Genomic DNA, 283640 nt, shown 5'->3' on the forward strand with positions numbered 1-283640 from the left:
AAAAATTGATATTGGCTCTAATACAAACGTTGATTGTATTTCATAGAACCCCGGGCAACTTAAGTCCGTCACGGGGCCTAAAGAGTGTACCGCATATGTCACTGTTGTTTATTGGTATCCGTAGACCTTTGGTTCTCAACCAGTGGGCCATGGCCCACTGCTGGGCCATAGAGACATTTTCAAGTGGGCCACAAGTTAAAAATTAAAAATTACTAGTTACACCTCTCTTTTTACAACAAATTATTTTCTCGAATCGTGTTGTATTCATTCATGTTAATATACTTCCACCTATATTATCTGACGTCAATCAATGTCACGAATTAACGTCAGAAGAATATAGAAGTAGATTAATTGACGCCATCTGTCTGCTGCTGTATTCAACAAAGGCGGTGTCATTGGCCACTAGATTGTTTGATAGTCTTTCGCGACCCTTCGTCCTCCTCCTCCTGAACGATAACCCGAAAAAAAATGGAAATTTCTGCTCTATTTATGCCACTTTTATTTTATCCGAATCACTAATGTCTATTGCAGTTAACATATTCCATTTTTCATATTTTACAATGTTAAACCGTAAATAAATACTAATACGGTTAAACGTACGATACAGTTAATTATCTTTTAGGTATGTTAGTCGTTGGTTTACACTATAAAACATACGGAGTCACGGTCATTGGTTTTATGCTTTGTCTTGAACAAAGTGGCTATAGTGACAAGGTTTATAGTCACTTTGGTCTTGAATACCTACATCTGACGTCACTGAGGAGCGTATGACCAAAATATACCGTTTCAGAAGTCCGGCTCGGCTCTCCTTTAGCTTCCGTAATTTCAGAATTTGGTACCGGTATCCATCAAGTTCGAAAGACTAGAGCACCGTATCTCTACCGGTACCATATCGTTCTGTTAAGTGATTTGATTTTTGTCGGGATGTGAATTGTGAGTTAACAGTGTGCAGTTGTGGTGTACCGGTACCGGTACGGCGGTACGGTATATTGCTGTATTGGGGATCTGATTGCGGACTTTCAAGCAAAAGACGCAATTTTGGTTATGTGGTGCCCGACGCATGTTGCGATTGATTCAAACCGAATGTTGAGACATCTGGGAATTGAAGAACTGTGCCCTACCGGTACTGTATTTCAGTATTTACTTATGTCTGTATGTACGGTACCGTACCCAGCGCATGTCCCTACACTACACACGGTACCGGTACTGGCATTTTAATTGCTGATATCTAAATATTTTGCGCAACAAAAAAACATCCTAGTAAAAAGTCGATACTTCTAACTAGTCTATCATAATCAAAATCGGTTGCCAAAAAGAGAAAAAAACGTATAAACTATATTTCCTATCAATTCGGACTAATTTATTGGGTGTTGTAACAATTGTGGTTATAAATGATTTTAAATTTTTCGACGTGAAGAAAATCAATGTATAAATTAGAAGCCTTGCAGGGTAATAGCGGCAATGCCAATCGTGCAACAGTATGAGGCGCACGCTCGCACAGAATATCACAAACAATTAAAGTGCCGATTCTATTTCATCATGATTACGATACGTTACAAAGCACCAAAAATCGTTAGAAGATTTCACTTAGACACCTCGCTGACGGCGAAGAGTGGCTACTATTCAGAATTATTCGAAAATCTGCCAGAAAGGTATCTGAATACTTTGATATTCGAATGTTTTCGAATATTCGATTTGTTTTGGACAACCCTGCGCTACATTACCATGACAGAAATCAAAAACAGTTTTCCATGAATCCCACTCCCATTCCTAACCGAAGTTCTCAAGACTCCTTAGATCAGACATGGCCAAAGTACGCCCTGCAGGCCAAATCCATTGGGTAATTCAATCTGGCCCGCCTGATGTTACCACAACCAAACCGAAATCTACTTTTGATGTTTTAGCTAAAAATAGCTCAAGGAATTTGTTGAGATTGCGGTTAAATTTAGTTTTGACACAAGGCATATTGTTTTCCACCTTTGCTTTGTAACACTGTGAATATTGTTCTCAAAATGTTACTTTTTACGGCACACTTACATGGCCCGTCAGTCTAGGTGGGCAAAATTTTTGGCCTCTGGTTCAAAAACCTTGTCCACCCCTGCCTTAGATGCTAAAGCTTTTCATTTTCAACTCTTTCTGTGAAGTTGATAAGGCAAGGATCGTATAACAGTATTACCTTGAATTGAACTAAAAACTACTAGAAAAAATAATTCCATTATAAAATGCTGAACGTTTTTGTTTATATTTACCAGCAAATTTAAGTATTTGATTCATTGTAAAAAACTGATATATCGGAGTATGGGAGACTACAATCAACTTCGTCAATATGTGCATCAGTTGATGAACACCAATGGATATACTCATATTCCAGAAGCTTCTAGTGATGCTGCCAATGTAATAAGACATTATCCAGACCTTAAACCAAAAGATGAAATGTTCACATTTAACAATGGTTCAAGAAGAAAATTAGTTCATCTTGTTGGCACTATTCCTGTTAGGTATCGAGGTGCAAGTTATAATATCCCTGTGGGTATATATTTGATGAACACCCATCCACATGCAGCTCCACTCTGTTTTGTAAAACCAACTCCCACCATGCAAGTTAAACCAGGAAAGCATGTTGACATGAACGGGAGAGTATATTTACCGTATTTGAATGAATGGAGACCAGGACAACATGATCTAACTGGCTTGGTACAGGTCATGACAATTGTGTTCGGAGAAGAACCACCTGTTGTCTCTCGGCCAACTCAAGCACCTCCTCAGAGAGCTCCATATCCTGGTGTTAATCCGCCATACCCACAACCTGGTCCTGGATATCCACCTCGTGGTCCACCCTCTACTACGTACCAGCCTGCTAATCCACCTTATCCAATGGGAACATCACACCCTCCCTATCCAACCAACGCAAATTCAGCATATCCACCTCACAATGCAACCCCATACCCTTCTTACCCAAATGCTATGTACCCACCTGGCCCTGCTCAACCTCCACCCGGACAAAATACCCCTTATCCTGCTAATCCAGTTACTAATAAACAAAGTCAATTATCAGATGATATGGTGAAAGCTTCACTAAAATCTGCAGTCAATGATAAGTTGAAAAGAAGAATGCGTGAAGCACATTCACAGGCAGAATCTGAAATGTCTTCCTTAAAACAAACCGAAAAGGAATTGAAAGATGGGCAAGTAAAAATTCAAAGTATTATAGAGAAGCTTGAGTCTGAAACAGCACAAGTAGATCGTAATATAATGATACTGGAGTCAAAAAATAAAGAGATTGAAGAAAAAATTGAAGCGATGCAGAACAAGCAAGATGAACTAGATGTAGATGAAGTCGTTTTGCCAACAACTCCACTCTATAAGCAAATCTTGGAATCTTTCGCAGAAGAACAAGCTCTAGAAGACACAATATATTATCTTGGTGAAGGCTTGAGAAAAGGTTCTGTTGATTTGGATGCTTTCCTTAAACATGTAAGAGCACTTTCACGGCAACAATTCACCCTTCGGGCCACTATTAAAAAAGCTAGAACAACTGCTGGTCTTGCGGTCGTGTGAATCTTCAATAAAACTTCTAAATTGTATAATAGTAATTATTTAATTATGGAGTGAAACTAATAACTCTTAAATATAAAGTAGTTTTAATCTGTACAATTTTGAATGTTGTCCTGTTTGGATACTGTTTCTAAAACATGTTCACTTAGAATGTGTAGGAAAGTGCTTTTTTTGCCATGATTTTTTGAACGCGATCATCACTTCAGTGGTGCAACTGTGCACAATTAATGTGCACCTGCTACAAATGCTTCCATCATAAGTATTGTCTTGCAACTGCCAAAATCATCAGATCAATTATACGATGCAGTCAATTCATGTGACAATCTATTAGAAATCATTTTGAAGACTTGTGTTAGTAATTCAGCAACTTTCAGCAATACTTCTCAGATCTAGCTATGAAAATGGCAATTACTATGGTGTGCAACGCACATTAGTTGACTGAAATTGAATCGGCTTCAACCAAGAAACTGATCCAATGCAAAAGCTTTGCCGTCTGTGTAATATCTTGATGGCAAATTAATGACCACAGCGTTCGATTTCCATAAGAGTCTGTAGCGTGATAACTGGAATTAACAGTGCATACTTTGAAATTTCAGGATCTTGTTTTGATGTTTTATTACATAACCTATTGGTCTTCATTATTTCCTTCCTATACCAAAACTCATTAATATAATTATCATTCTTTGGTGTTGCGCTACAATTTACAATTTAAAAGCTGTTGACTTGGCAAACTGGTTGCTGAATGAAGTATAAGCCATTTTTATGTAATTAACTAGAGTCAAATAATTAGAAAGTTTACGTGTGTTTATTACTTTTATTTACCTAATAAACTTTGTCAATAATGCAATAAATGAGAGTTGTAACAGAGGAGTTATTACGGATATTGCATGCACAAGAGTATACAAGTATATACGCAACTGATAATACTAGAGTAGTACAATTGGCAGGAGATTCTTCCATCCCGTCAAAGTAAAGTCACAAGTCCTCGCAACCATGTAGTATTATAGTAGTGCATTACACTTTAGAAAATACTGATTGGTAAGAGACTTAAAGCAGTTCAAGCTTCAAAACAGCTAGCAAGTAGCAAGGTCTTGGAGAAAACTAATATCTGTATAATACTAATGAGAGACAAATATTAACGAGAATATCGGTCAGAGACCATGAAGACTTATAAATCAAAGGTTAGGGGATCCCCAAAACAGCGCTCTTACTCCACAGTGACACCTTGTGTCCCATCACTAATTGATTAATAACTCGCTAATTATACGACATAATTCGCCAAAAATCAATAGGCTTCTGGTTCGAGATAAGATGAATGCACATGCAAAATCTGGAGCAGATTCAATCTTGCTTTCGTGAGATATCGCGTGCATCTAACAGACATACAGACAGATACCTATCAACATACTTACCGATTAAAATCGATAAGTAGTGAGAGACAACAGAGGGCTGACTGAGGTTATATATATTTTCAGATTTTTTCTATTCCATAACAGTTAATTTGAAAATATTAAATAGTTGGGATGACGTATGAGCCATCAAGACCTTTCATCTGGTTGCTAGTCCGATTGAAAAATCAACAACATTAGAGCTAAAGTATTCATTCACATTGTTAAAAAAATAGCAGTGAGTGACTGTATATTTATTCAACATTAACAATTAAAAGAAAATAGTGAAGAAAGCCTGGTCCTCCTGAAGTATGCGCACCAAGATGTCGCATAACCTGAACCCTAACCTGGTACATACACAACCTGTGTTAAGGTCGTGCGCCATCTTGGTTCGCATACTTCAGGAGGTCCGAAATTCTGGCAGTAAATAAAATTCATACGAAAAAATAACTATAAAATAGGCTTGTACATGTGACATAAATACATACACCTGTCAAAAATTGAAGGTTGGTGGACATAAAACACAGATCAAGCCATCACACGGTCTGTCACTGCAGATTAGCAATCGGACAAATTTTTTTGGATCAGGGCTGGGGAGGGGTCACAATGGCTTTCTACCTCTGAGCTGGGTTCCGGCTCCATAGGACCATAGACATTGAAGTTTTTTGGTATGACCACTACCACGAAACAACCACCAAATGCAGTTTCACGAAAGCAGGACTCTAAACTATAATACAAGGGTTTCACAAAAAGAAAACTTCAACAAAGTGTTAAAAAATTAGAAATGTAAAAAAATAATTGAACGATTAGAAACTGAAGCCAAGAAAATTTCTGGTTTCTCTATGCCTCCGTCTGTTATGGTAATTGGTAACTTCAGCTCCCAGCCCTGCTTTCAATAAACATTGATTTTGTACCATACGTATTGGTTATAGCCGATAGATAACCACTAAAATTGTCTTTCTCTGAAGAAATATTGCAATATCTACAGTGCTCCATTATGATTTCCTCTTGCAAAATGGCAGTGAAACTCAATTGCATTGTTACACTTGACACCACAAGTATTGCATTTAAAAGGGTCATCATAACCATGACAACCCATATGTAAAGTGTGAAGAACGCAATTTTTAAAATATATATCGCAGTGCTTGCAAGCATACATATCTGAAAGAAATATATAGCAGAATTAAGTAGTTCAAATAAAACTAGAATTAATTATAATATGAAAATCCAAATTCTCCGTTTTAAAAAGCAATGAGTTAAATATTATTGTGCTGGTAGTGATATTCAAAAAAATTTTCAAGAACACAGATCTGTTCATATAGTGGAAAACCAAACTTTTCAGATATAAACATCGCTAGTTGTAACTTGTAAGCATATTGTACATAATCAAAAATATACAATTACCTTTCGTGGTTAGAGAATTGTCTGATGCCGAGACTGCATTGTTTTGTGCAGGAATTACAACGCTTGACTTATCCTCAGTTGTTTTATCATCAGATAGATGATTAGATGAATTGGGTATGAAAATATCACTGGTGTTATTAGTGAAGGAATCATTATTTTCATGAACTGACGGCATATCAAAATTATCTTCCTCACTGTGAAATGTAATAAAAAGGTGTTTGATAATTATGTAAATCCTATCCTATTAGCATTTGACAGTCTCAACACATGAAGAATATCAGGAATAAGAATGAATGGCAGAGATTGAGATTATACATTCAATATAACCTTTTCTTCTCATTTCCCTCATTAATCAAAGAAATATCAGTTTTTCATTTCCTAGTTCTTTCAGGCTGATAGCTTTGTTCAACACAAAGGCAGCGCATCACAGATGCATCGCAAACGCAAATTTGGTGCGAGAAAACTTCATTGAATTAGGTTACATCAACATCAACACCTACACAATTTCCTTTATTTGGCAATTAGATATATCTGTAGTGTAGTGCACATGAATAAACTTGCTAAATTTTTATTAGCTAACCTATGTTCCTGATACATGTTTTGAGAAATCATTCTTTGAAAACTGGAAAAAATACTTTCATCAGTTTCTTCTGTATTTGACAAAACCTTCTTCTGCACAAATGGTGGTTTCCTTCGATGCCCTTTCAACAATGTTTGATGTAACGACGTCTCCGGTAAAGATTTTGGTGATGGAGTAAGATCTGTAGATACACTTGTTGGTGATCCCATATTTTCTGTTATTTCAATTGGAAAGGGTCCGTTGTCAGGAGATTCTGAAAGTTCAGTAGCACTGTATACTGAATTAATAACCGGTGTTTGGTCAAGTGGATAATAGTCAAAATGTGATGTAGAATTGATCTTTGAAGATATCGACTTGGGTTTTAATAATGATGGCATTGTGCGTGATGACGGAGCTTGGCGGCGAAAGGATCCTGTTGATTTCCTGAAATAATGAAAGTAACAAATAACAATACAGTAGTAGAGTTGTATATTTGCTTGATTTCATCAAAGTTCTGGCTTCAGAGAACAATTCTTGACTACATTCTAACGACAGACACCTAGGAGTCTGTAACCAATTTTTCAATAAGCACTAAGATGAGCATTGCTGCCAATTCTCATTTTTCATTTCTCGTATTAGATTGACGCATACCAAGTTTGATCAATTAGTTTTACTTTTATCAATACTCACCTAGGTCTTGCTAATTCTTTGTGATATCTTCTGATGTGGCTGTTCATATTGCTTCGATCACTAAATATTGTTTTAATAAGTATTAATAGTGCAACAACATACTTAAGATGACACAAGATTGTTAATGGACAGAAGAAATGTTGCAGAAACATATTTGTGTTAGTTCACATTAAGACTCTCGAATCACTCAGAATGGCTCGACAGAACGTTTCAGAAATATAATTATGTTAGTCTCCAGCAGAGAAATGACTTTTTTAAAATAAGCCTTAACATTAATCATTTTTCTCAAAATTAAAATTTTATCACTATGCAGCAAGATCATGACATTAAATTACAAAAATAGTCCAGTTTCAATGAAAAATTATTTCAATTTTCAATACCAAATACTTTTGACTTTCATTGGGACCAGAATTCCTGTTGTAAGCATCAGACGATTATTATTTATAGTAACAGGGATGAATTTTCCACACTGAGACATTGCCATAAAGTCCATTGCTAAATGATCAATGTTGGAAAACATAAAAACTGATTTTAGAAATTTCCTGGCAAAATAAATAATGCAGAATGTGTACAAAAATAAATCTCACCCAAATCGTCTTACTCCTGTGCAATATGGACATTGAAAAGGTTTTTCACCAGTGTGTCGTCGAACATGTACGGTCAAACTTCCAGAATAATATGAAGCGAATGGACAGTAGGGACATTTTTTCTTTATTTTACTTAGTGTTGCTCCATCTAAAACAATAATTTGAATTGTAATCATTGGTTCATATGGGAACTAATAAGTTAATCTGGTTAATGCCAATACCTGTATCAAGTTACTGTTAATACAGTAATAGAATTGTGGTATACAGTAATTTTGTTTAACCATTATGTAGAGACAGTAATATGTCTTTTCAACGCTAATGCGAAGAAGGAATTCAAAAAAACTGTAAATAATATTTGTGTGTAATAGTTGTGTAACTTGCTCGATTTCGGTGATAGACTGTGTGATTTGGATATCTATCCGTATATTGTGGCGTGCCTTATTACGCCACTGTGATGTCGTAGTTGATATTGTTGAACTACACCCACTAGAAGTACATGTGATACAGATCACACCAGACCCAAAATATGTGTGAATATGTAGGATTATATAAGAAAACATTTAAACTATAAAGAAAACTTGTGGGAAGATATCGAAGAAAAAGATTTGATGGCAGATAAAAAAAATGAAGGCACAGTACTGCAGTATGCCATCAAAACGGAAAATTTTTTTATTTTTATTATGTCTAATCTTTGATATGTGCCTAGACTTTAAATCAGGAGTGGGCAAGTTCTCTACCCTGCGCCCTGCGGGCCAGATGCCATTTCAGGCGAATGTAGCTAACTTATACGTCGGCGCACACTTTGATTTGATTGCGAGGTCATAGACTCATAGTGAGGTGCCGTAATCTTTGGATGAAGAGCCAGGTAGGGGTGCAAAAATGCAAAAATGATTGTGCCACGCCAAATAGAAGTATTTGTGTCGTTTAGTAAACATGCGCCCTTCGAAAGTCACTTAAAAAATGTCAGACATCTCTGCAAATGCAAGCACAGAAGCAGGGTTGCTTATACCAACGAACCAGCTCAATTTTGCAATAAAAGACAAATCCAGTAATTAGATAACACATGTACTAAACCCAAATATATATTTGCACATACCAGATTTTGCGGATTCTTTTTCCATTTTTTTTTAAATCCCAATTATTCCCAAGGATGCAGCAAACGGCAGCAAAGCAGAAGTGGCAATCAATAAAGCCCAATGGATGTGTCCTCGACCCTTGACCCTAGAATAAATCTGCTTGTTTCGAGAGTTTTTACCGAATGGACCTTTCCCCGAGCATCGACTCCCCTATTCACTCGTGACATTGGCCAATCAGCAAGATGCAAAAAGTGACGTAACAATGCTCCCTTTTCGCATCCGCTCAGACACTATTCTCACTCAGAAAGTGTCTAAATCAGGGGTTCTCAAACCAGGGGTCGCGACTCCAAATTGGGTCGGAGTGATAAGTTGGTAGGGTCGCAAACAGGTCATGGGGTCGGTTGGGTTGCTGAGTTATGATAGAGGATGGATGTACAAAACATCTAAGATTTGACAAACCATGTTAAATTTAGCAGTTTGTACCATGGCTTACTGTAAAACAGGCCCATAGGCATCGCTCTATGCTTATGCTATAGAAAATGTAGGTGATTATTGTGACATCACTGTTTGGTTTTAGCTAATTTTACTTGATACCATCACATAACCAATCTCAAAAGTCTAGTGGAAGAAGCTCTAAAGTTCCATGAAAAATATATATATTGACCTGGGGTCGCACTGGACACTTGAAAGTTGTCTTTGGGGTCGTCATGAAAAAAGCTTGGAAACCTCTGGTCAAAATATTGGTACGGACTCTCTAACAAGGTCATTGCATTACAAATATCTGGGTGTTATATTCGACCCACTTCTTAATTATAAAAAGCACATATATCGAATATGTTCAGACGAAGTGTTTTAAAAGAATAAATTTGCTACGTTTACTTTACTACTTGGGATCTGCTAAAGGTCCGTTACTCATACTATATATATGGGACACTAATTGAATATGGATTTGAAGCATATATTTTTGCCCCACGATAACATCATCGTTACCATACTGGAACTATGATTGCCCTTATGTTGATCTTACCTAGCGGAAACTCTGAGCAAAAATGTTTCTCCCGATGTTGTACGTTTGTCTTTGACGGAACATCTCGACCATTAATAATTTTCACAGACGGATCAAAAAATGAAAATGGCTGTGGATCCGCTATTTTCGTGCCATCGAGATCAGTCGAACACAGCTACCCCTTACCTCAACCGAGCTCATCATATAGTGCAGAACTAAATGCAACCCTACAATCGCTGAAATGGGTCAACGATCAAAGCAATGCATACGAAACCGTTATTTTATCAGATTGCCAAAGTGCATTACAATCTATTGAAGCGTGCACGAATTTCTCCAATGAATTTATCATTGACATCAAAACTACATATGTCCAAATTATCGCTATGGGGAAACAAGTCACCTTATTATGAATTCCCGGGCATAAGGACATTCTGGGAAATGAACGTGTAGATTTACTAGCAAAGCGAGCTACCGCTTCTCCGAACTCTGCTGCTCCTATAGACATTGAAGAAAATGAAGCTAATTCTTTGTTGTCTGATGTTTGCCATCGCAAATGGAATACTGAATATATACAAAGTGAAGATACAAACCATTTTAGGAGGGTTTCACCCAGACCTACCCATAATTCAATATCCAAACTTACACCGAAAGTACGAAATAATGCTGTTTCGTTTACAGACAGGACATTGTCGATTAAATAGCCATTTACAAAAAATTGGATGCCATCAAGCCGGACTATGCTCTTCTTGTCACGTAAAAGAAACTGTTGCCCATTTAATTCTGTTCTGCAGGCGTTTCAATAATTTACTAAAATATTTACTTACTACCAACTTCTTAAAATTATGTGTCGATTATGATGTACCGTTGCGGCTTCAATATTTACTAACAGATTGTAGAATTTTATTTGATGTGCTAAAATTTGTCGAATCTACTGGTAGATGCATTTAATAGCAACAAAGGAATTATTTTAAATAATTTCCTCCTAGATAAATAGCCTATCACGACCTGATGCAAAAAGCCTTGATTGAGCTGTGAGCGCCTTCCGACTCCTATCACACACACACACACACTCAGACAGATTTTCAAGCGTGGTCGTAAACATTATCTCGTTTTCGCGTTTTTGAACTCTATTCGTTAGTTTTCAGTTGTGTTTCGGAAACTCAAATATAAATCAGATAATTCAATGATCACTCTGTCTTCCTAGAAGTTTAATTTAATTGCAGTAATAAAAAATTAGTGTAGAAATAGCTGTGAAAGATTAGGCTAAAATTCTTTACCGATACTTTTAAATATAGATTGTTGTATGCGATGAATCATAATGATGGTTTAAAACGCATATCCCATTCTATACTTATACAGGCGCCAACTCGCAAAAGCACTCTTAAAATAATCCCAAAAATTTTGCAATGGTAAAGTATAGGAAGAATCTTTTGGCGGTCAAAGGTCGGGGAAAAGTCCATCAGCGCGTGCAGACTGGCTAACTCTTTTTATAACCGTCATTTTAATTCAAAATATTTGTATGTATGCTTATTTGCCTCAAAAATGTAATCGTATCTGCATGATAAATAAACGGTATAACAGAGACCCGATTGTACAGAGCAATGCTCATTGCAATTGCTTTTGCCGTAGTTTATGGTGTAAGACCGCGATTTGTTTATTATACAATAGTACCGGTATTGGTTTTGAGTGTAGCCAATAAAGCACTACCTGATTGATCCATACATTAGGCGCACGATCGATTTTTGAGGGAAAAAGGATTTGAAGTGCGCCTTCCGGTCCGTAAAATACGGTACTTCTATTGGAGACATAAAATATCTTGTCGTCACTTATTACTTCAGACCGATGCGTGAACAACAAATCAAAGATTTTGCTGAATAAATATATTTAAAAGTTTGCATAAAAAGATTAAATTTTCACAAAATAAAGTACAAAAACGAGGACACAAGTTAATTTAGACCCCTGACCGTACTCTACCAATCACATAATAACAAATAGAAACGACGCAATTGAATGTTCTATCCATATAAAATATGAAATTGGCTATGCTGAATACAAAGGCATTACGTGTGGCAAAGTTGAAAATACTATTTATCAAACAACAACATTTTATTTCGATTTGAGAAAAGTATTCTTGTTGTATCAAATTATCAAAATAAATACACTTAAATGGTTGTTGAAAATTTATAATGCGGAGCTGGTAGCAAAATTGGAGATTTTTTTTTATCAAACTACTATTACTAATATTATTTAAGATTTTATAAATAAAAATTAAAAATGGGGCCCGCCCCATGAGGTCAATATATTTATCTTTAGAAAAAAGGCACAAAAATGACAAAACAATGGAAGATGAGAAAAACATCAGATGTAATCAGATACATTTAAAAAGCAACGAACTTGAAATGTACAAAAATCGTAAAAACAATAAGGACATAAATTACTATTAAATACCATTAAACAAAGCTGAATGGGAAACTGCGTACGAAAATGTTTACTGCGTTTTGACAGAATAATTCTATTTCTTTCAAATCAGTATTACAAGCGTTATCATCGAGTTATGCTGCGATCTATCACTTAGCAATACAATATAATTGAACACATAAAAGCTAAGCTACAATGAATTTCAAGCCCACATTCTAATCAATATCTTACTGCTTTAGATGCTTAAATATTCGCCATTGACTAATATGATCGAATAATATGAAATGGAGCTAAAATTCTTCATTGTATAAATAGGAACGAACAAAGAAACACACTTGGCAAATGGTCATAGAGGCAACTGGATTGTAATATAAAATTGAAAATTCTGAAACATTATTGATCAAATAATAATAAAAATCATTATTTATTATTAAAGGGAACATGTTTTATGAGGTAGAAAAAAATAAATAGGTTGAAAACTTGCGAGTTGCGTTAAAGCTTGAAGTCAATCTGAAAAAAATACAAATATTAGCAATATGAAGTATGAAATATTAACAGACCCATTAAGGTAAATAGGAGAAACAAGTGGTTGGCACTCAAAGTCCAAAATTTCTCAAAAAGTATTGAGTTGAATAGGCTCATCAGACAATAAAGACAGCTTGCATATTGCAAAAGGTAATATTTTCTCGGAGCGGAAATCAATATCGAAATTATCTTCAACCTGGAGTCGGAGTCAACAAGTTCGGAGTTTGGAGTGAGTGTTAATTTTTTCGTTTTCACAGTCCTAGTAACGCTATATTATTATATGAGATTGAATTAAGAAACAACTTACTTTTTATTCTACCTCTAAGGTAAATGATTTAATATTAAACCAGTTATTGGATCTGGTCTGCATTGTCCACAATAACCTCCACATTTTCCAGTCACAGTTAATCCGTCCTGAAAAAAAGAAAAGATTGTTTAAATTTTTCATTTTTTTGATCGAGATATTAGAATTTAACATTCGCTAGCAAAAGCCTTCGTGATATGGTGACCAGGTATATATTACATCACAATGTGTAATATATCCTCAAATAGAATGTTTTAAACGGTGGCTTCCCCAATTACTAAATCGACTTGGGCTGTGACCTCCATAAAATTGGCGCACTTTATTTATCAAGGATTCTTTACGCACCCATACATAAGAATCAAGATCTGTTATAAGTACGGAAAATATAAAAGAGAAAAACATGAATTTCTTTTAATTTTATTATAAATTATTAAACTTACATCGCTGGGCGAGATTTGTTGAACAGCAGAACGTCCGTATGAGCTCCATCTAGTGTTCGTTGTCACAGTTAATCCGGTACCCATGAGGTTGATTTTAAATTCACCCTTTGAAAAAGAAACGAATACTCATGGAGAATCACATTATGATATAAGTCTATATAAAATAGTATAAATGAATAATATATGAATATAATATAAAAGTTGATTTAAAATAATGTCGAAGGCTAAGCTGCCATAATGGAGAAAAGTGTACTTTCTTTCTGTATTTCTCTATATACATGTTTCTATATACTCATAAAAACTAACCTGTGGACAACTTGCTCTGCTATAGCAATCTCCTGCAACTCCAAATCCAACAGGTCTTCCGTATTTGAAAGTTGCAAAAGAGAAATCGTTTACTGAAAAAAAAGAAGAAGTAAAAGAATAAAATGAGGCTGTTGTTAAATTTTAATTCTAGATAGACACTGATAAATTCATACTAATATGAGGGTTTCATTGAAATAAAGAATACTAGAAAATAGACTTGTTGTTAGTAAAGAACTGAGAATCTATGAGCTACAAAAAAGTCGACGAAATTCAAATAAATAAATAAATACAATTTATTTTGTAAAATACAAGTAGATATACCGGTTTTGATACATACTACCAAACATACTGTATAGATAAGCATTTACCTGTCTAAAATAGCGGCCCCAACTTTGGGCAAGTTTTTGTGCCATGGCCTTAGATAAATCACTGACAGTTTCAAACGACGGATTATTAAACTTACTTATAACTTTCATTGTTCGAACATCAAAACGAATTTTCCTAAAAGTTGTTTTTCCAGATTGTGGATTCCTAGTACATGCACAGTGATCGTTTCTTGAACCGTTGTGAGGACAAGAGTCGGAATTGTTCAAACTAAAAAAAATTAAAGATATTCAAAATTACTAGCAATTCAGTACGAATATCGCAAATGAATTAAGGTTGATATGGAAGAAACATTATCTCAAATTCTGCATATAGCTTTATCGGCTTTGTACTACAATTTGAGATGAATGGAACTGTATACTTGCTTTGAAATGAGTACTTACCTAAAGCTATAAATTTCAGAATAGTTTTCATCACTTCCAGCGGCAAGTGTAATAAACTCTGTTGGATGTCGGGTGTTCATACCTTTGCAATAGACCTGAAGAATATTTTTTCAAATTTCAAATATACTATAGGTCAAGCAATATTAGTAAATATAAAAAATAATATACAAAAAGCAAATTTGGAATAAATAAAATAAAATTCAAATGTCGATTGGCTATAGTGGTTATTGCGACCCCACTATGCTTGCATCGCAACATGATCGCACTATAGGTTCTCTCATGAATAGAGCTCTATCTATGTCTACCAGCAACACAGAATACATTGGCCAAACAATAATGTGCTCAATCGTCAGTATCCTTCTTCAGAGAGAAGGTGGGGAAAAGTTAGATAATGAACTAGAAAACAATTGTTTCAGCTTAAGCAAACCATACATACCTTCAGCGATTTTCCTCGTATTTGTAAATAGAACTCGCCGTCCGCTTTTGCTCCGTGTTGTACTTGTGCGTGCCTACAAGAAGTGGGAAGACAAGGTGCCGCAGTACATTTACTAGCTCTTTCTGGGGGAGCAGAAGAGGCAGACTGACAATCATTTTCTGGCAGGATCTGGTCAGTAGTCCGACTAAAACATACAACCTGACGCTCAGAGATTCCTTCACCACATGAAGCTGAACACTGAAAATTATAAATCAAATTATTTAATTATCAATACAGAAGTGATAGCAAAATCATTATTATCATTTTTAAATCGGAACGTAGTTGTCGAGTAATTGTCCAGAAATTCAAGTATTATTCGGTTGGCTCACAAGGCAGTATTATTTACAGTTACTAAAAATTAAATCTAAATATAGAGCGCCTTGGTGAAGTGGGATTATTGTTGACTCAAGCTCGTCCATAGAACTAAATTACGGACTAGTCTATATCCATTCTCACTTGAACGGGGGTAAAGTTATTTAATGAAAATATGATGATGGAAGATAAAGATGTATAAAGCAATGATAAAATAAATAAGACGTGAAAAATTGTTGATATTTCATTTGGATTCTCTTTATCAAAAACGAGATTATGTATTTCTAGCAACGTACCTCACTCCACGGTCCGACTCTCCATCTTACGTCAGCGTCACAATTGTTGACGTTACATTGACGCAATTCATCAGGACGATCTTTTTTGGGACAATTGGAAGCCGGTAGTAGTTGTTGCGTTCTTATGTCAACATAAACGCAACGTACATATCGGAATTCAACTCCGTCTCCACATGTTGCCGAACACTGAAGAAAAATAAAACTGATCTGAAATTCATTTCTATCATTTCAATTCTATGTGATTTAAGAGCATTGCTGTGTATTATACATATGAATTTTGGTGTAGCAAGACTCTCAAATCACATAGAAAAACTTTTTTCATTCCTGCTATAGTATCCTACTTGCATTAGCAAAGGCATGGAGGAAAAAAAATATGAAGTCATTTTCCCGTAATGCCAGCTGTTATTTATCATTTCAATGATTATTTTAAAAGACTATGAGACAAAAAATAGTCAGAGAGACATTGCTTAGTCATAAGATATATTTAATTTGAGGCTTCGTCAGCAACTAGTAAAACTGGTTACAGAAGGTACGATTGGGCAGTGCAGAAACAAATATATATATCCAGGTTACAGTGTGGCTGAACGAAATAAATAATGAAGAAGTATGCTATATCAAAACTTCCTTTAATATCCCGGTAAAATAGCGAGTACCATGGGATTCAGGGGAATTTTGAGAAAAAAAAAATTAACATTCTCCTAGCGACTTCATCCATCGTTGAGTATTGAAAATTTGAAATTGATTTTGTCCATTTGTTGCGAAAAAAGCGTTTTTTCCCCAACAACAATAACAATTCAACAAAACGATCCATTGGATCACTTCGCGTCCAATTTTAAACAGAATTCTATATCTATAGTTCAATAACAATAATAAATATAAAATCCACTATACCTCTGACCATGGTTTAACATGCCAGAACGACGTGCATGGTCCGTTGTTACATGTTTGTTCTGTTTGAGGTTTTGTTTTATAAGGACAATATACATTTGGCACTGTTGATCCACGATTATCATTGCATGTCACTGTTCTTCTCATAACACCATTTCCACACGATGTTGAACACTAGAAATTATATGATGAGGTTACAACAACTTGTAGGCACTAAGTCATGCTGTAATGATTTAACATCACTTGGGCTAAAAACATTTGAAATCATTAAAAAACAAGTTTTCGCGTAAAGCAATGTACTTGATTGGCCGTACACATTTTGTGTAGCTACCATAAAAAACTGATGTCTTTACAATAGCCTTCTACAGAAGAGCACATTCAAATGACGATCGAATGACGCTTGAGAGCATACATATTCTTTTATTTTTATTACAACGACTTAAATTTAATCTGACATAATCAGTGTTTCAAATGACGACAATCACTGGAGTTTCACATAAAAAAAAAGAGTTTTGATGTAGTTTCAAAAATTTTTGACGCCATCAATTTTACATATGTCTACCCAAGTAAGTAAATTCCTAAGTAAAATTAGACAAAAGAGTAGTAAAAGGGCCTTTTACTATAGGGTGCGACATTTTTTGCAGTACAGCTGCTGTTTGTTCACACAACCTATTCTTGTATCGCTCCAAATACGTGACATTTTTAGCACTTCGTATTCGCAGTGAACATATTATTTTTCAAGTAGCTTCATTGTGAAGTTCGCGTTTGTGAAATATCATGTCTTGTTCCTCAAGGCTTATTAGAAAGCTAAGTAATAGAAGACTGTTGACAACGATGATATACATTAATTTCTGCTTGATTAAGCTGTAATTAGCCTACAAATGTGTTAAGATGTAGTATTGATGTAAGACTTTGACTTACCGATGACCAGGATGAAGTTATCCACGCGTAATCGTCGCATTCAGTACCATTGCACGTTTCAACGTCTTCTGGTTTGGAATTTGCATCACATTGGTCATCCGCCAACGTTTTACGTTTGTATCTGCAGTGAACACCACGTACACGGACTCCAGTTCCACACGAGGCAGAACACTGTATATCGAAAAGTAAGTGTTTTTATAACAAATCGAAGCTATTTGACTATACTCAAGTCCTGTCTAAATCCTATGTGGCAATTATAAAATTTTCTCTTTGCAATATTTAAATTTCCAACATATGAAACAAATTAACTTGGCAATGTTGAGTGACTATAGTAGTATCTTTAAGATATGTATAAACAGCTAAGGAAAAGCTTGGAAAGAGTTCTGGTATCAAGCATACAAAGTATGGTATTTTACTGGCGTTTATAATGATTCCCCAATTTCAATTTGATCTCTTATTTCCTATTTCATTTCTAATAGAATAGGATTTTTGAAATTATAAAGTGGGAGAGGAAAGCCGGTGAGGCACTTTATTATAAGGTCAACCACGGCATCTCGTCCGGTTACCAGTCCATGTCCGATATAGGAATAGTTGGCCTGGTACTTGTTTCAGATGCTTGGTTCATTACAGACATTACATTGTAAAATTTAAATAAGGAGTACTTAAAACAATTCGAATAAATTCTTTGAGTAAATACTTGAGATCAAAAAGTTGTCGTTAAATAGCTATGCGTTCACATTTGTGCATCGTGTTGTGGTTTTACATTATATTGCTATAGCTTATTTTCGGATATAAAAAACTCGAATACTTAAATACTTTTCTTACCTTATTCCAGTTTCCTGTGTGCCATCTCGGACATCTTCGTCGAGTTCTACATTTTCGAATCTTATTCGGTTTTCTGCTTCGAAGATTTTCACAAAGTTCATCTGCGACTCGATTCTTTTCAGTATCAACGCACATCACGTCACGTGTCTTCAGACCCCGCCCACATGTCACTGAACACTGTCAAAAATTAGAAAAATATTATAAATATTTTTATGTATGTGTAATTGTGTAGTATTTTATGAAGATATGAAATAAATAAATAAAATGTTCCAGGTGATGTTTTATACTTTGTCAAGCATGACGCATTGACAAATAATATAATTTACTAATGTATCATGCTTGACAGAGTAACGGGTAATTTGGGTTTTGTTCGAAATGGAATGAAACAGAGGTATTGAATGGAATGAAACAGTGGTATCTTATATACAAGTTAACTCCTCACATGTCGTCGAATTTGGATTTTTGTATTTAATTATATGAATTAAGGATTACAACTTTCAATTAGCCGTTCAAAGACACTCAATTTGACCATCATTACATAAATTTTGTTTCGAAAAGGTTGGCATGGGGCATTTTCATCTCCAGTTTGTAGATAATGGTCCTACACTTGAGATAAAGGGAGACATTGAAGAGGCAGACTAAATACAATAAGGAGCTTTCTATAAATATACGAGAGGGCGCTTGCAGATTCGAAAACACGTTTTTTTCCAATTTTAAAATCTGTGAGATATTATGGAATACCAATACAAATGTATTATATTTCGAAGACGTTAGTATTCCTGAGATGTAAACTAACTAAATGAGCATGGCACGAATCTATCATACTGTTACAGCGTTATCTTGCCACGTAGCGATTACCGGAGCATACAAAATACAATACTAGTATTACGAGAATACATAATTCAATATATTGTATACATTATACTCTTTATTTACAACATTCTCAAATAACCAATTATTTAACATTGTTCTGTGTGTAAGACTCTGTTTGTATTCTTTATAATGCAGAGAAATGGGATCTACCAGAAGACAATTCATATTACGATTGGTATCATACATCCATACCTATATTTTACGCTTGGTAACGTTTGTTTTACGCCTGTTTTACGTTAAGATGTTTGATGACTGACGCAAAATTTTGATCTACATTGCTACCATGTAAGGTAAATGACCACAAACGCGCTATAACCTTGGAAACGTTACATAGGAGACAATTAGTCTCAAGTTCGGCTACGTTTCTGCCTATTTTCGGCTTAATTTCAGCAATATTTCATCCATTATTATTTCCATCAAATTATTCGATCAAAAATGGTTAGAAAACAATGAAATAAGTGATTGATGTCATATTTGCTGTCAGAAATCTATAATTAGTAAGTTATTATTGGCCACGTATTATTGATACATAAATGACGCATGGAATCGGTGATTTTTTATGGTCAGTGCATGTTCTAACGTTGTTCGTGATCAATATCAGAAATGTTTTGAAAATTTTGAAATATTTCATCATAAATCCTATGTGCCAGTAAAAAGTATGTTTTGACGTACAACGAAGACAGATTTGTTTGCTTTTCATCATTTTGCAAAATCTGCAAAATGCCTTTTTTTGTTTCAAAGTGTCAGTCAGTGTCAAATGAGTTCACGTTAACATACCCTTACATATCAACATGGCAAAAAAGAAAAGACAAATTGAGAAGAATATTAGGATTACGCTATAATATATAACAGTCGTTTCATCTATTATGCTTCAGGATTTTCAATACCCGCAATCGACATATCTTCCTTTCGTGAATTGGATTTTTCATTTATTGGGCACGAAATGTACATATATATTGTTTTGCTGAATTACTGTTTTTATTGGGGTGTAAAAAAAATTTCTTTGTCAAAAATGGACTAAACGCAATAAAAAAAATTGAAATCACGTTTTTTTTTTAAATTTTTTTTCAGGGCCCGAAATTTTAAAGCAAATTTTTTTTGTGGTCATAAACCACCGACGAACCTTCTTATGGCTGTCGCCTGTCGGTACAATTCTTCGAACGTTTGGCTACATACATGCTGACATTGTGGTGGCCATATTAGTTATTGTATCGTCATGTTCTTATGAGCATTGCTCTCATGTTATTATGTTGTTGTTGTTGTTAGTATTTTTCTTATTATTGTTATAAAATTTTCTCTCCAACTACAGGACTAATTGCTTTGGAATTTTCAGTGGTTAGAGATTGTATTTGTGGATGTTTCTGATATTTCTGTCGGCTCTATGGCATTCGTTTTTGTGTGTGATGACGTCACCAAAATTTTAAATTGCGCACCTTGTGGCGGTTCAACTTTTGCGTAAGTTGATATCTGCTACCGGTACCGGTAGACTACTGTGACAGATTGCATACCAGTGTACTTCGTTTTGGCCTTCGTGCACATATAATTGAGCATCGCTCTCTTGTATATATATTATAGTGAAGACCATTTTATTATAGTACTGAAGAATATTATTGTCTTTGTTGTAATCATTTTTATGTGGTCAGAAATAAATACCTATTAGATTATGGAAAGTTCAAAATATTTTTCTATTTGTCGTCTATACTCTATACATTAAAATGATTTATTGCGATAAAAATGTGTTTATGTAGGATTGGTGTTATTGAAACAATTTGCAGTTCACTTGTTGTATTGAGTTTAAAATTGCAAAACAATGTTTTCAAATGACAACTAGCGAAACGCAACACAAGTTTAAAGGTTTCGATTCCGTCCCTAAAATCCTTTCGTTATATGTAATTCTAATATTTGGCCCAAATGACATTTATTTTCCATACTAAAACGGGAAAATTACCACACAATCATGCCCGACCATACATGCGCTATTCGTAAACAGAATTTTCATTCGATTGAATATTCAGACATGAAAATCATAACTCGAAAACCACTGTGTATACGAACTGAGCGGTTAAAGCACGGCCTACTGCAGGGTTACCGCTTAGGAGCAGGATTACCGCTTAGGATAGTCTTTTTTTATTTGGAGAGAAACTGCTCCTGCGTGATGACGTCATTTATTTCACATCACGTGATCGAGTGACATAAAATATAATTGTGCCATTCAAAACCAAAACGGCCATTTATATTTATGTTTCCATACCCCGCTCCAGTGTGTAGAACGCCATCTGTATGGTCGTCCGGGACATCGACGAACTTCTCCACTGCACGGTGTTTTATCAGATGGTCGTTTCATTACGAAACACCTCGCATCATCGGTCACACTACCATCTGCCATTTGACATTGTACTGCTCTGGAGGATATCCCACGACCACAGGTTACAGAACACTGAAACGGAATAAAGACGGTGAATCATGATGTAATATAAAGCATTATAGTAACTTTTACAATTTAAAATATTCGCCCTTATGGTTCCTTAATCTGTGCGTTACATGGTTTCAATAGTGTTTCCGGAATTTTCAGCAAATACCGCGTTTCCCCGAAATAACGGCCAACCGAATTTTAAAAATGATTTTAATATAAGCCTTCCCCCTAAAATAAGACCTAGTCGATAGCACGAAATTTTTAGATTCAAAACTTTATGAGTCTATTGACATTCCAGGAGATAATCTACATTTAGCAGTTTTGAATAAAAAACTTGTTATTTATACGTGAATGGATATCGGTTTTCATATTTTGCAATAGTTATATATACCGTAGTTGCTTATGCAATATACTTTACACAATTACCTGTGACCATTCTCCAGTTTGCCATGATGGACAAGTTCCTGCATTACATAAACGTATCACAGAAGGCATTGGCATGGCGTCACAATTTCCGTGGCACACAACCGCCCTTTTTTGATTTCCGCTGCCACAAGAACTCGAACACTAAATAAAGAGAGTTCAGTTATAAATAAAATGTCCAAACCGGAATTGAACAAAGTTGAATTTTTTAAAATGAGAAAACGTACTTCCGACCATGGTCCCGTTCTCCATATACCAGTTCGCGATGTCACCAGATTGTCTGGCTCACTGCGATCATTCCTTGCGGACGGAGACAACAGTTTTGGCACCACAGCGTTTGAATCTACTGTCGTTATTGTTGTGGTTGTTGTACTGGTTGTCTGTAAATGAATTGAATTTGATTTTCAATGCGTGTGATATCGCAAGTCATATGAAAGATGTTAATGAGTGGGACATTACCCAATACACAGTTTTGTTCACAAATTCAAATACAGTTATAATATTCACCGTGGTAGTGCTTTGTAGAGTAGGGCAGGGTAAAGTACGATCACATGCGGTTGTAACTTCTGGTTTTTCGTCTGCTTTACATTTCTCTTCCTCATCGTAACGCATTTCATACATACATCGTACATATCTAGTTTTAGTTCCTTCACCACATGATGTCGAACACTGAAACGCAATTTAATGAATATTTCATAATTTTAACTATTAGAATGTAACATAACATTGCAGTAGGCGAACATGTACGAACAACGCTAAGTAACTGATAATGATAACAAATATGGTTATCTGATTATTATTGTCTGTGGGTGCGTATATTCGCGGGTGCAAATGTCCGTGGGGGCAAATTTCCGCAGATGTAAATGTCGGTGTGCGCAAATGTCCGTCGGTACAAATGTCTGTGTGTGAAAATATTCGTGAGTGAAACTATACGCGGGTTTTAAAATTATGGGTGCAAAAGTATTTAGGTGCGAATGTTCCGGATGTTGTTTATGGGTGTAAATATGAGGGTACAGATTGAAAAATTTGAAAATTGTAATACTGACACCAAAATAAGACTACAAACGAATTTAATTATTTTCTCCTATTTGTATTACTATCTCTCACCTCACTCCACGCTCCTGACCTCCATTCGCCAAAACATTTCCCAGAGTTACAAAATTCTTTTCCAGATGGACGAACCGTAACGTCGCATTGTGCGTCATCAACCTCGTGGCCATTGTCATGGCGGCAACTTACATAACGTTCTCGGCGCCCGATACCGCATGTCACAGAACACTGTAAATTAAATTGTATATATATTTGAGGCAGAAGCATATGATAATAATATTTCAAATTACATATATATACTTTATTTTAGGTTTTCCGACAAAATCAATATTTCACGAAAAAAAGATATAGTTTACTTATATTTAAGGGTAAATGAAATACTATCTTACCTCAGTCCAATGCCCAGTTCTCCATTGCACATCATTCGATATTCTTGTTATTTCTGATATTTCACTTGATTCTAGTTCAGGTAAAATATCAACTTGATGTGGTAAATGTCGTCCAAAACTTCGTCCTTGTATCGATACGTGACGAGCAGTGGGAATATCTAGATTCAAAAAAGACGTTTATTGTAAAAAAACGAATTTCAAATAATGGAAGGAGATATTAAATCTAAAGCAGGCATTTTAATACATTAGATTAGATTATTAGAAGCCTAAAAAATTGCGTTTCATTTTCGGCTTTGTCAAAGTTAGAGAATAGACAACCCTGAATACAATTAAAATTAAACTATTACACCTAAGCTATAAATAACAGATAGTACGGCAAAAGTATATTTTATTCGAATAATACGGTAAAAATACGTGGATGGAACATAAAGAATGAAATATATGAAAAGTTTTGAAATGTTAATATTCAGAAAAAGGCTGACAAAAACAAATATTTTTATTTTTAAAGCTTCACGCCCTCTAAAAAATTGTCTACACGCCACAGCGTTTGACAACCACTGCTCTAGATTCTAGAATGTTTCATTGAGGTTTCGTTCCACTAAAAAAGATGAAAACCACTGTGGGGGCATCCGGAATAAACTTTCATCAACAAACCTATCACATCCAAGTAAATATCAGCTTCCGATTTTTCGTCTTCATCAGTGTTGACTGGTTCAGATCTCCTCTCGGGAGCTGGCATTGCTCTGTTGATTAATATTGGATGACCTGATCTTGTGTTTGATGGGAAATAGGAAGGCAATTCACATTCTGATTGATGACACGGCTGCGTGTCTCGTTCCTGTTAGAAAATACAATGAAAGAGAAAAGGTTGATTAGACAAATTGTGAATTGAATGATAAATATTGCCAAAATTATTTTTCGCATTTGGATACCACCATTTTCAAATTGAATTTTGATAGCTTTTTCAATCCTGTTTTGTAATGAATTTCGTATGCAGTTATGGTAAAACAGAGTGAGGCAAAGAGAATAAACTGAGTGTATATTTATAATAGGTGGGTTCATCACAAGTGTTTTCAGTTCAAATTCATGGATCAATAGTTTTAAAACTATGACACTGGGATGCATACCTGTAGTCCTTCATTACATTGTTGATCATCAACATGCCTTCCTAAATAATCCGTGCATTTCATTATACGTTTTGTTGTTCCAGTTCCACAAGTAACAGAACACTAAAAATATTGCAAAATTTCTTGTTATTATTGAGTTATTGGTAGCTTCAAACTTGTGCAAAAGAACATTTTCAGTACAGCAAAGCTCCTTGTTTTTAGGCTACGCTATTACAAAACTTTTGTCTGTGATGTGTCTGAAAAATATCCTGTTCTACTTGTCCCAATCGTAGATAATATCTATCCTAACCCAGAACATAGCATGAATCCCTTTTCATATGCTTACTTCAACTTATTGACCCATAACTTATATATCTACACCTATATCTCTAAAATTGGCACAAAATTTTTTGAGACACTGACTACAAAATTTCATGAATTTTTTTTTTTTTTTTTTCATTTTGTTTTCACTCTAAAGATTTTATGACAAAGGCGACATATTTTTTTGCAGAGAAAAATTGTATAGATAGTATATAACTACTATAATACGTACTTTCCCCCATGCTTCATATTGCCATTTGGGACACGGTCTCATTGTACATTTAACCGTTCCAAATGGTTTGCTAGTAGAATCGCACGTTGAGTCTGGTTGTACCTCGCCGTCACTTCCCCGACACCAAACCCTCCGATGACGGACTCCAGATCCACAAGTTGTCAAACACTGAAATGATTCGGTTCGTAAACAATGGAGTAAAGATTAAATATATGCACACGAAGATGCAAAAGCCTAGCGCAAAGAAAGGTGACTGAGAACCGAGTTCAAAAAATCAAAACGATGGACAATCGTGACGTAACAGGTCACGCTTGATGGAATAAAAACAGTATTCCCGTAAATTAGAAAAAACAGCAAAAATTGAGAAATATAAAAAAATAAGCAAAAGGTATGTTTTCTGAAGACTATTTTTATCTTCGAGTACTGAAATATTAAATTTGATTGTTCGATTAGTTACGGAGTAAATACCACCCAACAACGACAACTACAATCTAGCGAAACGTTCCACATGACCACTTCCTGTCCAATTATACTTATTCAAAATTAAGGTGCAATATTTATTAATCAAAATCAACTTACAGGTGAATAATCTGATGTCACCCACTGAGGACATGCGAAATTATTGCAAAATCTTGAAGTCAGACGTGTCCTGGTGTTACATTCGGTAGATTCCAACAGAACTCCATTAGTGTCTCTGCATTCAGCGGTTCGAGTTTGGCTTCCACCACCGCATTCTCGAGTACACTAAAAGTGGAAGATATAGGTAGTAAATGAAACAACCAAGCAAATCGTTAACGTAGGCCATAATCCGATGCGTCTAATAAAGGATACGATTATATATAGACATTGGTTTATTGTATGCCAAATAAAACAATAAATCAATGTCTTGCAACCACTGACTATTTTGAACTGATATGATACAATGAGACCTAAAAATTATGTCTCATACCACTTTTGAAAATATACAATCGGCGCCTGCCTCCGGCTGAAGCAAATTTTGTCTCCGACTCCGGAATTCGAAAACTTTGTATCCGACTCCAATTCCAAACACCACATTGTAAAAGAATTTGATTCCGACATCAACTCCGAGAAAATCTAATTTCGACACCATGACTTTTTTAATAGGTCGCCGTTAGGCGCGCTTAGTAAAATTATTATTATTTTTTTGATTTTGTAGTTTTAGCAGGAAATTTTGACTTATTTTAACACCATTGAAACGTTACATTATCGGATGACACAGAAAGCCTGGTACATAAATCCTTGTTAAAAAAAAACTCTCTCGAACCCACCTCAGACCAGTTTCCGTATACCCAAGATGTTGGTAGGCATTCTCCGTCACATGCTCTAGTTGAGCTAGGTTTTGGATTGCTACATTCCCTGTCAGGTAATATTTCGTTTTTTGTGTCTCGTTTTGCATACAATGTACTTCTTTTTATACATTCGTACTTTACGTTAGCGTTGCCTTTCCCGCATCTCACCGAACATTCGCTACTTTTCATTTCCCATCTGGAATAAAGAAAACGAATATGCAACATTGAATACAATAAAAAACTTCAATCAAAACGCGTGATTGACGACGGGCCAAACACGGCGTCTAAAGTTGAATATTGCAGGAGCGAGGAAACCTAGAGCATGACCCGCCCTCTAGGATAAGTAACAATATTAAACCGGAGAGATCCCACTCATTTCACAACATTAGGGTAAAGAGCGAGGGTGTAAAATGATTTTCTCAATAGATAGATTAGTTCGCGAGCACTATTCATTGCTAAATGAAGCCGAAATGGTTTGTTCAAGAAACTAGGCATTTTTAATATGCGACGTATTTATACGGCCTTGACTCATAACAAGGCGTTGTGCAAGCATCAACTGATATGTATGGAGCTGCTGCTTTATTTTGAAAAGACCAGAATAATTTGGATTCAGCATTGTCAACCCAATATATTACACTCTGGGTGAGGTGGCGGGCATGGGATTCGAACCCGAGATTGTAATCTACGATGCTAGCATATAGTTAGTGAAGTCTAACGTTCTAACTACTTTTCCACCACGCACACGTTTTGCTATTATAAAAAAAACTGTCGTTGTGATTAAAATGTAACAATTTAAAAAAAATATTACAGCGCTTCTATTTAAATGAAAATATTTCTTTCTAGTGCTCCAGAAAGTATTCAGAATGCTGCCTACTTGATTTCACAATGTGTGTTGCAGAAACTTTGAATAGGTTGAGGTTTTACAGTCGTGTGACATTTATGATCTGCTACCACTTGTCCATCGTCTGATCTGGTACACAAGACCTGAAATTAACATATACGTTACGTTCTGCGTTTACAAGCTCAATATTAGTTATATATATATATTTGTATATAAACCCATACCTTCTTTTTCTTTCTGCCTTGACAAGTGTTGCTACACGAACTCCATGGTCCATAAGGATCCCATGAATATGCGATTTGGTCTGGCAATGGAATGTTGTATTTATATAATATATTAGGAGGATGTAGCGACCCTGATGATAACACCTGAAGATAAAAAGTACATGTTAAACACAGGCAGTTAATAGGGTTTGTGGTGTTTACTTTGATCGTCTGTCTGTAACTTTTCTATCAGTACCTATGGTGCTTTAGTTAAGGAATCTGAGCTTTAGTCAAGCAGACACATAGCTGTTATTATAGCAGTGGTCGTTTGCAATTTTCTTTCAAAACGTTCCTCAGTCATGATATCGGGTATTTAGTTTTGACAAATATACAGAACAGGTAAAACAGTGAGTACTTGTAAATTTTCTAACAGTATTTCTAAAAATTTAATCGGTTGCGGCGCATTATTTCAATCACATACACAGAGCAGACACTCGGGTGTTATATCGTTAGCGATCATTTGAGGTTTCATTACATTTGAACCCACGTACATTTGAACCCGTAATATGAATCCAGGACAATTGCACCTGCATACTATTGCATATATGGATTTTTTTTTAACGGATATTTGAACCTATACTAACCCTAACCCATGGATTTTAGCACTCTCATAAAGATTGAACCCGCGGATACACGGGTGCAAATGTATGGGTTCAAATGTACGGTCACCATCATTTGGAATTTCTCTATCAGTGTTTTTTTTTTTTTCAATCTAGTCGGTGCCTTACTTTGAGCAATCTTTAACAAAAACTGTGTTAGTAATTCAACAGGATTTACATTCTAAACACTTTAGTATTTTACCAAGACTGTAATGTTTTCCATGGTCGGTTTGCTTGAATTGATTCGTTCTATTAGTGTGTCAGCTCCAGTATAATCGAATTGATATGAAAATCCTCGTCCTATCGGTGAACGTTTCTGTACATTGTGTTTAAATGGAACAATGTTTCGGTTTCCGTTCAGAATAAATCGACCAGATGAGTCTTTCAAAGCTAAGAAAAAAATGTCATCACTTTTACTAACACAAACGAAATTGAAATCTCCGATTATAAAAAATATAATTCCGAATTTAGACCTTCTTTAAACCTTTGTTATTTGATATATATAAATAAGTCAAATGCAGGCAAAAACAACCCACACTGCATCAATGTATAGGTAAGTATGAGAAAATCAAGATGCCTCTCCTTCGATATGACTGGTATTCGATTTTACATCCACTCATACTAGTTGCCAGATCCGGTGCAGTTGGGAGAAAAGCCATCTAAAACCCAACTCTATCTTTTACATCAAACTTCAGATTAACAGCAATTTGACTCCGACTTCTGCCTCCGGTTTTAAAATTCGACTCCAACATAGATGAATTTAGTTCGTATTGGATTCCAAGACCGACATTTAAAGGTAGGCCCTTCCCACTAGTGACTAACAGGAAACACGCAAAAGTGTGAGCGTATTATTAAAAACATTTGTCAAGATATATATACCTTATGTAACATAATTTTACAAAAGCAAAATAGAATTACCAACCTAAATAAGTATTGTCCTCTGTTACCAAACCGAATGATCTTTGTTCGATGATGATATTGGTCGCTCCAGCTGGTATTTTGACAACGACGTTGTATCCTTCCCTTTTACCAATGTTATAAACGTTTTCCACTGTACGACATCCACTATTATCGCCTCCACAAACACCACACTTGTCTTCTTTGGTGTTGGAATTAAGAACGTGATCGCAACCGGCTCGCTGAAAATGATTTCAATTTGATTAGATAAAATTTTTCAAAAAGATTTAAAACGGTTCAATGAAGAGAAATTCAATTATGTTGTAACGAAATATACATCAATTTATTTCGGAGGAGAGGAAATAAGATTGCTAACCACAGACTGGTGCCCGGTAATGATAAAGGATAGATATTTCAAGGTTCCAGATATATGGATATGGTCATTAGTATGGTACATGATCAGGGTTGTTACATCAGTGATGGTATTCGAAATTTTAAGATCGGTTCATATCGAACTCTGCAATAACAGATTCGCTTATTCTAGAAAACCTTGCCAACTCATAACACGATATATCAACTCCTTAATCTCACCACCGGTTACCACCAATCTGCCTAATCGATACGGCTTTTAAACTGTTTTGTAAGTTTTCGGTAGATGGGTATACTTGAATGCGACCTTGCTGTATTCTACGTTAAGCATGTCGATCGAACAGGCAGAATATGGCAAGTAAGAGAAACTGACAATTGGCGCAATGCGACGCCATAAATATATATAGTTTTGAAAACAATTGGCATTCCGGTGGTCGTCTGTAACTTAGCAAAGAGTGTGTCTACTTCTGAGTGAGTGAGAGCTCTCAAAAATGGTTTATAGTAATTTGTCTCTTTGTTTACATATACACCCACCTTACAGATTCCTTCGACACAAATATCATGGGTGTCTGGACCGCATGGAGTACCGTTGATTAATTTGGGTTTCAAGACGTACCATGGTGCTCCATATTGATCATCACGTTTCACTTGACAAATAAGTTTGCAACGGTCCTGCAAAAAAGTATCGGTGAGTACTAGCGTCATTGTGATAGTGACGTAATAAATAAGGTCAAGTAAACTTACGTCAAGAGAAAGTCACACGTTCGTAAAACATTCAGTACAATTTTTTAAGGATTAGTTCGAATATTCCAGTTATTTTTGTAACGATTAGTCCGTCTGTTTCACATATAAGTACGATTTTATATCTCATACCTGTAACAATATTCCATCATATTTTGGTATCCACACTGCATTATCTGGTACTCCCCGAATTTGATGTTTATTGTGTTTCGACCAACTGTATGACTCGCACTGCTCAGCACGAAAATCTTTCACGACTTTGCATTCCTGCGTGAAAAGAATCAAAATTTCAAGGATTTTTTTAGTTTATTTTCCGTGTTTTCGAATAGTACTAGACTAAATTCACAAATAGCTATAAAAAAATTAAATTATTTAAAAATTGATGTCACTCAGCTTTCTTAGAATTATCTTCGGCCTAGAATATCACGTTCGCACTAACCACTGATAAAAATATAATTATCACTTATATTAATAAGGAATCAAACATATCTAGGAGATTAGAAAATGATTACTCTAATCCGGTATCTCATTTTGGTTTTATCTGACACCGACATTTGGGGTCACGACATTTGACCTTTGAGGTCATGATAGGTATCAATGCATCATTATCTCACGCAGCCTATGGAAGTGATCGTATTGTTTTTGTTTATTTCTTGTAAACGAGGAGCGTAGTTTTTTATGTCCATCTCTGTTACCTGATTCTAATGATGTCATCAATAAATATTTATAAACTGTAATAAAAAACGTAAGTATTACCTGCCAATTACAAGATCGAAATCTCTTCCGTTTCCCAACGCAGTAACGACCTCCGTCACGTGGTCTGAAATATTAAAAAAAAATTAAAAAAGGAACTTTAACGGAAAATACAACTATAAAAAAAATAATCCACACCGTGAAAAAAATTTACTCGCAAAATGCTATATCTGGAGGACCACGGTTAGGCACACAATGGACAAATCTGTTGTTTGAATATATTGTAAATTGCGAAATATATATCACTCACGGTGGATTATTACACTCTCGTTGAGAAATTTTCACACCGCCTCCACACGTTCTCGAACAATCTCCAAATTTACTCCACTCTCCCCATACTCCGTGAACAGGTCGTTTGTAGCGTTTCTCCGGGACACACCGACCTTGTTGACACCACTTTAAAACAAATGAAGAATTGAGACGTTGGCAGAATTGTGAGTTTCAGTATACACGCGATAAAATTAAAAAATGAAGATTGACAGAATTGTGAATATCAGTAAACGCGGTAAAATGGAAAAGGGAGTGGCAGAATTGCGAGTTTCAGTATACACGCGGTAAAAATAAACAAGGTTTCATATACCTTCCCTGGAGCACACTTTGTACCGTCTGCCCAAGGCATATGAGGGGTTCTACATCCGTGTCTTCTTTCTGCATTCACACACCAAAGCCTATCACAAGTGGACTGTGAAAAAAATGTAAACAGTACGTTAACTATAATTAATCAAGTCAAAGAATATACTAAATTAACTGATAGTAAAACAACTGGTTTTGAAATGTGGATTGTATTTGGTTACAACATATAGGACAACCATTTTCAATTAGATATAGGATCACAAGAAATATTCCTACATTTATGAACTATTAAAAAATTTGGTGTCCCAAATGTCGCATAGGCATCATCATATAACAGACGATCTATGTATGACGACCTCTCTGTCCAGTACTTGTTGATATATGTCACCCAATCATTAGTATCCCCAATCCATTTTACTTTCTTACGTGATTTAATTCGGTCACATAGTGTTAGAAGTTGAAAATAAGAGCCGCAAACACAAAAATTTTCAAATGTTTCAATATGTGATAATAAGGACTTAAATCGGAGGCTCGACGTGACTTTCTTTCTAAAAATTTGACTTGCCAGGAAACTAACTGATTTACGACCACTATGAAATTCACATTTTTTTCTTCCTATCAAAGCAATATAATTTACCTATCTGGCAACTGAGGTAACAAAATGTGTGATACCTATATTTACATAGCAAACGGTGCATCGTTAACAGAAAGATCAACAAAAAGACAAAACAAAATAGCTGGTAAAAGTCACGTAGGCTATTGTAAAAAATCAGTGCAATCAACTGTAGCTCAGTGGTAGTTGACATAGATTGTGATTATTCAAGTAGTAAATCAACTGTGTAAATATAAACTGAAAAAAACAAAGGAAAAGCTTACAGTTTTTCAACAGTGTTTTAAATGAACAGGACACATTCGAAAGCATACAAATTCCCATCCAACCAGTTAGCAATTTCCGGCAAATAACTTAACGATAAGGCTACCGGTAGTCGGCATTTACCTTTGATGGTTAAGGTGTATAATAGCGTCAATTTAATGGTGGCGGCATTTTCTTTTCAAGTTAAAATCGGTTGGTTGTACAGATATGTGGATTGAAGATTTGGATTATTTTACTTTTGTTGTATGAGAATTGGACATAATGAAAACCTTGAATTGTTTCGAGTTATTGCTTTAATGCTAACAACATGAATGCTACAAAGATTTTCGAGGAAAAGTGTTTCAAATACCCAGAATTGCAGACAAATCCTGCAGCAATTTTTTCATGAGTTCGAGTAAGTTTTTTAGATTTTAAAGCTTTAAGTGTTATTTTTGACCACTGTGATTTAAAATTGGGTCTATATATAATAGCATACACCATGTGCGAGGACTCACTCGCCGTTTTACAAGTCTAAACTTAAAAGAACAGATTCTCTGCATGTGACAGGGTGGCTCTCTAGTTGAACAATACATTGGCGTGGGTCTGAACTTCAGATCTGTAATATGTCAACGATGACAACTTACATAAAAATATGCTAATATGGATAATATTGATACTGTAAGTCAGGGCTTCTCAAACTGGGGGTCGCGAACTCGCTGGGTCGCGCAACGAATTTTAATGGTCGCAAAGAGTACACCAATTTCGCGCAACTTTATATCTTTTGTACTTTTGATTGCAATCACAAATATTAAAACTAGTGCAAAACATAAATCTCACGATTTCTAGAGAATATATATGATCCGAGAATAGGCGCGATTGCATAACAGTGCCGACTTTGATCGTAAGACCCGAGAAGAGACGTGCTTGCATAACAATGCCAAATTAAGAAGGGATCGCATGGAACCAACTACTGAATCAATTTGTTGACATAAAAGACTGGAAATGTCATTTGCATTGTGTTGATTTGTTAGTTAACTTATTACAGAACTATATTTTCTCACGAGAAAATCACTAAAAAATGTAAAGAACAATTATTAAACGAGAATAGTTCGAATACTGCACCAATAAAATGAACAATATACGAGCGTATACAAAAGTTGAACAAACTAAAATGCTAAACTAAGTAGGATACAAGAAGCAGTACATAGAAACACAAAAAGCTAACGGATGAAGCAGGGTTAAATAACACTGCATGTGGGTTGAACTTACGTTGCAAATATATGCTCCAAACTTGCTAACGCAATCCTCTGCTGTTTGAGACTCCTGGCCTCAGCAAAACAAAAAATATAAAAATACTAACAAGGAACTTTAGCTCAGTACAACGCCAATGGAGAGATTAGAGAATTTGTTGGAACTTGTGTATAAAATAGAATGGCTATCAGTGAATAATATATCCAGGTGATTCAGTCCTGTGCTGTGGAGTCCGAGTTTGACATGGGATTCGGTCAGGATATTAAGTAGCCAGTCCAATTTATTTTTAATTTTATTAGGGAGGGGGCAATTATTTCTTGTATATTGACGTAATACTCGTGTATTTCGCTCCGAACAAGGCTAAATAAAAGCAGCCACTGATATCTAATAATATCTCAAACGAGAATATCGGTCACAGACTGAGGACTTATCGATCAAAAGTTAGGGGATCCCCCAAAACAGCGCTCTTACTCCAAAGTGACACCTTGTGTCCCATCATTAATTAATTAATAACTCGCTAATTATGCGACATAATTCGCCCAAAATCAATAGGCTTCTGGTCCGAGATATGATGAATGTACATGAAAAATCTGGAGCAGATTCAATCTCGCTCTCGTGAGATATCGCGTGCATCTAACAGATAGACAGACAGACAGACAGACAGACAGACAGACAGACAGACAGACAGACAGACAGACAAACAAATACCCATCAACATACTTACCGATTAAAATCGATAAGTAATAACCTCTCTACAGACTTACTTCGCTGGTGGAAGTTATCCAAGCTATATAAGCGCGCATTTGGAGAAAGGATCATTGATAGTAAGCCAGGAAACGTCAGGTTTTCAGTAAACCGTTCAACAATAGAGCGAAATGGTATTCACGTAGGAATTTATGTCTAACTGCAAATGCCGCAAAATTGCATTTAAAAAAAAATATATATATATATTGAAAAATCGGTGTCGGATTTACAAACTCATGCACCAAGGTTTTATATTCAAAATTTGTTTCCTCAGGAGTTCGGACTTGGAGTCTAAATTTTATTGACCTTGGAGTTTGAAGCCGGATTTGGAGTCAAAATTTTCAATTTGGATTTGTACTCAATTTTTTCACTCGTAAACCGGAGCCGGGTGTTGATTAAAGTGGTATAGTAGTTATAATGGTAAATTTCAGAAACTATCATGTATGCATTTAACAGTTTCGCTACAAATCACCAAATCTTTCATGAATCGAATATATTCGAAAATATTCTAAATTTTTCACTTATATTCGAATAGGAACGAGCGAGAGAAATGATTTATTTTCCGGACATAAACAATAGAATGCGGTCATAACCCAAAATTAAATATCAAAGTGATGTTAAAGCATTGTTGCTCATTAGCCATGAAATTGTGGTTTCAACGCTTTGGTGACTTCATTTGGAAATATTAGAATAGGATGGGAAACGGTCATGAATATGAAACGGTTAAACGGAAACGCTTAGTAGTTAAAAACTATCGAAAAGTACCGTGACTGATCATGCATGTCACAAGGATACAAATACTAATACGAATACCCGATTTATCTATGGCCAATGCATAAACTTTCATAATTATATCACATTTATATCATGACAGAAATGATTTTCAATACATGATATACAATTTCCGGATCATCAAAAATAATTCCGGAGTTAAAAATGTACTTCAAAGGCGCTTGGTGCTTTGATCAGTGCGATATATATTAAAAGAGAACTATCAGTTGAATGTGTGTGATTGTGAAGCTTTCATTTTCGTGGGTGACATTATATTTTCCTTATCCTGTTCATGAAATCGCAAAATGTTTATCAAGCACCTTATAATTCACTAAATAAACGATTGATCACCACGCTCCACCATACGATACTTGTCATACGAACTAAAGTTCAACGGTTACTACATTAAGAAACATAGAAATTTCGGCGCTCCAGAAGTGTGTGTACCAATATGGAGGTAACAAATTTTGTTCGCCTACTTTACATCAAGTTGTGTAAAAGAACTGAAACCTACGGGCAGGGGGTATATTTACTTGGCTGACACAGACAGTCCCCGAACTCGTAATATAACTAAAAAAAGGAAAATCGTAATAAAATATGCCCCAACCCTAATCTGGTACACACACTACGGAAGTACTCAGATTCCATTTTTTTTTTTCAATTTATTTTCTCAAGTAGACGTTTCCACGGCTTCACTCTGAACCAGGCTGTGTAAACGGGCTATTGATATTTATGGTTCTCCTTTTTTTGAAAACAACGGAATTAAATTTGTCAATACGAAGTTTTCGCGCATTCAATCTGAAAACGGCTTTGTGAAAGTATTCACAAATATGTAAAGATCCACTATTTAGTAATTACGGTATTATCCTCGCAATTTGATACATGTGGGTGAGCTTTTGGTTATAGAGTTTAAACCGTGAATCTAGTCTAACCACCAGTATTTGTAATTTCCTCTCACCATAAATCCACAATGAGTTACACCCTTTCCATACACGAAGCTACACTGCTGATTTACGTCGTATATTTGTCCCGGTTCTTCTCTTGGTAACGGTAAAACTATCTGCGGTGGTTCATCCAGTAGACATTGCCCATTGCCGTAACTGAAATGTGAGTAAAATATCGGTTTTACAAAATTACAGCCTAGAATTCCCTTTCAAGAGTTTGTACGGGATTCCTCGACGTTACTGGTCGGACAAAACATGATATACGATCAGCAAAATTTATGGATATGTTTCAGCCATTGACAACCATTTATTGGCATCGCGTTTTATATTCGGGTATATTTAATTGCTATAAAACAGTTCATCGTATTTAGCATAGGGTAAACACTCAAACGTAAAGTTCACGTAATTCAGAATTTTACAAGCTTGTATTCAAATAGCAAAAACCACCTATTTACACCAGTGTAAAGTTTGCAATCGACTACTATGATACTTAACTCCAAAGGAAATCCAATTTTGATAACGAAAGTCGAGTGCACTGCTTCTTTAATAGACTGTTAGGAATTTTTATAGTAAACTTAATTTCCCAAGTTTTCTGAAGAAAATTCTAACTTCGATTATCACGAAAAGTCAGGCATTTCAAATCCGGTTAATTCAAAATTTAGACTCCATATCCGGGAGTTTAAAACATTGCTACGGCTCCAACTCCAATGAAAAAAACAAACCAAAATCCGATTCCTATTCCACTACGCTAGTTTGAATAGTGACACTTACTCCAAAAATCTTGTGATGTATTTTGCACTGCACTTTGACCAGGACCATGGTTTTGACTTATTGTCTAATGTTGGTGACATGACATGCATACTCTCTGGCTTTCCAGTCGACGATTTGCAATCATCGTTATTGTCATGTGGAGCGTTGAATCTTGAAAAAAAATTGATTACTAATTTAGTGATTTTGGGTATTTTGCTCGTTTCAAGTAAATTATAGAACTCTATATTTCTGACGAAATATCGAGTCTAAGTTTCACACCGTTTATTGCCTTTTGCCCACGACAAAATAGCTTTACCGGATACATGTTCACGGTTGGGTTGATGGGAAATTTTTTGTGCTGTCGTGTTTATGTTATCTCAACGATCGACTGGATCCGTGGAAATCCGATTTTCTAAAGTTAACCTTGATCGTCATATTGATCATATTTCCCACAAAAAAGTTTTTTTTTTGCAAATTCAACAAAATATTAATCTTCTTAACTAACCGCGGATGCATATTCCAAACGAATAAAACAACCCAAAATTGACTTTCCAATATTGGTGGTAAATATGATATTTAAACTCTTGGCCATGATTATTATTATTATACTTAATCATACATCAATCCTACTTAATCAACAAAATCCATGCGGTAAAATTTAATGTTCCCATGTATGGCGCATTTCAATAAAAGATTATCTGTTATTACTTTATACTGAAAAAAATCTGGACCACCCAGACTTAGAAATGCAGCTTGCGGCCTAAGGTGTCGTTTTTCACCTATAGTGTGTATTACATAAGTGTAGTGACGAAGACAAAAATTTGTTGCACAACGCCTTCCATGCATGGCCATGCGCTTTTATTTGTAAATTAACTATATCTCACGCTTGTATGAACATAAAATAAAATAGTTTACTAATTGTAGAAATGGCACGAACCGGGGCAAAGAAAAGGTAACTAATGTTGCACGCGGTTATACCGAATTTCTAAACATTTGTCTGCATTCTGAAATACTTGACATTTCAACGATCAACTTACTCATGTCCTATTTCGTGTGCAATAGTGAATGCAGTACTTAATCCATTGTCCTCGTTTATTGAACAACTTCTGAGAGGATCGCACATCGTTCCTAATTCTGCCAATCCTGAAATATTAAATATAAAATAAATATCGTAGAAATTTTTGTAGATTATTTCCATAAAGTACTAACAGGAACACATTCAAATTTATAATATCTTTTATGATAGCTGGCACTACATCTTTTATCCTTTATATAAATAGTGGGAGGAAGGTTGTACATTTTATATGCTTTGTGTAACCCTGCTGTCTATATAGAACCCGCATATCCTCCGATGGTAGACGACGGTTAAATTGCGGTTGAGACCATTTGTCCATCCCTATTCTGAATCTATTTTCAATTCGCGTACTCGCAAATGGGATATTGTTATTATATACAAGTTTACGTAGTGAAATACTGGAATACAGAATTGTGAATGCGCATAGCGTATAGACTATGTTCTATGCCCATTTCTGAGTATAAAATGATTGTTTACATATTGTAAACACGACTTTCCAAAGCGGAAGAATAATTGAAAAACGTGTTCTAACCGGCGAATTGTCGGCAACATCAGAAGACGTAAAACACGTAAAGCGAGGTCAAGGAATTATGAGGATTACCTTCTCAAAACAATGACGCACGAATATAGCTTCGCACAAATATAACTTCATCAGATAAGCGACCAAAATTTAGAAGTAGAATAATACAGTAACGATTGCTTATGGATCAACTTAGCGGTTTGGTCGGGGTGAAAAAATAAATAGTACGCGGTTTGAGAAATCGCATTGTCATGTTTTAATAAAACAGCCAGATTATGGAATCAGGGACTCGAATAACCTAATCTGTACTCAAGTTGGCATGACATTGGGGCATGGCCCACAAAGGCGTTTTTTCAAAACCTTATTTTGGGTATTTGCTAATTTGGACATAAAACTGATTTTGAAAGATTTTATTATTTATATTTCAAGCTTGAAATATATGGTCAAACTTATGAACATTATACCGTCCCACAAAGAGCTACAATATCTTAAATTTATCGTCTCATTGACAATAGCAAAGGCTGTTTGACATACTAAAAATAAGTTTGAAAAAAATAAGCCAAAATATGTGTAATTTACAGCAAGTTGCTAATCTTAACAAATATCGATTTCAATACACTTTCTAAATGTGCGTTTTAGAATACAGTTAAACGCAGTTAAATTTACTAAATAATTTCAACCGTAATGATTGGTAAGATAATCTGACCGCCAATGACAGACTACGAAATATATACTATTGATTGGGGATTTGGAAATTGTCGGCGTAGCTACTTCTGCCAGGTGTACAGGTGCACAAAGACACAATGGGATGGAGACCGCCCACAGTGGTTTTGTCGTAATAAACTCGTAAGCGGTGCTCTAGTAGCAGTCTCGAGTAGTTACCAGTAGATTTAGTAATAGAAATATTTCGACGCGGGGGCAATTATATAGATCATTAAACGGAACTACAAAATATAGACAGAAAAAAATAATATAAAATCTAATTCGATAAATTATCAAAAAGTTGACCATATTTCAAACCGACATTATTATATTAAACTTCTTCCATTATTTAAAATGCTAAATATCTCAGCATACTCCTGAGTACCAAACAAATCCGTGCATGATATTCCATACCCGACATGGGCCCTAAACTGGCCGTGGTTTACGATATAACGAAGTCGTCTTATCGGCTTTCTACTCCCTCGAATAAAATATGATAAGCCATATCCTATCTAACAATGTAGGCCTTTTAAACCAACCGACTGGGACGTATCTTCAAACTTTCCTTATTCATTGTTTGGATGAAACTCCAGAAAAATGAGTTTTGAATGGCTACATAAGCCTAGAAATTGACAATTACACGATCGCAAATTAATCGTTAAAATTTGTTTGAAATCGTCTTTTTTGAAATTTTTCTTAATATCACCAAATTGTCACGAATTTTTAATTATAATATTTAAAAATACATCACATATAGTTTTGAAATCAAATTATTAATAATTAACACGACAATGGAGCAAGCTTTTTCCACAATCCTTTACTTTTTGTGCTTTTCCGGCTTTGATTTAGGAATTATTTGAGATCACTTATGACTTATGTGACACCAGAGAACAAATTGTGTGGTTTATGACGACATAATATAATTAAAATATATAATAATCCCGGTTCTTACCTAAAGTGTCGCATGCTGATTCTGACCTGCAGATGTCTTGCCTGTAAAAATAGAACAAATTAAGTGACTGTAATTAAAATCATTTGGATTATCAAAATTGGTGTTTTTATAAGATGTATCACACATTCGCACGAAAGAGCGATCACAACTTACTTATATGTAAGTCGCTACTGTTTTTGGAAAAACTTGAATCTCCTCCGTACGATACAGTGTAGCCAATTGGCTTGCTCAAAAGGTTAAATTACTGGCACACAAACAGAACTTTCGTTACAAATTTATTTCACGAGACAAAGACGGTCAAAAACAACATTCGATCACAAAATAGGATAATCTGAGACACATAATGAGCGCAATTAAGTCAGTCATATTATATGACCTAATTTGCTTTTCCTGGACAAGGTAGAAATTAACTAACCGCATATGTGCACTTTAATTCAATTGAAATTTCCATTTTCAAATTACAACGAAAAAAATAAGAGGAGTTAATTGATTTGATCATAATCACGATATAAGATTACTAGTTGTGTTGAAAGTATAAAACACTTAAAAATACTAAGCACATTTGAAATAAGCTGTCTGATGCGGAAAATGTAATTGCTTACGTCACACCGTGACATGTTAGTGCTGTTACAGTACGTGGCGCCGCGGATTCTCTCTCAAACGACTTACAATGTGTTTTCAGCTAACTCTTTAAGTTTAAGAGAGTATTTCCATACAGGAAATTCTAAATTCGACACAAACTATGATGTAAGACAGTCTGATTTTCCCGGCGTCAAAATCTAGTGTTGTCAACAACGTAATCCACGTGTATTCGCATAAAATGTTTGCAGTTCTCTTTTATAACTTAGTGAATATTACCACAATGCTTTATTTTGTACAGCACTCTGTATATCATACGTGTCCCAACGCTTGGCAAAGAAGCAACAAATGGCGCGTCATGGTGACAGCAATAAAGACGTGAATTTAGGTTAATATTCGCCAACGTTCCTGGCATGGGTCAAAATTACCATGAACCATATGTATTTTACGATTTTTGTGGTCTACAAGACGCAGATGATTAAAGTAATAAGTGTCACAAATAATGAAAGCACATCCTTCAGCTGAGAAACAAAAAATAATCAGATGGGCGGTATAAAGGTCCCGCTTAACCATAATGCTATATTGATGACTTCTAGTATCGTATGTCATGTGGGTAAGACAATGATATTTACGTTTTCTCATTACCCGTGATTCTTAAGACTACTACTGAAACCTATTTCTCCAATGTGTTTATTGTTAAAGCGATTTCTAACCAGCAATAATTGTGACAAAAATTTATGATGCATGATTGTTTTCACTAGTCGACAACTTGATTGTTTATCAGACAGTGCGTCTGGATTTAGGTCGATCAGCCATTCTATTAAAAGTCATTGGACGACATATTTGTGAGAATATGTAAGATGAGCATAAAGGCAAAGGCGGTACAAGATAATAAACTGACGATTATCACTGGTGTTTATTACTGTGACTGTCATTTTGAAATTAATGCCACAATACTCTCTATTCTTAAACATATAAATATGGATAAATGTGATTTTAAATTAGTTTCAATTTGTACAGAAACTTTCATAAATGTCAATGGAATTGTGGATTTATTTTCTGATTCCAGCAGATTAATAAATCTTTCTCCTGTTATTATTAGGCGATTATTTTATTACACCGAATACGCGTTTCCATGTACATCAAATTGAAAAAAATAGTTTATTCAAAAGTCAGATAATACTTAATATAAGTGAATATATCTAAGTTCATAGTGCTTTGGAGTATGGCCATTCATAGATAGAGCGAGAACCAAAAAAGCTATTTTAACCTGACAATCATGGAATATAGAGCTTAGCGAGGCAAATTTATCGAATAACAACAAATTAACATTTTAGCCAAATTTCATACGAAAGAATTTCTTTTGTTTGTAAAAACAAAATGTTGTATGATTTATAAAAATTGGCCTTTGCAATAATATGATCTTAGAAAAACGAAATCTGTGTATACTAACTTAGAAATAATCGGAAAAATATCGCGGAGACGAGATCATAGTATAATAGAGGTTGTCCAAAATATTTGTTTACAAACAGCAACAGATAATTCTAATATTCCTAAATATGACGTCAGAAGTTGCAGTTTTTCACAAATGTTATTTTGAATGCAAAACATTCGAAGCAATTTGATTCGAATACAGCCAGAAGTTGTCAGACAAATAAATTCTTCGTTAAGAAACTGAAGCACGTAATTCGTGTAACGCTCAATTTGATTGTATAAATATAAATATTGAACTCTTACCATTTCTCCATGATATAAAAATAATTTATGACCCGGAAGATGGAGGCGGTGACACCGATAATAGTCTGGGAAAATTCGCCCTACATTGAGACGAAACTTTATTTCCGGCAACGAGCCAAATTATAAAAACCTATTATTTCCGCCGCTATTGAAGTTTGAGTTTGACCGTGCATTATTACCCGGCCAATTATTGGCCAACGAAAGCGTATGGGAACTATATTTCACTGTGTATATAGTATATACCCTTTTTATCTTATACCATATGAAATTTGAGTTGATTGAATATAATAATACATATTGAATATACTTCGAAATATGGTTGATATCCCGACGCAATTACTTCGATCAACTTCAAAAAGATTTCAGTTCCTTTCTTTTGAATAAAATTGCGGAAAAATCGAGAAATTTGGCAACCTTCGAAATAATTCAAAATTAATTTCTGGTCGATGTTGGTGGGCAAAATTGAGCGAAACTTGATAACCATTCAATGATTTTGTTTGTAAATTCAAACCGTTGCCAAGTACGACGACAAAAGCAATATATGCCATAAAAAACATCAAGTTAGGTCTTCAATTTATAAATGCGAGAAAATTTATATAATTCCAGACCAAACGATTGCAGCAATTGAGTCAATGTCAAAATTATGATCTGTTCGTTCACGATTGCATCGTATAATATTTACTTGATTGGTCTACGCGCGTCAAATAAGATTTCAAAACCAAGAACGTATTTGAGAAACTAGGATGATCACCAACAGACTGAAGAGCGGTATTTTCGCATCTAAATATTCGCAACGATTCTAGAACTACGTAATTAATGGATGTAACTTCGTCAGATACGTTTGTAGAATATCGACACAAAAAAATGGAATATATATTCATTGTTTCGAACAGCTAAATGAAGCTAAAAAGTAACACTAAACCAAACTTATCTATTCAATTAAAGAGTCCAGCTGCACACTGCACACAGCTGGACTCTTTAATTGAATAGAATAGTCATGTTTATTCCAGCTACAGTATCCTTACAGTATCCGCATACGGATCCACTAGCATAAAGGCATAGAGAAAAGATAGGAAGTTAGTCTCGCGCAACCCAACTCAAACCAAACTTAGCTCGCAATGTATTGTAAACATGTTTTGTTATAATGCCTCATTAACATCAATGCAGAATAAAACGTAATTAGTATAAGATAATTCAAACTGCTAGATTACGAATCAATATAGATTTTCGTCTACCACAATGATTAGGATATATCTAGCGATGGGTAAAATATCAAGTCACTCGTTAAAGAACTTGATATCTATTTGGTATAGGTTGCGTTATTCATACCTTCAGTTGAGACAATTAAGCATCTGTATAACGCAAGTCTTGAAAATTCGCATAGACAGTTCCATCACAAATTTTAAGAAAAAAAAAAGGAAGTTTAAGGGCATATTTGATTTCACCAGATGAAATTGAGACGCAATGCAGCGGCGTTTTGTTTTTGCAGAAATATCGTATTATCTGCAAACTTGTGATGTTAGCTCGTGTGAACGTTTAACGTGAGACTTTCTTTCGACTTCGGCTATATGGATAATGAAAAGAAGTCGCAAGTGTTTTGTGACAAATGGAGTTTTAAATTTCGAATAGAATAGGAATTAGAGCTTAATCAGTGTTGATGCAAATGAAGGAAGAAAATGTAGATTTCTGCTAAAGTTTCCTTGATGACCTGCGACGACAAAACCGAATTATATCTGACTGCATTCAATTACCATTATGGATTGGTTTTGCTGCAATGATGAGCCAATAATGCAATGATGAGCCAGTTTGAGAATTTTTCGATCAGTATCATTAACTTCAAGCGGCTATTAGGCGCAGAAATCTAGAAATTATCAGGAATATTTCCAAATCGGTAGACATCACCTAATATACTGCACCCTAATGGTGGTAAGGCAGATCTTTTCAGAAAAGTCTGCTGTGCTAAAATGGTTATGCTCAATACGATGCATCATGTCCATTATTCGTACTATTTGATTCCATACAACTCCGATTAACGCAATTTACATAGCAGTTTTATTCAAATGCATATTATGACCTAACTAGAAGCTATTACATTTCGCAGCGACTACGAAGTCATAACTTGGTTTAGTTTGCAAACCGTTAACTATTCCTATTCAATTGAATAAAACTTTCAAAAAAAATCCATAAACGATTGCAATATTTGTCAAGTTCATAGCAAGCCCGTGATGGATGATGCTAAATACAACGTTGCAAATTTGTCATAAATCATAATTATTTTGTAGAATGGACCGAATCAAGTGAGTAATAATGATTTCTGTTAAAGAATTTGCTCAATTCAATTCAGCACACTCAAAACCTTATAGGTTAATGATGGTGCCTTAAGCGCCAGATAATGACGTCTGACTCGAGACAGTTTCTATATATCTTTTAACAAACAATGTTGGCCTCAGTTAGTTATATCATGCTAGCAATAATATACAGGCATGAAATTCTCAAATTTACGACACAATGCGCCTTCATTAAAAATCGCACAATGCGTTTATTCCTTTATTATAAAAAAAAATGAAAAAGAAACTATATTGTCTGAGTACATTATTGAGTCTCCACATGGCATCCGCGGAAATATTGCCTTTTCGTTTTAAGATTGCAAATTGACTTAGGTTTGTTACTAACATAGCCACATATACTATGGCCAGCCACGAGCAAGCGACGGAGACGCGTTTCACTTGTCCCACGCTAACTTATCCCACTTTTCCCAGACTTATCTCATACTTCTCTTACTTGGAACACCGTCCTCACACTGCTCTGAACTATGTAGGTATATATATCGTGGGGCTAATGGTGGAGTAAGCATATCAAGTGGGATTCATGCTATGTTCTGGGTAGATGATATATAATATTTTAATAGAAGGTTCGGGTTTTCATATGAAGTGTGATCTATACGATTTGGAACTGTGTTGGACAAACAGATAACGGCTCTTTCAAGCTAATGCTGTAATAATATTTTCAATGACTTAGCGAACTCACCTTGTAATAAGTACCGCAGTATCATGGTGATTAGGATGCGAATCATCTGGATCATTTTCATCAGCTTGCCATCGACAAAAATTACGAAGACAATCGTGTGCATTCTTTGTTATTCGTGGTCCATGCTAAAAAAGAAGTGTGGAAAATTATGAAATTGTCACAGAGGAACAAAAATAAATTGAAAAAAAAAATAGAAAAAAGGGGATCGGAAAAGTAGAGGGAAAAATTGTTACGGCGTTTATTCACGCGTTTCGCCCCAAACAAGGTCATGTACAAGCAATTGCTGATATCTAATCATATGTAACTAGATATTATTTTCCGCTTCGACATTGCTTAGCCTATTTCTTACATCTTGGGTGAGATGGCGAGCATGGAATCTGCATCCGAGATGAGTAACCTGCGATGGACGACACTTGAGTATAATGAGAAAAAATAAGAAGTAGAAAAACAGGGGCAACGATCAGAATCAAAACTCTTCTGGCGGTGAATCGTACACAACAGTAATTTCCCACGCTACGTGACCACAACATACGAGTTAACTCCTCCAAGGTGAATATTAGTGTTGTGAATAAAACATCACTTCACGACCGATGCGTCAAGTAGATGCGACACGGTGTGTTGACGTCGTGAGATTGGTGACAATGATACGACACTCAAATTATCACTGGGGCGCAGTAATAAGCCACCGACATCCGCATTAGTCCAGGTACTCAACACCAGGCGCTGTGTGTACACGAAGTCAACCAAGGGGCACTTGTGACGATGCCAAATACTTAATATCGATTACCAAAACAGGCTAATAATATATGTTTTGATAATTACAGTTTTATCTACCTTGAATACTCCACCGAGACTATGGAATACAAAAGACTAGTTTACACTATATAACTGGTTATCAAGCTTGAAAATAATGCGATATGATATAAAACTTTTCATGAAAACTAAACAACCCGGTTCGATTCGCGTCATTTAACGCCGGAAAAGAGATTTCTACAATCAAAACAGGGGTATACTTTGATCTAAGCGTAACCCACCATCTGCGAAAAGTTGCTTGTAAAGATTCGGTTTAATACGAGAGAGCTTTACAATTTTTAAATGTCGCGTCATCGAAGACTATCAAAAAAAGCAGCAATTTCACTTATATTTCAACTATTGCATATCAGCCAGCTTTGGATCAAGCCAGACATACAACATGAGTGAATAGTTTGTTTTACTATGTTTTCATAATATCGCGATTATCCGCACAATAGTCATAATCTTCGATGGTTTTTCACGACCATATTAAACAGATAGGAGGGAACGGAAGGTAGGAAATCTCCGCCTTTGTGTTTGTAACACCTGTCTATTCTCTTTGCTATAATATGTTAAAATCGCCACCTTTCAAGTTACGTCAATTTCGCTCATGTACAATGTAAAAATATCACGTCGGCATTGCTAAAAATATATTTGTGCCGGCATTGCGTCATTTTATTTTTAGAATTAGTGATATATTATGATAGTATAGCATGTAGTTTCTTGTTAATTCCGCGCTTTTGGATGCGACTCTCATTGACGTCTTCAAACGCGAATATGTGAGAAGCGAGTATTTTCGGGAGAATCTCTCTTGTTCAGACCCAATTTATCACACTCTGTGTGAAGTGTTTTTTTTATTGTGCATTTTAGTGATTAACAGTTGTATAAAACTCTAACTAAGAATTTTGATGTCGTCCATGAATTTGATGCAATAGGAAAATGCAGTTTTAGATTTAGAAAACACCAAAAATATCGCAAAATATATAATAGTAAAAGTTACTAAAAAAGCAACCTTCAAATTAAAAAAGATTAAATTGTTTTCTAAATAACATGATATGATAACAAATAATTACTAAATATTACGAATACGGTTATCGTTCTAAGGTTTGCAAGTGTATTGAATTGAATTTAACTAAACTTTCGAATTACGTAATTAATAAGTTCCAATTAACTTAAGTAAGTCACTGAGTGCATTTATTTGCATATTACCATACTTACTTCTATAGACTAAGACAAAGAATAAAGACTATTTTTCCAATTGAAAAAAAAAAACTCAAAAAAAGAAAAGCACTTTAGTCGGTTTCAAGCATTTCAAGTGGTGTATTATAAATGACCACACACAAACACTTGAACGTCAATTTGTACTTGAAAGATAAGAACGTAGTGACGGACGATATGCACTACTGAAGATTGAACGAAAAGGCGTGGCCTAGATTTGGTCAAGCGTGAAAATGTTCTTTGCCGAAGTTGGACTACAGATGGACCGCGCCTCCTTGGCGTGATCCATCTATAGTCCCGGCCATGTATAATTTCCATTTCGCGATCTTGGTCGTCCGTGAAAAAAACCATTAGTGGGAATATTCCTGCCAAAATTTTGTTTATGGGGTGTAAAGGTTATCATGTTTTACTTCTTGTACTTTTGAAGATGTAAACGGGACGTCGTCTAGCCATGAACATGTGTTTATGGGATGCGCTTGGTTCTGCGTCTTTTGTTGCACAATGGCGTCCCTGTTTAAGTAGCAAACTTGTCAAGATAAAATTAACCATCCATCAATCATGGGGTATAAATAAAGTGATACAATTGTCTCAATTTAACTACGGATCATACTGGATATACGGTAATGGTAAAATGATATGTCCACTAGGGCTTTGACACCAACACTGCCAAATTGGCGCGCGACGAAGGCAATCAATTTTAACTTGAACCAAGTTCCGAAGCTTGGTTTAAACGTGAGGAGGTGTACAAGCCAGCGTCAGCGGAAGTGATGAGAAGAATCGTTTGCAATGTTGCTATCGCGACATAGTTTTGGCGCGCTTTGAAGTTCTAGATCTATTTTTATTCATTTATTTATAATAATATTATTTATTTAAAAAATATATTATTCATGCTGCGGTTAAATCTTAAGTGCTTTCATTTCCGCTTTCAACTTCACTAAGTCAAGTCCACTTTTGTTAATATGTATAATTAATAGAAACAGGTAAAGATGGTAAAGAGCAGGAGAAAATACACAAAAAAAGGAGTGGGATGATGATCCTCATTGATTAAGTGAATGATGTAGCCAATTCTATTCAACGCATTTGATAAAATTATAGAAACTTTATTTTATCAATTCTAATACGAAAAATGGTAGACTTAACTGGATTGTCGGGTTAATATATTCATTACATCTCAATATCCAAACCAAATAATATTTTTGTTACATTATCAATGAAGATTCTGAGTGATCATTATATTCATCCTCCTTATATGCTTTTGCACTATTAGATCCGTATGCATTATATTGGATTCAGTTTTATATTCAGTATAAATTGGCTATGGATCTATAGTTGTATTCTCTATTTATAGCCTAATCTAGTTTAGGAATATCACTTTATATGGAGGCTGTTATATTTTATTGTGTTTGAATCTACCGTAATTACCCATTTTTTTAATTATCCTATCAACAAGGTATTATAGTGTAGGGATCCGCGACGTTGGTCAGTAGGTAATATGACGTAACAAACTATCACAATTAGTTTATCACAAACGCATTAAATTTATTAACCAAAGAGAATAGTTCAAAGCTCTGTACTTACCCTGACGTCGTCGTCTCCGACTATTACAAGTTTGACCAAGACGATATTGACTAGATTCCCAATACTGGCATCACGATAAACGCTGTGAACCTGTGAATGAAATTTGAAAAATTATATTTGATTGTTGTGTCATGCTTTTATGTTTTATGTCATGCATCCTTCAACTTTACAATATTTGACTTGTTACTAGTATATGATGCTTCACTGACTGATTGGTGAGACAATATATACTTCTTTGTATATTGTCATTTGTTTAACTTTAGATTGACGGACAAAAGGTATTCAGTATCGATACTTTGTTTACAATTCTGTCAGAATCAAACAATTCCATAAATATTTTCACGTTTGATAATTCGATAAAATATAGACTAAACAAGTAAATCGTGAAATCGTAAAAAAAAATTTGCCAAGTTCGTAAAAATATCGTCAGTCGCTATCTACAATTGGTGAATATAACAACAATCAAAACGAGGTTTATTATATCAAAATGAATATTGTTTTAAAAACGGGACGGTTTGTTAGGAATCGTCCAAATTGCCTATTTTATGTTCGTGAAACACATTTAGAACTACCGGTATATCATCATATCGTGGGTTCGTTTACTTTTTCTTATCTGCTGGAATGATAAACAAATGAACTATAATTTAAAAAAAAATGGTGCGTATTGAACGGTCAAAGTTCTACAACAGTTACACGAATGAGGCGTGGTGTAAAACAAATTGAATAATAGGAGTCGAATATTCTAAAAATCATTAAGATCAGGAGTTCCTCGAATACATTTGGGGTGATTTTTGTTCTATATTTCATACGACATTTTATTGCTTATTGCGGCGAACATAGCCCTGTAAAAACAGACACCGATATCCAACGATATTTTCCCCATTTCCATTGCCTACTCAATTTATCGCACCCTAAGTGAGTGGTGGGCATTTGTACCGGAAACGTGCAATTAGTGATGTCAACACAACTATTTCGAACGTCTTAACCACTGAGCTATCGAGTCCGTATTTCGTAACTTGCGTATTTCGTAAGAAATAACAGTTTAAACTTCTCAATACCTCTGTAATCTAATACAAAAGGAAATCATCGTTTCGTCAAGGTGACCAAATAGAATTACTGTCAATTAGCAGTTAATTTAACGAAGTTTAATGCTTGCTTTGTCGTTGATCTGATTTGTGTTTATTTTGTTAAATGTTATTTTAACATTTCTTAAAACAATCTAACCATATAATTATATACCAAATATAGATAGGGCACCAAATAGTACTATCATGCTTATATATCTCACATATATTCAAATTCTTATGATCTTTCATATTAAATTCGACAATGCTATCGGCGATATCATATTCCACCAGATGCATTCAACTCCTTTGCATACCCGTGTTAGCGCTTTTTACTGTTTAGCGTGTTTCGTAGTGAAATATTTCGTCTATTATAATCACAACGGTATAGCAGAAATCGTGCTGACCAGATTGCAGAGTTATGGCATATATATGACACGACCGCTGCATCGCAAAACGTAATGGTTTATATCATCTATTTATATAATACCGACGCAAAGGGAATATAAACTATGGCGATATCACCGGTTGAATTTGATTCTCTCCCGTGGGATACGTAGAAAGGTTTGATTACACATTTGCAGAGGTATAAGCCTTAATACTGAATATGATAGGCATTGGAGAGTCGCAAATGTTTACGTATATGACGCAGGTAAGGATACTTTGGCACGTAAAGATCGCGGACAATCCCAAACAATACGATCACAAATATAAAGTGTACAACATTTGTACTAGATGTTTAACTAAAGCAATACGATTCAACAAACCATCCAGTCTGTTAGCTATTCCCCATTTTCTCAGACTGTAACATTGATAAAATAAATATATTACGAAATGCCATAGATGAATTACAGCTGAAATTCTATATTACTACTGTTAGAATTCATCTGTTAAGCGTAAATATCTATATCCAGGTCTTTGAGTCACGTTCAATGGTAAATACCTGGATGATTAATAAGTTATGTTTTCTTATTGTATCAAATTAAAGTCAATAAACATTATTTGGGATGTGGCAGGAAATAGTGTGAGAAATATTTTTTCTGTATGATGAGGAAGTTTAAATCACAAGTACTTGGCAAATTCTTATACGATTACGACAAGCAAATTTGTTTTCAAGTTCTCTCGTTTGGTTTGAACCTCACTAAAATTGTGAGGTCAATAAGAACTATTTGTGATATGGCAGCAAGTAGTTGGATAAATATTTTCATTTTTCATGATGCGGAAGTTTAAATCACCAGTACTTGGCAAATTCTTTTTCGATTACAAAATGTAAATATGTTTTCAAATTCTCTCGTTTGGTTTAAACCTCACTAAAAATTGTGAAATAATGGTTAAGAATGTGACGATGGTGTTATAAGTCTTCAATTCTATTGTCGAAATGATCTTTTCTCATTCAAAGTGTAATCCACACTCGATAACCAGGATTGAGTCAGCCGAGATACGGTGTAAAATTTCATTAAGGCTAGGTCAAAGCACCCACAACATCCGCTGGTATAGTTCGGGCAAAAATTCCACAAACAACAAAATGTGACGAAAACCAACGCCAAATCACAATATTGCTATTTTAATTCATCAAAATATTTTTCAAATCCAGAGTAAAAATGTTTTTATTACATTTTATAATTTAAATGTGAAACGTTTCAAATTCTAGTTGGTCCAGTTGCACACCCAGGTCCATCACTAAATTGTAACGAATTATTCCACGAAGTTATTCTGAAATAAAAATGGGCTAACCAAAATCCATAATTAAAGTTAGTAACCATGTTAATTGATAATTCGGCAATTCATATATAGAAAGTCATAAATAACCCTGTCATATGAGGGCGAATGATTAATCGTGTCTTAGCAAAGAGATCTCACATAAGTGCCATGTTTGGTACGTAACCTATTTTCAATCACTATATAATGCATGATTATGATTGAAATATATTGCCGGTTAGACTATTTCATTGCGAGAAAATCGTTTTCACACGTTTCGTTGCGGAAAACGACACCTTGATAAGGTTCTACGCTTCGTTACTCCCCGATTAACCCTTTCTGAACCCAGACGACAAAATAGAAGATATTTATAAATAAAGTAAGAATTTGAAATTCAGGAAGGAGGAGTCTACTGAAAATGTACCAACATATTATAAATTTTTGCTATCAATTGGGTTTCTGTGGGGCTAACTGCTCATATTTTTCTATGCTTTCACGCTGGTGTATATGTTTGGGAATTATGCAGGGATGCTGTAACAAGATTGAAGATTACTATTCTAACCGAATCAAAAGTCTTGTTGTACACTAACATAAATATATTTCTGTAGTATTTCGTCTGTTCAAAATCAATCATCAACTACCCCAAACCAAAACAAAATAAATTATGTTGATTGGGTAACGGGTAGCTGAACATATTAGATTTTGCTGTTGAATTGCTTGGAATATCGAAAAAAAATTGTACGGCATTTTACTAATGTCATGTACGATATGGCGACAATATATATTTTTCTTGAAAATACTGAACGTACCCAATTTACTGCTTAACTGAAGTAAATGTTACAGATTTTCCTATTATTTCTCACATTCGCATATCTGCGGGTCGGCTTATTTAGAGAAATCATCCACAAAAATGTATGTATAAAATGTACGCAGTAGATACAATGGCTTTTCTAACATGCGATAAATTTGGTACTCCATACTTTGTCCAATTTATCAGTCGTATGTAAAGCCGAATGCCGGCGTGGACCATAAGATACATGTACATGTACAAAAAAGGGTTAATGTCTATCTAAACTGGTGGTGAGTGGGTTTAGCGCAAAATATACCGCCTATTTTGTAAATTGGGTCAGATAGGTATATCAAATACCTTTCTTTAAATATGCTTAACCCAATTATATCGTTGACAGCTACCGAATCATGATGTATTATATAAACAATATATCACGTTAACACGAACATCGCTATTTTCCCATCATTTACAACATGCTTTGCAAACATCGGAAATATGTAAATCCTTGTATATAAAAGTTTCACATTTAAACACAGTTAAGTGTGGATATATATAGAAGTGAAGAATTGATAGTCTGTCCTTTACTCGAGATTTGTAAAATATTAAATAACGACTCACAGCCTGTTAGTTGCAAGTGTTTTAGTATCCAGCGCATGCCGCAAAAAACTGGATATTCGGAAGTATTAATCAGAAAAAAGCTTAGTCTAATCAATTGCTGAACAATTAACTATATCAAAAAATCGACCAACCCGGAATGATATTATTATATAGTTATATATTTTTTTTTATTCATATCGACAATTATTACTGTGTTGTTAAACCACCCTCATTATGCCTTTGGATCCATCCTTTGTTACGCTTTACAATGTCGAATTATGCCTAATTGTAGAAGCTAAAACGAATGAGCGAAATTTTTAAACTGGAAGACATTTTTCGTGTATTATTGTAACATGAAAGGCTTGCAAGTCGGGTTTTGAGTCTTAAATCAGTCCTACTTGGAAACTCCAGATTTGTCCAGCTCAACGGGTTTGCAATACTCACATATAAGCCTATTTATTACAGTAAAAATCGTAATATACAATATAAAACATAAAACAAAAGAATGTTGATGACTTTAGTCTGAGTATGCCAATTGCTTTTCTGAATCACACTTCAAAAATTTAGTGGACATTCATGCCCTCAGTTAGACTTTGGGCATATGTGTTCAACGCATTAAATCAATGGCCCATCTACGATTTACGTTCGAATTCCTGTGTTAAAAAGTAATTTTAGATGAGTTATAAACATATTGAGACATACTCGAAGTCATTGTCGCAAAGTACTTTCTAATAAATGTTGAAGTTGATATTCTGGCTACATCCAAGCTTGACACAAACGACTCGTGTCATATATCTAAGTATAATCTTTGGCCAATTGTTATACCATCATTTTTTATTGACATTATTTTAGTATGACTCAAGCGACTAAACATATTTAAACACGTTGAAGCCATGATGTACAAATTTCCTGGAAATCTATCCTGACCACATCACAAAATGGGGCTACGAATGAGACAAATATGCATTATCTGCGGTATAATAATCGGCAATATAGTTTCAACGCCAGCGAGATATCATCATATTTAAAATTCTGTATTTCCGACTTTAATTATTATTGCATTTTCCGGCATAGGATAAAAATAATGTACCGCATGAGGGCATGTTTAGCATATTAGATGTTATTCATTTTGTCCAACTACACACATCCATATATCTTAGTCTCGTTGCCATACCTTGGTCGCAATTGAAAATCAACTAATTTACGCTTTTATTGAGGTTTTCATTCCATACGCTATATATTTGATATATACCCTAGGTTAGATTCATCAGTTTAATGAGCAATTACAACTATATGCTTCGAGCGCCGAGTCTTTTTTTAACGTGGCAGTGACATTTGTTCTGACGGTACAAGCACAATACATGTTTGCGGTTAAGCAGAAAAGTAAGGACCAACGGAATGTTTTTTCAACGTTGGCGCCTGATAACCGCGCCTTCATTTTAGTCAATTTTATATAGAAAAACGTAAGGAGCGCGATAAAAAGATGCACGCACGCGTACGTGTGTGTTAGGTAAACTTCCAGGGTCACGCCTGTCAAATATATGCAACTATTGACGAATAAAAGTAGGATAATAATAGAAAGTGCAAATATCAGTCTTGACCCTACCTATATAGAGATGGTATTTGTGATATTGCATAACAGGAATACGTTGAATTTTATCACAATGAAAGACTGGGAGAGCGTCGGAATAATCGAGAACACGAATTGTTACTCGTTACTTGTATAAATTAGTCAAGTTTTTGTGTCGCAGTAATTAAAACTATTACAGGCATTTACAACTTAATTTGCATTGCAAAAACAGATTTCACACATAATATAATATACGATTTAAAGTGGGATTCGAGAATGTATGATTCTCCTCTACAGGACAAATTGAATATTTCCAATTGATATTTATTTTAGGAGTCTTGGACACTGATTAACCCATGGTAAGTGATTTACTCAATCGTTTCCGGTCACATTTAGCGGAATCAGCTCTATATACTAAAGTCGATAACAGCTTAAATAAATTATAACAAAAAAGTAGTAGAAAGAAAATAATAATAATATGGTTGTTAATATTGAAATGGAATTTAGGGTAATTTCAATAATTTAATTTTGAAAGGATTACTTACAATTGCCATTAGTGTCAGAACGTAGTGTTGAAGATTGGCTCCGTGTGTTTGAACCATACCATTATCAGCTGTGACCATCACTTCAACGTTCCGTGGATAGGATAAGTATCGTTTCCTTCTAGATTTGGGTTCGTTTTCCTGAGCAAGTGGTGATGATGACAAACTTTCAGTTTCGCCCTTCGTCCTATTATGACGAAACACTTTGCGAAATTTCCTGTATTCATTACGCAATTTTAACATTGTGACGCCATTTGGCGATTGTTTGAATAAATCTTCCAGGGCTCGTAAATTATGTTTTACTCGGGAAGAAGAAAGTTCTGTTTCCTTCGAGAGAACTTTTACGATATGTTGATTATGTCCGGACAGCCATCTGCTCATCCTTTTCCGTTTTCCACTTATTGTTCGGTTGAGGTATTGTCTTATGAAAGTAACTAGTGCTTCTGAAGAACCGTGAACAGACGATTGAGAATTGACAAAAGCCTCGGGTTTAGAGTTTTCTGAAATATACAATTTAAACTGTTAAACGCAAAAACGTATATTTTAATCGCACTAAAAACATTTAAATGAACGCAATCTCATTAGTCCAGGCCCCCATTATTTCATCGTAAAGAGCTAATGAGACTTATCCTACCATATAGTCGATGGAAAAATTTGATATTTTTATTTTAAAATCACTTTTCACAGAGGGGCCAATAATGTGGAAGTCAATAACCCCCAAACGTATAATTATTATGCATGTTGAAATGATAAAAGTAAATTCAAAGTTTCAAAAACTAATCTGATTTTTTAATCTTAAAAGCCCATCAAAGATATACAATTAATTAAGCGGATAAAGACCACTTAAGGGAACATTTTCATTTAAAAAGAAAAAAGTATCAAGTGAAAAGGTGTATTTCATCTTGTAAATGGTGGTTCATAAACTCAAACCGCCACCGAAGATGAAAATGACGGTATAATTAGTGTTAGTAAAAGGCGGGGATCATTATGTTCTTAAAATGACCGATAATTACGGCAACTTCAAGGTTATTTTGAAGTTTTAACAAGAAGGCTGTAAAAGTGCCGAATAATTAGCAAAAAAGATGATAAATCGGATACGTATAGGAATGACAGAAAGACTTTTACATGTAGCTGTATTGTATTTCCATTTAGCGTTAATGACTGACTTGTTAGAACAATCACGCGTTTGGTTGGTGAACCTGTCTGATGGTGAATATTAACAGAATATCATATGTCATAAAACTATAAGCGTAAGTTCTTGCGTCGTTTTGTACGTTATACAACGAGACATGCATTTCTTTATTCCTTTTACATTTACTGTAACAGTATCATTTAATGCACAAAAAAATTTCGAGGTCATCAATATAGGTAGCCTACCTACAGTATGTATGGCAAATTTTAGAGATCGATTTCAGTAAAGAAGTCATTGACAAAATAGCGTATTCTGGAATTCAGTCTTGGGTTTTTAATATGAAAATTTATACTTTGTTCCCAAATGCAGCGTATCGATATTTGACGCTATATATACGATATTAGTTCATGCGGATAATAATTCACGCTGGAGGATATCGATTCGTATAACAATTTAAAATTTACAATTCCGCCGTAATGCATTTTTCATTACAAAAATTCTACACACGCCGATTGTGTGTTGCTGCGACCTAAATATGTCTGTAAATTTGGTTACCCAGGATAATTGATGTACAAGAATATTAGCTTTTTGATGTAAGTATAAACTTACAATCTAACTTCCTACAACACGATGTAGTTAACAAGGCGCGGCAATAGCAACAATTCGGAAACATACGTCACAATGCCCAAACAAACTTTTCGTATTCGATATGGGAAGACAGTCATCCGTCTTTTTGTAACTTTCTTCCTATTTTTAAACAATCGCTCCATTCGGCATTCACATTACAGTAAACTAAAATATGCCAATAAAACTTTGCGACGACAAAAGCAAGCCACATCGGTTTCCTAACCCAACAATGAGTCGATATACGAAGCATGTTAAATGCTTTCGCGATTTTTTCGATAACCAAATCTGACCAGAATCTTTCGCTTTTAATAAAATGAGTCTGATTGAATGAAAATTAGGCTTGAGTAATACCACGAAATTGTAACGTATGGGTGGCCATTGTTAATTGAACATAATCCAATAACGGTAATGTTGAGAATAATTGAGTAATTTATGCTCTTGTAAAAACATAACTTGTGGTTTTCCGATCTGAAATCGCTTATTTCATGCCTAATTACCACACAGAGGGCTGGTTGTATTATAGGCAAACTGGAAAATATTTTGCAAAATTAAATTAAAAATAAACTATGTTTAAAGGCACAAAACAGATTATCAAAAATACTGTCGTTTTAAACAAATCCCAATAAGGCGAACCGCAATTAAACTCATACAGATATTGCAATTAGAACACAAAAAAACGCGTTTTAGTAACAGTTCAGAAAGTTTGTTCAAGCCAAAAAATTCATTATGTTTTACGCACGAAAAGGTGTAGTATTACCGAATCGAATCTCTATTCCCAGTCAAAAAGACCAAAAAGTGATCGCTCACGTGGTACATGATGGGTTACGACTATAAACAAGAGCCTTATAATTTGCGGCTTTCGAGGTTTAGCTCAGCATTATTAGTATTCGACATTCGTCGAGGTCATTCGACTTGAAAGAATCTGGTGATTTTTGTTTCACCTTATCATTGCTCTCGTTTGTTTGTATATAGTTTACATCGACTAATACGATACTTCCGATCGCCCTATCGCCGCTGGCAATGCCGGTACCACAAAACATTGAAGAATTCAGACATTTCTATGCAGTTTATATCTGTTGTAATGAATAAATTTAAGAATTGCATTATCGCCAAGCACGAGTGATGATAAAACTATATCATATTATGTAGGATTATATATGGATCACATATGTTTATACATAATTGTATTGATTTTTTGCAATGAATTGTGATGAACATAGAAATTGCATTTAGCAGCATTCTAACATTGTTACATATGTTAACAAGCATTCTTCTAAAACTTAGTGTAATGAAAATAAACATACAATTTTACGGCAATCTGTCTCTATCCAGGCAAAGACGATTCAAAATCTATTAGACGTATTGTTGATCGGAAGTATATTGACCATTCACGATTTTAAGAACAGCATTATTTATCACAAATTATATTTATTAAAATTGTGATGTAAAAATGTACGAAATAACACTAGAGCAATGAAGAATGAATTTCGCACCTGTATGCAAAATCAAAATCTGTCATTAAATGTCTCTTATATAAACGTTGCATAAAACTTACATTGAAACGATTCTGAGAAAAGCACAATACAAGGCATGTCAGTGGGCATCACAATGGCTGAAATTGTTAAAAGTTTTTTGTTTCTCTATAAAATTTATGAGTAACCTTTTATCTGTGTTGTAAAACAATAAATTCAGCTACTGGTTGCTGGTATTTTACACAAACTTTTCATTTTATAATCAAACATATCATGTTCATTTTACAGGTTTGTTTACAATATATCGGCCGATAATGTCTGTCAAATGACCTGCAACATATCCTTGGATACCAGCGCAAAAAATAAATAGTAATACAAGATGATTTACAGGTATGATTTAGAACAGTTCGGTTACATTGATAGAATCACAAAAATGCGGATTTCACATAATATACATTGGGAGAAAAATCGTTTTCATAAAACGTTGAAAAAAAATTTTGTGGAGACTTTTCCTTCGACATAGTTCATTTCCACATTTGAATTCTCATAAATTCATTAGCCGTACAAAAACGTCAAAAAATGTCCAAAATACCTCATACTTGTGGCATATGTTTTGTTTGGGTAAGACCGCGATAATTCGATTGAGTATATTTGCCTATGGTGGTCGTGTATATTAGAAATCCGATTGGCGCCGATCCGTGTGAATAACCCTCCATGTCAAACGATAATATTGTATGAAATCACAATAGAATCCTCATATCTGGTCACGTTTTCGGATACTAAAAACTTATCTGCATTTAAGCATGTTTTATCGATAATTAAAGATCCAATAATACGGTATATCATCTATCCATATCCCTTCGATGAAGGTATATCAAACTTTTAAAGGCGGAGTAAGGAGCCGGTGTTAAACATTTGAAATGATTGGACGCTTTGATTTCTACAATTGCGAAATTAGAAACCGTTAGCAAAGTTTGAATGGAGGTTGGGTTTGCCAAGGTCAATTCATATAGATAGAGAAAATATAAATTCACATATCAAACAAATCGAATCTTTACATCTGATGAATTCCTTTCAGTGACAAAAATTTCCGTCCTTCCGATTACAACCCATTGAATTTTAATGAGTGTTATAGATTCAATGAAATTCGGTATTCCTGCCATTACTCAATGTGTATAACTGTATAGGAATGGATGATAAACGACACAGTCAATTTCAAGCCACCGGTATTGTAATTGTAACCACGAAGCTGTCGGTCTCGTAAAACTTATCAGACCGTGGTCGACTGACAAGCGGTCGGAATATAAGAAGCAGCATTGTCCGTTACCGACAGTCCAATATCAAGTGCGAATGGAAAAGCTAATGAATTGGGTAATTTCTCACCGTTTAGGGTCGTTTTTCTCAATTTTAAAAAAAAAGGTTTTTGCGTGAGTGTAAACATTGAAACTACCCACATGGATTAAAGTACCGGCTACTTTAAGTCCTAGATACTTCACATACTTGGATCTTATTAGATCATGCAAAAACCTTGAATAAAACACATTGTGTTATACTTGATTTTGCTTTTTTTCTACGTTAATTTGTTTCACAGAATCTGGGATCAAGAATAGTATTTGAAACACTTCTAAAGTGCTTTGTTAAAACTAAAACTTAACAGCGGAAACCACCATTGTGCAAGACCACCGGTGTCAATTTTGCGCCACTCAAACTCTGTCTCAAAATCGAATTACTTCCTTATAGAACTTTAACTCTAAAAATTCCAGAATTTTCAACGTTTTCTCTTCTACTTGAAGGGCTACTATGTTTTAGTGTACGTCATGTTTGGCAGTTTTTGACATATTTGGCAACAGTTCAAAGGATTTTTCCACTAACTGACTGTCGTAATTTGACTTTTATCAACGTACCCAGAAGTTGAAATTCGACTGCAGAAATAGAAAAAAAGTTTGTCTTGGTCAGAATATTATATTCCATTATGTTTAATACATTCAGTTTAAAAATGCCCCAGTCAACATTACAGTTGTATACCCCCAGTTGAAAGCAGCATACCGTGATTACGACAAAAATAATACACAATTACCAGTGACATGATATATAGTTCGTTCGTGGTCTATAATTTATCTCTATTGACGCTTTGTCAAAAAAGTCTGACACTAAAACGTTCAAGGTGTGGATTTGCGGGTTATTTGACCTTTATATTGATCGATTAAATTCATTTAATAACTAAAACTCAACTGTCGGAAAAAAATATTAGAAACTAATTGAGCACGTCGTCATCGACTTATTTGGCATAGTATAATTTCCTAAAACATACTTACTATACCAGCGACAAGTTGCGGTTGGGTGAAATATGACATGATGTGCAATTACGCCATTACAAGTGATATTTAGTCGAAAGTTGTCAGGTAGCGGACACGAACTTCTGGTTACATTTAACCGCAAAGTCGCGAGGAAGAGGACTCAATTAAGAGAGTATCCGCTGCAATACCAGCTTCAAAATTAGAGCGTATCAAGTCCGAAACCTATCTTTTATCTATTTAAGTACATACAACACACACTTGGTAAGTTGCAACAAATCATTGTCTCTTAGGGGGGAATCTAGGTACAGCCAATAACATAAAAACGTTGCCTGATTGGGAGCTGGTATGACTTTTTATAGGCACTTAGTTCACAAACCAATAAGTAATCAATATGATATATAATGTATACCATGCAATTTTGCCAGTACATGACGTTGCCATGGCACCATGCGTCCATTAGCTGATAGTGATTCTAATAAATAAATGCATAATATAATGTGCAATCCTATTTAATTGTTATATTATATCATAACTGGGACAGATATGTCAGGCGCGTGTCATTCATGGCCGTGCAGAAGTTTGTAATATTTTCAGAATCAGAGTATTAAAAACTCAGCAAAGGTTGATGATGCGCGTCCATGCGGAAAATCTATGAACAAAGGGACCGACAACGATACAGGCTTAAGGTACAGGATGATCAAAGTACCACTCAAGATAGCGTCCCCAAATAACGTGAAACCACTTTTGGCAAAGTCTAAACCTTGGTTTACCTTACAAAAATCAGTGTTTGAAACAGAAACGATTTTTTTAGATAAAACTATCAAAAACGAAAAATAAATTAAGGGCTTGCAAACCTGCAACTATTCAATGCACTTAGTGTGCTTTCTCGAGAATGTGCCTAAGAACCGACGTTCGAACAGACACAAATAAAAACGATCACGTTGCTATTGCCTGAAAAAGTAGGTTTTGCCGCTGCGCAACTTTCTACATAACGTTTTAATTTTTTGCTAGGAAGCTCGTTTTAGAGGCCATGTGGTAAGGTGGTTGACATAACTATACATCCGTATCGCAAGTTGAAGAATCAAGTTAAATACTGTTACGTTATTATCCATCAGACCGCCCCGTGCCACTCTATCAAGGATGTTAAAACGGGTGCACCATATTTGAAACTGGTAACCTCCGGGCCATTCCAAAGTAGTTTTCCACGCTTTCGCGCATGCTGGTGAAAAGCCTTGCTTTTATTTATGAGTTAAATACCGCATAGAGAGAAACACTAACGGATCTTAAATATTTTAGTTCGGTAATTCAAAGTTAGTATCAAAATCGATTTAAACTGACGATTGGTTGGGCGGAATATACATTTGATTTCCCGGTGCGGGATAATATTACACCAGCAAAATATAAAAGTTGTTTGAGGAAATGTCAACATACTATTAACCTCATATACATTCCGGAACCGGCAACGGAATTAACTTTTGTAACGCTCGTAGTAGGTCTATCCATATTGCCGAAAAGTAAATATCTCAAAACATAATAATATATTAAGATAATTGTCGGTAGGCATGGCCCAGTGAAATCTCTCACTTTAAATCTTATTTTCTTGTTTGATTGAAGATAATCTCGATTCTCGTAACCGGTGTTATATGAACTGATTTCTCGCAATTCACCGCGAAGTACGGTTATGTGTGTAAACGCTATCGAATGAAATTATTTACTTTTGAAGTTTACAACCCCGTCAAAATTGTAACTATCCATCACCAAGTGATGGGAGCATATATAGGATATTAACAAACTTTGTGGCTCGACTTGTTTAGTCAAGTGTATTTAAAGCTACTACAAATGCGGCAATAACATTTGGGATGAACACAGCATCTACTGGCTACAGATTCTTAATGTACTGTATACATATGGCGGTCAATTAAGAATAAATTTCTATAAAAACTACCAATAGGAAATCCTGAAAATTGCATTCCCAGTAATTTACAAGATCTGATCAAGAAGTTTAGTAATCAAACCATATGGCCCTTTTTCAAGACAATTTTCTCAAAGCAAGTTTAGGCGCTAATAATTCCGTTATCTATCTAATCAGAGTGGGTGCTTTACCACGGACAACAAACAAGAATGGACCGTACAATCTATCAAACATGTCCGGTGTTGCAAATCTTTACCTATGAGAAGATAGCTATGGTATTATGGATGGACTACACACTATTAAAACAGTTCGCGATTTGCACATTTAAAATTTCCATGTGATGCAAATGAAGTATCATATATTTAACCATGCATGGCAAAAACTTATCAGTCAAGATTAACGATAAATTTAAAACCAAATCAACTTGCAACTGAGGTGGTTAACCAAATATCGGTAATGCGTAACCTCGCGGCTCGCAGAACACCGATCGGAAATAAACGAGGCTTTATGTAACCCGAAGTCCGTAACGGAAATGAAAATAAACGTAGGTTATGATAATAGACGGCTGCACAATAGATGATACACGATTGTCGAAAGACGACGATGAAGAATGATCAACAAACAATAAAGAGCTGCCGCCGGTCCGTTGCTGCTGTTTGGTATGATATACGAGGAACTATGCTTACGTGGGTGCAAATGTATGCTATAACTACAAAAGCGAACGGAACAAGACGGGTCTAATCTGACTCACAATACAAACGCATAACCATAAATAACTAATTAGGCGGAATTGATAATTTGATACAAAAATCAAAAATTTATTTAAAGCGCCTCGCGTGGAACAAAATAATAACTCGAATAAAAAGTATAATGGTAGTTTAGTATACTGAATTATGCCTGTGGTGATCTTGACCTGGATGTTGGCACGTTAACATAACAACAATAAAATCGATTACAGTTAAGAGATTCCGGGTTCGATACACGTCTCAGCTCTTCTAGGGTATAAGCAATAAAATTGGGGTAAGCTCTAAAGAAACGGCCATTCCAACTCTGGTTGTTCTCTCATGTCTTAAGTGTGGCTGCTATGCTTGTGCGCCCAACTTGGAGAGAAGGCGTAAAAGAAAAACTCCCAGCATTGATCACCCTGAAATTTAGATAGTTTTTCCCTACTTCAATTTTTTTAATCATGCAAGAGCCGTGAACAAAAATTTACCTTTATATCCACAAAGCTCCTTCCCCTTTTCGCCATCTTTACGTATACTTCTTCTATATATGCGATGAGGTTTTGTTCCCATTTCGTCGTTGACATCCAAGGAATCATATTTATCCGGATGGGAAAACGTTGTTAAATCGTGAGGTTGGATCAAGTAATCCGTGTCATCCATACGGAAGGCGCCGAACTGTGATATACAATCAGAAGGTTATTTTCTATATTTTCAAGTATAGTACATTTGTCAAAAACAAAATAATAAATATCGTGGATTTTAGAGTACAATCTTTACAGTATTGCTTTGTAAGTCGAAAATCGAACGAAAAAATATTTTGTTTAACCAATTTTTGCAGCCGTAGTTAGCAAATGATAAAATACTATTCGAAAAGTCATCGTTTAAAAAAAACAAAACAGAAGAATATACATTTTACTATCCCACGTTATTCAACGACATTTTCAATTGGCACCCTGTATCGAAGTGACTGTTTTGAATATGTTCATACATGAATCAAGATGATTTTATTTTGCAGGATATTTGGGCGAAGCGACACGTTAGGAATTTCGGATATTCATTGTTTACGTTCCGATTCGAAAAATAAAACAACGGATGTGAACAAAGATTATTCTACGATGTTTAAAAATAATAAATTCAACGAAGAAAAGTACCGGGAAATAGCAAGTTTTGAAGCAGACGTGCGACAGTAAAAGGACTCAATTTGCAAAATTTAAATATTTGGATCATGAAGTATGTATACAAAGTATATTGATATTTCTGTACTTCCTCGTTTAGAACCTTAAAATTGAAACAATCATGGGTTCGGAAATTTGAGAATGTCTTTATGCCAAATAAATCATGTGTAATACTGAACCTCACAAAGCAACGTTTCGCACAATTTATAATTTTGCTGTTCTTAGAATCAAGACAGAAACCCAGAAACCAGAACGAATTGTAGTAAAGAGTCTTTGGTAACAAAGCCCTTTGAATATGGACAGCTCTAGACATAATTCGTAATTCAAGAAGCCCCATGAACAGCTTGCATACCTAAACATTGGGGACAATAGGCGGAATTGTCATTGGGTGTTTATTTTCTCGCTGACGCATCGCAAAACAGACAGACTTGGTTTTCATTCGCGCTCATGCGTGGAAGTCCATCACTGAACTGCCAAAAGTGCGTACCACAGACCCACAACCATTTAAAGTCCCTTTTATACTTCATATTTCTATGCTTTGAGGTCGGTGGGAAAATTTTGTGATATTTCCATACTTCTAGTATGGCTTTTGCCAGGAAATACCATTTCGCAATATAGCTGATAGGATTATTTTCGTGGCTGTATCAAAATACCCCATGCAAATTGTATAAACATAGATCGGTTAGCAGCATAACCAATTCTATCACCTCAAAACATGCTGCGTGTCTATAAATGCAATAGTTGAACTACGGCAGTATGAGGAAATTAGATTATCAACTCTTCTGAAAAGTCAGCTATGGCAACGTGCAAAACGTTGCTTGCAAATATACCGAGGTCTGCGTAGCAACGTTGCCCTAGGTCAAACTGATAGGGCAACCGCAAATTTCTTGGTGTTAATTTACACGATTACAATCCCACGTGAGGTCACTAATTTTACGGATTTTTAGAAATTTATCAATGGCCCGATGTAGCATAAGATTTGTCAGGTCCACAGATCTGCAAAAATGGTTTCTAAACGCTTGTCATGGATTATTAGCTGGACTGTAAACATACAATTATGGACACTAAAAGTCACGGGTTATTTAATACTAAAGTTGAGACAAAACGAGAAATTTACACTTGCTTTGAAATGGCTTAGATTGCGACAGAAATTCTTACAAGTCACGATTATTCGACGGTAACTAGTGCGGGCGATCGCTATATAATTAGCCTGTAACTAAAAATGTTATCGCAGGTGAATAAAGATGCGTTCCTATCCCACTTCCAGTTTAAGAACAATTTGGGCATGGGTGGAGTCCAACATTTGTGATTTAAAATCAAAGCAAATCTGAGCAAATTGCGCGAAAAATCGGAAAAACACATATAATTGGCTGAAACCCGGGTGTTCGCCCGTGTATCACTGAGAAAATTTAAAGTGGCGATAAATAGCTAAGGTTCACCTGTATTTTACCCACGGTTAAACATTTCTGTATATATCGGATAAGAAATGTATGTGACTTTATATATATATTTTAATAGTAAGGGCGTACCGACGACGATTCGTCGATTAGAACCGCGCCTGGGGCCACAAATCGTCGATTATGATGAAATCCTTTTCTCGCCTCCTTTCACATATGCATACCATACTTATCAACCAAATTTAACTCGTTTTGGTTACTTGTTCATTCGAAATCATGCTGTATTGAAAAATGCAATTTTATAATTGGGTTGTACGTAATTTTAAGCTAATTATCGCTCTTCATCGTTTCTGATTTTCCGGATGGAGTTTGAAGGTAACGACAGCTCATTTTATAAATCACTTTATAATATTGACTTTACACGCCACGTTTTCACAAACATTATAAAATGACTAACGTTATTTAACCGACTAGTGTATTCAAAGTTCAAGACAAAGTTCAAGACTGCTTACCGTTTACCATCTAAATTGAAAAACGCTGAATTCCTGCTCTATTCATATATCTCGAAGTTTAACAATTTTGGGTATAGAACACTAAAAATACTACAAGAAATATTAGAGAGGCCCAAGAGATATAAATTTCTAGGGGTTGACCAAGATTTAAATTTCGTTCTATGGTATACCATTTATCATATACTTTGAAATATAATTACTTTTAACTTCAAAATTTAGGTTAAGTATTTTATAGCATATAGAGAGCGTTAACGGCAGTTTTCACCCGCAACTTAGCGGTTACGGTTAAGATTTTTGCTGCAAATTATGTTTATAGAATGTGCGGTTTCTTTATCTACAATGCATCACACACAGTCCATTGTTCAAGGCGACTTTATCCAAAAATAATGTGGCCACCGACAGTCAAGTGCCTTTGTATTTATAGCTTCAGGACCAGTCGGAAATTTGCCATCAAATAAATAATGGGCTAAAAGCATGTTTTTGTAATGCCTTTTTGAAATCTAAACTATACGTAAATAAATCTTAAACAATATGTACCCGGCTATGTTCAGAGAGTTAATAAATAGATTGATAAATCCATGGCCGACCCTTCAAAGTACTCTAATCACCGTGTCTTTGAAGTGGCAATAGAACATCGCCATGGGAATCTGTCGCAGAAATGTGTATGCTACTTTATTCAACATTTTACTTGTATTATTAAAATATTATCGCAATAATAAACACTTCTCACTTAGAAACATTTTTCCATTGTATACACTTTTATACACATATTCTTCAGAAAGACGCCAAAAATATGGAGGTTAATATCAGAATTATTCAGAATACTTATGAAAAATGTGATGACTGACTGGTAAAACATGTTAATTTGTGACTTTGAAATTGCCACACCGAGGTATTCCCACTTGTGGTATCCCATTTTGGCCTCCACAGGCTAAAAGTAAAAGAACTTTTGCTATCGAAGGTTCGGCCCCACGTTACAATGCAAACGATATTGAGTCGTTTGAGAATTAAAACAATAAAGACGGCATTTTATATTTAACAGGAGTAAATATATCGTCAAATAGGAAATATCTGGACGGATAATCGAGCACCAGGTGTTATGTAAATATACAGATCCTTGAGAGCGGACTTGAGCAATACGTTAATCCTTGGATTACGACGCTTGAACTATTGTTCAAATGTTACTTTTATTTCAGATCATACATGCTAAATCATGAGTGCGGTCAAAGTACGCAATGTTTGTAAATTTCTCAAATATATCGGAAATGTCCACTATAAAAAAAGCTTAAAATATTTTTGCGTGATGAATCAATTTTATAGACTAATTTCTGTGAACTTGAGACAGTGATTCAAATATCTTTGCGAGATCTAATGTTACAATTACGATATTTGAAAAAGTACGATCATTTTTTCTACACGACATCTTATTTGTAATGACTTGAATATAGGGATTTCGCACATGTATAGTATTCTATAGCTCGTATATACATAAGAATTTCATCTTTTCACATGTACAAAACATATACTCAGGTAGCCGCACGATAAAACAGTAATGAATATATCAAAATAATCGAATAATCTCTCAGTTGTACCTGAAATTCGGTCCCTAACAAATGGGCTCGAACATTTAGGAAACGGAAGAAAACGAAAGCTATTTTACTTTGAGGTAAGTAATATCGGAAGACAAGAGTTTTATTTTCCTCTAAAAGCGATGATAAATAACCGCAACTCTTGCACAGACTGGGTGAAGTACGATTTTATCAAGATTTCAATCTAGATCGGGATGTTTTTCTAAGCGCACAGACAAAAGAATAATCGCGCCCGGAATGCCGTATCAAAGATTGCCTGACCGCAAGTTTAGGTAAGAACATAAGAGAATGAATACATGCCATGTCGATACGTCGCCCGCAATTGTGAAGAGGGCGGATAATTAGCAGATTAGCCGATGACAAAATAGGAAACAACTTCACAAAGATGTGACTGACGCGATTGAGAACTACAATGTACTTTTTGTATTTGTTTTGCATGTGATATAAACGATCTGACCACTTTTTGAATAATAACGGTATTCAAACAAATTTGAATATTAATTAAGCCGAATTTGTAATCCGAGTGCTTTTTGTTTGACCAAATGAATATATTACGACAACGGCGTACGTATATTAAAACCTTGTTACAATTTTTTACATCCCACCTCACAGAACATTATGAGTAGATAGACTAATTTATTAATGGGAAATAATTTATTCTGTTCTCATTAACTTTATGGTAGTAATATCAATTTTTATTGGATGTGCCGTGGAAAACGTAAAGAAATAAACTCAAATATACGACAAAAATGCAACTTACTAGTCCACCACACAGAGAAATTACGGCAGTATGATACGGTCTTGATCCTACTCTTCCGGAGTAAAAGCAGTGGCGTGGAACGTCTTCCACCTTGGCGTTGACGTCATCAGTGACATTTCCAGTGTAGTGGAGTGTGAAAGTTGGAGCAATAAATTCCGAGTATGGGGTTAAATGAAGATGGAGTTCGCTCCCAAAAGCATTAATTGAGAAATTCGCTACTTCATGCTCTTCAAATGCGTTACCTAATTTGTCAGTGTTCGAAACATCGTCGGCGAAGTTGCCAGCACTTCGCCTAAATCGATGACGATTGTTCGCGCCAAATATTTCAGATTCTCTCGATATTCGTTTCGAACGAAAGTGGCGGCCATGACCTATTGGCTTTCCAGTATGGTGATGCAGACGAATAGGGACAACGATGTCATGCTCTTGAAATCCGTGTGCAATATTTTCTGAAAATATATGAGAGTGATACCGTAGGCATGGTAACGAAGAAACGAAAATGTTTTTATTTATATCAATAGAAATAAACTCACCTTCTAAAAATTCATTAAATTCACGAGTGTATGATTTTGATTGTTTACTTTCTCTATACGGTTCCTTACCGGACGTTTTTATTCTCGACAAAACTTCACTTAAGTCCGGTAATGGTCCGTTAAAATTTGATGCACTGGCGCCCAGTCTGCATGTTGCAGACGTTGCAAAGATGATAAATAGCAATATTGTATATCGATGCAAGTGAGAAAACGGTCTTGAATGGGACCATGGACATTGCCTATAAAATTTGCATCGACTGATACTATTACAGTGAGTATTGTTTACGTGAGTCTGACTCATTCTATTTTGTTTATGTAAATGTGCATTATTGGGGAAACAACCCGTCTGCACTTCGTAGTACATGTTTTGTGTATAGAGAGGTCTCTCCTTGTTCGCAGGAAAAGCTTTAGGAGATATTAATTGCAGCATATTTCCCGACAGCATCCGATTGATGTATATCCATTCCACGCATCAAAATACAGAGTAGACTTGTTTTATTATGAAATGAAGGTTTTATATCTTCAACGTACGGGTATTTAGAGTAGATTCTCGAAGTCACCAGGACCTCGTAAATACTAACGCTGTGTAAAGAAACCTGTCAATTATTTGGTAGAAAAGGCATAACAGGTATTTAATACCAGACATATCTACATCCAGATTCTCGTGCAACCCAAGAAAAGCTGCCTCGCCAAAAAGTCTGGTCCTAAATTTGCAAATATTCAACAAGTTTTTAACCCTGTCGCCTGCTAATTATAAATGATTTATATTATAAATTAAACACCATTCACCCATCTCACTAAAAAATACAAAACCTCGATAGACACTCAAAATTTTCAAATGTTAGCAAATGCCGTAACAGCAATTTTCTTGGTGTGACTTTTTGATTATCTTTCGCTATCGCGGGCGATATAATCCTGCTTCACGACCTATTTCGAAATCATAAAGACGAGCACAGCTGCTGCAATTAACTGTAGGACCGTAGTTAGATTGAATACAACGGAACGGCGCATTTATTTCTCGAAGTGTTTGGTGTTTTAGTTCAAAATCTAATATATTTCTGAATACATAAGCATACATTCAGAATACACCAAAACAACGCCCTGAAGAATTCCATTAGGTATATAGTACGTCTCCGCCGGGAGCCATTGTCTTAATAAACTTCACCTAAAAGATACCGGCATAGTGCATATATGCGCGCTCTTACTTAGCATTTTTTCCCGGCGTTTTGAATTCTCTCACTACGCTTTGGCAACGCTACTCTACGTTTAATGAGACGTACAGTGCCTTCGCAAAAATCGTTTAGGTGAGAGAGCTTCACGAAGTAATAATATATGTTGCCGGTATTGGTATGCATCGTACGAGTGCGAACATCAATGAGAGGACTTTTGGAAAGTTGCTGTTTTTAAGAAGAATCGCGACGACTGATACCTTCGGTGAAAAAAAATATTAATTGTGTGTGAGTCAGCTCTATGACTTCGAGGTACTACTTTCTGATATCTTCTTTCTTACCGTCATTTTCAAAATGTGATCATATTGCATTGAAATTACCACCTCGCCTTTCAATTTGCTTTTGGCCATGCGTGGGATCTAGACTAAACGCTGCTTTATATGATCTATTCTTGTGGTTAATTTTCAGAACTGTGATGTGGATTTCGTACTACCCGAGAAATTATTATATCTGACGTAAGATATAGCAGGTAACGCAAAAGATGACGTTCTCTGTGTACGTTTCCGTTTGGCTTTGGTCTCGCCAAAATGATAAACACTCCAAAGTAATTTAATGGGGTTATAGAAAGACAAATTGACCACGATTTGTGTAACGTGGTAAAGAGGGGCGGTCTATGACCATATACGGTCATTTCAGTTATGCTACTTTAGATGTGGTTTTGACAATAATATGACGCTGTAGTGTACCAATCAACATTATTACCAATCTTCACTGCATTGATATGCGACTATTGTAGCGTAAATAATTATGACGTCATGGCATATATATCGAAAAATTTATGAATGAAGCACGGCCACACTTAGTCATCGGATCAAGAACTTCTTGGGGTATAGTTAGTGCTCGTGCACAAAAACCTTTTAAACAAAGTAATGATATGTGTCAGAAATACTTAATACTTTCCATTTCCCAAAGGCGCACCAGGATTCATTTAAGCCCATTACCATAAGTAGCACACATGAGCACTCCGGGTCAACGCACCCAACTGTCGATTCATTGTTGTAAAAATTCGTGCGACACATCGCAAACAGTCCATTGTAAATGGACGAGTTAAAAATATGTAAATGATGATAGTATGAGAAACCGATAATATTTAATAGTAAATCCATTTCCGGAAATTGGTGCTGGACCAAAACTGCTACATCCATATGTGAGATTGACTGAAATAAGCAAAATCACTAGTCATAGTGGTTTACCTATGCTTTGACAACAACATTTTTCATTCAACACAAAAAATATCTACCACTTCCACATGCCTGTAGATGTGACATGAACACGTGTTCATTAACATGACATCAAAGAGTATGTTTTCAATAAATAAGGCCATGATGTGAGATGATATTTTTAATAAAACATAGGACTTGTCATCTAAGAACTGTCCAAACAACTATGCAAAGAAATCACATGTAATTCCATCAAACGATTTCAAACTCGCATTTGTTGAAAGCAAAATGATATATTATTACGAAATTTTGATTTTAAATTAATATATAAAGGGCCATATGCGACGGACACCACGAAGTATCAGACGGATGCACCTGTTACATAATTTTTACGACCATCGCCTGTATTGAAATTTATTGCTTTTACCATATAGATTGTGATAGTGTTTGAACGCCCATACAGCTTAACGTATGTGTGAAGCCCCCCCAGCCGAGCTTTGACCTCATCGTGACAATAACGAGCGGAGTTATAAAAAAAATTTGACCAATTCTGCATGAAATCAACGTGCGTTGTCGAATGCAAAAACAGTATTTAAAAAATACAATTTCTGGGACAATTCTAGTTGGTGACCCACTGCAAGATGTAGCTGCTTCACACGCATTAATTGGGGCCAGTATAGAAACAAAAGTTTGAGTCATATAAGTTGTACATTCTGTTCTGTAGCACTATTAGGGTATTTTCAAATCAGTAGGCGGGTATTATAATAATATGGATTCTCGCTGTCCCAGACGTGATAATTATAGCACACATTGTTACACATGAAAAAAACTCTTGGAGTTTATGAAAAACGATGTTACTCATATTCAATCAGATTACTTTCAATTGATATTTGCGATTTTAGCTACATACATTTTAAAAAATATATATGCGACAAAGAAGATAACCATTTTGCTGACATCAATCAGGTAATAATGACTAACACTCGCCTTCAAATTAGAGATGGACATCTACACAGGATCTGAGACACATCTTTCCGCGGGTGATTAAACGTTAATCATGTATTGGCAGAAGCAATACTCTATTTATGTTATTTTAAAATTATTCACGACCGGTAAGTTATATCTGAATTCGATAAAGCTCATTTACTCAAGTGGCAAACGCATCTCAGCAAACATTATATCTAAGATCACTCTTTCAAGCCGCTAACTACACCAACATCACTAAGCCATTTGAAACGATTTGGTGCGATAAGAAATCGCGTGTGCTGTCATTTTGTCGTTAGATGAGGAAATCTGTACTCTGTAGAGGAAGGTCAAAAAGGTCGACAAATGCAATACGTAACTACCGAAAATGTCGCCGATACTTGCGCTTTTGCAAGTATAATGATAACGCATACTCTGCAATGGTATATAACTACAATTTTTACCGCCACAGCATCCACTAGATTTCTCTCAACATTTTAATCATCTGATGGTTAGAAGATGTATTATATATGACTTATCATAATTTATGATGCCAGAAACAACTTATATATATAAATATATATATTCAAATAGAAATCGCTACCCCTGCGTGTAAAAAAAATTTAGACGTCATCAAATAGTAAGTTAAAAAGTTGAATATCGCCCTTCAAAATTCTGCGCACGTTACTGTTATATATATATATTCCTTTAACCCTATGCGGTATGTACAGTCGAAGCATCCCGATGCTATTATTTTGACAGATAATTTAAGACATAAGCTATCGTGTACCAAAGTATAATTTGAAGCGGATGCTATTCATCAACAATGACGATTGCTCGAAAACCATCATTGATTTGAACGATTTAGTTGGCATCAAATAATTCTTCTTAAGCCGGATTTAGAATTTTGGTCCTGGTGTTTGAACTTTTGACCCTCTTGGTCACATCCCGGACCCGGCGTAAATGACGTCATCTCCGCTTATTCTGGGTAGTAAAACTAGTAGTAACTTTTTCCAGACAACAGATAAACACCCAGAAACCTACCCATACCCTGGAATGGTACGAAATATGCTCAAAATACCTAGAGAGCAGACTGAATACGTATTTTTAGTTTCGTTTATAGAAACTAAAAGGTTTGAGTATTAGTTCCAGACTATAAAAATCTTTCCAGACTGAAAAAACTCTTTTGTACATATTACATGCTTCACATGGAAGTGAAAATTACGTCACGTCGGGATCGCGCTTTATGCAGGAAATCAACGTCGTAAATTTGTGGCGACAAAGTACGCCATAACCTGAGTCACAAACTAAAGGCAACACGATAAATATATCAAGCGTATAAACTTGAAAACCCGGGTTCGACTAATTATAAGATTCATCCATCAACTCCACGAACGACTCAGAGATACTTCTTTCGCCCAATACTGGAACATTATACGTGATTACAAATAAACCGTAAAATGACATCACTGCCGACTGAAATCGCGCACTTATTTAAAAGCAAACCACATCACTAAAAAGTTCTTGAATCATTAACGATGGAGAAAGTGCTACATATATTATCAAAACCACGTGTTGTGGACTATAATTTTCTTTCTGAATTTGGAAGGCTGAGGCTATCATAGCGATCCCAACCTACGTTTCCGCTGAATCAAAATTACCATTAACCGACTGTTCAGATACAACTTTTCTCCGACCCCACATACCCGACATGAAATACTTACTTCGAAGGTCACGTTAAGAAATACGACGAGCCCCCAACATAGCCACTTCAAAATACTAAAGTTCACGAGAAAATACACAGATTGCATTCAATTTACTTTATTTCAACAGTTCATGTTTCCTTTAGTTAACTCGTTGATGAAAGTGGTGGCATAGCAAGAGGGGGGTAAATCGAATTCAATTTCAACGTCACAAACCGGCAAATTCTTTGCGGCACCGTTTACCTTGACCTGGCACTGCGGAAGATCACTAGAACCAGAGTTATATTTTAAATCCGTATTATTAGACAATGTACTTATTGTGAGCTTTTCTCTGTTCATATTAGAGTGCTCCTTCCCACAAGCCAGAGGAGGTGCACCAGATGATAAGCCATCGACTTCCTCCGCACTTACTCCAGTCACTTCGCATTCGATTGTGTCTAAGTTTTCGCTTTGTGTTTTGAGTGTATCTGACAACCTTTCAGTGATGGGCGACTTGTGAAAACCCAGAAATCTATAATAAAAAACGAAATAAACATGCACTCTTTTTAAATCTCGCTTGTATAGATTTGAATATGTTAGAAAATCAACACTCTAGTGAGCTTTCTTAAGAAACTATGGCTAAATTGTTGGTAAATTTGTTTGTAGCATTTAATGAAAAGTACACAACCGAACAACGTGTCAAGCTAAAATCCAAAATAGTTTTACATGTTGTCAATCAGCATATACAGAGCTCTAATCTAGTATTCCCAACGGTGGACACGATAACCGAACCCTCATGGGTCCAGAGAAAGACTGGAGCTACAATGAGCAATGAGCAAAATCGAACAAAGTAATCCACAACTTTCAGGCAAATCATCAAAATGGCCGATATCAATGAAAAGGTAGGCAACCACAAATTTCAACATCATGCACTTTACGATATAGACGGCTACTTGCAAATGTAAATTTCAAGGTACCTGTGACTCAAATTCAAAGGGAACTCAAGAAGCTTCCGGTACGTTCCAGGCGCGTTCAATTTCAACTCCGGGATGCGGAATTTTTGAGATTCGGTGGATGAATCGTTATGTATATCGCCTGTTGGTTCGTAGAACTGAAAATATTTCATATATTCGTCCTTCATGTTAGGTGCATACATAACTCGATTACCAGGTACGGTGAGCACGACATCTCCTAGTTCAACACGCCTGAGTAAAATATCTTCATCGGTTACGACAAATACCTGCAAAATAATAAAAATCGATTTTGCTGAAGAAGAAAATTAATGACGACGGGACGCTAAACGATACAAGTGGAGCAATAAATCTGGTGGAATTTTTGCAAGAATTTGTTCAGAATACGACCACAAGAACTTGTTGGAAAATAAGAATAACTTCGAAAATGATAATCAATATCTAACCGGGAATTAGTTTATTTTAGTAATTATCAAAAATATAAATTTCGGCTAACGGTGTGATTTGGTACTATATTTGCTTTTCAGTGCCTACAATATGTTTTCCTCGTTGTCCGTTCCACATTCAAAAATAAACGAAACAAAAAAATGCGGATTGTATACAGCAACCGATAGATCTTTTATATCGTCATCTTTTTGTGGGTTCGTTAGTTTATACAAACTTGTTAATTACGACACAACCAAGGACCAGGCCGCGTTAGGTAAATTGGTTTCAGACAAAGAAAATTGACTTTTCATTATATTACCATCGGCGAAGATCACTCTAATTTTAGTGTGTTGTGTACACTGTCTAAAACATTGCATTAAAATTACTGGGATAACACAGTAATTTGTTCTGTATGTGAGATACAGTTAATTCGCTATTACTTGACACTATTTGAAGTTACAGCCATAATACGTTTTCAATATGAATGCATTCTTGCGGGGATGCCTCTTAGAGGCGCGGTCTATCTGTAACAAAAGGTACGAAACGAAATTGCCAGTAAATGCTAATGAATTTGCTAATTTTTACATCATAATTCAGATCGTATTTTACAGTAAGCGTGATCCTTTGATGGACGAATTTCAATTACAGGAAATTATCACTGAAACAACTATTTTTTCCAAAGTGTGATTCTATCCCTCAGAATAGAGCTAAAGAAAAGGAGGACGCACATTAACCACGTACGTATATATGCCTTCGGTAAATATGAGAGATATACATTTAAAGATAAAAAGTTATTAATATATCGTTAATTGGACTCCCCGCGGTTAGAAACGTAATCATCGAGGCGATAATGGGAGAGTATACAAATAATTTTGACAACTGTTATTGAAGATCAAAGCAAATTATTAAAAATGTGTTTTACTGTTCAATCCATTGAATTACGACGTTGCAAGTTGGTGGAGGTCACAAATTATTTAATCTACAGCTGAATAAAGAAGCAGTTACTACTGTATGATATAAACTTAGACATGATGTAATCCATAAGAGGCGGTTACAGAATTAAATAAAAAGCTTAAATAAAATGAAATTAATTAGAGAGAGATATTCCTTTTACAGTTTCCGTGACGCCTGTCTACCATAAATAATTGTTTCAAGCAACGACGACGCAACCGAGGCCATATGATTCTATAACTCCAAAAAGTCTCCAGTTTAAAAATAGTCGCTCTTTATACTGTGGGGTAATGGGATATAGAAGCTAATGGTGTATTATGGCATAGTGTTCCAGGATAAATTATGCAGTCGAACATAGGGTTGTCTCGAATGAAAATCCAAAAGTGTTTAAATTATGTTGCACGTCTCGGCATATGGAAGTATACTCCCCCTGATATTGCTTTGACGAATGATACTCTCCGTGACGTTCGATCTTGGTGAGGACTTGTAATCGGCCTGATGCAGGTGACAACCGGTACGGCGTTTGATTCGATCTATGACTTAAATTTAATTTTACTCAAAAATCGACTATCACACCAAGTGATACTAGGATCGACTCTGGGGTTGATGATTTATTCCATCCCTGGTTGGAAATTACAAAAACCTTTGGTTGATCTTATTTTGCTTTCAAGATTGTGATGAACCAGTGGTAATCACAATAAAAGCAAATATGTTTCACCTTTTTTTTGTTTGCTTCTGAGTTAGTTCCAAGAATATCTGAGTCTTTCTTTAAAGCCAGATCTCCAGTCACGACTTTCCTTCCATAACGTTGAATACGCAGAGCCGCTATCTTGTTCCAAATCCAACTGCAAAAACTGTGTACGTAAAATAGTCTTGCACTATGCGTCAGTCCCATCAATGCTTTGACGTATGCGTGATTGTCCGTGGTGCCGTAACGACGCAGGGTACGTAAGATTGAAATTTCCCGTATTTTGTGTCGAGGCATCCGTTCCAAGGCTCCTGAAGAAAACATCTGATATAACTGAAAAGTACTGTTCTATTTTTAGAAGCTGGCAAAACCATCGATGAATGCAGTAAAACTCCCCGGAGCGGAGTTAATAACGGTTATTGCTAGGCTGCGCTATTATGTATAATTCAAATAATTGAAACTGTACAGAGTAGAGAAAAAATAGTTGACCATAAATAGCATTTGAAATGTAAACATTAACATACCTGCTATATCTGCCGTAGATTGGAAATAGGCTTTCGCTTCTTCCGCATCATTTACTCGTGGTGACGTCACATTTTCAACGGGAGACAATAAAACATCAATTGCCCGTTTCTAAAAATAAACAACTGTCGGTGAATATTACAAAGATTTCATTGAAAATATAATCTAACTTGTGTAGTGTGGTGAACTCAGTGATCATGTTTTTTAAAGAAGTAAAACATTATAACACAAAACATTAAGACACAAAACCGATGAAAAATTTGCACGAAAAAATTCTTTAGAACACCTTAAAATAGCACCTCTAGAACAACAAAAATTGATATTAATACTCTAAATGCAATATTATCACATTAATCATTACAAACATGTGAGCTGGAAGAGGCGGGTGTGGGTTTGTCGATGAAGCTAAATTCCAAGTCCCCGTTTAAATAGGATAAATCGCCTTACCGTAATTATTTTCGTACTACAAATCATACGATATACAAGTGGGCCAGACAAGACAATTCTCCTGAAACCTTATCGGAGGTTTTAGCATGGCTAATACACCCATTAAAATTCTTGTATACTCACAATACAAGATAAGGCGCAAATGGTATTTCGGAGTATATTACCATTATTTACATAATAATATTAGTTAGACATCTGATACAATTTTAACACAATATTATTGTTGCGGGTCTAACCGACTGTTATTAAATTATATACTTAGGTAATGAGGTGTACAGACTCAGTGCTATATTAGGTAAAAGACACATTTGTGAATTTTGCTGCACAGACGACGGATATTTATCACCTCGTTCGAGCAGACCAATAACACTTAACCAGTTCAGATTTCAAGCAGAGAAAATGAACTATGCGCACGGTGTCTATGGTTACCTAAAAATTGACAATCCTCGACATGAGAACGAAATTGGCCAAATAAGCACGCCAAGAAGATTTTGAGCATTTGTTTGTACTGGTCATATCGGGTCTAATAAAAAAAGGATAGAAACATTTCTACCTACAAGCAGCCAGTATGCAGTGTAATGGGAAGGAGTGTAGTGTTATTATATTATTATTTTTATACATATTTTGGGGATTCGGAAAGTTACCGTCTGAGATTATGTGGTGCACTTTGGTAATTGTTGTTTCATAAAGGCGAGACATCTCGGATTGTCATTCTCTACCACAGATTAATTTATTGTACCAATGCAAGAAACTGAGCAACTCAATTTAAATTAAAATCAGTCGATAACGGGTGTCTAAAAACTACCGTGTCTCGTACACGAGCCGATTGTAATTGTAGAAATTTCACTTCATATGAATATTCTTAACCTAATTGCAGAGTCTTATATAAACTATAACATAGCATGAATCCACCTCATGCGAATACTTCAAACATTCTCCCCACAATATATATTTACCCTAACTCAGAAATTGTGGGACAAATGTGGGATACGTAAAACAAGTGTAGCAAAAGGGCAAGTAGGACACGACATTTTGCAGACCCATCGGCTGCTAATCCACAGACCAATGTGTCAGACTGCGCCTGAAGTTCTTATTCCAAAATTAATTATTCGAATACGTCTCGCGTATGGCGAATATTCTTAATATTATGGTAACTTATAAAATGATGAGTTCGTATATATTAAAATAGAAAGAAATATTGTATATATCAGCCCAACAACAATATATTGGTACAATGCACGTCTATATTATTGTACGAATATAAAGCTCAAAGAATTGTCTTTTTGAGCTTTTCTGACATAATACAGAATGATCAAAGTCCATCACCATCCAACAGGTGCGACAAAATATACGGCAATCCATATTTTGATCTCGGAGGAGGGTTTTTACTCGTCAACATCGCTATTGTGTCGGTTTGACAAATTCGTGACCAGATTGAAAGCAAGTCGAAAACGAATAATATCGAGGATATCCTGAGCGTTTGGTTTATTTTAATTACAACATGAAATATTCAAAATAAACTGTAATTGACAAACATGATAAAGGAACTAAAATACTCGGAATTGAAGATCAAGGTTTATTTTTATTTTTAATTTAGAAGGTAAAAACTGACATCGGGAAGCAAGGGAGTGAAAATAGTGATTCACAAATTCGCTGAACTAGACCATGATGAGAACAACCCTGCTGGCGAGTGGTCAAGCCGTTTTTTTTATATTTTAAATTTCAAATGAAACAATATGGGCCTATGAAAAGGTGTTAGATCGAGATCATATTTTGCTGCTTGTGATTTATTATCGCTATTGCATGCATATATATCCATGCTTCATGTCAATCGACCAATCGTAATACAGAGTATAAATGACCACGTCATTATGTCACGACGACGACAAACCATAATTACGGTGGAAAGTGATTTAATGATAAACCCAACAAAATATTATGACCAGGCGAGGAACATTTTGCCACACTTGAACGCGGCCAACCTCTTTTAAATACGGTCGATTAAAGACTAACAACCCAAAGTTTGACGAGGGAGGTAATTATCGAGACCACACGCATTGACCATATTCATGGTTTCCAGGTTGGCACCTGGAATAATGCTATAAAATTATCTGCCATCAAGCTATTTATATGATTATAAAAAAGTTATTGGATATCAAGAAAATTGAATAAAAAATAAACGATTCACATATTAAATTTAAATATACAAAATGAAAAATATATTCGGAGCAACGAGACGACAAATATAAATTTCCATGATCAAAATTACAATTTCCAACGGTGTTATGTGAAGCTAGATGGTGTAACTGTGTTGAGCCAAACTTGTAATAATCCTATATCGAGTTAATATAATACGATACGATAATACCTTGAATTTGGAGGCAAGCCACAAACACAATACTATAGGCTCAACCAACACCAAACAGCTAATCCCCACCATGATTAATCATAACACGAAATCGACTGTTTTATTTAAAATTTATATCAAAAATTGATAAAATATTGAAATTAAATATAGAAAACTACTTACGAAGTCGCCTCTCAACATTGCCAGACCGATGATTGGGGCTTCTTCATTAGGAGAATAACGCTTTTCAATTTGTGTGTCAGATGACGAAATCTTACGTCCAAATCTTTGTGGCCCGAAGTAATTGATAAATCCAGTTGTCTAAAAAGATTTTTGAGGTAAAGTAATTCAAAATGCCTTAGTGAATTATAAAAGAAATATTGATAATATATTGTCCTAAATTTCACCTCGCAGATAAGAAATTGTCACGTTACAAATTTGCAAACATATTTTTAGATTATAGGGCAGAGAAAGATATTAACCGACAGCAAAAGCAGAGGCATTTTGTCATTTTACAAATGGAATCCATAGTTGCAGGCACCTGGAAACAGTATCGTATTACTTTAGCATTATTAAAAACGCGAAAGCAAGAAAACAGCACATTCTATATCACAGAAAATGTTCCACGATAAATTAGTGGTAATATTGAAGTAGATTGAATATTTCTTGGATAAAATCAGGTGAAAAAAATCTTCTACAGTTCAAAGGTAACAATTTAGGATCGTTAGTAAACCTAATGAAAGTAATGCAGTACAGAATGTTTGTAATTCACTCTATAATGCGTGTTTATTTAGGTAAACAGTTAAACACAATCACCACAAATCACCGGTTGACAGGCGAAATATTTCTGCAGAAAGGAATGCGTGTTAGAATAGAAATAGTAAAGAAAATAAGGCAGTTAGCAAAATTATAAACTTGTAATACACGATAAGATAAAACAGGGGAATTGTCAAACAACCTCGTGTATCGCACTTTAGAATGTCATCTGTGAAGAAAGGAAATGTTGTAATACGCATTAACCGTCTTCCTAAACTTATTTGAAGATGAACAGAAATGTCAGAATATTATTGTTTTGGTAAAAAGAGAAATCCATCTCGGAATTTTAGAATATACGAATTTTAATTCTCTCAAAGTTTTATAGAATTTAAACATTTCGAGCATAGCCGATAGAATGCAACACTTTACATTACCTTAACCAATCAAAACCGATAGGACAAAGCTAAAATTACTGTTTTTAATCATTATACCAAGTATACAGAACATAATACGAATAGATAAAATTCTAGGCCGTTAAGTCGAAAAGATTTTCTAAGACCAGGCAATAATCTATGCAGTATTGTGTTGAGAAAATTGACGGGAAAAATTCGGTGTTAAGCATGAATGATGGAAGCAAACTATATACTTTCCGTGTAGTTAAAACTAGTTATTTACATTTGTTCCGGACTACTTGCAACGATGTTTATATACGATGCCGTAAATAGCGGTGTGTGTCGAGTAATCGGCTGACGATTGATTGCAATGGGGTTTCCTTTCGCCGGTTCGATTTGGATACCTTAATAGCTTTTTTACGACACCGGCAATCGGAGGTACTTGGGGGATATGAGTTTTTAACAATTTGTGGCGTACGTCTAAAAGTATGCAGAAAAAAACTATATTTACCAGCTTGGATCACGACATATTCATTCCTTATGATTCCTACAGTGGGCCCATATTTGATTTTTGTGTGGTTTAATAAGTAATGCCCTAATTGATGTTTACTATTTTTATAGGTTGTACCTATTATAGCAGCACTGGTTCTCAACCAGGGTTCCGCAAGTTTCCATTAAAAGCCCAGTGTTTATATTATTACAAGAATATTATTTGAAAATATTCATATGTTTATTAGGTTTGATAATATTTTTAGACTTGTTCAACTTCAAAGATCATTTTATTTCGCCAGTACTAAGTTTGATTAAATATATTTAGTTTATACAATTGAGGCCATAAAGACAACCCAACTTGAGGCTCTGGATACTGGAATGTTTCATTGGGGCTGCGCTCCACTTAAAAGGTTGAAAACCACTTTCTTGCAAGATCATTCGACTAGGCACTAAGCTACTGTAATATAAGAGTAAAGGCAAATATATCTTCATTGATGCAACTTGATCTTGGCTGGTGACAATGACATGGACTACAGTTTTTTTCATGAAAGCTTAGTCCAGTCACAGCGCAATCACTTTCACAAGTTTCGGTGAAAATTTGGGCGACAGAGGGTAGAAATTCCATTCATTTTTTGAGCCATGTCATATGTTACTACCAAATCATTCGATTAAGATCGATTTATCGTCTTATCTTTGTACAAACAAGACTTCACCGCCTGATTAGTACAAGGATTGGATCTAATGATCCATGTTTTAAAAAGTATAATTTGGGAACATTTATCATCTAGTATATTCATTCTTTTGTGGCCATCGGTACTGGATAAAAATTTTGAAGCGTGAAGCATACATAACTCACGCCAATAACTGCAACGACCGCAGGTTAAGCGTTAAAGGGGAAACTGCTATTTTTAAAATTATAAATAAGTTTTGTTTGCAAAACCGCTGAAGCCAAGTAATTCGAAAAATGCGAGTAATTCCCGTTCTCTCGTCTTCACAGTTGAACGCCGTAAATCTAAATCTAACAAGATCGGCTCTTCCGCATTAAATGTAGGTAACTAATTTACCTAGATTCAACGGTGATAAAATTGGAAGTATAGCATTTATACAGGGTTTTTTCTGATGGCAAGAGATTGGTTACTGACATTGGTCTCCGAAAGTGGACAAGTATGTCATGTGACCATGGAATTATCCAATCAAAGGAGTCGAGTGGCTTGGCATCCACCCTAGGTGAAACATGTGAAAAGTCGAAAAGTGCATACATTTTTGTGGTAATTCTATCGAGCTTTGAAGATTTACAACCGCATATTGACATGCTTTTTTTTGTACAACCCATTAAAAATGAATTATCAGACCTCTGTCTCATCTCGCAGTGGATTAGGTTGCAACTCATTAGCGAGTTTACGGTAAACCAGCATTGTAGTTTCAGTTATTTTACATTTCCAAGAAAGATGCTTTCAAGGACTTCCAAATCTGACATGCACGAACGAGTTGAGATGTAGGATCGTTATCAGGTCCGAGCATGAACTGCTTTTTTAACAGCTAGAAAGAGACGTAACATGCAAGCGACCTCCCAAAGTTTAGCAACAAACTGCTTGTAGACTAAGCTATAATTATAATGAATTGTTTGCCGGTTCTGTGAGAGCTATTCCTGTCGCCATGGATACGTCAGTAATGACTTGGAAACCTCGATATATATGATGAGAAGCTAAGACGCCAATCCAGTATCTCGTTTGAAAGTTATAAACGTCGGGATTGTGCCACTAGTTTCAAATCATGGGAATGTTCACCGATATAAAAGTCCATCACAGCGCAGTAATCATAACTTCCATTCCCCTTTCAGAGGGGGGTTGAAACGGTTACATAAATTACAGATATTAGGGATAATATGAATGATTTGAAGACGACGGATCTTGAACATTTGCCTCCCCCAAAATCGGCCAAACACTGCCTCTACGTTTTATCATTTATTATTTTAAACCGTCGACTGTTGTAACCCTGACTGGGTGGGTCACAGAAAAATCAATGACAATTTGTTGCGATTACTATAGTTAAAAACATTCGGGCTATCACAGTGAAATTCGATTAGGATCAGGTACCAACTTAGTGGGTTTGTGTTACAGATACAAGTTTCTGGGGCTGTGTCTGTTTTCGCGATTATGAAAGACCTAAAACTGTGACGTCACAAACGTAGATTGAGACAGTAATGCTGCAGGAGGGTTAGACCAGGGCGATACCTGATACAAGTTCCATCAGAAAATTTTGGTTTAGCAGCGCAAATAGCAAAAAACGAGACATGTATGTAAAAATAAATTACTCCAACTCCAAGACTAATGAACAATATATTACATTGTACCTTCACTTCTTCCAAAGCAGATTCTACAACCTTCCTCACACTCGTCTTTGTTTCGCATTGTTTCAGGCGATGAACATTGCTTAGCCTGATAGTGAAATGATTCCCGGCCAATTCTCCTAAACATATTGCACGAGAAACAGGTCGTATATTACTGACTCGAAGATGACTAGGTAGTGACTCGCACTCTTTTTGGAATCTAAAATTTAAAAAGATAAGAATGACCAGGTCCTAAATTCAGACAATACTGATGTTAGTAAGTTGATGAATGGGGTATATAACAATAGGGAACAGCTTATTGCTTAATGATAAACTGGTACAAAATTCGATGCTGGTGTGGTTCAAGAGCAACATGCATGTTCTTGGTGTCTAATCTTGTAATCTATCTCCAATGCAAATATGAAAAATATCAATCATCGAACTAGAAAGTCGCAGACCAGGCTCGACATGCATTAGGTTAGGTGTATAAACCAACGAAAACTCATGATTTAATAATCCTAACCCTAAGTTCCTGTAGACCACAATGCACAGGCACCCGAAATTCAATCAGCGAAGATACTGATAAAAAATAGGAAATCTCCACAATCCCGATGTAATTATAGAGTTCGGTTGTTACATTTTAGGTGTCCTAGTAGGCTAGTAATGATGGTTCCACACCAATTTGTTTAACCAATTTCATCGGGAACTGTGATATGGAGAGGACTTTCGAGACCAAATTACCAGCTGAACAACTTTAAATCAATGCCGTGTCCCACATTTTCACCGTTTGTGTTACCTGCCCCGCTGTTCTAATGTCAAGGTAAATATATCATGAGAGGCTAATACTTGAAGGATGCATAAGAAGAAGGTCATTTTCTGGGTTAAGGATAGGTGCCATGATAAATCCTTGTTAAGATGGTGAGAGCAAGCATACAAGTTTCATAAAATTGGGACAAGTGGGACAATATATTTATATGACGAACCTCCAAACGTACCAGGGTTGTGCGAATCAATCAAACATAGATTTCACAAGAATCTATAGTAATAGTAATCAGGCAGGGTGTGTGTGTATATCCTCTACAATCTACATGGACATAAATAAACATTTTCAAATCTTTCATATTATGATATTATATTAAACCCTTTGAAGCTGCGACAATGCGATTTGACGAGTCATTAATGATGACTCCCAAAATATTTTTTAAAAGTACATTAGTGCCTTACATAAATCATATACAGAAAAAGTTTATAAAGCGCACTTTGTGATTTTCTATACTTGACGCCGCACGCTTTGCAAAAAGAACACAAGCCAGGAAGCGACATTCGTTCATGGCGCGTTTGATGAAAATAAGGGAAAAATCAAAGGCGCCGACCTGTCTTGGTTAATTTGTCGATTTCCGCGTTATTATGCTTTGATGGCGGGGACGGGTGTATTCGATCAGTAACAAGGTACCTAATATTACTATGTTGTATATAATATACAGAAAACCGTGTGAAGATAAACAAGGACGCAAAAAAACATTTCGCTGTCCCTTGATTTGAAAGTTATAATTGGGGTGTTGTCGCACCGTAACATAAAAGTTGTCAACTCCGTGGCGCCTTGGCTATAAAATGTAAATACCGGTACTGTACCGATATTCAAAGGCTATCAAATAAAAGTATTTGAAATGTAATTCGACTTTTTAACAAGAATATCATAATTTTCCAAATACTCTACTTTGTGCTAGTAAATTAGAGCTGACGGAGTAATGTCAACTAGTTAAAAATGAATTTCGCTACGATATTTGGGTTTTATTCATTAAAGTCGTAATCATTAATTAAAAATTGAATTAGCTGTCTTAGTAATTATCAATTTAGCACGAAAATGTAATTTTAAGTGACCGTACACGACGCCAAATGAGCTAAATTTAAGCTTTGAAAAACTAATTATTTAAATATTTCTTTTGATGGACTTTCAAGCACAATGGTAATCCTCCACCCTAGCGCCATTATAAAATTGAAAAAAAGCAATTCAGGAAGATAATCAAACTAATACCTTACCGGTCGACCTATGTTCTCACGTAATAAATTAAAATACAATTAGGAAGAACAGCTAGCGTCGCTTGTTCAAATTCATGGCAGGGAGCAGAATTTGGGGGAGAAAAGTCAGTTATATGTGACTCGGTAGCGACATCTAGAGACCATGATCGCACGATCTTAGTGCATGAAAAGAAATGAGCAAAGCGCAATTTTATCATTGTCAAAGTTCAGTTCATTTAGTCGTTGCTAATTGATAGTGAAGGGTCTTCACACAATCATGTGATTGCTCTAGTATCCCCGAGGGCTTTGAAATTATTGGATTTGTAAGTAATCGCTTGCGTTTCTATTTGCAATTCACTACAAATAACGATATAAAAGAATGGAAACCTTTCCGATCCAATTCCAGATACAGTGCAACATTGCGTGGTGATTGCTCTTTTATCTTTAATTCCGGCATATTTAAACATGTGGGGACGTAGTTGAAGATGCATAGAAAGTTGCTGCATTGCACTGTGTGTTTCAGTGTTCTTTTTCCAAAGAGTGAACGCTTTGAGAATAAAAAACAACAGCATAATAATTCTGATAACTACAACTTTTATGTATGATATCACACTTCAAGGGGCAACTTTGCAGCATATTCAATGAAGAGACGTCATGTGCAAATGGATTGGTGGAACCTGCACAACGGCAGAGCAATTCAGCCTTCTTTATTTAAAGTATGAAAATGAAATCAAAATTATATGCATGAGGGGGAATCATCATACTCAAGACTATTGTAATATCCTATGCTGAATGAAATCCCTCACAAGGTCAAACAGTTCAACAGATAGTGCTGTTGTTGAGCGTTTGGAATGCACTTGCTATCACCACTTACCATTCACCCCCCCCTGGTTTCTTATGATCAAACAGTCTCCCTACTACTAAAGTCTCAAAATTAACATCAAACAATGTTGCATGGTGCAAAACATTTCTTTCATGCGTAATTTATGAAAAATACTATCAACTGACCTGTAATGTCATCACTTTCCTTTGTATTCTCTTTCTTCTTACGTTGTTTTATTCTGACAACAATTCTACTTTTTCCATCATTGCCAGTCCAGGTTTTTGTTTCTACAAATTTTCCAAAACTACTTCCTATCAAATGGTGAATCTGGCGTCGAATTTCCTTAGAATATTCACCTGAAATGGACAAATGTTTTTTACAAAAGCCATAAAAGCAAGACCTGTAAAAATTGAAAATTTCAGGTACCTTCTATTGTCACACTGTTCTTGTACTTCTCAAGTCTCTCCACCAATACAAATCTCATCAAGCTTTCGGTTTGTTCCACCCCAATTAAATTTTGAAACTGTTGAAAATCACCGTTGATGTCTGCAGTTATAATATCAGAACGTGGAGTAGTAATCGTCTTCAATTGTGGAAACAAATAACTAATACTACAATGCAGTAACAATCTGTCAAGTTTTACTGAAAATGTTCCAATTTTCAGTGGATCAATATTTTTATTCCGACAGTTATCCAGAGCCACCTTAGCGAAATTTTGTAAATTTGAAAAAACAGACTTTGATAACTTTTCCTGTAAGAATGTCTTGCACCAGCCGATATCGCATTCAAAATTAATGCTTGTTGGGACATTTGTTTCTGTCTTACTGCGTTTTGAGGGGATCGAAGATGTTTGCTCCGCTCTTCTTTTCAAAATTGAACTTTGATCAATAATTACAGATGTTTGGTCTGAAGAAAGCCTTCCATCTGTTTCTTCGAAGTTGGATATTTCATCTACTAGGAAGTGATTAAACTTGGCCTTTATTGTAGCATTAAATCCAGGAATCGATCCCAAAAATATGTTCATCTTTGTTGAAATATAACAAAATTTTAAGATAATCCTAAACTGGTAAAGCAAGGAAGTAATCAATCGTTATAAATTTTCCAAACAGCAATTTTGTGAGTTTCAGAACCAGAAGCCAATAACTGTTTTGACGAATCTGAGTGATGATAAAACGCAATAGATTGTACAGTTCCATCATGATATTTTAAAATAGCGAGAGGTTTTAGAGTTTTAAAGCTGAAGATTCTAACACTGCCATCATGCCATCCACCAGCTGCAATAATTTTACTATCAGGTCGAATTTTAATATCAGCAATTCCTTCATTGGGTAATGTTCTAGTTTTTGTAATATGAATTCCATGCTTTTTATTATCATCCACTCGGATTTCAAACTTGGTAACAATCTCTGTTGGAGATCCAGCCACACCGCACATGGTGGCTGTATTGAAATCGAGGCACATTATGGGAACTGAATCGTATAAAGCAATATTGCACATCATAACTTCTTCGTTTACATTCCAAAGAGAAACAGAACCATTTTCATATCCACCTATAAGAAGCAATAATGAATCGTTTATAAAAAGTTTTGTACACATAACCATACCAAGCATAGAGTTTTCAGAAGGAGTTAATCTCCAGAGTAAAACTTGCTCTGTAAAATTCCACACAGATATAGAAGATTTTTCTTCACCAGTTACAGCGGTCAATATTACATTATTTTGAAACAAACATGACGCCTTGCAGAATCCAACATTCGGAACATGAATTTGACCTTTGAACTTGAGTTTGTCATCTGAGATCACAAACAACTTCAATTCTCCCTCTCTGTTCAATGAAACAATTTCACCATTAGCATTACCCCAAACTGAAATAATGCCATGATCTGATGGAATATGAGACTCCACACGCCTGGAATGAAGATTCCAAATGTCAACACCACCTTGATTAGTATATCCTGCAATAAGATGAGAAGGACTTTGTTGATCTGACCCACGGTTTTTTCCATCCATTGAAACTTTGCACCAAAAATGTAGATCAGTGATACTTTCTGCAGCCTTTTTTAATACAAACAATGGACTGGGTGGTTCCATAGCTAAATTTATTTAAATAACTGCAACTAAGAAAAATAGCAAAATAAGTCCCAGACCCAGACTAATGTGGTTAATTTCAAGGCAATGGTTGGCTATCTTGGCTTCAAATGTTAATATAAAGACAGACAAGTACAAAAAATAAATACTGATATTGTGTTGCAAACTTAACAAATATAACTTCAATTTTAAACTGATAATTACCAAAGGAATGAATTTCTTGCTGCATTCAAATGCATTTCATTAGATATCTCATATGATTTACTAAAGCAGAAAAAAAGATTTATGCAAAATACTGATAAGCATTATTAACGGGTTAGATTGCAATTAGCGTAAATAAAATTTATGACGGCAGAAAATTGGAATGAACCGGCAGAAAAATACCTAGTTTTGCCTTCAGTGGTATTAATCAATTACTTTAGGCACCATGTTTAATAATAAAAATACAACAAACGAAAGCAAAATATGATGGAATTATAGCCAATCAAACAAATCGCAGGCACTTTACTTTAAATGAATGTAGTCATAGCTAATGATGTCTAGTGAATGCTTTTGCTCATGTCCCAGAGAGAAAGACTATATTGCTCTGTAGAGGGCAAAGGGCCCAGTTTGAGAAACCATGCATTAAATGCTTCATTATTGTACAACATAGAAAAATGCTTTTCAAGCTATTCTATGGTATGAGCAAAAATCAATAAATTTCGATCAGATTTCATAAGATACACTATTGCCTATATAAGAAATATTGTTACAGCATGCAATATTGAATTATCTAACTTGCATACTTGAACTGCGTTAGTAAAAATAGAAAGGAATGATGAATCGATGATCATAGCTCATCTTTGCGGTTAGGAGATTCTTCACTCTGCACATCAGTACCATCTTCAGGTCTACTATCTTTATCGGGACCAGAAGATTCATGTTTCCCAGTTTTATCAGCAACCTCTTCCCAAATTGACGATGTTTCAGTGTCACTGAAATAATTTATTTCGTTTGTGTAATGAGTGGGGTAAATCAGCAGCGGATCTGCAGATAATGCAATGAGATTTCTTGTTGGAAATTGATCTTTATACATTGACGAAGGATGCTTATCATACATAATTGGTAAATATTCATCAACAGGTACCATACGACCAAGAGGATCACCATCGATAAGTTTTTCAGCACCAGAGTGAGATAACAAATACCCAATTGTCCAATAAGAATAATCAGCTTCAACTAAACCTTCAACATTTTCCACTGGAGGTTCAGTAACTTGGTGCAAGCGTTTTCTTCCCACATAGATCAAATCCCATGGCATCTCCGCTATTTTGATTCTCTCCATTAGTTCTGTAATTTGTCGAACAAATCCTGGTTGAAATCTAACATCATCTTCCAATACCATTACAGTGCCGTATCCTTTTTCCCACACTTCATTCCATATTGTAAAATGGCTGAGAAAACAACCGATTTCCCCTCGTGTCAAACCTCTTTCTCTGAATGGATCGACATATCCAGGCAGCATATCAATTCCCATTTTCCTTAAATATGTTGTATTTAAATTTTTACTATCAATTGCTTCAAATACAGTGTAATCAATCCCTTGCATTCTCAAGCATTTCTTCATTCTAATGCGACGGTCTGTTCTCCTTTTGAGGTTAATCATATAAATCTTGTCAAAGCCAAGCATCGATAGTTGTTCTTTTTTCTCAGGAACAAAAACAGATTTTTTCATTTCGATACCTATTCCAACAGGAGGTTCAGTCATAACTTCCATTCTTAAATGAATAAAACTCTCCACTTCATCTGCAAGTGTCTTGTCATCATTGAGGGGAACAGGTAAATATCCATACAAAACAGAATTATCTATGTACATAAGTATGCCAGTCAACTTACAATGTGTGGCAAAAACAATAATATCATCAAATTCATATTTGTATTCTTCTCGAACTGGTAGAAATCGAATTTCCCTTGATTTTGGTTTTCTAAGATCAATTAAATAAATTGAATGAACCATGGGAACTGCAAATGTCCCGTTTATTTCCTGATTCTTTATTTTTATGTATTCATCGGTTCGTTTGTAGTAACCATTTTCAGCCATGCCACCCCAAAAGTTGGAATATAAGGAGATAGATTGCAACATTGGTGCAACTACAACCTTATCAGCATCCATCAAATGTTGTAAACTATATGGATTCATCAATATATTATCAGCATCAATGTACAGAATGTAATCAGCCCAACTTTCTCGAGCTTTAATAAGAGCAGTTTGCCTTAATTCTAAAAGCCTTAAAACCCTTTCTTTTGTCCAACTCAGATCTGTTTTCTGTTTTGGATAATGCCAAGGACCTTTAACATATTCAAAATCAACTTTTGCATATTGTTTTTCTACGGCTTTTACCCAATTTTCAGTTTGTGCTGCTGAATTATCTTGGGTGTGATCACAAACAATCCATATTTTCATCCGGCTCTTGTCATATACTAAGTCTTCAATTGCTTTAAAAAAGAATGGCAGCGAATGTTCTTTGTTTCTTATGAAAATAGCGATAAACACTGTCTTTTGTAAATGATCACCAAATCCTAGTTCACCATCATAGGAGAATAAATTTTGTCGAGCTTGCGCTTCATAATCTGCAACGCGCTCAAATGCAGTTGCACTGCTTTCTTTGGCAGCAGAATATCCATATGAGACAAGAAATGTCAAAATGGATAAAACTAATATTAAAGAACCTTTAGCACTTTGCATTTCTATGTACAAATATAAATCAAATATTACCGTTAAAAGCACGCCTCTGGAGACACAAAAATAATATTATGTGACACGCATAGAACAGACAGAATACTGGAATAGATACAGCAACAGATACCAATCATTTTTTTTTATTCGTATTTTTTTACTAACTTATATATTTTCATAATCAAAATCAGAAAAAGATCACAGTCAGACAGTGGGTGTTTTGGGATTTTTCTGTTCACCATCTATGTATCGATATTTCATCCAAATAATGCACAGATTCTGAAATTATAGACAGTTAAATATATTCATATATTATTAATGAATTTGCGAAGAAAATGTCACGGCATAATTGACATATGCAAGAAATCGTCTATGTGTTCATATAATAATAACTAATTTTTTTCACTTGTTTTTGATAAATTCAAATAATATTTAGATAGACTTTATTTTGAATCATTTACAAAAAATAAAACAATACACAAAAAAGCAAAGGCTCTTGAAAGTGAACAAAACCTAAAAATAAGTTTATAACATATATATTTACGATCAAACGCGTTCACTCACCAAGAAGAAATAAACATATCACAACAAACATAGCCTAAATATTAACGGTTGGTCATTATCCAGGCATCAACTTCATAATCAAAGTATGTGCAATTCTGCAATTACTTACAAACAAAATAGTGAACTGAATAGCGGTTATGAGTGTGATGAGAGAGATGACATGTAAACAAACAATCGAACAAATTATTTCTAGAAGAAAATGTGCAAACCTATGCCGCCGTTTCGTGCTTAAAAATATAAAAAACAAACTATCAAGTACCGGTAATTGCCATAAAATCGACTTATATAACGCCTACGCAATAATGTAAACATCGATTGTCAGCTATCATGGTTTACAGAAGAATCAGTAATCATTTCAAAAGAATCTGAAAAGTTCTCTTCTGTAAACCGTGAGAACTGACAATCGATGTTTACATTATTGTGTAGGCGATACCGGTATATCAGTATATAAGTCGATTTTATGGCAATGCAGGTACCGGTACCGTAATTGGGATTGCTCGACTACCAGTAAATCTGACGTTACACCGATATCATACCTGCATCTGTGAACGAATACGTAGGCTGGTATTTTTTTCACGCTGTTCTTTTCGCGACAAATAGTTGTTATTTCCCCGGCCTTTGACCAGAGCAGGGCTTCCCAAACTAGGGGCCGCGAAACGAATTCTAGGGGCTGCAGAGAGAACACCAAATTTACACAATTCAGACTCTTGATTTAAAATACAATTATTAGAAATAGTGTAAAACAAAAATTTCACGATTACGAGTGAATACATACATCATCATACCGTGTTAGCGTGTTTCCCCGAAAATAAGACGGTGTCTTCGGTTTTCTTTCAAAAATAACACCAGGGCTTATTTGTGGGGGATGTAGGTAGAGGATAACGAGATTTTTTATTATGCCAAATATGAATACCGATTTCGATTTACTTATAAATAGCACGTTTTCATTTAAAAAACTGCTACATAAAGATTATTAACCATTTAAAAAGTCGCAAAGATTTATTGCTATGGACTAAGACTCGGTGGTTCTCGATCTTCATTGCATTTTGACGCCCTCCAAAAATCTGCTCAAGTTGCGGCTCCCCGTGAAAATACGTATTCATACCTTTCAATAAAAAACCTTTTTTGCAATGAGTTTGATATAAACGAACAAACAAACAAAAAATTGCGCTATCGCCTAGGGGTGTTTTTAGGAGGGGGGGGGGGGGGCGCTTATATTTTAATCACTGTTAAAATTCAGGCTTGGTCTAATTTTCGGGGAAACACGGTAAAATCATCGCGCTTGCATAACAATGAATATTCTATTCGCAAGATTTGCTATAAGTGCCAATTAGCTAAGTGCGCCTCGAAAATTAGGATATTTGTGTTAAATATTAACTAATATATGATTGCATATTTCACACATTTTATTCATTCTGAATGTATTATTTTTTCTCATTATTGCAAATGATGTTTTTATGATTAAAATTCATTTTACCATTCTATGTTGTTCACTTTCTGTTACGTAGGGTTTATTGTGGCGTAACAGAAGAGCTGCAATTTCGTAGACTGCAGATTATTCATTTGCTGAACCGAGATTATCGAACATGAGTGATTTTTCAGCATTTTAAAGAAAATCAGACGGATAAGAAATAAAAAGTTAACCTTTTGCCTTTATTCATTGGGCCTACATGTTTATAAACCTCAAAAGGCTCAAAGTATACATTAACGATGACAAATTTGTGTTTTATTTTGAGACAGCGCATTTTTCGTGTAGGTGCGCCGCGAGTTTTGTCCCTGATAATTTGGCGTCGCACAAACCGCTGCCTTATGCTGAATTTGATCAATAAGAGTGCGTAACAATTCCGGATAAGAACCATGCCGTCGGTGGCCAGTCATCGTAATTCATCATTTAGGCCTGCATAAACAAACATTGAGCCATGGCTGGACTTGCTATGCAGCAAAAAGCATTCGCACCCTTTATTTAACTATTCAACCTTTCACACTCAGTAATAGATTGCCTGCTAACTAGGGAAACAATACCTTATGGCAAATGATGATTAATTAATTCCTTACGCAATTCAAGTCAGCAAGTAGCCTAGGCCTACCAATAACAGTAGTTTGTCATCTGCTTTCCATTGAAATGAGGGAGGCATCAACGAAGTGCTGTCCGCAAACAGTGAAACACATGCAAGATGACTTCTGGACTTGACACCAAGCAGTCCTGCCAATAGATGATATCCACATTACGTGACGTTCCGGTTCTTTTGAAACAGTGGAATATAACTGAAGATCCATTACGTTGTCTATACTATACGTACAGCCAATGGAACAATACGAAATGACCATTTTCAACAGCCAAACAAAACAAAAACGTATAAACCGACTTTCAACTGACAGGAGCCAAATGGACGTTTTTGTTTTTTTGCCGTCCAGTCTACAAAGTCACGTGACCCGCGCAAGTCCTCTATGTACGGTAACTGCTAGGTGTATCTAAAATCAAGCTTGCAGCCTATTTAGGTGCCTATTTTTCAAAATTTTCTCAGGGCGCTTGAGCCCCCCAGACGTGCTGTCGCACCCTTTTCGGCGCTCCCCTTTTCTGATCCGCGAATATTCCTCTGCTTCGAATTTTGGCCCACGGTCAATCAACCTTAGCAAAACCCCTAATGTAGATCGTTGGTCAAATATACAACAAAATTTCACAAGTTGCAAACAGTTTTATCGCTAATAGCAAAATATTTACCACCCTCTAAATTTCAAACACCCCCCCCCCCCCCTAAAATGAAATGCTGGGGAACATACTGGTGGCCGATAAACTTCAATGGTTACGTCAAAACGAGCACCGTGGTGATTAGCCGATGTTACTAAAGTGAACAAGGTAGTCGATGCTCAGAGAAACATCCATGGCAAGTCTAAGTAGGTCGGGGTAGTTCGTACACCCGGCGTATGATGGTCAGTCAAAATAAAATCCTCCTAATAGCGACACCTCGCGCTTTTTCGTCGCTCAAAACGCATCGCTTGAAAGAGCGACATCATGCGAACAACGACAGAACCAAGATTTTACATTTCAGGCTCGATAACTTACAAGGCGGTGCATTTGGGGGAAAGGGTATTTCTGTTGGGACAGAAAAACGTCAAATTATAGAGTCCCATGGTGGCGGAAAATAATTTTAGCCGGAAAAGTCTGCGAACTCGGTTCTATTTTGTTTATTTGTTGAAAGTAGTTGCATTAGATCGAATGAATTCTTTAGCAGACTGCCAGTACTCATTTTTGGGTTCGCAGGGTCATTTAAGAGGTAGGTTGGATTTTGAGTGGGGGAGGGGGGAGGATTTTTTCAATATAGTCTGTTGGGAATGTCAATGGGCCGTCGTCATCGAAACTTATAAATAATTATTCGACCCCCGACCTACTATATAAGTTTACATGAGGTCGTACCCGACTGAAAGGGTGGGAGATATCTGTGTCTTAAATTTGATAGTGTTTTCAACAAGGTTTAAGTGAGTCTTTGAATAGTGCATCATCACACTCCGTTAATTTGAAGCAAGTATTACATTTATGTACATATTCGTAATATTTTTTCAGGAATATTCAATTCTCCCCATTCTCGTCTTGAAACTAGTTACTTGAAATATATATATATATAAGCAGACAGATCAGCATGGCCCAAATTGACGAAATAAACTTTGTACTTTAAGGAATAGCATATACGATATGGCACAATATATCAACCACGTGTATCGGTTTATTTTATCACATAGGCCGAATGTCAACTGCGTGCAATAGCCTACCTAACGTCCCAAATTTTTATGACTGCTATATAAATCTGCACCGCGTAATATTTGGACAATTGCATCAACCGCCATTTGTATGCTTGAAAAAATGCAATAAAATCAGAAGGAATTTTATTTAAACCATACAACATGTTGTGGCATCTAAAAAACATGCCTTGGTACCCTTCTATCGGATGCATACATTTGATAAAACTAGTATTCTATTAGCAAAATAGCCAAATCCATGATCTAGCAGGGAGTGATGTGATATTCTTCAGGAATAGTACTGATAGATCCATCCTTCTCACTAGTGATGGAATCAGTTCCATCCTCAGCATCAAGTCCCCCATTAACGTAGCCATTAGCCAATCCAGGAATGTGTGATTTCCTCCTCATGTACATCGCATTATTGTGCTCTTTTTCAGCTTCCATTCTCAAGTATTTAGGCCGGAAAAAGATGGTCAATATAAGAGATGTAAATGTCATCAAACCGGCGCACACCCAGACAGAAACTGTGAAAATATGTATAGTTTTGTTTGGTATAGAAGTCACGCAGCACAGGCACTACATTCAATAATCTGGACATAAACTAGAGTTAGACTATATTGCGCCCAAGGTAGATGTGGCATTTTGATGTATTTATGTAATAAATAAAACGGTAAAATATTGATATATAACACTTTTATGTGCAAACTAACTTCGCATGTCATAAGTATTGTCGTCTCCTCCAGTCTGTTCATCTATCGTACTGTTATGATGACATTGTGAATTATTTTCAATAACCTGCTCTGGCTCCATTGGTTGACCAATTACTGATAACACCAGAATCAATACAACGCTTTGTAGTTGTCTGTTAAAGATGATATTTTACCAAACCGTAAAACAAAAAAGTTCATATCGGCGGCTGAATAATATGGAAACTATGCAAAAAACGAAACGATGAGAAATAAACAAATTGTTAAACGATATTCCATCAGAAGTTGACAAGATGTGTTCAGTAGTAAGTAAATCCAAGTAATCAATTATTTCTGATTTAATTCGTAGAACTCACCCGGATAGTTGGATAATTCCTGTGCTCAGTCCTGTTCCAATAGGATAAGTACATTCTGCAGCAATTTCCGCTCCAACCGGATAAATAGTGAAAGCGAAAAAGCCGATTAATGCAACTTCACCGACAATTCCATAACCCATATAAATGTAATGGGTCTGCACAAAAATGTTTGTACGAAAAATTAGTCATTGAATTAGGAACGATAAATACAACTTAGCTGATGGCGTTTGATTATTGTGTTGAAATTGTTTTGAAGATATCGGGTAAAGCGGTTGTCAAACTGGAAGTGATACAGAATTTAGGACACTATAAAAATGTTCCCATTCGAACAAGCAATGTATGAAGGTAATATAAGTTAGATAAGATGTTTTTATCTAAGCATTGAATATTGAAAGATACTTACGAAACTAAGAAGTATAACCCCGAGTGCCGTTAGAAAATAAACAGATTTCAGAGCTTCTGTAAATTTCTTCGTTTTGTCAACAACCGTGCTTATAATGATAGCCCCGACTATTCCAGATGCAGTTAGTACACTTGCACTTACTCCCGCCATTTGCTGAGAAAATAAATTTATTTTAACAATCAGGCTGTAATGCCCAGTGAAGCACCCGGGAATCATAAAAATGGATAGAGATAAACGATTATTCGTATAAATAACTTACATCAGTATAGCCCCAAGGACATAAAACCTGCTCCAATAAAGTTGCAAATGACGCATAAAGTCCTATTCCAGTTCCAAGACAAATAGCAAGAAGCATGAACATAGAGTTTCGAAGAATTTCTTTAAATCCTCCCCAGATTTTTTCGGTCTTCTTCACCGTACCTCCGTACGATGGCGGATGTTGAGGACCATCTGAAGTGATAAATATGCTCGCTAATATAGCTCCAACAGTAATAGGTGCCGCGTATACAATAAGCTGTAAAGTTAGGAAAATATTGATATATATTAGAAATTGTATTTTGTTATAAGTAATTGAAATTGCAGCTGCATAAAGTCTAATTAAAATGTTAAAACACGTAGTTATGACAAATATTTAAAAGATTAGTGTGGCGGATTTGTGTTTGATGATCAAAGTGCAGTGTAGTAAAATAAAGTATAGAAATACGTAATGCAAAAATTGAAGTGATCAAATAAACTTCTATTCAAATCATCTGCGCATACATATATATATATCAATTAAAATGACTCACCATCAGTTGCATATGATAGTATCCATCTTCAAACATAAACAATGGTGATATAAGTCCAACCAAAATGACCCCAACAGGGTTTGCTTAAAAAACAAAATTAAAACTTAATATTTGGTGATATATATATATTTAAAAGTTGTTCTGAAGTAGGAAGTAAAACAACATTTTTACTGTACCAGCAAGTAACTGGATGAAGTTTGACAAAAGCATTTTCTATTTGTTTTGTGGAATAATATTCTATTTAAAACCATGTCGTTCCTTCGGTGAATTCGTCTGTCACACAAATCATCGAAAGTATAATGGATGTTTTGATCGCACTAGAATTTCAGGAACAAATAGAGGGCAATACTGAAAGGCTACTTATAAGCACCGCAGCACTGACGCACTAACAGACAAAATGATGTCGAATTTGTGGCCCTATTCATTCTGATTATTTGGGTTCTGATTTTATCCTGTTCTACCAGCTTAAAATGCCTCCACGTACAAAATAAAAACATTACATGATGCTGCTATTGTATTGGCGATTGTCCTTTGACTCTCCGGAAACCAGTAGCCTGCTAATTTTGCCGGAGTATAGAGACCAAATGGAGATCCCAGAGCAGCAATTATTTGACCAATGAATACGAAAACCAACCTCTCGTCGTCGGATAAACCTTCAATTGTACTGGAAATGGAAAACAATAGGAGTCATGGAGTCATAAAAGTAAATGCGCGCTGTAGAAAGTCAAAATCAGCATGGTGCACTGTTAACGGATATTAATGTTTGTATACCTTGGAAACATATTTCTTTTTAGCTTTTCATTTTTCTGTTTTAATTCATAGATATATATGTAACGCGAACGAAGCACACACAAAAGCAATTGATGTGATTTAATGGCACAAAACAAAACTATCATTTTAGTTTCAGTGCAAGAGTTAAATTGAAGTTATTCTCTTTTAAACGAGTTTTAAAAAGGGGGGGGGGTTATATGTATTTATACTTAATAGTTGTGTTGTTACAAAGACTAACAATTACATCTTGGAAATATTACACACGCCACTTAAATACACATTCATATTATTCTGGTTCAGAAAAGTTAAACTTCGAAACAACTTTGAAAAAAAACCATATATATATTGCCAATAAAGTGCCCATTTCTAAGGCCGAATACGCTGAGCGATTTCCGTCAACTTATATAATGCGGTAATCCACGGCATGGGGCAGTATGTTCCCCAGCTTTTCTCTTTAGGGGGGGGGGGGGGGGGGTGTTTCAAAATTTAGGTGGTGGTAAATAATTTGCTATTAGAGATAAAACTAGGCTACTTAAACTATTTCACTCAAGTTCGGAGGGCCATTTTAAATGGTCACGCGGGCCGTAATTGGCCCGCAGACTGGGGTTTAGAACCCCTCAGTGTGGAATCGCACCTCAAAATTAGGGGGGGTGTTTGAAATTTTAGGGCGGGTGTTCACCCCCTATAGGGGGGGGGGGGGGGGGGGGGGGGGGGGGGGGGGTGAAGGGAAATCACTGGCGCCAAAACACAAAGAAAAACAGACAGACTGTCATGTTACATAAGAGTACGTACATTGTTTGGATGCAAACAATCAGTCGTCGTACTTACGCAACACCTTACCTGCAGATTCGTAGAAGACTTCCAATACACCCGAACCAACCACAAAGAAGTATGCAAACTCTCAGTCCATACTTTTCCATTACCCACATTACTATAAAACCCATGGGAATGGCAACGATCATGAAAATTAGAGACAGTGTGTTGATTACAATTAATGACGTCCCGTAGTAAGAAACAGCCTTGTATGCGACAGGACTGAAACAAAGCCATATCTGAAAAATATATCACGTAAACAGTGAAGAAAGAAATACGCGGTAGCTTAATTGACAGTCATTCGTTATCTGGACATCGAGCTCAAAATGACCTTCACCTGGGCCCGCACGCAGATTCGATTTCGAGTCCACGTCATTTTTACCGAGTCCATAATCAATTCTGTTTTTACTAATTTACGCCTATGTTTGTACTTTTGCCTCTATAAATCCCACTACATACCTTAACTAGTTAAAATTCAAGGTTAGATCTGTAACAATATCCCTCGTGTGCATTATAAACACTCCTAATAAAACGACGACAGATATCCAGATAATATGATGCAAGTTAAGACTATTGATCGCTTATAACAATGATGTTGCGCCAGTCGCCTTCAAACTATGTATTCTTTTTGGTATACATGTGGTACACAATAAAATATGTTTTATTGCAATATTTTTCAGTTTTTGATTTGCGTAAAAATGAAACATGCTCTGGATCAATTCAATGGAGAATCTCATCAATACCTTTTTTAAATCGAGTTTATTGCGTGCAATCCTTTCACTAAAAAGGCAATGGAAAGATGTAAAACGTTTACATGAACTACTAAATTGCAAGCAGATGTACCACATTGTACTGACGACGAGTGGCATTTCTCTACCATATGCGCACATGACATAGTAAATTTACGGCTAGAAATATCTGGAATCATGGGAAAGCATTGTAGTCGAAAGCTTTCATTGTTCATATTGACATGTAAGAATTTCTGAATAGCCGCCTAGAATTGACGCAAGGTGGGCTGGAAATCCAGTTCACAGCCAAGGCGCACATTGACCACGTTTACGTTTGTATTATGGCCGCCAAAAAAGATAAAAAATATATATTTAAAATGATTCAACAACTATCTGCGGAACCAACCAAAAAATATGAGCTACGACGTATGTTTGTGAGCGCACGATGCTGTAGCATGGTCAAAAACACGTTTTTCTGCTTTTCCATTATGACGTCACGGACTCGGCAGATTCGGTCCTTGACGTATTACTGGGATTCGTCGAATCTCTGTAATGCCGGACTCGTCCCATCCCTAGTTTTGAGGCGGCTTGCTCGAAAAGAAATTACGATGCGATCGATAAAATACACACGAATATGATATAGGTATATAGGATACCCTGGTCTAACACACGTACTTGGGAATGACATGGATCATCACCAGGTCTTGAATTAAATTAATGCACTGCGCTCTTGTGGTTATTTTTGGCTAACCAGGTGAGTCATATATATTCACATGAATGCAGGCCTACGTCGATTTTTCACGTAATTTAGAAATGTAAACTTACCATCGCTACGCTCATATTTAAAAGTGAAACAATCGCTAAAACAAGCCATCTTTTCCACGTCACAGTGAATTCTTCTTCATTTTCCCTTTCAGTAATTGATGACAAATTCCGCAATTGATGGTTGACATTCAGGTCATAGGTTCCTCTCCTTGACATGTTTTCTGTTTCACAAAGATAACTCCGATATTTACTAGCCCTGCCTTCGTGTGAAGTGTTTTGCACCAGTCGGATTCGCCACTTATCAGTTGCATTGTTGACGTACAAATAAACCGCGATGATTTACACAGATATTTATCAGTCCACATATTTATTTCGACAGCGTAGATGCAATTCACGCTCTGGCCAGCCATTTAACTGGACGAAAGAGCAAACCGTTACTTGGGAGACATATCCTGAACTAGCAAATGCCCTACGTTTCTTGCCTGCGTGAATTAGTGTTGAAATATGAAATGCACTGTAAAGTATAGTCCTACATATCAAAAAATCAGAACAAATACAGCCGTCAAAAGTTAACATTGACACAATCTTTTAATTAGCCGTATGCGCCGTCGAATAGACCGACGTCGCCTTTCTCGTCGAAGGTTAGGGGACAGTACGTAACATTTACTAATGTCACCAATATAAAACAAACTCGTATATTGCCTGCTGGTACATCTACTAATTGATATTTTCATCACATCTGTGAAACAACATGAGAATATATATAATCTCAATCGGCCTCTCTTTAATGAAAACTTATGCAATGTAAAAAAAAACTTGCGTCAGTTTCACACATACACCGTTCACAAATTGACCACGTAAATATATGCATTGGAGGAAGCAGAATAAATATAAACCTTGAATAAATATTTAAAGATAAGTTCGTGTTATACAGGATGATTGTGAATGTTGAAAACTTTGATCGCTCTCTAGAATCCATTTTTTAATTTCTATTTGGTGCGAACATTGTTCTGTAATATGTTTTAGAATAGATGAATAAAACTCCTTAAAAAATATGGTCAGAATAACACAAGATTTTCAGCAACTACAAATAGAGTTCCACCGGTATAGATTCCATCGCCGAAATTTGTCATCTCAGCGTCTTTTCCAACTACGACTTCATGTCAAGTATAGAGAACCGTTCTAGAATCTAGATGACATACTTGTTGGTGCGAGACATCTAACAGCAGTTGTGATTCACCCTCGGATTGTCAGAAATCTAGCGTGGCATTCTCGCAGCTGACGGTACCCGGTGTGCACATAGATATACCAAATTCAATATGCATGTTGTCGAACCAAAAGAATCTTTTCTGGCCCAATAGCTAGGATCAACCACCAGTTTAGTGAGTGTCGTTCGAACAGAATGTGGGGCTCAACGACAAGCGCGTTGTGCCATTGCACAGCAAATGAGTTTGCTGGTTAGACATGGGTAACCTGGCTGATACTACATCGGTTTTGTTATAACAGTAACATATGAAAAACTACCTGGTGCAGTTTCCACCGAGATGTATTCATTCACATCATTACCCTGGAACGATTAATGTAAACGGCAATAGATGCGCGACTCGACAAATCATACATCCATACCGGTGTCTCCAAAATGTAGAGTCCCACTTGTCCCGAAGAGGCGGAACACGACATTTTGGAGACACCCCATCCATACCAGGCTCGGCGGTGTGGCGAATCGGGATAATTATGTGCGAGCGTATTGCTGGACTGTTCGAAGCCGTAGAGTGGTTCACATAACCGATGGTCGGTTACAGCTTCCTCCGCCATCAAATACATGCATCAGAAAAAAATAACTGGCCAACCAATCCCATACCTGGCAGATACGATAACCAGACGACAAGCTTTGATTCGACATATGATCAAGCTTTCCCGTTTCCCCATGATGAATATGTGAATCCCATCCTATCCTTCATTCTATGATCAACATGTCACCTTATAGGCAGTGAAATTGTATTTTCAAAATCGAAGATTGCAACGTTACAATATCGCGCAAAAGCACCAGATTGATGCAAAAATTCAGGAAGGAAATAATAAATAGACATTATTGGCAAAATGACAGAAAACTTGCAGAAATTAATTATTCATCCAAAGTCAAAATCTTGGCTTTTCTTCTCATTCTTGTAGGATAACTTCCAGTAGTAGATCTTGTTGATCTGGTGGCTCTAGTAGACTCCGAAGTCTAGAAAACAATTATTATGAATATGATGTTCATAACATCAGACTATACTGGCTATATTACACCAGGAGTGCGCAACATTAAAAATTCTCAGAAAGAAAAATTTATTTATTTACAATTTAGAGAGACACTTGAAATTTCGAGTTCTAACATACTTTGGTAACATCAGTTTTGACAGAAGTTGTAGCAACCTGTGACTGACAGGTCAAATGTTAATCAATCAGCTGACTACCACATCTGCTTTTGGAGAACTTTATTTTGGAAAAGGAGGCACCGGCAAAACGACAAAAGATTTAACACAACAACAAGAGCAAAAAACATGTCTGGAGAAAAAGGTATAAATAAACGCTATGCATATAACAAATATAGATATCAGCAGCACTCATAAACATACTAGGGCTGGGCATTTTCGAATACCTTGTGATTTCAGAAACCAATCGAATAATTTTTTCGAATCAAATCGAATCTCGAATACTCGGAAATATATTCGGTAATTGTAAGCGACTTTTTTATAGTAATTGGTCCTCTTAACAAATGAATCACTAAAGACATAGAACACATCACTCAGATAGATTACTGAGCGTTCACACACAATAACAAACACGTTTTATCAATACCTCACTACAGAGAATAGTCATATGTTAGAATTGCATTAAAAAATTATAACTTCAATGAACAAAAAATGAGAAATTAACAGAGGAATTCGAAAATTAGCTTTGAACCGATTCAAATAATTTACTATTCGATTCGAAATGCCCAGCCCTAAAACATACATAAAGAAAACCAACCTTTACTTTCTTTCTTTTTTTCATATCAGTTTCTTCCGTCTCTTCTTCCTCTTCAGGTAATGGAGTGAGTTCAACCAACTTTGTTTTATCTTGACTTGGTGACCAACCTTTCTTAGATTTGGTAGAAGATCTTCGACTTGAACGTCTTGAAGGTGTCAATGGAACTTCACTGTCTGAAGAACCCAAGTCACTAAAATAGATAACAAATTACATCAACTTATAGCATCGAAAATTTATTATCGTCATCAAGACTCATCAACAAAAATACTATCTAAACCAGTGGTTCCCAAACTTTTTACAGTTAGGACCCACTATTTATTATCACAGCTTATAGCGACCCATCTCGTGATTTTCTACAATGTAATTTTATTTTTGATGAATGAACACAAAAGACCTCTTCCAAAAAAAAAACCAAAGTGTTATTCTTCAAAAGAAAATAAATCTAAATCCTGTCTGAATTTTGTGGGAAACACGGTAAGAAGTGCTGTACAGTGTACAAAACCTGCTATGCGTTAAATAGCATTCTTTGTGTGGCAAATTTTGTTCCTTTGAGAATTAAATTTTTTTTTCTTCTTTTTTTCGAAGTTTTATGTATTCGAGTCGCCACCGATCCTAATAACCAGTATAATTAATCAAAGCTTTCTGCAATTTTTCACGACCCACTAAGATTCCTTTTGCAACCCACCAGTGGGTCAGGACCCATAGTTTGGGAACCGCTGATCTAAACAGTATCAAGATCATAGTCATTTCATCTACTATATGATTGCAAATGATTGATTTTGGAAATTCTATAGAAACTAGCTCCTCCGAATAGGGCAAAGACAGTCGCTTTTAAATAATAAATTCGGCTGAGGTTGGCCCAATTAATCATATGCCCAACACAGTCTGGTAACTGGATAAGAGGCCGTGATTCAACATATGATTAGATAGTCTTATCGTCTTCCTCTCCCCGATAAATAATAATGTGAAAATACTAGTCCAATATTTAAACCTTACTGAACGAATTTACAAGAGACTTCAGTCATATGTCTGACACATTATTTCATGATTTATGGGTTGAATAAAGCATATGAGCACATTCACAAAATTCACATCATCTCAGAAATCTATTATTTCGCAACTTTTGTTTACAATTAGTATCGAAATTGGAATGGATGTTTTGTGAAGGATTATTGATCGTACTAACGTTGTCACTAACACGCCAAAGGAAAAACTGATATGAGAGTTGCAAGCACCAGCACTCACACACTAACAGGCAACATGATGTCGAATTTGCAACCCTTTTATTCTTATTCTGATTATTTGTGACACTATATTTCTGACTTTAGTTAGGTGAAAACATGCTGTAAGATGTCTCTGAAATATATAAGTTAACTATCATCAATGACAAATTCTTCGAAATTTTCATTTGTATTGTTATTACATACCTCAAAACATGGCATTTGTTATATTGTTTTGGTATATACTTTAATAAGAGTTAATATCACATATTTCAACATTGTATAAAACTATTCATTTGACTGTTTATAATACCTGCTGACTGATGATTTGCGAGTTCTATTTCGTTTTGTAGTAGAAACTGGTTTAATTGAAACAGATGCTTCGTCAGTCATTTGTAATTCAGACTCAGATGTTTTCTCCATTTCTTTGGCAATGCTCAATTTTGCCTGCAAGGAATAAATACAATGTATCATGCAAAATGTATAAAATAGAATATTTGTTATTTGATTGGCAAAGTAGCATTCATAAACAAATCAAAAATCAATGAAACGAGAGAACAATTTTCAAATAAATGGACACTAAGATCAAATGAATACTGCAATTCAATGTCTGCAAAGTTCCCTCGAAATGTTAAAATTATTGTTTCAAATAGGATAGAATTTTTATATTTACTCTGGGGTGGGGAAAGCCAATGAGATGACTCAATTGTATAACAATCATCTAGATCGGGAGTTCTCAACCTTTTTTCTGTCAAGTACCCCCCGAGTCATGAAACAATCAACGCGAACCCCCGGTAATCAGACATTGAACAAAGTTGTGATATATTGACTAATAATTTGTTGAAATAACAATTTATTGACCAGATGTAACTAAATTAAATCATCGTGTTGATATTATTGCCCTTGTCCTCCACCCAACTGATGAATTCTTAAAATCTCTCCCACATTTTAATAAGCATAATCACTTTCTCCAATGCTCGCAGCACGCTGTCTTATAAGATTTCACACTTTGCCTGCAAAGCCGTGAATTTCACATTGTTGCGTCACAATCACAACAACGCAACATCAGGGAAAATCTACGTTCCAATTGGCATCTAGTTTCAACCGACACGCAGTTTTCCTCTGATAGTACTAAAGGGTACTAAAAAACAGCAACACACAAAAACTCGACTGCCGTCCAAGTACCCCTGGAAATCTTCTCGTGAACCCCTGGGGGTTCGTGAACCCCAGGTTGAGAACCCCTGATCTAGACGCATGAACTTGACGGTGGAGGAAGTCGCAACCAGCCACAGTAGTTATGTGAACCAACATGAAGATCTGTCTTTAGATTATAAAAACAGCATAACGAGACCCGTAGGACTTGAGCCTACGATCAATAGGGACGCTTCATGTCCAATAATACAATTTTCTGGAATTGAAGATCTCAGTAGGAAACATACTTTTACTCTGCTGCTACTACGTGTCGGTGTAGCAGGAGCAGTTTTACGTCCTGGTGATTGACGTGTTTTACGTGATGGTGTAGTCGGTGGGTCCAGTTTCTCCTCCGGAGATGATTCTCTCTTCTTAACATTTCTACAAATAAACAGGATTGAATTATAGGTACGATAGCCTACTGGTTAAAGAGTTAGATTTAACTTTGTTGGCATAGCAGGCTACACAGTTAACATTAACACACACACAATTCTGTGCTCGTCACTGCCCCAGGGTGCAAGTAGGCAATGCCGAACCGAAAGTGTCCGACTGGTCCTTCAACAAAATAGTAGCTTTTTACTATCATATCAATGGCTGCTTTTACAGGGTCTTGATCAGAGCAAAAAGGATGAAAAAAACGACATATAAAATATATAAACGTGGCATACAGAACCTAGTTTTTGTTTTGTTAAAAGACAAGTTGATCATGAAATATGTAAAATTACTGGTATATGATTACATACATGGTGATAACATATTCATGCTAATTTGGAATCGATGAAACAGGCATTGTAGTCAAATACTCAAAGTATGTTTCAGAGAATTCGAAAAACCTTTCAATCGACAAAGATACTACTGAAGGAATTCCAAATGCAAACTTAATTAGATGAGTATTTTCTATATAATGATAGTAACATTACCTTTTATGTGAACTTGATCTTAAAACTGGTGAAACAGATCGATCACTGTCAGTATCATGAGACTTAGTTTGACTCCTGAAAATGAAAATGTAGCTAAAATGAAGTAACAAGAGAGGAAATGGAAAGAATGACAATCTGGTTTCTCGCCTTTTTAGTAACAAGGAATGCCTAGAAAGTCGGCCACAATTTTAAATTGTATCTAAATCGCTGCATGTATAGTATGCAGTTAAATACTAATATCGAAATAATAATATCTAGAGTCAGTGTTGGGGATGCTCGATCTTTTTACTCGACTTGAGTTGGGCTCAAAACCAATATTTATCAACGACTGGAGTTATCTAAATGAAATGACGCATCATGCTAAGCATTAGGAATACGCTCGCCACCCATGGGTTCCCATGTAGAGAGAGTTATGTGCAAGAGAATTGCTGGAATACTTGCCACCGTAGGATGGTTCACGTAACCACTGGTTGGTTATGGCTTCCTCCACCGTCAAGTCCATGCATCCGAAAACAAATAACTGGTTAACTAATCCCATACTCGACATAGACTGGTAAAGTTGCTTGCCATATGATTAAGCTGGCTTATCAGCTTTCCTCTCCCCTAGGATAAATATGTAAATCCTATCCTATCCTAGTTGCCAGTGAGACTCAATTCATGACTTGAGTGACCCATGACATGGAATGACTCAAACTCATTCTCAAGTAGCTGCCAGTGAGACTTAACCCAGTGATTGACTTGGCTTCAAACTCGAACTAAGGTGATCAAGGATTTGCGTCTCAGGGTTTAGGGACTTACACTCAACACTGCCTTAAGCATCAGCGACACCTTGAAACTGTTATATGAGTGCTTTTTTCACTTTCAGTTAATGAATTGAGACCTTGCATTGAGCACCCTTGATTGAAACAATTGGCACATAGAAAATATCCAATGTTCCACAAAGCATCTTACATCTAGACTAGGGATGGGCAATGTAGAATAATTTACTATTCCAGAATATTCTAGAATAGTTAAATCGAATCCAGAATACCGAATCCTATTCTATTTTCATACTTATTCAAATAGTGGGTATTTCTACATTGCTGGATTTAGATGGTGAAAAATTGCAAATGTATTACTATAAATGTATTATCTATTTGGAAATGTCCTGAACATTGAATTTTATTTGATACTAAACAGGCAGTTCCCAGGACAATAAAATTTAGGAATGTTACAATATTTTTTGCCTTCAATTGTTCCAAATGTATGTAATACCTAAATACTAATATGCTAAATGAAGACACGCTTTACACACTTTAATAGTAAGCGGTTGAATACAAAATAAACATGAACGGCGTTAAATCATTATTAATGTAAGTCTGCTGAGTATACTAAAACATACCCGCTGAGAACCATCGTGTGGCCACTGCAACCTATGCGCCGTTGTAAAACATTAAATTTAACCACTATCAATTAAAATCAACCTTTTATTCGGTGAGAGCAAGACACGTAAAACCAAGTTCCCGTAAACTCGATTTCGCACTTAGTTATTAGGTAATAACATCTGAAGACGAACTCATTTTTTATGATTATCGTTACATATCATTATCTACCCAGACTTGGCCCTACTCAAATTCAATACGTCACTATCTTCGCCAGATGCGGCAACTTTTTCCAAAATTCATCGGCGACTAAAATACTACGGACTTCCGATCAAACGTGCGTCTACCTTGAACGATAGAAACGTTATCATTAATCATTATCTACCCAGACTTAGCCCTACTCAAATTCAATACGTCACTATCTTCGCCAGATGCGGCAACTTTTTTCAAAATTTATCGGCGACTAAAATACTACAGACACTCGATCAAACAAGCGTCTATCTTGAACGATAGAAATGTTATCATTAATCATTATCTACCCAGACTTAGCCCTACTCAAATTCAATACGTCACTATCTTCGCCAGATGCGGCAACTTTTTTTCAAAGTTTATCGGCGACTAAAATACTACAGACACTCGATCAAACCTGCGTCTATTTTGAACGATAGAAACGGACCGAAAAATATGTAATCTTTTGAGAGTGAAATTTAAATGTGACAGTTGTTCGCGTTTTGCGATATAACTTTGTAGTTCGGAAAATGATATAATAAAATTATTCGTAAATGATATTTGATCTAAATTAATGGCGAGTAATGTTATAACATTTAACGCCTGGCTTTTGGTTTATGTGCATCATTTTTTTGGGGAAAACTCGTAGGTCGCGAAAAATGATTTAATTCAAAATGAGGCAAGACACGTCTGTAAATAATTAAAGATTGTTGCATTCAGATTATCGAAATATCACCAGTAAGTCGACACAAATAACACTAGCTAGATAGCAAAGAAAGAAAACGCAAAAATGATGCAATAACGAGTCCATGCGTGAGGTTATATTACCGACTTCTTGTCCTGAATAGGCCGATTGAAATTACAGTGTTTGATGTTTACCGATTTACAGGTTCTTTGCGAGCAGACGCAAGTTTAATTAAACGAGGGAGATTTCCATGCGAGAAAAACGCTCGTCTATAATTGATAAATTAGAAACCCAAAATACAAAAATTGACGCTTGGCGCCGGAGAGGCGGAAACCGAATCCTGTTATCGGATCCCGTTGGAGACGAATACTTTGGGATTCGAATCCTCCGGATTCGGTATTCTATATTGCTCATCCCTAATCTAGACATGTGCTATTTTTTTCGATTCAGCAATTACCTTGTTCTTTTGGTGGTGGAACGTGGAGGTGACAATGTTGCCATTGATTGATCTTTCTTCCTAGTTGATCTTGTTCGAGTCTTGGGCGGAGAAAATAAAAATTCTGGTTCTGGAGCTGCTGGATCTAAAATTGCAAGTGATTACAAAATTACTTTCTGAGACAAACAAATGCAGGTAAATTGTTCCAACACGATTAAACAGAAATGGGAGAAATACAATGAAAAAGCAATTTAAAATTAGGACAAGAGGATGTTCAAATAACTTATCTTAAACAAATTGAGATAAGCAGTACTGCACATGAAATTATGGTCTTTCCTTTTCGTTTGCCATTTTTGTTGAGTGATTGTGATTTATGAAAATATACAACATTTCGTGAATTCGTAGCATATATTTACATATTTTTTTATTTATATTTTTATATTGAAAATTCTGAACATTCGAACTATTTGGTTGAAGACATTCATATTCAACACTTTAATTTTGTAACACATTTGTGTTACAACTAATACTACCTATACTACTTCAGAATTCTGAAAGAAAATATCCTTTTTCTTATTTTTCGTTTACCTCAAAATCAAATGAATTATTTATTGATCCATACACAAGTTATCACGGGTAACCAACCTTGCTCCACTTGTTTCTTTGAACTTCTTGTGATTCTTGAAGGTGATTTTGGAACTTTATTTCTTGTTGGAGATTCAGGCTTAGGAGTATCTAAAATAAAAGCGTTTTTGTAAACTACCGGTAAATTTTTTGTCAATATTTGCAATAACACTTCTTATACTGCATGACAAATAACAGATTATACTAAAGTACTACTCTATCACAATATATCAAATGTAGTTTCACAAATTCATATTCCATCACCTATACTGCAGTAACTGATGTTAATACATCATTGATGTTAGATCAGCGTTCTAAACCTTTTACTCACTGCGTACCAAAAAGTGTTTTTTTACTCTGGCTACATACCACCGACAACGGCCCTATTTTGGGGCAGAAAACTGTGGCACAATAAACACGCTATGGGAGTATTTTAAAATGTATATGGGATAATTTTATAGTATTTTATTGTTACGTAACACGCAAAACGGACAAAAACAACTACTTTGGCAGTAGCGGGCATGTGCAATCTCTCAGGATTGGTAGTGCTATAAGCACTACCGGCATATCAACCAACTCAACAGTTAATTGTTTCAATAAATCAAAGCCGCTTGCGTACAATTCAAATAACTCCTGCGTACCACAGGTCAAGAAACACTGTGTTAGACCAACCAATTGTTGTCAGATTTAATTTCAGTAGGGTAGGAAATTTTCAACTTGTTGGTAGCTTACCTAACCAGCAATGTCTTCCATTTGAAACATGACCAATGATAAAGAGGGTGAACAAATACAACAACTTTCAACTTCCTAACATTAGTTCTTTCGACTAATTTAAAAAAGCAATTAAAAAAAAAAAAAAAATTCTGACCATAAGATAACTTGCGCATTGCGTTGTTTGTTTTCTTATCAATCAATAAATTTAAATACATTATCTCCTATAACTGTCATGAACCCAATTTTCCACTTACATTGTGTTGATTTTGTTGTTGTTCCTCTCCTTTTAGATTTTCGAGTGGTCGGAGGCGACAAAACAAATTTTGGTTCTTCCCTCACTCTTTCTAACACTGGAGTCGACGGATTCACGATTATTTGAACTTTGGATATGTTCTCGTCCATTACTTTAACTGAAAAGATGAATTAATATACAATTGATAACATATTAAATATGACTCGATTTATAAATATGATCTTGGCCTATTTGCCCCCCAATCATTTTATAGATATGCTATAAACAGGCAATAGAAATTCAACGGTGATGTTTTAAAAAAATGAAAAATCAAGACATTCCATATTGTGGTTGAAAAAAAATCTGTCAATAATGCTGAAAGCCACAGAAAGCAAATGAGTATTGTTTATTACTTAGTTATTGTGGCATAAAGATAAAACCGAAAATCAGAAAATGATATAAATAAAAAAAACTTGGGACTTGACAAAAACTCTTGACTTGATCAGGGTTGAATGGAGTTGTCTGCAAACTAGTCTTTTATGACTATGACGCTTTTAAAGCAGTGGAAGTATATTCCAGTCGGGGGGAGCGACTTCATATAGGACATGTATTTTTTCAGAGTTAGGTGATATAAAAAAATTACTTTTTGTCTGCTTGCTGACATAAGTTAGCAGCGCCAAAATGCCCTTGGTCAAACAAGCTAATCATTGATGCAAGAAATACAGGAAGGTTTCCCGTATGATGTCTGTGCTAAATTGCAATTCCTACCTGGTGTTTCAACAACTTCAATTTTCTCTACAATTTTCTTTACAGATTTTTCCATTTCTATTACTTTAGCAAGTTCTTCTTTCGAAATCAATGGCTTTTCTTTTTCTGGTGTAGCTGATGATATTTGTTCATTTTCCTGTGTTTTCTCTGCTTCCGGAGAAGTTACAATTTCCTCCAATTTATTCACACTCATTGTTCGATAATCGGAGGTCACTTTGTCATCCTAGTTTTTAAAGAAAATTATTTGCTTGATTTTCCAAAGCAAGAATACTAAACAAATACAATATAACAGAAAACGTCAGTTATGTAAGAGTTGTTTTCCTGACCGTGTTGACATGAACTACATCTCATGTCCATCAGTATTTACTAACACATAATTCTATGGTCCTAATTCAGTACTCCCGTAGTATCCCAATTTTCCTTATTTTAGTTTAATTATGAGTTCGGGAACTGTCTGTGTTAGCCATGTGAATATAACCCCATATACGTTTCAGTCCCTTTACACAACTTGATGTAAATTATTTACCTCCATATTGGTACACACACTCTTGGAGCGCCCTTAATTCTTTATGATTTCAGTAGCTCTTCGCACTCTACGCGCTCGCTCAGAGATCAATCTCCCTTATTTTTAAGTGAGTGTGACCTTGCTTTGGTCAAATTTCCAAAAAGAATAAAGTTTTTACTAATTTTGAATTTTAAAAATGAATCTGAAGCATTGTATGAACAAAAAAGGACTGAATAATGTTGATAACCCATGTCAAACTTCTCTTCAAATAATTTCGAAGAACGAATTCATTCAACATTTCACTGCATAGCAGATACTTGGCACTAAGCAATAATTTGCAAACACTGAAACAATAGATGTATTTATTGATTTAATTTTACAAAAAGTAAGTTAAGGCAAAACCTAAGAATTTTGTACCTTGTTAATTACAATGCTTTTATCAGTATGTGGAACAACCAATTCAGGAGACATTCGTGCTTCTTCATCAGAAGTTGGAAGATCTTCTTGTTTAGTTTCTGGAACTTCAATAATTTCAACTTCAGCGATAGACTGTTTGGTTTCCACTACTTCAATTTCACTGCTTTCCTCAACATATAAAATCTCCACTTGTTTTACCCCCTCTTCAACCTCCTCAGCAATCACCTCATCCTCGAGAACATGTGGTAATCGAGATTGATCTTTTTCAACCAACTCTTCCTCTCGAGTATGTGAAACTTGAGATACTTCTTCTTTCTTTATTGGTTCAGAGTCCTGTTCCTCACTCATGAAATTCTCATCCAAATTTGGAGAGACGTGGGAAATCTCTGACGATTGAATAATTTGGATTTGTTCAACTTCATCTTTCTCAATTGTAAACTCTCCACTTCCGAACTTATTTTCATCTCCCAAACTCTCCTCAGAGGAAGAAAGAACGAGCATTAAACTCTGGTCAGCTTGTTGTACAGGTTCCTCAAATCTCTCAGCTTCGTCATCAATTTCATTTCTAGTTTGAAAAATATCATCTTTTTGCAAACTTTCTTCAGAAGAAGACACAACTAGTTTTAAACTATGATTGTCTGTTTCAATTGGGTTTTCAAGGTTCGTAGATCCGCCCAAAACTACATCTTGAAAAACGACATTCTTGTCGAAACTTTCTTCACTCTTTTCAGAAAGTGAAACGGCAAGTCTCAAACTTTGATCATCTTGATGGAACGGTTTTTCAATAATTTCAGATTCTTTTTCAGTTGAATGTGGGTGGAGATCCTCCTCATCATTTTGTTCTTGTTCATCATCTGATGAATCATCCAAACAAATGACCTCACCACTGTCGTCATAAATAGAAGGTTCAATAATATGTTCCACCTGGAAAATAACCGGTTTTGATTTGTTGAACAAATCTACTCACTAATGTTCACAAACACTATTACACAAAAAGGAAAAAAAAAATTGAATGCTTTTCACGAATACTGGTTCATAGAAACGTATTTAAATGACATATTATCCTTCCAATATATCTTCAATGATTAAATTTTATTCAGTATAGATAAGTACATATTGTGTACATTGTAAAAATCAAAGTTTGAATACTATGATAGGATAGAATAACATACATTATCTTCATCCAGTTGCAGGACATTATTTTCTTCTTCATCATCTTCGTCCTCATATTGTTTTACTTCACCTTCTATGGGAATCTCCGAAATTTCAGCAGGTTCGTCATCAGATTCTTAAGTGAAAACACACACGTATAAATATATATAAAGTTTTTATTAGAGTCCAAGTTTTGATTAGGTCGGCCAAAATATCTGGCTGAGAAATATCCCAACTAGAACAGGGGTAAGTACACGAGGCAGCCTGCCAAGCCATTTGAATAGCTAAATAGTGTGTACCCTTGTAAACATCCAGCTAAATGTCTGAAGTTGGTTATATATCTCAAAAAATGTTGCACACCGCTGAACTAGAACATACAATAACATTATAAACAAAAATGCATTTTATCAAATCAAAACGATGGTCTAACATCAATACAATGCTACCTTCTTCAGAACTTTGTTTGATGCTTTCATCACCAGTAATATCAACATCCATCTCATGATCTTCACATGTTTCTGAACTGACTCGAACTGGTGTTAGATTAGGAAGACCAGCAACTTGTTCTACTGGTGGAGACCTTGGATATAAAAAATTATAGCATCTATTATATTTATTTTTTGATCATCTTCTCCTGATTTGAGATGAAATGTACTAGATAGTTTTCAAAGCATATTTCTGCAGGTCTTGACTTAACTTAGATCTTGAGATGAGGATTACATAATGGATTATAACTGATTGAAATAATTGTAACCACTACATTTAGGTGAAGAGAAACAAACACAGTATCACTTCAAAATGTCAACTTGACCGATATACTGCGGTTTTAATTTCAAAAAAGGTTGAACTGTTTTTTACCGATATTTCTAGTTGGCGTTAAAAATGTGATTCATATAAATACCAAAGAAGCGAAAATCAACAAGATGGTTTATTCATACTTTGGCACTACTGTCCTGTTACCAATCTGCGCTTGGCACACAAATAAAGGGCATGATGTCCTAAACTAGGCGACAAAAATCAGCGAGTGATTCCTCGATATTGGAATTTGGTGAGTGTTTCTAACAGAAACACACAAAGTTTTCAGATATGAATTTCCAAAGATGAAAAATTCAAAAAATAAACATATATTTAAAAAAATAACATAAAATTGACTTACAAAACCACTGAAAGACCAGAATCATTGGCACTACCATCTAGTCCTGCAAATCGAAGTTTCTTCGGTGTATCCAATCTGTAATAACAAGATGATGAGCAAATTAATACACAACTCAGTAAGATTTATTCCTGATCTGGACACTTGAATGAAAATTAAAAAGGAATTTTAAATATGCTATATGTATAGATTCAAAACAATAATACCGAAAAAATTTTTTTTTTTTAAAAGATTGATGAAATAGTAAAATAGTCAGTGAGAAAAATATGGCTTCCCAACCATGTACTCACGCTGATTTATTCTCTTGAATAGTCTCTCCAACATCCGTTTTCGATTGGAACCTCTTCAAAGCAGAAATTTTAGCGAAAGGAGTTGTTACTGTTGGCATTTTGTTTCTGTGAAAAGTGAGATAATGCATTCAATTCTAACTACTAACTAACTTAGAAAGTATACACAAAATTGTGATCGTTGGACTATTTTTCCAACAAATAACAAATCACAAACTATCTCTGCATATAAGACCTACAAATAAACAACACCTATGCTCCTATATTAGTATGTAAATCAGTACTAAGATTCCATAAGCATGACTCTTCTATAGGCAAACTTGCAGGATGCATAAACATCCCGTGTTTATGGCAGGGGTTACCAAACTGGGGTACATTATGACTTTTCAGAGCTTACGTTAGATTAAGTATAAGGATGTTCTTTCCATAACTCCTCCTAATCTGACTCAAAATGTTTTCTTATCACCTGATGTTAATGATTTAAAAATCTGTGTTTGAGAACTCCTTAGAAAGTCCCATTTTTATCAAAATAAAGGCTGTAACTACAACTACAGTATCTAACAAGTCTATTTTCACATAACTTATTTTGGAGGTATATGAGCGAATCTTAAATTGATTAAAAGTTTGCAAACTCTGGTTTACACATAGAAATGAATACAAACATACAAATTCTCCTTGGTGAAAGTATCACTATTCAACTTTGGTCTTTTAGATGATTTAGCGTCAGGTGTACTGACAGTCGGTATGCCATGTCTGAATGAAAAAGTATTGAATACTACTAATCTAATTGCCAAACATAATACATATAACAACTATGTATTCTGACTGGCTGACTACACTTTTCCTGAAAACGACAAAGGCAATAAGGCATAAAAAACATCTTATTTTGGTGGTTATACAAATCTTAGTACAAATCTCAATACATACTTAATGTTCTTATTCAAGGACGATATCATAAGTGAAAAAGACTATTTAATGGTTTTTCCTGCACATTTATGTCAATATACTCTAAAAATGCTTCTAACTATAGACAAATGCGACTGGGCATAATGACCATTTTAATCAGATACTGAACACGAAAAAGTGTCTGAAATTTCAAAAAACCAAGGTCTTCATAACTCTCACTTCTTAACCCTATCTTCAGATTCTTGTGACAATTGACTAAATCCTTCTGAACCAATAGAAGTACTGTGAAGCCTCATAATGTCAGTATTATCAAATACTCCTCTTCTCTGCCAAGTCACCCATCCTGCTGTGTCATCAACTGTACTCTCCAAACCCAAATCACAAATTCTAATTAAAACAAAGTTTCAAGATAATGACGTTAGAAAAGCATGTTAATATGTCAAGTGCAATAAAAATAAATGAATATTCTAATTGATTCACAAGTCTTGCCGCACACTAACTTAAATGTATAGTTAGTTTGCAGCATGAATTTCGTATCACCTAGAATAGTTATCCTCACTCTTGCTATATTATATCATATGTAACCATCGGCGCACAGGCAAAGAAGAAGGATAAGTAGTTAGTTCTCGCAGAAATTCATAGCAAAAATACACGAAGGTGCAAAACTAAATTCTTTTGTAAGTAAAAAGGGATTTTCAAACAACGAGAGAGAGAATTTTTTATTTGTTTCGTCAAACCAGAAAACACATACAATATATATATATGATAGCAAAATGAGAAAAATTAGGTTTCGGTAGATGACAGGGTGGTAACGATGCGACCATTAACAGTCATCTGAGTCGGTTACCACCCAAAAACATTTAAACAAACAAACATTTATTGAGCTTCCAATTATTCAGAAATTCTGATCAATTTGGTTAGCATTATGTTATTTACTTAATATTGTTGTCATTCCAAGGTCAAATTACTAACCAAGTAACAAGATATAATTGAACTAAAATTTAATTCAGCTCCTATTCGAAGCTCCTATTGTTCTCAAATATTTCAGAATGATGATATGTACATAATTTTCAACGAGTTACACATCTTATAAATGAAATGTATAACTGTCAGTAAAATTACACATTGTTTGATTTCACTTTGTATTCTAAGTTGTTACCAATAAACGAGTACAATAACATAACTTACTTAATCTCAACATCATCTGTCATACTTTCTGAATCGATTGATTCATTTTCACCAATATTCGTCATTTTTGTTCTATTATCATTTATCCTCGATGAAGATTGAGAAATCATAGATATTGATGGGGAAGGACTTCTGAAAAGCAAAATAATAAAATTTATATAAAGAAAAAAAATATTCAATATGTTTTTAAAGAGACAACTGATGGGATGGTGTTGACATATTATTGTTGGTTGACTTTGTTAATTTAAATGTATCAACCAAGTGTTTGATTACATATTTTTAAACTTCCTGAAGTTAAAATTTTACTTTTCTTGGAAGAAGTGGCAATTTTAGACGATTCAAAACAGTAGTGATTTCCTATGTGGACTAAGCGCCTTTTTTAACAGTTCACTCTTGCATACTCCAAAGTTTTTTTTATCAAAATTTCTTCTGGACCCAGAGCCAAGTTATTTTCAACTGGGAGTTGATTGTAAATTTCCCCCATTCCACAGTATTAAGAAACTCAATCCATCTAATTGACGGCTAACTGACCTCAGACGCGACCAACAGCTAAAGAGACCAGACTTGAGACTCGAAGAAATTTTATGAAAGTTTTTTAAACTAGCGAAGAAAGACCAATGGTATGTGATATTCCTTGTTGCCAAACCTTTCTCTCTTCATGAAGTTCTTGACTTTGAGAATACTCTGTGGAGTTTGTATTTCAGCTCGTATATCTTGTTGTGATATTGATTGTCTTCTTCTAGTTATTGGTGGTGTTTGAAGTAACATAGAAGCCACAGATAGACTCGATAACCTGAAAAAAAAAACAGCTCATTTGTATCGAATAGTGGGAAATCGAGGAATCTATAAGAAAGTAGTAAATCTAAGAAACTATCTTGTGCTAACAGTTGTGGGCAAGGATAATTTGGTTCAATTCTACTGAAAGGTAATGGGCAAAACCAAATTTTCGAAAGCAAAAGTTGGAAATACTAATGATTTGGAAAAATAAAATTGAATCCAAAGGTACCACATAGCAGTAATTATATTATTCAAAAACTACTATGCAAAAAATTAACCTTAAATATGGCATGCAAATCAAATTATCCATTAATCTTAATCAAATTGCAAGTTCAATATCTATAAATCAACATGAAATGAGTACAAATTAGAGATGTATTCCAAAATAAGGGGTATATTAGTACATAGACAATATTACATTTCAACAGAGTAAAAAAGGATTTAGCTAGGGATATGGATATCAATGATATGGTTCTTCTATAAAGACTTCTTGAAAACTATGAAGAGAAAAAACTCATAATTTACCTTCTTTCAGCAACAGTAGAAGGACCAAGTTTTGACATATTCAAATGTGACTGACCACAAGCTGGAGATCCAAAACTAGACCTGAAATATAAATGTAAAATTAACAAGAGAGCTATGCTCAAATATATGGACACGTAGCGCCACCCAATGGCAATAATTTTGATGACGTCATAGCGAAAAAAAAAGTAATAGCCTTCTGGAGAAAAATTTTATCTTTAACCACTGAAAATTTCAAAGCAATTGGTCCAGTATTCGAAGAGAAAAGCGACTTTTTAAAAACGTGTCAAAGAACAAGAACAACATAATATTGAAACGATCGTTATGTCCACTACGTATCCAACAAGAACAGGTGAATCGAATAGCTAAACGATTTCATAAATTGTATTGATACATCTGACTAAGGCTAAAAGCACTAAACGAAAAGTCAGAAAAGCATCAAGTCAGTGCATCTGAAACAACTTACTAATGACATGAACATGAACATACTCATGAACTCAGTTTGCCACATTATTGAGCCATCTCATCGTATTTCCTGTCCTATAAGTTTTGACATACTTTGAAATTAATAGGGCACATTGCTCATGAAATAGCATTAAATTGAAAATTTGCAAAATTAATAAAACTTACCTTCTACCCATTGTTCCATGTATATCAATCGAACGTCTTTTTCTAGATTGATCGATAGTCGGATATAGAAATACACTGTTGTTCATTTGATTCGTATCAAGTATTCTTGGATGAGGTCTGTAACCAATTCCATAATAGATATTGAAAAAAGTAAGAAAGAGCGCAAGCAAAATTGATATATAAATTCTATTTGCTATGAGGAAAAAAAAGAGATTTTTTTGCAAAAGCAAGTCGAAGGGAAATTTTCTCAATGAGAGGTTTCACGCACTCATACAGATGTAAAGAAAACTCATCTATGAGCGAAGTTACAATAAAACCACTGAAAAACCATGAGGTAGTGGGACTATATAGATTTTCGGTGTACAATATGCATCAGCAAATGCAGGCTGATGTGAGACTTGAAGCAGTTTAGGAAAGCACCAAAAAAAGGTATAAATGATGAATTGATTGACATTCTTGAATAAAATAACTCCATTCGTTATGAAATAACATTAGTATTATTTTAAAACCAATTCCCACAAGTATGTTATCTGAAATATCTACCTCCTTCGTAAAGGTGTCAAAATAGGTTCTTGTAAATTTCTCTGCTTTTCTTCAATTTTATTCATTTGATTGACAAGGCGATCAGCTCGAGATGACGTTTCCATGTATTTGGTAGGATGAACAATAGATGATAATGCACTTGGTTTGTGAACTGCAAATGTTGCAAAGAATTTAGATTACATCAAAGTTCAGAAGAGAAAATTTTAATCTGTTCCCAATTAGACTGTAAACTTTAAAAGGCGAGCTTCTCAGGTGGATTGCAGTGAGTTTTAATTATTTGAAGAATATCAAACAGGACTGTATCCCAAAATATCATGATGTTCTATTATTAGCTGCAGTAGTTTATTACATTTACCATACTCTGAAAATCACTGTTGAGAAGACATTTGCATCAAGTACAAATTATTTAATTCACTCATTCCACTGAGATGGCCCACAAATACTTGTGCATATTGTTCTAATACAAGGTTGGCCGTATACAGACTTCATCGTTTTCTATTCAAATCCAGAAAAATTTCTGACAATTGCGATGCCATGTTATGTTGTATGAAGATGAAGTACACAATACAAGTTTTACAAATGTACACATGACCACAAAAGGTTTGTAGCATACCTGACCTCTGTCATGGTATGCCACTGTCTCATGAAAGAGGCCAAGATTAGAGAACATTTCGCCTATAGTGAACAAACATATAAGACTGACCTTCCTTTCGAACAATAGCTTGTTGCTTGAAAAATTTACTTGAAGAAAAGGCAATTTCTCGTTCAATCTTCGGTAATAAATTGGAATATGACTGCACAATATGATCGAGTTTTGCATTACGTCGCCTAGACTCCTCACTTTGATCTCGCTGAAAAATGAATAAAAAGTACACTAATACCAGCAAAAATTGACATCGCCAAAATTAATTGTAAAAACTTATATGTGGAATAAAATATTGTATATGGAACAAAAAAAGCATATTTAGTTTCAAATTTTTCATTCTGAAATAGGCATAAAAACTCAATATCAATTATTATAAACTTTTCAGGTTCAGACTTCCATTATCTTTCTTTCACAATGTAGAAAGTCTTACCATTAATCTATTGTGTTTATTCTGTGAGTGTAGTTTTATTGCATCAACATATCTCGAATGTTGAAGATAATATAAAACCAGTATTTGAGTCGCTTCTGCACTGTTGCTTTCTTGTAAATATTTGATAACCATATCCTAAAAAGACAAAAAGAAAATATATCAAGCAGGGCAAAATAAACCTAATTAAGATGTGACACCTAGTAGTTGAAGCGTTAGACGCAGGCGGTAAAATCTTAGGTGCTGGTCCCATGCCCACTATCTCACCCAGGGCCTAATAAATTGGGTAGGCCAGCGATTCACAACCACTTTCTAAGCGGCTCAATTGTTTCAAAAAATAAATCTTGTATCACGCAACCTAAGATTGTGCTCATATACCAAACGCCATGTAGTGCTTTTATGGCCTTGTATTTAAATTAAGCTACATAAATTCTGAATAAATTACAAATTTAAAAAATACTGTATCTTGTATGAAAATGAACCGAATCACATCATGCATAATGACTTTTACAATTATATTGACCTTTTGCTTGCAACAATCAGGAAGTGATCGATTTCCAGGAAGTAGGTGCAAACCGATCATGCATAGAGGTGAATAGGAATTCAAATGTTAGAATAGAAAGAAACAGATAAAAGGACCAAGAAAATTAAAATAATTATCTCTCACCTCTTCTGATTGTGAGAAAGGCAACTTCAACAACTGATCGAGTTGAGAATGTTTTTGAGACAAAGTGAAAAGATGAGAAAATAAATCTTTGGAATTATGTTGTCCAACAGACATTTGAACTAGATCCCATGCCTTCAATGGCTCCCTGAAATACAAAATAAATCAATAGATGAGTGAAAGGAAAATGGAAAGTACAACTCTAAAAAAATTTGCTCAGTAGCAATGAGCAAAATGAATTGATGAAGTCATTAAAATTGATCAAAAATTTGAGCGATTTACTGGTCCTAGAGTATTTTTAATATTGAGTTTCCTTGCAAAGATTTTCCGATCCATTTAATACAGATATAAGGCATAACTGGGTCCATAAAAGAGCATGAGACAAATCTTCAATAGATGGTATAAATTACTGCTCATAAGAGATTTCTTTATTTCCTGTGGAAGGTTTCAGTCCTGTTGCTTTGTTCAAATATTTCATTTAATCGAAGTGTCAAGTCTCTTAAAAAGATTTATTATTTTGTCAGCCAGAATGTAAATCATGATAATAATAAGAAAAAATACCTGCTCATTATAAATATAGTGATATGCATTTTTGCATCTTCAATAGTTTCAACACGCGGACATCGAACTGAGATATATTTCAATGCCATTTCTGGATGACCTTGATGTAAAAATGATCTGAGAATTCTTCGTTCTTGCCATGACGATGCTGGTTGTCTCGTATCAGCATCAAGAAAAGCTTCTAAAGCAGCCTGTAAAAAAATAGAGACTAAAATTTAAACTACTTCAAGTGATATTTTGGAAATTCAGCTAATATTTTTCTGTATCTGATACTATCCAATATGCAAGATCACATTTTCATTAATAGTGAATTGGATGGGGATACATTGTTTCTTTTGTCATATAATAACATCTCATTGTGGGTCGCACAAAAAAAATGGCAATAAAAGTACGGTAGGTCAGGAACTTAGAAATGGCAATAAAAGTGGGTCGCAAACTGAAAAAAGTTGGGAAGCACTAGTCTAGCTGTTAAAATGTTAAACTTCACTCTGCTGGTATCGCACTCGAGTTCAGATCCCATGCCCACCATCTCACCCAGTGAACGAGCTATTACGTAGCCAATGCCAAATGGTACAGGACCTAGTTCGAAACGGAAGGGCCTAAATAAGTGTTGTATAAAACATAGTAATGCATACTGCAAAAGTTACATGTTAAGGTAAAAATTTACTCTTTGACGTTGCTCTTAATAATCAATCAGAACAAACAACCAAAATCTGCTATATTGATCAATTTGGGCATTTAGCGTCATCGTGATTTTCTTATCACCTTTGCATATTTATAATGAATTCTTCATTTCTCAGTATTGTGTAAAGATATTTTCTGCCTCTTTGATTTGTGTGTTATTATATCACAAATACAAAATAATTCATGGCAATATAATTAATTCTGAATCAACTAGAGCTATTATTGCTGTGTGGTTGAGTTGCAGACCTTGTTTTGACAAAGTAAGAAAATATAGAACAATATTAAATATTGATAAGGTTAGAGCCTGCAACTCTACATTATTGAGGCAATAAATATGTATAGATTAATAAAAAAGTAAAAATTTTCTAATGGACACGGCCAAAGAACCTGTAATTTAGTGCATCTAATGATCAGTTCAATATGTAAGCTTTTGACAGCAATAAGTTATGGAAGCCAAAGTATATAAAGGACATGGATATTCATTTAACAACCTACTAATATTAATTTATCATATTAACAGGGAAAAATACTAGGAAAAGAAAGCCACAGACACAGACTGATGTTTACTTTATATCCCATGACTCTGCGCAAGACACCACAATTCTTAGTCATCCATCCATGAAAAATAGGATATCTCATTCTTTATTAAAATAAGAGAGAAATGCGAAAAAGGTAAATGACACAGTTGGACGATTTCATATGAAATATTCTATTCCATTGTTTGCCTAGTTAACAGTTAAGGGAAGGAAATCAACACAGGGAACTTTGGTGCAGTGCAGTGCCAGGTGGAGACGAGCTTATCATTATAGTACTCTATGGAATGATAAAATTAATGATGCCTATGTTTGCCTAATACATAACCAAACTTTGATTAGTAATATGGGTGAAAGATAGATAAACCATAGTGACATAGTCTTACAGCCATGATTGCCTTCTGCTTCAGTACTTTGTATTAATGTACCAGATGGTGGGATTTATCGCAGTTGCAACTTTCTCACTAAATCCATTGCTAGATATTTATGATCATGGTTTTATGGAGTGGATCATACCAGCTTTATTTGTTAAAACTACCACAAAATGTCAGTGATACTTGTTGAAGTTGCAAGTTTCACAGAAAAAACCATTGCTAAATATTTACCAGTACAACCACTCTCACGGGTTAGGGAGTGAGTCAAAGAGGGAGTGTCTTTGTTGACCAAAGCAAGATTGTGCTCAAAACAATTTTTTCTACGTGTAATAAAATACATCAGCAACAGTACATGAGTAGATACTGAAAATGTATAATACTAAACATTCAATTATCTGTATCTGTAGTATATGTTTGTTTTGAAGTTATTTTAATAAACATTTACTGACCTATTTATGAAGGTTATCATTATGTACATATGTTACGAGGAATGAAAAGTAAATTTGAAATTAAGATATGTAAATGTTATCAACGAATTGTACATATAAATTGATGGTTATCTGAAATAACGAAAAGAGACGTAGAAAAAGAATGAATAGTTAGTCTTGTGTATCCCGAACCTGCCGACCCATAGTTGTCTGAAATGAGTTTGAGTTTAAAAATTACAGATTTGCCATAAATTGCCAAATGTTTGTCAATGTTACAGTACTGCAGAAAAGAATAAGGGAGAGAGCTTAATAAAAACTAAAAACTAAAGGAAAATTATATAACATAAATGAGAATTCGTGGCCTTTTCAATAGAAACAAAACATTATATCATTTACCTAAGTCCTAAAGGTTATATTTTTCACAAAATGCATTGGTATTCAGTAGTATTTCATTTTCTTAATAGGACCGTAATAACTATGTTGCTGCTGAAATCGCTTTTGTTGGTCTGTGCGATCGCAAGTACCCTACAACATCAAGAAGTACACAAACTAGTACAAAAAGTGTCAAAATATGACCCAACATGGGACTCTTTGGACACTCGGCCTACTCCAACTTGGTATGATGAAGCAAAGTTTGGCATATTCATCCATTGGGGTGTGTTTTCAGTGCCAAGCTTCGTTGATGAATGGTTTTGGTGGTATTGGAAGGTAAGTGTTATTATTCATGTGTGATTACATTTACTGTATTTACAGTAATAGATAGGCCATATTTCTTTCAGCCTTCCCATCCTGTTTGCCTAACTTAAATAAAATTCATTATTTTTATAATACAGGGAACAAGCCCAAATCAGAAAGTAGTCAACTACATGAATGCAAACTATCCACCAGAATTCACGTATGCCGACTTTGCTAAAGATTTTACTGCCGAATTATACGACCCCGATCACTGGGCAGATTTGATTCAAGGTACGGTAATTACACATTAATGATTACCGGTACGAGAGATTTTCAGATTTGAGATGCTACAGATTTTCCATAAATTGCTAGTTTTCTTTCGAATGAGAGCCGTTCCTCATAACTTTACATGTTATAGTGAAGTGCTAAATATAGAGTTTGGTAAGTAACAAAAAGAGAGATATGCAACAGCAATGAAAATTATGATATTTTTCCAATACAACAAAACTTAGTAACAAATAACTAAAAAATAATATTTTCATAGAAAATGCAAATTTGCTGTTTAATTGATCCACACTAGGCAATTTTATAACTATGGTGAAAAGCATAATTTTTCATGCAGCGAATTGTGTACAGTACTGATGGAAATAGCAGAGGAATAATGATTTATATTTTAAATATAAATGAAAATTCATTTCAGAGTCTGGAGCAAAATATGTTGTTTTAACAACAAAACATCATGAAGGTTTTACAAACTGGGGATCAAAACATTCATGGAATTGGAATGCTGTCGATGTTGGAGCTCACAAAGATTTAGTTGGAATGCTGGCTAATTCTATCCGCAACAGAACAAGTGTTCACTTTGGAGTTTATCATTCATTGTTTGAATGGTTCAATCCAGTGTATAATCAGTAAGTTTTGCATTGAAATTACACACGAAACAAATGTTCACTTCCGGGTTTCTTTCATTTTTGATTGGTTCTATCTAGTGTATAGCCAGTATGAATAACCATTGATTTATGATCAGATCAGATCATATATTTTTTCTGTGATCATTCCAATCATCACTATTAACTTACTCGGACATGGTGAAACTTGTAAAAGTGGAAGGGCACATTTAGAACCAGAACGCAAAATCTTTCCAATTCGGCACAAGCCACCAAATTTAATGCCCATGACTCCATGAGTAACTATATGTTGTACAAGGTGGCTCAAAGCAAGCTCCAGCGCCCACACCGAAAATAAAGAGAGTGAGCAACTCTGAGGCGTGTATAGATTATTAAGAGTTGCGGAGATATAAAGAAATAATAAATGGCCCAAGATCTGAAATAATGAGAATCAATACCACCCAGGAAACAGCCAGGTGGCTGGAAATTCTGCACAGCAGGAGCTGTTACAATTTTTATTGAAGATACAATTGTTTGTTCAAATATAGAAAGGCGCTGGATCAAGATATCTAATCTGTCAGCACTTGCCTATATATATATAGCCCACATTCCAGAATGCTATCCCATACTTGCCATGCCAATTTTGCAATTTGTAACCAAGTCAGTATGTCATATGATCAGCAATTCATTGGTGTCATTTTGCAATGTCATTATATGACACATTATATTCTTAACAAACAATTTATATGCAGGGACAAAGACAACAACTTTACAACACGTGACTTTGTTCTTGACAAGACAATGCCTGAATTATATGAATTGGTGAACAACTATAAGCCGGATGTTATTTGGTCAGATGGATCGAATGGGCCTGATGATTATTGGAGAGCTGCAGAATTTATTGCATGGCTGTATAATGACAGTCCTGTGAAAGTAAGATTATCCTTTAATGAAATAAAACTATATAGTTTGGAGTAAATGAATAATGACTGTTCTGATTCGCATAAATTTTAAACGACAATTTCATTGAAATTATTACTATGGCTAACATGAGTGTTTCCCCCAGAAAAAAAACAAAGAACTTCCACCGTCCTTCAATCACTTTTGCGAAAATTTTGAACTTTAGTTTGTCTATAATTGCACTCGAAAATTTCAGTAATTTCGAACGATTTGCACAAAAGTTGCATTTTCTCCATAATATGTTCCTAGTGACCCGGGTTCCATTTTCTTGTGGGTCACCCTGTATTAATTAGTCAGTTTCCAGATATATGGAGAATCTAGCCCAAACAAAATCTCAAATCAATTTTGCCATAATAAGCTTTAATAGAATTTCCTATCAAATTCAAAACATCTCTCCCAGTCAAATAGCCGATGGAACAAAATATTTCAAAATTGGAAACTTTATTGAAAATTTGACGAGTTTGTGACTAATCAAGTAAAACTATTTTCATCATTCAAATAGGAAAAACTTCAGAACTAAGTGACCACGAATGTAAGAATCGTAATTATATATTAATTCTCAGAAAGAAATATTCCTTTGAAATGTGTTTTCTAGGATTCAGTGGTTGTGAATGACAGATGGAGTTCCGTTGCAAGTTGTAAACATGGTGATTTCTGGACTTGTCAAGATAGATATAATCCTGGAAAACTTCAAAATCACAAGTGGGAAAATTGTATGACAATTGACAAATATTCTTGGGGATTCAGAAGAGAAGCAAATATACAAGACTACTTGACCATGGAAGAAATACTGAAGGTAATTTTGATGAAAGGGAAGTAAGAGATTGGATAATTTTATTTAGAAAAAATTAGCTTAATTAAAACAAGACCATGCCCACTCAAAAATAAAGAGATTGACATCTGAGCGAAGTTACAAGCAACAACTGAGGTGCCAAGTCCAGCTGAGATTGTAAAGAAGTATAGCGTAGAATTGTGTGTTTGTAAATAATGTTTGGTGCGGAACCGAAAGCAAAATGATCAAGAAAACGGCTATGAGGTAGCGAAATCAGCATAACTAAAGTTGTTAGAAAAAACATTGGGCATGCTCCAGTACATGTTTATACTAAACAACCCATAGTTGACACTAAAACATGTCTCACAATTCAAATCAAGTATTAAAATGCTTGGCAGTTGGAAGTATTATAAAATTAGCGTCATAAACAATATAATGTATCGAGTCAGATTAAAAAAATTCATACATATTTCGACAAAAGTGTGAACATGTTTCTACTAATTTTGTCAATAACAGCATTGAATTTGGAAAATATAAGTTTGATACTTCAAATGCTAGATTTAAAATGTGCAAACAAGGTGTATATTATGCTGAAAATAAATAACAAAATTCTTTTTTGCAGACATTCGTGACAACCATTGCCTACGGAGGTAACATGTTAATGAACATGGGTCCGTGCCATGATGGAACATTGATGGGAATCTTTCAAGAACGATTAAAGCAGATGGGCTCGTGGATGAAAGTCAATGGGGAAGCAGTATATGCAAGTAGCCCATGGAGGAAGTCGCAAAACGACACGACCAACCCAGATGTCTGGTATACAACCAATTCTGGAAATGTGTACGCATTCTTGATGAAGTGGCCAGTGGATAACATGGTGATGTTGGGATCCCCTGCACAGAAAAGTTCAGATGCAAAGGTAGAAATGCTAGGATTGGACACACCACTGATATGGGGAAGCATGAAACCATTGGGCATCAAAATCACTCTGCCTTCTCTTAACGCCGCACAAATGCCATGTCAATGGGCTTGGGTGCTTCGTTTAACCGGGTTTGAATAATCCGTGCAAAATATATAGGACAACAGCTTGATTGATGCAGTTTCTTAATGAAAATTGATTTCTTTATCTTCAATGGGCAATAACATTTGACTATGCAGATACATTTATAACATCATTTAAAATTAACTTGATTTCTCATGAAAACATTAATAGTTATGATTTGATAAATGAAGATGATATCATAAACAGTTTAACAAAATTTTTGAAGCAAGAAATATATGTCTGAAACATGAATAATATAAACTTTATGTCATAGTTTTTCTCTAACCTGAACCCAATATAAACTGTAGATGTAGCATGTTATGAAGCTCCAACCCATCTGTAGATTACAATAAATACAAATACCAACAAATACTAAAATCTTTGAAATTTTATTTGTTTTATACCATTTTCTAATCAATTCACTATTCTCCATAGTCCACATAACTTTTCAAATTCAACTTTGTTTGTAATTGAACCTGATTTAATAAAACATTTGATGGCCATAGAAAAATATGTATTTCATATGTATGTGTCAGATACTTCAACATTTATGTTAATACTAGTAGAAGAGATGGTCATGCGATAAAAATAGTTATTGAGGTAAAATTGTGATGCCGAGATGATATGATATGATTGTAACAAATAACAATTCTGATTAGGTTGGCAAGTTTCTGAAATCCTGATATACATGAAGAATAAATGCCATCACTCCAGATCAAGACTTCTATTTACATAGGTAAATCAATTTTCAAGTACAGGATGAACCAACAAAACCTCTATCTGGATTCTAGAATATGTATTCAAACGACCAGTGCTATGTATTTTGGGGTCAACTTGTATTTTTTTACACTAATTATGTTAAATTGTTATCATTTCCACTACTGAGCTTAGATACAGACAAAAAATACAGCCAAATTTCTTCTCAGAAAAAGAAAAGCGCACACTCAAATGTAAGCGCTTCAGAAGTTGTGTACCAATAAGGAGGTAACTAATTTTGCTTGCCTACTTTAAGGATGGGCCTACATTCACTTGGCTTACACGGACAGTCCCCGAACTCGTAATAGAATAGAACTAAAATAAGGAAAATCGGAATAAAATGATGGCCTAACCCAAACCTTTCACACACACTACTGGAGTACCGAAATGTAAGCACACACACATGAACTCATTAAAAATGGAAGCAAATTGAAACTTTGCTTTTAAAAAGACATTTTATTAATAATGTTGCAGATATAAAATTTCTATTGTATCTACCAATTTGAATTCTTGACTGAACGAGGTTCAAGATGCTTATGCACAATATTGGTAAGAACTTGGAAAACAATCCGTGTCATGTTAGGATGACAATCCAAGCCCATTTTCACTTGATATCATTTTGCAATTATTACTTTGTATGGGAGGTGGGATAAGAAGCCATGCTGCCTAAATATATACGTTAACTTATCCAGATATGAGTGTTGATATCAACAAAATCACTATATATTTCAGTGCATCTCCTTTGGTCACTTTTTCTGTTTCAAAACTATGCATTGTTTGATAACTTAATCAAAAATCATCGATTACCAATGGAAAACATTGATGTAAATAATGACATACAATTATCGAAAATTCCCTATTAATTGGATTTTTCCCTCCTGTTATATTAACAATGCAGACATCACTGAAATTTACCTGCTGAGATGTTAACTAAGTGGATGTGCATCCCCAAGATTCGATTACCCTGGTACTTGGCTGTGGGCAAAACGTAACAATATCAGATTTGGGATATCAGAATAGTGGGGGAGTTGGAAAGTTTTCATTAAAAATTTAAAAATGCTCAGAAAATCCTCAGCCTCGTACCTGTATTTCTATTCCTACTTTATTCTTTAAATCTCAAAATAATCTTGAATTCTTCCTAAACCACCTTAGTAACGATTGTCGCTTTGTTATTTCAGAGATTAGTTTAAAATCTAAAATCTATTCCGCTTACGAAAAAAGAAAATCCAATAATCTACTGAATTGTATGTAATTCATAGAAATAAATGCTACACCTTATAATATCTTATTAAATATACTGACCTCAAAGTTCTTATGGTCAAGCAGCCAAAATCCTTCTGTTAATTTAATCAATCTTTCAGGAACTCCAAATATATGAAGAAATGACGCAATGTTGTTCAATCGATCTCTTTGTGATTCATATATATCACATTTTGCCTGTGATAGAAATTCAATGTACCAATATTAAATACTATTATTATTATAAATTTTACAATGCGTTTGGTAAAATTTATATTTCCCAACCCATAAAAATTTATTTATTGGGAACACTGTAGGGAACTAAAGCCGATTATATAGCAACGACACCCGAAATGGAAATATCTAATTGAAATGTAAAATTTGAGGACTTTATTCAGGGCTCCCGAAGTATGCGAACCAAGATGGCGGACATCGGACTGTAATATGTGTACTAGGTTAGGGTTAGGCCATAATTTTAGGTATAAATACTACAGGAGGCTCTTGGCTAGTCTTCGAACTGATAATAGGACTAAAATAAGGAAAATTGGAAAAAAATTATCGCCTAACCCTAACCTGTTACCCATGTTACGTTCCGATGTCCGCCATCTTGGTTCGCATACTTCGGGAGCACCCTTTATTCTTGATTTGCCGTTAGAGCCGGTATCGTTTTGGCAAATATTATTTATCTTACTATATTTCGTTCAAATTTTATTATGAGAAAAATAGATTTGGGTTTGGAAAATTATTATTTCATGAACTATTTCAGACCTGTTATGAGTAAAGGATTCAGCTTCACTCATTCTTATTCAACTACTTCTCAAACTAGATGCTTTTAACATGCTTGAATTCTAGCATGTTACATATAAGAACATATTAAGTTAAGTGATTCGAACCGTTGTCACACAACCCTGGTTAATATTACTAAAATAAAAGCTTATATCGTCTTGTACTGGAAATTTCAGAACAAATATTATTTACAAATATTCAAAAATGATAATCCTTTTCTATGTGAAGATACATTTTCAGTAGAATTCAGAATATAAATAACAATTACTGAAAATTTGAATAAAATTTATTCATTTATTTTTAATACATGATACACCTTCACTTCAAGCAAGGTTCTGTATAAGCACCAAAGGCTCCACTTATTCAGAGACTAGAAACTTTGCGGTTCTGCATTACCCACCCAAGCCTTTGTCAGGAAAAGCGCTTAAGCCACGAGGCCATCATGCCCACATAAATAATGTCCAATAACTAGATTTCACTCACTTCATTTTGTAATGTTGAAAACATAGCAAGGACGTCGAGAAGAAGATACATAACAAGACAATGCTTTGTTGTCACATTAACACAGTCCAGATAGTACATGTCCAACAAGGTCTAGAGAACAGAACGAATGTGAACATAAAATCTCAGTGGCCTGTTATAATCAGTTTAATTTAATTGAATGACTGTAAATACGTATCGAATATCTAAATGATTAAAAATGCATTTCATTTGAAAAAGGGTGAATTATAATAAAACTAAAAATCCTTAAAATCTCCATCTTAAATTCCAATATCATTCGCATTGCCAATTGCCGACAAGGCCAGGCTTAGTCAGACTGTTGAAAAAAATTGAAATTGAACCATTCAAGTTTAAGCAGCCAAATTCTTCATTCTGGTAATAATTTAGTATATTTTCATTTGGAATTTTTTTTGCATTCAATATCTTATGCTCAAAGACAGAAATACTAAACTTCTGATTATGTACAAAATGAAATATATGTAAAGCCAATGTTATCAGTAAAGAAAGAATTTACCATAGGAAAATAGCAATACGCAAACATGAAATGAATGGAGCATAATACGAAGCAAATGCTGTTCATAAAGTTGAAGTCATACCATGAAACTAGGTGGTGGAAATGTGACCTTTCCTCCTTCCTCTTTCAACCATCTTGATGTGAGAGGTTCTCCTATCTCTTCCACCCATCCATCGATTAACAAAAGATCTGGACAATTTGACCTTGGTAGAAAAAAATAAGAGAAAACTAAATTGAAAGAAGAATTTTTTGAAAAAGACAATAAATTTAGAATTAACATATTTATCCGGGCAATTCTCCCCCATGGGGTTTGAACCCACACAGGTTAATCAGTGCGATGGCGAGCTTATTCCTAACGCTTAGCACTGTGCGCCAATGACATTGCGTTACAATTCAATTTATGAGACATACTATAAATATACAATTCCAAATATATCGAGATAACAAATTGAAAATAATACCTATTTAATTCCGCTCTTCTTTGATCAAAAACTTCACGTAATCGAGTATATTTATAAATAAGAATTCCACTTGGAGTCATTATATCTTCATTATTTTCAACATTGTCTAATTGTTCTGGTAGAAGTCCATTGTTAATGAACCAATGTACAACCTGAAATGTAAAAAAAATATTAAGTGCCTTCTAAAAATATCATTGCCATGGACACTGAATAAAATTTCTTACCTTTAAATACTGATGTATTAATGTAACAACATTTAATTTTGTTTTTAATTCTTCTTTACTTTGATCAGTCGCATCTTCTGTGAATTCTAACAATTTCTATTTAAAAAAATACAAAAAAGGGGTATAAAAAGTCATATATGATAAAAAGTGAAAACGTTTGCGAGAGATGATAAAACAATTTAATTTAAACTTGATTCAAAATTGGTAATAATCTTACAGTGTGGTTCTATTTTATGATAACCTGTAACTTGTTATTTTTTAAAATCATGATTTGAATACAAAACAATTTAATTTGAATAATGAAAAAATAAATTAATGTGCAAATAGAAATTATGGAATAGTTAGCTATTAATTGAAACTATAAGCATCATAAGCAACTCCCTTTATTAATTAATACGGAAAATGGAAGCAAAACATCAACAAATCATCATATATTTCATATCGATTGCGAGGACAGACGGAGAGTAAATCATATAACCACATACCTATATCAAGATTGAAACAAGTTTAAATATACCATAATATAACTTCGACTTCTCATGTATTGTGTTCTTATATAAATAAATAAGAATCTGACTGGATACCTGAAAAACAATCTTTAAATGATGAACTTGCGTAGTGTGAAATTGTAACTGACTTTGAACCAGTGAGTCCAACGTAGGACAAGTGCAATCAAAAATAGGAATACCTTTGAAGAAAAATAAATAATAATTCTAATCATGATACAGTAATAATCATAACTAAACCTCATAATTGGGTTAGATTAATCAATGAGACAATGCAAGTAGGCTATTGTTTCTTCACTCCAGTTGTAAATTATTGTGTGATCTGTACCAGTCTGTGGACCAAGTTTGACATGTTTTTACTAGAGCCAGAGTCGTATTTTCAAACTGCCCAGTCTGACAGTATGGAATTCTGACCTCAACTCCCAACTCTGGGTAGATTGAACTTCCAACTCTGGTTCTAGCGGTGATAACAAAAATCAGAATTTTCCACAGAAACTCCAAAATCATTAAATTTACCAAGAGTCTTCAACATTCTATCTGTTAAAGGAGACTACAAAACTTCAAAGAGTCAAATTTTGCCCAATTCAAAGTTTTAAGTCGGAGTTTTTTTTCGTCTAAAGTCTTTTTGTTTTGAGCTTGGTTCACTTGGTTCCCAATTTTAAAATAATATTTTGAAACAAAGTACACGAAGTAGTTACTTACATAATTTGTCGATGGAGTCTTTTACGTTTGCAACAGATTTCCAAGCCCAATCCATCACGAATCTCAAAGTGCAGCCACAAGCTGCCAGATGACCACTCGCCAAATCTCGAACAATTGATAGAAGAAAACTAACTTGACCATGTTCCAGAGCTGAAAGTGAAAAAAAAATCAAAAAAGGGAATTGCTAAAGATGATGAGTTATGAGTGAACCCATCTAATTGTGCTAAGACCTGGACTTGCACTAGATATTCTTGCCCACGAAAAAATTTTGATATAGAAAAGTGTTTACAGACAAGTTGTCAAAATGTAACAGAAAAATCAAAAGATATATACTAATTCATTTTCAATCAAATATTTACACTTTGGCAAAGAAGGAAATTTGATGCTAGCTAACCCTCTACGCCATGTTCACCACATGACCCAAAATTGGATCGCCTGAAAATCCTCTCGTCTTCGTTGCTTGTTTTTTTAACAAAACATACAAAGTATTGATTTTATTTATGTTGCATTTAATATTGAACAGATGTTTAATAATAATTATAAATAAGTAGATATCACAAAGTAACAAACTTCTAGCATTCATTTTTTGTTTATGATATGAAAATTAGTTATTTTAGCTCTGATTACTGATGCTGCACTTGTAACAACTAACAATGCAGATATATGCTTAGTACTGCAGATTGTGGCTATGTTTATCAGAAGTTCCATAAAACTCAAACTTTCCGAAACCTAGAATTGCTTTATTTTAGAAGAAGAAATGGCTGCTGAATCGGATGGCAAAAAATCACTAAATTAATTTTTTTAAATTTGGAAGCTGCTAAATCTTCAATAAAAGCAAATGATGAGGCTTTTTTAAAACATGGTTTCACTGAATTGGATAGCAAGATTCATTTTGTGAACTTGAAATGATGCTCCATATAATTATTCTATACCATACCTGTAGTTAAAATATTTTCTCTCATCATATCTGGAGTGAACTGTTGATGTGATGAATGTTTTGAATAAAGTTCTGAAGAAAGCATATCATCGTGGATTTCTTTTGGACTAACGAGACACATCGATTTTAATTCAGTTGCGGTGTTCAATACCTTGAAATAAAAAAGGGGAGAAAAATTAGTCAAAAAAGCATTGAAAGCAATTCAAAAACATAGATAGAAAAAGCAAGATGGTCAAAACCGAATAATATACTATTTCAAATACTTTTTAAGATAAGATTTTCAAATAAGGATCATTTTTAACAAATACTATATGAAAATCTAAGTTAAGTTTGAATTTGGAAACGCAGTGAAGTTGAGATAAACAGTGATTATGATTAGTTGGTTCTCTATCTTTTATATTTTTCAGATATTTAGAAAAGGCCAACAATTTTGAAATAATTACGCAAAATGATAAATAATTCCTAAAATATAATTATTAGGCTTCCCGCTGCTTGTCATTAGGCTTCCCGCTGCTTGTCAGCAGGAAACCTATTGTATTCCTGTGTTTTATTATTATTATTTATTTATTATTATTATTATTTATTTATTTTTATTATTTTTTTTCAAATTGGTCCTACAAACTTGAAATTCACCTCAAATGTGCAGAAGTTCTCAGCTAGCAGTAAAATGCAAATTTTATGCATGACTGACCACGCTTTCACGCTCCAGTGAGCAAAACGCGTCTTCAGTTTTTTTGCGATTTCTCAAAATTGATACATGCTATTGGGTTGAAATTCATAACAATGATTAATGGACATGTTCCGGATACGATATGTCAAGAATACGCATGAGTGACCTCGGCGATACGCTCCAGTGAGCAATATAGGATTTTACATTTTCATCTTCTTCTCGAGAACGACACTACTTAGAGACTTGAAATTTACATCACATGCAGATAATAAGTCCCCCATCATAAATTGCAAATTTTATGCATGACTGACCACGCTTTCACGCTCCAGTGAGCAAAACGCGTCTTCAGTTTTTTTTATGCGGGAAGCCTGTTAAAGCTGCACGCAGCTCTAGTTCTGAATTGTTTTTTCAAATCAAAAATAAAAAAACCTGAATTTTTTTTTTTTTTACAAAAGAAAGATATTAAAATAAGTGTGTTAAAGAAACCTTGTTTATGTACCTGTTGCTGATATCCATACATAAGATAATGGTTCAATGATTGATTTGTGATGTAATAAAGAGGAAAACTGCACGAGGAAGGTAAGAAGAATCTATCAGGCAATGGTTTCATTCCTGAATTAAAGTGCTGAATTTTTTCAGATGGAACATGCATACCCTGAAACAGAAAAAAAGTTTATAATATAAAATAGCTTTAAAATTCAGATAAGCTAAAACCCTGCTTTTTTTTTGTCCTTCAAAATACTGATCAAAATGAATCGAATTACAAAACCCAGCAATATTTTTCACAGGGGTTTTCAAAGTTTTAGGTATCTTCGCCACCTTACAGCACTATACATCATCATTGACCGGAAATTACAAAAAAAAAGGAATTTATCAGAAAAGAATTAAACAAGTAGTCATAGTACATTGTGTTTTAATAACGAGATGGATGGGCTTGTTTAATAGCTTATTTGGATGAAGACATGTTGGTAAAATGAATGAACAACAACACTAGACATTGCTGCAGTATTATGTTTAGAGAATATAAGAAAGCCTTTCTAAATACCAATATTGATTCATCTTCTGATAACTGGAGTTGATCATCGTCGAACGTCCACATTCCTGCATAGATATAATCATCTTCATCTCTTCTATGATGAATAGAAAAGTGAAGCATTGAATATTACTAATGAAGTTCTTTTGGGGTATGGCACTCGCCAGGCAAATCATCCAAATTACTATAGAAGCTTGAGATAAATTGTCCCAAAAAATCATTACAAGTTGTGTCAACTCTGATTACAGACTTTCTTAAAATTGATAGTTTTATTATTTTGCAGTTAATTTCATTTTCATTTTGTTAATTCAGTTTGGAAAGAGAAATTAGGAATAAGAGAGTAAGAAACATAGGACTAGTACAAGTGATGAATCAAATTATTCATAATCAATATGATACATGAACTAATAAAGGCCTATAATAATAGCTAGAAAGTCGAAGAAACAATCCTACATATATATAAGCATACTATCTCGCGGCATGTAGAGAAAATTACAAAAAAACATACCTAAAACAGGATGGCATTTGAGCAAGATACCATCTGTTAATGTCAAAGATGATTACATTCAATTCACTTCGACCACTGCTTTTTCCTGCAAAGAAATGAGTGAGAAAATAAGTTTAGATGAGTAATAACAAGATAGTGCTCATCTGACAACGGCCTACCATTTCTGGATGAGTATGAGAATAGTTAAGTCATGGATATTTTCTGATATATGAACTTGGGTGGTGGAGGAAACATAACTAACCAGTGGTTAATTAAAGTGCAATAGTATGTAGTTCTGCAATCATTTCAGTAATATTTAACACAATGCAAAAATTGGAGAACCAGCAAAAGAAATTAATGTCTGGGTTTGAAATCACAACCACAGGTTTGTGAAAGAGGCCATTTTAAAAAACAAATAATATATTTTTCGTCCACTACAAAGTAATTAAAAAATCACAAAAATTTTTGAAATTGTGTAGTAGTTAAATTGTTTTGGAACAAACTGGCAGACAATAGTTGAAAGTTAGTGAATATAACAATAGGGCTGATACAAAATGTTGATACAAGTACTTTCATTTTCATAATATGAATAAGCCGTATAAGATTAAATTACAATAGCAGATGAAATCAAAACAGTACGTATTGTGTGTAGATAAAACTGAGAGCAATGACAAATCTGCTTTCGTTTGATAGTATCGTTTGATAAACAGCTTGACAGAATGTTTTTGTTTCGAAACTACCAGACAAGTTGGCAGCTAGATAGGCAAGAAAGGATAAAGAGATAGCAAGTGCCATTTCTACTAGAGTAACCACAGATAGAAAATTCCTTGTTTTCTCATTCCCACAAAAGCACCTGTGTAGCAAATACGATATATTCAGTACTGAAGTCAAACCGAATTGAAAAAATTTATTGTGTTTTTTTTTTTTTATATAAAATTAGAGAGCAACATAAGATGATATGTGTGAATTTACCTAAATAATGTAGAAAATCATGTTTAGTGCACTTTGGTTACGCTGCTGTTAGTATTGTCAGAGTGATTGAAGATAAGGAAAAATTTGAATTTAAAATTTCAATATTGACTAAAAATGTTTGATGATACAGATAATTTCAGCTAGTTTTCTGTCAAAACTGATCACTAAATTTACCCTTATAATACTGTAAGGTTTGTCAAATTGAGATGAGATGATACCCTGAAACTGATCACACAATAATTGATAGAGATATATTGATATATGGCTTTAAACAATGTAAAACAACAATTCATAACAACTAAGATACAGTAACACTGAGAACAATTACAATTTTTAGAAATGATTTACTAGATAACAAATAATTAGAATAACTAACAATGAATCATGAGATAATTCTGCGAAAGCTGTTTGATAAATATAGATATGAAAGTCCTACGGTTGTGGATGAGATTGTGAATAAGTTAGAAGACTTGGGTATGACAGGTAAGATATCAGTCTTTTGTAGGCAATCATATCAGGTACTAAAATGTGTGTGCATTTATCTCTCAAGCCCATATCCTCAAGCTAAACAAGACTTTGTACAGCTGCAATTCACAGTTAATTATATCCTATAGAGCAGTGGTTCCCAACCTTTTATATCTCGTGGACCCCTTCTGGAGGCTTTTAGCACTCATGGCCCCCTGTTCATATTTTCAGTGGTATTTATAGTGATATTTTGATTGGTACCTGGATTTCAAATCCCATTATGTTCAAACAATTCATGCTCAACAAAAGGAAACGCCCTGTGATATAACCTTATCGAGCAATGAAACTGGGAAGAACGGAGATTTTTTTTTGTAAAAGGTGTAAAATCAGTTTTGCACCTGGCATGGTGGCCCCCTCCAACTGCTCTGTGGCCCCCGGTTGGAAACCACTGGCCTAGAGACAGCCTCAGGTGATTTCATATGAATGATATTAAAATCTGATATGAATCAAGAAAATACCAACAAAATTGATCCATAACCTCGAAGTATATTCTTGAAATACCCTGTTTATATACAAGACTTGGTTTAATTAATGGTTTAATTGTAAATCACTAGGCCAGCAAGAATTTGCGTCGTCAAACTACTCAGACGATGAAACAGATGAAGAAGAGCATGAGGAACCATCAGGTGAATCATTATTCACAATTTGATTATACTATTTATCGAAAATTTAACAAAATTAACTTTAATTTTTACAGGTGGATGTTCAATAAAACAAGGTCATGTTCATACTGTTCTTAATAAGTTATTAAAAAACATGGGAAATGCATTATATCGAGCCCAGATAAACTCAAGTACAGAGATGAATAATATATTAACATATTCAAAAGGTGTTACAGAGCAATTGCAACAGATTGCTGAAGTCGAAGCTACCATACAAAAAAACGCACTGGATGATATACTGACGCAACTATATCCCAGACTACATAAAGTTTCAGACATGAAAGTACCTGATAATGATATCAGATTCTGTACAGAATGGAGAACATACAATCTTCTATTACTTTCTGACTTAGCTGTATACAACAATCTACATGAACTATATAAAGAAATAAATCAAAATGTAATTATATTACTAAATGAAGTCAATGGCCAAACTGCATTGGAAAAACAAGCATATGGAATAGCCTTTCATAACATAGCAATTTATTACAAAAGTAAGAAGCAATATGAACAATGCCTTTTATATTATCAAGTTGCGCTTGCAGCCTATAACATAAGTAGTGACTGGAAGAATGAACACACAAAAATTTCGCTCGGCATGCAATTGGAAGAAAGTTCTAAAACAGTGAGGATAACGCAAAGACGACAAGATGTAACAGGTATAATGATCTGGTGATTTAGAAATATTTTCTAGGAACACAGCAATAGTGGATAGAGCGATATATATCACAAGCAAAAGTGCAACCCTATGCAACAGCAAGGAGTTCAGTACTTCACCCTCGCATAGGTATAATCAGTGGTTGGATTCAGCCGGTTCGCACCGGTTCTATAGAACCGTCTCACAGAATTTTATGAGATCAGCGATTCGGTTAGCATTCTGTTTGTAACAAAACCGGCTGAAAAATATGACTTTTGTGAAGGAACCGGCTGACAAAAAATCTGAATCCCACCACTGGGTATGATGTACCGTAATATAATTCAAAATTTGAATATGTAGATTTGTGAGGACAAGCAAAAATAACTGTGTAGCACAGTGGTTCTCAAATAATGGGTCGTGCGCCCGTGCCCCACAAAGGCATAGACAATTATTTGAGGGGTCGTGAAGCTAATTAAAAATAAAAATATTTGTTAGATTTGATCTTGCCTGCCAATTCTGGTATTTACATTTCAAAACTTTTCATTTATTTCCATATTTACGATTCCACTCACATATTTTTAAGGTCTTTTTTGAATAAAACATACTTTCGCCTCACTAACTGTTAAAACATATAAATTATTTTAGAAGCGTTAATTGGACGGGAAGGTGGGCGGCTGAATGTTGAGTACTGTGAAGTGAAAATACCAAGAAATGCTTTAAATGAAACTAAGAAATTTACAGTATCATCAAAACTTGACAATGCAAGCAGTGATGACACGATTTCAATAAGCACAATATTGAGTTGCGAACCTGCAACCAACTTCAAACTGCCAGTTAAAATGCTAATTCCTGCATGGTGTGGAGCTGATGAAGATTATGTGGAAGTAGAAATATGTTACAAACAGAATAATAGTTCAGATTGGAGCTTATTAGAAAGAAAAGATTTAAAACATATCTGTTGTGATATTTCGTTTGACACAAGACATTTTACAGGCTTTCGTATAAAAGTGAAAAACATTTTTGGCAAACTACTCAAATACAAAATGGCTATGAGTGTGTGGAAAAATCCAATGGGAAACTATACTTTCATAGCATACATAAAGAATGAAAGCATTAAAGAGAAATGGAAAAATGAACTCAAAGCTACAGGGTACACAGCAGCAAAGGTACATTTCAATAATATTATAGTTAGAAATGATGATGAAATAAAAGTTCATTTTCAATGCAAATCTCCTGAATTTAAATTTGACCCTGCAACAGTATCTTTTCAACTCGATTTTACCAAGGAACACTTTCATTTTGAAAACTTTGCTCTTGTGCAAACTGCGCCTTCCACTGCAAAACTCACTACAGTAGTTTGCGAAATTGAGCACAATGAGCGAAAGGTTGAAAAAAATGACAAGAAAAGCAAAATAAAGAACTTTGAAAAAAAATGGAACGAGGAGATATCAGCCGTACCATTTATTATAGATCAAACAACACGTAAGAATCTCTGCAATTTATTCTATAAAACTTTCAATTAATAACTCATGGCTGCTGATTTTCAAATTTCAGTCAGAAATCTTGAAAATTCTAGCTCTGGCTCCAACACCAATACAAGCATTCTGAACTCTACAGCCTTGAATTAACTCTACATGGGAACTTGAATACAAAACTTACCTATTAATTTAATTAGCAATCATTACTTAATCTTTACAATTCTAAGAGTTATCAAACCGGCTCTAATCATACCAATGACTAATATAGGTATGCAGTTTCAAATCCTACTGGAGATGATTATGTATTTGGATATTGCTGAACACATGAAAGTTAACATAGATTGGATAAAGCTACCAATAAATTGTTCTATCTATGTTAACTTTCATGTGTTCAGCAATATCCAAATACAAATCATGAGAGAACGTAGATCACTTTGCATAATTAAGTAGTCTTATCGGGTACCCTCACCCTACTGCTGTATTTTTATTATTTTTGCAGCAAAAGAAAGCCTAATGGATGTCTTCAAAAATGAAATCATTAAAGAGTATGATTCTCCACACGTTTGGAAAGAGTTTGCAGGATCCTGTAGTGGCTTGGCCCTAAGTCCCATGGAAATAAGAAAAATTGGAAACAACAGCGAGAGTGGTTTTGAAAATCAGAAGCTGGAAATGTTAATATTGTGGAAAAATAAAATTGGATCTCCAGGTAACATATAGAAGTAATTACCGTATTTATTCAATTATAACGCGCACTCGTGTATAACGCGCACCTTTAAATTTTGAATGAAAATTGGTATAAAATTCTTTTTTTTATTTTTTCTCTACTAACTACTGGTAAGCACATAACATCTCAACGCAGCGGGAATGTCAACATCTCAACGCAGCGGGAATGTCAAACGCATGCTGAGCTGTCGCATGTGCGTGTGCTTGCACGAAATCGAACGCTTGCATGAATGTCAAACGCACGCTGAGCTGTCGCATGTGCGTGTGCTTGCACGAAATCATCCTGCATTGGAATGTGCATGCGCGAGCGCACGCACGTTTCAGATGTTTAAAACCACATTTTCAATACCGCATTTCTCAGACCTCGTGTATAACTCGCAGCATTGATTTTTGCCTAAAATTCAGTTCAAAATTTTGCGCGTTATAATCGAATAAATACGGTATATCATTTAATTAGCTACAACAACAGCAGGGCCGAGAAAGCTGAGCTTGAACAGAGAGCCAGAGCGAAGCTTACCGTATTAGAAGCTAGAGACGATGCTACACAGCATTTTACTGGCTACACGTCCAATCCATTCATTAATTTCACAAATTTATAATTTGAATATAAAATTTATTTTTTCCGGTTTTCATTCATTTTTTCAATACTTAGTTCCAATTTAAAACTTTTGGGCTTCCTTAGTACAATTTAACGTTCAAAACTTAAACTTTGTGTTGATTTCATTATAATTATCTTGGAATAGGAATAATTTACCATAATTTAAACTGCATATCATCATATTATGAGACTACTACGGGAGTCACTTAGCTAGTACCTGAACTCATGATAGAACTAAAACAAGGAAAAATTAGAATAAAATTATGTCCTAACCCTAACCTGGTATACCTAATACGTTCCTGTGTCCACCATCTTGGTGCACATACTACGAGAGCGCCATTGAAATTTCATTCCTCAAATTTGACAATTGAATGGTAAAATTTTATATAGCAATAATAAACCTTCAACAGGAACTACCAACAAATACATTACGGGAATATCGCTCAGAGGCCGTAGACTTATCGATAGAAATTTAGGAGATCCCACAAATCAGTGCTCTTACTCCATAGTGACACCTTATGTCCCATCACTAATTAATAAATAACTCGCTAATTATACGACATAATTCATCCAAAATCAATAGGCTTCTGGTCCGACATATGATGAATGCACATGAAAAATCTGGAGCAGATTCAATCTCGCTTTCGTGAGGTATCGCGTGCATCTAACAGACAAACAGACAAATACCTATCAACATACTTACCGATCAAAATCGATAAGTAATAATTCAATTAGTAAGAAGTATACTGTAAAATTATCAATGAGCGAGTTTAATTTTACTTAAGATTTTCAAATATTTGGAAAAAAGTGTTGCATAATTGAACAAAAAATTTCTAATATACAGATGAACAAATGTTGATTGTGAAGATACGTGGCATTGTGAAAAACTATCGCATACCGACTACTAGATTGCAAAACAACAGAACATCCTAATTTCAACAAAAAGAGTGAAGTTTCAATAGCTATCATCATGAATAAGACAAAGCGTTATTATTGAATTCCACAACTTTTATGTTTCAACTTTGGGACATTTTTAATGTTTGTATAAGTTTTTAATTTCAATAAATGGTAATTGATGTAAGCATAGTTATGATGCCAAAGAAATATTACCAAATTATGGTAACAGTTTATACAGCCTTTAAAGTTGAGATGTTTCAGGGCAAATGTTATATGTATTGCTCAATCAGGCGAGGTTTCTCAAACTTCCTTCCAAAAGGACTGCACAGGGGGTTCACAGCGATATGAAAATTGATTCCAATCAAAAATCCATTGCCTATTTTTGGCTGAGTGTTGCAGACAAACATCTATTGCTGTCAAAAAAGGCAATTGAAAATTTATTGCCTTTTGCAACGACCTACATGTGAGGCAGCATTTGCAGCTCTTACCAATATGATGACAAAATATGGTATGATGACTTGCTGTAAAGTCGGACCTACGAGTCATAAATTGATCCGGGAATCGATAACTTGTGCAGTGAAAAGCAACCTGATCCATCACATTAACGTCGTTTGTGTTGTTGTATTGTAAATGAAACATTATCCTTCTACGTTAGTTATGCACAGAAATTGATACTACATATGATGGGGTCTGTCAAAACTAAGATTCACAAAAAGGGGTCCGTAGCTCAAAAAGTTAGGGAAACCATGGCTAAAGAGTACTGGTAGGTACTTTTTAATTGTTTATGAGGTTTGAACAGTCTAGAGTGGAATGGAAAATTTGAGATTCCTAATACTCAAGAAAATGATATCAATGAGATAGAAAGTATCTGTTCATAATAATGATAACATACCGAATCACAATACAATCACACAATGAAAATTGTAAATTGTGCAAAGCAGAAGCCCAGCGAAAACTATAGAAAAAATACAATAGAAAATGCCTGAACAAAAGATATCTAATTTATGGAAAATTATTACATAATCAATGTCTGAGATAGATATAATAAAAGAAAACAATTTTCAAGTTACAGTAAACATTAAAACTGAAACTTATACTGGAAGCGTAAGTAGATGCTAGAGAGAACAAAAAAAATTCTGTGTGAATGTGATAAAGAGCAGCATCAAACTTGTAAATCGTCAGATTACGAAGTGTAACAGAGAAGATAATTATGGCTGAGGAGCTTGAAGTTGCTTCAGATAAATTAAGAAAATTAGCCAGAATTAACCCGCAAGCAGGAGTTCTTGAAATAAATGAAGCAAAACTCAGAAGAAGACTATCTCTACCTGATAACTCCATTGAATACTACATAAAAGGTTTTAATTTTTGAAGGTACTTGTAAAAGTTATTGATGAAAACCATATTTACACCATTTTTAACACGCGCCTAAACCAGAGCGCCTTATTTTCATGATTTACTACACATGATGATATCTGTTGCTCTTTCTTGTGATGGACACACAAAATGGCAATATGAGAGTGCAGATTAACGAAAACTGGCAATGAAAGCATGTTAGTGTCTCCTCTGTCCGGTCCAAAGCTAATAATTAGAAAATCCCAGAAACGAGAAAGAGGCAGATCCCTGAAAAAAAGGCCATAAAAGCAGGGACAGAAAACCGGCTCTTTAGACGAAAAATGCAGTATTTCTCCCAGAATTAGTAAAATGAAGGATATGGAACTCATAGAATCAACTTATTAGTCACTGATACTTGAAAGATGTGACCAATACAGGGGTTTCCTCAGTTTATTTTAAATACTTTTGAGCAAAATAAACGTCTTCTGAATTTTGTATTATTAGAAAAAAATCAAATGAAATTTGATGTCAATTTCATAAATATGAATAATAAAAAATTAAATGACTATTTCGAAATGTTTTCATGAATTTATATGACATTTGTGCATACAGCTTATGTTAAAGTCAGATGATACTTTAAAACTGAAGACTCAACAAAGATCATATAGTTTTGAACAATGTGAAAGGATAAGTCATAGCAACTGACATAGATTAACACTGGGACTAATTTACAGAATTAATTTGCTAGATAACAAATAATTAGTATAACTAAGTATGACTCATGAAGGAATTGTGCAACTAAATATCGATCATGAAAAGTTTTTGCGAGAGCTGTTTGACAAATATAGATATGAAAGTCCTACAAAGGTGGACGAAATTGTAAATAAGTTGGAAGACTTTGGAATAACAGGTGAGATACTTTATTTTTTTTTAGCTGTGACTGTTATAACAGGCAATCATACGAGGTCCTAGGTCGTAGCAACTAGCATTTATCTGCATTGAATGTTCACATTCGCAAACTAAACAAGACTTTGCTTTGCAAAGCTGTAATTTACAGCTCATCATAGCCTAGAAAAATTGTGCAAGAATTTTCCCCGCAGGAAACTTCACTGCATAGGATTAGGATATGATGCTCTTGAATAACGAATCTTTACGAATAACGAAAAGTACTTCAAAAACCAACCACAAATACTTGTTTAACAGAAAAATGCTTTTGCGACGATTTTACCTATGTGGCAAAATATCCTGCAACAAATTTTTCTGGAGCGTAGAAAAATTTTCTAACCCTAGGTGATTTCATAAAAATGATATTAGAATATAAAACGGTCAATACAAAAAGGGCAAATTTAAGAATAAAAAAAAATACAGAAAAAATTGTTCCATGACCTTCAAGTATAATTTTAAAATAGCCTATAGCCTATATATATATCCTTGATAAAGTAATTGTAAATCACCAGGTCAGCAAGAATTTACGTCGTCGAACTACTCAGATGATGAGACAGATGAAGAAGTACATGAGAAACCATCGGGTGAATCATTATTAACCACAATTTAATTATGTTATTTATCGAGAATTTGACAATATTAACTTTAATTTTTACAGGTGGATGTTCAATAAAACAAGAACATGTTCATACTGTTCTTAATAGGTTTTTAAAAAACATGGGAAAAGTATTATATCGAGCCCATATAAACTCAAGTAGAGAGATGAAAAATACAATGAAATATATAAAAGGTGTTACAGAGCAATTGCAACAGGTCGCTGAAGTCGAAGCTACCATACAAAAACAAGCACTGGATGATGTGCTGACGCGACTATATCCCAGACTACAAAAAGTTTCAAACAAGAAAGTACCTGATAATGATATCAAATTCTGTACAGAATGGAGAACATACAACCTTCTATTACTTTCTGACTTAGCTGTATACAACGATTAGCTGTATACAACAATCTACATGAACTATCTAAAGAAGTAAATCAAAATGTAATTATATTACTAAATGAAGTCAATGGCCAAACTGCATTGGAAAAACAAGCATTTGGAATAGCCTTTCATAACATAGCAATTTATTACAAAAGTAAGAAGCAATATGAACAATGCCTTTTATATTATCAAGTTGCGCTTGCAGCCTATAATATAAGTAGTGACTGGAAGAATGAAAATACAAAACTTTCACTCAGCATGCAATTGGAAGAAAGTTCTAAAACAGTGAGGTTAATGCAAAGACGACAAGATGTAACAGGTATAATGACCTTGTAATTTAGAATTTTTTTCTAGGAACGCAGCAACATTGGGTAGTGCGATATATATCGCAAGCTATCACAAGCAAAAGTGCAACCCTGTGCAACAGCGTTCAGTGTTCAGAATTCAGTACTTCAAATATTTGTTAGATTTGATCTTCGCTGCAAATTCTGGTATTTACATTTCAAAACTTTTAATTTTTTCCATATTTAAGATTCCTCTCACAAATTTTTTTAAGGTATTTTTTGAATAAAACATACCTTCGCCTTACTATCTGTTAAAATGTATAATTATTTTAGAAGCGTTAATTGGACAGGAAGGTGGGCGGCTGAATGTTGAGTACTGTGAAGTGAAAATACCAAGAAATGCTTTGAATGAAACTAAGAAATTTACAGTATCATCAAAACTAGACAATGCAAGCAGTGATGACATGATTTCAATAAGCCCAATATTGAGTTGCGAACCTGCAACCAACTTCAAACTGCCAGTCAAAATGCTAATTCCTGCATGGTGTGGAGCTGATGAAGATTATGTTAAAGTACAAATATGTTACAAACCGAAGAATAGTTCAGATTGGAGCTTATTAGAAAGAAAAGATTTAAAACATATCTGTTGTGATATTTCGTTTGAAACAAAGCACTTCACAGACTTCCATATAAGAGTGAAAAACATTTTTAGCAAACTACTCAAATACAAAATGGCTATGAGTGTGTGGAAAAATCCAGTGGGAAACTATACTTTCATAGCATACATAAAGAATGAAAGCATAAAAGAGAAATGGAAAAATGAACTCAAAGCTACAGGGTACACAGCCGCAAAGGTACATTTCAATAATATTATAGTTAGAAATGATGATGAAATAAAAGTTCATTTTCAATGTAAATCTCCTGAATTTAAATTTGACCCTGCGACAGTATCTTTTCGACTCGATTTTACCAAGGAACACTTTCATTTTGAAAACTTTGCTCTCGTGCAAACTGCGCCTTCCACTGCAAAACTCACTACAGTAGTTTGCAAATATGAGCACAATAAGCAAAAGGTTGAAAAAAATGACAAGAAAAGCAAGAAAAAAGAAAAATTTGAAAAAAAATGGAACGAGGAGATATCAGCCGTACCTTTTATTATAGATCAAACAACACGTAAGAATCTCTGCAATTTATTCTATAAAACTTTCAATTATTAAATCATGGCTGCTGATTTTCAAATTTCAATCAGAAATCTTGAAAATTCTAGCTCTGGCTCCAACACCAATACAAGCATTCTGAACTCTACAGCCTTGAATTTACTCTACATTGGAACTTGGATACTAAACCTACCTATTAATTTAATTAGCAATCATTACTTAATCTTTACAATTCTAAGAGTTAACAAAATGGCTCTACTCATACCAATGACTAACATAGGTATGCAGTTTCAAATCCTGCTGGAGATGATTATGTATTTGGATGTTGCTGAACACATGAAAGTTAACATAGATAGAACAATTTATTGGTAGCTTTATCCAAACTTTTCTTAAATCATGAGAGAATTTAGATCACTTTGCATAATTAAGTAGTCTAATAGGTACCCTCACCCTACTGCTGTATTTTTATTATTTTGGCAGCAAAAGAAAGCCTAATGGATGTCTTCAAAAATGAAATTATTAAAGAGTTTGATTCTCCACAAGTTTGGAAAGAGTTTGCAGGATCCTGTAGTGGCTTGGCCCTAAGTCTCATAGAAATAAGAAAAATTGGAAACAACATCGAGAGAAGTTTCGAAAATCAGAAGTTGGAAATGTTAATATTGTGGAAAAATAAAATTCGATCTCCAGGTAACATATAGAGATAATTATATCATGTAATTAGCTACAACAAAAGCAGAGCCGAGAAATCTAAGCTTGAACAGAGAGCCAGAGCCAAGCTTACCCTATTAGGAGCTAGAGACGATGCTACACAGCATTTTACTGGCTACACGTCCAATCCATTCATTAATTTCACAAATTTATAATTTGAATATAAAATTTATTTTTTCCGGTTTTCATTTCTTTTTTCAATACTTAGTTCAAATCAATTTGAAAACTTTTGGGCTGCATTAGTAAATATAACGTTCAAAGCTTAAACTTTGTGTTGATTTCGTTATAAGTATATTGGAATAAGAATAATTTTCCAGAATTTACACTGCATATTATCATCATATTATGAGACTACTATGGGAGTCACTTAGCTAGTACCTGAACTCATAATAGAACTAAAACAAGGAACAATTAGAATAAAATTATGTCCTAACCCTAACCTGGTATACCTAATACGTTCCTGTGTCCACCATCTTGGTGCACATACTACGGGAGCGCCATTAAAATTCATTCCTCATTTTTAATTTGACAATTGAATGGTAAAATTTTATATAGCAATAATAATCCTTCAACAGGAACTACCAACAAATACATTATAATTCAGTTAGTAAGAAGTATACTGTAACATTATCAATGGGCGAATTTAATTTTACTTAAGATTTTCAAATATTTGGAAAAATGTGTTGCATATTTGAACAACAAAATTTTTAATATACAGATGAACAAATGTTGATTGTGAAGATACGTGGCATTGTGAAAAACTATCGCATACCGACTACTAGATTGCAAAACAACAGAACATCCTAATTTCAACAAAAAGAGTGAAGTTTCAATAGCTATCATCATGAATAAGACAAAGCGTTATTATTGAATTCCACAACTTTTATGTTTCAACTTTGGGACATTTTTAATGTTTGTATAAGTTTTTAATTTCAATAAATGGTAATTGATGTAAGCATAGTTATGATGCCAAAGAAATATTACCAAATTATGGTAACAGTTTATACAGCCTTTAAAGTTGAGATGTTTCAGGGCAAATGTTATATGTATTGCTCAATTAGGCGAGGTTTCCCAAACTTCCTTCCAAAAGGACTGCACAGGGGGTCCACAAGACCACAACAATATGAAAATTGATTTCAATCAAAAATCCATTGCCTATTTTGGGCTGAGCGTTGCAGACAAACATCTATTGCTGTCAGAAAAGGCAATTGAAAATTCATTGACTTTTGCAACGACCTACATGTGTGAGGCAGCATTTGCAGCTCTTACCAATGTCCAATATGATGACAAAATATGGTATCATGACTTGCCGTAGAGTCGGACCTATGAGTCTGCTTGTCACAAATTGCTCCGGGAATCGATAACCTGTGCAGTGAAAAGCAACCTGATCTATCACAGTAACGTCGTTTGTGTTGTGGCATTGTAAATGAAACATTATCCTTCTACGTTAGTTATGCACAGAAATGGGGTCTGTCAAAACTAAGATACACAAATAGGGGTAGCTCAAAAAGTTTGGGAAACCATGGCTAAAGACTAAGAGTACTGGTAGTTGCTTTTTAATTGTTTATGAGGTTTGACCAGTCTAGAGTGGAATGGAAAATTTGAGATTCCTAATACTCGAGAGGATGATATCAATGAGATAGAAAGTATCTGTTCATAATAATAATAACATACCTAATCACAATACAATCACACAATGAAAATTGTGCAAAGCAGAAGCCCAGCGAAAACTATAGAAAAAATACAATAGAAAATGCCTGAACAAAAGATATCTAATTTATGGAAAATTATTACATAATCAATGTCTGAGATAGATATAATAAAAGAAAACAATTTTCAAGTTACAGTAAACATTAAAACTGAAACTTATACTGGAAGCGTAAGTAGATGCTAGAGAGAACAAAAAAAATTCTGTGTGAATGTGATAAAGAGCAGCATCAAACTTGTAAATCGTCAGATTACGAAGTGTAACAGAGAAGATAATTATGGCTGAGGAGCTTGAAGTTGCTTCAGATAAATTAAGAAAATTAGCCAGAATTAACCCGCAAGCAGGAGTTCTTGAAATAAATGAAGCAAAACTCAGAAGAAGACTATCTCTACCTGATAACTCCATTGAATACTACATAAAAGGTTTTAATTTTTGAAGGTACTTGTAAAAGTTATTGATGAAAACCATATTTACACCATTTTTAACACGCGCCTAAACCAGAGCGCCTTATTTTCATGATTTACTACACATGATGATATCTGTTGCTCTTGCTTGTGATTGACACACAAAATGGCAATATGAGAGTGCAGATTAACGAAAACTGGCAATGAAAGCATGTTAGTGTCTCCTCTGTCCGGTCCAAAGCTAATAATTAGAAAATCCCAGAAACGAGAAAGAGGCAGATCCCTGAAAAAAAGGCCATAAAAGCGGGGACAGAAAACCGGCTCATTAGACGAAAAATGCAGTATTTCTCCCAGACGCAATTAGTAAAATGAAGGATATGGAACTCATAGAATCAACTTATTAGTCACTGATACTTGAAAGATGTGACCAATACAGGGATTTCCTCAGTTTATTTTAAATACTTTTGAGCAAAATGAACGTCTTCTGAATTTTGTATTATTAGAAAAAAATCAAAAAAAAATCAAATGAAATTTGATGTCAATTTCATGAATATGAATGATAAAAAATTAAATGACTATTTCGAAATGTTTTCATGAATTTATATGACATTTGTGCATACAGCTTGTGTTAAAGTCAGATGATACTTTAAAACTGAAGACCCAACAAAGATCATATAGTTTTGAACAATGAGAAAGGATAAGTCATAGCAACTGACATAGATTAACACTGGGACTGATTTACAGAATTAATTTGCTAGATAACAAATAATTAGTATAACTAAGTATGACTCATGAAGGAATTGTGCAACTAAATATCGATCATGAAAAGTTTTTGCGAGATCTGTTTGACAAATATAGATATGAAAGTCCTACAAATGTGGATGAGATTGTAAATAAGTTGGAAGACTTTGGAATAACAGGTAAGTTTTTTCTAGCTGTGGTTGTTATAACAGGCAATCATACCAGGTCCAGAGTCGTAGCAACTAGCATTTATCTGCATTTATTGCTCACATTGGCAAACTAAACAAGACTTTGCATAGCTGTAATTTCTAGTTCGTCATAGCCTAGAAAAATCATGCAGGAATTTTCCACGTAGGAAATTTAGCTGCATAGGATTAGGATATGATGCTCTTTATTAATACCAATCTTTTTAAATAAAAAAGTATTTCAAAAACCTACCACAAATACTTGTTTAACAGAAAAATGCTTTTGCGACGATTTTACCTATGCGGCAAAATATCCTGCGACAAATTTTTCTGGAACGTAGAAAAATTTTCTAACCCTAGGTGATTTCATAAAAATGATATTAGAATATAAAACGGTCAATACAAGAAGGGCAAATTTAAGAATAAAAAAAATACAGACAAAATTGTTCCATGACCTTCAAGTATAATTTTAAAATAGCCTATAGTCTATATATATCCAAGTCCTTGATAAGGTAATTGTAAATCATTAGGTCAGCAAGAATTTACAGCGTCGAACTACTCAGATGATGAGACAGATGAAGAAGAACATGAGGAACCATCAGGTCGATCATTAATCAAAATTTAATTATGATGTTTATCAAGAATTGGACAAAATTAACTTTAATAACTTTTGCAGTTGGATGTTCAATAAAACAAGAACATGTTCATACTGTTCTTAGTGAGTTATCAAAACACATGGTGAATTCATCGTATCGAAACCAGACAAACTTGAGTGCAGAGATGAAAGATACACTGACATATATAAAAGGTGTCACAGAGCAATTGCAACAGTTTGCCGAAGTCAAAGCTACCATACAAAACAACATACTGAATGCTGTACTGGCGGAACTATATTTCAGACTAGATAACCGGATACCGGAAGATGACATCAAATTCTATACAGAATGGAGAACATACAACCTTTTATTACTTTCTCACTTGGCTGGATACAATAATCTACATAAACTATATAAAGAAATAAATCAAAATGTAATTACATTAGTAAATGAAGTTTATGGTCAAACTGCATTGGAAAAACAAGCATATGGAATAGCCTTTCATAATATGGCAATTTATTACAAAAGTAGAAAGCAATATGAACAATGCCTTTTATATTATGAAGTTGCCCTTGCAGTCTACAATATAAGTAGTGACTGGAAGAATGAAAAAACAAAACTTTCACTCAGCATGCAATTGGAAGAAAGTGCTAAAACAGTGAGGTTAATGCAAAGACGACAAGATGTAACAGGTATAATGACCTGGTAATTTGGAAATTATTTCTAGGTCTACAGCAGGGGTGTGCAAATCAACCCACAAAAATTGTGTGGTCCGTGGATAAGTTCCAATTATGAATGGTGAGCAGCCCGCAAAACGAGTTTTCAATTCAGTTTAATCTGATATGTGCGGGTAATTCCAATCATTTGCATCATTTCCAATCATCTATGATGAATGACGTTAAAATGCCCTAACATCTAGCTTGTGTGAAGCGAACAGCGCATGTCATAAGATCGATAACCAAAATTCTGTAAAGACTACCAGAAAGTCTATGTTATTAAGGGTGTGTCTTGGTTTTCACACAGTTATTTGTATCTGGCCCTTCTGTGTATAGATTGCATGTAAGCAATCTTCAATTGCACGTATGCATCTTTGTGTATTAATCGATTACGAAAGAATTGATAACTAATTACTAATGGTCAATCCACTAAAACACTTGAAAAATCCTCAGTCATATCAAAACAAATACCGTACATTTTTTTTAGAAGTGTTAATAGGACTGGAAGGTGGGCGTCTAAACGTGGAGTGCTGTGAAGTTAAAATACCTAGAAATGCTTTAGATCAAACTAAGAAATTTACGGTATCATCAGAACTTGACAATGCAAGCAGAGATGACATGATTTCAATAAGCCCAATATTGAGTTGCGAACCTGCAACCAACTTCAAACTGCCAGTTAAAATGTCAATTCCTGCATGGTGTGGAGCTGATGAAGATTATGTTGAAGTACAAATATGTTACAAACCGAAGAATAGTTCAGATTGGAGCTTATTAGAAAGAAAAGATTTAAAACATATCTGTTGTGATATTTCGTTTGACACAAAGCACTTCACAGACTTCCATATAAGAGTGAAAAACATTTTTAGCAAACTACTCAAATACAAAATGGCTATGAGTGTGGGGAAAAATACAGTGGGAAATTATACTTTTATAGCATACATAAAGAATGGAAGCATAAGAAAGAAATGGAAAAATGAACTCGAGGCTACAGGGTACACAGCTGCACAGGAACAATTCAATAATATTATAGTTAGAAATGATGATGAAATAAAGGTTCATTTTCAATGCAAATCTCCTGAATTCAAATTTGACCCTGCGACTCCAATATCTTTTACAACCAATTTTACCAAGGAATACTTTCATTTCGAAAACTTCGCTCTCGTGCAAACTGCACCTTCCACTGCAAAACTCACTACAGTAGTTTGCAAAATTGAGCACAATAAGAAAGAGGTTGAAAAAAATGACAAGAAAAGCAAAAAGGAGATCTATGAAAAAAAATGGAACGAGGAGCTATCAGCTGTACCATTTATTATGGATCAAACAACATGTAGGAATCTTTGTAATTCAATTCATAAAATTTTCAAATATCAAACAATAGCTGCTGATTTTCAAGCTTCCGTGGGAAAATTTGAACACTGACTCCAGTATTACTAAAAGCATTCCAAACTAGCATTGAATTAACTCTACATAGGAACTTGGCTACTACATCTACATTATTTAATCAGCAATCATTACTTTATTTTTACAATGTTTAACATAGGTATGCATTTTCAAATCCTGCTGGAGATGATTATGTGTTTGGATATTGCTGAACCCATAAAAGTCAATATAGCTAGAACAATTTATTCGTTAGCTTAACCCATAATTTTCATTAACTATGAGAGAACATAGACCACTATACAAGATTAAATAGCACCCTAGTCTTATCAGGTATCCTCAACCCTATTGCTGTATATTTATTATCTTTGCAGCAACAGAAAGCCTAATTGATGTCTTCAAAAATGAAATCACCAAAGAGTTTGATTCTCCACAAGTTTGGAAAGATTTTGCAGGGTCCTGTAGTGGCTTGGCACTAAGTCCCATAGAAATAAGAGAAATTGGAAACAACTTTGAGAAACATTTTGAAAAGCAAAAGTTGGAAATGCTAATATTGTGGAAAAATAAAATTGGATCTGAAGGTACCATATAATAGTAATTATATTATTTAAATAGATATGCCAAAAGTACGGCTGAGACATCGGAGCTTGAACCGAAAGCCAAAGCCAAGCTTACCATATCAGATGGAGCTAGAGACAGTGCTAAGAGAAATTCTACTCGCTACACCTCTAACCCATTCATGAAATTCACACATTTATATTTTTACTTACTATATACAATTAATAAAAATCATTCTTTCGAGATTTTAATTTTTTTTTTCAATATTTAGTTTTCATCAATTTAAAAGTTTTGAGCTAAATTAGTACAATTTACAATTTAAAACTTGACCTATGTGTTGATTTCGTCATAATCTACCGTACTTGGAATTAAACTAATTCCCAGAATTTACTCTGCATACATCATATATGAGATAAATTAAAAAAAACTCAGAATGGAGACATATTTGACAATTGAATGGTAAAATTTGATACGACAATAATATTCCTCCCAAAGGGATCTACTGACAAATATATTATAATTCACTCAGAAAGAAGGATATTGTATACAGATGAACAAATGTTAATCGTGAAGATACGTGGCATTGTGAAAAACTATCGCATACCAACTACTAGATTGCAAAACAACAGGACATCATGATATTAACAAGAAGAGTGGAGATTCAATAGCTATCATTATTAATAGGACAAAGCAATATAATTGAACAACTACAATTATGAACTGAACTGAATCTTACACGTTTTTTTTCAACTCTAAAACATTTCGAATAATTGTACAAGCTTCAATTTCAATAAATGGTAATTGATGTAAACACAACTAACATTTTAAAAAATGTCGTCATAATGCTAAAGAAATAGTCACAGCTTCGAATAGTCATCAAAATGATAACAGTTTTGTATACAGCCTTTAAAGTTGAGAAGATCGACGTTTTAGGGCAAATGTTGTCTGTACTGCTCAAAACAGTGTTTCTCAAACTGGGTTCTGCGAGCTTCTTCGGAGTGTTTCACGACACAGGAATCGAATTGCGACTGAATCTCAACCATACTTCGGCGCCTCTGGGTCATAAATTTGTATCCCAACTGGCGGACAGGCATTGCTTTCTAAACAGACGGACAGGCCTCATTATCCCAACTGGCGGACAGGCATTGCTTTCTAAACAGACGGACAGGCCTCATGCCAGTCTGGGAAGCATGGCATTTCGTCAACCGTTCATTATCGTTACCCGCCAGCCTAATGTTTTAATTGTCAATTTTACAGCAAACTTTTGGCTTAAAACTAGAAGTATCATAAGATGACACGGTTTGTGCAAGTTGATGCACAAAGTGAATCCATTACACAATTTTTTATAAACAATTTTACTTTCTAATTTCTTTTTGTTCTGCGAGATAAATAAGCGCAGGTGTTCAGCGGCAAAAAAGAGTCTGAGAAACGCTAGCTAGGAGTACCAGCAGGTACTTTTTAATTGTTTACATAATTTGAACAGTCCACAGTAGAATGGAAAATTTGAGACATTCATAACACTCAGAATATGATATCAATGAAATAGAAAGTACCGTATCTGTTCATAAGAATAACAAGAGCGCAATACAATTACCCACAATAAAAATTGTGCAAAGCAGAAGCCCAGCGAAGACTATAGAATAAACACAATAGAAACTGCCTGAACAAAAGATATCTTATTTAGGGAAAAATATTACCTAAACAATGTCTGAGATAGATAAAAAGAGAGTAAGAAAACAACGCTACAACAAGTTACAGTAAACATTGAAACTGAAACTTATACAAAAGGCGTAAAACAAATGCAAACAAGAACCAAAAAACATCTTTGTGCGAGTGTGATATGAAGATTATAAACAGGAGCACCAAACCTGTAAATCGTCAGATTACGAAGTGTATCAGAGAAGATAAATATGGCTAAAAAGCTTGAAGTTGCTTCAGATAAATTAAGAAAATTAGCCAGAATTAACCAGCAAGCAGGAGTTCTTGGAATAAACGAAGTTAAATTCAGAAGGAGATAATCTCTACTTAATGACTCCATCGACTACTACATAAAAGGTTTTAACAAAAGAAACTTTGAAGGTATTTGTTTAAGCTATTGATGAAACCATATTTTCACCATTTTTACCAACCTTTTTTAAAGCAAAAGCGCTATGTTTTTATGATTTACTACATATGGTGTGATCAGTTGCCCTTGCTCATGATGCTCATGTAAAGTGGCAACATGAGATTTCCGATTCATGGAAAGTGCCAAAAAAGGTATGCTATCGCCTCGCTTTTTTGGCCCCAAACTAATAATAAGACCAAAAACTAATAATGGCCAAAAGAGTGACGGGCCGAAGCCTGAGATCAGGCCAGAAAATTTGGTTCAAAAAATTGGCTTATTTGTCAAATATTGCAGTATTTCTCCCAGACTGAGTTAGTAAAATGATAGATATGGTACTCGTAGCATAATTAGCATTTACCAATTATAATTACTGATACCTGAAAGATGTGGCATATACATGGATTCCCTTAGTTTATTATTATTATTTTAAGCAAAATAAACATCTTCTGAATTTGATAGTAATGGGAGAAACTTGAAAAATTAATCCATCATCACGAGTCACATAAAATTTGACGTCAATTTTAAAAATATAATGAAAAAAACAATCATAAGAATATTTCAAAATGTTTTATGAATGCATTTGACAATGTTACGTACAGCCAATAAGAATAACATTTTGCAATTCTAGATGATGATAATGATGGCAAAGAATATTCAGAGAACACAAAAGAAAGTGAGTGAATAAATTACTCTTGCTTATTATATCAATTAAACCCCACATCCTATAAAATACTAAAATATATTAAAAGATCATCACAGAGACTTACACTATTGATAAAGGTAATAATATGCGGCAACGGTTTGTGGCAAAATATATTACTCAAATATAATTGTATGATATGATTTTGCTCATGAATGGATGAACAAATTCGAAAATTCTGAAGAAACTAGTAGTAGCAAAACTGCATATACGCACCAACTGGGAAACTTAAATAATATATGTATCATGTATGATTATGCTATCACACACATTATTACAATGTGAGACAATATTAGGAAATCCATTATTTTTGATGTAATATTTAGGTAAATATATATCATTATTTCAGCATTTATAGATCGAGAAAGCAGTGATGTTCATGATATCTATAATGAGCTGACCAACCGCCTAGAGATTACACAAAGGGCCTCTGACATAATGAAATGCCTGTCACACACAGCAGAAAGCCTACAAAAGCACTCAGAATTGAATAAAAAACTTGATGAAGTTATTTTAGAAAACAGAATGCAACAACTATACAAATTAGCAGAAATCGACATCTCAAAAATGGATGAAAAATTTCAAGCGGAGTGGCACTCTCACAACCTTATATTAATTGGAGATCTGGCCAGACAATACCATGATTTTACACTGATGAATGAAAGAAATCAAAATGTCGCCATGATTTTACTTGAAGTAGTGGGTGATGAAGCGGAAAAGAAAAAAATTCTCGGATTTGCATTCCACAATATTGGAAAAACATATCAAATTAGCAAAAAGTACAGCGAGGCATTTTCGGCCTATGGTGCAGCTTTTTCGGTATATAGCAAAAGTAAAGACTGGATAAATGAAAGCAATCGAAAGTCTTTGATGCAGAAGCTGGAAAAGGATAGCAGTTACATGAAATATGCTCAAAGGGAGATCGATATTCCAGGTAGGCTAATTCAGAAAACCTTAAACATTGAAAAAAGTTAAAATCACAAAGTTAATGAAACACAACAAATGGTTGATTTAATTATTAATTCAGCAATAATATGTCCTCAATAAATAGGAAAGATTTTAATTAAATTTCTTATATACAATTCCATCACTACTTTTAAACACGACTACAATACTATATAATTATTGCGAATTTTTAAGATCATTGGATCGGGGCCGAAGGAGGAAGATTGTGCATGAATCGCAGTGAAGTGAAAATTCCACGAAATGCACTTGATGACCCTAAACATTTTCATGTTAGCCTTTCTATTGACAATGACACTGTGGAAAAAGAATTCACATCAATCAGCACAATTATGACATGTACGCCACCGACTCACTTCAAAAAACCAGCAAAATTTCTAATTCCAACATGGTGTGGGGTTGATCTTGATACCACACAGATCGAAGTTCAAATAATGTATCGAAGTGACGAAGACGTAGAATGGTGTAACATAGAGAAGGCCAAATTGAAAAACATTGGAAACAGCATTGCTTTTGAGGCAAATCATTTTAGCGATTTTATGATTCGACTAAAAAGACTCTTCGCAAAAAATGTGGAATACCGTATGGCTACTGCAATCTGGGGAAGTGATGATGGTAACTATGTCTATGTAGCATATATTGATGATAGGGTCATCAAAAATTCCTGGAAAACCGAGTTGAAAAATCAAGGATTTTATCCCACAATGGCCTGTCCTAATCCAATAAAAGTAAAGAATGGAGAGAAAATCAGAGCGTCTATCTCATGGAAACGAGAAGCAGAGAATGAATTCTCACCAACAGAACAATACTCTTTTAATATAGACTTTACAAACTACAGGATCAGAAAGAAAAACTTTGTTTTGCCACTCTCTACAAGAGATGAAGAATACATAACTATTAAATTTGATGTGGAGAAAGAAGGCACACCAGCTGATACTTTGCAGTGGAGACAGCATATGGTTCGAAGAAATGGGGCAGGTATCGCTATACTTAATACTGCTTAAAAATGCTCAAACTTGATCTGTAAATTTTGATCGAATACTACTACCGGTAAATGCTTTTTATTGATCTATATTTCAATATACTAAACAGCATCAGACTTTTCAAATGTCTGTCAACCTGTCAGGTTGATTGACGTATTTTTGAATGAAGTCATCAATGAGTTTGGCCCTGGCGCATGGACAAACTTTGCACTCTCCTCGCATGGACTGGAACTGGGCATGGAAGAAGTGATAGAAATAGAAGTAGACTTTCGTGATAACTTCATGAAACAAAAGTTGGAAATGCTCAAAATATGGAAGATGCGTACCGGTGGACGAGGTAGGATTATGTATTCTACTTTAGGTGACTAAAAGACTAGTGAAATACAATTTACAAAGTAGCTCAGCTAAGACTACCCATTGCGTGACAGTTAATAAGTTAATTTAGTTAGCATATGTTCTGTAAGTGTATTTTTACTTCCTCCACCTCCACATCCACACAAATTGATGAAACGATGAGCATAACTGACTAGAACTGACAATAAGAAGTGGCTCTACATAGTACATTTTGTGCTGTATTGCCTTTGTGCTATAAACAAAATAATCTAAATTCTATCCTTACAGTTGATTATCCTTTTATATATGTTTAATTCATGCAGAAGTTGATCTGATTGACGCAATACGACAAACCGTAGAAAACTTCCGAGAGCACCTCAACAACGGAAGGTGAAGATCATCTTAAGATTTTCTTATTGCATTTAAAAACAATGATTGATATATACATAAAAAATAATCGATAAAATATGAAACAAACCTTGTAGGCTTTTCCAACCAAACATACAAAAACTGCTCGATGGACTGGCACAATATTCTACATAATCTTCCATCTGATCTTGTCGATCCAATTCTGGAGCAAATTCTTCTGTTTATATATAAATATATATATACATTATATCATATTTATTTGTGTGTGTTTTTGTTTGTTTTTTCAATAAAAGTGAAAAAATATAAAAACTCATTTCTGATTACAATAACAATTCTTCCACGGACAAAATCACAAATTGTGTACGAGCAGCACTGCTAAGTAATAAGCTACTATAGTTCGGAAAAATAGAAATCTATCCAGTTCGGCCTTACTTATCAAATTTATTACAAAATGGATAAGGTGTTGAGCATGGGATTCGAGATTTGAACCTGTGATGCCATCATGGATTCACAGTTGAGTTTATTATTAATGCTTTAACTACTCACTCACCAAACCTACAGATTGCGAAAGAACAGTTTTAAACTTCACTATGAAACAATAGATAACAGTTAGTCCACCAATGCAGAAAACACAGTCTTATACCTTGTTAACAGTTTTCACATAGATAAAGACAATGTGCAATTCCATTAATTATTAATGCTCATTCCCAAAGAAACCCAATGAATAAATTATTTAAGAATGTAGGGGTGTACATACCGATAGAAGAACACATCAACAGCGTAGAACCGCAGCATTTTGATACATTTGAGACAAGGCCAGTACCAAGACAATGCTTGAACCTCAAATTACAACCTTCCAAATCTTTATAGAGAACTCTTGCAAATGGGTGGTTTGATTCTTTATCTGTCTGTTTAGATTTTTTTGGAATCTCTTTCTTTATAAACATGAGTTGAAACATGCAAAGAGTCAATGGCTCAGAATTTCTAAAAAAAGTATCAACATTTATAAAAATTTTATCCAAATATTTATTCTAGAATTCTATTATATTTAATTATTTATCCAAATTATACTATTTTGCAACATGATAATAATAGTAATAAGCCACAATAAATGCCAAATTTCACCCAACAAATTACAGAAATAGTAATTTCGCCTAAAAATGACACATTAAATAAAAAAGTAATTCCTAGAATTCCTAGAAATAAAAACGTGTTGCCTGGGTTTAAATGAGACATGGATGAAGCAGATAGCAAATGTACAAAACACCTACAATATTTCCATTAAAATCTCACGAACACAAAATGGAATGATAGAACAAGATGCAAAATAAAATAAGTGGTCGATAATTGAGGGTTTTATGAGCACTGATTGCCAAATAGGAACGTTTGTACATTCTAATAGATTTCCTTATATTGTGACAGGATGACTTTTAAAGTTCAAACTAATTTACGTTCAAATAAGTTGAACTAACCCATTAGATGAAATATCACCAGGTTTATGACCCCTTGCCACCCAAAGATAACAGAACTTGCGAGGATCATTCTCCGGTTCTTGAAATGAGAATCTCAAAACAGGCGCAATATTTTCTTGTAAATCACTGCTATGGCTGCAAATAAAAAAATTTTTCAATAATATTAATTGTGTATATAACCACTAATATTATATATTATATAACCAATTTTGAATTAACTGTGTCATGTGGTATACTGGAGGCCTATATGTACAATATCCTATCAAATTATAGTTAACTTTATCCTAATTTCGATGATTGACAAATGAATTACTATTACTTCTGTCCAGACCAGGGGTTCCCAAACCAGGGGTCGCGACCCCAAATTGGGTCGGAGTGATAAGTAGGTAGGGTCACAAACAGGTCATGGGGTCAGTGGGGTCGCTGAGGTATGGTAGAGGATGGATGTACAAATCATCTAAGATTTGACAAACTATGTTAAATTTAGCAGTTTGTACCATGGCTTACTGTAAAACAGGCTCATAAGCATCGCTCTATGCTTATGATATAGAAAATGTAGGTGCTTATTTTGACATCACTGTTTGGTTTTAGCTTATTTTACTCAATACCACCACATGACCAAACTCAAAAGTCCAGTGGAAGATGCTCTAAAGTTTCATGAAATATATATATATTGACCTGGGGTCGCACTGGACACTTAAAAGTCGTCCTTGTGGTCATCCTGAAAAAAGCTTGGGAACCTCTGGTCCAGACCAATCTGTTTCTTTTATATGCCAGTTTGCAGAAAATATGTCACTAATGTTAACATAATTATTGCTATATATCTCACTCATAATTAAAGGAAAAGATAAAAACAAATATTATGAGCCCTATATTAAAATTTGTCAAACAACTCACACAAGAGTCATATTCTGAAGAGAAAATATTTGAAATTGTCCAAAGTTGAATCCAACAAATAATGATGTTGTTCTTGGTTCGTACAGAATAGTTGTTATATTAGCATCTGATGGATAAAATGATTCGATAATCTCGTCATCTGGTTGAGCATAATGAAAAACACCTTCCTCATGACAAGCAGCTGTACAAGAAAATATTACCTAAATATTATTACAAAAATCCTGTTTATAAAGCTATGATCAAACTCGTAGTTTCGCTTAGTATAGTGCATCGCAGCAAGGTTTAAGTAAGCAACAAGTACCCCTACAACCCTTTATTGAACCCAGAGGATGAATAATATGAGAAATAAAAGACATTAACTACACTATTTATCTTATGCTGAAATGCTGGATCAAAGTGTGTGTTTCTGTGGAACAACTGTTATTAGAAGGCTATATATATAGATGAGCACATGTCCAAAACATAAAATTTATATAATTTGTCCAATCTATATTACTTGCTTTCGGAAGTAAAAATTAGAAAAAAAAAATTATTTCAGAACAACACTGTTGACCCATTGGCATTTCAAACACCATGTGGGGATAACCCATAACTCCAAACAACAAAAGCAGGATACTAGTCATAATAAAAATGAAGAATATTTCCTTAATGACCTTTTATCCAGAGATTTTAAATTAATTATCAACACAGTAAAAGAGTGAAGAAGAAAGAGTGAACAGTAAAAACCATTCCATAATTCGGAAATCCTACCTTGCATTTCAAAAGCTAAAAATGAGTCATATCCAACAATCATTTCTCTTGTTTTAGGAACATTTTTCAGTGCAGGTGGAACTATCTCCATTTGTGATGGCAAGTTATCAATATTCCCTGGACTGTCAAACCTAAATGAATAGAGTAAAGAAGATGTTAATTTGTCTATTTGGGCTATGTGAACCACCCTATGACTGTGAGGAGTCCAGCAATCCCACGCTGAGTAATTTAAAGTGAGATGTCACGTGTGTTCTTACCGACACAACACGCCAACCACCAACTTTGACAGAAAGTTAACAAACTAGCTTACTGAAACCAGTTATGCACGGCGAGAGTAGTTGAAGCCTGCAGCCCAGCGCTTGCCCGCAATATCGGAATGATATTACACAACTCACTTTAAATCAAGTAAATACAAATGTCCCTCCTCAGTTCCAACAGCTACAATACCAAACAACCATCGTAAACTTTTGCATAAAGAATGTAAAGATGACAAAGCTCCTCCTCGACATGCTACAACTTCAACTGCTGTAACCTGAATTAACATAATTTGAGAATAATAACTCTAATACAATAAGGTACAGTGAGATGTCTGTGACTGATGATTTACCAGATATTTTTGTTACGAAATGTTTATAAAGCCTATATATATTAGTGATTGATAAGCTCAGGAGAAGTCTCAACTTTTATGACATATTTCTATCAAAAAACTCCCAATAGTACAAAAAAGTATTTTGCACTATAAAATCAGAAAATAAGTAATTATCATAAAAAAGTTTACGATATATTCATTTATTAACCAGCCTAGTAACTTTCTATAGCAATTAGTCGAAATCTCGTTATTCCAGAGTTGGGATTTACCTTTTTTTCAATATCAATAGCCTGCTATTAAATTATGATTGGAGTATGTTCTATGTCATATAGGGCCTAATGCACAATAAATTCAATATTTTAAAATAATTGAAAGATGACTCACTGAATAAGGTATATCAATGGCTTTAACCAGCTTCGATATGCGTGGCTTATAGAGTGCAACACATCCTCTACCATCTTGTCCTTTTAATCCAACAATGAGAAGATCATCACATGACTGAAGGAAATTTTTTAATTTGTTCATAATAATATATTTTAGGATCGGATGTCATGCTGTAAAATTACTATCGGTAATTTAAATTATAATTCGTAATTCACTAACTTGTTTGAAATTGGGAATTTTATAAAATGAATTAAGTTTTAAAAAACTAAGAAAATATATGATGTGACTTATATCTGCACATATCGATAATAGTTTTCCAGTATTGGCGAGATATAGAAGAGCATTGCCATATGTAATTATCACAAATTTTGCTTTCTATCATTTCAGAAAGTATGCACAGTTTGTATTGGAATAATAACATATATTCTTTGATAAAAAGTTACTAATAAATTAAGTTGGTTTAAAATATAGAATTGAAAACATGCAAAGAAATTCACTTGAATTAGGAATACAAATTATATTTTGAATCATAATTTTAGTACTCAAACTTGATGAAATCATTATGTATTTAGTGTAAAAATATGAATTTATCATTATTTTGCTTCTTAACTGATTGATTTGAATTATTCTAAATGAAAAAGTTGCATAAATCATATAAAAGTATTCGAACATAGTTCCCTTTATAATGATTCAACTTACACAGCATGATGTCACTATGAATCTCAATTCAGGAAATGAACGATTGAAGTCAAATATCGAAACAACTAAATTCGTTTTTGAATTGATGACTACAAACATCGACCCCCTTGCAAGCCACGAGTAAGATGTATCTGAAATGAAAATGACTCCAGATAAACTTTTCAAACACTATAGACATAGACTATAAATATCAGATTGACAAATTAATGTGTAATAAAATCTTGTTGTTAGTTGAACATATATTTTTTCATAAACATTTTCCAGTAAAATTATTTTGCATTTAGTCACCTTTCAAAACACCTCCAACAATTTGTAAATCAACATCGCTGGATGTGCTGCTGGTTGAAGAATGTGGTGGAGGCTTCAATGCAGCAAAGACACTGCTTGGTAACGATCCAGATAAGTCATGCTGCAAGGAGGCATGTAGTACTGGGAAATTCATTGTGGTTTATACAAAAGCATAACAATGTCAGAATGTTTGATTGCTGTGTAAATTCTGTAATTATCAAGAGTTTAATACTGAAGTAATAAGACTATCTATCATCAAAATGTTCTCATCTGTCAACTTTTTTACCATACCCCTGTACCCATTTCAAGACACATCGGTAGCTTGTCGCCATCGGTATGGCAGTATCGGTACCGGTACAGAGGTATGGGGTCTGGTACTGTACCGGACTGACATAATTATGAGTAAGTGCTGAATAGTTTAGACATACCGGTAACTGTTACCGTACCGGTACCGGTAGTGTGTGTAGTCTAGTGTTAAGCATTCATCTGTATACTAAGTAAACCTTCAGGAAATAACCTGACCCCAAAAAGTCGATGTCGCGACCGTGGTTGGTACAGTACCGGTAGGCGGTACCGTACCGTACCGTACTGGTGACTGATAACTTGCAAAATTAACTTATATTTGGTGTAAAGGTACGGTACCGTCGTACCGCACGGTGCATACATGCGATACATACATGGGAGGCGGACAATTCGACTATCCGGACAATTCATCATCCAGAGGACTCTTGTCGCATTTTCTACAACGACGTTTTTAAGACTGCAGGTGTGTAATTTCGATCTTTTCAGAGTTCTGATGGCAAGAAAAACAAATTAGTATTCTCACATTGGCATTTTTATGTGCAAAGTGACATACAATATTTTGCTCATGTTACACAAATACAGTCTACATAGAAAACTGGGGCCTGTTGTGACCTTAGCGATGTTAGACAAATGACGTTAAACGACTGTGTGCCTTTGTTGGCGTTTTTAAATTTTGTCGATATGCAATGTTTTAAATGCGTATTTTCAAACATAATAAAACCTTTAGAGGTGACACTAACACATATATATTCACGAATGTGAGCCGACGGTCGCCTCAACTCGCCTATCGAACAATCGCTCCGCGAAGATACGATGTCGAAGCTCGAGACTAACAACAGGCTAGATCTTCGTCGTTTGCCAATTTAAGTATTACATATGTAGCCTTATTATCTAATGACCCAAGAAATAAAAATGAACCGAGTCGCAACATGGAGATGGTCCTGTTTGGCGTACGTCAGTTCGATCACATGCCCAGCTCTCACGTGTTGCTCTTAACAAAACCAATATTATAGCATAAGGGTGTTGTACTTACCGCTTTAAATCACCCAATAGTAAAATGAAGACGTAATTCAATACAGTACAATGAAACGTGAAGTGCATGGTGAAGGAAGTATATGACGTTTGCCCTAGACAAGTATTATTATGAAACAATACAGATTTTAAAATGTCATAATACCTATTTTACGTTAAGCGAGAAATTTCCAACACCAAAATCCCAAGCAAATTAGTTTGAACCAAAACATACTTATTATGAGTTCCCGTATTGATGTCAGCGACTCCCCTCAATCGCCCTATTTGACAGCCAGCGGCTCCCAATTGCCCAAATCGCCTTCAGCGCCTCCAAGGTATCGCAAACGCCCACAAGGGGGGCGTTTTCGCTCACTTTGGGAACCGCTGGACTAGAGTATACTATATAGAGCAGTGGTCGGCAACCTTTTTTAAGTGACGGACAGGTAAAGCTTGACCAAACTTACGGCGGACCACCTTTATACAAACGAACTAAGCCTATGCAATAAATTATACGCATTAGGAAATTTATGTTGACAATATGCTAAAAACGACGGTGATGCTATTTAATGTGATGTCTGTATTTGTTTGATGGCCATTAACTGTTCCCATATTCGAGATATGGTCAACATTGACAGACGTAACGTGTTTCTCACTTCCAGTCTATTTCGTTTTTGTAGTTATCAATATTGAAAACCAGGCCACACATCAAGATTTCGGGAAAGTTAACAATGCCTGTATCGTTTTGTTGGGGAGATCTTAGTCGGATGAATGAGAGACATTCCTATACGGGCGTAGTTAAAACAATTGACCCAGCATTATTGCGACATACTGACATGGCAATTGTTTATGAAATCAGACATGTTGCTCAATAGTGCAAACTTCATGTACTTGCGGGCCAAATATAAACATTTCTGGTAGCGCGCGGGCCGCAATATTTTCGCCTTCGAACAATCGCTACCATAATTAAACTTCAAATTATGGCGCATTCGCATTGCTACCCTTCTATTGCTGTGTTGAAAGCCTGTCTCAATGAGATGTATATGTGGCGTTTTTTTATTATCCAACAATACATTGTTTTTGTGTACCTATTATCAATATGAAAGATGATGTTTTTATGGCAACTCGTCGTCCAAATGATGATTTGACAAGCGAGTACGAAATTTAATCTAAATGTAATGCATTTTAGATAAAGCTGCTCAAGGCCATATGTTCTTCCGAACGTGCACATTACACGTTTTGCACTGTCGCACAGATGAGCTGTGGCGTCCTGGGTCTCGGGGTCGAATTTTCGACGACTCGTTTCGTAACGAGTTTAACATTGAAACCCTTAACAACTGCGATGCTGACTGGGCATATCGAGCAAACCGGTTTTGGAATGCGCAAGAAGGAAAAATATTTTTCCGTTCAAGCACTTTGGAATGCTCGACCCACGTCGCTCCGTTTTCCAGACATTTTCAAATTTTAAAAATCAAAATTAACTCGAACGACATACAACTGACGCTACTTGTTACATAAGAAACGCCGTACAGCAGCAATTGTCAGCACATAAATCCGTGTAGAGACAATAATAAATTTGAGATTAATTTTTGTTCTATTTATTAAATGTCGGGTCGTTCAAGGGCCGCAACAAATTAGCTCGCGGGCCGCATTTTTTTCGACCCCTGGTGTTGTGTTTGTCTGGTTTACTGTTGGGTGCTGTTTTTTAGTCGTAGGGTTTGTGCTTAGATTGTAGAGGTTTTATTTCGGCCTTGTCCGTTTTTGTGTCACCTCTCTGCGGACCGGCAGTAACCTTTCCGCGGACCGGCGATGGGCCGCGGCCCGGTGGTTGCCGACCCCTGATATAGAGCATATGTTCCCAAAGTGTTCCGTATGGAGCCCCGGGGCTTGATAAAATTTGACAACAGTAGCGTCGAAATATGCACGTTCAAATAAGACATTATCTATAAGCAGAAACGCAGCCAGGATTTTTAAAAGAGAGGGGGGGGGGGTTAAAATTGGAATTGGAAATTCCCGGGCACCACTATACGCAATCAGGCCTATCGTCAAAAAAAAACTGTTTTAGTAGATAACGAGTTTCCATCCATTGCCGATGCGAACATTCAAAATGTCGTGTCATAATATTTTAATTGTGTTTATCATTACTTGGCTATGGTTCGAGGTTACAATTACCAACTATAATTGGAATCGTATTTTTGCGATCTTGAGATTCATCAAATTTGAGTTGTTCTCTCAGCGGGGTTAAAATCTCAAGAAGTACAATTGCGCAATATTTGACCGATGCGTGCATGTTCAAATGCCTTGTTTATTGGCTTCATTGTGTTCAATGTAACCTGCGGGTGCGTGGACTAACGACAATATAAATCATTACAAACCAAATTTACCACGCCAATCCGCGGACATCACATGAGAAACAACAAAGTCAAGTGAACAAATAAAACGAAAGATTGAAATGTATTTTTCTCGCAATAACAATTAATTGATAATCTTTACAATTATCTTATATATCGTCACATATCGAAAAGAAGTCGCATTTGGCTCCGCCGGTAGTTTCAGAATGGATAAAAAGGTACATCGAGCACACAATTGAACACCAAAGTTTGTGATTTACAATGTCTAAAAAGCTTTTTTAATCTTTCGCGAGTCCCCTAAAACAAAACTTATTATGTTATCTTCGTTTTATTTTAAGTATTGCTGATTCACATCTTTATTAATTATTTTTAGCATCTCGTCGCCGATGATTATAATATACTAACTTGTTTTCCATACTGAACTCACAATTCCGCACGAGAACAAAAAAGTAATTATTGTCGTCCTCGTGAAACGAAACAACCAAGGAAAAGTTGTGATTAAGGTAGAATAAACACCCACATAAAGGTGTTTACGTTTAAAAAACACGCCACGCTGACGAAAACAATCGATTATTTGAACAAAATGCGATCGTGCATGTTACGAGCACTTTCTTCAGTCTTCCAAAAATAGCAAAAGTGGGGGGGGGGGGGGGGGGGGGATTTAACTTACTCAGGAATATTAATCGGTAAATAGCGATGTGTTTTTTGTCTGGTTTATTTTCCAAATTTATTTGTGGGGCTCCGTGAAGAATAGTCAACCTTTTCAAGAGCTCCGTAACATCAAAAGTTTGGGAACCCCTGCCATAGACCATAGTCACTTTGCTATAGACGACTTGTACGGGTCACGTGACTTTGTTTACTGGACGGCAAAAAAAAACAAAAACGTCCATTTGGCTCCTGTCAATTGCAAGTCGGATTATACGTTTCCGTTCTGTTTGGCTGTTGAAAATGGTTATTTCGTATTGTTCCGTTGGCTGTACGTATAGTATAGACAGCGAAATGGATCTTCAGTTATATTCCACTGTTTTCAAAAGATCCGGAACGTCGCACAATGTGGATATCATCTATTGGCAGGACTGCTTGGTGTCATCCTGACTGAGCATGTTAAAAACTGAAACGGCGTACCCAGCAACGTTAATTTCATGTTGACAGGGAGTTAGGGTACTGGCATAACGAACCGATGCATAATGAAGCATGCATATGATCAAAAAGTAGACAAAAATGAAAAACAAAACTTGGCACATACAGAGTAAATGACTAAGGCATTTGAAATACAGTGGAAGAACATGGTTGGGACCTAGTACCGTACCGGTACGGTACCGTACAGGGAATGTATCCTACGACTAGGAAGAAGACCAGCATTTGAAAAGGCAATATTTTCAGACTACTGACAACTATAACCATCCAGGTAATGATTTTTCAGTGCATGTTTAAAGGAAATGTAGTTCATTGATCGAATACTGTCAGTGAGCGTGTTCCACAACTTGACACCAACAAATTTGATGGAGTTTTGAGTAAGCCTGGTGGAAAAGCGGTTCACAAAGTATGAGCATTTAGCAGAGGACCGTGTCCCATATGAATGAATACTACTCTGCTTTGAAAAGTAGTTAGTGAATGCTACGGGGAGTTTATTGTTATGATACTGATGTATATCAATCAGTTTAATATTTCGTAGTTTATTATAAATAGGACATAGTCGTATGCAATAACCAATATCAGAAATAGCACGTATGGCTCGATTCTGCATAATTTCCAAGCGGTGCAATAAAGTTTTCTCATCCGAGCCCCATGCAACTATGCCATATTGTATATGGGACTGGAATAGGGAATAGTAAACCATGCGTAAGGTAGTTAGCGATGTAAATCTTTTAAGCTTATATAATGTCCCAACCGCCTTGGATAATTTAACGGCCAGGTCTGAAATTTGTGCATCCCATTTCATTTTGTTATCAATATATATACCAAGGTATTTATAAGAAATAACGTTTTCAAGTTTTGTACCATCAATTTGGATTGACAAACTATTTTGAGATTTATGACTATATGGTGATATTGACATCGTTTTAGATTTTTCTATATTTATCGTTAGTTTATAAGATCTTATACAATTTGCTACCTTAGCAATTTCAGCATTTGTTCTTGATTGAAGAGATGCATGAGATTTGTCGCTGTCAAGGAGGTTAGTGTCATCAGCAAACAATTTGGTTAAAAGCGAAGAACAGTGTACTATATCATTGACAAATACTAGAAACAGTAACGGGCCCAAACAGCTACCTTGTGGAGCTCCGTGGACCGTGAGTCACTGGTAAGAGAGAGGAACAATAAGTTCCCACTTTAACGTACTGTGATCTATCGCTCAGATAACTAGTAATGAGTTTATTTGCTTGTCCCCTGATACCATAATGTTTCAGATTGTAAATTAGAATTTCATGATTCACAGTATCAAAAGCCTTTTTTAAATCTAAAAAAGTTGCGCTAACGAACTCTTTTTTCTCTAGCTTATCATAGACATTAGAAATTGTATCTAAAATGGCATGAGATGTCGAGTGATTGTTATGAAAACCAAACTGAGATCTATTTATAACATCATATTTATTTAAAAAACTAATAATAGAACCATCCATAACACTGTAAAATATTTGATAGAAATTACCCCTAAGGCATCATATCTTCAATTTGAAAGGGCTGTGGAGGCAAATACATTTTTTACTCTGAATTATCGAATGTTACTCCCAGGTTATCTTATCCTTGCTTATAGATATCTTGACGTTAGTGACTCCAACTGACCCATGCATGCCACACTGAACATTCTCTTGTGTACCGATAAAATTAAGCAGTTGGAGCCTTCGGACCTTGAAAACAGTCAAATCTGAGCACGATGGATTCATGTGTAACACGTAATATGCATTTAATGGTCAATCTCAATATAAACCTGGTATCTGCAGATAAAACCAACTGTTTTTTAAAAATACATTTTTGATGTGCTTTATTTTTCAAATATAATTTATAATTACTGTAAAGTGTGTGATACATTTGGTACCATGAATACCATTTGCAAATTAGCTTGGGTTACACCCCTCTCGAATAAAAGTTTAGACTCTTAAGTCATATCTCATAATATTCCTTAAACAAAAGGTTGCGGTTAGCCGGCTACCCATCAGAATTTTCTTTCAGATCACAAAGTCGCAATATTACGCCTCGCTAAGTTTCATTGGCAACTGTATTTTGTTGTAGTATTGGTGTCCAACTTTAGACTGAAACCTTCACTGCCAGACCCACCGAAACAAAAAAAAATTTCTTGATAGAATCGTATTGAGGTTGCTTTCGTTCAAGCACAATGGACACTTTATCTCCACCAATCCACAGTAATCACAAGTTACTGTGTCATTACGATAAGCATCAATAAATGGATACTGAGGATGTATTATCAAGTCACGCAGGCTGAGGTCTTGTGCCACTGTGGTCTTGTTGCAACTTATACTGTGCTATCCATCTATTCCATGGTCGCACCCATATCTGTAAGATAATGGATACATATTCATTCGATATCATGATCCTGCATTAGCTGTGCAATAATTGTAGAGTTTTCATAAAATCTAACGATCAAGTGGTGTGAAATTTATGTCCATATCCCACCACAAACACTAGTTGTATATGAATTTGATTCCGAGTAGCATATCACCTTTACAAGCACCTTTAGGATAGGATTTATCTGGGGGATTACCATTCTCGTACGATTACCATTCAATGTTGGGATTAGTTAGCCAATTATTTGTTTTCAGAAGCATGAACTTGGATGGTGGGGGATGGTCGAAACCGATCAGCGGTCGTGTGAACCACCCTCAGTGGGAGTAGAGCTGCAATCCCTTCGCGCAATATATACCCGCATGGGATTGGAACCTGTGAAACTACCAGGGTGATCAGATATGCGTGGCGAGCGTATTTCTAGATGGCGAATTCAATTGAAATCTGGTTATATTTGCATGACCACTGGTATTGAAACTTTAGTTATCTATTCAACCTTTCACACTTAGTAATAGATTACCTGCTAACTAGAGAAACAATACCTTATGGCAATTGATGATTAATTTCTTACACAAGTCAAGTCTGCAAGTAGCCTATAGGCCTACCAATACCAGTAGTTTGTCATCTGCTTTCCATTGAAATGAAGAAGCTTATGAATATTTAAAGAAATTGATAACGGCACATTATCACTCACCATCAACGAAGTGATGTCCGCAAACAGTGAAACACAAGCGAGATGACTTCTGGACTTGACACCAAGCAGTCCTACCAATAGCTGATATCCACATTGCGCGACGTTCAGAACCTTTTGAAAACAGTGGAATATAACTGAAGATTCATTTCGTTGTCTATACTATACGTACAGCCAACGGAACAATACGAAATAACCATTTTCAACAGCCAAACAAAACGGAAACGTATTATCCGACTTGCAACTGACAAGAGCCAAATGGACGGTTTTTTTGCCGTCCAGTAAACAAAGTCACGTGACCCGTGCAAGTCCTCTATGCACTCATACACGATACGACACTTCAATTAAAACATGTTTTAAATAAAATAGACAACTTGTTGCAAAAAATAAACACAACGTATATGTTTACCGTATTTTACGGATCATAAGTAGGACTGGGCATTTCGAATCGAAAATTATTCGAATCGAGACAGAGCAAAATTTCGAATCGCCGCCATCTTGTGCATTTCTTTCCGCCGATGGTCGAGGTAAATTCATTGAGGTGTTATATACATTATATTGAGGTGTTATATATATGATATTGTGTGTGAACGTGTCTGGAGGACCTAATACAATAAAAAAGTTACATACAATGTTATATCTCCCAAGTATTCGAAATTCGATTCGAAAAAAATATTCGATTTGATTCTGAAATCATCAGGTATTCGAAAATGCCCAGCCCTTATCATAAGGCGCACGATCGATTATTGTGAAAAAAAAAAGATTTGAAACTCGCCTTATGGTCCGTAAAATATGGTGAATAAACTTTATGCACAATGTATGTCTGGCGTATCCCATGTTTTTTATCTGCTTGTCATAATACCTTTTATACTAAAAATCCAAAACATTTAAAAATTACAACGAATTGTGGGTGGCACTACTATAAGTTGCCAAGTAGGCTACTACAGTCTTGCACCAAAAGCTGTTTTCATTCTCATTCTATTGCCTACAAGATACCCTTCCGAACAAGGGAAGAGGTGGAAAAAAAGCAATTAAAGATGCCTATACACTAAAGCAGGGGTGGGCAAATTACGGCCCGCGAGCCGGATCCGGCCCACCTGAGTATTTCAACCGGCCCACTTGTGTCTGCTCAAATTATGACTATAGTTTTTATAAATATAAATTCCCGTAAAAATATTGATGACAGATCGTCGACTAAAGTAATTAATGCAATTCCTCACGTAATATAATCCACCTGAATATAATGTGCAAAATCATCCATACGAATTATTTATTTCATTTCAAAAACTCTAGCTCTAACGTTCGTGAATACCCCAACACATGTTATTTATTACTTTTTGTCTAGTACAGCAATCTTGGAAGAGGGTATTAACACCCTTCGGGGAGCGAAAGAGATTAGACACGGGTGGCAGAGGGGCAATTATGCATTGTCGTTGAAGAAAATTGAGTTAAAATCATCGATTGTTTTTTTCAGTATGACGTGGGTGTAAGCCGTGAACATCGGAATTATGTCGGCAAACTATATTACCTCGGAATTTTCGATTGGAAACTATAACATAGTCCAGTGGTTTGCAAACATTTTGTTGTGCGGCGCCAGATTCACGGTTGGTTTAGATTTGTAATGCTCTTCCTTTGTCGTAATAAATTGTACTCCTAGAATTTATAGCCGACCTTAGGATATTGCGAACGGCGATTTTCTAAAAATATCTTAAACCAGGAAGCAATTCACTTTACTTTTACATCACTGAAACGGGTGGGCGATTGACTGATGAACTTGCGTTTTGTGAAGCGCTATGTCTTGACAAACAAGGCGCATCATTTACTCGCGTGATACCGTACAACCTCTGAATTTATCGAATGACATATTAACCTCAATGTTACATTGAGTTGTCGTTCAACTAAACGTTAGCCAAGATGCTGAGCTTCTTTTTCTATCAACTTTCTCTGTGCAGCTGCCATAATTTGCCATTCTCTGTAACAACGTCCCATTTAATCATTGTGTCTAGTTATTTGAGTTTTGATCAACCGGCCCAGTAATCAAGTCTATTATTCGCATCCGGCCCACTCAGAAAAGTAATTGCCCACCCCTGCACTAAAGAGAAAGGCACGGGAAGCAAGGTTATTACCTCACTTTTTACAACTGGTTGATGAAATCCAAGAGCAACGTGCACCTTAAGTAATTAATGAAGTATTTTCTCGGTATAAACATGTATATCTTCTAATCTAAGCAGTGTGTTGACCGATAAAACATGTACAGCTGGGTGAGGTGTGTCAGATTTTAAGTGAAGTAAGAAGGGTGTATCATTTCAAACAAGAGAGCTATGCTCAAATATATGGACACGTAGAGTCACATAATTTTGATGACGTCATAGCGAAAAAAGAAGTAATAGCCTTCTGGAGAAAATTTTTATCTTTAACCACTAAAAATTTCAAAGCAATTGGTCCAGTAATCGAAGAGAAAAGCGACTTTTTAAAAACGTGTCAAGCGGTACTGAGTAAGCAGTCAGGCAGCATCTTACCTGTACACTGTAGGCCATATACGGTAATTGATCACAGAACAGTTGTTCCCTTGCAAATTTTATGTTGTTTACACTTTAGGACAGATAATTGATCACAGAACAATTCTTCCCTTTCAAATTTTATGTTGTTTCCAGTAGACTCTCATCAAAATAAACAAATATAGTAGGCTACAAGTGCTACAACGCTTGCATTACTGCACTGGTAGGACCGTGAAAGAATAAGTTACGGTAATTTCATTGTGGTAAGACACCGGTACCGGCACCAGTACCAGTATCGTACTTACGTACTGAGCTACCAGTACCGGTTAGCAGTCAGCCAGCATCTTACCTGTACACTGTAGGCCATATACGGTAATTGATCACAGAACAGTTGTTCCCTTGCAAATTTTATGTTATTTACACTTTAGGACAGATAATTGATCACAGAACAATTCTTCCCTTTCAAATTTTATGTTGTTTCCAGTAGACTCTCATCAAAATAAACAAATATAGTAGGCTACAAGTGCTACAACGCTTGCATTACTGCACTGGTAGGACCGTGAAAGAATAAGTTACGGTAATTTCATTGTGGTAAGACACCGGTACCGGCACCAGTACCAGTATCGTACTTACGTACTGAGCTACCAGTACCGGTACCGAACCTGTAGGTCTGATATTCCGTTCCGCATACGATAGGCTATAAAACTTGCATTGCAGCATTAGTAATACCGCGGAAGGAATAAGTCAATTTCACTGCGTTACGGCACCGGTATGGCAACTTACCAGTACCGACCTACAGTAGCTGTAGTACTGAGCAAGACAATCGATCGCGAAACCGCTTGAAATAAGTGTAAAACAGTGTTCCCATGAGTAAAAATAAATACCGCGAAATTTTGTATGAAATATCATATCTCATAGGATTCATATAAAATTTAAGAATAAACAAAAGTAATAGCCTTCTAGCGAAAAAATTAATCTTCAACCACTGAAAATTTCAAAGCAATTGGTCCAGTATTCGAAGAGAAAAGCGACTTTTTAAAAACGTGTCAAAGAACAAGAACAAGAACAACAACAACATAATATTGAAACGATCGTTATGTCCACTACGTGTCCAAAAAGGTCGACGAGTACTGGTACAGAGTATGTTACAAACCTGGTGTGCTTTAATAGAATTCTATTTGGTTTTTTTATACCTGTTCGTTCTCGTCGAATCGACTACCAGTAAAAACAATTTCAACCAATGAAAATAATTTCAACTATATATATATAACATTGATGCCATTAAATATTTCTCAAATATTTTCAACAGCACGGAGAGCCACGCTCCATGTAGTCCATATGTAACGTACATTACCCTGGTCGGCCAGCTGGTGACTTTAACAATAGTATATACAATTAATTTTGCGACTTTGTAAATCTTCATTACATATTAGAACTTCGGTCGTTGCCGCTTGATAACCAGCTTTGGTTCCCCGCAGCTTTCCTTCCCCAGTAAAATTGTGTGTTCTACGTTTTGTCGTAATTTTCTCTGCTATCGTCTTTTATTAGGAAAAATAGATTTGTCTATGACCAAGTTACCCCCTTAGAAGGAGAATTTTGTTCCATTAGTCGCCAGTTGACAGAGAAAGAGTGAGAGAGATTTTATTTTTTGGTCAACCCAAATAAAATATAACAGTCATCGTAATAATAATAATAAATAATACCAAGTAATAAATTAGTTTTGTATAGACATAAGGGAGGGATACGACCAGGCGGTCGTCAAAATCAACAACATTCTAAATTAGAATTTACAATTGTATTCACAAAATGGAATAATAATTTCGGGGAAGGGAATGCTAAAGTACATCATTTTTGTTGATGATGTTTCAAAATTTCAGAGATTTCAACATTCAAAGAAGGATTTCATAGATAATTACACTGAACGAATTCAGATAATTTATACCACATATGTGATTAATAAGCAGAAATGTTTCATTTTATGGCTTACATACACAATGCAGATATATATAACTTAAATATTCTTTTAATGTGCCAACTTAAGGGAAACAGTCAATCGATCGGTTAATGCCATCAAATTTCCCAAGAGTTCAGCCTAACAAGCATTTTAACAGCATAATTTTATAATTATATTGATAAATATTGTGTTTGCGGAGGAATGTCAAATTAAGATATAAGACAAGTAAATAACAAATGAAAAATGTAAACAATTATAATAGTGTGAATTGTTGTAACAGCAAAAATACAATGCAAAGATGAAGTCCAGCATTTTCATTTCATAAAATATGAATATAAAAAGCATGTAAATTTTGAAAAGGTTCTCGACTTAATTACCTTCAACATATCTGCTGTGATTTCTATGGCCACTAACTTAATTCGCTTCAGGTCTTGTGTCAGCCTATATCAACTAATATATATTTCTCAAAAATAAAACTGCATGTAACTCGCATCGAGTTTGTGGTCGCTTACAATTCTTCTATCACTAGTCTTTCCTGGGTGGGCATATGTTATTAAGCGACAATTTCGCTGTCATATGTTGTCGTTCTTATCGACATTTTATATTGTCATGTCTGTATATATGTTAGTCTGACGGTATCGCTGTACGTAGTATCTTATTACTATTATACAAGGAATTTGACATTGTCCTATGCTGATGTTTATATGTTATTTGATGCTGCGAACGCTAGTGCGTTTTGGCCCCTGGAAAATATTATTACTATCATTAAAATAGATTTTTACTTGACAAACTTTCAGAGTTCAAATAGGGATATGGTTGGATAACAGATTCAATTTAAAAACATACACCAAATTTTCCAGAATATTATTTCAAGAATTGATACGTAATACAAGTCATGATAGTTTATTTTAAGGGAGAAAAAGTGCATGTTCATTTATAAATTTTATTGTTGAAGCTTCGTCCGAATAGCAGTTTATTGATTAAATCGGCCAATTAAACACGTGCAACATAATTAATATTTATGCAATAAAAGTTGGTAGATGAGGAGGTTATTTCAGAGTTATGTCCGGAAGGCAGGTCAATTCTCACCCGTATGCTGCAAATTTTATGTGTACCCAAAGCATTATAGTGATTAGTTACCACTACACATAGATTGTTTGTAAATTGGTCTGGTTTATGTATTATAACCCCAGCATTGACTGACAATGGTTTTGTCTTGCGTTCGTTAACTCGAACTGTCTATCTGTCGATAGCCTTCGGCTGTAGTAAGGAGACGTTTGAAAACACCTTATGAGTTTATTGCAATTCCGACAATATATACAGAAATACAATGTACACACAATTTGATCAAATCTAGTCTGATTAACACAAAACACATTGCTGAATATATAGCTTTCTACCAAGCAATTAAAATAGAATAAAGAAACAGATTTTTACATTAACGATTAAAGAATCACGCGTCATTCCGGTTTCTGGTTAGCTTTCGGTTCACTATAATCAAACATTATTAAAAGTGTTTTCTTGAAGTTCATTACTAGCAATTAACTTGTTATTGCCAAGTCACCGTGTTCCTGGTCACGTACTTACTCCAATTATGAGATGTAAAAAATTGTTCTCAAGTGGATAATTTGGTTTTAACAAGATATTTCGAATTTACGTTATTGGAATATTACTGGAAATAAATTTTATTTTTACATGGGATGGCACCGAAAGGCTATTAAATCTTGAAATTGGATTTTGAGAAATTGATAATTGCTATAACGGGAATAATTAATTTTGGTTTTCATGAGTTTCTCACGAATTGGGTCAATTTGGTGTAATTTTGTAGTTACATAACAACTAATTGGCTACATAACTCCCCCGCAGGAGTTCGGAGAATTCTAAGGATGCAATTTGGGCTGAGAAGGCGGAAATGACGTGCTGTTTTCATGAAATTCAACTAAAAATAAAAAATAAATTTTAAGCTGTATAAAGATAGATTAAATATAGTTATTCCTGAGATAGTTATACATGAGGTATATTATTGTTATAGGTATTGATGTAAATGCACGAAGTATTTAATTCTTCGTAAAACACTTGTTAGAAAGAAATCATGTAAAAGTATAATATATATGTACAATATGAGCATTGCTATTCGACTAGTCTGCCAGACTAGGGTATAAGTTCGAATTGGATCTATTATTGGGATTTGGTCTGGATTGATAGATTTGACCCCCCTGATCTTGTCTATTGTTTTGCACAAGAGGTTGAGGTGGTTCAACAGGGTTCACTTGTTCCCTGCGAGCAGCCAAGTATTGCCGAAGCCGTTGTATTCTAGGAAGTCCTTCATCTCTCAGTTTTGGGCAAAGTTTCTTGATAAAACAAACGGTCCAAATAGTGGCCCAAATGAGATAAATGGAATAGGAGCATATAAATACCTGATAAAATTGACGTCTTAATGAAGGAGAGGGCATGAACAAAAGTGTCTTGCACTTCATGTGAGATAGCATCAGTATCAGTGTCTGATGTGCTATCTGCATTAGTTAGGGTTTGCTCACTTAATATTCGTTCTCGAATAAGGTTAATGTGGCTGATTGATAATAACATATTATTAATATCATCATAACCCTGGTGTCCCCTTGGTAATTCGTTATATGCTTCATTGTAATCGATAGGATTAAAATTGTCGACAAAAGGCTTGAATGTGGGTCTCAGAAATTTTACATGCATATCCGCATGATTTAAAGTATAATTGACGTAGTTATAGAACCGACCGTCAATTTGAAACGTAAATATACGACCAGGCGTATAATTTTCAAAAAAATGAATACCCACATAAGCGTTAGAATCAGGGAATATTTGTGCAATGATCGTTTCATTGCTATTATTAATAAAGTGCACTAAAGGTCGGGTAGCATATTTACCCTGTAAAAAGAGGTTCCTAAGAACGGTAACGTTAATACGTTGGCATTCAATTTCGGTCAATATATCACCCACGGTGATAGCTGCTCTGTTCCCACCTAGTAACTGACTTAGGATCTTACCGGGGTATTGTTTAGACAGGAGTTTAATATTAGTGGTTAGAATGCTTTCAATTTGGCATTCCAATATATATCTGCTGTCAATTTGTTTATTACCTCGGAAACCCTATCAGTGCTTTCTTGAATAAACCCAATTAGAGGAGAAGATTCTGAAAAATTCTTTACAGTATAATCGTAATTAAAGGCGGGATATTTAAGAGTAAAAAGGGATGAACCATCAAGTGCAATGCATTGTTGCGTTTCGAATAACAAACCATTATTGGTACAAAAAGTATCAGACTTAAAACATCTTTTAACTGACTTGCCACATGAACCCCAGTTATGGATTGATTGCCCAAGTTTTGGAAAATCTAAGCGGTAAATCTGATTAGAAGAATTATAATGTAAAATAAGTTCAGTAACAGTTGTTTGGTATTGAGGGCAATCAATTAAAGGGTGGTGTTTCCAAATTAAAGTTTGACTTCCTAACGTGCATGACCCAGTTAATATGTTGCAGGTGGAAATTGAAGGGAAAGCACCTAACATTACCCCATGAAAAGGATCATACGAAATTTGAATACGAGACAAATGAGCATTGATCACTTGTCCGTGTCTAGAGGATGGCCAACTATAAGTAACTTTTGCCTTGTTTTGAGTGGACCAAGTATCTGGGGAAGTGGGTTCTAAATCTCCAATATTATCAGCTTTTAACGTGTGTACCCAATCTTCACAATATAAAGGGGTGGGTGGTTCTATCATGGTAGAAGTCAGTTTACTCGAATGTGCACCAAAGAAAAAATAATGACTAGACCATTTAGTAGCAGATTTCTGACATACATATAAAGTAATATTTGTATAGCTAGAAGATAATTCATGTACCGTAACAGAGCATTGCTTAATGGTTTGGGGTGTCTCCTTAGTACAATTATTGGGCTTCTGAATAAAGTATTCAGCTTTGGGTCTATTGGGGTGGCATAGGTTTACTGTAACTGTTGGAGTTGGTAAAGCAGATTCAAATGGCAGACTAGACGAATAAACAAAAAGATACATACAGATTGCGAGGTACTTAATAGTAAACATAATCGTCTCTCTGTGGCGGTCTAGTTGTCCTTCCGTGTCGAGTCCTTGATTGTATTGATCCTGAACCTTGTTGATTGCTATTAGTTTCCTCGTTCTGCGTAATAAGTAAAGAGTCGTCAATATCGGTTGATATTGGTACGTTATATCTGTGTATTAGTACGTCAGATTCAGTAGTTGGGGTATTTGAATTAGAAATGTCCTGAGTATCGGGAGTGAAAATTTCTTCATGAGCCGGCTTAACTCTATCAATAGAAACAGTGGTAGGTTTGCCTTTAAAATCAATCTTAAAAAACTTGTCGTATTTTTGTATAACACGAAAAGGTCCTTGATAAGGTGGTACCAGTGGTCTTCTAACTGCGTCAACACGTAGAAAGATGTGACTGCAAGTATGCAATTCTGGTGATAAGAATGTCTTTCTATTTAGAGGTGTTCTCGGTTGGATTGGTTTCAACTTATTGATGAAATTGCTCAAGCGTTTCATAAACGCCTGAGGGTTAGTGTTGATACCCGGTTGGTTGGTCGAGAAAAATTCTCCAGGCAATTTCAATGGTGTTCCATAAAGTAGTTCGGCGCTACTGTATCCTAAGTCCTGTTTAATGGCAGTTCGCATGCCAAGTAGAACTAAACCCAAGTTTTGATACCAATCTGCAGTATTCCGGCAGTGAGTCATCAGTGATGCTTTTAATTGTCGTATTTGTCTTTCAACAGCTGCGTTTGAGGCTGGGTGATAGCTAGTAGTTGAAATGTGTTGAGAACCGAGAAATTGCATTGCTTCTTGCCATAGAACACTTTGAAAGCAACCTCCACGGTCACTGGTGATGATTGCAGGTACGCCATATTTAGAAATCCAGAACAGAAAAAATGTTTTAACTACCGTTTCAGATGTTATGTCTTTGATAGGAATAGCTTCTACCCATCTCGAAAATTTGTCCACAATGAGAAGTATATAATTATATCCGTTAGATGGTGGTAAAGGTCCAGCAATGTCAATGTTGATATGGTAGAATCTTTCGTCTGGAGTTACGATAGTTTGCAAAGGTGAGATCGTGTGCCTTTGAATTTTACATGATTGGCATGGAATACACGCTCGGCACATTTTCCTAATGTCAATGTTCATGTTTGGCCAAATATATCTTGCTTGAATAAGATCTTGAGTTGCTCGAATTCCAGGGTGACTTAATTGATGATTCGTATCGAATATACGTTTTCGAAATTTCTTCGGAATAACTGGGCGTAGTGTTGATAGTTTTGAATCGCATAGTAGATGTAAATCGTCACTAAGTTTCACAAATCGTAATTCCATGCTTTTAGGTTCATTGTACAGGTTTTGAATGTCCGGATCCTTACGTTGTTCCAAAGCGATGTCAGACAAGGTTAGAGTTGTAGGCAAGTGTGAGAATGCGGCAATTGTCGCTCTAGACAAAGCATCGGCTACCACATTACTGCTTCCAGCAATATATCTCATGTCATTTGTGTATTGACTTATAAAATCGAGATGACGAACTTGTCGTGGAGATGATCTTTCAGCACTTTTGTGTAGGGCATACGTCAATGGTTTATGGTCAGAGAGGATGAAAAACGAACGTCCTTCCAAATCATATCGAAAATGTTTGACACTCAGATAAGCAGCCAGTAGTTCCCGATCAAAAGTAGAATATTTCCGTTGGGCTGGGTTTAACGATTTTGAGAAAAATCCTAATGGTTCCCATTGATTATTTCTCTTTTGTTGTAATACACTTCCAATCGAATCTCCTGAAGCGTCCACCGCAAGAGATATTTCTGCTTCTGGGTCTGGGTGGTTTAATAATGCAAAATCACTCAATGCATTTTTCGATTTTTCAAAAGCTTCGTCATGTTCTTTGGTCCAAGTAATTTTCTGATACTTGTTCGAGTAATGAGAGCACATTTTATGAAGTGGAGCCAATATGTTAGCACAATGAGGTAAACATTTTTGGTAGAAAGTGTACATTCCCAAGTAAGCACGTAGCTGTCGTTTGGTTTTCGGACGAGGGTAGTTCCGTAAAGCATTTACCTTTGATTTGATAGGCCGTATTCCTTTATTATTCACATGATATCCAAGAAATGTTAATTCAGGTACTCCAAACAGACATTTGTCGAAATTAATTATTAGACCGTAGTCGTGTAATCTTTGAAAAAGTTGTCTGAGATGTTCTTCGTGTTCTTCCGGTGATTTGGAAAATACCAAAATATCATCGACATAAGCAAAAACATTTGGAATATTGCGGATTACCATGTCGATGAGTCTTTGAAATGTTGAACCTGAATTTTTAGTGCCATATGGAGTCACGTGATATCGAAATGCGCCAAAAGGTGTAACTACCGTTGTTTTGTCCATGTCTTCGGATTTCATCGGAACTTGATGATAAGCAGATCGCAAGTCAACCTTCGTAAAAATTTCCGATCCATGGATTTCATTAGTGAAGGACTGGATGTTTGGTATTGGGTATGTGTCCTTTTTTGTTTGTATATTGAGGTTTTTATAATTTCCACAAATTCTGTATGAGTCAGTTTTATGAATGTCTCCATTTTTCTTCAAAACAACCGTAATAGGGCTACCCCACTCACTTGTAGATGGTGAGATAATACCTTGTTTCAAGAGTATGGAAAATTGTTCTTTGGCAGCTGTATATTTCATCTGTGGTAATCTATGAACTTTACTTCTCACCGGCAATCCAGTTGTAGTAATTGAATGCCTCACATCATGTTTTGTTGTAAGTGGATTGATTGTTTCTCGTAGTATTGAAGGAAATTCTTTCAATATTTGAACGTAACGATTGTCCTTGTTGATACCTGAGGCGATGTTCGCCGCTACCAAAGTCATTGTATTTTGCTTCATCTCGTTCGTCGTGCTAGATGGATCAATTAGTAAGCGATTTTTAAAATCAAGTATAAGTCCATAATTAGTTAAGAAATCGCTACCCAACACAGGCATATTTACGTCAGCAATTGTAAAAGTCCATGGCATTGTCTTGTGCTGTCGTAATTTCAAATTCAAAGTTTTATCTCCAAATGTAGAAATACGAGTACCATTAACAGCTTGAAGTTCATGTGTTGCGTGCCTGCTAGTAGAATTGAATTTCGAAAAGGGTAAAACACTTATAGCAGCACCTGAATCAATTAAAAAATCAAGTTTTGTACATTCGTCATATATAAATAATTGCCGACGCTTACCATCCGTGTGCAGACCATTCGCATTCAGCGTCTTAATCGAATGGCATTTGAGTTTGGGTGTTTATAAGTACATCCCGGCATACATTTCTTGGCTTTATCCCCGAATGCTTTATGATAATAGCAAAGTCCATTTGATCTAAAATTTTGGGGACCATCGGTACGTGGAGCTTGGTTTGAATTTCTATAATTATTCATGGGTCGATAAGATTGGGATCGAAAGTTATTCTGATAATCTCGTCTCGGACGCCACTGGGGCCTAGACGAATTATTCGTAAAACGTGTAGATTGAAATCCTCGTTTATTTTGATGATTGACATAATTCGGTTTTTGCCAGTTAGTGGAAAATTCTCTGAAGCTATCGGCAAGGTCATTAATTTTTGCTTCAAGTAATTTATTTTGCACCTGACTTTGTACATACGTGTCTTGTTTTGAAAAATCCGAGTTTTGTACGATTCGATCCGCTTGAATTGCCAATTGGTCCACTGTATTGTCGTAGTTTGACGCCAAAATATTTCTGATAGATGACGGTAACTTTTCTAAAAATAACTTCTTGAGCAGGCTGTTAGCAAGAGTTTCCTGCAAACGTTCAGGTCCGATTAAAAATTTCAAACGTTTTAGCATTTCAGAAGGCATTTGATCTCCTAGTTCGGAAGTGTGCAAAAATGCAGTCAATCTCTGATCTTCCGTGGGTGCAAATTTTGTCAACAAAGCTTCCTTAAGCTGAGCATATGGTCTAAGTCCATGTATCTCTAGTAAATCCAAGCCAATTCTATCGATAACTGAGTTATCTAACACAGCCAAAACTTCATCAAATTTTTTGGTTTCAGTAAGTATGCCTGCTCGTGAAAATGCGCTCTCAACGCATCTAAACCATAATTGCGGGGAATCAATCCAAAATGGTGGTATTTTAAAAGGATCTCGAGAAACATATTGTCGTAATGGCCGGGAAGGTGGAGTATGAGTATCGCTAAATAAATCAAAATTTCCCGAAGTGCTAGAATGACCTTTTCTTGTTTGATCATCAAGAGACATACTCGCTTTTAATTTGGACGATATGAGTTGAATTTTTCCAGAAGGTGACTTTTCAAAGGAAGAGCTACTCTTGGGGGTTTCCTTAGACTTTTTCGAAAAGATATCGAATGGAAATATTCTTGACGTCATAAGTTAGTCGAAAATGATGTACGTACCAAAATTCGGCTGAGGAATTATACTTCAATTCCGAGGTCAGACAGTCAATATTGCCTTGGGCGATGTGAAATGTCCTTTTCGTTCACTGTATGGATGAGTTTGATCCTTTGTTTGGTTTTGTTGCACGGTTCCTCGAGTTTTTGCGATAGGCCTGTTGGAAGATAGAGAATTGTATGATTAGCAATAGGCACCCTTAGTTGCGACTTATAGGATGTAAATTTAAACGTGAAACTTATCTTATCGAGTTCCTCTCCGTAGGCTGGCTCCGTAGGATGGTTGTCTGCTCCGTGATTGATCTGCGTCAGAAGGCAGTCCAAAGGTCGGGATCTCCAAATATAGTGATTAGTTACCACTACACATAGATTGTTTGTAAATTGGTCTGGTTTATGTATTATAACCCCAGCATTGACTGACAATGGTTTTGTCTTGCGTTCGTTAACTCGAACTGTCTATCTGTCGATAGCCTTCGGCTGTAGTAAGGAGACGTTTGAAAACACCTTATGAGTTTATTGCAATTCCGACAATATATACAGAAATACAATGTACACACAATTTGATCAAATCTAGTCTGATTAACACAAAACACATTGCTGAATATATAGCTTTCTACCAAGCAATTAAAATAGAATAAAGAAACAGATTTTTACATTAACGATTAAAGAATCACGCGTCATTCCGGTTTCTGGTTAGCTTTCGGTTCACTATAATCAAACATTATTAAAAGTGTTTTCTTGAAGTTCATTACTAGCAATTAACTTGTTATTGCCAAGTCACCGTGTTCCTGGTCACGTACTTACTCCAATTATGAGATGTAAAAAATTGTTCTCAAGTGGATAATTTGGTTTTAACAAGATATTTCGAATTTACGTTATTGGAATATTACTGGAAATAAATTTTATTTTTACATGGGATGGCACCGAAAGGCTATTAAATCTTGAAATTGGATTTTGAGAAATTGATAATTGCTATAACGGGAATAATTAATTTTGGTTTTCATGAGTTTCTCACGAATTGGGTCAATTTGGTGTAATTTTGTAGTTACATAACAACTAATTGGCTACAGCATAATGTTTTATTTTAGATGTCCGTATGTAAAACTTCCTTCCGCAGCTGTCGGCGGAAAAAACAGTATTTTAAACTGTTGGTAAGTACCATTGCTCATTCATTTCGATGTACATCCATCCAAAATTAGGGCTTGAAAAATTTATTAGGATAGCAGTTCGTCAAAAACATTCGTTGTTAGGCTTCTGTACAAAGCTGACCTGGTTTAAGTCCGTGTTTTATCGTCCGTCTGCATTATTCAGATTGTTTGACAAGCGACCTATTGTCCTCAAAAACCATTCGTTTATGCACGAGCAAGATGTGCAGGAGAAGTTTCAACACGTGTTATAATTAATCGTTTCGTCTTGTTCAAAAACACTTGCTTGCAAAGTGGTATAACCGCAGAACGCATTCGCCCTCTCGGAATGTACTTATAAATCTCTAATTTTGACACTTTTCAACTACGGGAAGTGGAAACACTACGTAAAGTAAAGACCATCGATAATTATAAAACGACCTAGCAGTAAAAACAAGACCAGGTATGTTTTTAATTAACTTGACAGCGCCAACAGTGAATATGTTCAATTTTTTGGTCATTATCATCATGTGTTATATTGAAAACCAGCTACATAGTCAGTACTATAAAGTAAACTTATTGATAAAAGCATTGTAATTGTTGTTTGGTATTTTATCCTGTACGAAAAAAAAATAGTGTAGTCAGTTTCGGAAAGATACATCCATCACGAAGTCAGAGTGCGCACGTGCATAAGGACCTACGTAAGTGTCATCAATCAGATTATGAGTTATAGTGACATGACCGTCGCTCTCTGTTAATAATTTAGTAGCAGCAACCGTTTGCTCCAGATAACATGTATATATCTTCTAATACGGAAGGTAAACTTGAACGCACACACCCAAAATTTAGTCAAGTGAAGTTTAAAGTAATGCAGGAATGCTCTACATAAATAATGCTGTTTGTATTCAGAGTTATAATAATTTAGATAACAAATATATTAATTATTTATATCGCAGCATAGGCAAGCCCGATGTTTCATGCATATTAATCACTATGTGATGATGGTTATGTTTTTATAATAAACTTTTTGGCCTAAAATATAGATAGGTGGTCAATAATCGTTTACCAGTGCTTATGGGAATATGAATTAATCCTAATGGCTGAGCAGATGCATATATTATTTCGTAAATATAAAAGTAAGACGTCTCGAAGCTGATTTCTAACTTCGACTTTATCTTTGATGTCGAAGGATCTTTCAGAAATCCTCGAAGATGCAGTTAATAGTGATAAAACTTTGCGTTATATTTGGACTTCTGGTTTTGACGTTCACGGCAGCATGCTTACCTCTACTATTTTTAATTCCTTTCCTGGGAAATAACAATGACTATATGCAGTCTTCGACATCGGGTACAGCTTTGTCGCAAATTTTATATCGAATATTCCCGTGCTTCAAAAGAAGAAGAGAAGGAAAACTTTCAACTTCATCGGACATTTCAGATGAGAATGGCAGTGCAGAAAAGGAAAATCAGTCCAAAGAAGGTCGTGGCAAAAAAACAACCCTATTTCTGGATGTTATGAATTGTTTCTCTGGCGGCGTGTTTCTCGGGACAAGCTTTCTCGCCCTGATGCCCGAAATTAGAGAAATCTTTGACGAAGTGGGAATAACATGGCCTCAGTTTTATTCGTAAGTACACTTTTACGTCGTCTTTTCACGGAATGGTTTCAATTTTACAGAAAATCGTTTACTTCTCGACACTATTCCGTTTCATTTCAAATGATTTATGTTATAATTGAAAATGGCGAAATCCTGTTGTCGTGTTTTAAATTAAAATTTGCAGAAAAACGTTTGTAAAATTTGACCATCCTTTAATCGTCAGGGGAAGAGTTCAGGTGGACGTTAATTTCACCTTGACTGTTTTATTCTAAGTGACTATTACTGTTACTTTAACGAAAAGTTCCTTTAAGTATATTGCATCATTTTATTACCGTATGAAACGCCCTTTTACGCAGTGTTTTGGACATATTGATTATTTTATTATGCAATCGATGTTCACGTAAACTATTCTATTGACTTTAAGTTCCACAACCAACTCTACAATTTTTGCCGATGAAGAGGAAGATAGACCTTTGATGCCGATAACAGAACTTTTAGTTACTTCTGGTCTTTTCCTCATATTGTGTGTAGGTAGGTGAAAATGTTTAAGTTTGAGAAAAAGCTTTACCGAGGCTTGTGTACGTATGGCATTGTTGGCTAGACAGTGATTCAACTATTTTAATTGTCAAGCTCCATTCTGTAAAATGAAAAATAACAACATAAATTATATGACCTTCAAATATTCTTTGGTTCTTTTGATATACCACGTGGACTTTGGACTTGATCGAAACACCCATAAACGTTTATACACATTTAATGCATATATACACATACATACTTACATGTACATCCTTTTTTGTGTTTGAATATCAGTTTATTTTATGATTTTGTAATTAATATATATTGGCGTCGATGATACACTATAGGCAAGCATTGAGCATTGTCGCAAATAGACAATATATAGCAATTTGTCTCGACGTACCACAACGTTCTCTTGGAACATCACGCATTAGCTGATGTTCCTATTTGAATAAAAGGATAAAGCCTAATTAACTTTGATGAATTTGGTCTTTGATTAATGATTAATACGGCACTGACAACAATAACAGTGGTGTTTGTTTAATTTTGCCAGAGCAAGTAGTCCACTCAATTACCGATAGAAATCATCACAAAGGTGATGGAAGTCATCACCACGAATCTGAGACTTCTCCCTCCGAAAGAACTGAAGTTGCAGTTAATGGAATCAAAGGAAGGGCGGTGGTAAAGGTAACGGTACCAAACGAAGAAAGCGTAGAAACAGAGGCCGTTTTCATCGACGATTTGGCGGTGGATCCTGCGAGTGAGCAACAGGGTCTTACAGAAACTGAAAGTGCATCGAGCGAGGGCCACGAAGATCACCACAACGATTCTATTGTACGATCGCTAATCTTAGTAACCACTCTTTCAATGCATTCGTTGTTGGAAGGCCTGGCGATTGGATTGCAAAAAACCGCAAGCAGCGCATTATCTATTTTTATTGCGGTTCTTTTCCACAAATCTCTAATGGCATTTAGTATGGGAAATAATTTGATCCAAGCTGGGCAATCCGTTAAAAGCATTTTGATAGCTGCTGCCGTTTTAGCCATGACATCGCCCGTAGGCATTGCCGTCGGAACTGTCATGAAAGAGACAAGTAGTGGAACGGAGATTGTCAACGGCGTCTTACAGGGCATCGCTACCGGTACTTTTTTGTTCATCACTTTTTTCGAAGTATTGTCCAAGGAATTTGCAAGTCACACAAATCGCGTATACAAAACCATAGCGTTTATACTTGGATATTGTTGTATTCTAGCCGTCATGTTTACACATCACGGGGCATGATATGAACATAGCGCGATTTAGGATAGGTTCAGTTCATCTTGAAAATTATTTCAATATGCTTGAGAACCGAAAGTCAGCTGTTACTATTCTGTTTGTTATATGCTGTAAATGAATAGCGTTTTGGAATTGTTGTGTCGTCGGGTTTGTCGATAATTAATGTAAATTTTGCTTTAACTTTTATAACTCTTTGCGGGAATTACACCAAACCACTTAGCTTTCTCATCCATAAATAATATACGTGAACGCAGTCCAGATAATATTGTTCACGAGAATGAAATAAATTTAAAGTTATCGAAATAAATGGTATTCATTTACATAGATAACATGCAATGGTTGGATTTTTCCACGAGAAACATTTAATGCTTTATCGTGCTACATATTATGTTAATTAATACATATATGCACCAATTTATGAGCTTTGAATAGGACCAGACACTGTTGGAATATGTAATGAACATAGATACTTTTCGTACATGGTAATAAATGTGTGTTTGTAAATCTTTTGATATAGGTCATTTGCGTATGGTATATATATTTAATTTTGTCATACAACATATTCCAATATACGATATTCTTGCACCTCAATCATGTTATCAGTTTGATTTCGATATCGGGAAATAATTCATGACTATCTTTTCGAAGCACCATGGAAATTTTGTTTTTGATTATTTTACAATTCTTCTTCGCATAACAAATTCAAAATTCATCGGCCATTTTGCTCTCAGGTTCTAAAATCTGCCATTTTGCTACTGAATGAACTTCAGTTATGTGGCTCGTACAGGCAAAGTGAAAACCATTATACTTTTATCGAGTTCATGTGTTTAAGTCTGGGGGCACAACAATTTTCAGTAAAGTATAAAATGTTTGGTTCTGTCGTCAAGATGACATATCTTTTAAGTTCTTAGAAATGCGGTTTTAAACTGGATCACCCTTTAGAATGTTTAGATTTTTGGGCGCCGCCTTTCCCCCACTTCATAAACACTCTGTTGGATTGTACTACTGATTGTCGTAATGTGAGCATTCATGGAATCATGTTCATTTGATTCTTAGACGCAATTTTATATTATTGTTTGGTTTTTGTCTTTTTGTATACTCATTAGGGTTTTCCTCGTTAACTCCGTATTAATAATTAATGCTTCAATGTATCTTAAAATGTTCATAAATATTTACACAATAATAAATTTAGATCAATAATATGGGTAATAGTATATAAATAACGAATACACGCTTACTCATTAGCTCATTTATATAATAGGTTAATATTGCATTTACCTACCGAAAGTTTTTTACTTTTTTATTGGGCGAAATCCATGCATAATCATATTGATTAAAATTATTTCATCATAGATTAACATTAACGTTATAAAATACAATAATGATAAAAAGAAAAGAAGCCAAGCTGAGTCGATAGCATCATAATGACCCCAAAATAGATTGATAGTATATTACAAATTAATGCGTATATAATATATCTTTTATAATTTGCTCTTACGCAAAAAAATGTTTACTACAAACCGTGTGATTGTGACGTCGCTGTGTCTAGTTAAAGAATAATGTCGAGCGTGTATTTAGAATAGGCGAATCGTCTTGATCCACCGTTGGTCGATTGGTTGAATGAGCAATGTCTCCACCATCATCGAATCTCATTTACACTTGAACGTCAGTGAAATCATAACATTAATTCGTGAATAATTAAAATACTGTCATGAAGTTTTGCCTACGGGTGTATCAAAGGGTCTCTATCGCATTTTTTGTTTGGATTGATACTGAAAAAATGATAACAGTACCAAATGGCCCGAAACAATGCTGCGCATTTTATCTCCGCGCCAGTACATAGTAATGTGACTTGGTAATTTTATTTTGTTGCACATTGTGCTTGTGTGGAGTGAAACTCCTAAATAATAAGCCAATGCAGCTACCCGTAAAATGTCTGTATTGTGTGATAATATAGGATTGATTGACCCTATCTGCGTGTTCGCACTCACGTGTTATTGGATTGACACACGTTTAATATAGTGTAACTCCGGTCTAAACTCCTCAGAAGTCAATAAGCACACAATATGTTGTAATGCCAAATGTTCGTATATATATGATATATATGTTATATGTCTATAGCGTATATGTATATCCGTATATGTTAGTTCGGTCGAATCCAAAGCAGTAAGAATCGGAAGAACATAAAAAATCCTATATTTCAACACTCGGAAGAGAGCCAGAAACACACGTTATCAAATCGGTCGAGACAAAGAACGCTATGCACAAAGAAAGCTAAGGCCTGAAGCTGTCGCGATAAATCTCTATCAGGGAAATAGGTAAAATGACCTATTTTCATTGAATTCAACCTACTATTAATATAAAGGGGTTAAATAACATTCATAGTCCATAGTTACAAGCCACATTCGCTACAATGGCATAATTTCTATAGTGAAATTGCGGTTTTATACCATGACGCCATGAGGTTTGTAACCGATTTCTGTATGGTTTTCTCGTATGCCAGGGAATTATGTTTCGTGAAATTCTATTGAATAATAAATAATACGTTTTAAGCAGTGATGGAATTCCTAATCTTAAGTACGTGTTCTATTTTGTATCGAACTCACTAACAACGCCCACTTCAGAAAAAATATATATATATATTACTATACGTAAGCTACATTAGCACAAAACGATTTACCTAAATCTAATATATAACGCAGCTACGGTTCACGCCGTCCTTCACTGTGATAGTTAACGTCTAAAACAAAAATTAGGAACGGGTTCGCTGATATCACGACATTCCAAGAGCGGGTTTGCGCAAACACCCTGAATTCCCGCCACTGGTTTCAATCTACTGCACAAGATCCTATCACAGAAAGCACCCCTTTGTAGAGAATCAGACTTTCCACAAATTTCTCTATGGAATTTTATTGGCATCTTTTGACGCATCGAAGGGCAAAAAATCGAAAATGGCACTCCCCTTCATGGGGCACAAGCAGTTTGTTGGCAATCGCAAGAAGTAATAAAATTGTAATTGTATGGCTCGATGTCTCCATTATCGCAGAGCAAATCTTCAGTTCTGCTCTCCACTGCAGTTGATTTACAACAGTTACATGTTGTGTCAAAATCTCCCGTTAGTCTGCAGTATAGAAATTAATTGGTGTATAAGAATAATTATAAACAAATTAGAATAAATATGGCTTCGATTTAGATTCTAACTAGAACGCAATGATAATAGGATTGAAAACAAAATTTTGAGTAATCGAGTTAACATCATGTAGTTTTTAGATCAATGTTAACAACAATTCACTACTCACGTGTTGTAATCAGAAAGTGTTGCACAGGTTCCATCACATTTTGGAATATTTACATCGGTCTTAGAGCAGGCTACTCCATTTGCATTGGTAATAACAACATCTTCATAATTTTCAATTGCATGGCAGGAACCAGGGGTGTGACCTTATGAATAACATATATATTAAATGGTACGATTCACACATGAAAAATAAAATTTGTTGTCAAGTAAATTTATCAGTTATTTTTTCAGGTGAGACCGATAACGCCGATAACTAAATTTCAGACAAAATGGAAACATTCAGTTCTACACTGACAGATATTTAAAGATTTTTTTCAAACATGTTACATCTGTATATCTGGCCGTGTGGTGTGTTAATGTTGTTCATAACATTTTTTTCTTGTTGACAATTACATGTTTATTAAAATTTTTATATTTGGCTGCATACTGGCGCGACTGTAATCAAAATCGTCACTGGTATACGCTGTACTGCCGCGTTTCAAGTGCGCGTGTCCTACAGTGTGTATATGTACCATAGTATGCTGAAAAACTAAACCATTGATCTCATACATGCTTCGTAATGGCTGGAAGTTTGGATGTTGATAGAAAAGTTTAAAAATGTTACACCTAGAATTTTCATAAATCAGCATAGAGCATAACCTCACTCAGAGTATAAAAGGTACCGTATTCTAAATTGAATGGCAGATACAAGTGCTTAGAAAAACTGCGTCTTATGCATTAATTTTCCCGATGCCAAAGTGTGAAACAACATCGATAATTTCATAACTTTAGTGTGGAATTTGAAATGCATCATAATACAAAAGTTTGCAATGAAAGCGAATTGAAGATGATGGTAAAAAAATCAACAATTCTACAAGTTCAATTAAACTGAAAAACTCACAATAAAAGCAGCATCCTTCAGTTGTCATATTAGGCATGACTTCACCACCACCCTGATAAAATATATTAATATTAACATCAAACTAATTCTGGTGTTTGAGTTTCAGTTTCCTCCAGCATAATTATTAGCGAAATCAGTGCTCAAAGGATGCTAAGTATGACAAGTATTCGATTCTCATCCAATTCCTAAAATTTTGATTTCGATTCTCGATTCCGAATCCTGATTCCTCGACATAGCTTACCGGAGAAAACATACCCACTTAAACAATACCATATATGAATTCGAACAAGAGATCGATTTTCAAATACCGGTATATGGACATGAAGACCAAAACTAAGTAGTATGGGTATTCAATCTGTCACAGTAGACAAAATCGCACACAACAAAGTATCCCTTAGAGCCCACAGAAATTTTTGAAATACATTATATAAGCGTAATAGCCTTCTAGATAAAAAATTACAATTTTTACCCACTAAAAATTTAACAAAGCAATTGTTCCAGTAGGACCTGTCACAAAACGTTATACCTTGTTTACAATCCAAGTTTTAACTCTAAGAGTCGATTCCAAAACATCGGAATCGATTCTAGTCGATTCAACAAGGAATCGATTCCGGAGTCGAGTCCGCCATACCTACTTATAAGATGACCAAACCAAAATGAATTAAAAATATATTAAATGGGACATGAATGCTACTTATTTTAGAATAAAAATTAATGGCAAAACCGCTCCACCGTCTTGTGCCTCAAAAGTATAGAACAAATGCAAAAAGTGTACATCCATCAACTCAAAATTGAATAACGTATTTATTACTTACCTCAAGACATGCAGCTTGATCAATATCAATGCAGTCAAACTTTTGATAAACTATAAGATTTGGGCAATGTGTTTTATTTTCCACACATTTCATTTCGAGGCAATGATTGTCATCTGCACACCAAACAGCATCGATCTGACAATGCAGCAAAATAGAATAGTACAATGTATATAAAAATACAATTTTCACACAAAAAAGGAAGTATATATGTCTATGAGGCATAACTGCTTGACTGAGATTAATGTAGATACAACAATTCAAAATCTGTGCCCATGTACATTGAAATTCAAATTGAAATTGTTTCAGGAATACGATCTTCCCTCCTCTGCTAGTTATTGTATAGCTGCTTTAGTCAATATCTACCAATTAAGTTTCGAGTTTAGAACAAATTCACTAACAGCAATGCAACAGAATATTGTGTCTAAATTTCTATTCCAATTTATTTAATTTATTGGGATTTTTCTGCCACACATACCGGGTAAACAACACTGTTCTCTAAGCATCCATAACACTGGCATTCATAAGTCTGACAACATATATCCTGTGTCAAAGTATTGTTCGGAATCTTGTTGTAGTTTTCAGGACATGTGAAGTTGGCATGGGGACAAACATGCTGTAATGCTTCAGCAGTTTTACAGCGACATTCATATCTGCGAATAATTAATTGTTGTTAAAATGCAAGAATATAAAAATAGCAATATTTTCAACTTTACCAAAAATTATAGAAGAATATTGAAATTATATTTCATTCCCAAGGTGGGCATATTAAAATAATTTGTGTCTGCTTGTTTATTGATATGCTGTGCTGTTACATATTTGCTACTAGCAATACCATGAAATAATATTTAATCGGTGGAAAAAATTTTCCAGACTATTTTGTATTAAGCTCCACCAAAATAGATCACAAATTGACAGTGTTGATTCCAGTTCAATTCATTGATGCATGTCTTATATATATAGGGAGAAAAACAGCATTGGTTCCCCGCGACTTTCCTTTCCCAGTAAAACTGTGACTGTTATATCGTGATTTGGGTGTGATTGATTATTTTTACTGGTTGGGAAAAATAAGCTTGCCTCGAAGAACGCAATGAAAGAAAATTTTATTGATTTACTTTGGACAACAGTTATTGGTGTTAGGATCCCTTCCACCAGTATCATATACTTCTTGATATTCTCCACACTCCGGAATCTGAAATGGATAGATTAATTTGATGATATACGTATTATGTTAAGAATGCTCTGTATATCACTCTATCTATTACTCTGTATCTACTGGTAATAGATTTATTTGCACGATAAACACTTACCGTACAACACGCTTCTTCAGCTTGACATTGTATTGTTTGTCTAGGACAGCAGTGTGATATTGGGTTTAGAACTTCAGATTGATTTACATATTCTTCACATTGATACAATTCCCGAAGTGGACTGAAATAAGGACATTCTAGACATTCACAAGTATATTCAGGACAACACTCAGTCAAAGAATTGGTACGATTCAATTGTTGCCATGCGCCACAATCTTCATTCGTCATGCCGAATTGGGGACATACATTGATCAGTACAGAGTAGTCTTGACAAACAATCTTTGTCCGTGGGCAACACACAAAGTTAGGGTTTTCAGAGACTGACATTGGAACAATTTTCTCATATACTTCAATTTCTCTATCAACCCCACTACCAGGGTAGTCATCTCCACATGAAGCACAAATGCATTCGAGATGAGGACAACATATTCCGTCCGTATAAGTTTCATTTTTCACTTCATATTGTCCACAGGTCAGGGTATTACAAGTCTGTATTTCCTCTACAAACTGCTGAAGGCATTGACCATTCAGAATAGAATTTTCCTTGCATCGCAAAGTACGACAGGGATCACTTGTTGGAATTTCAGATCCAACAGGATAACTGAAATTATTGTATGAACATTCTCCGGGAGTTTCATCCACTGAGTAACATCCATCTTGCTGTCTATAAGAAGTACATTCAAATACAGAACATGGTTTGGTTGAGTCAACCCACATATCACCCAAATCATGTATTTCCCCATTATATAAACATGTATCACATATACATGTATATGTGGAGCAACAACCAATGGTAGAATCTGGGTAACGAATTTCTCCAGCAGGACAAGTTATGTTATAAACAGAACAATCATGTTCTAGTTCAACATCTGGTTTGCAAAATATATCATACTTCCCACAGCATTTTTTGTCTGGAGTTACACTCATAACAACTTGGCCCACTTGAAGAATAGAAATAAGGTATTCTTCTGTTATGTATCCTGGTCCACAGTAATCGACACATTCACATTCTTGAGTAGGACAACAGTATCCAGAAAGTGGATCAAGGGAGTCTAATTGTTTCATAACTTCATCCTCACCACAGGTTTTATTACCACAGCAAATAGCAGGATCTTTGCAGTTAATTTTTGTTTCTGGACAACAATCCTGATTGGGATTTTCTTCCAGCGTCTTGTTAACCACTTCTTGACATTCATGTATTGCTATATGAGGGCGTCCTTCTGCACATTTTGTCTCATCACAAATGCAGTCAAATGTGGGGCAGCAGTCAAAATAATTCCTCCGTTTTCTAATATATGCTGATGGACATTGCCTATCCCATTCTGGACAATATGACATCAGCACCGTTTCATTAGCACAGTGTTTTTGTGTTCTTGGACAGCAAAGCTGATTAGGGTTGATGTCGATTGGAACATAGACAAGTTCTTCATATGGTTCTAAATGCACATCCATGCCAGATGTGTAATTACTGCCACAATCTTTACATATACATTTGTAGGTTGCACAGCATTCCTCTCCTGTTGGTTGTATGATGTCTGGTTCCATAAAATCTGGGCATGTTATATCCAATATGCAAGGATCTTGTTCAATATGTAAATAATGAAAGCACTGATCATCTTCTTGTATAATTTCTTTGCAAGTGATGCGTTTACATTTGTCTTCTGGATCATCAAAAAATGCGTCAACACTAACCCTTGAAATTGTTCCACTTGGACTAGTATAAGAACAGTATGGTGCTTCTGTACTTATTTTGTAACACCCATCTGGTTGGTCTCGACTACCTGTGCATTCATAAATCAAACAAGAACCTGGGGTTGTGTCATTGAATCTATCTCCAACATTGTATGAAACATTGTTGTAAAAGCATACATCACATACACATTTTTCTTTTTTGCAGCAGTCAAGATCAGGACAGGAATGTGCCGCATCTATGTATTCACCCATCACAATTTCCTTATGATATCCTCCATCACATTTCATGAAAGGACAGTTTTTGCTGTCACATATTACAGATTCTTCCGAACAGCAGTCATTTTCAGTCAGTGATGTAGAAATGTTATTCCATGCACATAGTTGTGGCAAAGGTGCTTGTATTGGACAAGTTCGGCGTTGACATTGATATTGGTTACAGGTTGAATTACAGTCTCCAACAACAGTATAAGTTGAAACAATGACGGCATCAGAGCAATTTCCACAGGAGGGTGGATCATCACATGGAGTAGGATCTCCAATACAATCACTCTCAATTACGCAGTCACATTCATCTCTTTTGGTAACAACAGCTCGACAGCCAGATGTCGACTGGCAAACAGCCGTCGCTTCTCTTTGACACTCAATTTCATTTGGGCATCGACAATATTTTGAAAGACATGTATTGTTATTTGCTGTTTCAATGATATAAGGTGCCTCACAGGTGATATTTTCATTAGGGTCTATTGGACAAATGCAAGTGTACTCCAAGCAGCATTGACCTTCCTGGAAGGAGGATGATAAAATCTTTGGGGTGTCACATTCTGGAACATCAGGACATGAAGATACATCACATTCACAATGATATGCTTCACAGCAGCCTATATCACTGTCATTTCTTTTTCTCTTATAATTTGTTGGACACACAACATCATAAGCAGAGCACAAATTGACCAGATCACTTTCATCTTTACATACAGCAGTGTAGTTAGCACAACATTCTTGGTTGATAGTTTGAACTATTTTTTGATCAGGTCTTAAGCTCTTTTCTATCTCCTCTACTGTAGTATAGTTTGCTCCACAGGACTTACAGACACAAGTGTAAGTTTCACAGCAATCATTTGGATTGTCTTTGGTTCCATGTGGCTCTTTATTCGTTGGACAATTAGGTGCATTTTGGCATTCTCTGTCTTGTGTTAATAGATCTAAAGAGCACACACCATTATCAGTATTCCAGACACATTTGAGCTGTTTGCATGAATCTAATGGATGATCTGAATATGAATCAACTGATATAGACATATACCCAGATGACGCAAGGAAACTGCAATCAGCAGTATCTGTGTCTATGCTGCAGCCACTGACTTGCTGACTACATATCAAAGCCGTGCAAGCACCATCAACTAATGCATACCATTTTTCTCCTGGAGAATAAGTAGTTCCTTCGAATACACAAGCTTCACACTCACAGTAGTATGTTTCACAACAGTCAATATCTGTCTCATTTTTCTTTTTTGCATAATTTGGCGGGCAAGATACATCATATTGTAAGCACATGTCAGTGAGTTCTGAAGGGTCTTTGCAAACTGGCGTAAACAGAGGACAACACTCTTGGTTTGGGGTTGAAATGTGTAAGTCTTGATCTTCTCTCAATGATGCCAACCACTGATCTTCCGTAATATACCCTTCTTCACATGGTGGACATTCACAACTCAACTTCTCACAGCATGTGTATCTTGTATCATTGGCCGGTTTTTCTACTACTACAGAATACTTGGGAGATACGCATTCTGCTTCCATGTATATGTTGTCAGGACACTTCTCTTTTGCTTCATCAGAGGGGAGACATTCACATGTTGAGAAACACTCCGATGGATGAACAACTGGTACAGGATTCTGCCCAGGAACATTATCACATATGTTTGTTTCACTGTCAGGTATATATATAGGATTTGTTGTATTTGCTGGAAAAGTATCCACATCGCATTCGCAAGTATATATTGGACAGCATGGATTGGTGGTATTATCTATCTGTATAGTATGGTAATCAGGGCATTCAAACGGAGGAGGGAAACAAGTGATATTGACACAATTGCAAATAGTTGTATTACAGCAAACTGCATCATGTACACCAATTGTTACGGTTGGTAAATTCGTCCACAATCTTCCCCATGGACATACAACAGGTGGGGGACAATTTTCAGGTACACACTCGCATTCATATTCTGGGCAACAATCATGTTCTTCACTTACTAACGTCTTTGTATAGTTTTCCCCACATGTTTTATTCCACTGTGGACAAATATGCATCAGCTCAGACTCGGGCAAGCAATTGCATTCTGTAATGGGGCAGCATTTGTCAGTATCACCTGGAAGATAATACGACTCAAATCTTTTGTAATCACCACATGATTCTGGCAAATTGGTATTTTCTGTACACTCCACTTTAGTACACTGGTACGTATCACATGATGAATTACAAGCATTGTCATTTTGGTCGCTGCTAATGGCTTTTGCATACAGACATGAACCACATGTTGGAGGAGCGGTACAAACATCTGTGTCTGGAATGCATGTTATAGATGTAGGACATTTGCATTCATCTTCTGAATAAGAAGTAACGTCTGACTTGCATCCAGGAACAGAGTCACAGTCACTGAAAACATCAGGACAATCGCATATGCATATTTGAGATGGACATTCTCCTGTTGTATTTTCCTTAATTTGATATTGTGATTCACATGGTTCGCTGTTTTGAGGTATACACACACATTCTACAGCACAGCATGCATCGGATTCATTATATTGTGGTACCTTCTGGTCTCCACATCCTAGAGATGCCAGAGACGCACAAGTATCAGACCTGTCATTAACTGTCACTTGACCACATTTCCCAGATTCTTCTTCTGGGCAATAATATGTTATACATGGATTGGATGATGACACAGTCTCTCCAGGATTAATTGCAGCTTGTGTTTCAGGGTTGACACAGTCAGACGTGCAACCTGAAATGCAGCAATTTATCAGAATATATAGCATTCCACCAAGTCAAAAATAATAAAATATACTGACTACAAAAATCAGAGTAAATTGGACATTCACAGTCATCAACACCAGTAACTTGTGCTTGAAAATTTGCTGGAAGATTCTCACAAGGATCAGCTGGACAGTCTAAGCAGCCTGTTTATGAAAAAGACATAAATGCTAAAACTCAAAATGCTCAACTTTATCAAGAGAAAGCAGTTTTGAACTCTTACATTTAGTTTTTATACAAACATCACTTTCACCATTCTGTCTTGTATAACCCTCAGGACAGCCACAACCAGTAATATAAGTTGAATCACAGCCCTGAACATAAAATTAGAAAATAGTAAAGCTTTATATCGGGGTGGTAACGATTGAATTTGCAATACAAAAGTGCACCTTTGTTAAAAATACCAAAATGTATCTGATTTATTCAAAGAATATGTTTACCTAAATTTTTCCATTTCAGGCACTCAGCATAATTTATTTTTTTCACGTATAAATTTATTTACTTCTGCATGTTTTATTGCAAACTTACTTCTTGCGGATTGTCACACGATGCTTGAACTTCACACAGTTTTCTACATTCTTGAAAAATTTGGGTTTCTGGGCAAGTTTTGTTTACCTCTTCTAAAATTTAATGAAATTTCAATAGAGCGATACAAACAATGATGGAGCAGATATAAATAATATCTTTGTGGCTAAGTTTCTATGTGTTACTTTACTATGTGTCTATATACTGGTTTGAAGAAAACACGCGAAACAATTGATAAAAATGAAAAAAAAGTCTCCTTCATTTGTTTCCTACAATATGGCTGCTCAGTAACATTAAAAAGTTTTCAACTCAAAAAACCTTCGATATATTCACCTGTGACACATTCTAAAGCAGAATAATATCCTTCACATAAGCCTTCATTTGTTTCGCAGTTTTTTATTTTGTCAGAAATGAAAGAATTCGTACAAACTTTGCATTCAGAGTCGATTGTAGCTTGTGGTGTAATGCTCGGGTCGAAACATTGTTGAGCCAAACATTGTTGCAGTAACAGTGTTATGTTATCAAGTTGAATACAGTCATCTAAAAATGAAAATGACTCCTAAAAAAGAAACTTTTCATTGTGTTGTCATGATAATTTGAATATATAAAATAGGAGATGAATGGCCTATTGAAATAATCAACCACTTAAGAAGCAATTTTGTTGTTTATCCACATCACAATATTAAACCAAAAATTAAAATGAATTAAAAATATACTTCAATCTTAGTTATCAGTAAGAGATCAATGCACGAATATATGGACAATAAGATCTGAGCAAGAGCCATATATGGGGGCCATTTACAAAACAGCAAAATACAGTCACATAGCGCATGTATATTACATGGTAGTAAAAGTAATAGCTATCTATGAGACACTTCCATTTATAACCACTGAAGATTCGAAAGTAATTTGATCAATGGTTAAAGAAAATAACAAAATATTTTTTCAGGCAACATCAATATAAAAAAAAAATAGTGGAAAACGATTCCAAAAAGTGCACATTGTGTCTGATAATGAAAATAGTTTTTACCAAACACCACGTTCATCAGTGCGGTACATGGATTTGTTTCTCCTAAATCTTCACATGATTGACAGACTTCAATACAACTTTCAGAAGAAGCACATCTCTCTTCCTCACATGAGTCGTCTTCCCCACAGGGTGTTAGACAACTCGAATCAGTTTGATAATTAGTTATATTGATGGTATCTAGAGGACAGTCTTCTCTTGTTGTATTCCCCCATTCACAATTCCCTATATTGATCAGGAACAGTAGTTTATTATATGTCAAAGCAATTGAGCTTGGGTAGTTAGATTTTGACTGTTTCACAAACAATTATTGTAACAGCAACTAATCTAAGAGAGGAAAAGGCTGAAAATAAACAGGAAAAAAAAAACCTGAATCAATTTAAAAATGTTATGTTTCACAAATTTATCTAAGATTTGCTGTTAATTTATCTTTGTTCAACAAACTTTTGCAAAATTCAACCTAAAAATCCTTCAGTTTCACGATTTCCATCGGTTGAATTCAAGCCAATGTTAAACACCCCTTTTCCTTCATCTTTCCACAATATATGAAGTCCGATATCTTCAACAACAACTGAAAGTGATCCAGAAATTCTAACAGCTGTTACAACATCATTATAAATATTGCTTGTCATCGGAACATCATCAATAGAAAACTAAATTGAGCAAATTTAAAAAAAATTATAAACTAAATAATAATATATATACGATAAATACCTTTGTATTCAAAATTTATGCCTTATTCACCTGTCCAGTATGTGCTTCTATTTCATAAATTTTATCTTTGTACGTTAAAATAAGATTTTTCACACAAGTCTGATCTTGTCCAACATCCATATTGGCATATAGAGACATACATGGCGCAACATCAAATTCGACTTTGTACTCATCTCCATGCATGTCCTGCAGGAATTTATTACAAAATTTTAGCATAATATAAAAGTCTAGTAATCCAGTTTAACCACACTTTACCTTTAGTCCCAAGTATGTGCAGTTTCCAATTAGTTCAAATGTCTCTCTGCAATCAAGTAGTGTAAAAGAAGTAGAGCCAATACCAGTTGCTTTGCCTGAATCAGTTCATATAAATTTAAAAATTACTAATAATGAAAAAATAAGTAAATTGGGAATGATCCATAACTAATTATTATGATCAAATACACAAAATCCACAGCTGCCCGGACAAAATTGTATTGCATATTACTTGTATGTACATATTTATTGGTTCATTAATTTTTTAATATACAAAATATGAGTCAAATGCACTATACTATTTATTTCTATATCCTGCGACAGTGTTGGGCGCATAAAATAATTATTGTGTATATATTGACAGCAGTGTTAATTAAAATTCACTAACCCAAATTTAGTCTGTTTTGCGATGAAGCACAGCCTGATTTTTCTAAGTTGATAATAAATTGAACTACTACACTTCATTATAGTTTATAAAACATTATTATATTCTTTTACTCTCAATTTTATAGCAGTATTCAGCTATTTATGGTCAGGCTCCAAAAATGCACTGTTACTAAGTTGAAGAAAACAATTTATTAAAACGTATGTTTAATAATCATACATTGGCAGGTCACATGATCACAGCAACCATCATTTGTGATAAATTCTTCTTGATTTGATGCACATTGAGAAACATCTGGACATCCTTTTGGAGCTGCAAAAATTGGAATATTATTCATAGTGCTACTTAAATTCTTATTTATATATATGTTGCACCACAATCAGCATACCACAGTCATAAACTTCCCCACAGCAATCGTCATATTGAATATTGATCTTCTCTTCACAATTATTGCATGGTATTTGATCACAAGTTTTTGTCATATTCTCAGGTTCAGGACAAACACTTGCATTGTTATTTGACAGAGCGAAAACGATCGAACTGCAATTTGGGTTGTCTGGATTTGGAATTGTTTCTCCAACCTGGATTCAAAATTCACTTTATTCACTTAAGTATTACTTTAAGATAAAAAACAAAAACAATATGTAAGAAAAACCTTGTATGGGCTGCCATTGTAAATCGCATATTCACAAACTGAAAAACAGAAAATTGATTATTTATATGATTTACATATATATATGAATATTTATTATGTCAAGTATTACTTACTACATTGATAATCTGGACAGCAGTCATCAATCGTACTATCATTGATATGTATCCTATATCTGTTATCAGGACATAATACTGCAGGACAACTTTGTTCAATTACCTCCACAAAATTACATTTTTCAATAAATGATTCAGGACATGTGTATGTAATACATGAATTTGTGCTATCAATAATTGTCTCTCCTGGTTGCAGTACTTGATTATCCAAATTGGGATGAGCACATTCGTCAGTACATTCTGAATTGCACAATAAACAGAATTAATAAAAGTTCATCAAGAAACATTAAAATATTTTTGAGGAAAACACAAATTAATATCAAATATAACAAATTAATAAGGAATGCGACTGCGACTGCTAAGAGGAATGCGTGATCATTGTATTTTTCTTCATTAATTGCAAATGTTGTGTCCTGAAGTGAACAATGCAATAGGAAGTAATAATGAGCATGAATCATAAGTGCACTTAATAAAAAAATTCTGAAATTAGCTGTTTTTAAACTATATTGCTCGATAAATATATAGAATTTATTGCACAGCCTGTCATTTATCAAATCTAAGAAATATTTTTACCATCATAGATTTATATAAAATATTTAAGAACTCCAAGTCACACAAATCTATATCTAAGAATGATGCTATTGTAGTCAATCTATATAAACATTAGTGATAGAAACAAGAAATATGAATATATTATGATTCTTTAAGTTAACCAGCATGACTATCATTTGGTAAAGAATAACATCAATTGGAAATCATATTCTATGTTATACTACAGCGTTTCTCAAACTTTTATTATTCCGGATCACCTATGCTTTTTATCTTGCCTCCCGGAACACATAGAAAATGGATAATAATAAAAAATTGTGTAATCAATTCACTTTGTGCATCAACTCGCACAACCGGCTTATCACAGCATCTTTTGAGGCTTCCAGTTTTAAGCTAACAGTCCATTGAAAAGTTTTTTTTCAAAAAAATGTAGCATATGGTAAAATTAAAAATGTGGCTGTGAACTTGACAAAGGAAAAATTGGGTCGACGGTTGATAATATTGAACGGTTAACCAAGACGCCATGCTTTTCAGACTGGCACGAGGTCTGTCAGACTGTATAAATAGCAACCCCTGTCCGCCTGTTTGTCACCAGTTGGAAGATAAGTGTATGACCCGGAGTTGCCGAGGTGCAATCGAGATCGCCAAGGTGATCAATTTAGTCATAATTTCGATTCCTGTCCTACGGAATACTCTGAAGAAGCTAGCGTAACACACTTTGAAAAACGCCGTCATAGTAAATTAATATTACCACAAACTTCCGAATATATATTACAGCCACACTCATCTGTTCCAGTTACATTTGGTGTGTAATTCGGTGGCATATCAGGACACAGAGGTTCATCACAACTACAGCCTGCAGAAAATAGTCAAGAAGTGTGTTGGTAATAAAATAGAAGTGTATCAGGCACAAAAAATAAAATTCGTTAACATACATTCCGTTTTCACGCAATGTTCACTTGTTGCTGATTCTTTTAAATAGCCTTCAGGACACTGACAAATAGTTATCAATGAAAGTCCACAGTCCTAGAAAAAAGTACAGAAAGAACAAAAACAATACTGAAAAATATGAAACATATATGCATATTTATGCCACAAATAAAACTACGGTATTTGAAATACTAACTATAAAGTACAAAATCTAAACTTAAAAAGGATACCTGCACCGAAAATAACAAAAAAATGTTATATACATTAACCGGTGACCGTACATTTGAACCCACGTACATTTGAACCCATGTGTATATCCACGGGTTCAATCTATATGCGGGTGCTAAAAGGGTTAGTGTGGGTTCAACTATCCAAAAAACAAAAAAAATTCCATATGTGCAAAAGCATACAGGTGCAATTGTCATGGGTTCAAATGTACGTGGGTTCAAATTTAATGGAACCACATTAACCTGTTTGAAAACAAGGGAAATGACAAAAAAATTTACAAATTCCATCAAAATAACCCTGACAGACCTGAGTAGTTTGATTATCACACGATATTGGGTTGTAACATGAATCTTCGCATTCCATTACAATTTGATTTTCTGGACAACTGATATTCGGTGCTGCTGTTGCTGTGTTTAATAAAATGTAAACTTGTAATATTATTGGTTGATGGAGAACACTTCAATAAAAAAAAGGTTCCACATTACCTTCAGGTTCACAACCGAGTAATTCATAAAAATTGGTGCAAGACGGACATTTGTCAATTGATTTTCGTAAAGTTATACTGTTGCATCTTGAACACTGATCATTAGCTGTAGATTCATCTGTATAGCAATTTGACGAATTGCAAGTTTCATATTCCTGGTCAACATTCTCGAAGCAATCACCTGAAGTAAATATAGTGAAACTATTTAGTGATTTATTTAAAATAGATATACCATATGTCAAGAATTTTAAATAATTCTAAGCCCTACTAAATATTGGAAGCAGCAAAGCATCACATGGATTTCCATTTTCTGTATCAGCACATTTCCAACAAGGATTTGTAATGCATTCATCTCTATTCACACACTGTAGATCATGACAATTTGATTTGTCACATATTGGAGCGCATGCTTCATCCACTAGTTGAAGGGTCATATTCACTGGATTAGCTTGACAATCAGTAATTTCATCATCGGATGTTGAGCATTGACCTTTAAAAAAAAATTTTTTTCTTTACTTTTATTAATCAGTTTATAGTAAAAATAAATAAATATTTAATGTACCGCATATTCCGGTAGTTCCAGATGAAGAGTGCGATTTTTTCAAGAATATATCAAACTCTCCTTGATTGCGAGAGTAATACAAAATATGCAACCCAAATTCTTCAACTCTCATTGAAACACTCTCCATGTTTTGAGCAAAAGTTATCTGGACATCCTGATTGTAATCAGAAGTTATGAGTGTTCCACTGACATACACCTGAAAATATTTAAACAATCATTGTCTCTTACACAGCAGGTCATAAAAATATTTAAAAATATCGGAAATCTTTACGTATTAATAAATACCTTATTCTGTTCTACATTTATGACAAATGTTTTTTCTTTATAAAATAATTGTAACATCTTAATACAAGACACAGGTGGAGAAATGAGATCCGGATACATATCTGCACATGACCCCGCATTTATTGTGATGTTGAAATCATCCGAGTCCATAATCTAAACAAATACAAGCTCATTAAAAATATTCACTCTCAAATAAAACTTTCATTATCTATAATGAAAACCAAATACCTTCATAACCACATACGAACAGTTACCACCTTCAAATGGATATGTGTTATTGCAGTGAAATGCTTTTAAAAAAGGAGTTCCAACGCCAGTACATGAACCTAAAAAATATTGAATTAATAAGTTCTGATAAAACAAATTTAGTAAACCCATACAAATACTCAGCAATACTCACATGAGCATTGTTCTGTTGTGCAACATTCAGTTGTAGTCTTTGTTTGTACTTCATTTGAACTGCATGTTTCATTTTCAGGACAAGTCTTTGGTTCTGCAAATCAACAAAGTAACTTCTAAACAATCTAAATATTAACAGGTTATATATAATGAAACAAAGTTATGTCTTACCACATCTATATGTGTTGCCACAACATTGATCGTAACCATCAAGAATTTCAGTTTCACAACTAGAACAAGATTGAGGTATGCAATCTTTTGTTTCCTTTATAGTCTCTGGACATTTAGTAGGTGATTTCCGAACCACAGTCAGATTACTACAAATAGGATCTTCTGGATCAGGAAAAGTATCACCAACCTACAAATTTTATATCGTAAGGATACATTACATAATGAATCAAAGTTTAAACGTGAATATTCTTACCTCATAAGTCTCTCCATTAAATATGGCTGATACACAAACTGAAAACAAAATTAGTTTTATTAACACCAGCTTCAAAAAAGAATATAAGCAAAGTTTTACCATACCGCAATCATATTTTGGGCAGCAGTCATTTGCTGTATCTGGATCGAGCTGTTTTTCATATCTTTCATCAGGACAATCATTAACGGGAGAACATGATTCTTCTTCCTTGATTGCAGTGTTACATAGTTCTGAGCTGACCGATGGACAACGATAAGTGATACATGAATTGGTGCTATCAATCACAAATTGGCCAGCGTCTATTACTTGACTCGGAAATTCTGGATTTGCACAATCATCAGTACATGCTAAAGGTCAAAACAAACAAGCATGACTCAATTTCTTCACTTCATAATTACTTTATTCAATAATCAGGTACTTACAACAAGCTTCAGAAAAAACATCACATCCACATTCATCTTTACCAATGACATTTCGTTGAAAATTTCCTGGGAACCCAGTGCAATCTCCATCCTCACATCTACAGCCTGAATAATAAAATTCATATTTACAACTGAAAATCTGCACTACAAACATAAATATAACTTACACTCAGACTTGATGCATTTATCACTTGTTGCAGACTCTTTCACATATCCTTCTGGACATTGACAGGAAGAGAGGAATGAAACACCGCAGTCCTGAGAGAAATATATTAAATTATTAAAATTTGGTATAAATATACAAAAGATATAACTCATGAATCAGGCTCAACCAGGTAGAAATTTTAAGATGTAAAAGTAATGGTCCAAATTTTACATCGTTACTGATAATTATTAATTCTAAATATGTATTGTTTCCAGCAATACCACATATAGTTATGAACACTGTTTAAAGTGGTTGATAGAAACTGACTATTTTGATTTTATTTTTTAAAACTGTACAACTTGGTTCAATGACAACTTTTATACAGTAAAATATTTGAAATGTTGCACCTAATATATTCAGCTATTTTCTAAGAAAGCCAATAGGGTGGCAAACGTTTGTAACCAGAAAAGGAGCTACATACAAGAGCTAGGGTCAAATGTTTTTAATCCAAAAGAACAAATATAAATGTAAGACATACAGAACAAGTTCATAAATACAATCCAACTTAATCTTGTAATATTCTACATATTAATTTGATAAGCTTTAGAATATGAATAACCGACAAAATGAACAAAAATATTATATCTAAATAAACATACTTAATTTGAACATTTATATAAATATGAAGTTATATTATAGTACTATACTATCAATTAATAATAAAAGCTATAATTTGAAACTGTCAAACTGAGTGAATTACTAAATGAATATCTCTGATACCTGAGTAGTTTCATCATCACAAGATGCAAGACTTTTACATGAATCTTCGCATTCCATTACAATTTGATTTTCTGGACAACTGATATTCGGTGCTGCTGTTGCTGTGTTTAATAAAATGTAAACTTGTAATATTATTGGTTGATGGAGAACACTTCAATAAAAAAAAGGTTCCACATTACCTTCAGGTTCACAACCGAGTAATTCATAAAAATTGGTGCAAGACGGACATTTGTCAATTGATTTTCGTAAAGTTATACTGTTGCATCTTGAACACTGATCATTAGCTGTAGATTCATCTGTATAGCAATTTGACGAATTGCAAGTTTCATATTCCTGGTCAACATTCTCGAAGCAATCACCTGAAGTAAATATAGTGAAACTATTTAGTGATTTATTTAAAATAGATATATGTCAAGAATTTTAAATAATTCTAAGCCCTACTAAATATTGGAAGCAGCAAAGCATCACATGGATTTCCATTTTCTGTATCAGCACATTTCCAACAAGGATTTGTAATGCATTCATCTCTATTCACACACTGTAGATCATGACAATTTGATTTGTCACATATTGGAGCGCATGCTTCATCCACTAGTTGAAGGGTCATATTCACTGGATTAGCTTGACAATCAGTAATTTCATCATCGGATGTTGAGCATTGACCTTTAAAAAAAATAATTTTTTCTTTACTTTTATTAATCAGTTTATAGTAAAAATAAATAAATATTTAATGTACCGCATATTCCGGTAGTTCCAGATGAAGAGTGCGATTTTTTCAAGAATATATCAAACTCTCCTTGATTGCGAGAGTAATACAAAATATGCAACCCAAATTCTTCAACTCTCATTGAAACACTCTCCATGTTTTGAGCAAAAGTTATCTGGACATCCTGATTGTAATCAGAAGTTATGAGTGTTCCACTGACATACACCTGAAAATATTTAAACAATCATTGTCTCTTACACAGCAGGTCATAAAAATATTTAAAAATATCGGAAATCTTTACGTATTAATAAATACCTTATTCTGTTCTACATTTATGACAAATGTTTTTTCTTTATAAAATAATTGTAACATCTTAATACAAGACACAGGTGGAGAAATGAGATCCGGATACATATCTGCACATGACCCCGCATTTATTGTGATGTTGAAATCATCCGAGTCCATAATCTAAACAAATACAAGCTCATTAAAAATATTCACTCTCAAATAAAACTTTCATTATCTATAATGAAAACCAAATACCTTCATAACCACATACGAACAGTTACCACCTTCAAATGGATATGTGTTATTGCAGTGAAATGCTTTTAAAAAAGGAGTTCCAACGCCAGTACATGAACCTAAAAAATATTGAATTAATAAGTTCTGATAAAACAAATTTAGTAAACCCATACAAATACTCAGCAATACTCACATGAGCATTGTTCTGTTGTGCAACATTCAGTTGTAGTCTTTGTTTGTACTTCATTTGAACTGCATGTTTCATTTTCAGGACAAGTCTTTGGTTCTGCAAATCAACAAAGTAACTTCTAAACAATCTAAATATTAACAGGTTATATATAATGAAACAAAGTTATGTCTTACCACATCTATATGTGTTGCCACAACATTGATCGTAACCATCAAGAATTTCAGTTTCACAACTAGAACAAGATTGAGGTATGCAATCTTTTGTTTCCTTTATAGTCTCTGGACATTTAGTAGGTGATTTCCGAACCACAGTCAGATTACTACAAATAGGATCTTCTGGATCAGGAAAAGTATCACCAACCTACAAATTTTATATCGTAAGGATACATTACATAATGAATCAAAGTTTAAACGTGAATATTCTTACCTCATAAGTCTCTCCATTAAATATGGCTGATACACAAACTGAAAACAAAATTAGTTTTATTAACACCAGCTTCAAAAAAGAATATAAGCAAAGTTTTACCATACCGCAATCATATTTTGGGCAGCAGTCATTTGCTGTATCTGGATCGAGCTGTTTTTCATATCTTTCATCAGGACAATCATTAACGGGAGAACATGATTCTTCTTCCTTGATTGCAGTGTTACATAGTTCTGAGCTGACCGATGGACAACGATAAGTGATACATGAATTGGTGCTATCAATCACAAATTGGCCAGCGTCTATTACTTGACTCGGAAATTCTGGATTTGCACAATCATCAGTACATGCTAAAGGTCAAAACAAACAAGCATGACTCAATTTCTTCACTTCATAATTACTTTATTCAATAATCAGGTACTTACAACAAGCTTCAGAAAAAACATCACATCCACATTCATCTTTACCAATGACATTTCGTTGAAAATTTCCTGGGAACCCAGTGCAATCTCCATCCTCACATCTACAGCCTGAATAATAAAATTCATATTTACAACTGAAAATCTGCACTACAAACATAAATATAACTTACACTCAGACTTGATGCATTTATCACTTGTTGCAGACTCTTTCACATATCCTTCTGGACATTGACAGGAAGAGAGGAATGAAACACCGCAGTCCTGAGAGAAATATATTAAATTATTAAAATTTGGTATAAATATACAAAAGATATAACTCATGAATCAGGCTCAACCAGGTAGAAATTTTAAGATGTAAAAGTAATGGTCCAAATTTTACATCGTTACTGATAATTATTAATTCTAAATATGTATTGTTTCCAGCAATACCACATATAGTTATGAACACTGTTTAAAGTGGTTGATAGAAACTGACTATTTTGATTTTATTTTTTAAAACTGTACAACTTGGTTCAATGACAACTTTTATACAGTAAAATATTTGAAATGTTGCACCTAATATATTCAGCTATTTTCTAAGAAAGCCAATAGGGTGGCAAACGTTTGTAACCAGAAAAGGAGCTACATACAAGAGCTAGGGTCAAATGTTTTTAATCCAAAAGAACAAATATAAATGTAAGACATACAGAACAAGTTCATAAATACAATCCAACTTAATCTTGTAATATTCTACATATTAATTTGATAAGCTTTAGAATATGAATAACCGACAAAATGAACAAAAATATTATATCTAAATAAACATACTTAATTTGAACATTTATATAAATATGAAGTTATATTATAGTACTATACTATCAATTAATAATAAAAGCTATAATTTGAAACTGTCAAACTGAGTGAATTACTAAATGAATATCTCTGATACCTGAGTAGTTTCATCATCACAAGATGCAAGACTTTTACATGAATCTTCGCATTCCATTACAATTTGATTTTCTGGACAACTGATATTCGGTGCTGCTGTTGCTGTGTTTAATAAAATGTAAACTTGTAATATTATTGGTTGATGGAGAACACTTCAATAAAAAAAAGGTTCCACATTACCTTCAGGTTCACAACCGAGTAATTCATAAAAATTGGTGCAAGACGGACATTTGTCAATTGATTTTCGTAAAGTTATACTGTTGCATCTTGAACACTGATCATTAGCTGTAGATTCATCTGTATAGCAATTTGACGAATTGCAAGTTTCATATTCCTGGTCAACATTCTCGAAGCAATCACCTGAAGTAAATATAGTGAAACTATTTAGTGATTTATTTAAAATAGATATATGTCAAGAATTTTAAATAATTCTAAGCCCTACTAAATATTGGAAGCAGCAAAGCATCACATGGATTTCCATTTTCTGTATCAGCACATTTCCAACAAGGATTTGTAATGCATTCATCTCTATTCACACACTGTAGATCATGACAATTTGATTTGTCACATATTGGAGCGCATGCTTCATCCACTAGTTGAAGGGTCATATTCACTGGATTAGCTTGACAATCAGTAATTTCATCATCGGATGTTGAGCATTGACCTTTAAAAAAAATAATTTTTTCTTTACTTTTATTAATCAGTTTATAGTAAAAATAAATAAATATTTAATGTACCGCATATTCCGGTAGTTCCAGATGAAGAGTGCGATTTTTTCAAGAATATATCAAACTCTCCTTGATTGCGAGAGTAATACAAAATATGCAACCCAAATTCTTCAACTCTCATTGAAACACTCTCCATGTTTTGAGCAAAAGTTATCTGGACATCCTGATTGTAATCAGAAGTTATGAGTGTTCCACTGACATACACCTGAAAATATTTAAACAATCATTGTCTCTTACACAGCAGGTCATGAAAATATTTAAAAATATCGGAAATCTTTACGTATTAATAAATACCTTATTCTGTTCTACATTTATGACAAATGTTTTTTCTTTATAAAATAATTGTAACATCTTAATACAAGACACAGGTGGAGAAATGAGATCCGGATACATATCTGCACATGACCCCGCATTTATTGTGATGTTGAAATTATCCGAGTCCATAATCTAAACAAATACAAGCTCATTAAAAATATTCACTCTCAAATAAAACTTTCATTATCTATAATGAAAACCAAATACCTTCATAACCACATACGAACAGTTACCACCTTCAAATGGATATGTGTTATTGCAGTGAAATGCTTTTAAAAAAGGAGTTCCAACGCCAGTGCATGAACCTAAAAAATATTGAATTAATAAGTTCTGATAAAACAAATTTAGTAAACCCATACAAATACTCAGCAATACTCACATGAGCATTGTTCTGTTGTGCAACATTCAGTTGTAGTCTTTGTTTGTACTTCATTTGAACTGCATGTTTCATTTTCAGGACAAGTCTTTGGTTCTGCAAATCAACAAAGCAACTTCTAAACAATCTAAATATTAACAGGTTATATATAATGAAACAAAGTTATGCCTTACCACATCTATATGTTTTGCCACAACATTGATCGTAACCATCAAGAATTTCAGTTTCACAACTAGAACAAGATTGAGGTATGCAATCTTTTGTTTCCTTTATAGTCTCTGGACATTTAGTAGGTGATTTCCGAACCACAGTCAGATTACTACAAATCGGATCTTCTGGATCAGGAAAAGTATCACCAACCTACAAATTGTATATCGTAAGGATACATTACATAATGAATCAAAGTTTAAACGTGAATACTCTTACCTCATAAGTCTCTCCATTAAATATGGCTGATAGACAAACTGAAAACAAAATTAGTTTTATTAACACCAGCTTTAAAGAAGCAAATAAGCAAAGTTTTACCATACCGCAATCATATTTTGGGCAGCAGTCATTTGCTGTATCTGGATCGAGCTGTTTTTCATATCTTTCATCAGGACAATCATTAACGGGAGAACATGATTCTTCTTCCTTGATTGCAGTGTTACATAGTTCTGAGCTGACCGATGGACAACGATAAGTGATACATGAATTGGTGCTATCAATCACAAATTGGCCAGCGTCTATTACTTGACTCGGAAATTCTGGATTTGCACAATCATCAGTACATGCTAAAGGTCAAAACAAACAAGCATGACTCAATTTCTTCCCTTCATAATTACTTTATTCAATAATCAGGTACTTACAACAAGATTCAGAAAAAACATCACATCCACATTCATCTTTACCAATGACATTTCGTTGAAAATTTCCTGGGAACCCAGTGCAATCTCCATCCTCACATCTACAGCCTGAATAATAAAATTCATATTTACAACTGAAAATCTGCACTACAAACATAAATATAACTTACACTCAGACTTGATGCATTTATCACTTGTTGCAGACTCTTTCACATATCCTTCTGGACATTGACAGGAAGAGAGGAATGAAACACCGCAGTCCTGAGAGAAATATATTAAATTATTAAAATTTGGTATAAATATACAAAATATATAACTCATGAATCAGGCTCAACCAGGTAGAAATTTTAAGATGTAAAAGTAATGGTCCAAATTTTACATCGTTACTGATAATTATTAATTCTGAATATGTATTGTTTCCAGCAATACCACATATAGTTATGAACACTGTTTAAAGTGGTTGATAAAAACTGACTATTTTGATTTTATTTTTTAAAACTGTAAAACTTGGTTCAATGACAATTTTTATATAGTAAAATATTTGAAATGTTGCACCTAATATATTCAGCTATTTTCTAAGAAAGCCAATAGGGTGGCAAACGTTTGTAACCAGAAAAGGAGCTACTTACAAGAGCTAGGGTCAAATGTTTTTAATCCAAAAGAACAAATATAATTGTAAGACATACAGAACAAGTTCATAAATACAATCCAACTTAATCTTGTAATATTCTACATATTAATTTGATAAGCTTTAGAATATGAATAACCGACAAAATGAACAAAAATATTATATCTAAATAAACATACTTAATTTGAACATTTATATAAATATGAAGTTATATTATAGTACTATACTATCAATTAATAATAAAAGCTATAATTTGAAACTGTCAAACTGAGTGAATTACTAAATGAATATCTCTGATACCTGAGTAGTTTCATCATCACAAGATGCAAGACTTTTACATGAATCTTCGCATTCCATTACAATTTGATTTTCTGGACAACTGATATTCGGTGCTGCTGTTGCTGTGTTTAATAAAATGTAAACTTGTAATATTATTGGTTGATGGAGAACACTTCAATAAAAAAAAGGTTCCACATTACCTTCAGGTTCACAACCGAGTAATTCATAAAAATTGGTGCAAGACGGACATTTGTCAATTGATTTTCGTAAAGTTATAGTGTTGCATCTTGAACACTGATCATTAGCTGTAGATTCATCTGTATAGCAATTTGACGAATTGCAAGTTTCATATTCCTGGTCAACATTCTCGAAGCAATCACCTGAAGTAAATATAGTAAAACTATTTAGTGATTTATTTAAAATAGATATATGTCAAGAATTTTAAATAATTCTAAGCCCTACTAAATATTGGAAGCAGCAAAGCATCACATGGATTTCCATTTTCTGTATCAGCACATTTCCAACAAGGATTTGTAATGCATTCATCTCTATTCACACACTGTAGATCATGACAATTTGATTTGTCACATATTGGAGCGCATGCTTCATCCACTAGTTGAAGGGTCATATTCACTGGATTAGCTTGACAATCAGTAATTTCATCATCGGATGTTGAGCATTGACCTTTAAAAAAAATAATTTTTTCTTTACTTTTATTAATCAGTTTATAGTAAAAATAAATAAATATTTAATGTACCGCATATTCCGGTAGTTCCAGATGAAGAGTGCGATTTTTTCAAGAATATATCAAACTCTCCTTGATTGCGAGAGTAATACAAAATATGCAACCCAAATTCTTCAACTCTCATTGAAACACTCTCCATGTTTTGAGCAAAAGTTATCTGGACATCCTGATTGTAATCAGAAGTTATGAGTGTTCCACTGACATACACCTGAAAATATTTAAACAATCATTGTCTCTTACACAGCAGGTCATAAAAATATTTAAAAATATCGGAAATCTTTACGTATTAATAAATACCTTATTCTGTTCTACATTTATGACAAATGTTTTTTCTTTATAAAATAATTGTAACATCTTAATACAAGACACAGGTGGAGAAATGAGATCCGGATACATATCTGCACATGACCCCGCATTTATTGTGATGTTGAAATCATCCGAGTCCATAATCTAAACAAATACAAGCTCATTAAAAATATTCACTCTCAAATAAAACTTTCATTATCTATAATGAAAACCAAATACCTTCATAACCACATACGAACAGTTACCACCTTCAAATGGATATGTGTTATTGCAGTGAAATGCTTTTAAAAAAGGAGTTCCAACGCCAGTGCATGAACCTAAAAAATATTGAATTAATAAGTTCTGATAAAACAAATTTAGTAAACCCATACAAATACTGAGCAATACTCACATGAGCATTGTTCTGTTGTGCAACATTCAGTTGTAGTCTTTGTTTGTACATCATTTGAACTGCATGTTTCATTTTCAGGACAAGTCTTTGGTTCTGCAAATCAACAAAGCAACTTCTAAACAATCTAAATATTAACAGGTTATATATAATGAAACAAAGTTATGTCTTACCACATCTATATGTGTTGCCACAACATTGATCGTAACCATCAAGAATTTCAGTTTCACAACTAGAACAAGATTGAGGTATGCAATCTTTTGTTTCCTTTATAGTCTCTGGACATTTAGTAGGTGATTTCCGAACCACAGTCAGATTACTACAAATAGGATCTTCTGGATCAGGAAAAGTATCACCAACCTACAAATTTTATATCGTAAGGATACATTACATAAAGAATCAAAGTTTAAACGTGAATATTCTTACCTCATAAGTCTCTCCATTAAATATGGCTGATACACAAACTGAAAACAAAATTAGTTTTATTAACACCAGCTTCAAAAAAGAATATAAGCAAAGTTTTACCATACCGCAATCATATTTTGGGCAGCAGTCCTTTGCTGTATCTGGATCGAGCTGTTTTTCATATCTTTCATCAGGACAATCATTAACGGGAGAACATGATTCTTCTTCCTTGATTGCAGTGTTACATAGTTCTGAGCTGACCGATGGACAACGATAAGTGATACATGAATTGGTGCTATCAATCACAAATTGGCCAGCGTCTATTACTTGACTCGGAAATTCTGGATTTGCACAATCATCAGTACATGCTAAAGGTCAAAACAAACAAGCATGACTCAATTTCTTCACTTCATAATTACTTTATTCAATAATCAGGTACTTACAACAAGCTTCAGAAAAAACATCACATCCACATTCATCTTTACCAATGACATTTCGTTGAAAATTTCCTGGGAACCCAGTGCAATCTCCATCCTCACATCTACAGCCTGAATAATAAAATTCATATTTACAACTGAAAATCTGCACTACAAACATAAATATAACTTACACTCAGACTTGATGCATTTATCACTTGTTGCAGACTCTTTCACATATCCTTCTGGACATTGACAGGAAGAGAGGAATGAAACACCGCAGTCCTGAGAGAAATATATTAAATTATTAAAATTTGGTATAAATATACAAAATATATAACTCATGAATCAGGCTCAACCAGGTAGAAATTTTAAGATGTAAAAGTAATGGTCCAAATTTTACATCGTTACTGATAATTATTAATTCTGAATATGTATTGTTTCCAGCAATACCACATATAGTTATGAACACTGTTTAAAGTGGTTGATAAAAACTGACTATTTTGATTTTATTTTTTAAAACTGTACAACTTGGTTCAATGACAATTTTTATATAGTAAAATATTTGAAATGTTGCACCTAATATATTCAGCTATTTTCTAAGAAAGCCAATAGGGTGGCAAACGTTTGTAACCAGAAAAGGAGCTACTTACAAGAGCTAGGGTCAAATGTTTTTAATCCAAAAGAACAAATATAATTGTAAGACATACAGAACAAGTTCATAAATACAATCCAACTTAATCTTGTAATATTCTACATATTAATTTGATAAGCTTTAGAATATGAATAACCGACAAAATGAACAAAAATATTATATCTAAATAAACATACTTAATTTGAACATTTATATAAATATGAAGTTATATTATAGTACTATACTATCAATTAATAATAAAAGCTATAATTTGAAACTGTCAAACTGAGTGAATTACTAAATGAATATCTCTGATACCTGAGTAGTTTCATCATCACAAGATGCAAGACTTTTACATGAATCTTCGCATTCCATTACAATTTGATTTTCTGGACAACTGATATTCGGTGCTGCTGTTGCTGTGTTTAATAAAATGTAAACTTGTAATATTATTGGTTGATGGAGAACACTTCAATAAAAAAAAGGTTCCACATTACCTTCAGGTTCACAACCGAGTAATTCATAAAAATTGGTGCAAGACGGACATTTGTCAATTGATTTTCGTAAAGTTATACTGTTGCATCTTGAACACTGATCATTAGCTGTAGATTCATCTGTATAGCAATTTGACGAATTGCAAGTTTCATATTCCTGGTCAACATTCTCGAAGCAATCACCTGAAGTAAATATAGTGAAACTATTTAGTGATTTATTTAAAATAGATATATGTCAAGAATTTTAAATAATTCTAAGCCCTACTAAATATTGGAAGCAGCAAAGCATCACATGGATTTCCATTTTCTGTATCAGCACATTTCCAACAAGGATTTGTAATGCATTCATCTCTATTCACACACTGTAGATCATGACAATTTGATTTGTCACATATTGGAGCGCATGCTTCATCCACTAGTTGAAGGGTCATATTCACTGGATTAGCTTGACAATCAGTAATTTCATCATCGGATGTTGAGCATTGACCTTTAAAAAAAATAATTTTTTCTTTACTTTTATTAATCAGTTTATAGTAAAAATAAATAAATATTTAATGTACCGCATATTCCGGTAGTTCCAGATGAAGAGTGCGATTTTTTCAAGAATATATCAAACTCTCCTTGATTGCGAGAGTAATACAAAATATGCAACCCAAATTCTTCAACTCTCATTGAAACACTCTCCATGTTTTGAGCAAAAGTTATCTGGACATCCTGATTGTAATCAGAAGTTATGAGTGTTCCACTGACATACACCTGAAAATATTTAAACAATCATTGTCTCTTACACAGCAGGTCATAAAAATATTTAAAAATATCGGAAATCTTTACGTATTAATAAATACCTTATTCTGTTCTACATTTATGACAAATGTTTTTTCTTTATAAAATAATTGTAACATCTTAATACAAGACACAGGTGGAGAAATGAGATCCGGATACATATCTGCACATGACCCCGCATTTATTGTGATGTTGAAATCATCCGAGTCCATAATCTAAACAAATACAAGCTCATTAAAAATATTCACTCTCAAATAAAACTTTCATTATCTATAATGAAAACCAAATACCTTCATAACCACATACGAACAGTTACCACCTTCAAATGGATATGTGTTATTGCAGTGAAATGCTTTTAAAAAAGGAGTTCCAACGCCAGTGCATGAACCTAAAAAATATTGAATTAATAAGTTCTGATAAAACAAATTTAGTAAACCCATACAAATACTGAGCAATACTCACATGAGCATTGTTCTGTTGTGCAACATTCAGTTGTAGTCTTTGTTTGTACATCATTTGAACTGCATGTTTCATTTTCAGGACAAGTCTTTGGTTCTGCAAATCAACAAAGCAACTTCTAAACAATCTAAATATTAACAGGTTATATATAATGAAACAAAGTTATGTCTTACCACATCTATATGTGTTGCCACAACATTGATCGTAACCATCAAGAATTTCAGTTTCACAACTAGAACAAGATTGAGGTATGCAATCTTTTGTTTCCTTTATAGTCTCTGGACATTTAGTAGGTGATTTCCGAACCACAGTCAGATTACTACAAATAGGATCTTCTGGATCAGGAAAAGTATCACCAACCTACAAATTTTATATCGTAAGGATACATTACATAAAGAATCAAAGTTTAAACGTGAATATTCTTACCTCATAAGTCTCTCCATTAAATATGGCTGATACACAAACTGAAAACAAAATTAGTTTTATTAACACCAGCTTCAAAAAAGAATATAAGCAAAGTTTTACCATACCGCAATCATATTTTGGGCAGCAGTCCTTTGCTGTATCTGGATCGAGCTGTTTTTCATATCTTTCATCAGGACAATCATTAACGGGAGAACATGATTCTTCTTCCTTGATTGCAGTGTTACATAGTTCTGAGCTGACCGATGGACAACGATAAGTGATACATGAATTGGTGCTATCAATCACAAATTGGCCAGCGTCTATTACTTGACTCGGAAATTCTGGATTTGCACAATCATCAGTACATGCTAAAGGTCAAAACAAACAAGCATGACTCAATTTCTTCACTTCATAATTACTTTATTCAATAATCAGGTACTTACAACAAGCTTCAGAAAAAACATCACATCCACATTCATCTTTACCAATGACATTTCGTTGAAAATTTCCTGGGAACCCAGTGCAATCTCCATCCTCACATCTACAGCCTGAATAATAAAATTCATATTTACAACTGAAAATCTGCACTACAAACATAAATATAACTTACACTCAGACTTGATGCATTTATCACTTGTTGCAGACTCTTTCACATATCCTTCTGGACATTGACAGGAAGAGAGGAATGAAACACCGCAGTCCTGAGAGAAATATATTAAATTATTAAAATTTGGTATAAATATACAAAAGATATAACTCATGAATCAGGCTCAACCAGGTAGAAATTTTAAGATGTAAAAGTAATGGTCCAAATTTTACATCGTTACTGATAATTATTAATTCTAAATATGTATTGTTTCCAGCAATACCACATATAGTTATGAACACTGTTTAAAGTGGTTGATAGAAACTGACTATTTTGATTTTATTTTTTAAAACTGTACAACTTGGTTCAATGACAACTTTTATACAGTAAAATATTTGAAATGTTGCACCTAATATATTCAGCTATTTTCTAAGAAAGCCAATAGGGTGGCAAACGTTTGTAACCAGAAAAGGAGCTACATACAAGAGCTAGGGTCAAATGTGTTTAATCCAAAAGAACAAATATAAATGTAAGACATACAGAACAAGTTCATAAATACAATCCAACTTAATCTTGTAATATTCTACATATTAATTTGATAAGCTTTAGAATATGAATAACCGACAAAATGAACAAAAATATTATATCTAAATAAACATACTTAATTTGAACATTTATATAAATATGAAGTTATATTATAGTACTATACTATCAATTAATAATAAAAGCTATAATTTGAAACTGTCAAACTGAGTGAATTACAAAAGGAATATCTCTGATACCTGAGTAGTTTCATCATCACAAGATGCAAGACTTTTACATGAATCTTCGCATTCCATTACAATTTGATTTTCTGGACAACTGATATTCGGTGCTGCTGTTGCTGTGTTTAATAAAATGTAAACTTGTAATATTATTGGTTGATGGAGAACACTTCAATATAAAAAAGGTTCCACATTACCTTCAGGTTCACAACCGAGTAATTCATAAAAATTGGTGCAAGACGGACATTTGTCAATTGATTTTCGTAAAGTTAGACTGTTGCATCTTGAACACTGATCATTAGCTGTAGATTCATCTGTATAGCAATTTGACGAATTGCAAGTTTCATATTCCTGGTCAACATTCTCGAAGCAATCACCTGAAGTAAATATAGTGAAACTATTTAGTGATTTATTTAAAATAGATATATGTCAAGAATTTTAAATAATTCTAAGCCCTACTAAATATTGGAAGCAGCAAAGCATCACATGGATTTCCATTTTCTGTATCAGCACATTTCCAACAAGGATTTGTAATGCATTCATCTCTATTCACACACTGTAGATCATGACAATTTGATTTGTCACATATTGGAGCGCATGCTTCATCCACTAGTTGAAGGGTCATATTCACTGGATTAGCTTGACAATCAGTAATTTCATCATCGGATGTTGAGCATTGACCTTTAAAAAAATAATTTTTTCTTTACTTTTATTAATCAGTTTATAGTAAAAATAAATAAATATTTAATGTACCGCATATTCCGGTAGTTCCAGATGAAGAGTGCGATTTTTTCAAGAATATATCAAACTCTCCTTGATTGCGAGAGTAATACAAAATATGCAACCCAAATTCTTCAACTCTCATTGAAACACTCTCCATGTTTTGAGCAAAAGTTATCTGGACATCCTGATTGTAATCAGAAGTTATGAGTGTTCCACTGACATACACCTGAAAATATTTAAATAATCATTGTCTCTTACACAGCAGGTCATAAAAATATTTAAAAATATCGGAAATCTTTACGTATTAATAAATACCTTATTCTGTTCTACATTTATGACAAATGTTTTTTCTTTATAAAATAATTGTAACATCTTAATACAAGAAACAGGTGGAGAAATGAGATCCGGATACATATCTGCACATGACCCCGCATTTATTGTGATGTTGAAATCATCCGAGTCCATAATCTAAACAAATACAAGCTCATTACAAATATTCACTCTCAAATAAAACTTTCATTATCTATAATGAAAACCAAATACCTTCATAACCACATACGAACAGTTACCACCTTCAAATGGATATGTGTTATTGCAGTGAAATGCTTTTAAAAAAGGAGTTCCAACGCCAGTGCATGAACCTAAAAAATATTGAATTAATAAGTTCTGATAAAACAAATTTAGTAAACCCATACAAATACTCAGCAATACTCACATGAGCATTGTTCTGTTGTGCAACATTCAGTTGTAGTCTTTGTTTGTACTTCATTTGAACTGCATGTTTCATTTTCAGGACAAGTCTTTGGTTCTGCAAATCAACAAAGTAACTTCTAAACAATCTAAATATTAACAGGTTATATATAATGAAACAAAGTTATGTCTTACCACATCTATATGTGTTGCCACAACATTGATCGTAACCATCAAGAATTTCAGTTTCACAACTAGAACAAGATTGAGGTATGCAATCTTTTGTTTCCTTTATAGTCTCTGGACATTTAGTAGGTGATTTCCGAACCACAGTCAGATTACTACAAATAGGATCTTCTGGATCAGGAAAAGTATCACCAACCTACAAATTTTATATCGTAAGGATACATTACATAATGAATCAAAGTTTAAACGTGAATATTCTTACCTCATAAGTCTCTCCATTAAATATGGCTGATACACAAACTGAAAACAAAATTAGTTTTATTAACACCAGCTTCAAAAAAGAATATAAGCAAAGTTTTACCATACCGCAATCATATTTTGGGCAGCAGTCATTTGCTGTATCTGGATCGAGCTGTTTTTCATATCTTTCATCAGGACAATCATTAACGGGAGAACATGATTCTTCTTCCTTGATTGCAGTGTTACATAGTTCTGAGCTGACCGATGGACAACGATAAGTGATACATGAATTGGTGCTATCAATCACAAATTGGCCAGCGTCTATTACTTGACTCGGAAATTCTGGATTTGCACAATCATCAGTACATGCTAAAGGTCAAAACAAACAAGCATGACTCAATTTCTTCACTTCATAATTACTTTATTCAATAATCAGGTACTTACAACAAGCTTCAGAAAAAACATCACATCCACATTCATCTTTACCAATGACATTTCGTTGAAAATTTCCTGGGAACCCAGTGCAATCTCCATCCTCACATCTACAGCCTGAATAATAAAATTCATATTTACAACTGAAAATCTGCACTACAAACATAAATATAACTTACACTCAGACTTGATGCATTTATCACTTGTTGCAGACTCTTTCACATATCCTTCTGGACATTGACAGGAAGAGAGGAATGAAACACCGCAGTCCTGAGAGAAATATATTAAATTATTAAAATTTGGTATAAATATACAAAAGATATAACTCATGAATCAGGCTCAACCAGGTAGAAATTTTAAGATGTAAAAGTAATGGTCCAAATTTTACATCGTTACTGATAATTATTAATTCTAAATATGTATTGTTTCCAGCAATACCACATATAGTTATGAACACTGTTTAAAGTGGTTGATAGAAACTGACTATTTTGATTTTATTTTTTAAAACTGTACAACTTGGTTCAATGACAACTTTTATACAGTAAAATATTTGAAATGTTGCACCTAATATATTCAGCTATTTTCTAAGAAAGCCAATAGGGTGGCAAACGTTTGTAACCAGAAAAGGAGCTACATACAAGAGCTAGGGTCAAATGTTTTTAATCCAAAAGAACAAATATAAATGTAAGACATACAGAACAAGTTCATAAATACAATCCAACTTAATCTTGTAATATTCTACATATTAATTTGATAAGCTTTAGAATATGAATAACCGACAAAATGAACAAAAATATTATATCTAAATAAACATACTTAATTTGAACATTTATATAAATATGAAGTTATATTATAGTACTATACTATCAATTAATAATAAAAGCTATAATTTGAAACTGTCAAACTGAGTGAATTACTAAATGAATATCTCTGATACCTGAGTAGTTTCATCATCACAAGATGCAAGACTTTTACATGAATCTTCGCATTCCATTACAATTTGATTTTCTGGACAACTGATATTCGGTGCTGCTGTTGCTGTGTTTAATAAAATGTAAACTTGTAATATTATTGGTTGATGGAGAACACTTCAATATAAAAAAGGTTCCACATTACCTTCAGGTTCACAACCGAGTAATTCATAAAAATTGGTGCAAGACGGACATTTGTCAATTGATTTTCGTAAAGTTAGACTGTTGCATCTTGAACACTGATCATTAGCTGTAGATTCATCTGTATAGCAATTTGACGAATTGCAAGTTTCATATTCCTGGTCAACATTCTCGAAGCAATCACCTGAAGTAAATATAGTGAAACTATTTAGTGATTTATTTAAAATAGATATATGTCAAGAATTTTAAATAATTCTAAGCCCTACTAAATATTGGAAGCAGCAAAGCATCACATGGATTTCCATTTTCTGTATCAGCACATTTCCAACAAGGATTTGTAATGCATTCATCTCTATTCACACACTGTAGATCATGACAATTTGATTTGTCACATATTGGAGCGCATGCTTCATCCACTAGTTGAAGGGTCATATTCACTGGATTAGCTTGACAATCAGTAATTTCATCATCGGATGTTGAGCATTGACCTTTAAAAAAATAATTTTTTCTTTACTTTTATTAATCAGTTTATAGTAAAAATAAATAAATATTTAATGTACCGCATATTCCGGTAGTTCCAGATGAAGAGTGCGATTTTTTCAAGAATATATCAAACTCTCCTTGATTGCGAGAGTAATACAAAATATGCAACCCAAATTCTTCAACTCTCATTGAAACACTCTCCATGTTTTGAGCAAAAGTTATCTGGACATCCTGATTGTAATCAGAAGTTATGAGTGTTCCACTGACATACACCTGAAAATATTTAAATAATCATTGTCTCTTACACAGCAGGTCATAAAAATATTTAAAAATATCGGAAATCTTTACGTATTAATAAATACCTTATTCTGTTCTACATTTATGACAAATGTTTTTTCTTTATAAAATAATTGTAACATCTTAATACAAGAAACAGGTGGAGAAATGAGATCCGGATACATATCTGCACATGACCCCGCATTTATTGTGATGTTGAAATCATCCGAGTCCATAATCTAAACAAATACAAGCTCATTACAAATATTCACTCTCAAATAAAACTTTCATTATCTATAATGAAAACCAAATACCTTCATAACCACATACGAACAGTTACCACCTTCAAATGGATATGTGTTATTGCAGTGAAATGCTTTTAAAAAAGGAGTTCCAACGCCAGTGCATGAACCTAAAAAATATTGAATTAATAAGTTCTGATAAAACAAATTTAGTAAACCCATACAAATACTCAGCAATACTCACATGAGCATTGTTCTGTTGTGCAACATTCAGTTGTAGTCTTTGTTTGTACTTCATTTGAACTGCATGTTTCATTTTCAGGACAAGTCTTTGGTTCTGCAAATCAACAAAGTAACTTCTAAACAATCTAAATATTAACAGGTTATATATAATGAAACAAAGTTATGTCTTACCACATCTATATGTGTTGCCACAACATTGATCGTAACCATCAAGAATTTCAGTTTCACAACTAGAACAAGATTGAGGTATGCAATCTTTTGTTTCCTTTATAGTCTCTGGACATTTAGTAGGTGATTTCCGAACCACAGTCAGATTACTACAAATAGGATCTTCTGGATCAGGAAAAGTATCACCAACCTACAAATTTTATATCGTAAGGATACATTACATAATGAATCAAAGTTTAAACGTGAATATTCTTACCTCATAAGTCTCTCCATTAAATATGGCTGATACACAAACTGAAAACAAAATTAGTTTTATTAACACCAGCTTCAAAAAAGAATATAAGCAAAGTTTTACCATACCGCAATCATATTTTGGGCAGCAGTCATTTGCTGTATCTGGATCGAGCTGTTTTTCATATCTTTCATCAGGACAATCATTAACGGGAGAACATGATTCTTCTTCCTTGATTGCAGTGTTACATAGTTCTGAGCTGACCGATGGACAACGATAAGTGATACATGAATTGGTGCTATCAATCACAAATTGGCCAGCGTCTATTACTTGACTCGGAAATTCTGGATTTGCACAATCATCAGTACATGCTAAAGGTCAAAACAAACAAGCATGACTCAATTTCTTCACTTCATAATTACTTTATTCAATAATCAGGTACTTACAACAAGCTTCAGAAAAAACATCACATCCACATTCATCTTTACCAATGACATTTCGTTGAAAATTTCCTGGGAACCCAGTGCAATCTCCATCCTCACATCTACAGCCTGAATAATAAAATTCATATTTACAACTGAAAATCTGCACTACAAACATAAATATAACTTACACTCAGACTTGATGCATTTATCACTTGTTGCAGACTCTTTCACATATCCTTCTGGACATTGACAGGAAGAGAGGAATGAAACACCGCAGTCCTGAGAGAAATATATTAAATTATTAAAATTTGGTATAAATATACAAAATATATAACTCATGAATCAGGCTCAACCAGGTAGAAATTTTAAGATGTAAAAGTAATGGTCCAAATTTTACATCGTTACTGATAATTATTAATTCTAAATATGTATTGTTTCCAGCAATACCACATATAGTTATGAACACTGTTTAAAGTGGTTGATAGAAACTGACTATTTTGATTTTATTTTTTAAAACTGTACAACTTGGTTCAATGACAACTTTTATACAGTAAAATATTTGAAATGTTGCACCTAATATATTCAGCTATTTTCTAAGAAAGCCAATAGGGTGGCAAACGTTTGTAACCAGAAAAGGAGCTACATACAAGAGCTAGGGTCAAATGTTTTTAATCCAAAAGAACAAATATAAATGTAAGACATACAGAACAAGTTCATAAATACAATACAACTTAATCTTGTAATATTCTACATATTAATTTGATAAGCTTTAGAATATGAATAACCGACAAAATGAACAAAAATATTATATCTAAATAAACATACTTAATTTGAACATTTATATAAATATGAAGTTATATTATAGTACTATACTATCAATTAATAATAAAAGCTATAATTTGAAACTGTCAAACTGAGTGAATTACAAAAGGAATATCTCTGATACCTGAGTAGTTTCATCATCACAAGATGCAAGACTTTTACATGAATCTTCGCATTCCATTACAATTTGATTTTCTGGACAACTGATATTCGGTGCTGCTGTTGCTGTGTTTAATAAAATGTAAACTTGTAATATTATTGGTTGATGGAGAACACTTCAATATAAAAAAGGTTCCACATTACCTTCAGGTTCACAACCGAGTAATTCATAAAAATTGGTGCAAGACGGACATTTGTCAATTGATTTTCGTAAAGTTAGACTGTTGCATCTTGAACACTGATCATTAGCTGTAGATTCATCTGTATAGCAATTTGACGAATTGCAAGTTTCATATTCCTGGTCAACATTCTCGAAGCAATCACCTGAAGTAAATATAGTGAAACTATTTAGTGATTTATTTAAAATAGATATATGTCAAGAATTTTAAATAATTCTAAGCCCTACTAAATATTGGAAGCAGCAAAGCATCACATGGATTTCCATTTTCTGTATCAGCACATTTCCAACAAGGATTTGTAATGCATTCATCTCTATTCACACACTGTAGATCATGACAATTTGATTTGTCACATATTGGAGCGCATGCTTCATCCACTAGTTGAAGGGTCATATTCACTGGATTAGCTTGACAATCAGTAATTTCATCATCGGATGTTGAGCATTGACCTTTAAAAAAAATAATTTTTTCTTTACTTTTATTAATCAGTTTATAGTAAAAATAAATAAATATTTAATGTACCGCATATTCCGGTAGTTCCAGATGAAGAGTGCGATTTTTTCAAGAATATATCAAACTCTCCTTGATTGCGAGAGTAATACAAAATATGCAACCCAAATTCTTCAACTCTCATTGAAACACTCTCCATGTTTTGAGCAAAAGTTATCTGGACATCCTGATTGTAATCAGAAGTTATGAGTGTTCCACTGACATACACCTGAAAATATTTAAACAATCATTGTCTCTTACACAGCAGGTCATAAAAATATTTAAAAATATCGGAAATCTTTACGTATTAATAAATACCTTATTCTGTTCTACATTTATGACAAATGTTTTTTCTGTATAAAATAATTGTAAGATCTTAATACAAGACACAGGTGGAGAAATGAGATCCGGATACATATCTGCACATGACCCCGCATTTATTGTGATGTTGAAATCATCCGAGTCCATAATCTAAACAAATACATGCTCATTACAAATATTCACTCTCAAATAAAACTTTCATTATCTATAATGAAAACCAAATACCTTCATAACCACATACGAACAGTTACCACCTTCAAATGGATATGTGTTATTGCAGTGAAATGCTTTTAAAAAAGGAGTTCCAACGCCAGTGCATGAACCTAAAAAATATTGAATTAATAAGTTCTGATAAAACAAATTTAGTAAACCCATACAAATACTCAGCAATACTCACATGAGCATTGTTCTGTTGTGCAACATTCAGTTGTAGTCTTTGTTTGTACTTCATTTGAACTGCATGTTTCATTTTCAGGACAAGTCTTTGGTTCTGCAAATCAACAAAGTAACTTCTAAACAATCTAAATATTAACAGGTTATATATAATGAAACAAAGTTATGTCTTACCACATCTATATGTGTTGCCACAACATTGATCGTAACCATCAAGAATTTCAGTTTCACAACTAGAACAAGATTGAGGTATGCAATCTTTTGTTTCCTTTATAGTCTCTGGACATTTAGTAGGTGATTTCCGAACCACAGTCAGATTACTACAAATAGGATCTTCTGGATCAGGAAAAGTATCACCAACCTACAAATTTTATATCGTAAGGATACATTACATAATGAATCAAAGTTTAAACGTGAATATTCTTACCTCATAAGTCTCTCCATTAAATATGGCTGATACACAAACTGAAAACAAAATTAGTTTTATTAACACCAGCTTCAAAAAAGAATATAAGCAAAGTTTTACCATACCGCAATCATATTTTGGGCAGCAGTCATTTGCTGTATCTGGATCGAGCTGTTTTTCATATCTTTCATCAGGACAATCATTAACGGGAGAACATGATTCTTCTTCCTTGATTGCAGTGTTACATAGTTCTGAGCTGACCGATGGACAACGATAAGTGATACATGAATTGGTGCTATCAATCACAAATTGGCCAGCGTCTATTACTTGACTCGGAAATTCTGGATTTGCACAATCATCAGTACATGCTAAAGGTCAAAACAAACAAGCATGACTCAATTTCTTCACTTCATAATTACTTTATTCAATAATCAGGTACTTACAACAAGCTTCAGAAAAAACATCACATCCACATTCATCTTTACCAATGACATTTCGTTGAAAATTTCCTGGGAACCCAGTGCAATCTCCATCCTCACATCTACAGCCTGAATAATAAAATTCATATTTACAACTGAAAATCTGCACTACAAACATAAATATAACTTACACTCAGACTTGATGCATTTATCACTTGTTGCAGACTCTTTCACATATCCTTCTGGACATTGACAGGAAGAGAGGAATGAAACACCGCAGTCCTGAGAGAAATATATTAAATTATTAAAATTTGGTATAAATATACAAAATATATAACTCATGAATCAGGCTCAACCAGGTAGAAATTTTAAGATGTAAAAGTAATGGTCCAAATTTTACATCGTTACTGATAATTATTAATTCTAAATATGTATTGTTTCCAGCAATACCACATATAGTTATGAACACTGTTTAAAGTGGTTGATAGAAACTGACTATTTTGATTTTATTTTTTAAAACTGTACAACTTGGTTCAATGACAACTTTTATACAGTAAAATATTTGAAATGTTGCACCTAATATATTCAGCTATTTTCTAAGAAAGCCAATAGGGTGGCAAACGTTTGTAACCAGAAAAGGAGCTACATACAAGAGCTAGGGTCAAATGTTTTTAATCCAAAAGAACAAATATAAATGTAAGACATACAGAACAAGTTCATAAATACAATCCAACTTAATCTTGTAATATTCTACATATTAATTTGATAAGCTTTAGAATATGAATAACCGACAAAATGAACAAAAATATTATATCTAAATAAACATACTTAATTTGAACATTTATATAAATATGAAGTTATATTATAGTACTATACTATCAATTAATAATAAAAGCTATAATTTGAAACTGTCAAACTGAGTGAATTACAAAAGGAATATCTCTGATACCTGAGTAGTTTCATCATCACAAGATGCAAGACTTTTACATGAATCTTCGCATTCCATTACAATTTGATTTTCTGGACAACTGATATTCGGTGCTGCTGTTGCTGTGTTTAATAAAATGTAAACTTGTAATATTATTGGTTGATGGAGAACACTTCAATATAAAAAAGGTTCCACATTACCTTCAGGTTCACAACCGAGTAATTCATAAAAATTGGTGCAAGACGGACATTTGTCAATTGATTTTCGTAAAGTTAGACTGTTGCATCTTGAACACTGATCATTAGCTGTAGATTCATCTGTATAGCAATTTGACGAATTGCAAGTTTCATATTCCTGGTCAACATTCTCGAAGCAATCACCTGAAGTAAATATAGTGAAACTATTTAGTGATTTATTTAAAATAGATATATATCAAGACTTTTAAATAATTCTAAGCCCTACTAAATATTGGAAGCAGCAAAGCATCACATGGATTTCCATTTTCTGTATCAGCACATTTCCAACAAGGATTTGTAATGCATTCATCTCTATTCACACACTGTAGATCATGACAATTTGATTTGTCACATATTGGAGCGCATGCTTCATCCACTAGTTGAAGGGTCATATTCACTGGATTAGCTTGACAATCAGTAATTTCATCATCGGATGTTGAGCATTGACCTTTAAAAAAAATAATTTTTTCTTTACTTTTATTAATCAGTTTATAGTAAAAATAAATAAATATTTAATGTACCGCATATTCCGGTAGTTCCAGATGAAGAGTGCGATTTTTTCAAGAATATATCAAACTCTCCTTGATTGCGAGAGTAATACAAAATATGCAACCCAAATTCTTCAACTCTCATTGAAACACTCTCCATGTTTTGAGCAAAAGTTATCTGGACATCCTGATTGTAATCAGAAGTTATGAGTGTTCCACTGACATACACCTGAAAATATTTAAACAATCATTGTCTCTTACACAGCAGGTCATAAAAATATTTAAAAATATCGGAAATCTTTACGTATTAATAAATACCTTATTCTGTTCTACATTTATGACAAATGTTTTTTCTTTATAAAATAATTGTAACATCTTAATACAAGACACAGGTGGAGAAATGAGATCCGGATACATATCTGCACATGACCCCGCATTTATTGTGATGTTGAAATCATCCGAGTCCATAATCTAAACAAATACAAGCTCATTAAAAATATTCACTCTCAAATAAAACTTTCATTATCTATAATGAAAACCAAATACCTTCATAACCACATACGAACAGTTACCACCTTCAAATGGATATGTGTTATTGCAGTGAAATGCTTTTAAAAAAGGAGTTCCAACGCCAGTGCATGAACCTAAAAAATATTGAATTAATAAGTTCTGATAAAACAAATTTAGTAAACCCATACAAATACTCAGCAATACTCACATGAGCATTGTTCTGTTGTGCAACATTCAGTTGTAGTCTTTGTTTGTACTTCATTTGAACTGCATGTTTCATTTTCAGGACAAGTCTTTGGTTCTGCAAATCAACAAAGTAACTTCTAAACAATCTAAATATTAACAGGTTATATATATGGAAAACAAAGTTATGTCTTACCACATCTATATGTGTTGCCACAACATTGATCGTAACCATCAAGAATTTCAGTTTCACAACTAGAACAAGATTGAGGTATGCAATCTTTTGTTTCCTTTATAGTCTCTGGACATTTAGTAGGTGATTTCCGAACCACAGTCAGATTACTACAAATAGGATCTTCTGGATCAGGAAAAGTATCACCAACCTACAAATTTTATATCGTAAGGATACATTACATAAAGAATCAAAGTTTAAACGTGAATATTCTTACCTCATAAGTCTCTCCATTAAATATGGCTGATACACAAACTGAAAACAAAATTAGTTTTATTAACACCAGCTTCAAAAAAGAATATAAGCAAAGTTTTACCATACCGCAATCATATTTTGGGCAGCAGTCATTTGCTGTATCTGGATCGAGCTGTTTTTCATATCTTTCATCAGGACAATCATTAACGGGAGAACATGATTCTTCTTCCTTGATTGCAGTGTTACATAGTTCTGAGCTGACCGATGGACAACGATAAGTGATACATGAATTGGTGCTATCAATCACAAATTGGCCAGCGTCTATTACTTGACTCGGAAATTCTGGATTTGCACAATCAACAGTACATGCTAAAGGTCAAAACAAACAAGCATGACTCAATTTCTTCACTTCATAATTACTTTATTCAATAATCAGGTACTTACAACAAGCTTCAGAAAAAACATCACATCCACATTCATCTTTACCAATGACATTTCGTTGAAAATTTCCTGGGAACCCAGTGCAATCTCCATCCTCACATCTACAGCCTGAATAATAAAATTCATATTTACAACTGAAAATCTGCACTACAAACATAAATATAACTTACACTCAGACTTGATGCATTTATCACTTGTTGCAGACTCTTTCACATATCCTTCTGGACATTGACAGGAAGAGAGGAATGAAACACCGCAGTCCTGAGAGAAATATATTAAATTATTAAAATTTGGTATAAATATACAAAAGATATAACTCATGAATCAGGCTCAACCAGGTAGAAATTTTAAGATGTAAAAGTAATGGTCCAAATTTTACATCGTTACTGATAATTATTAATTCTAAATATGTATTGTTTCCAGCAATACCACATATAGTTATGAACACTGTTTAAAGTGGTTGATAGAAACTGACTATTTTGATTTTATTTTTTAAAACTGTACAACTTGGTTCAATGACAACTTTTATACAGTAAAATATTTGAAATGTTGCACCTAATATATTCAGCTATTTTCTAAGAAAGCCAATAGGGTGGCAAACGTTTGTAACCAGAAAAGGAGCTACATACAAGAGCTAGGGTCAAATGTTTTTAATCCAAAAGAACAAATATAAATGTAAGACATACAGAACAAGTTCATAAATACAATCCAACTTAATCTTGTAATATTCTACATATTAATTTGATAAGCTTTAGAATACGAATAACCGACAAAATGAACAAAAATATTATATCTAAATAAACATACTTAATTTGAACATTTATATAAATATGAAGTTATATTATAGTACTATACTATCAATTAATAATAAAAGCTATAATTTGAAACTGTCAAACTGAGTGAATTACTAAATGAATATCTCTGATACCTGAGTAGTTTCATCATCACAAGATGCAAGACTTTTACATGAATCTTCGCATTCCATTACAATTTGATTTTCTGGACAACTGATATTCGGTGCTGCTGTTGCTGTGTTTAATAAAATGTAAACTTGTAATATTATTGGTTGATGGAGAACACTTCAATAAAAAAAAGGTTCCACATTACCTTCAGGTTCACAACCGAGTAATTCATAAAAATTGGTGCAAGACGGACATTTGTCAATTGATTTTCGTAAAGTTATACTGTTGCATCTTGAACACTGATCATTAGCTGTAGATTCATCTGTATAGCAATTTGACGAATTGCAAGTTTCATATTCCTGGTCAACATTCTCGAAGCAATCACCTGAAGTAAATATAGTGAAACTATTTAGTGATTTATTTAAAATAGATATATGTCAAGAATTTTAAATAATTCTAAGCCCTACTAAATATTGGAAGCAGCAAAGCATCACATGGATTTCCATTTTCTGTATCAGCACATTTCCAACAAGGATTTGTAATGCATTCATCTCTATTCACACACTGTAGATCATGACAATTTGATTTGTCACATATTGGAGCGCATGCTTCATCCACTAGTTGAAGGGTCATATTCACTGGATTAGCTTGACAATCAGTAATTTCATCATCGGATGTTGAGCATTGACCTTTAAAAAAAATAATTTTTTCTTTACTTTTATTAATCAGTTTATAGTAAAAATAAATAAATATTTAATGTACCGCATATTCCGGTAGTTCCAGATGAAGAGTGCGATTTTTTCAAGAATATATCAAACTCTCCTTGATTGCGAGAGTAATACAAAATATGCAACCCAAATTCTTCAACTCTCATTGAAACACTCTCCATGTTTTGAGCAAAAGTTATCTGGACATCCTGATTGTAATCAGAAGTTATGAGTGTTCCACTGACATACACCTGAAAATATTTAAACAATCATTGTCTCTTACACAGCAGGTCATAAAAATATTTAAAAATATCGGAAATCTTTACGTATTAATAAATACCTTATTCTGTTCTACATTTATGACAAATGTTTTTTCTTTATAAAATAATTGTAACATCTTAATACAAGACACAGGTGGAGAAATGAGATCCGGATACATATCTGCACATGACCCCGCATTTATTGTGATGTTGAAATCATCCGAGTCCATAATCTAAACAAATACAAGCTCATTAAAAATATTCACTCTCAAATAAAACTTTCATTATCTATAATGAAAACCAAATACCTTCATAACCACATACGAACAGTTACCACCTTCAAATGGATATGTGTTATTGCAGTGAAATGCTTTTAAAAAAGGAGTTCCAACGCCAGTGCATGAACCTAAAAAATATTGAATTAATAAGTTCTGATAAAACAAATTTAGTAAACCCATACAAATACTGAGCAATACTCACATGAGCATTGTTCTGTTGTGCAACATTCAGTTGTAGTCTTTGTTTGTACATCATTTGAACTGCATGTTTCATTTTCAGGACAAGTCTTTGGTTCTGCAAATCAACAAAGTAACTTCTAAACAATCTAAATATTAACAGGTTATATATAATGAAACAAAGTTATGCCTTACCACATCTATATGTTTTGCCACAACATTGATCGTAACCATCAAGAATTTCAGTTTCACAACTAGAACAAGATTGAGGTATGCAATCTTTTGTTTCCTTTATAGTCTCTGGACATTTAGTAGGTGATTTCCGAACCACAGTCAGATTACTACAAATTGGATCTTCTGGATCAGGAAAAGTATCACCAACCTACAAATTGTATATCGTAAGGATACATTACATAATGAATCAAAGTTTAAACGTGAATACTCTTACCTCATAAGTCTCTCCATTAAATATGGCTGATAGACAAACTGAAAACAAAATTAGTTTTATTAACACCAGCTTTAAAGAAGCAAATAAGCAAAGTTTTACCATACCGCAATCATATTTTGGGCAGCAGTCATTTGCTGTATCTGGATCGAGCTGTTTTTCATATCTTTCATCAGGACAATCATTAACGGGAGAACATGATTCTTCTTCCTTGATTGCAGTGTTACATAGTTCTGAGCTGACCGATGGACAACGATAAGTGATACATGAATTGGTGCTATCAATCACAAATTGGCCAGCGTCTATTACTTGACTCGGAAATTCTGGATTTGCACAATCATCAGTACATGCTAAAGGTCAAAACAAACAAGCATGACTCAATTTCTTCACTTCATAATTACTTTATTCAATAATCAGGTACTTACAACAAGCTTCAGAAAAAACATCACATCCACATTCATCTTTACCAATGACATTTCGTTGAAAATTTCCTGGGAACCCAGTGCAATCTCCATCCTCACATCTACAGCCTGAATAATAAAATTCATATTTACAACTGAAAATCTGCACTACAAACATAAATATAACTTACACTCAGACTTGATGCATTTATCACTTGTTGCAGACTCTTTCACATATCCTTCTGGACATTGACAGGAAGAGAGGAATGAAACACCGCAGTCCTGAGAGAAATATATTAAATTATTAAAATTTGGTATAAATATACAAAATATATAACTCATGAATCAGGCTCAACCAGGTAGAAATTTTAAGATGTAAAAGTAATGGTCCAAATTTTACATCATTACTGATAATTATTAATTCTAAATATGTATTGTTTCCAGCAATACCACATATAGTTATGAACACTATTTAAAGTGGTTGATAGAAACTGACTATTTTGATTTTATTTTTTAAAACTGTACAACTTGGTTCAATGACAACTTTTATACAGTAAAATATTTGAAATGTTGCACCTAATATATTCAGCTATTTTCTAAGAAAGCCAATAGGGTGGCAAACGTTTGTAACCAGAAAAGGAGCTACATACAAGAGCTAGGGTCAAATGTTTTTAATCCAAAAGAACAAATATAAATGTAAGACATACAGAACAAGTTCATAAATACAATCCAACTTAATCTTGTAATATTCTACATATTAATTTGATAAGCTTTAGAATATGAATAACCGACAAAATGAACAAAAATATTATATCTAAATAAACATACTTAATTTGAACATTTATATAAATATGAAGTTATATTATAGTACTATACTATCAATTAATAATAAAAGCTATAATTTGAAACTGTCAAACTGAGTGAATTACTAAAGGAATATCTCTGATACCTGAGTAGTTTCAACATCACAAGATGCAAGACTTTTACATGAATCTTCGCATTCCATTACAATTTGATTTTCTGGACAACTGATATTCGGTGCTGCTGTTGCTGTGTTTAATAAAATGTAAACTTGTAATATTATTGGTTGATGGAGAACACTTCAATAAAAAAAAGGTTCCACATTACCTTCAGGTTCACAACCGAGTAATTCATAAAAATTGGTGCAAGACGGACATTTGTCAATTGATTTTCGTAAAGTTAGACTGTTGCATCTTGAACACTGATCATTAGCTGTAGATTCATCTGTATAGCAATTTGACGAATTGCAAGTTTTATATTCCTGGTCAACATTCTCGAAGCAATCACCTGAAGTAAATATAGTGAAACTATTTAGTGATTTATTTAAAATAGATATATGTCAAGAATTTTAAATAATTCTAAGCCCTACTAAATATTGGAAGCAGCAAAGCATCACATGGATTTCCATTTTCTGTATCAGCACATTTCCAACAAGGATTTGTAATGCATTCATCTCTATTCACACACTGTAGATCATGACAATTTGATTTGTCACATATTGGAGCACATGCTTCATCCACTAGTTGAAGGGTCATATTCACTGGATTAGCTTGACAATTAGTAATTTCATCATCGGATGTTGAGCATTGACCTTTAAAAAAAATAATTTTTTCTTTACTTTTATTAATCAGTTTATAGTAAAAATAAATAAATATTTAATGTACCGCATATTCCGGTAGTTCCAGATGAAGAGTGCGATTTTTTCAAGAATATATCAAACTCTCCTTGATTGCGAGAGTAATACAAAATATGCAACCCAAATTCTTCAACTCTCATTGAAACACTCTCCATGTTTTGAGCAAAAGTTATCTGGACATCCTGATTGTAATCAGAAGTTATGAGTGTTCCACTGACATACACCTGAAAATATTTAAACAATCATTGTCTCTTACACAGCAGGTCATAAAAATATTTAAAAATATCGGAAATCTTTACGTATTAATAAATACCTTATTCTGTTCTACATTTATGACAAATGTTTTTTCTTTATAAAATAATTGTAACATCTTAATACAAGACACAGGTGGAGAAATGAGATCCGGATACATATCTGCACATGACCCCGCATTTATTGTGATGTTGAAATCATCCGAGTCCATAATCTAAACAAATACAAGCTCATTAAAAATATTCACTCTCAAATAAAACTTTCATTATCTATAATGAAAACCAAATACCTTCATAACCACATACGAACAGTTACCACCTTCAAATGGATATGTGTTATTGCAGTGAAATGCTTTTAAAAAAGGAGTTCCAACGCCAGTGCATGAACCTAAAAAAAAATTGAATTAATAAGTTCTGATAAAACAAATTTAGTAAACCCATACAAATACTCAGCAATACTCACATGAGCATTGTTCTGTTGTGCAACATTCAGTTGTAGTCTTTGTTTGTACTTCATTTGAACTGCATGTTTCATTTTCAGGACAAGTCTTTGGTTCTGCAAATCAACAAAGTAACTTCTAAACAATCTAAATATTAACAGGTTATATATAATGAAACAAAGTTATGTCTTACCACATCTATATGTGTTGCCACAACATTGATCGTAACCATCAAGAATTTCAGTTTCACAACTAGAACAAGATTGAGGTATGCAATCTTTTGTTTCCTTTATAGTCTCTGGACATTTAGTAGGTGATTTCCGAACCACAGTCAGATTACTACAAATAGGATCTTCTGGATCAGGAAAAGTATCACCAACCTACAAATTTTATATCGTAAGGATACATTACATAAAGAATCAAAGTTTAAACGTGAATATTCTTACCTCATAAGTCTCTCCATTAAATATGGCTGATACACAAACTGAAAACAAAATTAGTTTTATTAACACCAGCTTCAAAAAAGAATATAAGCAAAGTTTTACCATACCGCAATCATATTTTGGGCAGCAGTCATTTGCTGTATCTGGATCGAGCTGTTTTTCATATCTTTCATCAGGACAATCATTAACGGGAGAACATGATTCTTCTTCCTTGATTGCAGTGTTACATAGTTCTGAGCTGACCGATGGACAACGATAAGTGATACATGAATTGGTGCTATCAATCACAAATTGGCCAGCGTCTATTACTTGACTCGGAAATTCTGGATTTGCACAATCATCAGTACATGCTAAAGGTCAAAACAAACAAGCATGACTCAATTTCTTCACTTCATAATTACTTTATTCAATAATCAGGTACTTACAACAAGCTTCAGAAAAAACATCACATCCACATTCATCTTTACCAATGACATTTCGTTGAAAATTTCCTGGGAACCCAGTGCAATCTCCATCCTCACATCTACAGCCTGAATAATAAAATTCATATTTACAACTGAAAATCTGCACTACAAACATAAATATAACTTACACTCAGACTTGATGCATTTATCACTTGTTGCAAACTCTTTCACATATCCTTCTGGACATTGACAGGAAGAGAGGAATGAAACACCGCAGTCCTGAGAGAAATATATTAAATTATTAAAATTTGGTATAAATATACAAAATATATAACTCATGAATCAGGCTCAACCAGGTAGAAATTTTAAGATGTAAAAGTAATGGTCCAAATTTTACATCGTTACTGATAATTATTAATTCTAAATATGTATTGTTTCCAGCAATACCACATATAGTTATGAACACTGTTTAAAGTGGTTGATAGAAACTGACTATTTTGATTTTATTTTTTAAAACTGTACAACTTGGTTCAATGACAATTTTTATACAGTAAAATATTTGAAATGTTGCACCTAATATATTCAGCTATTTTCTAAGAAAGCCAATAGGGTGGCAAACGTTTGTAACCAAGAAAAGGAGCTACATACAAGAGCTAGGGTCAAATGTTTTTAATCCAAAAAAACAAATATAAATGTAAGACATACAGAACAAGTTCATAAATACAATCCAACTTAATCTTGTAATATTCTACATATTAATTTGATAAGCTTTAGAATACGAATAACCGACAAAATGAACAAAAATATTATATCTAAATAAACATACTTAATTTGAACATTTATATAAATATGAAGTTATATTATAGTACTATACTATCAATTAATAATAAAAGCTATAATTTGAAACTGTCAAACTGAGTGAATTACTAAATGAATATCTCTGATACCTGAGTAGTTTCATCATCACAAGATGCAAGACTTTTACATGAATCTTCGCATTCCATTACAATTTGATTTTCTGGACAACTGATATTCGGTGCTGCTGTTGCTGTGTTTAATAAAATGTAAACGTGTAATATTATTGGTTGATGGAGAACACTTCAACAGAAAAAAGGTTCCACATTACCTTCAGGTTCACAACCGAGTAATTCATAAAAATTGGTGCAAGACGGACATTTGTCAATTGATTTTCGTAAAGTTATACTGTTGCATCTTGAACACTGATCATTAGCTGTAGATTCATCTGTATAGCAATTTGACGAATTGCAAGTTTCATATTCCTGGTCAACATTCTCGAAGCAATCACCTGAAGTAAATATAGTGAAACTATTTAGTGATTTATTTAAAATAGATATATGTCAAGAATTTTAAATAATTCTAAGCCCTACTAAATATTGGAAGCAGCAAAGCATCACATGGATTTCCATTTTCTGTATCAGCACATTTCCAACAAGGATTTGTAATGCATTCATCTCTATTCACACACTGTAGATCATGACAATTTGATTTGTCACATATTGGAGCGCATGCTTCATCCACTAGTTGAAGGGTCATATTCACTGGATTAGCTTGACAATCAGTAATTTCATCATCGGATGTTGAGCATTGACCTTTAAAAAAAATAATTTTTTCTTTACTTTTATTAATCAGTTTATAGTAAAAATAAATAAATATTTAATGTACCGCATATTCCGGTAGTTCCAGATGAAGAGTGCGATTTTTTCAAGAATATATCAAACTCTCCTTGATTGCGAGAGTAATACAAAATATGCAACCCAAATTCTTCAACTCTCATTGAAACACTCTCCATGTTTTGAGCAAAAGTTATCTGGACATCCTGATTGTAATCAGAAGTTATGAGTGTTCCACTGACATACACCTGAAAATATTTAAACAATCATTGTCTCTTACACAGCAGGTCATAAAAATATTTAAAAATATCGGAAATCTTTACGTATTAATAAATACCTTATTCTGTTCTACATTTATGACAAATGTTTTTTCTTTATAAAATAATTGTAACATCTTAATACAAGACACAGGTGGAGAAATGAGATCCGGATACATATCTGCACATGACCCCGCATTTATTGTAATGTTGAAATCATCCGAGTCCATAATCTAAACAAATACAAGCTCATTAAAAATATTCACTCTCAAATAAAACTTTCATTATCTATAATGAAAACCAAATACCTTCATAACCACATACGAACAGTTACCACCTTCAAATGGATATGTGTTATTGCAGTGAAATGCTTTTAAAAAAGGAGTTCCAACGCCAGTGCATGAACCTAAAAAATATTGAATTAATAAGTTCTGATAAAACAAATTTAGTAAACCCATACAAATACTGAGCAATACTCACATGAGCATTGTTCTGTTGTGCAACATTCAGTTGTAGTCTTTGTTTGTACATCATTTGAACTGCATGTTTCATTTTCAGGACAAGTCTTTGGTTCTGCAAATCAACAAAGCAACTTCTAAACAATCTAAATATTAACAGGTTATATATAATGAAACAAAGTTATGCCTTACCACATCTATATGTTTTGCCACAACATTGATCGTAACCATCAAGAATTTCAGTTTCACAACTAGAACAAGATTGAGGTATGCAATCTTTTGTTTCCTTTATAGTCTCTGGACATTTAGTAGGTGATTTCCGAACCACAGTCAGATTACTACAAATCGGATCTTCTGGATCAGGAAAAGTATCACCAACCTACAAATTGTATATCGTAAGGATACATTACATAATGAATCAAAGTTTAAACGTGAATACTCTTACCTCATAAGTCTCTCCATTAAATATGGCTGATAGACAAACTGAAAACAAAATTAGTTTTATTAACACCAGCTTTAAAGAAGCAAATAAGCAAAGTTTTACCATACCGCAATCATATTTTGGGCAGCAGTCATTTGCTGTATCTGGATCGAGCTGTTTTTCATATCTTTCATCAGGACAATCATTAACGGGAGAACATGATTCTTCTTCCTTGATTGCAGTGTTACATAGTTCTGAGCTGACCGATGGACAACGATAAGTGATACATGAATTGGTGCTATCAATCACAAATTGGCCAGCGTCTATTACTTGACTCGGAAATTCTGGATTTGCACAATCATCAGTACATGCTAAAGGTCAAAACAAACAAGCATGACTCAATTTCTTCACTTCATAATTACTTTATTCAATAATCAGGTACTTACAACAAGCTTCAGAAAAAACATCACATCCACATTCATCTTTACCAATGACATTTCGTTGAAAATTTCCTGGGAACCCAATGCAATCTCCATCCTCACATCTACAGCCTGAATAATAAATTTCATATTTACAACTGAAAATCTGCACTACAAACATAAATATAACTTACACTCAGACTTGATGCATTTATCACTTGTTGCAGACTCTTTCACATATCCTTCTGGACATTGACAGGAAGAGAGGAATGAAACACCGCAGTCCTGAGAGAAATATATTAAATTATTAAAATTTGGTATAAATATACAAAAGATATAACTCATGAATCAGGCTCAACCAGGTAGAAATTTTAAGATGTAAAAGTAATGGTCCAAATTTTACATCGTTACTGATAATTATTAATTCTAAATATGTATTGTTTCCAGCAATACCACATATAGTTATGAACACTGTTTAAAGTGGTTGATGGAAACTGACTATTTTGATTTTATTTTTTAAAACTGTACAACTTGGTTCAATGACAACTTTTATACAGTAAAATATTTGAAATGTTGCACCTAATATATTCAGCTATTTTCTAAGAAAGCCAATAGGGTGGCAAACGTTTGTAACCAGAAAAGGAGCTACATACAAGAGCTAGGGTCAAATGTTTTTAATCCAAAAGAACAAATATAAATGTAAGACATACAGAACAAGTTCATAAATACAATCCAACTTAATCTTGTAATATTCTACATATTAATTTGATAAGCTTTAGAATATGAATAACCGACAAAATGAACAAAAATATTATATCTAAATAAACATACTTAATTTGAACATTTATATAAATATGAAGTTATATTATAGTACTATACTATCAATTAATAATAAAAGCTATAATTTGAAACTGTCAAACTGAGTGAATTACTAAAGGAATATCTCTGATACCTGAGTAGTTTCATCATCACAAGATGCAAGACTTTTACATGAATCTTCGCATTCCATTACAATTTGATTTTCTGGACAACTGATATTCGGTGCTGCTGTTGCTGTGTTTAATAAAATGTAAACTTGTAATATTATTGGTTGATGGAGAACACTTCAATAAAAAAAAGGTTCCACATTACCTTCAGGTTCACAACCGAGTAATTCATAAAAATTGGTGCAAGACGGACATTTGTCAATTGATTTTCGTAAAGTTATACTGTTGCATCTTGAACACTGATCATTAGCTGTAGATTCATCTGTATAGCAATTTGACGAATTGCAAGTTTCATATTCCTGGTCAACATTCTCGAAGCAATCACCTGAAGTAAATATAGTGAAACTATTTAGTGATTTATTTAAAATAGATATATATCAAGAATTTTAAATAATTCTAAGCCCTACTAAATATTGGAAGCAGCAAAGCATCACATGGATTTCCATTTTCTGTATCAGCACATTTCCAACAAGGATTTGTAATGCATTCATCTCTATTCACACACTGTAGATCATGACAATTTGATTTGTCACATATTGGAGCGCATGCTTCATCCACTAGTTGAAGGGTCATATTCACTGGATTAGCTTGACAATCAGTAATTTCATCATCGGATGTTGAGCATTGACCTTTAAAAAAAATTTTTTTTTTTTTTACTTTTATTAATCAGTTTATAGTAAAAATAAATAAATATTTAATGTACCGCATATTCCAGTAGTTCCAGATGAAGAGTGCGATTTTTTCAAAAATATATCAAACTCTCCTTGATTGCGAGAGTAATACAAAATATGCAACCCAAATTCTTCAACTCTCATTGAAACACTCTCCATGTTTTGAGCAAAAGTTATCTGGACATCCTGATTGTAATCAGAAGTTATGAGTGTTCCACTGACATACACCTGAAAATATTTAAACAATCATTGTCTCTTACACAGCAGGTCATAAAAATATTTAAAAATATCGGAAATCTTTACGTATTAATAAATACCTTATTCTGTTCTACATTTATGACAAATGTTTTTTCTTTATAAAATAATTGTAACATCTTAATACAAGACACAGGTGGAGAAATGAGATCCGGATACATATCTGCACATGACCCCGCATTTATTGTGATGTTGAAATCATCCGAGTCCATAATCTAAACAAATACAAGCTCATTAAAAATATTCACTCTCAAATAAAACTTTCATTATCTATAATGAAAACCAAATACCTTCATAACCACATACGAACAGTTACCACCTTCAAATGGATATGTGTTATTGCAGTGAAATGCTTTTAAAAAAGGAGTTCCAACGCCAGTGCATGAACCTAAAAAATATTGAATTAATAAGTTCTGATAAAACAAATTTAGTAAACCCATACAAATACTGAGCAATACTCACATGAGCATTGTTCTGTTGTGCAACATTCAGTTGTAGTCTTTGTTTGTACATCATTTGAACTGCATGTTTCATTTTCAGGACAAGTCTTTGGTTCTGCAAATCAACAAAGTAACTTCTAAACGAGAATATCAGTTGGAAACCGAAGACTTATCGATCGATAGTTAGGGGATCCCCCAAAACAGAAACTGCAGTTTCGATTCATCCGCTCTTGTAACTTGCGCACTGCGCATCGCACACACACACTCGGCGGGTTTCAAAATTCTCTCGCTTTACAAAAATCTAGATCACTATATCAATAATTGATTGATAACTCGCTAATTATACGACATAATTCGCCCAAAATCAATAGGCTTCTGGTCCGAGATAAGATGAATGCACATGCAAAATCTGGAGCAGATTCAATCTCGCTTTCGTGAGATATCGCGTGCATCTAACAGACACACACACAGACAGACAGACATACATACAAATACCTATCAATATACTTACCGATCTTAAGATCGATAAGTAACAATCTAAATATTAACAGGTTATATATAATGAAACAAAGTTATGCCTTACCACATCTATATGTTTTGCCACAACATTGATCGTAACCATCAAGAATTTCAGTTTCACAACTAGAACAAGATTGGGGTATGCAATCTTTTGTTTCCTTTATAGTCTCTGGACATTTAGTAGGTGATTTCCGAACCACAGTCAGATTACTACAAATCGGATCTTCTGGATCAGGAAAAGTATCACCAACCTACAAATTTTATATCGTAAGGATACATTACATAATGAATCAAAGTTTAAATGTGAATACTCTTACCTCATAAGTCTCTCCATTAAATATGGCTGATAGACAAACTGAAAACAAAATTAGTTTTATTAACACCAGCTTTAAAGAAGAAAATAAGCAAAGTTTTACCATACCGCAATCATATTTTGGGCAGCAGTCATTTGCTGTATCTGGATCGAGCTGTTTTTCATATCTTTCATCAGGACAATCATTAACGGGAGAACATGATACTTCTTCCTTGATAGCAGTGTTACATAGTTCTGAGCTGACCGATGGACAACGATAAATGATACATGAATTGGTGCTATCAATCACAAATTGGCCAGCGTCTATTACTTGACTCGGAAATTCTGGATTTGCACAATCATCAGTACATGCTAAAGGTCAAAACAAACAAGCATGACTCAATTTCTTCACTTCATAATTACTTTATTCAATAATCAGGTACTTACAACAAGCTTCAGAAAAAACATCACATCCACATTCATCTTTACCAATGACATTTCGTTGAAAATTTCCTGGGAATCCAGTGCAATCTCCATCCTCACACTTACAGCCTGAATAATAAAATTCATATTTACAACTGAAAATCTGCACTACAAACATAAATATAACTTACACTCAGACTTGATGCATTTATCACTTGTTGCAGACTCTTTCACATATCCTTCTGGACATTGACAGGAAGAGAGGAATGAAACACCGCAGTCCTGAGAGAAATATTTTAAATTAATAAAATTTGGTATAAATATACAAAAGGTATAACTCATGAATCAGGGAACAACCAGGTAGAAATTTTAAGATGTAAAAGTAATGGTCCAAATTTTACATCGTTACTGATAATTATTAGTTCTAAATATGTATTGTTTCCAGCAATACCACATATAGTTATGAACACTGTTTAAAGTGGTTGATAGAAACTGACTATTTTGATTTTATTTTTTAAAACTGTACAACTTGGTTCAATGACAATTTTTATACAGTAAAATATTTGAAATGTTGCACCTATTATATTCAGCTATTTTCTAAGAAAGCCAATAGGGTGGCAAACGTTTGTAACCAGAAAAGGAGCTACATACAAGAGCTAGGGTCAAATCTTTTTAATCCAAAAGAACAAATATAAATGTAATACATACAGAACAAGTTCATAAATACAATCCAACTTAATCTTGTAATATTCTACATATTAATTTGATAAGCTTTAGAATATGAATAACCGACAAAATGAACAAAAATATTATATCTAAATAAACATACTTAATTTGAACATTTATATAAATATGAAGTTATATTATAGTACTATACTATCAATTAATAATAAAAGCTATAATTTGAAACTGTCAAACTGAGTGAATTACTAAATGAATATCTCTGATACCTGAGTAGTTTCATCATCACAAGATGCAAGACTTTTACATGAATCTTCGCATTCCATTACAATTTGATTTTCTGGACAACTGATATTCGGTGCTGCTGTTGCTGTGTTTAATAAAATGTAAACTTGTAATATTATTGGTTGATGGAGAACACTTCAATAAAAAAAAGGTTCCACATTACCTTCAGGTTCACAACCGAGTAATTCATAAAAATTGGTGCAAGACGGACATTTGTCAATTGATTTTCGTAAAGTTAGACTGTTGCATCTTGAACACTGATCATTAGCTGTAGATTCATCTGTATAGCAATTTGACGAATTGCAAGTTTCATATTCCTGGTCAACATTCTCGAAGCAATCACCTGAAGTAAATATAGTAAAACTATTTAGTGATTTATTTAAAATAGATATATGTCAAGAATTTTAAATAATTCTAAGCCCTACTAAATATTGGAAGCAGCAAAGCATCACATGGATTTCCATTTTCTGTATCAGCACATTTCCAACAAGGATTTGTAATGCATTCATCTCTATTCACACACTGTAGATCATGACAATTTGATTTGTCACATATTGGAGCGCATGCTTCATCCACTAGTTGAAGGGTCATATTCACTGGATTAGCTTGACAATCAGTAATTTCATCATCGGATGTTGAGCATTGACCTTTAAAAAAAATAATTTTTTCTTTACTTTTATTAATCAGTTTATAGTAAAAATAAATAAATATTTAATGTACCGCATATTCCGGTAGTTCCAGATGAAAAGTGCGATTTTTTCAAGAATATATCAAACTCTCCTTGATTGCGAGAGTAATACAAAATATGCAACCCAAATTCTTCAACTCTCATTGAAACACTCTCCATGTTTTGAGCAAAAGTTATCTGGACATCCTGATTGTAATCAGAAGTTATGAGTGTTCCACTGACATACACCTGAAAATATTTAAACAATCATTGTCTCTTACACAGCAGGTCATAAAAATATTTAAAAATATCGGAAATCTTTATGTATTAATAAATACCTTATTCTGTTCTACATTTATGACAAATGTTTTTTCTTTATAAAATAATTGTAACCACTTAATACAAGACACAGGTGGAGAAATGAGATCCGGATACATATCTGCACATGACCCCGCATCTATTGTGATGTTGAAATCATCCGAGTCCATAATCTAAACAAATACAAGATCATTACAAATATTTGCTCTCAAATAAAACTTTCTTTCATTATCTATATTGAAAACCAAATACCTTCATAACCACATACGAACAGTTACCACCTTCAAATGGATATGTGTTATTGCAGTGAAAAGCTTTTAAAAATGGAGTCCCAACGCCAGTGCAAGAACCTAAAAAATATTGAATTAATAAGCTCTGATAAAACAAATTTACTAAATCCATACAAATACTTAGCATACATGAGCATTGTTCTGTTGTGCAACATTCAGTTGTAGTCTTTGTTTGTACTTCATTTGAACTGCATGTTTCATTTTCAGGACAAGTCTTTGGTTCTGCAAATCAACAAAGTAACTTCTAAACAATCTAAATATTAACAGGTTATATATAATTAAACTAAGTTATGCCTCACCACATCTATATGTGTTGCCACAACATTGATCGTAACTATCAAAGATCTCAGTTTCACAACTGGAGCAAGAATGAGGGGAACAGTCTTTTTTTTCTGTTATTGTTTCAGGACATTTCTCTGGGGATTTTCTGACTACAGTTAAATTACTGCATATCGGATCTTCAGGATCTGGAATTGAATCCCCAACCTTTGAAATATAATTTTGACAGATTATTTATACATATATATATGTATATATATTCATAAAACCTTAAATAACATCAACTAACCTGGTATGATTGTCCATTGATTGTTATATTTATGCAAACTGAAAATTCGAAAGAATTCTTAGTTTATTGCTCATGTTCAATTTGTGTGTTCAAAAATTGATGCTCAAAATTTATACTCACAACAGTCATATTTTGGACAGCAGTCTTCTGCTGTATTTGGATCAATGCGTAGTTCATATCTTTCATCGGGACATGTTGTTGTATCATTGCATACTACCTCTGATTTTGCAACCTCATTACACTCTCCTGGTGTCGCCTGAGGACACCGATATGTAATGCATGAATTTGAATTATCCACAATAATTTCTCCTGGTTGCATGACTTTATTTGGAAAGTTTGGATTTGCACAGTCCTCAGTACATACTGGATGTGTATAAATTGTATACGGTATAACATGAAAATATAAATCTAGTGCAAAATCATACAAGTTTAGCTGAATTCGGATTACGGGTACTTTTTTCTTACTATACTCAAAATGCAAAAGCGGAATACTTGTAAACATCTGTCCTAAATAGATCGTTTCAATTTCAAGATTACAAATTTATCAAAATTGAGATCCTCAGATTGGCTCATTGCTCTTCTGACGTATTTGGCTTACATTATAAAAGTTTCAGATCGTATTACAAGGAAAGCACATACCGGTAATAGCGAATTGAGACATCCATTTCCAAGACTTAGAAAATAATCATGCACAATGTCTAATTCCATAATATTTAGAAATATTTCCAAAACACAATATTTTACAACAACATTCGAGTTAAGATTATTTCATATGTCTACATAACATTGTAATAATATTGGTATTTACCACAACTATCAGATGATATGTTACATCCACAATGATCCACACCAATTATTTGTGGAACGAAATTTGCTGGCATATCTGGGCAGAGAGTCTCATTGCAGGTACAACCTTTGAATCATGAAATTATGTAACTCAGAACTATATTTTTAAAACTCTTTGTTTATCTTGGTAGTAAGAGTGAGTTTGACAACCTTCTAGTATAAAACACAAACATTAAGCATATTTTAATATGTGAATAAATGCTGATAAAAAAGTGATAAAGCAAAGAATGGAATCGGATAAATAGCATGTTGTATTAATTTTATTGTGTCACATGCTGAATGAACCTTTGTAATTATAATCAAGTCCTTATAAAACAAATTGTACTGATGTTGATAACTCAGAAGAAAGATTTTTTCATTAAATCAATGGATAAATTTAGAGCACTGCAGTTATCTGATATTCCAAGTTCAGGCATTTTGAAGGATGAGAAATTATTTGCAATTCAAACATAATTTATACAATTTAGCCTGCTGTTCATCTGATATTACCCAGAAAAATCAGGAGGTATGGAACTCTTGTGCCTTTGTTTATAAAGTCTACATGTTTACAAACTTTAAAAGGCATAAATTACACATTAACGATCACAAAATTGAGTTTTATTTGAAAGCATCATTTTTTTGTGTAAGTGCGGCGTGAGTTTTTCCCCTGATAATTTGGCGCCACACAAACAAAAAGTTTGAGAAACGCTGTACTAGTGGATACTGAGATTCAGACTTTCAATCAAGCAGATTGACTAAAATAATGTCACAGACTACGAATACACTTACATTCTTTGGGAATGCATTTTTCACTTGAAGAAGATTCCTTTACATAACCATCTGGACAAGAACAACTTGTGACTAATGTAACTCCACAACTCTAAATTGAATCATAGAGACACAATTTCATTTAGCATACTATATATCAATACCAGAAAATAAGTTTCTTGCCAGCAAAGTGCTAGCCATGCACACAGACATTTATGGCATATTCTGTACCAGTATATATATTCGTATTAGCATAGAATAGGATTTACATATTTTTCCTGGAGAGAGGAAACCCGATAAGACGGCTTCCTCTTATTACAAACCACGGCCTCTAGTCTGGTTACCAGTCCATGTTGGGTATGGGATTAATTAGCCAGGTATTTGTTTTCGGAAACACGGTATTTGATGGTGGTGGAAGTCGTAACCAACCAGCAAATACATGAACCAAACTGTGGCGGGGAGGAGTCTAGCAATCCTCTCGCACATAACTATCCCCACATGGGATGCGAACTCACACATTGTAAACAGAGGTGTGGTGGCCAGCAGATTCCTAACACTGTCCACGATGCGCCACACCACCGAGCCTGTATATTCTGTATATTCATACCTGTGTTGTTAAGTCATCGCATGACACTGGTAAGTTACAGGAATCTTCACATTCTTGAATAACTTGATTTTCAGGACAACTTGTATTTTGTGCAGCTTGACCATGTTAAAAATTAATTATAAATAATTTTTATTGTTTTGTGTGTATACAAGACTTTTTTCAATTTTTTTGACTTTCGAACTATAAATCTTGTACAAAGTTTGATTATTTTTCTATAGACAAAATAAAATATTATGATATTTTGACAATCTGTAATTTCGCTTTAACGTGTTGAACCATGTCTTAATGTGCACCAACATAACTTCTTGACTTTATCAAATAAAATATTCAAATGTGCTTACTTTCATTAACACAGCCTAGTTTTGCATAATAATTGATGCATGATGGACATTTATCAATAGACCTTCGGAGTTCTATATTATTGCAAACATCACATTGTTCCAATACAGTTGTTTCATCAAAAAAACACATCGAGTATGTGCACCTTTCATGTTCTTCATTGACATCATCGAAACACTCAGCTAAAACAAAATTATTCAGAAAATATCAAATTCATAAACGTAGCAATTTATTTCCAATGTTTTATTCAATAATCTTAAAATCATGATTACCAAACAAAGGTTCCAATAAGACATCACATGGATTTGAGCCCCATTCAGCACATTGTCTACATGGATTCTGAACACAGTTTCTCGAATTTGCACATTCTGGGTTTTTGCATTTATCTACACCAGTACAAGGTGGTTCACAGGTTTCATTAACTGCATATTCCGTCACATTCGAAAGTTCAACTGGACAGTCTACAACTTCATTTTCACCAGAGCAATTTCCTAAATACCAAAACCAATATTGATCGAAATTTCTGTTCTGATACACAATCGTTCATTATTCAATCGTTATTCATAATGCTACTTCTAAATGAGTAAAGTAATACACCATTGAATGTGTTTCCATTTTAAAACAGCCAAAGCAAAACTAGAGACTAGTGTATGGAAAAATTTCATGCAAATCATTAGAAATGTTTTCCAACTGCTAATTACCCTGCAACAGTTCCCAGCCGGATCGAATCCAATTAGGAAATATCATACATCTGTTACGAAATAAACACAATAAATACAAATACATTTCAATGGTAGGCAATAATCTTTTGTAATATATGTGTTATAATTTAATAAGTTTAAATATTTACAATTGCTTTGCCAATATTTAATTATCAACAAACACAAAATCTTACCACAAATTCCTTCAGTTGAAATAGTGCTATTAGATTGTTTCAAATATATGTCAAATTTTCCCAAGTTAGCAGGGAAATATAAAACACGCAATCCAAGCTCTTCAATGAACATTAAGACACTTGCATTGTTTGTTGCAAATGTTATGTCAACTTCACCAATGTGATTTGAAATTATATGTGAGCTATCAACATAAACCTACGTACAAATGAAAGAAGAATTCTAGAAAAATATTTGTATAAAAAGTTACGGTAAATATTTTATCGTTTACATCTCTGAAGCAAACAAATGGCAATAAATAAAAACAGTACATATCACACTCCAAGCTACAAAAAAGTAGAATGTCTGACAATAAGAAAGGGGCACCGAGGCTGTTATTGAGTCAAATGCTACAGTGAGCTACTATGTCAAAAAGACAAAAAGGGCTAGCTGGTAATAATAATCAGTAATACCAGCATGCCTGTTGACGCTCATAAATTTCAGTAGTTATTTAAATAATGCAATATTGGCAATTGATAACACAGTCAAAATTGAAACAAGTCAAAGCAGTATACCCTTTAGTTTACAGTATACCTGATTGATCAGCACTGAACTAGTAGAGTACATCAAAGTTTCATACTTCTGCAAAGTTACTAGACGGTTACTTGATCAACAGTAAAACGTCTATGCTTAGCCTGGCTAAGCTTTTAAAGCGTTTAACAAAAAATCCTAAATTACTTACTTTGTTGTACTCTGCATCTATTTTGTAAAAAACTCCATTGTAGTATAGTTTCATTTCTTTAACACAGGAAACAGGAGGCGATGTCATATGAGGATAAAGTTCAGAACATGATACTGCACTGACACTAATGTTGAAGTTTGATAAATGTGAAAACTGAAATTTAAATCGTAAATGTCATAAGGATATGATGAACAAGTGAAATTTAACTTTAATGTTTTACTCTGATAGAAAATATATGACTGTGGTTACCTTAGTAATCAAGTAGTCACAATTAGCTTCAATATCGAATGTGTTGTTACAGTGGAAAGGCTTAACTGAAGGAGTTCCTATGTCAGTGCAAGAGCCTGTGAAACAATAATTAAAAATGTCAAATTTTTCCTAACCAAATATTACTATGCACAATTCTTTTAGTGAATCATTTCGAGGACAAATGCTTGAAAATTTTATTGTATTGAATTTTCTTGAAATGGTAATTACCATAAGACAAAACGTCTAGAAAGGCTCGGCCATAAATTCCAGATGACCCAAAAAACGGACCTCATAAATTTCCTAATTACTGCTAAGGAAATGGAATAAATTTATTTAATTTTGTATGCGATTGAACTTCTGTTTGCGTATAATTATACCCAAAAGTTTCAAGAAGTTTAGGACGCTTTTTACAAGAGTTATATTCTCTCTAGGATATGTTCCAAATTATCTCCTTAACACTAGAGACAGACTTACATCCGCAATTGTGCAAAATTGCACATGTTTGTTGATTTTATTTCCAGAAAATTTAACATAATCATTATTATTCAATACTAGCAATATTTGTCCTTGGCAAATTAATTTAAAATGTGCCTGTATAGACTATTGTATGACACTATTACAAGTTTATTCACAGATAAAATTATATACATACACAAACATTCCACAGATGTACAACACAGCGTTGAACTTTTTGATTCGACAAGATTTGGACCACATGTGTCTTCACCGGGACAATCCTTAGGAACTTTACATAAACATAGAAAATATATGATTTTAACTGATATCAAGTTGCCACAAAGAGAATATTTAGAGTCAGGAAAAGAATCTCCAATTTGCGTATAATTAAATTTTTGTTTCAGTGTATAAGTTTTACAATTACTATGCACAATTAATCCTCAATATGTTATATTCACAATTATTTCTTTGGGTAGTAACTGATGACCGTATGACCGTATATGGTCGTATCATTATCACCCAGTCATATACCGAAAACTGCATTATGTGTTGTTTTATTATTATTTGTTTTTGCATCATCATTATGCTTTCTGGTTTGACGAAAAAAATAAATTCTCTCTTGCATAGTAATATATAATAATTTGTCAGTGAATCCAGATCCAGATTCAGATAATTTTTTTATCATGCAAGAATCAATGCAAACATAACACAAAAAGTGTATAACGGAATCAGAAAAAACATTGAAATATACACATAAGAAATAACGTCAGAGATTCATTTCCATCGATATGGGGTCGCGAAAGACTGTAACAGTCTTCGAGTCAGCGACACCTGTTGGCTAATTTAATTCAGATGGAAAAGACTAAAATATACTAATTCAATAATTCAAAAGTATTACAAAAATAAATCCTAATTTATCTTGTTGTGTAGAGTGGTCTATATGTAAAAAGTAGGGCGCTCCAGAAGTGTGTGTACCAATATGGAGGTAACTAATTTCGCGTACTTTACATCAAGTTGTGTGAAGGGACTGAAACCTATGGGCAGTATATTCACTTGGCTAACACAGACAGTCCCCGAACTTGTAATGTAACTAAAATTAGGAAAATCAGGATAAAATTATGGCCTAACCCTAACCTGGTACACACACCACGAGAGTACCAAAATTAACATTACCATGAAGAACCATCAAGATTTATACAAGTTTTACAAATCAGGACCAAGATTAATGAAAGAAGTAGACACTGTTAGTTGGAGTACTTATGAAAACAATTTACCGCATTTGTACATTTGACCACAGCAAGGATCATACACATCTTCGACCTTGTCTTCACAACTTGAACAAGTTGTTTGGTCACAGGTTTTTGGCTCTTTAATTATCTCCGGACATTCATCTTCTTGCTTTTTAACTGATATCAAGTTGCCACAAAGAGGATAATTAGGGTCAGGAAAAGAATCTCCAATCTGCGTATAATTGAATTTTTGTTTCAGTGTATAACTTTTACATTTACTATGTACAATTAATCCTCAATATGTTATATACACAATTATTTCTTCAGTTCACATATACCGAAAGTTAGGTATACTCACATTATACCATTGTCCATTGAACTCAACCGCAACACATTCTGAGAAAAATATGAAAAGTGGCGTAAAATTCTTCTGTAGATACATATAATTAGTGTTTAGTAAACTCAGGAGTAACTTTGAGTGAGTAGTTCAAGAAATAACCAGAAACATTTGGACACTATCACTACGTAAGATTTTTGCTTTGAAATGACAAATGAGCAAATTCACAAAAAAACTTACCATACTTATTTTATTGATTCAAAAATTCAAAATCAACTCTCTAATTTGATTAAAAAATTTGCGCCATGCTCACCACAATAATAAGATGGACAGCAAAATCCAGCAGTTTTTTCATTTAGTCTCTTCTCAAATTCTGGTGCAGTGCACTGCAGTGCTTCTCCACAATCTTCTGGGAAGCTTTCGACCCCATAGCAATCAGTGTTCTCAACATAAGCACACTTGTACGTAATACAATCTTTTACCCATGATGAATATGCCTGAACAACACAACAACTTGGAAGGTGGAAATTGATAATATTAGCGAGTTCATAAGCAAACAATTTTTGCACAATTTCTATTGAACATAGTCATGCTCCTGTTTCATTCTTTTATTATAAGTTTGGATAGTTTGACAGGAGCCGGCAAAGCTACTAGACATGATCATGTGAACAGACTCAAAATGTTACAACAACACAATTTTCACAGAGCATTGAGTGCATTTTATGTTTACACTGGGGACATTTTTTCTTATCAATTCGATCCTACAACAACCTTGCATCTTGAACTATTGGCTAGCTCAACGATTGATGTCCTCCAATTACTGACTTGGATTGGTAGACAGACGATTCGTTGTCGTGCACAATATCTCAGTTATCGAAATATCAACTTACCTCACGAAATACTCCTTCATGATAGCAACCAATGCATTCTAAAAATATTATATAACATTGAACGATAATGAAAGATTTATGAAATTGCTGAAGATGACTTGAGTTTAAATTTAGTTGGCTTGAAGGTGTGCAAATACAATTGTTAACAGTTTCTTTGATTAACCACAAATATATCTCAAAAACCGTGTTATATAAAAAATAAAGTGTATTGACAGTACTGATATTCAATTGTTTTGTGATAAAACAGTTTTTAATCTGGATGACAAAAGCTATTTTTTGTCAATCTGAGACAGAAATTTACATCATCAGAAACCCACCACACTCTGTTGTATTGCAACATTGATTTATTCCATCAGCAAGTGTGATAACTTTCAATTGCTCATTTGGTTGGCAAACTTGGTCGCTGCAAACGTCTTCAAGGCATACTAAAAACAAATGGATTTTAATGACTACAGGTAATTTTACTGAAATTTTAACTTTAAATCTCAAACCAGAATGAAAAGATTTCAAATTATTATTCAGGTTGAATGACATTATACATATTCAAAAGAGTTGAATAAGAGACAAATTATAACTAAATGGCTGTAAAATAAATTCAATTATTGCTGTACCCAAAATATGACAATAAAATCAATCGAACAACAACTGGCAATAACTTAATATGATACTAAATGTTTATTAAACTTTTGACAAACAAATTGAAATAAATACAAATGGACGAGGATATGAAATTTTTATATATAAGTCAATACTGAGTAAATACAAAAATGTTTCTGCACACTATTTTATTTCAATTGCATATGAAGTACTGTGGCTCTCAATATTTAAATAAAGCACTAATATTGCAAAATAGCATCCATATTTATTTCAGATTTTATTTATAGCTAGTCACTGCAACTAAAAATTCTAGCTGTCTAGGTGTACAACATGGCCAAGATGTCAAAAGCATATGGAACAAGCCGGTAAAACTTTCATCAAAATTGCATTATATATTTGATGGAATTCAACAACATACCACATTTATAATCATAACAACAAGGATTTTCCAAGCTTGCATTGCCAGATATATCTGGTTTGTAATTTGGTTCACATAAGTAATTGCAACTATTTTCTTCACAATTTTCTAATTTTGTTTGAACTCCATCTTCTACAATACATGTCCAAGTACAGCATTTGTCTTCGTATGAAAATTGGATGCTATCCTGGAAAATAATTTGTCAATTTACTAAAATTGGACACTAGAAATCTAAGGATTAAGTTACAGTAAAGATAGTTACCTTATTAATCATACACATCATTTATTCTGATGATATCTATATGAAGTGTTTGACATATTCTCTTACAATAGTGCAATAGCAATCTCTGGGGTACAAATAAATTTCAGAGATCTTTAGGGTCTCTTTCAAAAATTACATGTAATGGCAAGAGGACTTTGGAAGTTTCCCTAATTTTGTGTTTTAAACAGACTGACTGTGATGTGTCAAATTATCAGGTTTCCTAAGTATTCCTATATCAGTAACAAAGCGCCTCAGTAGCTATGTGTCCAGAATCTTATTCAGAGATTAGGTGTGAAAACGCCAAATACAAATAGAAATAGAATAATAGATACCGTGAAAGGCAACCCATTCGGATCCACACACGGAGGTTTTTCTATAATACAAAACAGGGAAATTATTTTCATCATGACAAAAGATAATCACAAAACAAAAAATGCTTCAAAATATATTATAATTTACAATTAACAATTGTGGAAAAAGTATCTCATCATATCTCATATTTTGAATCAACAAAATTGAGTTGTCATTAACTCAGGTTCTCTTTTCAATATAATACTTATACTTACCACATCTGTACTGGGGGCAACAGTGGGCAGTGTTTGGATTCATTCCAAGAGGTACCAAGTTTTCTTCTTCAGGGCATTCGAAGTCATACCATTGAGGGCATATTGTTGACAAGGTTGAATTGTTCTTACACACTATTGGAATAATAAAATTGTAAAATGGAAGTATTCATTGTCAAATAACCATAGAGGCACTCACATATCATAATTATTATATACAACAACTAGGAGTAAACTTAAAAAATAAAAAATATAAACTTGATCAAAATGTTATACACTGTGGTTATGGTAAAGCAACATTACTATTATTAATAGATTTACTAATCAACAAAGATTATTAGTTGATTCTGATGAGCGTACAAGTTTAGATTTTAAAAATTGTAGGCATGAGATTGTCTCTACAAACTTGCGATTTGAACAATAGCCTACAAGATGTTTGATCTGATCGTTGTAAAAAATTTGTTGATGAACAGCGATAAAGTGATCATGTCACTATAAAACACATATTTACCGCATATATTTTGAGGACAGCATTTAGAAGAATCATAATATGATAATTGTCCATCTTGGTAGTCTGTGCATACAATATCTGCTGGGCAGTTTCGTTCAGCTAATGGTTTACACTTGCAATCAAATTCTGGACAACATGGATCTTCATCATCTGCAGGATTGTCATATGTGACCTGTTTGAATTTGAAAAAAAAAATTATTTTCATTTTTATTCAGCATGTCAGTTTTAAGAAAACTGTAAATTTTTTTTTTCTTGAATGTCATTGGGGTTTGCGTAATGTTTCTGAAGAACCCAAGAAAAAGATTTTATGAGTGTTATTATTTTTAGGAAGAATGTGTTTTCACTGTAAGCAATAATAACTCATTGCCAAAGTATATCTTATACCTCATAAATCTCTTGATATTGTGTACAAATATTTGGCGTTTGACATAGTTCACTTTTGTTCAAAACCAGAGTATTTTCAGGACAAACATTTCCTGTTTTACTTAAGCATGCGTATTCCTCACAACTGCCATCATACCACTTTGTACCAATCTGAAAAACCATTGAACACATGTAAGTGCAAATTATACATACAGTTATCAGGATCAGACATATATGATATGCTGCACCTAGAAGTAACAAACATGTAGTGCAATAAAAATGAAAAAAATAAAATAAAAATTGAGTAAAACTTAAATAAAAATTTATAAGTTTACAATAATGCACATCCAAAAATATATCATTCAAGTAAGATCATTGGTAAAATATTACGAGTCTGAACTCAACCTCAATAGATGATCCATTAGACAAAAAGCATATTGTACAGGTGCAAGTAATAATAGGACAACAATTCACTGTTTCAACAGTTTTTGTTTCATCAGGCTCACAATCCTTGTACCAGTCTTCACACACTTGTGAAAGTACAGAATAATCTTTGCATTCTAAAAATATAATGAATAGCTGCAACAATATTCATTCATAAATGCACAATACACCATTACAAAAAATCGTTTCTCACCACATTTATAATCCGGACAGCATTCAGAGGTTCCAGGATAAAACCCTACATATTCTCTCTCTTCTCGGTTCGAACAGTTGAAGGTTTCCTCCTTCTCGGGGCATTTAGCCACTTCAACTTCATCACACACTAAAAAAATAGTCAAACTAGTCAAGAAATGAAATGCATATAACTTGTAGTCATGTAATAATAAATTTTAAGTCATTGCAAATTAATATTCTTGCACCAAGAGGATGAGTAAGACGACGGATGAGCAATAAGTCCGGTAATTATATTTTGAATTTTTAATCTTTTCTTGGTGATTTAATTTTCATTTTCTTACATACTTGGAGTTATTATAAGAATGAAGACAAAAAAGCTCACCACATTCATATTCGTCACAGCATACATCTGGATCTGTTTCTCCCAACTCATAAGTAATAATCTCTGACTTTTTGTAGGTGGGACATTCTGGTTCGCTTGTACATAATGTCCTGTTATTTACAGCATCACGCACTTTTGGACATTCTTCTTCATAATGAGTACAACTTTCACTGAGGCATTCATCAACATCCCACACATCACCAAGCTGTAAAAGAAAAGTTTAAAATAAATTTTTCAACATCCATCTTACTTTTAGATATTACCGGTAATTGTTTAAAACTTATATTGATGTATCAAAATTCTATGTTATTGAGCACATGAAGTTGGCGCCAAATTCTGCAACTTGAATAGAGAACAAATTTTATAACACTGCTTCAAATCATTGATTTGAATTATTCAATTCCTGATTCCTGACTATTCAATAACTCATAGTATTTCAGTGTTCACAAAGATTTTGGTGTCAAATGTTAAAGATCTGGGGTTCAAACCTCATGACTATCACCTTATCCAGGTTATAACATATCTTGAAATGTTAATAATCCTAAAAAAAACTATATTTACATACATTTTTAACATTTCCGTCTCTATCAAGGCAAGGCAGGCACGGGGTGGTGACTGTAGTAGCAGTTGTTGTTGCGACCTCTGAATTAGCAATTTAATAGATGAATTATTCTAATTAATTCATATTCAAATAACAACATTACATTAATGATTTCAAGAATTTTGAAAAACTAGGTTATTTATAAAGGGGGTAAGCCACTCCTTCCAAATTGATAGTAGCCCTTTTTATATATCTTTGATTGTACAGTGCCTTGCTCATAGCCAACCTGTAAGTCACCTCTATTTTCTAAAGAAAGTATGCTAAAAGCAAGGTCACACTAACTCAGTAAGAAGTGAAAAGAAAGACACATCTCTGATCAAACTTATTTACGACAACTGAAAGGTCAAGAGTTACTGAAACCACACACACAAATTTTTTCAGTGAAACCCAATTTTCACATATTGCAATTGATTTTAATGAATTTATTGATGAGTAAAAAAAATTACTTGTCGTAGTTGCCTTTGATGTAAAGATTGTTGTTGCTGTTGTTGTAACAGCAGTTGTTGGTACAGGGCATGTAGGACATTCAGAAACAGATATACATGATTGCTTGATCTCACTGTCAATGAATATAAATATGTTAATAGATATTACTTTGAAATTGGCCTGAAGTGTCGTTTTTAAAATGAAAACAGATATAGTTTTAAAAATATATATATTCTTGACATCGACTTACTCAAATACATGATTGAAAGGACAATTTGGAAAGCAACCTTCAACACAAGGTAAACCACATGGTTCATTGATATGACAACATGTATCAGGACATGCAGTTCCACAAGTTTCAAATCTCCATTCACAAGTATCATTCTTGTTATATTGTTCACACATTGTAGCTGTAAAAATGCAATATTTGTGAGATATCACCACATATCAACATGATACCCAAAACAAAAATTAGTATTATGTTTAATGTTTGTGGACATTTCATTAGTACTTGCCTAATGTCCGACCAAGTATAATGCAATAGGAAACAAAGGTTAAATCTTACCTCAATATTGGCCTAAATTTTGTCGCTGTAAATGTGACTATGTGTAATCTTTGCTTAAGCAAAGTGAAAATGCTTTCATAAATTCATCTGTACATATTATAATCAACAGTTCCACATTTGAACAAAATCAAAGTGGAAGATTATACAAAATTATATTTTGATTGATTCAATTGTAATGGAAGTACTAACGGCATGTGCTTGGTGATCTCCATTCGATGTGGTGTCCTTTCATTCCACAAGCGTGAGCATAAGAGGCAACTGCTGTACAGAAGCATTCACAGTCACCTCCTGCTTCACATCCGCATGTATCACTCAAACAATCTGCATAATAAGGGCCGCGATCAACCTAATTAACAAAAAAAAAACGAATCAACATTAATTACTGCCAATCAAATCAAATCGGTATCCAATAGGACGTAAAAAAGTAGCGGTATGGTAAACATGGTTCATGAATGATCTTCAATTATTTGAATCGCAAAATATATTTTTATGCTTTACTAATTAGCGCGACAGCAGAGCAATACAATCTAATTTAATACATTCTGTGAGTGCAGCTGATAATATTGTCGCAATTCTAAATAAAAACAGGAGGTCTTATTTTGTTTTTATCGTATTGTTTTTCGTGAAGTACATAACTGCGGAAAATTACCATTTGTAATATCAAAAAATAGACAGACCTCCGAATGACAATCCGCAAATATATCACTAAGTATTATTGAACATTGTCTTTCTGCCCACGATCGTCGAGAGGGATATTTATCACACATGTCCAGTACAGACGCCGTGGTCGGAGGACAAGATGTCTTCAATCTCCAACTGTTGCCGAATTCCACTGAACTTGCAACAATGTCATTTGTTGGAGTCTCGAAATCATTGTTGCTGTCTTGATCGTAATTTCCACACAGGCCACAAACTTTTCCCTAATGAAAAATAAATGTTAATATAATATGAGTTTTGTCGTAGTTGTATCAAAGATTAAAACTATAAATTGTGGAAAGAATAATGTGATTTGATCAATTCCGACTATGCCGATCCTAGACAACCTTAATTACTTATTGATCTTAAGATCGGTAAGTATGTTGATATGTATTTGTTTTTTTGTTTGTTTGTCTGTTAGATGCACGCGATATCTCACGAAAGCGAGGTTCAATCTGCTCCAAATTTTGTGTGCATTCATCATAGCTCGGATCAGAAGCCTATTGATTTTGGATGGATTATGTCGTATAATTAGCGATTTATTAATTAAGTAGTGATGGGACACACAGTGTCACTGTGGAGTAAGACCACTGTTTTGGGGATCCCCTATAGCCTTCGATCGATAAGTCTTCGGTTTCCAACCGAATTCTAGTTTAAGAACATTATTCAATATTAAAAATAGTTTTGAAGATTTAGGAAGCATCTAGTTTTATGTAGAAGTCCCTAAACTTCGAATCCGAGTGTCGAGTCAAGTTCGTGTCTTCAATAGAGTCGAATCACTGAGCTGAGCGTGAATGGCAGTACGGGTACGATTCAGAGATATTCATCGTAGACAATTCGAGTTTTTGATTAAGGTGTCTCGTCTCGATTTCTATCCAGCACTGGTAGTAATCGACAGTGGACAAAATGATCGATGACCGAGAGCCTTTCTCCCAATCTCTTCGAAGAACCTCGGTAAAATCATGAGCCATTCAAATATCATTTACATTTTAACGATGGAATATTAATATACAAATAGAGTTATAATCTCCCTCTCCAGCAATATTTCCTGGTCTAGGTCGATGAATCGTGTCGCGTTTTCGTTGTACAAAGCAACATTTGCACTTTTTAATAACCATGAAACAAGTATTGAGGAAATTTAAGTCAATTCATCAAATTTTGATAACCAAATGCACTGTTTGAGGATATGTATGCACTCGTTAAAATCTTCCAATTTCTCGCACTTACTTCATATACAGAGTCCATTTGTACGTATATTCTGGTTGCTTCATCCCAAAGAACCCTGATACCAATACCAGTTGTAACGAAAATGAAAAATCCATGCTTTGAAATTCGGAACGGAATCCCAGATTGGCGGTTATTTTCGATTTCTATCACTTTAGCCTCTTTTCCTGCTTCCAATGTGATAAACGTGGACTGTAGAATACCGAAATTCAATATAGATGAATTAAGGATGTTAAATATATTACGAAAGTGAATAGCGTATTCCATAACTTGTACAATTAAGGATATATATAATAATAATTCGTGGTCAGACTTTCCGATGAAATCCGATTATTATTGTACCGTATTCATTGGAAATAATATAGATCCTAACACCCGGAAGCTATGTAATCAATATTAAATATAAATATTTACCGCGGTACTATTTTATCAATGTATATTGTGCTTACCCCCAACGTAATGAATACTGTTCTTGAACATGTGTATCCCAATGTTTCGCAAGGATTAGCGTGATACGCTACCAGGAATAGTCCTTCGTTCGATCCACATATATCCTTGAAAAATATTATATTTCTTCTTCAAGTTATTCGCATAAATAAATATTTATTTTTACGATTGCCTAATTGCTGTATTACCCATAGTATCCCAAGAAACTTTTCTGCATTTACTACTTTACTAAACTATTCTCTGCATACATTGCGCTGCAAACATCATAATTTGGGTGTCCAATGTAGGATCGTAATCACCTAATTCTTGTTTAATTAGTATATTTAGATATATTTGTATTCACTTACAGTCGTTAATGTGTACTCGCAAGCTCCGCTAAAATCAAACTGTTTTCCGTCGAATGTCAAGAAATTTTTTTCACCGACAACATGACATTGCCCGTCGCATAACTTATTTGTACAATCCCATCTTCCCGATTTACACTCGCTAAAAAGATATTGTCATTAGTAGTACTCACATACAAAGTGGCCATCAAAGTAGGTAGATTAAAAATAATTTGAAATACTAACTATTGATATGACTGATCATTGCTTTGTCAAGGTTGAAAAAAATGTCTGAACACCGGTGTCGACAGACCTAATACAAGAAAGCAGGTACTCCCGTAGTATGTGAAGTTGGCGGACACCGGAACGTAATACGTATACCAGGTTAGGGTTAGACCATAATTTTATTCCAATTTTCCTTATTTTAGTTTTATTACGACTTACGAGTTCGGGTACTAGCCACGTGACTCACGTAGTATTTGTACCTGAAATTATGGCCCAACCCTAACCTGGTACACATACTACGTTCCGGTGTCTGCCATCTTGGTTCACATACTACCGGAGTACCAGAAAGCACACATAAAAAAGTCACACTTACATTTTCGTCGTTCGAAAATGTTTAAGTGCGCTCCAAACACCTTGAGACTTTTACAGCTGCAGCGCGATTGAATAAATAAAAAGTCGTTCTGAGCGGCAGCAATACATTATAATTCAAAAATATATTTCACCACTTGTTACAATCGACTTCCAATGTAGCTCCATTATCAAAATATTTATTATTGTGGTAGCACGGGCATTCCTGTGGTTCAATGCAATTTCCTTCATTCAAAACAAATCCTTCCGGGCACATGCAACCTTAAAATAGGAATCTGTAGACAACAAATATACGCTATATCGCCCTAATTAGGGGTAGTATTTCAATCTGAAAACTCCGATATTCATTAAATAATAGTTTAAAGTACTTTTCCGGTAAAATTGATCTATGAAAATATAAATTCATACTTAATTAAAGGTTTACCTGATTCGCAAGTTACTTTCGGGCAAGGTAGTTCTTTATTTTGACAAGTTTTTGCGCATTCGATTCCAGTGATCCATCCGGCAACGATGCTTGTTTCGGTACAATTTCTATAAACCTGGCCAGTCGGGCAAACTGTTGGTATTGTACCTTCGCCTTCACATTTCAAAATTCCCTCGATACATTGACTGTAACGACACAGTGAGTAATATTTTGTTACACAGTCTTGTCCATCTCGAAATACTTGAATGATTTAAAGGTGTTCTAGCTTTTGAATATCGGTTGGTTAAATTTTATATTTATTTCGTCACTTTTTAATCATGAACAGAAAACACAGAAATTGTATCAACTTGTATATCAATCCCTTTTTAGTATGACTAGAAATTATAACTTACCACATTATGCCAACGTGTCTCACGGTTTGGCCCGGTTCGAACCATAATCCAAGACTGTAGCACGGACATTTATTCTTTTCCACGCAATTCCCTGTAAAAAATCATTTTTTTACTTTCTATATTCTGTGGAAATATGATGAGAAAATGAAACAATTTAAAATCCAACCAAGAGTAGCATTGACCCCGGAAATCTAAAGGACAAGACTGTTCATTAGAGCCTACCACAATAACACATGAAACATACCGTCAGGTCGCAAATAATAATTATCAGGACAATTGCATCCTTCAGCACAACTTGATGTGCAATATGCATCCAACATAGATAATGATCTGCAAGATTTCTTGCAAGCATTACTGCAAAGTTGATATTCTTCTCCTCCCGTACATTCAACAGCTGAAATATTAATGAAAAAATTCACATTTGTATGTTCGAATAACAATATATTTTGTACTAAAAATCAGTTAATATTTTGCTCAGAACTGTGATTATTACAACATGATTATATACCAATATGGGGTTAGAGTTGAAAAGCTGAAAAGTCTTGTTGCGTTTTTTTTGGAAAATACTGCACATTTTATATTTCATGGAAATGCCAGCCAAGATAACAACAGCCTAAAACAGACTAATTGGTGAATTATTAGTTATTGCAACATATTTTAACATTTAAAAATATTGTTTACAAACCACAGAAATCCGGTTCTCTCCAGTTGAGATGAATTTGACGAAATGAACATTCTTGCGCATAAACAGCAAGGGCTTTACACAAACAATCTCCTTCAGTTTCAGTGACGCATTCGCATACGTCATATAGGCAATTTTCGTAATATTGAGTAGGGTCAATGTCGCCATGACATGGTTTGAAAGACACGTGATCCTTAAGTCGTCCACACATTTCTTCAGCATAAGTCACTAGAAAATATTTAATTCTAGCACTCGGGATCCATTTAATAATTGAAGGTCAGGCGAAATATATGACATGGCATAGTTGGAAATTTAGAGCGTTAGATTGCTGACAAAAAATCTGTTAAATCAACAAAGAACTTGTCGTAATGTGTTATTCAACCTGTCAACTTGAATAATCCACAATCAATAAATTAATCAAATATCATATTCTGATATAATCCCATCATTTATAAAATTGTCATATTTATAAACTTCAAAGACGGGTTTAACAAAATAGTATGAAATTCGTGAAAAAACTATTTAAAATTTTCAGAACGAAACGAATACCAAGCTCATACATTTTTGATTATTAATCTGACAAGGAAGTGTATCTTCAATCGGAATATCAGCACATTGAGCGCTCAATTTCCACGAATTTCCAAAAGAGCTTGCTGTTTCCTCCAAAATGTTTTGTGGCGTAATAAAATCGTCCGCGGCATTTCCATTGTAATTTCCTGCTAAACCTCGAATTTTTCCTAAAATATAAAAGAATTATTGAAACAGGCAATTGTGGGTGTTTTTGACCAACTTTTGCAATAACGCCAGTATGAAAAAAGACATAAAAATTCTATAAATCTATAAATCTTTACATAATTAGATTTTCGCAAACACAAATGTATTGTCACTGAATAGGTAAATTTACTTTTCCACGTATACATAATTTTCTTTGCTTAGTTCTATTCTACCGGAAAGAAGAATAATATCCAAGTTCGAACCGATAAGGAAGGGGAAAATATCGGATAACAACGGCACAGAACATAAGAAAATGTAAGAACTTTTCACAGGTCACTACAGGAGTTGCAACATTGTAAAAATCTTCCATCAAACCTGCATATGACTGAGGTACGGTGAAAAATGTGTTCCCATCTCCGTCCCAAGTAACTTCCAAGCCAGTCGCTACGTCTTTCATGAGGATAGACATCGATGATTCTCGATAAATTGCCAAAGATCCTTGAAACGATCCGATATTAAATTAGATAGTAAAGCATGAGTTTAAATAAAACAGCCTAAACGAGATTTACCTGATATGTACGGTAGTTGAACATCAAATCTGTTGATACTCACTGTTCCACCGTGTCTAAACATCACTTCCTGTAAGACAGGTGTGGGTTAATGCTAAATTAGGCGTAAGTCAGTCAAATTTTTATATCTATTCGATGCGTTATTGAATGGAGCAACAGAAAGCTAGAAAGTTTTTCATTGGAGAGCTTAACGCGATAGACGATCCACTCAAACTAGGCAATCTCATCACCAATGGATTTACTAAATATTTATTATTATAAGATTTACCTTTAACAAACTGAATTTTCGCAAATCAAACGATGATATACCTGGTTCATGCCAGAAGAATGTAGTGTTACAGTGAACGATTTGGTGCACGATATTGCTTGATCTCCACCGCATTCAACATTTTCAATAATTATCAAAAATGTGTTGTCGACATTGTCCTTCGCGAACACGTATCTAAAATTGGTGAAGACAGTATGAAATGGGATCCCGCAATTTTTCTACACTTTAACATTAACTAGTCGTTAGTCAGCCAACATCAGACCAAAATTTCGCGATCGTGGCTAGTTAGTCAAATATTGAAACTGAATTTACCGAACGTCTCTGTTAAAACTTACCTGCATTTCCCATCAAAGTTGAAAAATCTTCCATCGAATGTTTTGAAATGAGAGAAACCTTGGATGAATGCTGTTCCAGGACAAAGAGAAGCAATGCAATCCCAGGAACCAGCACGGCAGGTACTGAAATGATATCAAAATTAAAATTTATAAATAGCAGATCGCAAATTGATTAACATGTATGATTGCACCTATATAATACTGAAGATACAATTCGGACTTCCTTGTCAGATTAATCAAAAATCTATAACAAATATACATGTTTTTCAAGGTGGGCACCTCGTTACATCTTAACACGTTTGATACCGACATAATTTGAACCGATTCCAACGGGTCTGTCATTGAAAACAATTATTGCAGATTTCTCCAGGAAAGTCTCTGCACAGTCACTTATAAAAACGTATATACATCTGCTAATATTGATTGCGCGTTTTTAAATTCAATATTATGACAAAAAAGTGGATTTCGACAGTTGCTTTACACGCTGAAAAAATCTTCGTAGTCTATCTTACCAATTATTACAGTTATAAATTGCTGCAACATCTCCTGCATAATATTCCTTGCGCTTGTGAAGACATGGACAGTCTTCCCGTTGCAAGCATCTGTCTTTGTGCTCAAATTCTCCTAGAACACGACAAAACTAGGTTAACAGAAAGTCCAAAACATACCGGTTAGCTTACCAATTGTCCCATAGCTTTTTGCTGCATCAGATGAACTTTGTGCGCTACTTATATTTGAAACCTCTCACCTGTCAGACATTGACATCTGTCCACACAATCCTGAGAAAAAACATTTTGCGGAATCGAACATGTAGGTGGAGATTCTTCGCCACACTCTGTCCATTGATGGTCAGAATCACAAGTTCTTTCTGTGAGTTGAATTGAAATTTCAAGAGATGATTCAGACAAAAATATTCATTTCTATAAATAGTTCAACTCTCCCATGTAAAAACCGAGCTAACAATAATTGCGGTTTCGCAAGTTTTTATAATTTTGATACATTAAATTAATTTGATTGCTCTTTTTAACAGCACCGAATTTGATTTAGTGCCTGTTTGGCCAGCAAGAAGAGCCATGTTACAACGAACGCGGCCAATAAAGATTAATAAGATAGTGTTATACTGAAATTGTAGATATCATAAAAGTAAAGTGAACAGGCTTATGCCAACCCAAAGCAACATTAGGTAGAACCAAATCGCTTTTACAAGAAATACAAATTATACGAAAAACTAAGAAATAAATACAAACACCCAACATAACTAACAACGATATTTGTGATCAGCAAACGAATTTACCGCATTGATTTCTTGATCTCCATTCAGGTGGTTTTCCGCCTGCAATGGCACAGAACCTAGAGTATTGCGACAAGATGTTACATTGGCAATCTGCTTGTGTGTTGTAATCACATCTGCACAAATCTTTTCGACACATCGTCTCAAACATAGCTGGATCGAGGTGTAGATGGCAATCGATAAAGAAAGACCAAAATATGTTGCAAATGAGTTTTACAGGCTGAAAGTGAACGTACCAAATGAGAAATAATTTTAAAACACTTGCATTCTTGACATAATACCTGAACAACAACGATTGGGCTGTTCAACTTTAAAACAAACCCATTTTCAGTTAAACTCGCAATTTCGAGGCAAACTATGCAATTTTGACAAGCTGAAATAACATTGTCGTAGTTTCTGCTGTGAAATAGATTTTACCAAATCTAATGTATCTACGATTGTATCCCATGAACATTCGTTTGAATATCTTATAAAAAATAATTCCACGTCGGCGACCAACATTGACAAATGTATTGTAAACTTCATTCCCTGCACATTAGGTTTACATAGATCTCACGAGCTTACAAAATCTTACTCAGCCTGACCTCAGAATTCATACATTCGGAAAGATCTTCTTCCAGGATTTCTGTGTCGATGCAAGTTTCTCCGATGTCTAAATTTTTCCATGATTTAGCCATCAAATGGGAATTTTGATCGCCGACGACTTGCTGACCTGCAGTAATTTCGATAATTTCACTTGTTTCGTCACTAACGCGATAACGTAAGGGTTAAATTGATGCGACAAAAGTAAACGAATAGACGCTTGATTATTGTTACATCATTGGCTCAATTACAGATGTGAAGACAAACTTGCGGAACCAGCCATGGTGATAATTAAACTGCACAAACAAGAACTGTACATGTCTTTATATGTTTACAGTTGAATACCCTTACATGATATGAATACAGAATCAGCAATTTAACCTACCTGATTTCGCAATCAAATCGTTGGATTTTACAAAATCATATTTTCCACACAAGCCTCTCGTTTTGTTGATGTATCGATCGCTCAGCAGAATCACATAAACGGCGCTGGATTCATCATCCCATCTCAAAACCATTTCACCGACTCGAACAACAATATACGGATGCATCCAACCAACCAAAAGGCCAAAACCATCGTATGGAAGCGTAAGACTGTAGAAACAAATAATGGTAATGGTAACAAAATCACAAATGATTGTGCGTATAAGGATATTATGGTCGTCTGCGCGTTTTGAAGCTGTCGACAGAAATTAATTAAAACAGATAACGGTCCATCGAATCGGGGATATATTGACTTTCATTTTTCATCCCTTAGAACTTTCGACGATGAAATAATATGGCTGTGTAAGACAAATGAGTTAAAGTGAAGTTCTAAATATGTCAGTAATTATGAAGATAAACGGACCACATTTTGCCTTTTCCACAATGTCCTGAAACACCGACTAGTTTTTAATATGTAATTACTGAATACCAGACCACTCTACGTCATTTCTGCAACGCCTACCTCTGTTCGTTCAGTGAAACTGACGTCCCCTTTATGTTAATTCGCACAGTTGCGTCTGCAATCAAAATATTTATTTCGCTGATACATGGCTCTGCTTTATCGTAAACATACTTTCCATCGACTACGCATTTCGGATTTCGCCTGACAAGAATCTGCCAAAGAGAGATTGATTAAATTACTATGTTTTGATATAACACTGTACATTAGTATCGTGAAATTGAGTTGGGCAAATGTCGTTTATGGTCTATTAAAAATTAAATCTCCATTTTTTTTGAATTGCGAATAAGATACCCTAATTGGGGAACTCGAATTTCGATCCATAATCGCGGTCTTTCGGAAAAACGATCTAATCGACAAAAAATAATGATCTTCAGTCCAGCTTCGGAACCCAGGAGCAACGTAAGTCCAATTGGTCCCTTTTGCAAAGTTTCGTTTAGACCTAGAGCAGTGTTTCTTAACCTGGGTTGGGTCGAACCCCTGGGGTTCGCCTTAGACTACAGTGCACTTCCCCAAAAACACTTATCGTCACAGATGTGGTTCGTTTAGAATTTAGATGTACTTAGCGATTTGAGCTGATTTCTGCTTATGTACACGAAATATCTAAGGTTACTATGGCAAACCTTGGGGTTTTAAACTGAATATTTGCGCGAACCTTATTCATAATCTACTAACGAAAATGGGAAGAAAGTGTGAATATATTAATGTAAAATCAGGGCGTGTCTGAATTTCATCAAGTGATAAATTCGTCGAAAAGAATATTTCATTTGCAGAGCGTTGCTTAAAATTATCATCATCCATTCTGGACAACTTTAATATGACGCTGAGTCGTATGTTATCTCTATTTCTGTAATACAATGGACAAACGTTTCATCCGCATTTGAATGCAGTTTGAAGTTTTAGAAACGAGTTTTTCGCCTTTTCACCCGTACAATTTAAACAAAACAAAAAACGTCTGCTCCTTTTGGCGCGTATACCACAGTTTGTGACATACCAACGGCTGTTTACACACGGAGTACTTGTATCCAAGGTTACACTTCAATAATCATTTTCTATAATCTTACACAAAATTACCATCCCATTGCGCTCCAAGTTTCAATTGTTTAATACGATAGCGTTCGACGGGAGCTTTCAGAAAAGCGAAGGGGTTCGGCAGGCTTGCAAATATATAATTAAGAACCACTGGTTTAGAGCGAAGGGGTTAAACACTTTAAAATCCAGGTCAACCCTGAAAATGGCAGCAAATGTGAATAGGAATAAATTTTGTTAATTACTTTAAAGTCTTGCGTGTCAGTAGATGAAGCCATCTCATATTGACAAGTTCCTGGAAAATCGTATTCCATCCCATCAAATGTTATCACATGACCGGTTCCATACATTGCGCACATGTTCGTAGTCCAACTTGTATTAAAGCTTCCCTGTAGTCCAGGTGTCTGGTAGAAACCCACTAAAACGAAGGTAATGTTATAATATTTTTGGGCAATTTACCTATTTAAAGACATCCGGTTAATACTAGATTTTTACTCTCAAACCTGCAAGAGTTTTTTTTAGATTATCGTGCTAGCACGGATACATATAATGTTGACATAAAACAGATTTTCGGTTATATAAAATAGAGTGAGGAATCGTCGAAACACCAATCGTGTTTGAGTATAGCAATACAAAATCACTGGAGAATAGTCTGCACATAGCCATAGGTCTTTGCAAAATTAATTTACAAAGGTTTTCGGTTTCATTTTTTTATTATTACCAAAAATTTTAGTATTCATATTGTATTTAAAAAAATAAAACTAAAATCTAATATTGTTGTAAATGCTGTACATACCGTATAAACAGCGGTATCCATAAAACATCGGTGGACATGAACACTGATTATTTCCAATGCAATGTCCTCCGTTCAAACAATTTTCATCACACGCTTCTGTGAGTAAAGAATTTAAGAACATGTACACTAGAAATGTGAAATATTCTTTGACGTTTGCAGGAGATCTTGGCATTTGGCAATACCCCGATGTACGAATAAAATTCCTTGGAAATACAGTATACAGTTTTTGGCAAAATTGAAAATCAATCAATTACATTTTATCATGTTGAGCTATAAAGAAGATGCCATAATTATGTACGGTCATCTACTTACTATATATATGAGTCTATCACTGTATTTCCCACTAAAAAGCTGTTAGTAAAATAGTTTAAATTAAAGTTTGTGTGGTGATGTTCGAGGATAACTAAATCTCTCACTGGGAAATAAAAATTAATTTTTTACACTCACGGAGTTCTTTGACGTATTCACAACCGAAAACAAGCAGAGGATCCTCACAAATCTTGTTCGCGCCATCATACGCAAGTCCAGCAGGGCATTGAGCAACATAGATGCTTCCATGAACACACATATAAAAGTTTACGCATTCGTTTCCTTTTGGGAAGGTGTAGTAGTCTTTGGCGTCTCCCGAAGCGTCGAAACATTGACTAACTGTAAAAATTATACTCATTGGTTATACATAGGCTTACCATACGTCCAGCTTTAGGCAGGACAGTCCCGCTTTTCAGCGTTTTGTCCCGCCGTCCCGATAAGTCAGCCAAAAGTCCCGCTTTTCCAGCATAATACACAAACATGTTCTCGTTACTGTTGTTTCTGTGTAGCGCAGCGCTAGCCTACTTACTGAAGGTGAACGCGTTCGTTTCCCGCTGATTCCCATTGATGGCAGACGTATCGCATGTAAAACCAATACTAATTAGTCTAAATTCGAATTATTTGTACCGGTATCGTTAATGTCAATTCCTTCCTATTTTTCGAACTGAACAGAATATTTGGACAAAGAATATGCGCGTGAAATTTCGATAACAATATGGTCAATAAAGACAGCCGAGACAGCTTTAAATGTAGGAATGTAGGCCTATGTAGTAAAATCGGAAAATGTGAAGTTACAAAATCACAGCTAATGGGTCGTTGTCTTTCGAGGCGTCCCGATTTGAAGTCACAAAAATATGGTAACCCTAGTTATACATATATCATTTATAGGCGTTGTGTATTTCACTACATTGCTTCTGCTTCTGAATTACGGACGAGTTACTCACTCCAATCCGATATTCAATCTCATGGATAACCCATTTGCGGGTTAGCCCTTTGGACCTGACTGTGTTTGCGATAGACAGGAAAAATCCCTTGTATGAGCCTCATAACCACTCAGAATGTAATATAATGGCTAAGATTTGGCTTTTTTAAACGAAGTATAGACGCGTAACAAGGTGGCTGCTTTTCTGGAGCCTGGTGTAAAACGCTCCATAAAGAATCTGTTTATTGCGAAGGTTATTTTCATGATTCCACTTCAAATTGAGATAAAAAAGAGGGTTGTGGGTTTCATCCATCTTTGAATTGCTTATACTCCAAAATTAGTTCTGTTGAATCATAAATGAATTGATACCAGTTCAATTTTCTTTATCTGTACGGAAGCTACGTATTCTATTTTTCTTATTCGATTGATTTTGGATTTGTAAATATAAGTTTCACTGCCGTTACTGATGTTACAATGAAATATTTTACCAGGTGGTGAGTCTGTCGTGTCGATAAAAACATCATCAGCCCCCGCATTCTCCTGAGCTTGGCGACGAACTAAAAATAGAAAGCAACAAATTGTTATTCAATAATATACCATGAGAAAATTATACCGTATAGATTATGTAACACATAACGTTGGATTTTTCTGATAAAACTTTTGGCATAATAATGAAATTTTAAAGTACATGTCGCAAGAATTTTTTTGTATTTCACAACTAAAACCTCCAATATCAATTTTAAACTGAAATATTTGAATATGCAATTCAAGAGTCCTGCTGCACACTAACACAAATATATTTCTGTAACGTTTCGTCTGACCAAAATCAGACTTCCTCAGACAAGCAGTTTACAACAATGACAAGAAAAGAGCAATCATGCAGTTTAAATATGGCGATAAATAAATTTGTTTGAAATTAATTGTGAGCAAACAATGAAAAAACAATTATTGATATTCAGAAACAGATTGCGAAATAAAAAAATGCAATCGGTTCTCAGCATGGAATAATTGTTCAGCGGCGTGCTTGATTTCACAATAAGTTTCACTAGAACATTTATCAATGTGTTCTAGGCTCAGATCTTGATAGCCAGGGTCCTTATAATGTGATTCTTTTAAAGGCGTTGAATTCTTAAAAAGAATCACATTATAAGGACCCTGGCTATCAAGATCTGAGCCTAGAACACATTGATAAATGTTCTAGTGAAACTTATTGTGAAATCAAGCACGCCGCTGAACAATTATTCCATGCTGAGAACCGATTGCATTTTTTTATTTCGCAATCTGTTTCTGAATATCAATAACTGTTTTTTCATTGTTTGCTCACAATTAATTTCAAACAAATTTATTTATCGCCATATTTAAACTGCATGATTGCTCTTTTCTTGTCATTGTTGTAAACTGCTTGTCTGAGGAAGTCTGATTTTGGTCAGACGAAACGTTACAGAAATATATTTGTGTTAGTGTGCAGCAGGACTCTTGAATTGCATATTATGGTATTTTATTCCTGCTACAGCATCCTTGCATTACATGCATACGGATCCACTAGCGCAAAGGCATAGAGAAAGGATTGGGAGTTAGTCTCGCGCAACCTCTACTGATTGAAATATTTGAACTATAAAAATTTCTGCAACCTAATCTTGATTGAATAACTAAGTATTAACTAGTTAGAAACACATAATTTTGAATATTGCAGATAGTATATAAATGTTATCGTTTAATTTTGTGTATGACATTCTCACCTCTTTCCGAAACAGAGTTATACGCATGTTTGTTGAGTCTGTGAAAGAATAAGTTGTTAATAAACACCTTAAGCGGGACAATAAAATTGTATGTAAGCCTTCTTAAAAAAAGCCTTCGATTCAAAATCACATTATTATCAAACAATTCATGCTCAAAAAAATTGAAAACACTCTGTAAAATAACCTTAATAGGTATGGGGAAGATAGGAAGAACGGGAAATTTTCTTTCAAATGAAAAAGTATGCAAACGGAATTGCATAAAAACCAATTTTGCCCCTGGTATTGTTGTCCCTCCAACTGCTCTGTGGCCCCCGGCGGAGTCCACAGGCCCCCGGTTGGAAACCGATGGTCTACTTTAGGTTATGTTTTGGAATAGAGAAGGAATGTCAATGCCGAAGTGAAAGAAAAGTTAAATTTTTGTCACAATTAATAAAAAAGCACAATCAGTTTTACAATTCTTGGATTTGTAATTTCATTTCTCTAAGTCTAGAATCTTCCCTTTAATGGTTTAGCGCAGTAAGCAAAATTTTATTCAAAATCGTATTACCTTGATTCTTCATCTTGCAGTGACGCTTCCGTTCCTGTAGCACAAAGTATAAAGAGTTTAATTTCAATTGCAGGAATTCGCCCTAGCATGAATCCACGTATTCGTTAAGACATGTAAACCTCACGTATCTAACACGATCGAGAATTAAATTGTGATACAAAGCAAAATCATTTGCTTCGTGGTTCCATTCGATCTCTAGCTGTTTTCATATAGACTCTGCAGACTACAGACTACATAGTCTTTTTAGACAAGGATTCTTGTTTTTTTTTTTTTTTTTTTAAATAAGACATAAGAAGACACAATATGTTATGCATTTTATTAGTGCAATTCTCGACTTGAGAGATGTTGCCGAAACAACCGCATACTAAATATCATAATCAAATGGGTTTATCGACCCAGTCACCCCGAATAAACGAATTCCTATTCAGAGTTTTGCTTCTGAAAATAACGTTAAACATGAATTCAATAAAATATACCCACCGGTGATCAAAATCAGACACAACAAAGTGTTAGCATAAAACATGCCAACGTTCCCACGATTGCCTGACAGCAAATCTATAGAGTATGTACTACTCTTTTTATGTCTATATTATTTCTCCTGTCTTTTGTATAGTTAAAATGTCCAATACCAAGACGAATAAGTAATGCTACTTAGTGTACACCGATATTTGTATCTGGATTAGTTTGAAAGAATACTTTGTACCGGAATTTATGATGAACATATCCGATAAGAATGCTTTAAACTTTGAACAGGTGGAAACGAACGAGTCACGTATAAAGGCTTCAGTTCCGGAGTTCATATCCAAATCTAATAAGCGAGCTACAAGGTGATAAATATGTGAATTTTTTAATACGTTTTGCCGTTCGTGTTGTACCTGAGTTTCAGAAATCGTTAAAAATGAGGAGATGATTGCATACATGATACAAAGTCCGCCAGTTGTATCGTACCATATACTTATCTACTTCATATGTTTCCTTTTACGCGTTTGTATCGGATTGATCTGAATGTAATTGTGAAATATGAAACACTAAACTATAGGTTGATTGACGTTAATTCCATTCTGCAGTGTACATTTTAAGTTAAATGAAATATGCCAAAACCATAGAATTTTACTTCATCAAGTTTTAACTCGTAATGACTGAAATCTCCAAGATTTTTTGCCCTTTGCCTTCTCTTCTACAACGTATTCAATATCAATTATTTTGTACAAAGTTTTCAAGTTGACATTATTACTTATCGGTTTTATTACTTATCGATTTAAATCGCCAAGTATGTTGATAGGTATTTGTCTGTCTGTTTGTTTGTTTGTCTGTTAGATGCGCGCGATATCTCACGAAAGCGAGATTGAATCTGCTCCAGATTTTGCATGTGCATTCATCATATGTCGTACCAGAAGCCTATTGATTTTGGATTTACTTATCGATTTTAATCGGTAAGTATGTTGATAGATGTTTGTCTGTCTGTTTGTTTGTTTGTTTGTCTGTTAGATGAACTCGATATCTCACGAAAGCGAGATTGAACCTGCTCCAGATTTTGCATGTGCATTCATCATATGTCGTACCAGAAGCCTATTGATTTTGGATGAATTATGTAGTATAATATTAGCGAGTTATTAATTAATTAGTGATGGGACACAAGGTGTCACTATGGAGTAAGAGCGCCGTTTTAGGATCCCTAACTTTCGATCGATAAGTCTTCGGTCTCTGACCGATATTCTCGTTTCTTTCTTCTTAGGGCCGGTGGTTAAATCGGCGTATTATGCACACTCGAAGCGATTTTAAATCAGTGGTTCCCAACCTTTCTACCCTGGCGGACCGGTAAAATTTAATTAAAGGTACTCGCGGACCGGCAAAAATTCAATGAGTGGAACAGAACATAATAAAATATATTTGCGTAATGTCGGGCAATTACTATGCTTTTAGAAAAAAAAAGGTACACTTAAAAACAGTTCACATGAGGAAAAACATCAAGTAACGTGCCGACCAGAGATTGAAATGGGTGGAACATAAATTAATAACATATATATATTTGCGTAATAAAATGCATTGCTGATCACCCAGTATGCGTAAGAAAGGCACACATAAAACATCTCACATAAAAAACATGTACATGCCAAATGATGTACAAACACAATTAACTCTAGTGAGAATTTTACTATCGTTTCGTTTCTAATACAGGATTGCAAACGAGGCATGAAAAAAGGTTGTGCAACACGTAGCTCTGCTGAGGCTCACAGTCAATTTATTTGCTTCGTTTTAATTAAAGCTAAAAGTAACTGGTTGAAAATTCAGACAACAGTTTGATTGCTCGATTACTTAGCGATGGGTATTCGTTATCAAGAGAGCTCAGAAATGAATTGTGATTTTGTGCCAATGATTCTTTAA

The 283640-nt window shown here is 34.3% G+C and overlaps 19 protein-coding genes and 1 long non-coding RNA gene across 29 annotated transcripts; 7 read left to right on the forward strand and 13 right to left on the reverse strand.

The window, feature by feature from the left end:
- Positions 1 to 2232: 2232 nt before the first annotated feature.
- Positions 2233 to 4422, forward strand: LOC120329011 (tumor susceptibility gene 101 protein-like). The gene has a single exon (XM_039395613.2). It carries the CDS (start codon positions 2299 to 2301, stop codon positions 3556 to 3558), a length of 1260 nt encoding a protein of 419 aa, XP_039251547.1. The 5' UTR covers positions 2233 to 2298; the 3' UTR covers positions 3559 to 4422.
- Positions 4423 to 5140: 718 nt separating this feature from the next.
- Positions 5141 to 9507, reverse strand: LOC120329012 (uncharacterized). The gene is made up of 6 exons (XM_039395614.2): positions 9280 to 9507; positions 8184 to 8331; positions 7597 to 7656; positions 6928 to 7350; positions 6348 to 6541; positions 5141 to 6104 (listed from the first exon to the last, which is right to left on the reverse strand). The coding sequence occupies exons 1-6, from the start codon at positions 9302 to 9304 to the stop codon at positions 5926 to 5928; spliced, it is 1029 nt and encodes a 342-aa protein (XP_039251548.2). The 5' UTR covers positions 9305 to 9507; the 3' UTR covers positions 5141 to 5925.
- Positions 9508 to 12061: 2554 nt separating this feature from the next.
- On the reverse strand, positions 12062 to 70366 carry LOC120328999 (A disintegrin and metalloproteinase with thrombospondin motifs 9-like). Its single transcript, XM_039395602.2, has 41 exons — positions 69781 to 70366; positions 69248 to 69696; positions 64303 to 64489; positions 55653 to 56149; positions 49389 to 49478; positions 45801 to 45925; positions 40458 to 40498; positions 38246 to 38351; positions 37230 to 37379; positions 36473 to 36614; positions 31903 to 32004; positions 31573 to 31718; positions 31326 to 31389; positions 30702 to 30836; positions 30363 to 30500; positions 29485 to 29701; positions 28765 to 28952; positions 27925 to 28068; positions 27734 to 27843; positions 26839 to 27055; positions 26129 to 26293; positions 25550 to 25717; positions 25018 to 25119; positions 24545 to 24728; positions 23891 to 24048; positions 23559 to 23729; positions 22959 to 23120; positions 22679 to 22831; positions 22455 to 22595; positions 21867 to 22052; positions 18743 to 18919; positions 17918 to 18088; positions 17000 to 17170; positions 16109 to 16294; positions 15462 to 15698; positions 15026 to 15120; positions 14722 to 14852; positions 14259 to 14350; positions 13953 to 14057; positions 13516 to 13622; positions 12062 to 13193 (listed from the first exon to the last, which is right to left on the reverse strand). The coding sequence occupies exons 1-40, from the start codon at positions 70223 to 70225 to the stop codon at positions 13530 to 13532; spliced, it is 6741 nt and encodes a 2246-aa protein (XP_039251536.2). The 5' UTR covers positions 70226 to 70366; the 3' UTR covers positions 12062 to 13193; positions 13516 to 13529.
- Positions 70367 to 74937: 4571 nt separating this feature from the next.
- Positions 74938 to 89133, reverse strand: LOC120329001 (pseudouridylate synthase PUS7L-like). The gene is made up of 9 exons (XM_039395604.2): positions 88404 to 89133; positions 88163 to 88333; positions 87542 to 87701; positions 85160 to 85355; positions 81350 to 81487; positions 78375 to 78483; positions 77881 to 78161; positions 75792 to 76054; positions 74938 to 75346 (listed from the first exon to the last, which is right to left on the reverse strand). The coding sequence occupies exons 1-9, from the start codon at positions 88999 to 89001 to the stop codon at positions 74959 to 74961; spliced, it is 2304 nt and encodes a 767-aa protein (XP_039251538.2). The 5' UTR covers positions 89002 to 89133; the 3' UTR covers positions 74938 to 74958.
- On the reverse strand, positions 89041 to 90068 carry LOC120329014 (guanine nucleotide-binding protein subunit beta-like protein 1). The gene has a single exon (XM_039395615.2). It carries the CDS (start codon positions 90066 to 90068, stop codon positions 89061 to 89063), a length of 1008 nt encoding a protein of 335 aa, XP_039251549.2. The 3' UTR covers positions 89041 to 89060.
- Positions 90069 to 90094: 26 nt separating this feature from the next.
- LOC120329003 (procollagen galactosyltransferase 2-like) lies at positions 90095 to 94079 on the reverse strand. Its single transcript, XM_078114194.1, has 2 exons — positions 93882 to 94079; positions 90095 to 93060 (listed from the first exon to the last, which is right to left on the reverse strand). The coding sequence occupies exon 2, from the start codon at positions 92788 to 92790 to the stop codon at positions 90895 to 90897; it is 1896 nt and encodes a 631-aa protein (XP_077970320.1). The 5' UTR covers positions 92791 to 93060; positions 93882 to 94079; the 3' UTR covers positions 90095 to 90894.
- Positions 94080 to 96876: 2797 nt separating this feature from the next.
- Positions 96877 to 102685, reverse strand: LOC120329008 (solute carrier family 49 member A3-like). The gene is made up of 9 exons (XM_039395610.2): positions 102475 to 102685; positions 100949 to 101160; positions 99838 to 100001; positions 99338 to 99420; positions 98809 to 99063; positions 98550 to 98702; positions 98147 to 98301; positions 97794 to 97945; positions 96877 to 97607 (listed from the first exon to the last, which is right to left on the reverse strand). The coding sequence occupies exons 1-9, from the start codon at positions 102628 to 102630 to the stop codon at positions 97345 to 97347; spliced, it is 1593 nt and encodes a 530-aa protein (XP_039251544.2). The 5' UTR covers positions 102631 to 102685; the 3' UTR covers positions 96877 to 97344.
- Positions 102686 to 104395: 1710 nt separating this feature from the next.
- On the reverse strand, positions 104396 to 168291 carry LOC120328998 (uncharacterized). 4 transcript variants are annotated; one of them, XM_039395598.2, is made up of 45 exons: positions 168069 to 168291; positions 167781 to 167911; positions 167082 to 167195; positions 166504 to 166640; positions 166109 to 166239; positions 165359 to 165539; positions 164462 to 164596; positions 163747 to 163973; positions 163099 to 163206; positions 139376 to 139460; positions 138880 to 138961; positions 138334 to 138489; positions 137165 to 137315; positions 136228 to 136377; positions 135604 to 135707; positions 135020 to 135115; positions 134796 to 134947; positions 134417 to 134537; positions 133803 to 133913; positions 132597 to 132731; positions 124184 to 124374; positions 123626 to 123770; positions 122962 to 123096; positions 122589 to 122736; positions 121886 to 122036; positions 121343 to 121459; positions 120716 to 120796; positions 120060 to 120206; positions 119414 to 119545; positions 118445 to 118612; positions 117986 to 118072; positions 117323 to 117427; positions 117036 to 117110; positions 116326 to 116459; positions 115900 to 116015; positions 114728 to 115651; positions 113806 to 114028; positions 113060 to 113215; positions 112113 to 112202; positions 111489 to 111612; positions 108758 to 108832; positions 108086 to 108218; positions 106960 to 107093; positions 105427 to 105616; positions 104396 to 104641 (listed from the first exon to the last, which is right to left on the reverse strand). In XM_039395598.2, the coding sequence occupies exons 1-45, from the start codon at positions 168220 to 168222 to the stop codon at positions 104540 to 104542; spliced, it is 6744 nt and encodes a 2247-aa protein (XP_039251532.2). In that variant the 5' UTR covers positions 168223 to 168291; the 3' UTR covers positions 104396 to 104539. The 4 variants fall into 4 exon arrangements, with proteins under 4 accessions (XP_039251532.2, XP_077970525.1, XP_039251531.2 ...); XM_078114399.1 differs by having other exon boundaries at positions 105433 to 105616; positions 138880 to 138964; XM_039395597.2 differs by having other exon boundaries at positions 138880 to 138964.
- Positions 126640 to 131066, forward strand: LOC120329009 (alpha-L-fucosidase-like). The gene is made up of 6 exons (XM_039395611.2): positions 126640 to 126910; positions 127036 to 127168; positions 127578 to 127788; positions 128517 to 128697; positions 129320 to 129520; positions 130119 to 131066. The coding sequence occupies exons 1-6, from the start codon at positions 126680 to 126682 to the stop codon at positions 130554 to 130556; spliced, it is 1395 nt and encodes a 464-aa protein (XP_039251545.2). The 5' UTR covers positions 126640 to 126679; the 3' UTR covers positions 130557 to 131066.
- Positions 140325 to 152437, forward strand: LOC120329015 (uncharacterized). Of its 4 annotated transcripts, XM_078114403.1 has the most exons (7): positions 140325 to 140809; positions 141406 to 141477; positions 141549 to 142172; positions 142796 to 143316; positions 143437 to 143632; positions 144128 to 144334; positions 145794 to 146515. In XM_078114403.1, exons 1-7 carry the CDS (start codon positions 140704 to 140706, stop codon positions 145880 to 145882), a joined length of 1815 nt encoding a protein of 604 aa, XP_077970529.1. In that variant the 5' UTR covers positions 140325 to 140703; the 3' UTR covers positions 145883 to 146515. The 4 variants fall into 4 exon arrangements, with proteins under 4 accessions (XP_077970529.1, XP_077970530.1, XP_077970527.1 ...); XM_078114404.1 differs by lacking the exons at positions 142796 to 143316; positions 143437 to 143632; positions 144128 to 144334; positions 145794 to 146515 and adding exons at positions 149721 to 150560; positions 151025 to 151231; positions 151971 to 152437 and having other exon boundaries at positions 141681 to 142172; XM_078114401.1 differs by lacking the exons at positions 142796 to 143316; positions 143437 to 143632; positions 144128 to 144334; positions 145794 to 146515 and adding exons at positions 149721 to 150560; positions 151025 to 151231; positions 151971 to 152434.
- Positions 147678 to 149364, forward strand: LOC144425103 (uncharacterized). Its single transcript, XM_078114410.1, has 3 exons — positions 147678 to 148088; positions 148636 to 148707; positions 148782 to 149364. Exons 1-3 carry the CDS (start codon positions 147953 to 147955, stop codon positions 149114 to 149116), a joined length of 543 nt encoding a protein of 180 aa, XP_077970536.1. The 5' UTR covers positions 147678 to 147952; the 3' UTR covers positions 149117 to 149364.
- Positions 153853 to 158954, forward strand: LOC144425102 (uncharacterized). The gene is made up of 6 exons (XM_078114400.1): positions 153853 to 154284; positions 154821 to 154892; positions 154967 to 155578; positions 156090 to 156929; positions 157354 to 157560; positions 158088 to 158954. Exons 1-6 carry the CDS (start codon positions 154149 to 154151, stop codon positions 158174 to 158176), a joined length of 1956 nt encoding a protein of 651 aa, XP_077970526.1. The 5' UTR covers positions 153853 to 154148; the 3' UTR covers positions 158177 to 158954.
- On the forward strand, positions 159091 to 163681 carry LOC120329017 (uncharacterized). 3 transcript variants are annotated; one of them, XM_078114407.1, is made up of 6 exons: positions 159095 to 159616; positions 160241 to 160314; positions 160691 to 161275; positions 161482 to 162282; positions 162397 to 162624; positions 162944 to 163681. In XM_078114407.1, exons 3-6 carry the CDS (start codon positions 160780 to 160782, stop codon positions 163012 to 163014), a joined length of 1596 nt encoding a protein of 531 aa, XP_077970533.1. In that variant the 5' UTR covers positions 159095 to 159616; positions 160241 to 160314; positions 160691 to 160779; the 3' UTR covers positions 163015 to 163681. The 3 variants fall into 3 exon arrangements, with proteins under 3 accessions (XP_077970534.1, XP_077970533.1, XP_077970531.1); XM_078114405.1 differs by having other exon boundaries at positions 160270 to 160314; XM_078114408.1 differs by lacking the exon at positions 162944 to 163681 and having other exon boundaries at positions 159091 to 159616; positions 160270 to 160314; positions 162431 to 162568.
- A 13383-nt stretch (positions 168292 to 181674) lies between the features above and the next one.
- On the reverse strand, positions 181675 to 188862 carry LOC120347492 (uncharacterized). 2 transcript variants are annotated; one of them, XM_078114258.1, is made up of 3 exons: positions 188088 to 188862; positions 184450 to 184571; positions 181675 to 182337 (listed from the first exon to the last, which is right to left on the reverse strand). In XM_078114258.1, exons 1-3 carry the CDS (start codon positions 188828 to 188830, stop codon positions 182279 to 182281), a joined length of 924 nt encoding a protein of 307 aa, XP_077970384.1. In that variant the 5' UTR covers positions 188831 to 188862; the 3' UTR covers positions 181675 to 182278. The 2 variants fall into 2 exon arrangements, with proteins under 2 accessions (XP_077970384.1, XP_039273434.2); XM_039417500.2 differs by lacking the exons at positions 181675 to 182337; positions 184450 to 184571 and adding an exon at positions 187483 to 187606.
- Positions 188863 to 190579: 1717 nt separating this feature from the next.
- On the forward strand, positions 190580 to 194564 carry LOC120328360 (zinc transporter ZIP1-like). Its single transcript, XM_039394823.2, has 3 exons — positions 190580 to 191598; positions 191993 to 192099; positions 192641 to 194564. The coding sequence occupies exons 1-3, from the start codon at positions 191186 to 191188 to the stop codon at positions 193366 to 193368; spliced, it is 1248 nt and encodes a 415-aa protein (XP_039250757.2). The 5' UTR covers positions 190580 to 191185; the 3' UTR covers positions 193369 to 194564.
- A 1688-nt stretch (positions 194565 to 196252) lies between these two features.
- Positions 196253 to 211405, reverse strand: LOC144425242 (uncharacterized). Its single transcript, XM_078114777.1, has 27 exons — positions 211323 to 211405; positions 211095 to 211247; positions 210810 to 211005; positions 210516 to 210737; positions 210249 to 210428; positions 210070 to 210170; positions 209541 to 209631; positions 209357 to 209461; positions 208057 to 208296; positions 207944 to 207981; positions 207677 to 207869; positions 207508 to 207600; positions 206907 to 207001; positions 206682 to 206837; positions 206398 to 206590; positions 205941 to 206162; positions 205244 to 205450; positions 204914 to 205005; positions 204609 to 204699; positions 204424 to 204531; positions 199663 to 204356; positions 199468 to 199544; positions 198831 to 199005; positions 198356 to 198490; positions 197541 to 197592; positions 196662 to 196803; positions 196253 to 196483 (listed from the first exon to the last, which is right to left on the reverse strand). Exons 1-27 carry the CDS (start codon positions 211326 to 211328, stop codon positions 196327 to 196329), a joined length of 8214 nt encoding a protein of 2737 aa, XP_077970903.1. The 5' UTR covers positions 211329 to 211405; the 3' UTR covers positions 196253 to 196326.
- Positions 211406 to 211480: 75 nt separating this feature from the next.
- Positions 211481 to 240525, reverse strand: LOC144425073 (uncharacterized). The gene is made up of 110 exons (XM_078114336.1): positions 240383 to 240525; positions 240213 to 240305; positions 240041 to 240138; positions 239813 to 239965; positions 239528 to 239723; positions 239233 to 239454; positions 238971 to 239150; positions 238792 to 238892; positions 238034 to 238124; positions 237867 to 237971; positions 237549 to 237791; positions 237445 to 237482; positions 237192 to 237378; positions 237021 to 237113; positions 236849 to 236946; positions 236621 to 236773; positions 236336 to 236531; positions 236041 to 236262; positions 235779 to 235958; positions 235600 to 235700; positions 234842 to 234932; positions 234675 to 234779; positions 234357 to 234599; positions 234253 to 234290; positions 234000 to 234186; positions 233830 to 233922; positions 233658 to 233755; positions 233430 to 233582; positions 233145 to 233340; positions 232850 to 233071; positions 232588 to 232767; positions 232409 to 232509; positions 231651 to 231741; positions 231484 to 231588; positions 231166 to 231408; positions 231062 to 231099; positions 230809 to 230995; positions 230639 to 230731; positions 230467 to 230564; positions 230239 to 230391; positions 229954 to 230149; positions 229660 to 229881; positions 229398 to 229577; positions 229219 to 229319; positions 228461 to 228551; positions 228294 to 228398; positions 227976 to 228218; positions 227872 to 227909; positions 227619 to 227805; positions 227449 to 227541; positions 227277 to 227374; positions 227049 to 227201; positions 226764 to 226959; positions 226470 to 226691; positions 226208 to 226387; positions 226029 to 226129; positions 225271 to 225361; positions 225104 to 225208; positions 224786 to 225028; positions 224682 to 224719; positions 224429 to 224615; positions 224259 to 224351; positions 224087 to 224184; positions 223859 to 224011; positions 223574 to 223769; positions 223279 to 223500; positions 223017 to 223196; positions 222838 to 222938; positions 222080 to 222170; positions 221913 to 222017; positions 221595 to 221837; positions 221491 to 221528; positions 221238 to 221424; positions 221068 to 221160; positions 220896 to 220993; positions 220668 to 220820; positions 220383 to 220578; positions 220088 to 220309; positions 219826 to 220005; positions 219647 to 219747; positions 218889 to 218979; positions 218722 to 218826; positions 218404 to 218646; positions 218300 to 218337; positions 218047 to 218233; positions 217877 to 217969; positions 217705 to 217802; positions 217477 to 217629; positions 217192 to 217387; positions 216897 to 217118; positions 216635 to 216814; positions 216456 to 216556; positions 215698 to 215788; positions 215531 to 215635; positions 215213 to 215455; positions 215109 to 215146; positions 214856 to 215042; positions 214686 to 214778; positions 214514 to 214611; positions 214286 to 214438; positions 214001 to 214196; positions 213706 to 213927; positions 213444 to 213623; positions 213265 to 213365; positions 212507 to 212597; positions 212340 to 212444; positions 212022 to 212264; positions 211918 to 211955; positions 211665 to 211851; positions 211481 to 211587 (listed from the first exon to the last, which is right to left on the reverse strand). Exons 3-110 carry the CDS (start codon positions 240044 to 240046, stop codon positions 211481 to 211483), a joined length of 15285 nt encoding a protein of 5094 aa, XP_077970462.1. The 5' UTR covers positions 240047 to 240138; positions 240213 to 240305; positions 240383 to 240525.
- A 47-nt stretch (positions 240526 to 240572) lies between these two features.
- Positions 240573 to 241319, reverse strand: LOC144425243 (uncharacterized). Its single transcript, XR_013477398.1, has 4 exons — positions 241225 to 241319; positions 241058 to 241162; positions 240740 to 240982; positions 240573 to 240673 (listed from the first exon to the last, which is right to left on the reverse strand). It is a non-coding gene; the product is annotated as an uncharacterized LOC144425243 (long non-coding RNA).
- Positions 241320 to 241961: 642 nt separating this feature from the next.
- On the reverse strand, positions 241962 to 250704 carry LOC144425074 (uncharacterized). Its single transcript, XM_078114338.1, has 33 exons — positions 250603 to 250704; positions 250350 to 250536; positions 249789 to 249881; positions 249617 to 249714; positions 249389 to 249541; positions 249104 to 249299; positions 248808 to 249029; positions 248546 to 248725; positions 248367 to 248467; positions 247609 to 247699; positions 247442 to 247546; positions 247124 to 247366; positions 247020 to 247057; positions 246767 to 246953; positions 246597 to 246689; positions 246425 to 246522; positions 246197 to 246349; positions 245912 to 246107; positions 245617 to 245838; positions 245355 to 245534; positions 245176 to 245276; positions 244417 to 244507; positions 244250 to 244354; positions 243932 to 244174; positions 243828 to 243865; positions 243575 to 243761; positions 243405 to 243497; positions 243232 to 243329; positions 243004 to 243156; positions 242719 to 242914; positions 242424 to 242645; positions 242162 to 242341; positions 241962 to 242083 (listed from the first exon to the last, which is right to left on the reverse strand). Exons 1-33 carry the CDS (start codon positions 250702 to 250704, stop codon positions 241962 to 241964), a joined length of 4767 nt encoding a protein of 1588 aa, XP_077970464.1.
- A 464-nt stretch (positions 250705 to 251168) lies between these two features.
- LOC120328591 (uncharacterized) lies at positions 251169 to 281874 on the reverse strand. Its single transcript, XM_078114339.1, has 64 exons — positions 281736 to 281874; positions 281256 to 281289; positions 280709 to 280746; positions 279458 to 279526; positions 278186 to 278386; positions 277739 to 277834; positions 277188 to 277360; positions 275917 to 276068; positions 275356 to 275564; positions 274973 to 275100; positions 274392 to 274608; positions 273846 to 273965; positions 273610 to 273721; positions 273098 to 273220; positions 272804 to 272936; positions 272495 to 272564; positions 272301 to 272423; positions 271772 to 271948; positions 271215 to 271439; positions 270774 to 270923; positions 270530 to 270620; positions 270138 to 270322; positions 269848 to 269974; positions 269144 to 269282; positions 268799 to 268903; positions 268353 to 268541; positions 267107 to 267349; positions 266619 to 266775; positions 266115 to 266274; positions 265885 to 265997; positions 265403 to 265479; positions 264838 to 265042; positions 264475 to 264603; positions 264243 to 264397; positions 263859 to 264008; positions 263475 to 263646; positions 262967 to 263098; positions 262733 to 262773; positions 262139 to 262325; positions 261441 to 261548; positions 261124 to 261161; positions 260547 to 260730; positions 260255 to 260292; positions 259942 to 260128; positions 258864 to 258956; positions 258212 to 258306; positions 257963 to 258115; positions 257244 to 257439; positions 256621 to 256839; positions 256351 to 256530; positions 256010 to 256104; positions 255424 to 255514; positions 254618 to 254722; positions 253930 to 254172; positions 253810 to 253847; positions 253541 to 253727; positions 253371 to 253463; positions 253204 to 253301; positions 252972 to 253124; positions 252687 to 252882; positions 252392 to 252613; positions 252130 to 252309; positions 251951 to 252051; positions 251169 to 251282 (listed from the first exon to the last, which is right to left on the reverse strand). The coding sequence occupies exons 1-64, from the start codon at positions 281776 to 281778 to the stop codon at positions 251169 to 251171; spliced, it is 8757 nt and encodes a 2918-aa protein (XP_077970465.1). The 5' UTR covers positions 281779 to 281874.
- Between the last annotated feature and the right edge of the window lie 1766 nt (positions 281875 to 283640).

The sequence above is a fragment of the Styela clava genome, chromosome 7 (genome assembly GCF_964204865.1).
Source record: "Styela clava chromosome 7, kaStyClav1.hap1.2, whole genome shotgun sequence".
NCBI classification, from domain to species: domain Eukaryota; kingdom Metazoa; phylum Chordata; class Ascidiacea; order Stolidobranchia; family Styelidae; genus Styela; species Styela clava.

Bases quoted from the DNA above. Each gene is read 5' to 3' on its own strand.
- LOC120329012 (XM_039395614.2), bottom strand. From the start codon at position 9,304: ATGGAAAAAGAATCCGCAAAATCTG. The intron at 8,332-9,279 runs GTATGTGCAAAT...TTATTGTTTTAG, and splicing joins AAAAGAATCCGCAAAATCTG to ATGGAGCAACACTAAGTAAA. The intron at 6,105-6,347 runs GTAATTGTATAT...TATTTCTTTCAG, and splicing joins CAATTCTCTAACCACGAAAG to ATATGTATGCTTGCAAGCAC.
- LOC144425103 (XM_078114410.1), top strand. From the start codon at position 147,953: ATGACTCATGAAGGAATTGTGCAACTAAATATCGATCATGAAAAGTTT. The intron at 148,089-148,635 runs GTGAGATACTTT...GTAAATCACCAG, and splicing joins GGAAGACTTTGGAATAACAG to GTCAGCAAGAATTTACGTCG. The intron at 148,708-148,781 runs GTGAATCATTAT...TAATTTTTACAG, and splicing joins AGTACATGAGAAACCATCGG to GTGGATGTTCAATAAAACAA.
- LOC144425074 (XM_078114338.1), bottom strand. From the start codon at position 250,704: ATGGTAAAACTTTGCTTATTTTCTTCTTTAAAGCTGGTGTTAATAAAA. The intron at 243,866-243,931 runs GTATGGTAAAAC...TTTTGTTTTCAG, and splicing joins CTGCCCAAAATATGATTGCG to TTTGTGTATCAGCCATATTT. The intron at 242,342-242,423 runs GTAGGGCTTAGA...TATTTACTTCAG, and splicing joins TTTGCTGCTTCCAATATTTA to GTGATTGCTTCGAGAATGTT.
- LOC120328999 (XM_039395602.2), bottom strand. From the start codon at position 70,225: ATGCTGTCGGGAAATATGCTGCAATTAATATCTCCTAAAGCTTTTCCT. The intron at 26,294-26,838 runs GTGGGTTCGAGA...TTCCACTTTTAG, and splicing joins TATACGGAAACTGGTCTGAG to TGTACTCGAGAATGCGGTGG. The intron at 14,351-14,721 runs GTAAGTTTAATA...CTTTTTTTTCAG, and splicing joins TCGAACAATGAAAGTTATAA to TAAACGATTTCTCTTTTGCA.
- LOC120328998 (XM_039395597.2), bottom strand. From the start codon at position 168,222: ATGAATTTCCCAGTACTACATGCCTCCTTGCAGCATGACTTATCTGGA. The intron at 165,540-166,108 runs GTAGGATTTCCG...TTTCTTGTACAG, and splicing joins TTTAGCTTTTGAAATGCAAG to CTGCTTGTCATGAGGAAGGT. The intron at 118,613-119,413 runs GTAAGTTATGTT...TGTTTTAATTAG, and splicing joins ACAGATGATGTTGAGATTAA to AATTTGTGATTTGGGTTTGG.
- LOC120329008 (XM_039395610.2), bottom strand. From the start codon at position 102,630: ATGTCAAGGAGAGGAACCTATGACCTGAATGTCAACCATCAATTGCGG. The intron at 101,161-102,474 runs GTAAGTTTACAT...TATATTTTTCAG, and splicing joins TAAATATGAGCGTAGCGATG to ATATGGCTTTGTTTCAGTCC. The intron at 99,064-99,337 runs GTGAGTCATTTT...CTAACTTTACAG, and splicing joins ACTATCATATGCAACTGATG to CTTATTGTATACGCGGCACC.
- LOC120329009 (XM_039395611.2), top strand. From the start codon at position 126,680: ATGTTGCTGCTGAAATCGCTTTTGTTGGTCTGTGCGATCGCAAGTACC. The intron at 127,169-127,577 runs GTACGGTAATTA...AATTCATTTCAG, and splicing joins CTGGGCAGATTTGATTCAAG to AGTCTGGAGCAAAATATGTT. The intron at 129,521-130,118 runs GTAATTTTGATG...TCTTTTTTGCAG, and splicing joins CCATGGAAGAAATACTGAAG to ACATTCGTGACAACCATTGC.
- LOC120329001 (XM_039395604.2), bottom strand. From the start codon at position 89,001: ATGAACATATTTTTGGGATCGATTCCTGGATTTAATGCTACAATAAAG. The intron at 81,488-85,159 runs GTACAATGTAAT...AAATCTTTTTAG, and splicing joins CTGCTTTGGAAGAAGTGAAG to ACAACTGGATTTATCAATTA. The intron at 78,162-78,374 runs GTATGTTAATGT...TGTTTTCTTCAG, and splicing joins ATCTACGGCAGATATAGCAG to GAGCCTTGGAACGGATGCCT.
- LOC120328591 (XM_078114339.1), bottom strand. From the start codon at position 281,778: ATGTTTTATGCTAACACTTTGTTGTGTCTGATTTTGATCACCG. The intron at 258,957-259,941 runs GTAAATTGTTTT...GTTTATGTAAAG, and splicing joins TGGTCAAATGTACAAATGCG to TTCCTAAGGATTGTCCCGGT. The intron at 258,307-258,863 runs GTATGTATATAA...ATTGTTTCACAG, and splicing joins TACATCTGTGGAATGTTTGT to GCTCTTGCACTGACATAGGA.
- LOC144425073 (XM_078114336.1), bottom strand. The intron at 227,202-227,276 runs GTATTTGGTTTT...GTATTTGTTTAG, and splicing joins GTTCGTATGTGGTTATGAAG to ATTATGGACTCGGATGATTT. The intron at 211,852-211,917 runs GTAAGAATATTC...TAAAATTTGTAG, and splicing joins TTAATGGAGAGACTTATGAG to GTTGGTGATACTTTTCCTGA.
- LOC144425102 (XM_078114400.1), top strand. From the start codon at position 154,149: ATGACTCATGAAGGAATTGTGCAACTAAATATCGATCATGAAAAGTTT. The intron at 155,579-156,089 runs GTATAATGACCT...CATTTTTTTTAG, and splicing joins AAGACGACAAGATGTAACAG to AAGTGTTAATAGGACTGGAA. The intron at 157,561-158,087 runs GTACCATATAAT...TATTGTATACAG, and splicing joins AAATAAAATTGGATCTGAAG to ATGAACAAATGTTAATCGTG.
- LOC120328360 (XM_039394823.2), top strand. From the start codon at position 191,186: ATGCAGTTAATAGTGATAAAACTTTGCGTTATATTTGGACTTCTGGTT. The intron at 191,599-191,992 runs GTAAGTACACTT...ATTGACTTTAAG, and splicing joins ACATGGCCTCAGTTTTATTC to TTCCACAACCAACTCTACAA. The intron at 192,100-192,640 runs GTAGGTGAAAAT...TAATTTTGCCAG, and splicing joins TTTCCTCATATTGTGTGTAG to AGCAAGTAGTCCACTCAATT.
- LOC120329017 (XM_078114407.1), top strand. From the start codon at position 160,780: ATGAAATGCCTGTCACACACAGCAGAAAGCCTACAAAAGCACTCAGAA. The intron at 161,276-161,481 runs GTAGGCTAATTC...CGAATTTTTAAG, and splicing joins AAGGGAGATCGATATTCCAG to ATCATTGGATCGGGGCCGAA. The intron at 162,625-162,943 runs GTAGGATTATGT...TAATTCATGCAG, and splicing joins GATGCGTACCGGTGGACGAG to AAGTTGATCTGATTGACGCA.
- LOC120347492 (XM_078114258.1), bottom strand. From the start codon at position 188,830: ATGACGTCAAGAATATTTCCATTCGATATCTTTTCGAAAAAGTCTAAG. The intron at 184,572-188,087 runs GTATGTACAAAG...CTTATTACGCAG, and splicing joins GATTTTTCAAAACAAGACAC to AACGAGGAAACTAATAGCAA. The intron at 182,338-184,449 runs GTATGTATCTTT...TTTTATTTTTAG, and splicing joins TATTAAGTACCTCGCAATCT to TTGAATTTCATGAAAACAGC.
- LOC144425242 (XM_078114777.1), bottom strand. The intron at 207,601-207,676 runs GTATGCTGATTG...CAATTTTTGCAG, and splicing joins TGGGGAAGTTTATGACTGTG to CTCCAAAAGGATGTCCAGAT. The intron at 204,357-204,423 runs GTCAGTATATTT...GCTGCATTTCAG, and splicing joins AATTTACTCTGATTTTTGTA to GTTGCACGTCTGACTGTGTC.
- LOC120329011 (XM_039395613.2), top strand. From the start codon at position 2,299: ATGGGAGACTACAATCAACTTCGTCAATATGTGCATCAGTTGATGAAC.
- LOC120329014 (XM_039395615.2), bottom strand. From the start codon at position 90,068: ATGGAACCACCCAGTCCATTGTTTGTATTAAAAAAGGCTGCAGAAAGT.
- LOC120329003 (XM_078114194.1), bottom strand. From the start codon at position 92,790: ATGCAAAGTGCTAAAGGTTCTTTAATATTAGTTTTATCCATTTTGACA.
- LOC120329015 (XM_078114401.1), top strand. From the start codon at position 140,704: ATGAATCATGAGATAATTCTGCGAAAGCTGTTTGATAAATATAGATAT. The intron at 150,561-151,024 runs GTAAGAATCTCT...TTATTTTGGCAG, and splicing joins TATTATAGATCAAACAACAC to CAAAAGAAAGCCTAATGGAT. The intron at 151,232-151,970 runs GTAACATATAGA...TTTAATATACAG, and splicing joins AAATAAAATTCGATCTCCAG to ATGAACAAATGTTGATTGTG.